General features: G+C 38.0%; 9 protein-coding genes and 1 long non-coding RNA gene across 21 annotated transcripts in view; 6 read left to right on the top strand and 4 right to left on the bottom strand.

Annotated features, from left to right (window-relative positions):
• nhlrc2 (NHL repeat containing 2) overlaps window positions 1–24,636 on the top strand; it is a 25,830-nt gene extending 1,194 nt beyond the window's left edge. Inside the window, exons 1-11 of one of the 3 annotated variants that reach the window (XM_067430378.1) lie at window positions 2,105–2,284; window positions 3,014–3,166; window positions 8,298–8,753; window positions 9,258–9,379; window positions 9,527–9,656; window positions 13,924–14,008; window positions 15,779–16,010; window positions 18,510–18,632; window positions 20,151–20,360; window positions 20,438–20,633; window positions 24,222–24,636. In XM_067430378.1, coding sequence (XP_067286479.1) covers window positions 2,122–2,284; window positions 3,014–3,166; window positions 8,298–8,753; window positions 9,258–9,379; window positions 9,527–9,656; window positions 13,924–14,008; window positions 15,779–16,010; window positions 18,510–18,632; window positions 20,151–20,360; window positions 20,438–20,633; window positions 24,222–24,478 — 2,127 coding nt within the window. In that variant the 5' untranslated portion in view covers window positions 2,105–2,121 and the 3' untranslated portion in view covers window positions 24,479–24,636. Of the gene's footprint in view, window positions 1–2,104; window positions 2,285–3,013; window positions 3,167–8,297; window positions 8,754–9,257; window positions 9,380–9,526; window positions 9,657–13,923; window positions 14,009–15,778; window positions 16,011–18,509; window positions 18,633–20,150; window positions 20,361–20,437; window positions 20,634–24,221 lie in introns of those variants that run through there. The other 2 variants (XM_067430379.1, XM_067430380.1) reach the window with 2 other exon arrangements.
• Window positions 24,637–28,646: 4,010 nt separating this feature from the next.
• Window positions 28,647–30,395, top strand: LOC137056150 (uncharacterized). Its single transcript, XR_010900206.1, has 3 exons — window positions 28,647–28,814; window positions 28,915–29,002; window positions 30,261–30,395. It is a non-coding gene; the product is annotated as an uncharacterized lncRNA (long non-coding RNA).
• Window positions 30,396–38,892: 8,497 nt separating this feature from the next.
• On the top strand, window positions 38,893–42,213 carry adrb1 (adrenoceptor beta 1). Its single transcript, XM_067430381.1, has one exon. It carries the CDS (start codon window positions 38,927–38,929, stop codon window positions 40,154–40,156), a length of 1,230 nt encoding a protein of 409 aa, XP_067286482.1. The 5' UTR covers window positions 38,893–38,926; the 3' UTR covers window positions 40,157–42,213.
• A 10,766-nt stretch (window positions 42,214–52,979) lies between these two features.
• ccdc186 (coiled-coil domain-containing protein 186) lies at window positions 52,980–92,700 on the bottom strand. Of its 3 annotated transcripts, XM_067430344.1 has the most exons (17): window positions 92,561–92,700; window positions 89,601–90,454; window positions 87,946–88,072; window positions 85,859–85,987; window positions 83,014–83,226; window positions 82,784–82,903; window positions 80,066–80,170; window positions 79,688–79,786; window positions 76,223–76,309; window positions 75,994–76,136; window positions 72,915–73,170; window positions 70,606–70,795; window positions 67,486–67,566; window positions 65,384–65,446; window positions 64,276–64,495; window positions 57,445–57,664; window positions 52,980–54,984 (listed from the first exon to the last, which is right to left on the bottom strand). In XM_067430344.1, the coding sequence occupies exons 2-17, from the start codon at window positions 90,440–90,442 to the stop codon at window positions 54,901–54,903; spliced, it is 2,979 nt and encodes a 992-aa protein (XP_067286445.1). In that variant the 5' UTR covers window positions 90,443–90,454; window positions 92,561–92,700; the 3' UTR covers window positions 52,980–54,900. The 3 variants fall into 3 exon arrangements, with proteins under 3 accessions (XP_067286445.1, XP_067286446.1, XP_067286447.1); XM_067430345.1 differs by lacking the exon at window positions 65,384–65,446; XM_067430346.1 differs by lacking the exons at window positions 52,980–54,984; window positions 57,445–57,664 and having other exon boundaries at window positions 64,314–64,495; window positions 65,384–65,456.
• Window positions 92,701–93,126: 426 nt separating this feature from the next.
• On the bottom strand, window positions 93,127–100,858 carry si:ch211-225b10.3 (endoplasmic reticulum-Golgi intermediate compartment protein 2). 2 transcript variants are annotated; one of them, XM_067430348.1, is made up of 14 exons: window positions 100,739–100,858; window positions 96,371–96,515; window positions 96,187–96,295; window positions 95,937–95,983; window positions 95,747–95,814; window positions 95,606–95,646; window positions 95,412–95,513; window positions 95,106–95,201; window positions 94,956–95,011; window positions 94,632–94,730; window positions 94,354–94,451; window positions 94,109–94,271; window positions 93,829–93,908; window positions 93,127–93,716 (listed from the first exon to the last, which is right to left on the bottom strand). In XM_067430348.1, exons 2-14 carry the CDS (start codon window positions 96,474–96,476, stop codon window positions 93,702–93,704), a joined length of 1,080 nt encoding a protein of 359 aa, XP_067286449.1. In that variant the 5' UTR covers window positions 96,477–96,515; window positions 100,739–100,858; the 3' UTR covers window positions 93,127–93,701. The 2 variants fall into 2 exon arrangements, with proteins under 2 accessions (XP_067286449.1, XP_067286448.1); XM_067430347.1 differs by lacking the exon at window positions 100,739–100,858 and adding an exon at window positions 97,457–97,544.
• Window positions 98,592–122,041, top strand: tdrd1 (tudor domain containing 1). The gene is made up of 26 exons (XM_067430343.1): window positions 98,592–98,716; window positions 110,472–110,638; window positions 110,728–110,786; window positions 110,973–111,057; window positions 112,895–113,009; window positions 113,111–113,174; window positions 113,246–113,329; window positions 113,400–113,579; window positions 113,755–113,898; window positions 114,150–114,318; window positions 114,393–114,479; window positions 114,574–114,750; window positions 115,113–115,220; window positions 115,396–115,566; window positions 115,693–115,944; window positions 116,027–116,155; window positions 116,236–116,343; window positions 116,635–116,805; window positions 116,990–117,334; window positions 117,458–117,574; window positions 117,679–117,795; window positions 120,133–120,300; window positions 120,507–120,875; window positions 121,089–121,163; window positions 121,546–121,583; window positions 121,683–122,041. The coding sequence occupies exons 2-26, from the start codon at window positions 110,488–110,490 to the stop codon at window positions 121,740–121,742; spliced, it is 3,543 nt and encodes a 1,180-aa protein (XP_067286444.1). The 5' UTR covers window positions 98,592–98,716; window positions 110,472–110,487; the 3' UTR covers window positions 121,743–122,041.
• Window positions 122,042–122,436: 395 nt separating this feature from the next.
• Window positions 122,437–150,736, top strand: vwa2 (von Willebrand factor A domain containing 2). The gene is made up of 14 exons (XM_067429443.1): window positions 122,437–122,505; window positions 128,470–128,540; window positions 132,732–132,806; window positions 133,582–133,715; window positions 134,626–134,735; window positions 139,148–139,342; window positions 142,191–142,324; window positions 142,413–142,542; window positions 142,871–142,926; window positions 143,010–143,117; window positions 145,031–145,609; window positions 147,745–148,296; window positions 148,380–148,502; window positions 150,230–150,736. The coding sequence occupies exons 2-14, from the start codon at window positions 128,477–128,479 to the stop codon at window positions 150,367–150,369; spliced, it is 2,400 nt and encodes a 799-aa protein (XP_067285544.1). The 5' UTR covers window positions 122,437–122,505; window positions 128,470–128,476; the 3' UTR covers window positions 150,370–150,736.
• A 328-nt stretch (window positions 150,737–151,064) lies between these two features.
• On the bottom strand, window positions 151,065–206,108 carry afap1l2 (actin filament associated protein 1-like 2). Of its 3 annotated transcripts, XR_010900057.1 has the most exons (20): window positions 205,950–206,108; window positions 180,303–180,431; window positions 175,441–175,512; window positions 174,336–174,415; window positions 166,221–166,332; window positions 164,543–164,757; window positions 163,284–163,463; window positions 163,128–163,202; window positions 162,920–163,004; window positions 161,975–162,070; window positions 161,682–161,893; window positions 160,068–160,213; window positions 158,590–158,704; window positions 158,148–158,354; window positions 156,861–157,143; window positions 156,591–156,764; window positions 156,170–156,357; window positions 154,672–154,815; window positions 152,565–152,651; window positions 151,065–152,482 (listed from the first exon to the last, which is right to left on the bottom strand). XR_010900057.1 is itself a non-coding variant. In XM_067429632.1 (19 exons), the coding sequence occupies exons 1-19, from the start codon at window positions 205,963–205,965 to the stop codon at window positions 152,625–152,627; spliced, it is 2,556 nt and encodes an 851-aa protein (XP_067285733.1). In that variant the 5' UTR covers window positions 205,966–206,108; the 3' UTR covers window positions 151,065–152,624. The 3 variants fall into 3 exon arrangements, 2 of the variants coding, with proteins under 2 accessions (XP_067285733.1, XP_067285734.1); XM_067429632.1 differs by having other exon boundaries at window positions 151,065–152,651; XM_067429633.1 differs by having other exon boundaries at window positions 151,065–152,651; window positions 156,591–156,761.
• Window positions 169,553–171,318, top strand: LOC137055741 (kelch repeat and BTB domain-containing protein 13). Its single transcript, XM_067429634.1, has one exon. It carries the CDS (start codon window positions 169,688–169,690, stop codon window positions 171,182–171,184), a length of 1,497 nt encoding a protein of 498 aa, XP_067285735.1. The 5' UTR covers window positions 169,553–169,687; the 3' UTR covers window positions 171,185–171,318.
• Window positions 206,109–218,261: 12,153 nt separating the features above from the next.
• ablim1b (actin binding LIM protein 1b) overlaps window positions 218,262–271,837 on the bottom strand; it is a 96,985-nt gene continuing 43,409 nt past the window's right edge. Inside the window, exons 3-27 of one of the 5 annotated variants that reach the window (XM_067429547.1) lie at window positions 266,625–266,808; window positions 265,746–265,855; window positions 248,031–248,157; window positions 247,751–247,844; window positions 240,094–240,181; window positions 238,495–238,553; window positions 238,046–238,168; window positions 236,214–236,258; window positions 234,589–234,666; window positions 233,933–234,091; window positions 232,059–232,103; window positions 231,502–231,540; window positions 230,163–230,198; window positions 229,893–230,022; window positions 229,581–229,673; window positions 229,233–229,247; window positions 227,409–227,501; window positions 227,025–227,072; window positions 222,968–223,114; window positions 222,398–222,483; window positions 221,916–222,039; window positions 221,767–221,825; window positions 220,273–220,333; window positions 220,158–220,203; window positions 218,262–218,285 (exon numbers count right to left, since the gene is read on the bottom strand). In XM_067429547.1, coding sequence (XP_067285648.1) covers window positions 220,175–220,203; window positions 220,273–220,333; window positions 221,767–221,825; window positions 221,916–222,039; window positions 222,398–222,483; window positions 222,968–223,114; window positions 227,025–227,072; window positions 227,409–227,501; window positions 229,233–229,247; window positions 229,581–229,673; window positions 229,893–230,022; window positions 230,163–230,198; window positions 231,502–231,540; window positions 232,059–232,103; window positions 233,933–234,091; window positions 234,589–234,666; window positions 236,214–236,258; window positions 238,046–238,168; window positions 238,495–238,553; window positions 240,094–240,181; window positions 247,751–247,844; window positions 248,031–248,157; window positions 265,746–265,855; window positions 266,625–266,808 — 2,072 coding nt within the window. In that variant the 3' untranslated portion in view covers window positions 218,262–218,285; window positions 220,158–220,174. The remainder of the gene's footprint in view (window positions 218,286–220,157; window positions 220,204–220,272; window positions 220,334–221,766; window positions 221,826–221,915; window positions 222,040–222,397; window positions 222,484–222,967; window positions 223,115–227,024; window positions 227,073–227,408; window positions 227,502–229,232; window positions 229,248–229,580; window positions 229,674–229,892; window positions 230,023–230,162; window positions 230,199–231,501; window positions 231,541–232,058; window positions 232,104–233,932; window positions 234,092–234,588; window positions 234,667–236,213; window positions 236,259–238,045; window positions 238,169–238,494; window positions 238,554–240,093; window positions 240,182–247,750; window positions 247,845–248,030; window positions 248,158–265,745; window positions 265,856–266,624; window positions 266,809–271,837) is intronic. The other 4 variants (XM_067429551.1, XM_067429548.1, XM_067429549.1 and 1 more) reach the window with 4 other exon arrangements.

Raw genomic sequence — 271,837 nt, 5'->3', positions numbered from 1 at the left:
TGGGTTTTGACATGCTTCAAAGTTTATTTCTTATGTTAAATGTAACTGTTACAATATATTTTTAACATTTAGCCTATATACACGTCCAAGTTTTTTTTAAGTAGGCCTACTTATTTTCATTTAACTCATCATCTCAGATGCATTGTCAACTTTTTATGGCATGCCAGCCGTCGACCGATTCAGCCCCGCAGAGCTGCGGACAGTGGAAATATGCCCTGCTCACCCCAGAAGATGATGTCCCGCTCAGGCCTTACCAGAGTCTCTTGTGCATTATTCCCCATCCCGGTCCAGCTCCAGCTTCTCCCGCTCAGCGCAATGAAAGTGTAGAAAAGTGTTTTCTTCTGGTTTGGCTGATAATTAAAATTTCTGTTGTTTCTGATGTTAAACTTAAGTTATATTATTGGTCTATAAATAGGCTATAGTTGTAAAAGGGGTAAGCTAATGTATAGACCAATTTATTTTCACTTACACATTTTAAATTACATGGCAAGAAAATATATGTATAAACATATATTAAATGTGTTTAATGTAGCTACGAATTATAACATGCATTACAAAAATAAACAGGCTATAGAACAACACTTCTCTTTAATTTAGCCTACGTTTGAAGTTAACGAAAATGAACAATAGACAGCAGTTTCTTTGTTTAATTTACAAATAACTTGCATAAAAAATAATAATAAACTAATAGGCTACTATAGCCTAGCCATTTAAATTGTTCTGTGTCTGCCACGCATTCAGTCTTTGGAGGATATCTTTCTGTGACCGTCGTCAGTGAACATTTATTCATTCATTCATATAAAAAACTTTATTTTAGCATCTAAGTCCGCAGTTTTCGTTTATTTACATTTTTTCTTATAATTCTGAGTGACAGATGTCACATTTGATCTATTTTTAGACAAATAATTTTAGACTAAATAATTTTTAGACAGTAGGCTATACTATGCTGTAAGAAAAATAAATGATTGCAGGGGCAATTCCTATCCTCAGTGTCTCTCTTTCTGTAAGGGATATTTAAAAGATAGATTCTGGAAACAAAATATAAATTTAGCTGGATCAGTCGGGTCGGGAATAAAATCATTTATAGGGGGTGAGCAAGGAGTGAATTTTACGCGCGAGCAGAATGGTGCAGTGCGGAATAGCGGGAGCAGGACGAAAATACAGCCCAGCGCAGATTTAATTTTGAAGGCTATTTAAAGAAAGTGTATGAAAAAAGGGAAAAGAAACAGCGAAAAGGGTGATAATGGACTGATTCATCTTCTTGAGAGAATGGTTGCGAAATAAATAGCATCTAAAAATTGGGAAATTAAAGTTCATCTTGGTTGCTCAGGGCAGGGAACTGGGAACTGTGCGAATGTACTAAACGTTTTGTTTACTTCAAGCGCTTGCGCTGTTGTCTTCAACAGTAGGCTACACCAGTTACCGACCGCTATCGTCTTTATGGGAAATCTGATCGAGTGCCGCGGGAATGCTTGCGGACCAGTCAAATCCTGTAGTCACCAGTGTGCTATGAATTCTGGGATAGGGAAGGCTGCGAAGTTGTGGGAAGGTTCCATCTGCTGTACCCTTCCTTTGCCTGAGAACCGAAGGGCGCATTTTGAAGTCGCTCATAAATTGCGGCAGCCTTCGTCGCACCGCTGTGACGCAATCGCACTTCAAATGCGGCCTTCAGAGGTGCAGCTCTCACTTTGGGACAGCCTTCGTAGTGCCGCTGTGACGTAATCGCACTTCAAATGCGGCCTTCAGAGGGTGCAGCCTTCACATTGGGACAGCCTTCGTAGTGCCGCTATGACGTAATCGCACTTCAAATGCGGCCTTCGAAGTGCGCGCACTTCACTTTGGGACACAGCTTATATTTCGTCATTGCACTTACCGCCACCATTGAAAGCATATATTTTTATATTGATGTTCGCACTTTCCATATTGCAAAATATATCGAGTAATTTCATAATGCTTTCAGGACCTTTATTCACAGATTTAATAAACACATTATTTTATAGTATTTGACCGATTTTGGCGAATATAATAACAACTCCTAAAACACGGATTTTCAGGGATGTAGTTGCGATATATTTTTGTCGAAAGTGCCGAGTGTAAACAGGTGATGTTGTTGTGGGAGTCATGGCGTCTTACAGTAAGCTGGCAGATATTTTCTCCATTCAGAGCCAACTAGAACGCGATTTAGAGGACTTAACAACTGAACAAGAGAAGGAAAGACTCGTGCATCAGTATTTGCACAAAATAGACGAGAAGGAAGATTTAATTATACCGGATTTTGAGGATGGTAAGAGTGTAAATGAACTCTGGTGATGAGTATAGTATTTGTATTTTATGGGAGTGGCTTTAAAATCTCAGCTCGGGTTTAGGTAAACGACTGACAATCATGGAACACTAACTGCTGTTCTCTGCTACTGCTTTGTAATATTTTATTGAATCAACAGTAAGTGGTAGCCCTGCAGCAAGTGAATCTGAGAGTGTAACAAATCTAAAATTGTGAAAATCACCTTTAAAGTTGTCCAAATTAAGTCCTTAGCAATGCATATTACTACTGATGATACTTGTTTTTTATGTATTTACGGTATCAAATGTACAAAATATCTTAATGGAACATGATCTTTACTTAATATCCTAATGTTTTTTTTGCGTAAAAGAAAATCTATAATTTTGACCTCTACAATGTATTGTTGGCTGTTGCCACAACTATGACATATACAGACTTATGACTTGAATGGTTTTGTTGTCAAGGTTCACATAGTATTAGTGATCATCCATTGGTTTGCCACTTAGGCCCTCAATCATTTTCTAAGTATGATGCCCTAATGATGATTTAAAATTGTTGTGTTTGATCTTTTTAAATATAATAAGTATATAAATTATTTGTAATTAATTGACTTGTATTGGCATTCATAGTTTCAGTTTATAATATATTATATAGATTAGACCACTGAATCTAAATCTCACTTATTCTTTTTTTAAATTCTTTATACCTAACCATTCCAGTGTTATTTTGCAGGACTGGAATGGTTGAACACAGACAGTCCACTATCACTTAGGAAGGAACTGTCAGGCAAAGTGGTGGTGCTTGACTTCTTCACCTACTGCTGCATAAACTGCATGCACCTACTTCCTGATCTACACCTTTTGGAGCAGAGTTACTCCGTAGAAGGTATGTACACAATTTGGTGTAATTTTGACGTAAAATTAAATATGACATGAGCTCTAGTGATCTGACTCTAATGGTCATTATGTGGTATATTACATCATAAGGTAAACAAAAAACAATGTTTCTTGGCTGTTTTAGTTTGGACCTTACAAATATCCCATAGTAGATTATGCCCAGGGTTCACTGAGAAAGAAGTGAGAGCCTTTTCAACTACTTCTGATCCGGCAACACATACCCATTATCTCTTAACTGTATCAGATATGAGACTTTAAATATCCAGAGACCAAGTCGAGGGCAGGGAGTTTCACATAGATACACCGTTATACAGGCCTGTGGCTTATTATAGCAGCTCTGTGTCCAGTGCTATCAGCTTCAGCTGTCAGTAGCCCATCGGTAGCCACTTCTGTGGGATCATCCGGGGCAACTGGCCAGGCAGCCGTCAGCTCACTCACTGGCATATCTCACACATACCTCATCTTGGCACTGCTTTTGGTACATTCTGTTACCGCTGGTCTGTTACAGAAGCAGAGCATGCCTTCCCACCCCTCTTCCCAATGTCTCATTAACTATTAGGGTTTATCGTTAATTATATCACAGAACAGTCTTTTATTTTTATGCAGATACTCCTGCCATTCAAGTCACATACTCTACTGTTGGTTCTGGAAGGTTATCATAGGTTATCAATAAATCAGTTCAGATATGTTCTTGCCCTGCCAGTATTTTCAATGGCACCACCACACAAAAAAAATTATATTTCAAAATACAAAATATATTTCTATTTTTAATTTCACGACAAATTTAATTTGTTAAAACATTTTTTTATTAATTTATAAATACATTTTTAATTAATTTTTATTAATTTTATTTAATGTGTGTATGTATGTATATATATATATATATATATATATATATATATACATATATATATATATACATATATATATATCTATATCCATATATCCATCCAGGTGTTCCAATCACTTCCATGGCTAGATGTGTTTAACATCAAGCACCTAGGCATGCAGACTGCCTCTACAAACATTTGTGAAAGAATGGGTCGCTCTCAGGAGCTCAATGAATTCAAGTTATGTAACGTGATAGGTTGCCATCTGTGCAAAAAGTCCATTCGTGAAATTTCCCCACTACTAAATATTCCACAGTCAACTGTTAGTGGAATTATAACAAAGTGGAAGCAATTGGGAACAGCAGCAACTCAGCCATGAAATGTTGCCCATGTAAAATCAAAGCGTTGTATGCAGTGGAGTAAAGCACACCATTACTGGACTCTAGTGCAGTGGAGATGTGTTTTCTGGAGTAAAAAATCACGCTTCTCTGTCTGATGGACGAGTCTGGGTTTGGAGGATGCCAGATGAACGGTACTTTCCTGCATTGGGCCAACTGTAAAGTTTGGTGGAGGCGGGATTATGGTGTGGGGTTGTTTTTCAGGGGTTGGGCTTGGCTCCTTAGTTCCAGTAAAATAAACTCTTAATCCTACAGCATACCAAGACATTTTGGACAATTTCATGCTCCCAACTTTGTGGGTAGTTCAAAGTTCATGTGCATGTAAAGGCAGGTGACCCAAAACTTTTGACAATATATATATATGGATGGATGGATTTTTGTTTCTTCTAATGTTCTCAAGACCTAAAAATACATGTACAGCTTTGCACTGGTTTGATGGGGCAGACAACAGTCGGAACGAGACTCGCTCACACTGAAACCATGCAATCCTTGTTGTTGAGACCTGCATATTTTCCATAGTTTACACTCGTATCTCACTCTCATACTTCTCATCATAACTAGAAGTGCAGGTTATACCATGCATTTACTTCCCTGAGGGGACATCAGCTGGGGAGAGATGAAGAAAACTACAGAAAAACATTCATCACATTTTGACTATGCCAGGTATATTATAAAATGCATTTGTAGGCAGAGGGGAAGAAGGCTAAAAGCATACTGAAATGGGACACTGGTCCCCCGTGTGTGTGCTTCCCGTCTCTAATGCTGAGCCTATGAATTTTAATCTTCTGATGGACGGCTGAAACCGGAAATTTAAAATCACCATCCGTCTGCTTCAATCTTCAATGGTGGCATTGCTTACCCCAGGGACAAAGAATGGAGGAATGTCACTTCCAGTGACAAGGCGGAGAAGTTCCGCTGACATTTTTGTTAAATTAGACAAAGACAAGCAGAGTGATCGCAGACTATAGCACAGTGCATGAAACTGGAACAAACAGAGAAACTGAGCGCATTGGTTATAATGGGATGCCTGGGGGCTGCATGAGCTCTCAATCAAGACCTCCGTGTTTTCCTTGATTGGTTTTGACATTCTGCATGCAGAAATCCATGTTAGGATGTGTACCTCTGGGATTCTTACACTTTCATTTTTTTTAAAGAGGCCTACACTTTCTTCACTTTTTTTGTAGCATTTACATTTTAAAGTCCACTTGTAATCCTAGTCAAGGTTTAATCTTTAAAGATTTAGTCCACCCAAAATAAAAAAACTAATTTATTCACCCTCTTCGAAACACAAATTAAGATATTTTAATGAAATTTGACCCTCCAATGTAAGTCTAGGTAACCAAATGACCTATGTTATGGCTGTCTAACCTCTTTGCATATCTAATGAGTAACAAGCCCCTTCCCAAATTATGTTGTCAATATAATAATTTCTGCTTAGTTTTCATTGGGATGTGGATGTGAGGGAGTTGTACAATATAATTGTTACAGTATGTCTAGTACATTGAGGTCTTTAATAGCTAGTAAAATCTGTTTTTTCATGTCCCCTTTATAGACAGTTTTGTTCGTGATAGACTTTGTTGTTCTTTTGTTGAAGGTTTTTAAAAGGAAGGGACTGTGACTCACAAAGAGAGAAGTTTAGTACTGTTGAAAACATTCAAGTGCTGACACTCAGACAAAAGATGGTTCTTTGGGATTTTCAGTATTCAAGGACTCGTGTCAGAAGCATACACCAACGCAACATGCTTCCATGCATTGTTTGAGGAGATAAGAATGGACAGCTTTGTGTAACCTGAATAGATTTCCTTTGAATGATCAAAAACTTGAATTAGGCAAAAATAATTTCAATAATTAAATGATATATACTTTCCTTTGTATTGTTAATTTTTGATTTAGGGCCAGACCTTGATAGATTAAACATTCATTATTTCATAAACATTATCTATAAAGGACCTTAAAGAATACATTTAAAAACCTTAATGTACCTCAGGGCGTTTTAATAAAAGTTCTTCTAAGGCCAGCAGCTTTTGGAAGGTAAAAACTTTAATTTTTTATCCCAATTAAAAAGAGTATCAATTCTATCAAACATCAATCTGATGAGGTAGTCTGGATTTTTATTGTTTTTAATAGTTTTATTATTTTAAAATCCTGGTTTTCACAAGCCATTCCTTCTCTATAGTGACATATATTTGAGTGAAATGCTAACATGAAAAAATGTAGGGCGGGACTTGGTTTTGTCCATTGGGAATAGATTGGACCATTGTCGCTTGCTTTTGCTATGGTCTCATGTGAGTGACAGGCTCCCCCGTGGGATCACATTATGAAATCAATGTCTTTTTCCAAAACACGGCCACAATTATTGGAACCCATAGAATTTAAAATATCTTTGGTCAAAGGCCAAATTCCCTTAATTATTCATCACAATGAGTAAAACCAAAGAATATAGTTCTGACGTGCAGCAAAAGATTGTTGAGCTTCACAAAATAGAAAGTGGCTGTGGGAAAATAGATGTTATGAATCTGCCTGAAAGAGGACCTGTGTCTATATTACATTAATACACGTTGAGGAGAAAAGTTTGAGTAGCAAATGATGACTCTTCAATGATCACAGATGGAGAGCCACAGAGATTAGTTGAGTCTTGGGGTCAGAAAGAGTCTTGGGGTCTAACAGCCCCTACATCACCACATGTTGTTGTGGGAGGGTTTTGAGAAAAGTCCTTCTTGCTCATCCAGAAAAAAACTCAAGTATATTAACTTGTCAGACAAGACTGGAGCTTCAAAAGGGACCTGGTTCTGTGGTCAGATTAAACTATAAAAAGAGCTTTTTGGCAGCAAACCCACCAGATGGGTTTGGTGTAAACAGGGATAAAAAGTACCCCATGTCCACGGTTAAAAACTACAGCTGTATCTTTAATGTTGTGGGCCTATTTTTTTGCTAGAGGTCCTGGACATCTTGTTCAGATACGTGGTATCATGGATTCTAGCAAATGGAAATAGATAAATCAAAACCTGACCGCCTCTGCTAGAAATCTTATAATGGGCCGTGGTTGAATCTTCCATCAGGACATCGATCCAAAACAAACATCAAAATCAACACACAAATGTGTCACTGAGCACAAAATGAAGCTTCTGCCATGACCATCCCCGTTCCATGAACCTTATAGAAAATGATTGGGGTAATCTGAAGAGAAGAAGCACCAACATGGAGCTGGGAATTTGAAGGGTCTAGACTAGAGATATTCTATATGTAGGAATGGTCTCTGGTCTCTTGTCAGGTGTTCTCCAAACTCATCAGGCATTATAGAACAAGACTTAGTAGTTTTATCTTGGCAAAAGGAGGTTGCAAAAAGTATTTAATAAAAGGCCAATAACTATGGCCAACGTGTTCTGGAGAAAAGCATTTATTTCATAATGAGATTTACCCCCCACTTTCAATTCTTTTACTTCAATGAAAGGTTAGAGTTTTGTGAATTTATTTCAATAAAAGATAAAAAGGATAAAAATGCAGATTTATTTTTACACCATCTTTGATGGTGCCAATAATTCTGACCAAAACTGTATTTAAAAAAAAATACATATATTTTCACACAAAAAATAATATATAATAGAAAATACAATATTCCATTAAAAAAAAATAGGAATTGTCCATTTTCATTTCATGGTGACTTAATTTCATAATGCGAGCTGCTATTGGTCTTTCTGGTGCTTTAGAAGTCTAAATACATTATTTTAAAACATCAAACCCGGCAATGATACATTGGTTTCGCATGTGTTACAAACATGTTGGGATGCAAATTTGAGACTGGTTGTGTTATTTTTCCTGTCTCATACCTCTTCAGCATCAAAACCTCTATATATACTGGATATTGCATTTATCTTCTTTTCCATCTCTGCAGATGGCCTGGTTGTCATAGGTGTGCACTCGGCTAAATTCCCCAATGAGAAAATTCTCCAGAACATACGCAGTGCGGTGTTGAGATATGACATCACCCATCCCGTAGTGAACGACAGCGATGCTCGTCTGTGGCAGGAGCTGGAGGTGTCCTGCTGGCCCACCCTGGTGCTGCTGGGACCCAGGGGAAACCTGCTTTTCTCACTGGTTGGTGAAGGTCATCGAGAACGGCTCTTCCTTTTCACTGCTGCCGCCCTCAAGCACTACAAAGTACAAGAGCTGCTCAAGGACCACAGTCTGGGAATCAGACTTTATAGAGACTCCCTACCCCCCTCCATCCTCTCTTTCCCTGGGAAAATATCCATGGACCCCAGTAGCAAGTGCTTAGCTATTGCCGACACCGGACACCACAGGGTTTTGGTAGTTTCCAATACTGGGCAGGTGCTACATTCTATAGGGGGTAAGACCTGGTAATACACACATTTGAGCAGAGTTGCCGAATTTAGCAAGGATGCAATAAAATGATCAAAAGTAACAGTAAAGACTTGCAAAATTCTAAATTGTTGGTTTCTGAAGGACCATGTGACAGACTGAAGAATTCACAGGAATGTCATTGACATAAAAAAAACATTTCTTAATTATTAATAATTAATAAACAACATCTCATGCATAATCTTTTTAAAGATATTAATATTAAAGCACATTTCTGAATGCCTTTGCTGGAAAAAGCACATTATCTGTAGCTGTTTGTGTGCTAGACCCTAAAATAATGAGCAATTTTCATCCTGTATAATTCAGTGTAAAAGGCAGTTCTATTGCCTTATGTAGGATGGTTCCATAATATATGGGGCAGTTGGCAACCCTAATTTTAAATATAGAAAAGCTGCTAATTTTCTCCTTGGCGAATGTTTTGGGGCTATTTTCTAGTTTACTTTTAGACTGGTTTATCTTTGCTTTTTTTTAGGTCCCTCAAGTGGGAGACGAAATGGAAATTTGTTTGAGGCACAGTTCAGCTCCCCACAAGGGGTATTCATAAAGGGAGACACAGTCTACGTGGCTGACACTGAGAACCATCTTGTTAGAAAGGTAAATCAGCAGAATCAGGTCAAACTAGTTCTCCTGCTGGCATCTCTAACCCAAATTCACTCTGATTGGTGCTTGTGGGTGAAAAAGCCATAATGCTACCACTTGTGTCTGTTCTCAGTAGAATTTGACTTTTTCCTTCTTCTTTAGATCAACCTTTCAGAAGGAATAGTCTCGACCTTAGCCGGCACTGGCGTGCAAGGCACAGATAAAGAAGGCGGAGCACTGGGACCACAACAGCCAATCAGCTCTCCCTGGGACGTTACCCTTGGCAACACAGGTACTTTTACTGGTCATCTTCTTCCAGTATACTCTGCTCCTTCCTTTAGAATTAAGGGTCACTCTGTCTTCTTTTTTTCCTACCTTGCTCATAAAATTTAATATCTTGTGAATCTGCGTTTTATTATTCTGCCGGGAGCCTTTTATACATCCCTTTTTCTCCCGCTCACATATTCTTCACATCTCTCTATCTGTCTTGTCCATCTTGGAATTTTTAATCAGGTTGTTCTCAGAAGTCTTCGCTTTGTAGATACCACACTCGCCTTTGATTATCACAAGTGTGTATGGTGAGGGGTGCAAAAAGATCTTTGTTCTGCTAAAATGGCCTCTTGTTGTTTGGAAGCAGCCCTGGAGTAAATCGTGTGGTCTGTCAGTTGCTAACCAGAGACACAGTTAATGTTGTGGTGTTGCCTGAGTTAAACCCACAACACCAAAGAAAAAGAAGGTGATATGATCAGAAAGCACTCATGTGGCTGTGGTTTTAATAAATAGGGCCTCTAACAAACTGTTTTGTCAAAGATTGCCTTTTTTGTTTTGCAGTAATATTTTTATTCAGAGCGGCCCTCTGAACAAGATGTCCCACAGGTCTAGAAAATTTAATTTACATGCTTCTAAAACATAATTAAAATTCCTACTTTTTATTTGAAACCATTATTAAATCACTCTGCATTATTCAGTCATATTGTTCCATTAAACAGCTGAAGAAATGGATGTGATTAGCATTAGCTGAGCAAGAGACGCTTAAAGTGGTCTGTGCGTTGTGTGCCTGATTTAGCCGGCGTGTGTTTGGAGCACATTCATTGATGGTCTCCGCTGTGAAATTAGGTCTGTTCCCTGAACAGTCGGCTGCCTTCTTGCAGGCTCTTCTCCTGATAAATACAAGATATTGCTGCATCCTGTGACTATGTGCTTTTGCTGATATCTCTGACCGCTCTTTCTTTCCCATTTCCTTTCAGTTTTCTTTCTTTCTTATGTCATTTAATGCAACAATCATTTTGAATGTTTGATTCAAAGTGGTCATTAAAATTTATTTACCTCCCTTGAATAAAAGCTTCCTCCAGTCCAAAAGACCATTTAATAACTAAGCGCCAAGAGCAGATCATTGATGTCAGATAGTTGTAAATTAGCATATGGTCGCCCATATTTACACATCAGTGATGCCTATATTCAGAAACTGGGTTAGGATGTATACAAATTTTCCTAAACACCATATTACAGTACTCTGTTTGACCTAAAGCTAACAATAAAAACACGATAATATCACAGTGTAAAAAAACAAGTCAGTAGTAAAGTAATGTGCCTAAGACTACTACTGCTACAGGAGACTGGAGGGACAGCTGATCGTCCATACAATAATAATATAGTGCCTAATCACGTGTAACCAATATATCAGATGTGTTCGAGAACAAATGTTTTGGTGGAAGAGTGGGGTAACATCATGGTAACAACACTGACCCCCTCCCTTTGTTCAGGGACTTATTATTCTTATAATTTCGGTTTGTCAAATGTCTGTGAAATTTGTCTCAGGTGCTAAATACTTTTATGTTACATACAAATATTTACACGTTGAGAAATTAGCTGAAATTTAAAGCAGTTGAATGTGAGAGGATGTTCCTTTTTAGCTAAATGTATATATATATATATATATATATATATATATATATATATATATATATATATATATATATTATGTGTGTGTGTGTTCAATATATAGAGAGCGTAAGGATTTAAGCGAAGGCCAACTGTGATGGTTAGACGACTGGGTCAGACTCAGAGCATCTTTAAAGGGATAGTTCACTTTTAAATGAAAATTCTGTCATCCTTTACTCTCCCTCAAGTTGTTTCAAACCTGTATGAATTTCTTTCTTCAGCTGAACACAACGGAAGATATTTTGAAGAATGTCAGTAACCGATAAGTTAAACTGGAGTTATTCACTTCCATAGTAGGAAAAAGAAATATTATGGAAGTCAATGGCTCCAGTTAACTTATCGGTTACTGACATTCTTCAAAATATCTTCCCTTGTGTTCAGCTGAAGAAAGAAATTCATACAGGTTTAAAATGACTTGAGGGTGAGGAAAGGATGACAGAATTTTCATTTTAAAGTGAACCATCCCTTTAAAACTGCAGTTCTTCTGGGGTGTTTCCTGCAGTGGCCAGTATCTATCAAAAGTGGTCCGAGGAAAGAACAGTTGTAAACCGGCGACAGGGTCATGGGTGGCCAAGGCTCATTAATGCACGTGGGGAGCGAAGGATGGCCTGTGTTGTCTGAACAAACAGACGAGCTACTGTAGCTCAAATTGGTGAAGAAGTTAATGTTGGTTCGGATAGAAAGGTGTCAGAATACAAAGTGCATTGCAGTTTGTTGCATATGGGGCTGCATAGCCGCAGACCAGCCAGGGTGCCCATACTGACCCCTATCCCACACGAAAATGCCAATAAATGGGCACGTGAACATCACAGCTTGACCACAGAGCAATGGAAGAAAGTGGCCTGGTCTGATGAACCACGTTTCATCGGCGGGGGCGGCAGTGGCTCAGTGGTTCATCTAGGTTGTCTACAAACCAATGGTGGTTCAATCCCCGGTGGTTGGTGGTTCAATCCCCGGTTCCACCTGGCCAAGTGTCGAAGTGTCCATGAGCAAGACACCTAACCCCCAGCTGCTCCCGACGAGCTGGATGGCGCCTTACATGGCTGACATCGCCGTCGGTGTATGAATGGGTGAATGTGAGGCAAAATGTAAAACGCTTTGGATGGCCATAGGGTCTGTTAAAAGCCCTATATAAATGCAGTCCATTTACCATTTACAGGACTTAAAGAATCTGCTGCTAACATCTTGGTGCCAGATACCACAGCACACCTTCAGGGGTCTAGGGGAGTCCATGCCTCGACAGGTCAGGGATATTTTGGCAGCAAAAGGGGAACCAACACAATATTAAGAAAGTGATCTAAATGTAGCCTTGGTGAACATATTAATGGGCATTATAATATTTTTGAAGTAATTTACTTATTTCTACACACCCCCACACATTTATACATTTATTCATTGGAATGATACATTATTGGAAGCTCAAGTAGAATGAGTCACCCAGAAGCGTTTGTATGTATATTGAACCAATACCTTGTCTGTATATTCCATCTCCGATCCTTTTGAAAACGCAGCGTGAGGAGAGTTCTGCTCCCTTCCTCTCCATGTCAATCCGTCTCCCTTTCTCTTCCACAAACTGTTTCTTTCCCTCTGTCTCTCTTTGTCATGAATGGGTGTAGTTAGGCTCCAGCCCAGCAAAAAAAATTCTGTGATAAGCACACTACCATTAGAGGTCTATTGTTAGACACAAGTACTGAGCCCCTTATTCCTGATTCCTCAAAGAGAAAATGCAATGCTCTCAAGTATTAGTGTCCCTCCTCATAGTACTTAAACTGATTTCAAATGTTAATTCATTGGTACAGGTCACTCTGTGCTTTTCTATTTCTAGTTGCTCTAAATCATTTCAGTACTTTGTCTTTTGGCACTTTTTTTTCTCCCACAAATAGGATATAAAAAATAGGGTCACATTCTGTTCTTTTTGCACAAAGGGTTAGTAAAAGGAGGCACTAAATCTTTAGAAAACCTAAAAAGTCAAACTAAATATTATCAAATACATTTAGGACAAGTGTTGGACAAAATCCAACACTTCATGTATTTTTACTTGTATAATTACTTGTTTATAATTGATCAGTTAATTTATTAATAGTAATCATATAGCTTACTTTTACCATAAAAATTATACATTCTTTTTGTGTTCTGTAATTAACTTTAGGCTCCTTTATTTACAATTATTAAGTTAAAATTAAATATTGTACTGATATAATATGAACAAATGTTTGTCTCTGACGGTTCTGCAGTCTAAATAGTTTTCTAAATAGCCACTAATATGGAATTTTCCCATTTATTGTTTTAAAAGTAGTATCTGTGAGACAGGTGGTCGAGTCGGACACCTACATCAGATACCATATGTTACTTTATACAGATATAAGCACTCATTTACATTTCGGAATGACCATGCGTGCATCGATGAGATCTAATAAAGTGATTGTCACGCAGCCCAAAATGATCAAATGTGTATATGAAGCGTGTGCATGTTAGAGGTTGAGAACTTGTTTACCCCTGTTTCATGCACACTTGACTAAGAATTTTTTCTGTTATGTTTAGCAAGATAATCAACACCAATATGTTGTAGAAAACGTAAGATGTTTACTATTTGATACCGGGTGTTTGTGTTTACGCAGGTGGTGATGTATTGTGGATAGCCATGGCAGGAACGCATCAGATCTGGGCTCTCTTCCTGGAGGACGGGAAGCTTCCCAAAGGGAGGTGAGCACTTCTCCCTGTGTACTCCTCATGTCGGTTCTGTACAGACAAGGCAACGTTCATGAAAAGAGGCGACGGGACTGCCCAAATGAAGTCATTTTCTGGGCAGCCACACAGTTCACTGTTGGCGGAAATCGCTCTGATCATCCTGATAGAAAGTGAACACTTAACTGTGTGTTTGCGAATGTAACATTTCTCTTGACGTTTTTAGAGCCATTGGCCCTCATTTATCAATCTTGCGTAGAAACGGGTGTATATGTTGGCGTAAGATTATGCTTACACTCCTCTCACCGCCTGATTTATGAAACTGTGCGCACCTCTGCAATTCAGGTGTACGCAATACCTGCCCTTGATAAATGCGGCGGCTGAAAACGATCGTCATTAGAATAACACGCCCCTATATATTCAAGTCTCCGCCTCCCGCACGCCCTCATTTTACGCCATGGACAAACAGAAGACGGCAAAGAAACGAAACTTCTCCGACGTGGAGATCGGGCGCGCTCAATCATCTCTTTAGTCCACTAGTCAGGGCACTGATTAGGACATAAGTCAACGGGCTGACTCCCTGATCAGTGCTCTGACTACTGAACTATGATTGAGACGCGCCCATCGAGACCATCTCCAGGGAAGTGGAAAAAAACCCGAAATTGTTTTATTTGGGAGTTTAAAGAGTGGGATTAAAGGCGCTCACAAAAACAAAATATGGATCCAAATTACGAGTAGCTACTGTTAGTGTGGGGGTTGAGAAGCGCACTCCAGCAGTTTAAATAGCTGTTTGGATGATAAATTACCATCACAATGCATTATTTTACAGCACGTTTTGAAACAATTAGCATTTAATTTCGTATCACGGCACATGTATTGGGGTGTACAATAGTGATGATGATGTGATGTGGAGTACTACCATTCATTCACATTAATAATTACATGACAATTTGTAAGATTCTTCTTCTTATTATTATGATTATTATTCTTAATGACGCTTGTTATTTAGAAGAAGAATGCCGTTTTTATTGATTTTATTATTATTTAAAAGAAGAAGGCCATTTTTATTATTTTGTCAGTCTAAATTATTTTAGTCCCAGTCGGTGCGCAGCTGCTGGGCCAGGCGCGGGCCTAAAACGTAAGATAAAGCGCACAGGCTCGCGACTGGAGGAATACATATGCCTACAGATCAAACGCTTTGGTAAAGTCACACAAATTAAACATTGACGTTCATGTTGCACAAAAATAAACACTAAATGTTGTTGTTGTGTTTTTTTACAGTGGGTCATAATATAGCATATCTTTGTCAGTGCGTTTTGTGGTGTTAGGAATTGCTTTTCTGCGCATTTTCCCACTAACTCAAACGTGCGTACACCACCTCCCGAGCTGGCGTAGGATTTGAGCGTGCCGTACGCCAACGTCCATATTGATAAATCTCAAAGTCACCGTGGGTTTGGGTGTACGCAAGGTGTACGCTGGAAATTTGGTGTACGCACTTTTGATAAATGAGGGCCATTGTGAACACTGATAACAGCTTAAATATCTCAGATAAAGAACGGGGGGGGGGGATATAATGTAAAGATTTTGTTTAAGACTTTTTGGCACCATTTTCATTTTTTACAAAAAACATTGTTGATTTGTTTTTGCTCTTACATGCTATTAGATCCTAATTACGTTTTATCACAATTCCGGCTTTTGTTTTAGAGTTTGCCAAATTGAGATCTAAGTAACTGTTCCATATAATCAGTCTAATCAGACTTGTCCATCTTTATCTAATGCCTTTTCCAGCGACTGCAAAAAAGGAACGTGTGTACGCTTTGCTGGCAGTGGGAATGAGGAAAACAGAAATAACGCTTACCCTCATAAAGCGGGACTGGCCCAACCATCAGGCCTGGCTTTTGCCCCAACAGAGCCCTGGGAGTGTCTCTTCATCGCAGACAGTGAGAGCAGCACCATTCGTACCCTTTCGCTGAAGGACGGAGCAGTCAAACATGTGGTGGGGGGAGAGAGAGACCCTATGGTAAGCCCTACACTGCAAAGTATGCTTTTCTTATTTAGTATTTTTGTCTTGTTTCCAGTCTAAATATCTAAATATTCTTAAATAGAGATGCTTTTACTACCGTATTTTCCGGACTATAAGTCGCACTTTTTTTCATAGTTTGGCTGGTCCTGCGACTTATAGTCAGGTGCGACTTATATATCAAATTTAGTTCATACTGACTGACAAGAATAAACATATAGCCGCGAGAATGCGCTCTATGCTGCTCCTGTAGCCTAATATTTACTTATAGACAACAACTTAGAAAGACTGAACACAAACAAAATGCCCCCATAAAGAAAATCTTATTCTGCAAAACACAAACAGCATGTTGTAAAATATGCAGCGGAGAACGAGTCTCACAGCGTTCGTCTCGCGCGGCTGAGCCTCTCCCGGCAGAGAGTTCAAGCGTCTGTGGACTCGTTCCTTCAGCTCTGGCCATCTTGCTTACAGTCCGCAAGTAGATTTCTTTTTCTTCTTCATCACAGTTAAAGTAACCTCTGCTTTTCGCCAGTCCCTTACAAGTTTCTCACTCACTTCAAACTTTCTTTCTTCTGCTCGGGTTATGCAGTGAAGCGGGCACGAGCGAGTGCACTCGAGCAGGTGCTCGCATGCGCGCGCGGGTGCTCGCGTGCTCGCATGTGCGCGGCTCCAGCTCTGCCCTAATGCGACTTATAGTCCAGTGCGACTTATATATGTTTTTTTCCGCGTCATGACGCATTTTTTGACTGATGCGACCTATACTCCGGAGCGACTTATAGTCCGGAAAATACGGTAAATAAGTGAAATGACATGATATTTTTTCTTGTATTCTGAAAATGAAAATCTAAATGAAGTGAGTTTTTGCTTAGAACATTAGTCTGGGCAGTCTACTCTGTATTTTCTACTGCACAAGAGGCGTGATCAACGCGCATAATTCAAATGACTCTACGCAATTGGATAGTCCTTCGACCAATTAGACCACAAAAGGCGTGATCATCAGGCACTGTTACGGACCCCCCTTTGACTGGTAACAATCTAGGGATTGGAAGAGGGGAACATTTTAAACCCAGTTCTGAATAAATGTCTGCGATGACCACTGTGTGATGAGGAACGAGACCACGCAAATAACTTCAAAAACAATCATTTAATAAATAAACCCAATAATTAACCACAAATAAATAAACCCATAATAAAGATAAAGAAAAAGAAAAACATACATATAAATATGATCTGAGGAGAACCAAGGGAAAAACTAAATTGTGCCAAAGAAAAGAAAATAATATAATCAAAAGAGTCTTACTAAATGGTTTCAAACTAATCCTAACTAAGAAAAGAAAGAAAAGAAAAGTCTTCAGCGTCTATGACGCCTTAAACTTCCCTACTCTAACTGCCGAAACAGAAATACATGGTGTGGCACAATCCCACTAACCTAGTGTGTCTTAACAATCAAACTTCACCTGCGTGTGCCTATGTATGTCACGTGACATCCATAAGACATTAATATGTCCTTTATAAGTACTAACAGCCAATATTATATATGCATGCTAATAAGAGACTAGTTAATAGTGAGAATTGAACCCTAAAATAGTGTTACTACAAACAGGTTGTTTATATGTAAATGAAAGCTCATAAACCTTTTTTAGTAAGCTTTAGTAAACCCTTTCTAATCTATTTAAAGGTTAAAACTTCTTTATACATTATTTTAGTTTTGTGGATTTTACACGGCAAAAGCTGACGGGTTAATGCAATGATTTAATCAGATAGAAAATAAGTTTAAAGGTGTAGCACTTCTGTTTTTTGGGAGGACTCAGCTCTTTGGTCAAGCAGACCTTTATCTCTTCTGATTAGTATCAGATCAGTACTCTACCCTACTGAGAACTTTGTCTTCCCTGCATGCTTTATAAGGGAAGGAGGGTGTCATTATCCAGTTCACTTCATCACACCGCATGGAGAGATGTGAATTTTTATGGGGTCATAAATTATCGCAGCTGATTGCTTGTCACATTTGCATGCTGTCTAAAGCAGTTTTTTGTACAAGTTTGTTTGGCACTACAAGATCTTAACAATTGCTATAATGCAAGGAGACATTTAATTCTGTTTTATTTTAGACGTGGAGCAATTTTTATCACTTAATGAACCTAGGCGATTTGAGTGAGAAACTATTTTTCTTCATTCCTCGGAGCAGTCGAGACATTTTTCAGATCGGCTAGATTTCCTTTGAGCCTGGCAGAGAATGAGAATGGATTGGGTTTTGCCATATTTGGTCAGTGGATTAATGAGGGTTTTTTTTTTTTCTTTTTTTTTTGTTGTGATGTTTAGTGAATTGTTTTGTACATTAGACCACCACGCGCTGTGATTGAGTAAATATACAGAAAACGGATTGTTTATACGTTCTCACAACTTTGTACCAAAGCGCAACGTTTTTCTCATGGGTAAGCAGTCAATAAATCATCAGGCATGGCCCTTTAAGATTGTTTTCTCTTTATGTTCGTTGAGCAGAACCTGTTTGCATTTGGGGACGTTGACGGGAAGGGCATAGATGCAAAACTGCAACATCCATTAGGAGTGTCCTGGGATGAGGGCGGCGGCCTCCTCTATGTCGCAGATTCTTACAATCACAAGGTCAGTCTCTCTATAATTATTCTGGATTTATTTGCATAAATTAATTAAATTGTACTGCAGTGGCTCCAATATATATTTAAGCAAAACTTAAGCAACATTTTAAAAATGAATGTTATTGATCAAATATTAAAGGGGGGGGGGGGTGAAACACTCAGTTTCAGTCAATCTCATGTCAATCTTGAGTACCTATAGAGTAGTATTTCATCCTTCATATCTCCAAAAAGTCTTTAGTTTTATTATATTTATAAAAGAAATATAGGCTGTACCAAGTCTTTCCGGAAAAAAACGAGCGCCTGGAGGCGTATTGTGTGGGCGGAGCTAAAGAATGACGAGTGCGCAAAGCGGTGACGTCCTCAAGCGTGGAGAAGCCCATGGCTATCGATCTCAGCTAATAGATATATGATCCAGAATCAAATCCGGAGGCTGAAATAAATTGAACAGGAGAAACAGCAACAGCAGGACGTCCGTCTCTGTGGTATGTACTGTATTTAGTGGCCTGTCAACATTTCTGTGTCTTTACTCGCAATTTATGAGGACATGATTCAGTTTATGGACTATTGTATGCCACTAAACCTTAGCAGTAGCAAGCAAAACGTTATACATAGAACAACAATGGAGTAACCTTTCGCGCATTTGAATGACGAAGCACGCGTTCGTGTCGTTTACTGATGTTTACTCAGGCGATGATAGCCAACAGCATAGACATTTGAAGCAGTTTTACTCACCGGCGGCTTCCAAAGCAGGACCGAACCTTTATCGCTGGGACCGCTCTGTCAAAAACACACTTCTTTTGTATGATTTGGTGAAGTCCTGAGACAGCAGTGACCGTGGAGATCCACTTTGCGACGCGCCTGAAGCGATGTTGTGAAGCTTCCCGTCATTTCTGCGTTCAAATCGGTTCAAATGCAGCGCTGCCTTCCCGGAATGCTGTGCTGAAGCGGTGAAGTCGCTTGATGTCACCCATAGGAATAAAGTGGAGCGCGGCGTGGAGTGTTTATGGGCGTGCATTTCCTCTCTCGCTCTAGTTATGCGCGTGCGCACCCTTCCGGGAGAAGAGCCCGTACAGCCCATACAAGGACCTTCCGCTCTATTAACGTCAAGCCGAGCCGTACTCAAAAAAAACTCTCCGAAACTTGTGAGAAACTGGAAGGAGTGTTTTTGACAAAGAAATACTCCATCAAACGTCCAACATTAGTTTTTGAAACTTTGTCTATGTTTAGGATGGGAATCCAAGTCTTTAACAGTGTAAAAAGCTCAGTATGCATGAAACAGCATTTCACCCCCCCTTTAAATTAAGTGGTATTTGTTTTAATGAAAGGCAGATTAAATAAACTATTATTTTATGTGCATCATCCCTTTTCATACCATCATCTGCTTTTTAATTATGAACGCCTTAAAAAAAGTTAAGCAACTTGCAGTACTTGCTGTACATTACATATAGTCATAAAATGGTGCAAGTTTTTGAATGGGCAATCATCTAGTTTAACTACCAATGGTCAAAGAGCTTCTCTGTTGCAGATCAAAGTGGTGGATCCGAAGACTAAGCAGTGCAGATTACTGGCAGGCACAGGGCAGGCTGGGAACGGGATTGGCCCAGGCTTCCTGGAGTCCAGCTTCAACGAACCCGGAGGCCTATGTGTGGGTGAGGGAGGAAAGCTACTGTATGTGGCAGACACCAACAACCATCACATCAAAGTCCTCGACCTGGAGACCAAAACGGTCTCTTTGGTAAGTTCCCACATGTGGGTTGTCAGTTGTCATTCTTAATGATTGACTCATTGGTTTTTTTGTCTTTTTTGGACCAGTTTCCCATTGTAGGAAAGCCAGAGGTTGATGCTCTCAGAAAGCTTCCTAAGCTTCCCAAATCAGCCGTAGTCCATACCATGCCATCAGTCACAGTTTCTTCAGGGCAGTCAGTCACTCTTTTCCTGAAAATGGTGCTGCCGACTGGGACTAAGCTGACTGAAGGAGCCCCTAGTTTCTGGAGCCTTTCTGCAGAAGGTACAAAATAGGGCTGCATGATATTGTTTCTCCGAATATGAAAAAAGTCTCATCAGGCTCTTTTTGGAAAGATTGAATCATTCTTGAATGATTGGGGTGACTAAATTTGACCAAAAAAAAATCAACATAAAATTTGGGCGAACAATTTGGGAACAACTTGGAAAAAAAAGTATGTTCATACTTGGGTTTAATTTTTTACAAGGACCAACTCAAACCATAGAGTGAACAACATTTTTTTTCTCATATTCATTGGCCACATTCACGTTGTCTTTGACCATTTCAATGTGACTATAAAATAATAATTATTATGGTGATGATTTTATTTATTGTGACTATTATTACATGTATTTAAATAAGAAATATATTGTAATATTGTACTGTAAAAAAGTAATTTTAATTTATTTTACTGTAAAATCTTAATTTTTACATAATTCAAATAGTATACCATTAAGCTTTTATTTTAGCTTTTATGAAGTTGCTGGCAAATAAATAAGTACACTCAGGGGTTGTTTACTTGACACAATTTTCAACTTTTTTTGCGTTATGGCCATACATTTACCCAACAAATGAAGTTAATTTAACAAAGTTTGGGAGGAGCACGTTCAGGTAATCCAACCAATCAAGGCAAGAGGAAGCCAGTATATATAGATGTCCTTTACCTCTGTCCCACAAGAGTTTCACAGCATCCCTCCACCACCCTATCTCCTTACTCTTGGCTGGTTCCTATCCCAGTCAAGGAGGGGAGTACTCTGGGTACAGGCCAAATACACACCAAATAAGCTTAATTTACTACATCTGATTTCATGTACGTGTGAACTAGTGAATGCCATTTTGGGGGCCTGAAAACGAAAACATTTGAAAACGGGATTCAAAGTTTTTGAAAACAATACTGATACCATTTCTGTGTAAACCACAAAGGCACAAATTTAAGGAAACGGTGAGATTATGCATATGCATATTGCATGTTAGTAGTCTATAGGTAATTTAAACATACCCTCAGAGTAAAAGCACAGTGTCTCAGAACTGCTTGATTCACAATAAATGAACCAAGCCGAACCAAGGCTGACACTTTATCATAATTAACACGTGTGTAAATAACATTTTCAAACCGGTAGCACATGAATTTACTTAATTATATCGCACCCTATATCGCAACATCCATTTTTTCCGATATATTGCTTAGCGTGAATACAAAATCAAAGATACAAAAATCTTTGAGCTATGAATTCCAATCACTTGCCATGCGTATTATGTAAAACGCATTTATTTACATGCGGTTTTTGCACCTTGTACATTATTCCGCAGGGGCACCTCCGTGGGGTGAACTGTAAGGTTCTGTTTGCTGGATTGCTGTGTTCACACATTTTCAGCAGGCTTCAGGGACCAGCTGGCCATACTGGGAGATGATCCAAGGATAAATAAACAATTCCTCTATGCATCCCAACACACAGTCAACCCTTCATTCCATCTCTCTCTCTCTCTCTTTTTTTTTAAGCATTATCATTTCTGCCTCACCCTCAGTCCGTCTGCTGCAACATTTGTCTTTCCTGTTGTCTTTTCTCTCAGTTCTTCTTCTCGAAAACGTCAATCCCTTACGAATGCACATCGTCCATGATTGATAGTCAGCTCAGTCACCAGAGACGACGTCTGCTCATCACACTGGTTGTTTGTCTCCGCTCTTCACCAGAGTCTGGACCAAAACGTTTTACCATCTAATAAACAAGCACCTAATTAGTTTACGAAAGTGGTCGTTGCTGAAGTGACAAAAAGTCCTGGGGGGCTACTCTGCATAATTAGAACAAAGATACCCATTAGGACCCAAAATAAGCCTGACTGTCTGTGGGCGTAAAAATTCTCAGAAACGGGAACTAATAGTTCTGCTTGACTTTGATTGATTGGCTGTAACTATGCACCAAATTACTGTGAGTGCTTGTGGGGGGCCTCGCGTGTGTAGTAGTTAGCAGTGTTAATTGTTTTGTGTGTTATATGTAAATACAAGCGTGAGATTGAATTCTTGTTTTCTGGGAAAATATTATCATTATGAGTGGTTATATTAGCAGGGTCAGAAATTAATGGGGACTGTGGAAAGTGCCATTAAAAGTGACAAAAAATGGCTCGATTTCTGATTAAATTGATCAAAAAAATATGATATTTATAACAATACAAATGATTACTATTTCAAATATATGCTATCGTTTTGAACAAAGAATCCTACAAATAATGCGTCACGTTTTTTCGCACAAAAATATAAGCAGCAAAACTATTTTCAACATTGATAATTATAATAAATGTTTCTTGAGCAGCAAATCAGCATATTAGAAGATTTCTGAAGGATCATGTGACACTCAAGCTGCGTTCACACCGAACGCGAATAGAGCATCTGGCGTGAGTGATTTCTACATTAAGTCAATGCAAAGACGTTTTGACGCACGTCTGGAGGTCTGGAATCGACACGATTCTGCCTCATTTGCACATCCAGTTCATGTGAATGACGCGATATGCATGAGTGGTGCTTTGTGCATTCACGCGATTGAAGCGAATTTGCATCTGACGCCCGAGTTTTTACTTTGGCGTCGATTCGAGCCACGTTAACCAATAAGGAGCCTGCTTGCTGCTGTCACGTGATAAAGTGACGTGATGACAAACCCTGCATAATTTAAAAATACTACTATTGTGTCACAAAATGTTTAAGATAAAAATGATAAAAATGTAGGTTTTCCAGATAAAAATGAGTATTCCAGATAAAAATGTAGGTGTTTAAAGCTCAAATCTATGGTTTATTTATAAAGGGAGCGACTATTTATGCTCAATTTGTATCCGCTTCCAATTCGCTGTGGACGCGTGAATGGATTCCAAGTGTTCAATCGTCCAACTAGATGCGAGTTTGACGTTCAATTCGCGTTTGGTGTGAACACAGCATAAGACTGGAGTAATGATCCTGAAAATTCAGATTTGCTATAACAGGAATTAAATACATTTTAAATTATATAATATAAAAAAGCATTGGTAAAAATGCATAATAATTCAGTTTTTACTGAATTTGTGATCAAATAAATGCAACCTTGGTTTGTAGAAGTGGCTTCCTTTAAAACCTCAACAAATGTTACATACCCCAAACTTTTAAATGGTAGTGCATATTTTTTTATTATAAATGAAAATAAACATGCAATAAATAATGTATGTGATGCTTATCTGCACCTCCAGGTGGCCGATATATAAATTCTGTGGGTCTTTGCTCGCATCCTCCTGTTTTTTCTCTCACTGGGGATTGTTTGATTGGACACTGTCCTAATTCTATCTGGCACTAGTCTTAGTAGCCTGCCCTTGATTCAAGGCCAGTGACACACTCCTGGTACACACTGCATTGCAGAACCATTAACTAAAGGTATTTCCTTTGACCACGTACATGAGTTTGTATCTTCCTCATCAATTCCCAGAGAAATATTTCATTGCCTTGGCAGGTGTGTATGTTATTTTACACCCAAACACATGGTACTTCAGGAACCAGTGCCTTTCAAACAAACATCAGCCAATGTCAAACGTTACAGAAATCAACCACACACTAAGACACGTTGTTTTCCTCGGCAGGCAATGAGTGGTTACTGGATGGGCAAGCTGTGACGGGGAGCATCGGTGATCTCTCTGAACCCATCTCGATCGTCTCATCCATCCCAGCGGACCCAGCATCCCCAGACCCAACGCTGAGGCTCGACGCCTGGGTCTACTACTGCCTTTCTGAGGGCGGGGCTTGTATGATGAAGGCAGTGTCCTTCAGACAGCCTCTTCTGATTGGTTCCACATCCAGGAAAGGTTCTGTTGCTGTGACGCTCAAGCATGCCTTTTAAAACACACGGTTCTTTGGGCATTTTTAAAAGGATAATTCACTCAAAAAAGAAACTTCTGTCATTTACTTATCCTTGTGTCATTCCAAACCCAACAAAATTGTCTTTTAAAGGAACACTCCACTGTTTTTAGCAATAGGGCTTATTCAACTTGTTTCCTACATTTAGATATGTGGGCAAATGCATTTTTGTCTCAGTGCATGCTTTGTTTTAGTTTGGCAGGGTCAGCGCTAGCTTAGCTTAGCATAATGAATGGAATCCTATGTTGCCAGCTAGCATGTCACGAGTAAAAGTGATCCAAAAAAAACCCACCTAATTACTTTTTGTGGCCTGCGTATTCACAACGAGTACAAATAGCGATGCAGATTAAGACTAGGTGTTTTCCTAGGCAGATATTGACTTGGGACTATATTATGGGGAAGCACAGGCGAAGCACTGCTACTTAGGCGCAGAGATATCACGGCTCTCATCCTCACGTCATCCGGCTGTTGAGCGATCACAATGTGTTGCGCGATATCTCTGCACCCAAGTAGCAGTGCTTCGCCTGTGCTTCCCCATAATATATTGTCCCAAGTCAATATCTGCCTAGGAAATCGCCTAGTCTTAATCTGCATCGCTATTTGTACTCGTTGTGAATACACACTACGCAGGCCACAAGAAGTAATTAGGTGGGCTTTCTTTTCTTTTTTTGGATCACTTTTACTCGTGACATGCTAGCTGGCAACATAGGATTCCATTCATTATGCTAAGCTAAGCTAGCGGCGACCCTGCCAAACTAAAACAATGCATGCACTGAGACAAAAATGCATTTGCCCACATATCTAAATGTAGGAAAGAAGTTGAATAAGCCCTATTGCTAAAAACAGTGGAGTGTTCCTTTAAAGAACATACTTTTTGTCCATACGTTGAAAGTCATTGGGGTCCAAGAGGTTTGTTTTGGACCCCATTGACTTTCACTGTATGAACTAAAAAAAAATCCACATTCTGTTCTTTGGTGTTCCGCCGAAGTAAGACAGAAAGACATGAGGGTGAGTAAATGATTTTTAGGTGAATATCCCATTAATATTCAAATCAAATCCTGTGGCTAACACATACTGTAGTAATTAGACTTAACATGCTTGTCATCACGCTAATGAAGGATCATAAGCACTAATTGCAGAGTCAGGATCTGACTGTTAAATCTTGACGAATATTGAACAAAGTGCCTCGCTCTCATCAGCAATATATTTTGTGGTTCTGCTAGGGGTGTTTCACATGATCAAGCTTGTATAATGCCGTTGTTTAATAGCCTGATATCATTATCAGCCATCTTCGTTCACTCAGTCATATGCTCTCACACAATAATATTCGAAATTATGCAGTGTAGTGTAAAAATGTAGCCTGTCAGCTGCTCCGGCAGCCCTTCATGGTTGGTTTGGCTGATAATATTATTATTACTACCTTTTTTTCCCACTGTTTTTTCCCCTTTACCATATGCTACTGTAAAGGAGTCTTGTAAATGAGCAGTCAGACATTTTTTGCAATTATTTATTATTGTTTACCTGCCTTTTCGATGAGCAATACACTGTATATGAATTATGTGGTGACTTTAATTTCAGTGTTTTACAAAATGTAATTATTGTAAGACATTTACATATACTTATTAATGTTTTCTGAAATAATAGCCTCTCAGTGCTGTTAAGCATTAACAATGGAACCGCAATGTATTCCTAAAGCCGGCTGATACATCATAGATCATGTGCTTCAGATCATGCACTTGAAGAGTGTGAGTGAATCTAACCAGGTGATTCTTCTAGACTCTGTGCAGGCCACAAAATTTCTGTTTTTACTTGCTTTTAATATAATAAAATGCATCTCTTTCACACAACCTCCAGTTGGCTAATAAAGTTTATTTTCCCAGCATTTGTGTGTTCAGCGTTTTCATATCCACTTCACTACACGCAAGGACCAATGCATTCATTGTAAATGACAACAGACCATCTGTTCCAGCAGAGATGTTTCATGGTGGGAAAGATTGCAATGGTCAACTTTTTTCAGACCCTTTCAAATAAGGTTTGATTTATTGACATAAAGCATTGGGTGTTATGAACTAACAATTACTTTTTTTTGTTACAATGCACAAACATTTATTAATCTAGGTTGTTTTTATAAATATGTTACTGTTCATCGTTAATTCATGTTTGTTCAGAATACATTTAACATAATTCATAGAAGACTATCACAAAATTTTGATAACGTAAAAAGTAACATGAGTGAATTAGTAAATGCTGTAAAACTATTTTTGGTTCATGATCAGTGTTGGGGTAACATTACAAATAACTTGAGTTACGTAATCAGATTACCTTTTCAAATAAGTTACTTTGTTTTCCCAATTATTGACTAATGCATTACTTTTCTTAAAAAGTAAAGCAATTAGTTACTTGTTAAGGAAGTAACACAATATTGTAATGCATTACTTTTCAAAGTAACTTTCCCCAACACATGATTTGAACCTGAACCTGACTTGACCCTGTTGTGTCTCACAGTAATTTTATTTGTTTATATAGGCTGTACCTGTCTTGTGTCTTTTATGGTTGTTTAAGCAGTGTATTGTGCATTTGTCATTTGTAAGTAATATTGTTGTTGTTGTTTTTTCGGATTTGTCTTGTATTATTAATAACTATGTATATGTGTTTCACATTTTATTGCTGTTTTAACATATTGGCCAGTTGACTACAGATGAAAAAAGCCTCTTGGCTAATTCTGGCTTTTTAATGGCTCCTGATTGTTCATGTGTTTTTATGAAATTGCATTGTCCCCTTACAAATAAATGCATTTAATCTAATGATATGCTGCCGTTTACAGGTTTGAGGTAGGTAAGATGTTTTAATGTTTTTTAAAAGTCTCATGCTTGCCATGGCTGCATTTGTTTGATGAAAATACAGTAACAACTGTAATATTGTAAAATATTATTACAATTTAAAATACCTGCTTACTGTTTTAATATATTTTACATATATTTTATTCTTGTGATGGCAAAGCTGAATTTTCAGTATCATTACACTTTAGAATAATGGTTGTTAGTTAACATGAGTTAACTACATTATTTAAACTGAACTAACTGCACTTATAAAGTATTTATTTTGTTGATTTCAGCATTTACTAGTACATTATTAAAATCTTGTAAACATTAGTTAATGCATAGTGAACTTACATGAACAAACCATGAACAGCTTGATTTTTATGAACTAATGTTAACAAAGATTGACAAATACAGTAACAAATGTACTTGCTCATGTATACTTAATATATTAACTAATGACGATTATTCTAAAGTGTTACCCATTACTCCAGTCTTTAGTGTCACACGATCCTTCAGAAATTCTAATATGATGCTCAAAAAATGTATTATCTATATTAAAATATATATATATATATTATAAATATATTATTGTAATGCTTAATATTTTTGTATTACATTTTATGTAACATTTTTATATATATTTGATCTGTTTTTGTTTTTTATTCTGACAGTTTTTAATAGTAAAATTTACATTTATACATTTAATTTATTTATGAAACCCCTGCACAAAAAGGGGTTTGTAAACTTCACAAACCCCAGTTTAATGTTTAATGCACTCCATGTTGTTTCATGTTTTTTCCTCATATCACTATGGTAGCCTACAATATATTAGCCTTATCTAGTTTATCACAGATTTGAATAAGTCTGATTATGTAATGTAATTGATTACATTACTAACTACAATTTTGTACATGTAATTTGTATTCAGTAATGGACTACAATTTGCACGTAACCTACCCAGCACTGATTGTAGCCAACCTAATTCATTATCCAGTGTTAACATATTGAACCTTAATGTAAAGTGTTAATTTTTCAGTAATAGCCCACACACACATACACCTGTCAACCATAGTGTTTGGCTGTCTAAAACCAGTATTACCACCACGCTCCATTTCCTTGGCTTAATGTTCTCAGCAATTCCAAATGAAGCTGAGCTGTGAAAATATATGCTTTGTGCTGTTGAATGTGATCCTCATAATCTCTCAGCAAACACTGAACCCTATCAAAATGTTCATTTCCACTCACAGGAATCCCCCAGAGAAGCTACAGCGCTCATTACCGCGCAACAGGCTAATATTTAACTAGAAAGCACATTACGAAGAACCCGAGTCCATATGCAGGATTAACAGAAGCGTAAATAATAAAACATTAGAATTTAACAGGCAGTCAATCAGACAGCTGCTTTTTGACACGCATCTGCCTTCATCACAACAGCTCCCAGCAGCAGTGAAAGAGCATTTGCACACTTTAGATGATTACGCACATGCAAATGTCAATGTGAGAATTTATGATTTTATCAAAAGACATTCTTGCAAGTTTTTTTTACAAGAAAAAAAAAAAAAGCTGCATTCTCATTGCCAGCATAATTTCCCAACAGCACTGAAATAATCTGGAGAATGCCGTGGGTGAGTGAGAGAGGCAACAACATGAACTCAAGGCCTCAGTGTTTTAGATCTGGTGATACGGTGAGTGTTGGTTGACAGAAACGTCAGTCTGTAACATACCCATTTTAGTCTTCCAGGTCCAGTTATGATTCCATGACAGGACTATTAACCCGGTTTGACTTTTGCTTCAATCATTTTACAGTTGAAAGCACACAGCAAATGTACTTCTCAGTCGCAACTTTGTGATTATTTTTGCACTCTTGTTTTGTGATTTCAAGCTATTGGATTTACGGTTTTGAGCTAGCAAATAATTAAATGATAAGAAACGGTGTGCAGCAGTTTGTACAAATGCGGTGTGTAGTATTTGTGTAGTACTTATGCACTATTTTATATAATAAACAGTGAGTAGTGTGTTCACACTGACAAACCCAACAAGTGCACTTATTTAAAGGTGCACCATGTAGTATTTTTGCAGTAAAATATCCAAAAAACACCAGGCCAGTGTTATATTTTGTTCAGTTGAGTTCTTACAATATCCTAAATGTTTCCAACTATTTGTGAATTGGGAAAAAAATGCTATTTTAACCAAGGAGGCCTGAGACGTCTGAGGGAGTTGCCTGTCAATTGCTTCATATCTGCGTTACCCTCGGTTTCTGGTTTTATTCTGCAGAAGTGCTTTACTCTTAGCTGTGGGAACAAGTGTCATAGCAGGTGCTGAGCGAATGCACAATGAGTACTGTCGTAACAATTTTAAACACAAAAATGGCGCCGGCGACTGTGTCCCGTCATCATAAAAGTCCTGCTGCTCATGAGCCATGTGTTGTGCAACAATCGTGCCAGTGGCCTTGCTCAGCTCCTGTTCTGCTTCATACTACAGTAACATTAATAATCACATTCATGAACACAATTTCTGCCTGAGTCCTATCCCGATTCTTTTCCACTGACTGTGAGGTGAAAACCACATGTCCTAAGATTCTGAGCTCAAACTTGGCATCATCAAACTACCCCTTTGTTTTTGAATAGGCGCCCTCTAACGGACGGAAAAGTTACATAGCGTAGCTTTAACTAAAAAACAAACAAAGTGTGGAATGTTGAACAATTCTTGCCCTCAAAAGTTGCAGAATTCCTTACATCCCAGTAACCACAGAAGAGTCCCATACAGTACTGTGCAAAAGTCCTAGGCACGTTAGTATTTTTAGCCCCCAAAAAATGTTTTTTTTAAGCCAGTTATTTATATATTTTGCAATAGTGTGTCAGTCAGTAATATCAATTAACATTTGCAAACACTTATTTTGCCATTGATTGTAATAACCCTTTCCAGTGAGATTTTTGTATGCAGAAGGAGTCTGACGACAGCTGTTTGATCCACACGGAGATCTAATCTCACCATCATCGAGTCCGTCTGTGATTACATGAAGAAACAGACGAAAACCAAGAACGGCGACAACATCTCCAAGACGCTTGAAGAAACCCTCCTGCAAAGCTACAGTACTGTGAAATAGTTTTAGACACTTGTGTAAAAATGATGTAAAGTGAGAATGCTTTCATTTATAATGTCTAAATATATTTTTTTTTGTTTATCAATAAACTCCTAATAACTAAATCAAATCAGTGTTTGGTGTGACAACACGTTGCGTTTTAAGCAGCTTTTGTCCTGTGCTCATCGTTTTTCAGGGAGCTTTGCAGGAGGGTTTCTTCAAGCGTCTTGGAGATGTTATCGCCGTTCTTGTGGATATTAATTCAGTTTTTTTCAGTTTCTTCATGTAATCACAGACGGACTCAATGATCAGCCAGATCTCACGAAAAATGCATATAAATAGTACGAGTGCGCAATGTCGTGGAATGTATACACCAAAACTCTTTTTGGCGTGCATATGCTACGCTTATTTTTGCGTGCATATGATATGCATTTTATGGCGTATATACATACGAACCCCCCACCCCACTACCCTAAACCTCATATATGCCATAAAGTGTGTATCATATGCACGTGAAAAACAGTATCATATGCAGGGCAAAATGAGTTTTGGCGTATACATTCCACGACATTGCACACTCGTACTATTTATATGCATTTATGTGTGATCGGGTTGCAATGATGGTGAGATTAGATCTCCGTGTGGATCAAACAGCTGTCGTCAGACTCCTTCTGCATACAAAAATCTCACTGGAATGGATTATTACAATCAATGGCAAAATAAGTGTTTGAAAATGTAAACTGATATTACTTACTGACACACTATTGCAAAATATATAAATAAAAAACTGGCTTAAAAACATTTTTGGGGGGTGAAAATACTAACGTGCCTAAGACTTGCACAGTATTCCTGTTCGGTTATTAGGGGGAAACCAAATAACTTTCTAGGAAACAAAAAATGTTAACCGGGTAGTGCTCGGATTAGTCTATTTATATTGTTTAAACAATAGTTCAAAACAACACATGGTTACTAATATACTGATTATCAACGTTCATATATCTGTCTTCAATGCCACTTATATCATATGGGGCGTGGGAGAGCATTTCAAATAAATGATGAAAAGAGGTTAACAGAACATCATGGGAAATTGGGAATGTATTGGGAATGTTAAGGGTAGGCTAGGGGGACGTGCTGGCTACCAAAAAAAAAAAAAAAACACGTTCCCAGAACATTTACTTCCATATCCCATTAACTGGGATATGGAAGTAAATTTAACAGCAAGTAGTTGAGTAATTGACAGAATAATGATGAGTAAATGAGTAGGAACTAACTAAAGGAGTCTCTTTTCCTTTGCCAAGGTGATAGCGGATCAATGATGACTGGAGCAGAAGTGTAGAGAGAGCACACAGCTCTTCACATGAGCATTGTGAGTAGATGGGTACATGTAATTGCCTATTCCAAAGAGTAGCTTACAAGTGATTACGTATCACAAGGAGATCGTTGGAGATTAACAGAATCACAGGGTGTGTGCTCTTATCCTGATGCAGATTGGAGTGCTGATGGGGAAACAGGTGTGAGTGAAGGCTGAGTGAGTGCAGGAGATGAACAGGAGGGATGCTGGAAAATGTAGTTTTTCACTAGATGACTGGACTGTTGAAGATGGAGAGTGTGACAATGGTAAGGTGCATAGTCCAGTCCATAGGCCTAGTGTGCAGTACACTGTAAAAATGTGTGGATGGCTTTTTTGGAGCTTTACTTGCTCTCAAAAGGACACTTTTTACAGTATATGTCATTTGGGATACAACTACAGATTTACATTGATGGAGGGACAGCACATCACCACACAGTAATGCGCTACAAACCTTTAAACCACATAAGACCCCCACTCTAGTTAGTGTGTTTAATGTGGTGTAAAGTTCACATTAACCATGAAAGAAGAGTCAGTATTAATCAGTAAGATGGAGTTTGCTAAATGAAATTAAAGAGTGTCAATGCACTGACTGAAGCACATTCAAAGCTTGTGTAACGCTTAAAGGGATACTTCACCCAAAAATGTATTTTTAGATTTACTCACCCACATCGCGTTCCAAACTTTCTTTCTCATGTGGAACACAAAAGAAGATCTTTTAAAGAATGTTTTCAACCATACAGTGACGGTCAATGGGGTCCAAAGCAACAACCTTCCCTTATATGGACAGAATGCTTTCAGATTTTCAGAATGTCTTATACATTGGCATACTCTCAAATTACCTTATCATGAAAATTCCGACAGATGTCGAGTTAATTTAAATGCATCTGCAATGAAGCTGCAGGGAAATAGCCAAAAGTTAATGGAGCTCTGTCTGGCTGCGAAAACCATTCAATACGGCACCACCTCGCAGTGAACACATTGAACTTTCAGCTGCAGTCATGTTTATGTTTGCATATGTGAAGCTCATAGAATGAACAACATGTTTTCAGGGGTTAACAGCCAAAGATGAGATCAGAGCGTGCTGTTTGTCAGATAGTGACCCTTTGAACCTTCTGTCCATTAGGAAGAGGGGAAGACAGATGCTGTTTTTGATCTGTGATATTTACCAGGAGTATAAATGTATGGAAGGCATGAAACATATGGAGTGTGAAGCATATTCACTGACAGACAGATATGGGAATAAAATCAAACGGGACCCCTCAATGGTTTATAAATGTCTTGAACAATTATTTAAATCAAAATTCATAGTAGGCTATAAGAGATGCATAATCTATAATGCAAGGGTTAGTTAGTTCAAAAAAGACAATTTGCTCACCCTTATGTCGTTCCAAACCCATATGACTTTCATTCATTTTTGAAACCAAACAAATATATTTTTAATGAATCTGAGCAATTTCTGTTTCCCTCCATTGATACGCAACTGGGTCAATGACATGACATGTATTTTTTGTGTCCAAATAATTTATTTTTCTAAACATAATTTTAATAAATACATGTCATATATCAAACTGATCTACAATATCTCCTTTATAAGAAACCTTTTTCATTTTATTGAAATTCAATTGATGTTTTTGAGTTTTGGTGCTTGGAAAGACCAAAAATGTCAGACGGTGCGACCGTCCAAACCTGCAACCAGAGAAAAAAACTGCAATAAAAAGGTTAATTTTCTCATTAAAATTCTTAAACAAATAGTTTGGCATGATTTTATGTTAAAGTTATTATAAATGAGGGAAAATGGTGTATCAGTCCTATTTCAAAACTATTTTAATGCTTAAAAAACTTTTGTCCGAAAAATTGACTTCTCCAAATGTCAGGGAGGGCGACCGACATAAAAATGCAATTTTATGCAATGTTCCTTTAAGAAAACCATGTGACAGCATATAACATCACACAGAAGACCCCAGAGGACCCATTTGATGTAGTAACAAGGTCTGTATTGTTTTGCACTTCTTGTTAATGAAATATTATTATATTACTGAGTTACATAAATTGGTCTGAGGATTAAAATAAAGGCAATTGAAATCAGAATAAAATGCATTGACATTTTTAATTTTATCTTGTGAATATCAATCATTATTGATTACAACGTCAGGTGGTGTGACCGGTCATGGTCAGGTGGTGCAACCAGCCTATTTTCATTTAAATGTATCAATTCCCACTACAATTGCAACATAAAGTAAGAAATATAACTGTAAAACTTTATATAACATATACAAATCATTTTAACAATTAAAAACAAAAATAAAAACTCCTTATCGAAAAATTGGTGTTTGAGAACATAGAAAAGTAGCCATTTATATGAATTAGAATAAAAAAGACTATAAATAAAGAAATGGAAGGGGAATTTACAATGCAATATGCATTTAAAGCTACACTGTGTGATATTTTCCCCCATCTAGCGGTGAAATGGTATATGACCATCAATGAATATTAGTTTCTGTTCCTCTCAATTCTGATTTCGTTTTAACTCCTACGGTGGCCGATTTAGTCCAAGATTAACATGGCAATCCCCCTCTTCACATTCGACACGGTGCCATCGAGTGTTAAAACGCGAAAGGCGAAGCTTGAATTTACGGGTATGTCCCTCTTTGGCTAATGTACTTTCAAGATGGAAGGGCAACATGGCGACCAGCATTCGAACCCCTCACCCGTATGTATGTTCAATGGCATATTATAAACTTACGAGAATACTTTATTACTTGAAAGAAGTAATTATACTTTAATGAGCACATATATTTTTAGCTAAGAATAAACTAAAAAAGTTACTCATTGTAGTTTTAAGACACTACAATGACTGATATTTACAAGTTCTCAGCAGTGCTAAGTACATTAAATGTATATTTATTTAAATTAATATATAGTCGCACCATTTTCTGGGTGGTAAAATCAGAAATCTTGTTTAATAATGAATTAATGCTGCCTAAAACGCTGTAAAACCAATTTGAATCAACAGCAAACATTGGTTTGGACATAAAACTACATTTTAAAACAATTTTGCTTAAAAAAAAAAAAGACCTTGAAAACCTTATTTATCATTGACCCAACTACCACTTTGACGCTTCAAAAATTCCTAAAGAGATTGTTAAACTAATCCATATGAATTGAGTGGTTTATAGTCTACATTTTCTAAAGAGACACAAACGTTTTATAGGCTGAACAGATTTAGGCTTATTCACATATAAACTTTCCTCAATGCACACAACAGTTGTGAGAACCAATGAGGTTATGCATCATAATAATAAAATATTATTATGACCCCCCCCCCCCCATATATATATATATTGGGGGGGGGGGGGGTGAAATAACCCTTTAAATTGTATTTTTTACATCCTGAGTATTATATTACTTGTTTGTCTTTTCAAAGCCACAGCAGATTACTTTCTGAAGGTCAGAAAATGAAAGTCCATTTTTTGGTTCAGGTGTTATTGGTATACACAACTTCATCAAACCAATATTTTATATCCAGTATTAATATTCTGAAGACATTTACCATGACTCAAAAACTGTGCTCTGTGAATTTCAATAAAATGGCATGAAACTAAAGATAATTGGACTGCTGTGTGAATAGCAAGTTACCTGGGTTTCGCTTTACATAAGACTGCGTGGTTTTAATCCTTTCATTTTGATAATACTGAGAAGAATGTTCATTTTCCATGCTGTATTTAGCACTGGACTTGCATGGGCTGATTTGAATTCAGAATATATTTTATTAGCAGCACTGTGGTTATGGCTTAAGATTTGTTATGCCCTGCTGAAAGTCATTACAAGGATTAAATTGATATAAATTGTTAGTTTGTTGCTTATTTGCCTTATAGTGTGCTAGAGTGTGAGTGTAAATAGGATGAATATTCTTTAATTATAGAGCATTCTTATTATGTCCAAACCTCTTCAATAGTACTTTAAACCAGAGGTTTTTGCTTTGAATCAGTCTGACAAATTAATTGAATCTTTCATTAAATTAACTCGCAGACTCTGGCTATTGAATCAACATACTGTGACTCACTTATTAAACATGCTCCAAGTCAAAACATAATTTCAATATAGCCAGTTTCATTATACCTCACAGTCATGTCTTTGTACATGTTTTATTTAGATTTTTTCAAAAAATAAATAAATAATAAAAATACAGTAATACTTTATAGGTCCCATTAGTTAGAAACTAACAATGAACAATACATGCCAGTATTGATTCATCTATGTTAAAGGGTTAGTTCACTCAAAAATGAAAAGTCTGCTATTAATTCTCACCCTTGTGTCATTCAAAACCCATAAGACCCTCGTTTATCTTCGGAGCAGACCCCTTAATAGACAGCAATTTAATTACCACTTTCAAGGTCAAGAGAGGTCAGAAAGACATCGATAAAATAGTCCATGTGACTCCAGTGGTTCAACTTTATTTTATGAAGCAATGAGAATGTTTTTTTTTGCTTACGAAAAGTAAACAAAAAAATGACTTTACTCACCAATTACTTCAGTCAGTCAGTCTTACGCTGTTGACAGTGTAAACAGTGCAGCGTTTCCTTTCTATGGCAGAAGGACTTGTGGTGCTCACATAAACAGTGTCGGCCAATGGTAAGTCGGCGTTCTGGAAGTGCTGCTCTGTTTACGTTACATTAACAGCATAAGAGTCTGACACAGGCTAGAAGAAATTGTTGAATTAAGAATTAAAATGAAGGTTGAACCACTGGAGTCACATGGACTATTTTTGGTACCTATGTAGGGGTCAGAGACTAAGAGACTAGTTTTGGGTGAACTATCCCTTTAACTAATGTTCACATATATAAAATGGCAAGAATAATAACATCATATTTCTCTCTAAAAAAAATTGGTAGGATTATAACTCTATATTGAAATTATTTGTAATACCCTGCCAGGCTTGGGATAATGAAGCACTATTCCTCTCTTTCATTGCCCGCATGACTGTTCATATGACTATTCCCTTCTAATTTTAGTCTGAATCAGCCATCATTATGCCATCATTACCATTAAACTGCATTACCCACAATTCCAATGCCTGTAGGTCTCATTTTGCACTGGCACATGAATGGGATATAGTGCATCCTGCACAAGCACCTACAGCCATGCAACATAAGTAAACTTCCTTTTGCTCACTTCGAGAGAGTGAAATCATTCGTTTCACAAGGATGGATTATCTGATGGTTCAAACAATGACAAAAGGGTTGAAAGTGTGGAGGTGCCGGCTCTACGTTATCACACGATGGCGAAGGCAATATCAAGTATCTTTTTATTTCTGGGACTTCTAATACCTGTTAGCTTTTCTAAAGAATAAAAGAAAAGGTCAGAGTGCTGTTCTACAATGCTGGAATGTAGATGAGAACGAGAGAGAAATTGTGTAGCGGCAGCATTAGTCTAATGTGCCTGTCTGTGTCCCAGCTATAAGGAGGTGCAATTACGATCTTATCTACAGTAACAGCTTCCTACTGCTAGAAAAACATCTCTCGCCCGGGCTGATTCGTTTTCATAAGGAAAGCAAGTGGCCCACTGTTGGCTCTTTTTATAGCTTGGCTGGTGGAACAACTGAATTGAGCATTGTGAAGTTTGCAAACATGTACCGTATCTGTCCAAGGGCCCTATAATTGCCTAGTGCTGTCAGGCAGTGTTGTTGCGTACTACTTTCCAGATGTTTGAGAAGTCAGCACTGATGTTTTTATGAGTTTACATAGCATAAAATGTATATGTTCTATAGCTTTGGAATCTCAGCATGAGGCAATGCAGTATCAGTCAATGTGTGGCACATAACAGAACGTGCATAAAAGTAGAGAAAAGTATGCAATTTGCATAACTTTGCTCAAGTATGAACTGATTAATTTTATGGTTTAAAAAGCTCATAAGTTCAGTCACACAGAGATAAAAGGATCAAATGTTTCCGCAACATGATTGCTACACTCTAAAAAATGCTGGGATGTTTTAACCCAATGTTGGGTCAAATATGGACTAACCCAGCAATTGGGTTGTTTTAACCCTGCGGTTGGGTTAAATATTTGCTGAAGACAACCCAATCGCTGGGTTAAAACAACCCAATTGCTTCGGTAGTCCATATTTGACCCAACATTGGGTTATTTTTACCCAGAATTTGTTTAGAGTGTATTGTTCTAAAAACCCTTAGAGCATTACTGTACACTCTAAAAAATTCTGGATAAAAAAACAACCAAATGTTGGGTCAAATATGGACTAACCCAGCAATTGGGTTGTTTTAACCCAGCGATTGGGTTGTCTTAAGCACATATTTAACCCAACTGCAGGGTTAAAACAACCCAATCGCTGGGTAAAAATAACCCAATTGCTGGGTTAGTCCATATTTGAACCAACATTGGGTTAAAGCAACGAAGCATTTTTTAGAGGGTAGTTTTGTAGCTCAAGACTGGGTAAATTTAAAATTTTGGATGGTGGAATATATAAAAAATATTAATATGTTCAGTCATGTATTTATGTGGGTCCCAGCATCCCCACAAGAATATAGAGTTGATTTTAAAAGAAAAGTTTTTATTTTTTTTAAACAATGGAAATGTAAACAGCTGTTTAACTGTAAATCACTTAATTATCTACTGTAAAAAAAAAAAAAAGAACTGGACAGAATTATCATCTTATTTACAAATTTAATGTATATTTAACTTAAGGCAGTATGAAGGCTATGCGACAGTAAAATATTAATTTAATTAATTAAAAGGTATTCTTAGTATTCCGTGCATAAACCATTACATTTTTATTGATGTTTATGTTACATGTTATGTTATTTAGGTAGTTTGTATGGGATTATTGACAGTTTGCTTACATTTGATTAATCACCAATAGTAACCTGCATGGCAAGATAACTAAATATTTTTTAAATACCTAAACTTTCTGTTTATTTCTCAGTGTAAATGGAGGCGGGGGGTGGGGGGTCATTTTTGAAATTGCCATGTGTAAAAGCGCCGCCGCAGCACATTGTCCGCACTTGGGTAGGACCAAGGAGTTCTTGCGCGGCTCTGTATTACTTATTTGTGAGGGACTTGCAATTAAGAGGTGCAGCGCCATTGGCTGTGCAGCCTGTGACGTCCGCGTTGCCTGGTCCTTCAGCGAGCGCTTGTGCGCGCTGGGCTGGAGAGCAGAGCGCGGATGGAAGCGCTCCACACAGGACCTGAAGTTCTGAATGAACGCGCTTCATTTCTCCACACCATGGGAGACGGTTTACCGTCCGTAAACTACAGCAATGACTCTAAACGCGCCACGGATCTTAACTTATCAGAACAGTGGCTCGTGGGCATAGGAATCATCATGGGTCTGATAGTATGTGTCACTGTAGTGGGGAATATACTGGTTATAGTCGCCATAGCCCGGAATCAGAGGCTCCAGACGCTCACCAATGTTTTCATCGTGTCTCTGGCGTGCGCAGACCTCATCATGGGGTTACTGGTGGTGCCGTTTGGCGCAGCCTTGGAAGTAAAAGGAGCCTGGATGTATGGATCGTTCTTCTGTGAATTCTGGATATCTCTTGATGTACTTTGCGTCACGGCGAGCATCGAGACCCTGTGCGTAATTGCAATAGACAGGTATATCGCCATCATCTCTCCATTTCGCTATCAAAGCCTTTTAACAAAAACACGAGCCAAGGTATTGGTGTGTGGAGTGTGGGCTATATCAGCTCTTGTGTCATTCCCACCTATCCTAATGCACTGGTCCCGGGCCAGCGAGGATACATTGTGCTATGACGATCCCGAGTGCTGTGACTTCGTCACCAATCGCGCATATGCCATCTCCTCGTCCATTATATCGTTTTACATCCCTTTAATAGTCATGATATTCGTCTATGCCCGAGTGTATAGAGAAGCCAAACAACAGCTGAACAAAATCAACAAATGTGAGGGAAGATTCTACAACAATCAGGGTACTAATTGCAAACCTAACCGAAAACGAACCACCAAGATCCTGGCTTTGAAAGAGCAGAAGGCGCTGAAAACGTTGGGAATAATCATGGGAACATTCACTCTCTGCTGGCTGCCGTTCTTCATCGTGAACGTGGTGCGGGTGTTTCGCGCACAAGTGGTGGAAAAGGAGCTCTTCGTGTTTTTGAACTGGCTGGGGTACGTGAACTCCGCCTTCAACCCCATCATTTATTGTCGGAGTCCCGACTTCAGGAAAGCCTTCAAGAGGCTGTTGTGTTGTCCGCGGCAGGCGGACCGCAGGCTCCACGTGAGCTCGTGCGATCTGTCGCGCTGCACCGGGGGCTTTGGGAACTCAATGGAGCAGAGCATGCTCGGGACGTGGTCGGACTGTAACGGCGCGGACAGCAGCGACTGCAGTCTAGAGAGGAGCGGCAGGATGTCCCATTCAGAGTCTCAGCTGTAAAAGTACATCTGCGATTATTTAATCAATATCACACGAGCAAGAGTGCTGTTTCGGTTGGATATCAGGTAATTACGCACGCGCTAAGAGTGTGATATTGCTTCTTCAACTACATTTTAGACAAAATTTGGCCAGATAGTTTGTAGCCTAAAGTCTTTCTTCTTCATCACCGAAAATATTTTTCAGGGGAAAAAAACAAAGCTTTGAACTCATCATGAAATAAGTGAAAAATTCTTATTTTGTATGGGATATTGCAGTATTATTTATTATAAATAATTTATCCGTGCATATATTTTTAAAATTAATTTGCCCTCATAATCTTAATAAAAATTAATTATCTTGCAACAATATATCTTCAATGGTGACGTGTTTACTGACGTTAGGGCGGGGCAACCTGTTCTCACTTGTGATCACAGCAAAAGCAAACCACAATGAGCCAATCAATTCCAGATGGACAAAATCCAAAATTACGCCCTACTTTCTTTCTCATTCGAGAAGCCGTTTCCTCGGATCCAACAGAGAAGAAAAGACTATCGAAACTTCCGTTTCATGCCAACTTTTTGTTTTAACCATGTAACGCACAAACTAAATGGATGGAGCGGAGCGACAATTGAACAATTGAAAAGAGAAAATGCGCACTGACTCCACTTCCACTCCGACCTGCTCCTCCATGAACACGCGTAAGAGGATTGATACAAACAGTGAAAAGTCCCACTACAGCGCACTTTTGGAAAGCTGCTCAGCCAATCAAATTCAAGGACCAGAAATAAATGTTATAATATATAAAATAGATAATAGTGTAAAAACAATTATTAACCCATTTAGTCCCATTTTCACATGTATTCGTAAAGCCCACTGCCTTTTATGAAAGTGTAAAGTGAAATGGTGTTAAATTTCTAAAACAATTGTAACCGGTGGGAAACTTAGGTTGTCTGAAAGACCAAATAAGAAATTGCAAACAATTAAGCAGTGTCATTTAATATTTTTGATATTCAGCCATCGTGTGGAAAAACGGTATTGATAATCCAAAAATATGGATATATTTATATTTCTTTGCTGCATTTATTGTACCAATACTTTAAATATTCTCATGTGAATCAATCAGTTATTCAAATCTGGTCTCTCACTGGTCACAAATGGAATCACTGACATGTTTACACAGTTTGTTTTATAATGATTCATATTTAACAGTTTTCCTACAGTAAAGTAGCCTAATAATAGACCCATTAAATATATTTATCAAATAGGGCAAACTGGAATTAAACAGCATTGTTCATGTGACTGTTTAAACCAGCTGTTTAAAATGATCACGTTAAATCAAGGCTTTCCCCTTCAAACTCAAACGTTAATGCAGGTCACCAATGATAACGTGGGATTACATTGGTTAAAAACATTTTTACAAATGCTGTCCAAAATGCAATTATAACTGAAATCTTTTCAAATACAAACTGTCAGTATTTTACAGTGAACCAACGGCAGTTTGGTCAGACTGAAGCAGTGGTGTGTTGTTTAGCTCTGAAATTGACAAGTGAAACAGTGTTTTTCATTCTTCATAGCAATGTGTTTAGGCACTGAGCCTTTACATTGTTTATTGGAATGTTTTTTTCTTAAATGTGATATTAAATCTTGTTTTACCTCATACCTGTATAATGTGCAAATTGTACGAGGAAGTTGTTTATATTAAACAAATTGTCAAAATGTACAGTATTTATTTGATGCATTGTACAGCATATATACGAAAAAGCGTGGCAATGTGGGAAAATATTGTTAAATACTTGTGATTTACACGCACCTTATTTGTGTCAAATGTAAGCTGGGGCAATGAGCTTCTTGCATTTTCCATTCATTTCAAATTTCTACCGGTTATGTTACTGTACTCATTTATCTGTAAAGATGCACACACACACATTTTTTTGGCAAGTTCTCAATATATATTTCCCCAACTTTACATTTTTACAGAAATATCTTATGTACCAGTGCCTCATGTGAAGTATTGTACAAGATTCATGATGTTGACGTCAAGGCTAGCGTGCAATAAAATGTGATATTGTGAAAAGGCACACTGCTTTTGTAATCACTTTATAATTTGTTGGGATTTCTGAAATCCGTTGGGATTCCAGAATGTTGTTTGTTTGTTTTTTTCTAAGGCAAAATGTTCTCAAGCGTACTTTATTTTATCTTACACAGTTTAGATTTGCATCTCAATATCTGAGTTACCCTCATCTGCAGTTGATTGAAAGTAAAAAAAACGGTCTTTTTCAACATGGCTAATGTCTACCAAGGGCCTCCCATTAGAGCTTACCTTAAATATTTATGTGCTGACCTCATTTAGTTTGATCTGATTGCTGCACTTGCATCACTGTTGGGTTTTCCACCGTCTCAGACTGCAGTGGACTGAAAAATAACACGACACAATATCATTTCAATTCACGTGCAAACTAACAGGACACTCTTAGAAGAAAAAGTTATAGAATTCCAATCAACCTTTTTTTCTAAGAGTGTATTGGGTGTCAGTCACTTGGTTCTTAAGATTCACATCACAGTGTGAACACAACGCGTTAGGAAATTCTCCTAATGGCATCATTTTCCGCATCAATGGAGTGTTAGCAAAGGCTTATAGGGAAATATGGAAATTCTCATTTTCTGCTTTCCGTAATCAACTTCCATGCATGCAAATAAAACGGCAATGTAGGAATATTTGTTAAAAGTGAAGTCCGGCTTAAAGAAAAAACAAAACATTGATTTAGCAATATGATGCAGTTATATGTTACATTTTTTCAGTGTAATGGTTAGTTTACTGGTTTCTTTTCTGGTCGTGTATTGGTATAATTATTGTATATTTTCATGTTCACTGAATAATAAAAAGCCGTTTAAGGCCTTGTTTTTCTGCTTATTTTATTCCTTCTAGAAAAACCAGATGTCAAATGCATTTTGCTGTGAAAAACAAGCTTTTAAGGAATACATTTCATTTGAACTCACAGCTGTGTGCTGTTAATTACAAGAGGTCGGATGCTTTAAAATGCATTACTGCTCGGATCTCTGTCCCCAGAGCCCTCTCACATCTAATATGCCTCAGGGTTCGCTGAATGCAATATGTCCGCGTCGCTTCAGCTAATGAACCTTATTTAAATGCGATTACCTGTGCTAATACAACAGTGCACCGTTTCACAACAACAACGCTGCCCGCATCATGGATATGTTCCTGGCTGCATGTCACATTGTTGTTAAAAACAATTTGCTTGGCAGGAATTTGTCTCCGGACAGACGTGACAGATGAGGGCCCTTGTGTCGAAACAAATGGTGCACATGTGATTGCCTTTGGTTTCTTTATCAGCGCTGAATCTCTTTCATTAATCAGAAAGCTTATTCTTAGTTTATCATTCTATACCTGATGACTCTGACGTAATGACTCAATGCGGGCCCGCTTTTATTTGCTTGGAGGCTCAAATGCCGCTGTGCTCAAATCAGGAGAATTGCACTGAAACCCTGATTGGCCTAAGTAGAAAAGATTAGCTCACTGTGGTCTGTGAACGGTACATTTGCTTACTTCAAAAACGTTAAGTGTCTATTAATAGCAGCCGGTCGGCAAGTTCAAAAAGTTTTCTGGGCTTTGACTGCCATTACACATCTTTAGTTCACGTAAGGGCCACTTGGTCTGGTACGGCAACAATCTTTAAACACGTTGTTTTATGTCAGCCAATGGCTGCCATTAGCACATCATGGAGATAAAACGCTCTCATGTTTTTCCCTTTCACGGTGGCCAACAGCTTACGCGGTTAATTGTAATACGTAACCGCTTTATGAGGTGTTGAGAGAACGGCATCCACTTATACCTGTGCACGTCTGGCTGCCTTCCATTCATTCCAGTGTTGTAGTTTCCATTCAACGGCTTGTCTGAAGGGCACTCTCTGACCATTATATCCAAGCTCAGTCGCTCACACTTACTGACCTGTGACAGTGCTAATCTTCTTAGCTAAATTGTTCATCTTAGCTAATCAAAATGCTATCATTTTTTGTTTTGTTTACTTTATCAGCAAAATTAAGGCGGGAAATAATAAAGAATTGCCTGTTTTAGCTGCACGAATAGTAAAGTAATTGCCATAAACTACAAAAGTGCTTTACTAGTGGGTTAAAAAACTCATCCGAACACCTACACATAATGTTACAATTTACATCTGCTCAAAATAACGCACACACAAGTATATTTACGTGTCAAATTACTGCTTTCACAGTCTCGATGTGTTCATGGTTTATAAGACGGGTTTAAAACATAAGCCCAATTTATAGCTACTTCTGCACAGAGGCGGACACAGCTTCATTACTTGAGTAAAAGTACAGATACCCCTTGCTCAGTTTTTACCCAAGTACAAGTAAAAGTACTACAGTCAGATGTCTACTTAAGTAAAAGTACTGAAGTACTTGTTTTTAAAAGTACTAGAGTATCAAGAGTACATTTTCTAAATATTGCATTACTACTGCCACAGTGCTTACATTTACGTACAGCAACGTCCTACATGGAGTTATGAAAAATGCTAATATTAATACCTTGGAGATTGTAAAAGGAATTGAATGTAAAATCAAGTCATTTTCATCTTTTTACCATGTTGCTTTATTTTACATGTCTCACTTGCCCAGAAGGCAATAGCACAATGGCAACGCTCTGACATATCTCTGCTAGAGTTTTAATGGATTTTTTTGCACCCACATTTAAACCTGACTGCGTTAAACACACCACCACATACTCAAGAACATCTCGGGTTGGCACATTCCCGGGATAGACCTGCTGCGTCATCCATTGATAGACCTGATAGACCATCATAGACCTGCTCCTTCATCCATTGTTTCGTCACTTTTCTAAAGGCTACAACATACTCCGCAAGAACAGAGAAAAAAGTTCTCGCTCTGACGGCTGAGAGAACAAAATGACGTCATGTTCTCACAGTCCTTGTTTGGGAGTTCTCGTTCTCGGCACATCGGCTGCGTCCGAAAACCTATAGGCAGCTGACTCGTTGCCTCGCTGCCTCATCAGACAATGACTTGTAAGGCAGCGTTTTGTGCATGAAGGCGCCTCATGAAACTAATTTCGGACAGACTTCTAAGGCAGTGTAACAGTTAAATAGAGCTAAAAAGAGAGAGCTTTGGTGAGAACTAAACACATATTTAATTACTACAGTAGTGATTTTGCGCTAGAAATGACATCAGAAGTGTAATATGTTGGTAAAAATCATACATTTACACACAAACTGAACTGCAAACGCAACTTCTGGACGCCATCTTTTTCCCCCCAGCTCAACTATCACTAAATGGAAAGCACAGGATTATGGGACATCAAAGGCAGCGAAGGACACATGTACGCTGCCTTCAAAAATCGATGAGATGAAGGTCTCTCAGGAGATAGGAAGTGAAGCTAACATTCGGACGCAGATTGATGCCTTCCTGCCTTCAAATGTGTCCTCCGAAGGCAGCATTTTCCAGGTTTCGGTGAAACTATTGTGTGATTGGTCATACATTTAAAGTGGGAGGGGTTAATGCAAAAAAAAAAAAAAGCTGATGATCGGTGCCTGGTTTTATTGTGAAGTATGGAATGTATTGGCCAGAACAAACTTTGTTCTTGTGCTTGCCACCTCGAGAAAACGAACACATTTCTTTGTTCTTGCAGAGTATATCCCAAGCTTAAATCTGACCATGGAGTTGACTTTGGCGGAAAGCTGAAGGTGAATGCTGATAGGATGTCCCAATCAGTGGCCCCTGAACAATCCAATCATCATTTTTTTTAGAAGTAGTAATGAGTACTTACGGTTATGGATAGAAATGTAGTGAAGTAAAGAGTATAATATTTGCCTCTCAAATGTACTTGAGTAAAGTCATGAGTACTCCCCAAAATAATACTCAAGTAAAGTACAGATTTCCTTCAAAATTGTACTTAAGTATTGTACTCAAGTAAATGTACTCCGTTACTGTCTGGCTCTGCATCGAGTGTACGCCGTAGCTATGTCGTAGGCTGTGTGTTGCATGCGTAGCTTACAACATACCCTGAAGTGAACCTCTCCCAAAAATATAGCATTTAACGTAATGCCTTGGTTCTATGCGGACTGCAAGCGCTGTGATTGGTCTGCATGTCCAACGCAGAAGTATAAATCAGCCTAGACTGTAAAAAAAAATGGATGACGTGTCTTCATTTTCTTTCATTGATGTAACTGAAATTGCCAGTGTTCAAATCATAGATTGTAAAAAAATATGGACGTAGTATCCGTGACGTCACCCATAGGATTCCGATGAGCCGTTCTGAAGCGTAAAGTAGAGACGAGCTAGTCGTTGCCATTTTGCTAACGCGTCATCGCGTGTCACTCCCAGATAACAGAAAATGGGCAAAGAGGTGGGATGTAGGCGGAGCTTAGGTGACGCAATGACTAACAGATAGCGAATAAATGGCGATCTACCTGTCACTCAAAGTAACCACGCCCTTAATAATGCAGAACTTTATGGCTTTATATAATGTAAATGAATAAGTTATTAAAAATAAAATTCACCCCCTCACAGTTGTCATGAAAGGCAAAATTAGCCATATAGACCAAAACCACAATTTGTACCTGTAAACATGTTTTTTTCTGCTGTAAAGTTGGGCATTTTAACATGGGGCTCATTGAGATTCTGCTCCCTTCTGGAGCCTCTCACACAATGGTCAAAATGTTCAGAAATACAAAAATGTCAGTTCTGTCTAGCTAAATGCTCTTTAAAGATTTCAACAGTAGGAAAAAATAATACTGCAGTAGGCCTACACAAAAAGAAAATGTATGTATTTATACAGTAGGCCTACATTATTTTGTAGAAATATGTAGGCTATGCATGTAAACTTAAAATCTACAGTTGCTTGTTCATTTTTACATTTTCTATTCTAACTTACCCTAACACCACACATTCTTATATATCATCTTATTGCTCTTCCATGCAAGCCACTGTGAATTTTCAGTTTACATGCAACACATTTCTATAAAAATAAACTGGTGTTTGGTCGTGATTCCTGTTTCATTACAATGGCAGGCCATTTGCCAATTTAGCAGACATTACAAACAATCCATGTCATAGGCATTTATGGAATATGCATGTCCGATCATTTTAAATGTGAACTTCCACACGATTAAAGAATGTTTAGAAGTCGTAAAGAGTTTGGCAATTTTACTGAGAATCAACTCATCAGTTTTGATCAATAAGCCATTTGCATATAGTTAGACAATTGTAGGCCTACTTGCTCTATTTGCACACAGGCCAAAACACATGCGGTTCGCTTAAATCAATAAGAAACTAAACTGAAATCAATAACAAACTAACTGCTCAGAGATATGAACTTATTTTGAGAGGGAAAAATATCAGTCAATTAGCGATTGAGAAAAACTGTTATGTAAAATGTTTGAATTTTGCTTTCTTGATTTTTTTCTCTCTTTTTTTGTTGACTAAAATTAGTTTATTTACTACATTTGAAATATTTACTAAATTAAAAATAAAATTTCGCCATAAAATATGAGTAAACAATGAACAGTATTAGTCATCGTGAAACGTGTCGTTAGACGAGCACTATTTACTGTTTTGGGTTTTTTTATCTTCGAAAATAACCTTTTTTTCTAGTTTCTGGACAAAATGTTACTTTTTAAAAATAAGAATCTGAGTCTAATTATATTTACGTCAAGATATATTTGCAATACATGTGGGTAGACAATCTCACAAACATTCCTGTTACTCACGACAAGACCTCCCGGTCAGACGAAAGCATCAACTGAGGCCCATGAATTCTCTGGAGGTCTACAAGGTTGATATGAGTGTCGGAGCACGTTATCTTGAAGAGCTAAAAATAAGTGCCGAGCGGAGTTCACGCAATGGCTCTTAGCCATGTACAGGATGTTTTAACCTGCCGTCTCGATCATCACCTTCAGCAGACTCTGAAATGCCACACAGGTGAGATGAATTTAAAACAAGCAGGGTGTAAGTGTCCATATTAAAAATTGTTCTGTTCAAGAGGGAAGTTGTTCTGTTTAACAGTTTTAAAATAATAGCTTGAATAGAATAGAATTTAAATAGATTGTACATGCAGGATTCGTCAGATGGCAAAAAACTTTTGTGCATTTCATATGCAGACAGAGATTCTGTTTGATAAACACATTCAGCCATTTCTGTAAATATGTCTATAATTAGTGCAGGCCGAAGCTAACAGGAAATGCACCACCTAAATTACTTTTCAAAAGTGAGTTTCCCGTACTCAATGTTCTATGGTAGTATGCCTAAAAATATCAGTTGCATGTGGGAGATGCAAAGTGCATTTGAATAAGTAGCTTATATATTAGGCTATTATTAGGCCTACTCATCATAAAATTCTGAGAGTTTTCCTTTATTTTGACCTGCTCAATATCAGTGTTCTGTGTCGTTGATGTTTCTGTGTGTTTTGTGGGAAAGAGGATCAATAAGTCAAGGCCCGGTACACAGAAACATTTGGTTTTGGACATCACCTGCTACTGTTACATAATGTTACTTAAGGCAATGCAGGGGGAACACGTGGTTTATTGTACACTCACACACACCCAATGAGTGACCAGTGACCCATAAGTCACCTTGCAACAAAAAAGGGGACAGAAGCTCTGATAGGGCTGCAGACAGCAGGGAAAATGGTAGATTAAATGGGGTAATAAAATGCAACTACTAACCATTTAATCGGGAATAGTTTTGGTGGCAAAAATAAATAGGCATATTATAGGGAGGTGAAAACAACCCTCCCAGATGTGCAAAAAAAAAAAAAAATCTTCTATTAACCTATATTATAAAAATGATAAAAAAAATTATATATATATATATATAGAGAGAGAGAGAAAGAGAGAGAGAGAGAGAGGGAGAGGGAGAGGGGGGGGGATAAGTATTTAAACACCCTGCTGTTTAGCAAGTTCTCCCACTTGGAAATTATGGTGGGGTTTGAAATTGTCATCGTAGGTGCATATCCACTGTGAGAGACATAATCTACAAAACAAAATCCAGAAATCACAATATATGATTTTTTTAACTATTGATTTGTATGATAGCTGCAAATAAGTATTTGAAAACCTGTCTATCAGCTAGAATTCTGACCCTCAAAGACCTGTTAGTCTGCCTTTTAAAATGTCCACCTCCACTCCATTTATTATCCTAAATTAGATTCACCTGTTTGAGGTCGTTAGCTGCATAAAGACACCTGTCCACCCCATACAATTAGTAAGAATCCAACTACTAACATGGCCAAGAACAAAGAGCTGTCCAAAGACACTAGAGACAAAATTATACACCTCCCCAAGGCTGGAAAGGGCTACAGGGAAATTGCCAAGCATCTTGGTGAAAAAAGGTCCACTGTTGGAGCAATCATTAGAAAATGGAAGAAGCCAAACATGACTGTCAGTCTCCTTCGGACTGGGGCTCCATGCAAGATCTCACCTTGTGGGGTGAAGAAATCAGCCCAGAACTACACGGGAGGAGCTGGTCAATGACCTGAAAAGAGCTGGGACCACCGTTTCCAAGGTTACTGTTGGTAATACGTAAAATTGGTAAAAGATGTCATGGTTTGAAATCATGCATGGCACGGAAGGTTCCCCTGCTTAAACCAGCATATGTCCAGGCCGTCTTAAGTTTGCCAATGACCATTTGGATGATCCAGAAAAGTCATGGGAGAAAGTCATGTGGTCAGGTGAGACTAAAATAGAACTTTTTGGTCATAATTCCACTAAACGTGTTTAGAGGAAGAAGAATGATGAGTACCATACCAAGAACACCATCCCTACTGTGAAGCATTGGGTTGGTAGCATCATGCTTTGGGGGTGTTTTCCTGCACATGGGACAGGGCGACTGCACTGTATTAAGGAGAGGATGAACTCGCCATGTATTGCGAGATTTTGGGGAACAACCTCCTACCCTCAGTTAGAGCATTGAAGATGGGTCGAGGCTGGGTCTTCCAACAGGAAAATAACTCAAAGCACACAGCCAGGATAACCAAGGAGTGGCTCTTTAAGAAGCATAGGGTTCTGGCAAGGTTCTGGCATGGCCTAGCCAGTCTCTAGACCTAAAACCAATAGAGAATCTTTGGAGGGAGCTCAAACTCCCGTGTTTCTCAGCAGAGCAGAAACCTGACTGATCTAGAGAAGATCTGTGTGGAGGAGTGGGCCAAAAATCCCTCCTGCAGTGTGTGCAAACCTGGTGAAAAACTACAGGAAATGTTTGACCTCTGTAATTGCAAACAAAGGCTACTGTACCAAATATTAACATTGATTTTCTCAGGTACTCAAATTTGCAGCTGTATCATACAAAAAATTGTTTAAAAAAATCATACAGTGTGATTTCTGGATTTTTTTTTTTTTAGATTATGTCTTTCACAATAGATATGCACCTACGATAACAATTTCAGAACCCTCCATGATTTGCAAGAGAACTTGTAAAATAGCAGGGTGTTCAAATACTTATTTTCCTCACTGTATGTATGTGTGTGTATATTACATATATACATACAGGTCCTGCTAAAAAAATTAGCATATGTGATAAAAGTTCGTTATTTCCATAATGTAATGATAAAAATTAAACTTTCATATGTTTTCATATTCATTGCACACCAACTGAAATATTTCAGGTCTTTTATTGTTTTAATACTGATGATTTTGGCATACAGCTCATGAAAACCCAAAGTCTCAAAAAATTAGCATATTTCATCCGACCAATAAAAGAAAAGTGTTTTTAATATAAAAAAGTCAACCTTTAAATAATTATGTTCAGTTATGCACTCAATACTTGGTCGGGAATCCTTTTGCAGAAATGACTGCTTCAATGCGGCGTGGCATGGAGGCGATCAGCCTGTGGGACTGCTGAGGTGTTCTGGAGGCCCAGGATGCTTTGATAGCGGCCTTAAGCTCATCCAGAGTGTTGGGTCTTGCATCTCTCAACTTTCTCTTCACAATATCCCACAGATTCTCTATGGGGTTCAGGTCAGGAGAGTTGGCAGGCCAATTGAGCACAGTAATACCATGGTCAGTAAACCATTTACCAGTGGTTTTGGCACTGTGAGCAGGTGCCAGGTCGTGCTGAAAAACGAAATCTTCATCTCCATAAAGCTTTTCAGCAGATGGAAGCATGAAGTGCTCCAAAACCTCCTGATAGCTAGCTGCATTGACCCTGCCCTTGACAAAACACAGTGGACCAACACCAGCAGCTTACATGGCACCCCAGACCATCACTGACTGTGGGTACTTGACACTGGACTTCAGGCATTTTGGCATTTCCTTCTCCCCAGTCTTCCTCCAGACCTTGACCTTGCACCTTGATTTCCGAATGACATGCAAAATTTGCTTTCATCCGAAAAAAGTACTTTGGACCACTGAGCAACAGTCCAGTGCTGCTTCTCTGTAGCCAAAAGTGACTTGACCTGGGCAATGCAGCACCTGTAGCCCATTTCCTGCACACGCCTGTGCACGGTGGCTCTGGATGTTTCTACTCCAGACTCAGTCCACTGCTTCCGCAGGTCCCCCAAGGTCTGGAAGGTTTCCAAGGTCTGAAACCTTCTCCACAAATTCCTCAGGGTGCTGTCACCTTCTCGTTGTGCAGCATTTTTTGCCACACTTTTTCCTTCCCACAGACTTCCCACTGAGGTGCCTTGATACAGCACTCTGGGAACAGCCTATTCGTTCAGACATTTCTTTCTGTGTCTTTCCCTCTCGCTTGAGGGTGTCAATGATGGCCTTCTGGACAGGGTCGGGTCTTACCCATGATTGCGGTTTTGAGTAATGAACCAGGCTGGGAGTTTGTAAAAGCCTCAGGAATCTTTTGCAGGTGTTTAGAGTTAATTAGCTGATTCAGATGATTAGGTTAATAGCTCGTTTAGACAACCTTTTCATGATATGCTCATTTTTTGAGATAGGAATTTTGGGTTTTCATGAGCTTTATGCCAAAATCATCAGTATTAAAACAATAAAAGACCTGAAATATTTCAGTTGGTGTGCAATTAATCTAAAATATATGAAAGTTTACATTTTATCATTACATTATGGAAAATAGTGAACTTTTATCACATCAAATTTTTTGAGAAGGACCTGTATAAGTGTGTGTGTGTTTATATATATATATTATTTATATTTATATACACATACATACACACAAATTAAGCATAACATTATGATCATGTCACTGACAGGTGAAGTGAATAACTGATTATCTCTTCATTACTGCACCTGTTAGTGGGTGGGGTATATTAGGCAGCAAGTGAACATTTTGTCCTCAAAGTTGATGTGTTAGAAGCAGGAAAAATGAGCAAACGGAAGGATTTAATTGAGTTTTACAGGGACCAAATTGTGATGGCTAGACAACTGGGTCAGAGCATCTACAAAAGTGCAGCTCTTGTGGGGTTTTACTGGTCTGCAGTGGTCAGCGTCTATCAAAAGTGGTGCAAGAAAGGAACAGCAGTGAAGTGGCGAAAGGGTCATGGGCAGCCAAGGCTCATTGATGCACGTGGGGAGCGAAGGCTGGCCCGTGTGGTTGGACCAAACAGACGAGCTAACATAGCCCAAATCGCTCAAGAAGTTAATGCTGGTTCTGATAGTAAGGTCTCAGAATACACAATGCATCACAGTTGTTGCATATATGGGGCTGCATAGACCCGCAGACCAGTCAGGGTGCCCATGCTGTCCCCTGTCCACCACCGAAAGTGCCAACAGTGGGGATGTGAGCATAAGAACTGGACTACAGAGCAATGGAAGAAGGTGGCCTGGTCTGATGAATCACGTTGATGGCACACATTAATACAAATACATAATAGAAAAGAGATCAAAAGTTTCAATCTTGAGTGATTATAATATTTTCAATTTAATCCCCTTTGTATACAGAAGACTCCAGAAGTTTAAAAACATTAGACCATTGTACAATATATCTACAAGTTTATAATCACAGTTTCACTCACTATACAATCAAGCAGAGCACAGGTTACAGACCAGAAACAGAAACCAACACGTGATTTTTTTTCTCATCAGTTTCAATTCACCATTCACAAACATACTTCAAGAGATCTTTATTCTACTTTGAGACATTAAATAAATTATGACTAAAGTACAATGATAAATTATCGACAGATTAGAGAATCTTTATTTCACCATTAGGGGCCATGTAAATGCTTATTTTTTCTGCAAGCATTGCATAATTTCCTTTATCCTGCGTTTTCCGGACCATGTGCAGTGTGTTTGGGATTTGGGAGTGCTGAAAGCTACAGCACAGGATCTCAATGTTGGAACAGCTGATATGACCTTGACTTACTTACTGCAGTATGTCAAGTTATTATAAACCCTTTATCACAGTGTATGGCATGATTTTACTTTCAATAGTGAGAAAACCCAGTGAAAATGGCACTAAAATGGTTGGTAAACCGGTTGAGATCTGCCAATCAATGCATGGCTGCCTCTTACAAGCTCTAAAAGTGAATGTGAAAAATCAGCAGCATCCGACGGTGCAATTCTTCATCATGCACCCCTGCGAGAAGGGACGGAGTCAGAAGCAGAACAGTGATGCCTCGATTTGGAATGGATTCAGCTTTGCACGATGTTGCGTGCCATGTGGTTACATCACCATGGAATTGGATGCTAACGGGATATTTTGCAGAAGTCTTGGGATGCTGGCCAGGGCGATTACGGCTCGGTCAAACAAAAAAGGGGGGTTAAAATTGCACTTTTGCCCTTAATATTTACAATGTCTCCATTTTACGGGGATGTTACACTCTACTTCTCTTTGAGGAGCAAAGTAGCATTGCAACGTCGTACAAAGAAAAACATAAAAAAGATGAAACATAAAAATAATTACAAGCATGTCTCTACAGAAAACATAAGCAGATGTAGAAGGGGGTTAAGGGGACGGGAGGAAAAATAACAATAATATTTAATTACAACTTAATCCAGATAGAACAAACTGATAATAAAACACAAGCTCCCTTAAGACTAGCCCTAGATGGATAAAACATTCTGAGATGTACTTAATCATTCAGATTAATGCTTCTAACTTCATAATGAGAGCTGTATTTTTTGGCATGGCCCTTCTCGCCTAAGTGCTGTGCGAGAGATAATGCAATCCGGGTGCAGCGGCGACCTAGTAGCAGCACGAACGGGGAATGTTGCCCACTCTCTCGGGTCAGAGCGTGTGGGATTACACACAAGGGTCCTTTTCATTACATAATACATTCATTAATTGGCACGCTTGCATAAGGGGGAAATGAGAGCGGGGAGGAGCGGCCATTAACCTGCGGCGCTGTGAATAGAGGAAAAGCCTCTGAAAGCCTCGAAAGAGCTGCAGAATCCGCAGGTCTCCATTAGTCCGGCACATTTTGTTCTTCAAAAAGAGCGTGGGGGGTCACATTTATGAGAATAGTCATTAATCTACCCAACTTGATGCACCAGGTCGTTGGATACAGGACTGCAATTCTGCTTTGAACCTGATGAACTCGACTCACCAAGGCACAGGTGAGGCGGCTACATCACAGGGGACGAGTTGGAAGTCGGGCACGATGTGAAAAGAAGTAAGCACAGACTCTTGGTAATCTCTGTGCGTTCCATTCATTTGTCACGCGAGTGTCTGTGGCGCAGTTCAGTCCTCATCTCGAACTGTGCCTCCAGTGTATGTATCAGACTGAACTCTGTTTTGTTCTCAAACGGAGTACATCGTTCTGTCACGGGCTCAGCGTGTGCTGTTTACTGTAACAGCCTTCCCCTCAACTGACTTCACTTCCTTCCGGCTGTATCATCCGGCACTCTTTGCTGTTTGATTAGTCGTTCGATCTCCGAACCCAGCGTCTGGAGATTTTCCTGTAGTGAGAGAAGCAAATCAGACTGCTGTGAGGACTAATGCTATTATTTACACTGCCATTCAGTTTATTCATACACAAGGAGAGCAAAAACAGGCACGTCTGAAAGAAGCGAGTCTGTAAGCTTGGATAATCAGCCAATTTCAGGCTGTTTTGCTTCGAAACGGTCAGATTTCCTGCTCATCTCATGTTAAGACCGTAATCCTGCCATTGTGCTTTCAATGGAGTTCTACGTCCCCCTTGCGCCCTGTCCTCAAAACATACTTTATTAATTTCTCTGATCTCCCAGCGGATGTGCTCCCTCGTACATGAAAGCTGCTGTCCCTGTTGTGACCTGGATGCGGATCTATAACCAACGAGAGCCGGTTACTGCCAGCATGGGAATTTGCCCACTTACTCAACAGTCATACATCACCACCAAATTTGCTTTTCTTCTGATAGCCATCACCAGGATTCCAGTTACGCAGTTAAGCTTAGTTTGTAATTGTAATTACATCAGCGGATACCATTGTGGAACTCAACACTAACATCAATATACCAATACCTAGTTTGGCTATATATGGTCACACTATTGCAATTGCAAAAACAAATGGCTAGGGCTAATGTATGTGTCGAGTTTCATGCAATTTGATGCAAGCTAAGAGTCTCAACACCCCCCCAAATATTAAAGTTTAAAGCGTTGTCATGGCAACATTGTTTATGCTATGAAGGATTCCTTCGCAGGTCTACATCTGTCGCGTCTTAACTTTATTCTAACAACATTTGAGGTAAATCAGGTAAAAATAAGTGGATGATTTCATAGCATTTTGAAAATGACAAACTTTCTGCTGCCAGTTGGTGGCGCTATGACTTTGACTCACAATAGTCAAATCCATGTGATTGGTCTCCTATAATGAACATACAGCCTAAGTTTCATTAAAACCAGTCAATGCATGCAGAAGTAAAAACATATGTTCTGTTTTCCTTTTTTCACCATTAATTCACTTCAACACCACAGCGAAACCATTTGAGATATCAAAAATCTGTCTGCAATTTAACATCCTCAATGTCTTGGCTTCATGACTTGCTGTTTGGAAGTTTTTATATTTTCAGCATGTTAAGGGCCCCAAAACCCTCCAGATCCCTCGCAAAAAAAAAAAGACGACTAAAGAATAATCCTAAGGAAAATAATCGGACCATTGCCACTAACAAACCCTTTTTCATACTGTATTATAATAATTTGATGCCTAAATTAATTTTTATTTGTAGTTTTTTCTGACTTTATTTAGACTTAGAGTATAGACTTTTAGGTAACACTTTAGAATAAGTCATTAGTTAACATTAGTTAACTACATTGTTAACATTAACTAATAATGAACTGCACTTATAAAGCATTTATTTATCTTTCTTAAATGTTAATTTCAACATTTACGCAAATTGTGAAAAGTGACTTGTGTAAACAATGCTTGTGTAAACAATACATGGATCCACTATTTACAATGGACCTTTTTTGTGAAATTATGCAATGTCACAACACCTGGCATACAAAAGTACACTAGCATATAAAAGGCTTTAAAAACTAGTCCAATTTATACATGTTGGGTTTTGTCAGATCAGTTTGAGTATTTCCGCGTGTTCCATTCTCTTCACTCTTCAGCACATCAAACAACGCAGAAACCTTTTAAAATTGTACTTTAAAATAAATGCTTATACTTAAGCTTATATTTATGGGGAGCTGTTAAGAGTCCCCCATCATTTATTTATGTTCTCCATTTCATAAGATTTTGTAAATTTATTTAGCCTTTTGTTAATATGCTGTTCTTATAAATAAAAAGATGCTACAGTAGTAATGTTTTATTATTATTATTATTATTATTATTATTATTATTATTATTATTATTATTATTATTATTATTATTATTCAGGTGTTTTGGAATATTTTATGCTTTTCTAATTTGTTAGAATAAATTTAACATGCTTTATTCATTATCTTTTTGTTTACCTTATTAAAGATTTTTTAAACAAAACACTTTAGTGACAGTGCACTATATTTTTTGCACTCTTTGTTGACTATTTATTGACTATTTATTGATGTAGATGTGTTTTGTCTTGTATGCATGGAGGGAATGAAATTACAGGAATACAAAAATTACAGTATCTAAAAAGAGTGAAATAAACAGCTTGTACAGTTCAGTGATGATGTTAAAATTGTCAAAAACAGAAAGAAAACATAAATATGGGTAGATATATATATAGATATATATATCGGTTATTGGGCATATAAACATGGAAATAATAAATAATTAGTATCGGTATCAGTTATAAAAAATATATTTTGGTTGATCTATACTGATGATTGGTCGGTGCCTATCGGTGCAGTGTGAATTGGCCTCTACAGACAAGCCATAAAACTCTCTTTTTGATTTTATGGGGTCTTTAAGAGGCAAGGATATCCGTCACTGTTGTAGACAGTGACTCATACCTTCAGCGTGATGTTTTTGAGCAGGGTGTCCTCTAGCACAGCCTGGAGTTTGCGGTTGATTTCCAGCGAGAGGTCGAGAGTGAGCCCGCTGTCGGCAGGGTGGGAGGTGTACAGTGATGCCATGATGCCTCCCCTCCGGCTCAAGTTGGCTTTGTTAAAGTCTGAGGCTTCTGTTGACAAAGCTCCAGTCTCTTCTCTGAGCACATAACTTTGGATAATCCTGTGGGAAACACAAAGTTTTAATTGCCATGTATGCATACGCAGCAATTTAAAGTGTTAATGCAACCTCAAGCCATAAAGGCCATCATCCCATCATTATCCTCAGGGAGGAGGTAAAAGGTGACGATACTAACGAACCTGGGGACAGAGGAGAAGAAGACGGCAGGCTCTAAGAACTTATTAACCATATCTACAGCGTTTCACTAATAACAGATTAGAAGGCTTTGCACAGCTAAATCTCAGCCGTCTGTCTTATAAGATTTATTTAATGTGACACTCATTTAATTGATATAGCTTTTTATGTCATTGTCACTTTTGCAGTAGTACTTATTGGGAAAAAAATCCATTAGTCCGTTTTAATTAGTAAATGAATATAGTGGTCATCTACTAAGAGTACATAAAGGACAAGCTTCTTGATTTTGATGTAAGACTTAAAGGCTTTCTGGTTAAAGGCTTTTCATAAAATAAAGTCTAAAAAAAGATTGGTTTTCAATGAATCAAATTCAAATGTGAATGGCCTTGCGTAAAAGACATTAGTGAGGGTAGACGTCATGTGTAACTTATATGTAACCTGAGTGAAAACAAGGTTCAGAGAGATACAAGTACACCAGAGTGCAGAAAAGAAATTATGACAGCATTTGACCAAATTTGGAATTGGGATTCATATTGGGATTATACATATATACAGACACACAGACCTATCAAGGCATAACATTATGACCACCGACAGGTTAAGTGAATAACACTGATTATCTCTTCATCACGGCACCTGTTAGTAGGTGGGGTATATTAGGCAGCAAGTGAACATTTTGTCATCAAAGTTGATGTGTTAGAAAACGGGAAAAAGGGCAAATGTAAGGATTTTAGTGAGTTCGACAATGGCCAAATTGGGGAATCGGGCCTGTTTTAGGCTTCTTTTTATATTTTAGATATTAATTAATTTTAAAAAACGATGAGATGGCATGCTCTGGCGGAAACAAAATTAAACCATGTTACCGTGACTGTCAAGACTGGCTCGCAGAGTTTAGAGTCCACGCCAGCAGCAGTGCTGCCAGCGCTCCTTCAGGGCAGCTGGAAGAGTTAGGGCCTTTTAACACCTGCTCACTTCATGCATTTTTCATCAAATCATTCAAAAACTGAACATGTGAAAGTGTTATGGGCTATATATGGTATGTTGTAGTCAGATATGATAGCACTACTGCAACACGCGTTGCCACAAATGAGTAAAGCAAGCCAACACGCAAACTGCCGCAAGTGAAACTGAAAGTAGGCCTAAGTCTTTTTAAACACAATAATCTTCATTACAACTAATGAGACTAAATTATCTTACTTGTGCTTAGGTCGCTCTTTTTCCTATTGCAGTCTTTGATCTTGAAATCAGTTGATGATAAATAAAAGCATATCTGTTGCTTTCGTTGACGTAAACCCAACATGGATATAGCGCGGGAATTGAAGATCAAGTTTATTTTCATTTTTCGGAGAGGTGTAAGGTAAGACAAACTGCATGTTTTTTTAAAACAATAACTTTAATTTAATAAACAAATAATGCTTCAAACTTTTTATTAAATTAACTTAATTAAGAAAAGAAATATGACATTAAAACTACTTTGACATTAAAAACATTTTACTGGTAATAGGGAGGATCATAGACCGTAAAAAAATATGGACGACTCGACATCATCCGTTTCCGCTTGCCATATTTGAAGCTTTCAGGCAGCCTTGCACGGCGCGGACATCTTGGGACCGAGTCTGCGCAGTAGCAATTTCGGGACCGGAGTTGCGCAGTAGAGCGCAGGAAATAGAGCAGGAAGTACAGTCGCGATATCAAAAGCCCGCCCACACTCTCGCAGATGCAGAACAATTAATTATGTTGGTGTGAAATAAACAGTTATGGAAATGTAGAAATTAAAGCTAAAGCTCTAATCTGCTCCCAAAAATTTCGAAAAAAGTCCGTTAGTGCCTCAGTGACAACTTCACTCAGAGAAGCGGTCAGTCTCAGCTGTCAATCATGACGTCACACCCCCGTTTTTATAGCATCAAATAACTACTCAGACTAAACTTATTTTTAAAACGAACACCTGAAATGAAATCATCGTGATGATAACTGCCTTCAGTGACATATACTAACTTTGGGGGAACATTTTTGAAGTGTAATTTTATTATTTAGTTTGCATAGTGTCCATTAGAAAACACAGAGGGGCGGCTATACTGGGACCAGTCGCCGGGGGGCGATCGAGGCGAGAAAGCTTCAGTAAAGGAGAGGGAGACTGCAGGCTTGGGGAGGATACAAAAAGGGCCTGAGCCGGACTAGGGCCTAGATTTTATGCCCATGCAGGGCTCTACAACACAATATTAGGAAGGTGATCATAATGTTATGCCTGATTGGTGTGCCGGTGTGTGTGTATATATACACATAATAATAATAATAATAAATAATATATAGTTCATAATAATAATAACAACAACCATAATAACACACACTATAATTATTTCTAATTCCCTAGTTTAAATTGCATTCCATATGTAATTATTTTTTATTTTTGTTTTTTTAACCAACATTTCAATCCTTAATTGATGTTCCTGGTAACATTTTTTATTTTGTAGCGAGACCCAGAAAGAGACATGAGGAAAAAAGAGAAGAACTTTATACCCAATGCTTTAGAGATCTTAAAAAGGCTTAAGTTATAAAAACCACAATTCAGTTTTAAGTGCTTCAATTTAAACCACGGTGGTGAGCAGACGGAAATCATAAGTAATTATCATCTCATATTGTTGGCCATTCATTGTGCTGAAATAAAAAAATGGAGAAGCCTGTGTGGTTTTCTTTAAAGGATGATGTTGTGATGTACATTTATCTTTCAGTCTCTGGGAGAGAGTTCTTTCTTCTGCGACCACTATTTAAAATCTATTTTCTCTGCAGTGACGCACGGCCCAAATAAAGGCAGAATTTGATTCTAATGGTTTCTTCAGACCACTGCCCGAGACAAAGACATTAGAGGACGTGAGGCTAAAGGTCCCTGCTTGAGAGCAAAAAAAAGCAATCTAAGTACTTTCTGAATTGATGAATTTACTCTCATTTCACTGTCTGAATCTAAAACGAACACACTAGGACATCTATCAAACAAACGTTTTTTCTACCCTGATGACTCAAAATGTTTCAATGTGGTTATTTATCAGCGACAGGAAAAAAAACAGGGAAAATTCACAGATGCTTTGAAAAACAAAGTCTCTGTGATGTGCTGATGCTACAAAAAGGACAAAGATATATATACATATATACATATACGTACACACAATAACACTATATAAGACACACACAAAATAAAGAAAAAAAGAAAAACGAACAACTTACCTCTCACTAATATGGGGTCCAAATGGACCCCAGCTCCATAACGGTAGTAGTTAAACGAAACAAAAGGAAATTAAAAAGTTGTCTCTAGTTAAACATTTTGCATGCACATACAGACGTGTAATTGCAATTCATTATAAACTTTTCTAGTGGCGATCCTACCCCTGTTTGGTAGTAAATCCACAGAGTTTTACTGGCTTTTATTATATAGGACAGTGGAGAGCTGACAGTAAACTTGAAGGAAAGAGAGAGAAAAAACTGGATCAGGACATGACTCAGGCTGGACAACAGCTGTACCACAGCTCTGAGATCATTCTGAATTTTTGATTTTGATTTGCAGTCCTGTTTGTTTGAAACAGTTCACAGTTTTAGCTTAAGCGCAGCGGGATGACCTGATTCTCACAGCCTAGAAGCTAAAAGAGTAAAGATAGACAGCAGGAACACCAGGAGAGTGTAGAAAGAACAGACAAGAACCATAGGATGAAATAAAGAGTCAGGCTTTGGCAGTCTGTTCGTCATCATTCGAGAAATCAAAAGACAAAATGTGAATCTTTATGTTTATTTTATGAGGATTGTGAATTTCTAGCACTACAATTGAACCATGGGTAAAGATGAGAGCTCATATCAAAGATCATTTCAAATCAAAGCTCATATCAAAGATAAATCTAGACAGCATATTCCCGTTTCAATCAAGATGCAAGTGTTGATCAAACGGTATATATGGGTCAAAAAAATACCCGAATCATTTATCAGCCTTTGCAGTCAGACTGCATTTCATACATTAAAATCTCAAACTACATTATTACATTTCCTGATAAAGCAGCTTGCCTGTCCAAAACTCACTGCCACAATGTTGGCGTTCACCTGACAATATTTCCATGGTTTTCAATGTCCCACTGACATTCTGGTCCTTTGACACTGCTTGAGTCCCCGGGGACGCCACGTCAATCCGAGGGGTTCAAAGACTGAACATTCAATCATTTTTTTTTCCATGAATTTCATCATCCGTTGGACATAAATCTCAAATAGTAATAGCATACCTCCCCACACCAAGTCATATGATTTGTTCAAGCTAAAGTTTAATCCATAAGGTTAGAGGTTTCGCTTGTTGAAATGTAGCAAGCACTATTAAATACAGTAATAATTTATGCACCAATCCATGAATGAATCACATGCAAATCCAATGGCACTTGGTTTCAATTCCAGAACATCAGTGATTTCCTCTAACCGCCCTTGACGAGAGGCGCAGTGAGAATACTTGTCTTTATCTCCTTTGAGAAATATATGGTAATCCTCAGCTAGGTGTAGTCATGCTATTAAATCAATTGCGGTTTTATGATATAATCAATTTCCACTGAGCCTTGAATGATATAACGGCCTGATTTAACCTTCCAGTATGTCAAAGAATCACTCGAACAGCAACAGTCGATAAACACTGGGAAACATTCCACCGCTTGGCGAATCGGGACTTGTTGAGGAAGCTCAGCTGCACGTAATGGCTAAAGATCAGCTAAGGAGTCTAAATTAAGCCTGACCTCAATGGGATGCGTCCTTGATTAGAACTAATGAATGTGGATTAGTGCAGGTGGATCGACTCAAGGCCCATCATTATTCAAAAGCGATGGGAAAGGGACAGAGATGGCATTTCTGTCCAGAGTGGTGGCGGCAACCCAACTTGCAGTCTTCTGCGGCATGTTAAATTATTTATCTCATTCAAAGACTGATCACGAAAACAAAGCATTCTCTTTTTCCGAGACCATTTACTTTGTTTTGCAAAAAGATTTTTATGCGGTTGAAATGTGCAGCGTCGACCTGATTCATCATGTATAGTGTGTATGAATATGTATCAGGCATCATTAGCAACTTTGGTGACGCATTACTCCCGCAAGAACCCGACAGCTATAAATATCACTGCCAAGACCTCTCCGTCAGAAGCATAGGTTTGCTCGCTGTGTGTGAATGAAAAAGATGAATGTCTGCCAGATCCCCTTTTGCAATGAAAGTCAGACATACAAGACACAAGTCTAGGTCAGGAAGCCGTAGACAAATAAACAAAGGGAAAAAAACAAACAAAACAAAAATAGGCAGAAAAACAAGAGAAAGAGAGGATGCAAGAGCGGGACAATGACCAGCAAAATTCAACCAGACGAAGAAAGAAGGGCTGGAAGTGAGAAATTCTCTACACCAAATGCTCAGAGCTATTCTATAGTGGCATCAAAAAATATTTGGACACTTAAAACTGCCCGAATATCAGAGTGTTAGATCTTAAACACATTATATGGCCAAACTTGTGCTCTAATTAACAGGGTTTTTTTTGTGAGGAGAATTATGTGCTTTTAATGTAAAATAAATACCATGTGGTTTTGATATTTTATTAGATATGTTCATTAGACATTTTTCACTGTGGCTTAAAGGTTTAGTTCACCCAAAAAAAAAAAATCAATAATTACTTACCCTAATGTCGTTCGACACCCTCCGTTCATCTTCGGAACACAAATGAAGATATTTTTGTTGAAAGCTGATGGCTTAGAAAGGCCTCCACTGACACCAATGTCATTTCCTCTCTCAAGACCCATAGAAGGCACTAAAGACTCCGATGAAGATGAAGCGACAAGAATTAGTTTTTGTGCACAAAAAAACGAAATAATTTATATAGTGATGGGACGATTTCAAAACAAAGTTTCGATTCTGTTAAGAATCACCGTATCGATTCATGATTCGGAACATCAATATGCTGATTCATAACGGTCGAAACTTTGTTTTGAAATCGGCCCATCAATATACAAGTCGTTATTTATTTATTTTTGTGGACAAAATCTATTCTCGTCGCTTCATAAAATTATTGTACAGCCACTGTAGTGAGATGGGCTTTGTAACGACATCTTTAGTGCCTTTATGGGTCTTGAGTGAGGAATTGACATTGGTGTCAATGAAGGCCTTTCTGAGCCATTGGATTTCAACAAAAATATCTTCATTTGTGTTTTGAAGATGAACGGAGGTCTTACGGGTGTCGAACAACTTAGGGTAAGTAATAATGACAGAATTTTCAGTTTTGAGTGAACTAATCCTTTAATTGTCCAAATGTTTTTTTGGAGCCATTGTATCCTTCTAAATTATTAATTTTCTATTAAACTCATGGCTTCTCTTTGCTGTCCTTCAGGACAACTTTCTATAAAACTCCAGGCTCATTTGTAAATGTCAAATTAAACTTAGGGAGCCAAGGAGTTTTTCATCTTCCACTCGTCTTTTTCGCTCTCACTCACTTTGTCTTTTTCCTGATCTCCTCCACTAGCTGTTTGATGTGGTCCTCCATGAATTCAATCTTTTCGTTCTTACGAGCGTGTGCTTTCTGCAGTCGCACGATGCGCTCCACTAGCACAGCTTTGTCCACCTCGGGGAAGCTGTCCACCACTACGACAGATGAACCAGACTGATTTTCCGGAGAGCGATCATCCATACTGCTGCCCCTTGCGTTTAGAGAGCCTGAAAGTGAGAGATTCAAACCATTGTGCAGTTACAGTCACACTATAAGGTCACACTATATATCAAAAAACACAGGAAGCAAACTTAGCACTAAGATTAGAGGAATACTCTGTGTTCAACACAAGTTAAGCTTCATTCGAAAGTACTGCTGGTAATTTCGATCACAACAAATGAATTTTGACTCATTCCTTAGTCTTACAAAAAAAATGTAAACTAATTGCAGGTTACAGTAACACACTTACAAGAAAGTAAACCAGGTCAGCATTCCAGAGGGTTTTACAGCATAAATGTGAAGATCAATGTTGTGTTAAAGCATTTGCATGATTTATTTAGTAAAATTTAAAGTGAACATAACACTTGTCTAAAGTGTTTCTGTGTGATGAAATATTGAATTTAACTTTACATATCCACTGTACGTGTGTTACTGTACTGTTTTTTTAGCTTTTGGCTTCTCTTTTATTAAATGAGGTTGATGTGAGGTAATCGAACCAGAAACATCTCATACACATGCACACACAAACACACACGCACACATACCCGTCTGGTTCACTATCTTTGTGGGGACTCTTCATAGACATAAGGTTTTTTTATACTGTACAAACTCTATATTCTCTCCCCTTATACATTTTCGACAAAACTCATTCTGTATGATCCTCAATCCTCAATTTAGGTCCCCTCAGTGACGAGTCCCCATGAGTCTGTGTGCATTCAGGTCAAAGTCCCCACCGGGATAGAAAAACATGTACACACATATACACACAAACACACTTTTTATGCTGTAGAGAAGTCTCTTATGCTCACCAAAGCTATATTTATTTGACCATAAAAACAGTAAAAACAATATTGAGAAATATTACAGATTAAAATAACTTCTCTTTTAATATCCACCTTTTTCCTGAGTAAATGATGAGTGCTGCCATGAGGAATTCCAACTTCCGCTTAGATGCTGTCCTGTTCCGGTCTCCATAGGAACACAATGTCAAAACGGGGTAAAAAGAGCGTCTGAATGAACTAAACAGAAACTTCTTGAACATTACTAAAAATAAAAATGTGCACAGAGTTGAGCGTTGCTGTTGTTGGCTGTTACATAATAGCAATAAACTCAAGAAATTCTTGGAAAGTATGTGTTTTGAGCTCCAGCGAATCTGAAGAGAATGTCTGTATACAGCACCGTATGCCTTGCATTTTATGCTCGAATGGCAAGAGAAAACGAGCATGGCTTGCGGCACTTAAGTTAAAATACTCCCCAAAGAGGGTATGAGTGCACTCTAATCATTTTGAGGACAAAATCCCACAAACAGCTCATGTTTTCAATGCAGGCAGCAGCTAACTTTGGACAGCTTTGTGACATCTACGCACTCATTAATTTTTGATGATTTAAGCGTAGACAAAAGACAGTCATTGCAACACTGTAAAGTGATGGCACTGTGGAGCAAAAGCACATGTGCTTTTTAAACTATTTTCATTGGTTAACATTACATTATCAGCTTGGAAAATAGGCTAATTTGAAACTAGAACAGAAACACTGGAGACCGGAAATGTAAAGCACCATTCCAGTACGAGTCGGGCGAGACTTACAAGTTCAGAAAAAGGTGGATATATGAACCTTCCTAAAAACATATCTAATAATATTTAGCTCTTTCAAGAATATAATACGTTACCCTATTTCATGTGTTGATTATGCGTTTTAATGGATTATGCTCTTTAAAAATGCAGACTTAAATAGGTACCGGTAAGCTTTATAATGTATATTAACTCTGCTTAAGGGCTGTCCGGGACTATAGACTTTTCTAGTCGACTAATTTATTGAAGACATTAGTCGAATAATCACACTTCAAATTACCAGTAATTGAATTACTTAAATATACACTGAGGAGAAAACTAAACCATATATATATATATATATATATATATATATATATATATATATATATATGCGTAATATTCCTATTCCACGCTTAAACACACAAATAAAGCTTACAGCAAAACACCGGCAAATTCTGAATGTTTTGGGGGGAAAATAGAAAAGAGACATTTTAATTATTTATTAATAAACTAGTGTTTATTGGTCAGGATGGCTGCAAAGATCTCCGCAACCTTTCATAAGGATTACATAATCAGAATCAATGAATTTGATTCTGTTCATTTTATTTTATTTTGTTTTAATTGGTTAGTTTAGACATTCCATTCTATAGAAATGTCTGCGAGGAGAGTAGCATATGCTCAGTTTCGCGAGATATGTTACGCGAGAGAAAGAGGTGACAAAGCACATCCTGTTTGTTTTCTTTATTTTTATAAAGCATGTTTTTTTGCTATTGTGAGTTTACACAAAAAAGTAGACCCTTTCGAATTATGTATTACTCTTATCTTATGACCAAAAATGACGGAGTAGTTTTCGAGAAGTGTTGTTTCTGAAAATGTCAGTGATCACGCCGGTGCTTCGAAGTCATGCAGTAAAGCGCTATACTTTAGCATCCTTCCACGCTGCGCACAAACACGTGGATATGTGCCTAATAATTAGAGTAAGCAGCGATGGAAAGCTGCTACTTACATGTTTCTAATGATAAGCCAAATTTGAGGTCAACGGTGAACATTTGGATTTCCTGCACAGTAATTACCACAAGAACCCGGAAATAACAATCTGTCCCTTATGGATTGCGTGACTTTGCGGCTTCCATTTTTTTTCTGTGACTAACTGACTAATACAATTTTGGTCAACTAAGCATCTTTTAGTTGACTAAACATTATGGGAAGCCCTATTCTGCTTACAAATATTTATGAAAATATATAGTGGATAACAAAGTCTATTTTAATTATGAAAGAGCCCTAAAAATGAGCAAGGGTGATTATAAAAAGCATTATAGATACTTCTATAATTATATTTTATATAATTTTGGCCACAGGTAAAGTGTCACCAAAATAGGGCATACAGGGAAGAAAATATTAAAAATGACTGAGTGTGTGTCTAATGAAGTGTTAAATGGATGTACCTGAGGAACTGGAGCGGCTGCCCATACTGCTCCCCTCTCGATCGCATCCTCCATTCTCCACCTGCTCCAGCTTCTTACGTGCTACACAAGGGCACAAACACACAGTGAGTTCTCTGTGATCTCGTTCTCTCATTCTCAGTGATGAACACACACTCCTGGCAGAGACAGACAGCTCAGTATCAGTAAAGAGCTGATGACTGAGTGCCTGTACTGCTCGGTGCCCAATTCAAGCGGTACACCTGCTGTGGGGGGTTATGACTTGCTATAAAACTCCCACACACCGGGCATCTGTAGCATCCATCAAATATGCAGAATTAAGGTTCACATTTAACATGCAGACCTTGAGAAAGCTTTTGAAGATCACAGGGACCCAAATGGGAGATGGAAAAAATAGATTTTTTTAAAAATACCATCACGTACTGTATGCCTCCTATGACACAAAAAGAGAGTCCCAAGGTGCACATTCTTCTCCCTTTCTCTCCCCTCCTAGAGATGCTATGAAACGGTCTTGTGCCCTAACGTAGCCTTTCCTGCAGATTCAGGCAGGCACAGATACATAAACTCAATCTGTCTGCAATGAACGTCAGTCTGCCCCACCGAGAGCGTCAATATGGCTTGATAATTACTAACAGTGCCTGTGGGCTCCTGGGAGCATAGAGGAGTAACTCGCTATTAAAATAACAAATCGAATTCTAGTTAAGTCATCTACACACAGTGGAGAAAAACAATATGAGAGTGGAACAATATAGCCTCTATTCAGAATTGTTATGATTCTGGGTTTTTTCTGTCTTTCATTTTGTATTAAAAACATTGGCATGGGTGGTTCTTAACTGGGGGGTCATGTCGCACAAAAATGGGTCGGCGTTGCTCTGATAGGATAGACAGTAAGGGGGAAAAAACAATGCTAAATTAAATTAAACTTACAATTGTGCATATGTAGGATAGAAAAATAAATAAATACAGATAATAATTATCTTTTAATAGGGAGGGAAAGCTTCCCATATTGACGTCAAAGGCCACATGTCCAATTCTACGGTATTTTGGCAAGAATTGCTTGGTAGAAGCGAGCCAAATAAGATGCCAGCATGGACCTGTTGCGTGACATGTCCTCATCCTCAAAAACATGAACAAAACTATGCAACAGACCAAGACTACATTAAATACTGGTTTATGTGTAAAATGTTTATGCATTTATAACATCTAAAATGTTCCTGTCATTTAAAGTATTTAGCATAGTGTTGTATTTATGCAGTTCATTCTGATATTGTTATATTACTGTTTTTTAATTGGTAATATTTTATTACCATTTTGGTGCTTTACATCCTTATACATAGTTTTCACGTGATGTCACACCCATAGTGGAAACCAGGGTGCGAACTACGGGGGAGCTAGGGGGAGCACGGCTCCCCTAAATAAGACATGGGCTCCCCTGAAAACGTGATTTGTGAAATTTTGGGGGGTCTCAAAAAATATTGAGACAGTGTTATTTTGAGGTGCAATTTTAGTTTTGTGTAATGTAATCATCGTGGATTATTATATGTAAAAATGCTAAAAATATATAATTAATTCATGCTTGATGGCGATTTAAATCTAATTCACTTCAATAAAGATAACTGTACATGCTGTTCTTGTCATGACCATCAAGGTGTGGTGGCGTTGCGGTGCAAATTCCACTCATGTTAGTTTTTTCTACGAATCTTTGAGTTGACATGTACTGAACTGTTCAGTACATGTCAACGCAAAGGTTCGTAGAAAAAAAAAAAAACGAATATCCACTTCTTGATCTTGGATTTCTGGACAAACAGCAAAGTAAGCTGACCCCAGGCCTCTGTGGTCGATTCTGTGTTAAGGCATGTTATTCCCAATTATGTGTTGTGGCTGGGTTGATATAGGTATGTGTGACTATCGATGTCTTAAGCCTATTTGAACGGAGGAATTATGGTATTCTTCTGTAGCCTGACGAATAACTTTAACCGTTGTTCATGTGAACTCAAAGACAGCCGGATGCTTTGTTTATAGACTATTTGTGGGTGGCTTTTTGACCTGTTAATTCGTGTTTTTTTCCCTTTATTAAAATCAAAGATGTTCTTCAATGATTGTATATTAAGAGCAGTGACACGTGTGTGTGCATTTTGTTTTGTGATTTCACCGGAAAGAATGAGTCCCTCTCCGCAATGGCATTAAGCGATATATTGACATGCTCGTCTGTGTGTGAAGGAATATACAAGTCCTCTTTTGAGGCACGCAGAACCTTTTACTGTATAAAAAAGGTTCTGACCCCCCCCCCCCCCACACACACACACACACACCTTCCCTTTTTAACAATGACTTCAGTGCCGTTCTTTGTTCTATTCTCAGAGAAAAGCTTAACTCCAAGTCTTCCATTCATGATAATAGCTGATTTAAAAGAACGCCGTTTGCCAGCTTCTGTGTTTACTAGTAGCACGCAAGCACAACTCTGCCGTCATTATGTTAAGCCCCGCCCACCGACTCTATACACGATGTGATTGGCCCGACCAGAGCTTGGTTTTTACAGCTCAGACGTGTATTGAGTTGCTAGACGATACTCGCCACAGATTAGATTTCTAGGCTATTCACCCCTCCCATTCAAAGCAAGAAAAAAAAAGCTACATGGGCCGGCACAGGACAAAAATGTCTTTGTCGAAGAGCCTAGAGAGTGACTAGCCCTCTGCTCATTGACATCTCCTCTGCTCATAACCAAATAGCTCATTGGAGTCATATTCTTGGTTCATCGGCTTGCAAGTACATAGTATGCAACATCAATACGTTATACACTGAATTTAATATTTTAATATCATCATTTTAGTACATTAAGGGACTTTAAGTCCTTTTCACGTTAAGCATTGTTTAATGATTGTAATACTCAAGCTGTGCAGCCTGTGAATATTTTGCCCTCAAAGTCTCTGTACCAGTCACGTAACTGAAAACTATGAATTGACCATGAAACGGTTGTTTTGTAAAAGCAATTGTGCGCGTTTGAAGTTTTTTTTGCCTTTCTCACTATTTCTGGCCTCTAAAAATAAAAATAATAATCTAAAAATAATCAATACCTGAAAATAAAATGTATATGTAAAAAAAGGATTTATTTGAGCTGCTAACCCTGCGTGAGCTGTTTGGTGAGGTCTTTGATGTTGGCCGCCTGTTTTCTCTTCTGAGTGACCAGTTCGTCTCGTAATTCCTCCACACGTGTCTTTAGTTGTGAAGTCTCCGACTGCAGCAACGATCTCTCCGTCTGCAACGCCAAAACTTCCTCCTGCCTCTGTTGCTCCTCTCTCTTCAACCTTTCCGTCTGAAAACATAGGCAAACTGAATAATGTCTCAAAATCTAAATGAATAAAGGTTTTGTATGTGTGTGTGGACTTGCTCAAATTAAACTCGCCAATCAATACACTTAAACCAAAATAACAGTAAGGGGAAATTATCTTGGCTATTTTCAATAATAGTGTAGGTTTTCCAGTAGCAAACAAACAAGCTACTTATTCTGACAAGCAACGTAGTTGCTGATTTGTTTTATTGGAATAGTTCCTTCAAATATATGAGATCATTAAGGTTTAATTGGTGCCATCACTCAGTAGTGTTCCTGTGCAGCATTTCACAGCACCTTTCATGTAGCTAATAAGTATTTAATTAAATGTTGTTTAAAAATGTTTTCACTTCTGATATAAACTATTTGCATATTTATTATATATTGCATTTAGTTTAAATTTGTGCTCAAGTTTTATTCCTTACGCCAATTAAAGGTGCAGTAAGCAATTTCCGAGAAACAATGTTGATATTTAAAATCAACCCAAACAAACACACCACAACTTTCATCGCTCTGCCCCCAAAATGCATGCAAACACAATGCTGATGGATTTCTCTTTATAATAGCTGAAGCGAAGCAAAATATTAATTTGCAAAAAATAAAGTGCAGATGGTGAACAAATGACAAGGAAGTAGAAAAATGTACATACAGTACACAAGAGTATATACAAGCAAGAGTTGGTTGTTAGTTAGTCTCACATAGCCAGATCTTCATACTGATGGCAGAAGACTGCACAAGAGGACATTTTTTTGGACATGTACAGCAATCAAACACAAATTTGTTTTGTTCCGTGTTATGTTTAGGGGCATGAAAATGTAAAGTCAATGTCTCTGCAATAACAGAACGACTGCATCTATAAATTATTAATTTAAAGTACGTTGTGCAAGTTTACTGCAACAATGGAGCATCGAACATCACATACTTTTGAAAATCCAGCGTTTAGTTGATCCTGGTAAGCACTCATTGTAACTGTTGTAAACGCGACAGGCATTTGTTTCTAGGCGACCGTTAAAGAATGCAACACAGACATCTTGCGGGAAATCCTGTATAATTCAACCAAACAGATGAAGACCTTGAAACCCCTGAAGTGTTTGTGTGCCATATGCATCAGACATTCAGCCAACAGTCCGTGTGTATGAGGTCTGAAGCGGAGACTAGTTGTTAGTAGCCAGCAACACACCAGCTCCAGACAAACAATGACTTTTTGTAATGTCTCCCAGCCATCTCTCTTTCTACAGTCTTTCTTCAAATCATGATTGCATACGCCACCTACTGCTGATTGGTTACAGGTGTGTTGTGGTTAGATCCACTTTCAAAAGCGTTTTGTCAGAAATTGTTAACTGCACCTTTACGATCCATGTAAAGTCTGTGTAAAGTCAAAATTAAATGCGTGTTCTGAGTTCGTCACACCACAGAAAAATTAACCATCCAGCCAAATTTGAATGATAAAAACACCAGCAAGTAAAAAAAAAAAATGCTTATCAAAATCTTGAGAGAAAAAAAAACAATATTCTCAAACGCAGGGGGTGTGTCCACTGTCTGCACTGAAGCCACACACCCTTTTCGTTTTTTGGAAATTTAAATAAAGACACCAAGCTGTTTTGCAGGTCGTTGCAACCAGGTAATTTACGTGACGAAGGTATAACTATCTAACAAAGTATAGGCTGTAGTAACTAATGGTATTGACAGTAACTCACGACTGAGCGGGCGAACTGATTCAAATGTGCTCTAGTTATTATATTGTTAGGAGAGGGGCCATGCTCAGTGGCTCCAGTGCATCACCAAGCCACTGGTTTAGCCCGGCCAAAAAATCCTGAACACAGAAATACACAGTTCACAGTCTTTGTAACGTGTTACAGCAATACATTTCTTACATTTATAATGCGTTTAGAAACAAATCTCAGAATAGCCTTTACGAGGACCTTAATGTGGCAAAAAATACTGCTTTGATTTTTAAACTAGTGCCTTGTACTGTATTAGCCAACTACTGTTAGGGTAGGTTGACCGCAGTTCAACTACTTTTAATTACAAGTAGCTTGTTACTTGGCATGGTTTCGAAGAAATCTCCCCAACACTGATATACATCCCATATACATCGCCTTACCATTTCAGAGAGGGATCTCTCGGTCTCCTCTAGTTTGCTGTGCAGCTCTCTGGAGCTGTTGTTCAGTCTGTCCACCTGGGCCTGTAAGCTGTTGTTCTCAGACTGGAGCTGAGCATTTTTACTGGTCAATTTCTCAGTGAAGCCCAGAAGCTCCGCCTCTCTCATCCTGCTGCCTTCAATGTCCCGCTGCAGGTCAGTGATCTGAGAGTTCAGATTCTCCACCTCCTCCCGCAATGATGCAATTTCCTGATCATCCCTGAGAAAGACACACACACATCAGACACAAAGACCAACAGGTGTACCAGCATTCACACTGGACCAAATGACTACATAGACCAGGGGTCACCAACTGGCGGACTCCGGTCCGGATCCGGACCGCGAGATGCATCCATCCGGACGGCGAAGCCTTTTGACGTAATGAAATAACTAAATGCCAAATGGGATTTTAAAAATAAATAAATAAATAAATAATCACATTTATATCAGGCAGCTCAGTAGAACCATTTTTTCCTATGTTGCCACGGTTGCGTTGACAGTTAAAGGGGTCGCACACCAGACGCTCAGCTCAGCTCCGCGTGCGTCTCAGGTAGGCCTATCTCACACCGGGCGCACACATACGCGCAAGCTCAGTTTTGAATCGACTTCTGACAGAAGAACTGCACGATGGGTGTATCTTGTAGCACATGATGAAATAAGTATGTATGTACATGGACGATTTGAGGGAAATATAATATAAATTTAATAAATCGTGCAGTTCGTGGCGTGTCCGTTTTTATTTCGGCTCCCATGTTAACGGGTGAGTTTGCACACCGTTCCGTCTTTAAGTTCAACTCTTTTGAAATGTTATTTGAGGTTATTTACGTTTTTCTGGATTTAAAGGAACAGTTGAACTAAAGAGATAAAATGTTTCTGGCACTTTTTTCATTTTTCCAACAGTGGCACTTTATTTTTACCTGTTTGCGTTTCTGGATAATATTGCTAATGATTTTTTACCAGTGCAATTTGAAGCACAGAGAGAGCAGTGCTGAAGATAGCCTACATTTAGTTAGGTAGAGACTATATATGTGAATGAACATAAAATTATGTTATGAGATTTCTGTTTTGTTTTTTAACAAGGAGGGTTTGTGTTCTTGTTACTGTTTATCTCAGTTCAGCAGAAAAAGCACTTGCTAGTAATGTTGAAAATGATGTATTTTCAGTACAGATTTAGAGATGAAGGCATTTTTTCATTCATCATTTTTTGTCAGACATGGCTACTGGTTAAATTAGATATTTTGTACCAACGTAACTTAAACAGAACAACCTCAAAATGAGATACATTTATTAAAGGATTACCTATTGCTTTAACAATATGAAAAGCCATGTTTATCTATATGAGAACATAGTATATTTTGTTCAATAAAGAAACTTTTTTTAATCTACACTAATTTCTTTAATATGGCAAAAAGACATCAATTCATGTTTTTAGGTAAATAATTGTCTGGACCTCGGCCAGTGAGGAAGGTTTATTTGCTGGACACAAATCAATTTTAGTTGAAGACCCCTGACATAGACTATAAAAGTATCTGAACAAGGAGTCCAAAGACAAGGTTTAAAGACGCACTAAAGACAAGGTTTATCATTTTTGGGAATACAAATAACTTGTGTGTAATAGAGTTTTAAAATACCCTTAAAATACTAATGAGCAAATACAGCTGACTGACACGTTTATGTGCACACCAGAAGTGAAATCAGAGCAGGCCCTGAGAGGCGGACACAGAGGTATGAATTATTCTGTCAGTGCTGCAGGGGCCCGTGTGATCACGCTACTGTGGATTCACATCCACCTGCAGTTCCTGCATCAGCAGGGTCCACCAACTGCTGGGAGATCACTCAAGGTCAGGACGCTTTACTGATGCTCCATGTTCAACAGAAGCAAAATGAACAGTCTAAGGATCTGAGAGTAGGATGCAAATGCAATTAAAACATGCACCTAAGAATCCTGTAGTGAAGTCTGTAGTGTCGTCTAAACTATAATAGACCTAAATCAGACCAGACTGCATATTTATATCAACATGAACAAAAATGAGGTTGAGGAAAGGGAGTACAGTCCAGTGTTATGGTGCATTGAATAAGCTTATCTTCTTATTTTCAGTTTTCTTTTTCATTTCAGTTTTACTATTTTTTTTACTATTTGAGTTTATTTTATATGTCAACTTAAAATGATTAACTTTTGCCTTTTTTAAAGTCCATCTCATTTGTTTATTTGTATATTGTGTACACAATTATATATTGTGTTATATTTTATTTTATTCCTTTTCAATTAACTTATTTTAAAAGGTTTTTTTATTAACAATTGCAACACTAATATAATCTACTTAATATATCATACCGGTAGTTGTCTTTGTTCTTCATCATAACAAAAGCTTTCATACCATTATTTTAATTATATCATAAATTAACAATGACAATATTATTAACATTTAAAAAATATATATTAATCAATGATATTTTCAACATGCAAGTAATTACCTAATTCTATATATTATTTATACATTTTATTTTTTATTAATAAATTATTTGTTTTTCTATTTATTATATAATTATTTCTACTAATTTATATGAACAAACATCAGTTATTACCTTTAATTATTTTTACATAAATATACTATATTTATAAATTTACTTTATAAGTATACTATGTTTATAAATTAGCAATAGTCTAGATTATAAAATGCAGTGGAGAAAAAAAGTTTATTGATAGTTCATAATAGGCAGTTCAATTTGTTAATTTTATTTGCATTAAAGCTACATTTTTAAATAATCATAAGAATTGTTTCAATAGCAAATTATGTTTGCCTTGCATTGAAATTGGAATCAGGAATTGTAAATCATAACTGGTATTGTGGCAACTCTAGCCTCGACAAATGGATCCAATTCAAGACCTAAAAAAAAGTGTTAGTCCTGAATATCAGATCTGAAAAGCAAATTGGAATTGGGTGCAGTGTAGACAAAGTTCAGACTCGATGAGCTTATAGTTAAATGAATAATAGATATGATATGGTTAGAGGTAGGTAGCTGTAGGCAAGAGTGTTCAGACCTCTGGTGCTGCTCCTCTAGTCTAGTAATGGCAGAGAGTTTTTCCCTCTGGTTCTGGATCTCAGCCTTCTGTCTGTTAATGATCTCTCTGTATTTGCAGAGTTCGTCTTCCCAGCGGGGCCGTTCATCCTCCAGGCACTTAACCTGAGGGCCAGAGAGAGTGCCAAAGCGTCAGAACAATGTACTTTTACAGAGTCATTTCATAGTTATCTTTAGAAATGAGCTTCCACCTTGGTCCGCAGGGTGGTCAGTTCATCCATGCCTTCTTTAAAAGTCCTCTTCAGATCCTCCAACTCCTTAATCTTAGCCTTGTGCATCTGCCAATCAAACAAAAGGACCATGAAAACCCCTCTTTCGAACACCCAGCCATTGTTCATTATTGTAATCACAATCAGTAGAGGATGCCTGCTAGGCAACACTATGTTAATAATGCTAATGAGAATGCAAATGCTAATAGCACTGTTTCTTGCACAGGGGCAACTCATTGATAAGGGAGTACACACACTCATTGTCAGCCTCGGGTACTAATGACGCTTGGTGAATGGAGGCTCATTTACTCATAAATACATTTAAAAGCAGGTGGCAAAGTGCCATACGGACCAAGAGGCATATCTCAGAGGAGCAGTGGCAGAACCAAATACTCCTCGCTGCAGACTGTAGCACGGTGACGTCACGAATATTGCGTCACGAATGTGTTAGCGCGCATGCGCAAAGTGACGTTTCGTCGGTATTTAATACGCATGCGCGCCGATGATGTCACTTTTGTGTATTCGCGCATGCGCGTACATTCATTTTCAACTTCAATCACCTGAGGATGATGTTAGCGTTCGCTCGAAAGGTATGGATTCCATGGCAGTAAGTCAATAAGCAGTGTATTTATGTTGTTTTTAACAATTGTGTGTTTGTGTTAACAGCTTTTAATTGTTAGGGATGCTATATAGAGCGTCATAAATGTTTAATTTATTAATGTTTAACATGTGTGGCTCTAAACAAATTAATGCTTTGAAGATGTCTTAAAATAGAGCAGAAAGACTTAAATTAAGGAAGTCATGTCATTGATTGTTGCATGCATTGCAAAAATAAAATAAAATAAAAATCCTAATTTTTGTCTTGTTTTTCCAAATAGATACTTAAACATCTTTAAACAGAGATGCATTTACATGGAATGCAAATGTAAATTGGAGTCTCAAAAGAATTAATAAAATTATGGGAATTTATGTTGAAAACAAATCAAATATCTGTCTGTCTGTCTGCATGTCATGCCAATCTGTAATGTGTCTGTCTGTTTGTCTGCATGTCTGTCTGTAATGTGTCTGTCTGCATGTCATGCCAGTCTGTAATGTGTCTGTCTGTCTGCATGTCATGCCAGTCTGTAATGTGTCTGTCTGTTTGTCTGCATGTCTGTCTGTAATGTGTCTGTCTGTATGTCATGCCAGTCTGTAATGTGTCTGTCTGTAATGTATGTCTGTCTCCATGTCATGCCAGTCTGTAATGTGTATGTCTGTCTGCATGTCATGCCAGTCTGTAATGTGTCTGTCTGCCTGCATGTCATGCCAGTCTGTAATGTGTCTGTCTGTCTGCATGTCATGCCAGTCTGTAATGTGTCTGTCTGTAATGTATGTCTGTCTGCATGTCATGCCAGTCTGTAATGTGTCTATCTGTAATGTCTGTCTGTCTGCATGTCATGCCAGTCTGTAATGTGTCTGTCTGCATGTCATGCCAGTCTGTAATGTGTCAGTCTGTAATGTCTGTCTATATATATATATATATATATATATATATATATATATATATATATATATATATATATATATATATATATATTGTTTGTCTGTTATGTCTGTCTGTGTCTATCTATTTATCATGTTTTTGTTTCTGATAGACTGTAAACTCTCAGTTTATAAACTACTTTGAACTAATGAATCTTCAAACTTCATAGCTATTGAAACTATTTCAAAATTTCAGGCTAGGCTTTCTCAATCTAAAGTTTGTCTTGAGATTTTTTTTATCTTGTTTTTATTCTTAATGAAGTAAGTCTCTTAGGTACTTTACAGACAAAGCCAATAACACTCAAGCATATCTTTATCTAACTTCTTCCAATAATGCATTTTAAAATATTGTCCTGGTATAATCCTGTACCATGTTAATGCCTTTCTTCAAAATTATTCAACTTTGTTTGTGCTATATTTTATCTAAATTAGGTGTCTAGAACTGGTGTGCATTTTCCACAGAACACAAACAAGAGTTTGGGGTGGGGTGCCCTGCTCATTGACACTGTGCTTGCACTGCACTCTCCAAGGACTGCCCACCCGGGTCTGCTCCTGACGGCGGATGGCGAGTCCTGAGGTGATTTCATCCAGATAACGAGGATGGGGCTATTGCTCGGGTTGAATGTTTTTTTTTTAATGATGGAGGGAAATTTCAGGCTGAGTAGATTTGAATGGATTGTTTTGTGTGTATGCGATATAAAAAATGATAATGTTTGTACTTTGTATATGTGTGTATGATAATCTGTATGTGTACATAATTCTGTAATTATAATGATAAAAGCGATGTCTGCTTTGCTTTGAAATAAAAGAAAGTTGTCACTCTTATGAGTTATAATTTGGGATATAGACATAGACACTGAAAATGTACTGTATGTAGTCAGTTTAACATCAAACTACTTTATTGGCATAAATGTTTTACATGCCGTATTGTCAGAGAAACTGTCCAAAAAAATATAATACACAAAAATAAAGAAGAACAATGTAGGCTACAACTTAATGTGAAAATAATACATTTATACCATCTGCCATTATTTTATACAATTAATGATCTATGTACATAATAATATTAAGGGTGGTTATTTATTTATTTAGTGATATTATTTTATTTATGGTCTTAGCGTAATTAGTTTATACGTTTGTAATGCATGGGGCATGTAATTCTTGCAAGTTTCTTTGTGTGTTTGCTGTATTGAATTGGGAATTCAAATTAATAATTTTTGTGAGGCTAAAGATGAATTTCCACCGGCGTGGACAATAAAGAGTTGTAATCTAAACTACACTTAGTTTAAATAAAATACACAGCCATTACAGAGTATACTTTGTAATTCCTTATAATTATATCAGATGGCATGGTCAAAACCAAGGATATGTGTACTCCGTTTTGCTGTTTTTTTATTATTACTTTAGCGTTTTTAACATTTTATCAACCTATTATGTCAAGTTTTCTCATGCATTTTAAAGACGTGGGACGTCAAACAAGAAATCAAAACACGTGACATCACCGCATAACGCAAATAGTACACGCATGCGCTGTCACCACGTTATGGCGCATGCGTTTTAAAGATATGCGATACGTAATATACGTAACGTATATTCGTGAGGTCAGCGCGCTACAGTCTGCAGCGAGGGGTATCTCGGCAGAACGGCTAAAAGAAGCAAACCAAGGAAAAGATATATGAGGTGTAACATGAACAAACACTAGTCCCCAAAAACTGTAAAACTGACTTTATGAGGCCTCTGTGACCTAGAGAAACACTACTCAAATTTGAATTGAGAAAATGATATAATATACTGCTTGCAGTAAATATACAGTTCCTAGTAGGCAAGACTGTACTGATATCGTTCAAACTCTTTGGATTTTTCTTAATTGTATTATATGTATGCTCTTAAAACGACTTATCCTGAAGGGATAAAGTAAAACTGCACCTCTTGCTGGTCTGTCTGCTCTTGTTTTTGCTTCTCCAGCTCTCCTTTGGTCTCTCGCAGCTTTGCATCCAATTCATTTGACTTAATCTCCTCAGATTCCTGCAGGAGACAGAGAGGGAGGTTTGAAGTTTGTAACAAGCCACACAAATTGCAAATTAGCTTACATCCCCCTAAATGAAGATAAGCCACACAAATTGTGTTTAGCGGAGGACTAAAGGAACCATTTTCTAATAAACTACAGCAGAATGCACTGCCTGAAATGCACATCTCCAACTCATTATAGATAAAGTAAAACGGGGTTTGCATTCTACATGGAGGATAAATGTTGTGTATATGGTGCCCTCTAGTGGGCACACTGATCTCATAATTGAACAGTACCTGGTATGTGCGGATCATGTCCTGGCAGTTTTTGCGAATCTGTTCCGTCTCTTCTTTTGCTTGAGTCAGCTTGGCGGTCGTTTCTCTTAATCTGTCTTTTGTTTCCTGTTATTAAAGAGACATTTTAAAGTAAAATTGGCAACAGAGTGTTGTAAATGTTAACTAAAATGAAAGCTATTCAAATTGTTTTAAGTCATTTAAATAAAGCTGAAATATATTGAAATATAAATATTTGATATTTAAATATGATGATTTGCTGTGGCAACCCCTAAAGGCAACAGCCGAAAGGAAGAGGAGGAGGAGGAGGAGGAGAAGGAGGAGGAGAAGGAGAAGGAGAAGGAGAAGAAGGAGAAGAAGGAGAAGAAGGAGAAGAAGGAGAAGAAGGAGAAGGAGAAGGAGAAGGAGAAGGAGAAGGAGAAGGAGAAGGAGAAGGAGAAGGAGGAGAAGGAGAAGGAGAAGGAGAAGGAGAAGGAGAAGAAGGAGAAGGAGAAGGAGAAGGAGAAGGAGAAGGAGAAGAAGGAGAAGAAGGAGAAGGAGAAGAAGGAGAAGAAGGAGAAGAAGGAGAAGGAGAAGGAGAAGGAGAAGGAGAAGGAGAAGAAGGAGAAGGAGAAGGAGAAGGAGAAGAAGGAGAAGGAGAAGGAGAAGGAGAAGGAGAAGGAGAAGGAGAAGGAGAAGGAGAAGGAGAAGGAGAAGGAGAAGGAGAAGAAGGAGAAGGAGAAGGAGAAGGAGAAGGAGAAGGAGAAGGAGAAGGAGAAGGAGAAGGAGGAGAAGTTTAAATTTAAATATTAAAACTTAAATTAATTTAAAAACAAAACTTAAAAATTTTAATGTAAAAAAGACAAAAGCAACAAAACAAAATCATAAAACTTAAAATTTAAATGAAAAACAAAACTTTAAAAATAAAGGCTAATTTAAAATATTAATAAATAAAAGTAATACACAAAATTACAATAGCTGCAGCAAAACAACTCAGACAAAATTAGAAACAATTGGCTGAAAAGTCAAAACTGAATTTTGAGGGGGAAAACAAATTCATAGAGACTTAGCATTGGTATTGGTGATGCCTTCTTTCATAAAAAAGATGCCATTAAACAAATATTTAAAATATAGGTTACTGTCTTTATGTTGTTTCTACATTAATTTGAAGATTAAATATTACATTATTTCAATATAAAAATATTGCAAAAACTTCAGTGTTGGGTGTGAAATCACGTTTAATTGCACGTTTACATTTTTTAATTCAATTGACACCACTAATAAATAAATAAATCTCTCTCTCTCCCTCTCTCTATATATATATATATATATATATATATATATATATATATATATTTTTTTTTTTTATAAAGCTGATGGCTGAGTAAGGCTTCAGAAAGGCCTCAATTGGCATTCAGTATATTTCCACTGACCCACTCACAAGACCCATACAAGGCACTAAAGACGACATTACAAAGTCCATCTCACAACAGTGGCTGTGAAATAATTTTACAATGTGACTAAAATAGTTATTGTGCGCACAAAAATCAAAATAAGGACTTTATCCACCAAGCTATTGATGCGAACTCGACGCATGCGCGAGAATATGACACAGCTCCACCGCTCGAATATGACCCAGAAGAGGAGGGCCCCCACGTCAAAGACCTACACGGAAAACCATAACTTGGCGGATAAAGTCATTATTTTGATTTTTTTGCGCACAAAAACTATTCTCGTCGCTTCCTAAAATTATTGTACAGCCACTGTAGTGAGATGAAGTAATGTAGTAATGAAGTCTTTAGTGCCTTTTATGGGTCTTGTAAGTGGGTCAGTGGAATATACTTAATGCCAATGGAGGATTTTCTGAAGCCTTTCTCAGCCATCAGCTTTCAACAAAGATATCTTCATTTGTGTTCCGAAGATGAACGGAGGTCTTACGGGTGTGTAACAACATTAGGGTGAGCCATTAATGAAATCATCATCAAATTTTTGGGTGAACTAAAGGGTGAACCTTTAAAGGGTTAGTTCACCCAAAAATGAAATTTATGTCATTAATGACTCACCCTAATGTCGTTTCACACCCGTAAGACCTCCGTTCATCTTCAGTACACAGTTTAAGATATTTTATATTTAGTCTGAGAGCGTGAAAATGTATGCACTATACTGTCCATGTCCAGAAAGCTAATAAAAACATCATCAAAGTAGTCCATATAGGACATCAGTTGGTTAATTAGAATCTCTTGAAGCATCAAAAATACATTTTGGTCCAAAAATAACAAAAACTACGACTTAATTCAGCATTGTCTCCTCTTCCTTGTTTGTGTTCAATCCTCAAATTAAGATTCAAACGGACATGAATAAGCGTATTGATTCATGATTTGGATCGCGTGTCAAACTGCTGAAATCGTGTGACATTGGCGATCCGAATCATGAATCAATATGCTGATTCATAACCATTTGAATCTTTATTTGAGGTTTCAAGAACATCTTTTTCAAATCTTATGTGAAAGAATTAGAAAACTGTCGCTGTGCCACTAATGAGTGAATTCAGATTTGCTGTTAATGTTTTTCATTGTTCATTATCTAGAAAGGGGGGGGGGGGATTCTCGCAATTTCTAATTGTCATGATTGTAACTTCACAGCTGTAACAATAACGACAGAGATGATGACAATATCGCTGGAACTTTCAGAGCAATTTTTACTTTAACTTTAAGCCTTTATTTACAATGTTCTCTGGATTACCTTGTGAGCGTCTGTTTCACTCTTCAGTTTGTTCTGGGCCCATTTTACTTTGATGACGTGAGAATTGATTTCTTCCTTGACTTTTTCCAGTTCACGGGAAAGTCTCGTCACCTCGTTCTCCTGCAGAAGCATAATCAAAGACAAACGCAACTGAGAACATGTACAGAATCAATGCATATTGTAGATTCAAACACCCCATCAAGCATCAAAAACTATTTTTTAATAATGACCTTGGCATCATAGAGCTGCTGCAGGCGTCCTTTTTCCTGGGCCAGCGTATTTCCCCGCCGGGCCTGTTTGTCTACTTCTGCTGTGGCCTCCCGTAGCTTCTTCTCCAGCTGCTCCTTCTCCCTCCGCAGGTCCAGCGCTTCCTTTTCACCTCGGACATACTTCATCACCATTGTCTCCTTCTCCTGACGTGCCTCCTCACATTTCTTATTGGCCTGGGATGCATAAATAAATGTAAATGCATGAAAACGGTTTATGGATCATGTGAGATCTGACACCTTACCAGCACAAATATAATTGGATGACCGATATATTGTCAAGGCATTCTTTGAGAACACTTGGCATTCTTAATAATCAGCATCGGCAGATAAGTTTGTTTGGCCAAAGTGTCAATCAGAAGCAGAATTGTAGTTTATTTTGACAGCATGTGGGACACTAGCGTTGATTTCTTGCGTTTTGCATAAAATAAGAACACATCGTTGCATGAAACAAGGACATATCAAAGCTAGCATTTTGCATGAAACAAGGACATATATTACAAACCCAGACTCTTTTAAGACCCAGAAAATTGTAAAGATGTGCTCTCATCTATGCAGCAGAAGTAGAAGAGGTTCAGTCAAAAAGCTGCATTTGTGACTGCATGAGAGAATAATATGAGCCGTAAGCCTCCCGCTGACACGGTGCACGCTTTTTTTAAACATCACAACTGACATAACATTTAGAATACTTTGAGTCAGATACAGACATTATTATGTTTGACGTCACTACAAGTAAATAACCCTGTTTATTAATAAAGTCATGTAAACGCGGTTTACTTGCATTGTCAGTTTACTGGTTTGTATGTAAATGGGGAAAACTGGTTATTTCAATAAGCTGATATTTGTTATCAGCTTCCTGAGTTATCAACTTACTGGTGTGCATGTAAATGACTGAATATCTGATTAGCAAAATCAGTAGTACCACAACATCATACATGCACAAGCATGCGCACACACACATTAAAGGGGGGGTGAAATGCTGTTTCATGCATACTGAGCTTTTTACACTGTTAAAGACTTGGATTCCCATCCTAAACATAGACAAAGTTTCAAAAACTAATGTTGGACATTTGATGGGAGTATTTCTGTGTCAAAAATACTCCTTCCGGTTTCTCACAAGTTTCGGAGAGTTTTTTTCGAGTATGGGTCGGCTTGACGTTAATAGAGCGGAAGGTCCTTGTATGGGCCGTACGGGCTCTTCCCGGTAGGGTGCGCGCTCGCGTGACTAGAGCGAGAGAGAGGAAATGCACGCCCATAAACACTCTCTCAGCTGCAGATCCACTCGTTCGTGAACACTTATGTTGAACACTTATGCCGCGCTCCACTTTATTCCTATGGGTGACGTCGAGCGACTTCAACGCTTCAGCACAGCATTCCGGGAAGGCAGCGCTGCATTTGAACCGATTTGAACGCAGAACTGACAGGAAGCTTCACAACATCGCTTCAGTCGCGTCGCAAAGTGGATTTCCACGGTCACTGCTGTCACAGGACTTCACCAAATCATACCAAAGAAGTGTGTTTTTGACGGAGCGGTCCCAGCGATAAAGGTTCGGTCCTGCTTTGGAAGCAGGCGGTGAGTAAAACTGCTTCAAATATCTCTGCTGTTGGCTATCGTTGCGTGAGTAAACATCAGTAAACAACACGATCGCGTGCTTCGTCATTCAAATGCGCTAACGGACTCCATTGTTGTTCTATGTATAACGTTACACTAGTCTGACGTGCAAAACCGTTTTGCTTGCTACTGCTAAGGTTTAGTGGCATACAATAGTCCATAAACCGAATCATGTCCTCATAAACTGCGAGTAAAGACACACAAATGTTGACAGGTCACTAAATACAGTCCATACCACAGAGACGGACGTCCTGCTGTTGCTGTTTCTCCTGTTCAGTTTATTTCAGCCTCCGAATCTGATTCTGGATCATTATCTGTATTAGCTGAATCTGATCGATAGCCATGGGTTTCTCCACGCTTGAGGACGTCACCGCTTTGTGCGCGATCGTCATTCTTTAGCTCCGCCCACACGATACGCCTCCAGGCGCTCGGTTTTTTCCGGAAAGACTCGGTACAGCCCATATTTCTTTTATAAATATAATAAAACTAAAGACTTTTCGGAGATATGAAGGATGCAATACTACTCTATAGGTACTCAAGATTGACATGAGATTGACTGAAACTAAGTTAGACTTAATAAACATCAAATTATTTATTTCTAATTTAGTCAATATTATGCAAAATTGTTATGCATGTGTTTTTATGGGTCACCCTGCTCTCTAAGATATTGGCATCATCCATCAAAAAAAAGCAATATCGGTTGACCCTTTCCAAATATAATACAACATCTGTAATAACTTCTATGATTTATCATAGTTGATGTGTCCAGACTCCAAAGGCAGTGAAAGGGCAAAAGAGAGGGAGGCTCTCACACTTGACTGAGGAGTTTACATGAGAGTGAGGAGCTGTTTGAACAAGTCCTGCCAAACCAAACACAACTCTCTTTCCACATTTTGTGCATATTTTGTATGACTTTAGTCCTCAATATCTGAATGCTGGACTTCACTTTAGCCGCCTTTGTGTGGGATTAAAAAAGGATGAATACAAATACAAATGGAAACCTAGAATCTGACATCCTGTATAAAAGCAGAATACAAAATGCACAACGACTGATATCACTGTAAGACTGACGTGACTTCATTTTAAAGATGCTTAGACACAAAGGGCAGGAACTGAAAACCGTTCAAAAAATAATTTAGCAGGGTTCTTATGCAGGAAGCCTTTGTTTAGACTGTCTCCATAGTGATGACCTCTCACCTGTTCAAGCCGATAGGCAATCTCCCTCTGTATCTGCTGGATGGCATTCTTAGCAGCATGATCCTGGTGAACCAGTTTGTCTCTGGAGTCTTTCAGTTCCTTCAAAAGTTCCTCCACCCGGCTTTCAAACTGGTAAAACAAGAGATGTGTTCAGTTAAAATGTCATGACTGCAGTAACCATAAACATATTCATCAAGACAACAACAGATTCAGCACTGACAGACAGCAGACAGATCAAGTTTACACGTCTAGCGAGTGCAATATGACTAAAAATACACTGGTGGTCGGTCAAAAGTTTGAATTAAGATGATCCTTTAGAATTCATTCTAATATGCTGAGTTGGTGCTCAAGGAACAATTATTATTATCAATGTTTCCACACAAATACTAAGCAGCATATGCTGAAAGCATCCATTTTCAAAATTGATAGTAATAGGAATCGTTATAAATAACTGAGCACCAATAACATTGATAATAGCTGAGCTCTAAATAAGCACATTAGAATTATTCTGAAGAATCATGTGACACTGAAGACATCACAGGAATAAACTACAGTTTAAAAGATACTCGAATAGAAAACAGTTATTTTAAAATGTAATCATTTTTCACAATTTTACTGTTTTTACTGTGTTTGTGATCAAATAAATTTTGCCTTCCATCAAAAATTTTTTTTTTCATAACTATTAGAAACTTTTGATCATCAGTGTACCTACACAACATGCCATCTTCATTTAATGTCAAGTTCTGGACTGCTTATGAAAATATATTCAAATGATATTGGACTAAGTGACTGATAGGCTCCATTCAGGGTTTCACAAAATAAATGCTTTTCTTTCTGACAACCAGATGTAGGAACCAAGTGTTACATTTTCATCACAGTGCTGCTATTGAATGAAAAGTAAAGAGACAGGCGATGTTTCATTCAGAAGAAGCGATTATCTGTGGGTCTTCAGATGCCTGTTCTGTGGAGAGACCATGACAACAAAACATGCACTATAGTTTCACGGCATTACTGCAACACTTAATTACGGCTTCTCAGCCATTCCCCTCCAAGCCGCTCTGTTTGATTTGTGTTATTACCCCTCTATGACAGGGGGCTCTTTCAGATTGAACTGAACTACAGAGTCTCATAGCCTGGAGTCGCTCTCAAACAAACCCGCTTTTCCAGTATCAGATGAAAGCTCTTCAGGAAACAAGTGTTCTCTAATCAGTGAACAAGGGACAGTCATGGTTGTCCCTCCAGATCCTGAAGAGGTATTTAAATAACAAATAACGGCATTACGACGAGCACACCTAAAATCTGGATACACTGAAAATGAAACTGTAACGTGGGCATGAATATACACTAGTTCAAAAGTTTGGAGTCAATAACAGTTTTATTTTAAAGAAGTCAATACTTTCATTTAGCAAAGATGCATTAAATTGATCTAAACAGACAGTAAAGACATTTGTAGCATTATAAAAGAGTGCTATTTCAAATAAACTGATTATTTTGAATTTTCTATCTATCTGAGAATCCTGGAAAATATGTACCAGTTTCCACAAATATATTAAGCGTCACTGTTTCCAACATCGATAATAATAAGAAATGTTGCTTGAGCACCAAATCAGCATATTAAAATGATTTTTGAAGGATTATGTGACACTGAATATTGGAGTAATGATGCTGAAATTTCGCTTTGCCATTCCATGAATAAATTACGTTTTTAAAACAAATTTAAATATAATTTGTTATTTTATTTCACAATATTACTGTTTTTTGCCACATTGGTAAGAAGTCTTGTTTCAAAAACATAAAAAAAAAAAAAAACTTTTGCAAAAAAAAAAAAACACGGTATGCATAGCATAGAAAATGCAAATTTCACGTTGAATTGTGTAAGTTTTGCGACAATGGTTCGAGAACGTTTTCTTGTATTGCAATAGTTGGACAGACAGATAGCCAGGTTATCCAAAAGACGAATAAAGACACACACACACACACACACACACACACACACACACACACACACACACACACACACACACACACACACACACACACACACACACACATACACACGCACAAAACAATATATAGTTGTCCATTACCTTCTTAATGGTGCAAAGATGCTGTTTCTCCGTCTCCGTCCTCTTCTTCAGCTCATCCCTCATGTTGTCTTTCTCGGAGCAGATGCCCAGAATCAGCTCCTGATGTTTCTTATTCTCATCAAGTAACCTGAAAAACAGTTACCAGCTGTCACTACCAATGTTAGCACATTGTAATACACTGGAGCTGCTGTAATGTGATGTGTGAAATAATGCTTGTTCCGTTGTGTCGTCTGTGATTTGCTTGTTGTAAATGAGAAGCATATTTGTTCTAAACAGGTGACCTAAACCATATCGAGAACAACAATGAATTGTTTTCAATAAAGTATCAGGCACCAATATGAATCATAACAGAGAAAAGACCATGTGAGAGGGAACAGGTGTCCATGAGCACCAGCGATCAGACAATACTAACAGCAGGTCATGCAATGCAAAGCTGTGGACTGCTTCCAATATGAGAGTCAGCCAGATGCCCTTGCAAAAATTAATAAAGGCAGAACAGGATGGGGTTTTAGAGCAGAAAGGCTCAGGCTGATCACAGCATAAAATAATCAATGGCACAAACAACAAAATAAATCATAGTTGAGTTGAGAGCTTGCAGAGAATTAAATGTCATGAAATAAATAGCCGATGACCCATAAAATAAAACAGACAATTCTTTTGCGTCATCTTCACTGAAATTATACCAAAATCATATATGCCCAGTTTCACAGACAAGGCTTAAATTCATGTTTGAGCTGTCTTTCCTGAAAGCACATTGCACTGATATATCTTAAAATACTTCAGTGCTATTGTTTTGCCTTAAGATGCACACCAGTAATGTTTTTTTTCTAAAGCACATTACGCTACTTAATTGTTAAAATTGAACTAAGGTCTAATCCTGGCTTAACCTAAGCCTTGTCTGTAAAACCAGGCCATGCAGTTTATATTATATTCATAAACAAATTAATCTTAGCCAATTCTTTCAATGAATTAGTCAAAAAGACTAAATACTCACAGACTAAATAATTATAGCTTTGAATCATCCAAAAAAAAAAAGTGTGTGCACTGAAACAACATATGACTTTTATAATTCAGTATAATTACTGGCTGGTTATTCGTATAAAAACATAAACCTAGTTAAGTCCAATGCAAAAGCATTTTTATAATGAATTATTATTATTACTATTTAAAAAAAAATTCAATATGTTACAAAGAGAAAAAATAAATTATTTTCATAAAAATACATACTTTAATAACTATATAATAATTTGTGCATGATGATCCAAAGAACATCAAACAAAAAATGTATAACAATTTTTTTTATCAAATATAATAATTATTATTTTTATAAATCTATATATAATCTATTACATATATTTATTATAGAAAATACAACTGCTGCACTAGGTGTCTTAAGTAAAAAATATTAGTATAATGTATTTTATAACAATCTAAACAATACTGATTCATAAACTCATTTACCTTAATTATCTGACACTGGGTACATTTTATTGCCACACACTGGCGATGAAAGATAGTGAAGTTTATTTTCATGCAGGTAAGAATGGCAAATTCAACTAATGATTTACCATTTCCTGCTGCTATAAATCTAACACTAGCAGTGGACTATAACCTTTAGTTGAGCTGATTGACATAGCTATTAATCAACAGCCTACCTCTTGATTGCTTTCTCCTGTTGGGAATACTTGTACTGTACACACTTCTCAAATAAAGCCATTGAGTTCTGGTCCTTCTGAAGCCCATTGGGAGGACTCCCCTTTCGGATGCCCTCTGACTGACTGTTCAACAGTTCATCCTCCAGCTCATCCAGCAGAGACTCCTGAGAAAGAGAGCGCTGGATCTCAGACATCAGCTTCCTGCTGCAGTCAGTGTCATATGGGTTCATACTGGAGTTGGATTGTGAGTTTTGGGGTACTGAAACAACATCTGGCAGTTCCTCACCCTGAGCAGCTGGTGTAGGAGTCAAAGGAGTCCTGTTAAGTTCTGTTGGGCTATTCAGTGCATCAAATTCTGTGGATGAAAAATCATCAGTCCCATTTAGAACAGACGGAGAAGATTCCTCTCCCTCATTCTGTGTTCCACCTTCTGATTGTGAAACCACCCCCGCTGGTTCCTCAAGGCCAGAAACGAGTTCTTCAAGAACTGTGGGAAATGATTCTGCAACACTGTCATGGACAGCTGTTGGAGTCCTGGCATCGTCAATGGAGGCTGTTCCACTGTCACAGCTAGTGTTCCCATCACCCTGTGCTTGTTCTCCAGGTCCATTCTCTTGCTGAACCTCTGTATGACCTTCTCTGTCCACACTTCCTGAATGAGTACTATCCAGCTCAAGACTATCCAGCTCAGTGTCTTCATACTGTTCTTTTAAAATAGGTTCACTCTCATCGCTGAGGACATCGGTTGACCCTTCCAGAAAAACGTTGACCTCTGAACTTTGTGAGGGGTCAGAGGCAGGGGTCGGTTTGCTCTGAGAATCCAACGGCTCCATGATCTCCATCAGCTGCTGGCACTGGAAAACACAACACACACAAGTGACTCACATGCATGTGAAACTCAAAACAATGCACTTGCCTATTAAAAACATGACTTTTATGATCAGCTGTCATAAAACATCTTTATCAAGGGATAACCAGCTGAAATAAAGCAGACACATTCATGGCTATTTTACATCAGATCTATCACCAGAAAAATAGGAAGTTGTGTAAAATTTGTGTGTAAACAGTCTCGTCACACTGTCATGATAGTGCCATTATTAGAGCAAAGTAGATTACTGCAACTGTCCAAAACCACACATTTCCAAGATTAAGGTGTGGTCCTTTCTTTCAAAATAAGGACATGACTCTCCTTCCACCCAGAGGCAGTTTTGTGATGACAGTATTGTAGAACTAAAGTGGCCCGCCTTTCTCACGCCCAACTTGCCTGATACATCATTGTATTAGGATTCAGTGGCTTACTGCATTACTTTCACAGCTAAATGCCTATAGGATGACACTGGAGCAGAACAGAAAATACATGGCAGTGAGGAAAAAAGACATTGATTTTGTGTAAATTCACACTGAATGAGCGAAACTGGGGCAGAAGCCCATTCAGCAGGAGAATGTGTTACAAATGCTATCAGGATGAGACTTACAATAAAGGGCTATTTTGAGAGCTTACTGTGAGAGTTAACTATTGTGCGAGAAAGAGGAATTGATCTCAACTCAAGCACCTTAAGGTCACAAGTTAATTTTTGAATCTTGTGTAGCAAGTTCTTGGCCACTTCTCTCAAAAAACATTTTATTTTTGTAGGGCCGTTTACGATATCGTTTTCTCTCGTGTTCCTATTGGCTTCTTAACTCTGGGAATGTTTCTACAGTTGGGAGATGCAATAGACCAATTTTTCAATTGTCAAAACCTTTTAAATAATCGATCAGCGCTTTTCAAATTTAGTAGATGATGAAAAATACTGTTTTACATAAACATGTAACATATGACAAAAAATATTGCCACAAAATATATCCATTTATTGTTTTTGTATTTATATGTATTTATTTATATATGTATACATACTATAACATTTCTCATTGTGTTGTAACCATTCTTTTATCATTTTTATTAAAATGTATTCTTGCAAAGAACACAAATACTGTTTGAGAGACTTGTCTGTAGTATTATATGTGCGACTGCCAATAACTCGACTAAAACTTTAAAAGGTCACCAGGTTCTCATGCCTCTATTCAAGCAGACATTCTCAACTGTCAACCAAAATGAAACATTTGATAATTCGCACTCACAGAAACTCAGTTAAATACCTTAAAAGGTGTCAAACGGGTGCTAAACGTCATCACACACTTTATTAAGTACTTTCTGTTAAAAAACAGATTTTGACTCGCATTGAATTGTTAAGCAATTTCCGGCCCAGGTTAACTTCCTTTTTTTCCCCTCTCTTTCTTATCTGTCTTTATCTTTAGTCTCACATACATCTCATCATGTTGGTGCATTTTTTTCTGTAGGGGTAGGATGGACAGTGCTCAACCCACAAAAAACAACCAGACACATTTCTCCCACCAAACGAGTTATTTGTTATCTATAAACAACATTAAAAAAGAGGACTAATAGCAAATAAAAGCAGTAATGATCAATATAGTATTCATTATTTTGAGGCGAATGACAGATACTGCTGTTTCCACACAGGTGCAGTTAGCTTTAGCACACCGGCTAACCTTTCCAAATACATCACATTCTACGTGTTAATGATAAAACACCTGCGTTGTCCGCACGAATTAAAATAGATACAGTGTTAATGTAACTAATTATATAATAGTCAATTATATTAAACACCAAAAATACACGTGTAATTGTGTTGTGTGTTGATCTAGTGCTGCACAACATTCTCAGGCTGATCAGATGAGTTTTAACCGCTATATTTGATTATAACAAGACATTTAGCTTGCTATGATGATATGATAAGAGTGTATTCATTAATCTTATAGATTATAAGTATATAACAATAGTATATATCAGCCAGCTGCCATTGAGTTCACTCAATGACTTAGCTTTCGGGCTAATTAAACATTCGCTTTTGTAGTTGGGATCTAACATTACTAGACATTTTGGTTTACAATATACGACTTACCGGTTATGTTAAATCCATTTGAAATGTCACACACAAGCTGCCGTGATAAATAGTGAGTGTCCGTGTGAGTGATTTCTCGAGGTGACACATCAACAATATGGCCCCTGAACGCACCGATAGCGAGGAATTACGAACGCCGAGATGGCCAGCAGGCAGTTAACTAGAACGCAGTATCAAATACTGCCACCAGGGGGAGCCGAGTCGCCCAAATTACTTTTTTGGAAAGTTTCTGACACTTGTGTTTTTTTGTGTGTTTTTTTCCACAAGAAGAGGTGTTGAAATACTTATATTGGTAAGAAATGTGATGCCAAAAATGTAAATACGCATTCTATGTAATCTCTATCAAACCAAACGGTAGTTAAATCAAAAGACCGGAAGTATCATATGATAAAGGCTCTTCCCTCTTCTAAGTTTGCTGTTGATGTAGCGTTCCAACCTTTTGTTACATTTTATTAAATTTTATTGTATTTTTAAAGTAAATATATTATTTTATCATATTAGTCCTATAATAAATATGATAATGCTTATAGAAAGTAAACAGCAAATTGTTGGGGTAGAATGTGGAATAATTTTATTTTTTAGGTATTCATAAAATATGACATCTTGTTTATCCAATTAGCCTAATGTTATAAATAATCGACAGATTAAGTACCGCATACAATAATTTATCATTATAGCAATTTTGTGTACATCTCTTGTTGATGTTAATGTCCAACAGCCACCTTCAAAAGGTTAACAGGGTAGGAGTTCAGTTTAATTTGACATGACAAGGCTTGTGCTCAGAGTCAGGTGCTGCTTTGAAAGAGAATTCTGACATGTAAAAAAAACTTCATTCTATTAATTTTTTATCGCTTACTATACAAAATCATGGTAACATAGGCATTTTTATATTGTATTACAATCATTACAAAAAATATGATATTTTAATTGTCTGTCCACTTGTTGAAAATGTTTTGTTGTAATGAAAAATGTTAAGTATAGGCCTTTAAATATATATGGAATTGCAGGTGGGTGTAGGCCAATATCAAATAATCTGTGTTGGTTTATGCGATCCAGGACCAGGGACCGATTTATGCTTCTCATTTGTCGCTTTGGATAAAGGTCTCTGTCAAATGAATACTGTAAATGTTCCAGGATGTCCTTAATCAGGAAGAACCTAGAAAAAACAGAACCCAATTAGTCAGATCAGCACATTATTTATAGATGTACTTTGCCATACTTTTTCAAAAGAGTGTCATGCATCGTGACTTCTAAATGTAGTGACTCACCTCGTTGGATTGATTTGCACCAAGTTTAAAACGACAGCAGATAACGTCAACAAAATACCCAATCAATCTGTGAAGCAGGTCTGTGTCAAGAAGCACAGCAGAAGAAAAGTCTATAAATGTTTGGCTATGATTTGTCACTATCAACATTGATAATATATTTTGTGTGCTTGATAATAGTGCTTGATTATATTGAAACCAACTTTAACAATAAAATATATAACTTGATTTAAACAATAAAAACACATTGTGATTGATTTAGACTTATATGTTTGAAAGTTACCTGAAGTTGAAAAGATTCCCCCAACGATGCCACACAATCTCACAAGAAACACAGAGAGAGGCATATGCTCCTCACTCACCCTCACCATTAATGGGCTCAGTTTATACTTAACAAAGATCCCCGATACATCCCTGCTGCCTTTCTTATGGCTCACAACCCGCTCCTGTATAACAGGGCAACAGGATCAACAAAAACACACACTTTCACACAGATTCACATGCTTGCACAGGGCACACATAGCCTACCCTTTCTGTAACAGAAAACTGGTGCATGTCCACTGAAACATCTGACGTGTGCAGCTTGGTGGGAACAACTGTGATAAAATACTGAAACAGCATATTTTCTGAAAATACAGATCAAGAACACTGGTTGGTGTTGCTGATGCTGGTTCTGCATGAGGCGTTCTCTAATTTTTGTTTTTGTTTAGTTTTTTTTTGTATTTGCATACATCATATCTAGACTCTGACTGTATACTGTGCTGGGTTGTATTGGACAAACACTGAACTACATTAAAAATACCTACGATCTAATGCAATTTTTTCCGTGCCATCAAGGGGATTGATGTGTCCGGGAACATCGTTTCCAAAAGACAAATAATCTATTCGATGTGAGAAGTTATATACTGTTGAAAAAAAGAGATAATTCTGGATTTTCAATTATGCTGGTAGAAAAGAACAGAATTTCCTTTATATGTGAATTATAAAATTATTTGAAAAGACACGTTGCAATGTGTGAGTCCGCCATCTAGTGGATATATAAAGAATTACATACATGGAAATTTGTCTTTAAAAGTTGACACCCAGATTATTAAATTAAAATCTGTAAATAAATAAAAAGTAAAACGTACCTTCTGTTTTGATTAATGAAGCAAAATGGGCATGACCTCTGATAGTATCAATTGGTCTATGAGGACAGAAACAATAAATATATATGTAGGCCACATCTTTACAAAAGCTAGAACATAGCTGTATTTTGGTTGCTAAAAGTGTATACTTACTTGCCTAGTGTGATATGGAAGTTCCCTGCCACTTTACTGACATAGATTTGTCCATGTATCCTACATGCATTCTGGAAGTCAGATGCAGAATCATTTCTGTCCGAAGAAAAAAAAACAGAAACAGTGGATGATTAATTCATTGTTTGTAAGGGAAAAGCTTTAGCTATATAATGTTTGATCAAATCCTTAATAAAATGGTGTATTATGTCTTTCTGTTTTGTTGATTTAAATAATACATGGTTATTTACACCTAAAATATTATTACATGTACTTTATTGCATCAGCACTGGATTTAAACTGATGTACCGTGGAACTGGGTCAGAAAAGTATCCTTTTAGCGCTGATTTAAAGAGTACATCTTGAAGTGAACGCTCATCTGTCAGTCTGTTTTGAATCTGCTGTAATATCCTTAGATACAAAAATCAGAGATGAAGAATTATATTGCACACACATATTGTCTGGACAACTGATTTAAGTAATAACCGACAAACACTACATACTGATACCACATTTTTCCCTGTGGAGAGGGCTCGAAGCTAACCTGAAAAACAAACAAAGCAAAAAAAATCACAAAACACAGCTGCTAGTTAACAGTTATGTAATGAAATCTGAAATGCAGTAGATGTTTTGCAGTTACTTACAGGATCATATTTAAGTTCCTTTGATGCAATGACAGTGCCAGCAATATCCAACACATCTGCACCCACCCCTATACAAGAATAAGGGTTTAAAACCTTTTACGTCAAATATGTTGACTCAAAATATTAATACAGCCAGTCCAGGCATAAAACATTCTGAAAAACAATTCCAGTGCATAACAGATGCGCTTACGTTCACATTTCATTGCAACTGTGATGTCAATTTTTATCTTCAATTTACTGTCACAAAAAAGAAATATATATATCATGTCAGGTCTTATTTTTTTTTTTATTATTTCTTTAAAGGAATTGAATTGAAAAATCTCAGTAAATATATAGGTATGAATTCAGGGTGAATGGGACACTTTTTGCCATTGAGATTGAAAAAGTGTCCCAATCAACCTAAATCCACCTCTATCTGTAAACATGGTAAATATACACACCTGGTAAAATCAGAGTCTACTTCATATTCATATTTCATCCATGAGTCCTGGTACACAAGAAACTCTGATATGGTCAGAAGTGCCATGATGAGGAAAACAATCAGAGACACTGGAAAAGAGAAAAGAAGTCAATCAGAGACAGGTAACATGCTATCATATTAAAACGGCAAATGTCAAAATTCACCTGTGCCTCCAAAAGCTGATGTTACCACATAGCTCTCTGGAACTTTAGGAAAGGCGTCTAGTTCTTTCACTATATCGATAGTCTTTTTTCTGTTCAGCCTCTTCATTGTTTAATGGATGTATCTTTCAGTAGATTTACCTTAGTCCTGTACATTCAAAAACATGACTTTAGAAATAGGATAAAGATATCACTAGAATAATAGATATCACTATACCACCGCAATACATAAGACAATTGTTTTAAGTTTTCTAAAATATAAGGCATGATCTAATTAAATATGCACTAATTTGCCCACATTTCCAAAACAGAAATCTGAACATTGGATAAAGTCAGGTTCAAAATAATCCATAAATCAGAAATAATATTGTCAACATCCAGAAGAAAAAAAAATGTCACTACGTTTTAGGAATAACGTGCTTAATGTTAAATTCCTCTGCAAAAACCTTCAGTATACAACTGGAAAGTTGAGATTATGGCCATTATTAAAGATATAGTGTAGTTAAAATCTATAGACACAAATACGTAAAATATAATAAAATAACACTTATAATAAACTGTATTACTAATCTGAATTGTTTTTCCTGTAGTATCTTAAATGAACTGGTAACTATGAGGCAACAATGTCTGTGTTTGATTCCTACGTTATATTTGTACATATAGTTAATGAAAACACTTTTACTCCCACCCAGTTTTACAAACAAAAGGCCCAGTCCCAGACTGAAATGTTTGAGCTAGCAACATATCTTAGAATATGTCAGTTCCATTGTTTTGTTTAGTTTTTTGTCTCAAGATGCACAACAGGAATGTTTTTTTCTAAAACACATTTATAAAAGCTACTTAAATGCCCTAATTGAAATAAGGCCTAATCCTGGCTTTAATCTAAACCAGGTCTCAAGTCTGTGAAACCAGGCCGCAGTGCATGTCTTTCTGACTTATACCGCACACAAGCAAACAGCTAAATTAGATCATTCTTCCCACGTTAATCACCCAAATGAAATAATGAGTTCATTTCTGTCTAGACAACTTTAAAAAGCAAATTGACATTTAGTCACAACAAGACTGATTAAATATCGGTCTTACCTTTACCTTCTTTGAAACACCTTTAAAACTACGCTTTAGACCATTTCCAATGGGACCGTGCAATTGCTGACATTCAAATGTGCGGTTTTGCAACCACTGCCACATTGTGGAACAGCTGGTTTTTCCGGCTAAACAAAAACCTAGCACAGGTTCTCAGCACAGATCTGACAGTACTTTAATAGATTAGCCTGATACATCCCTTATGTTATACTGCTGTGTTAACTGACATAGGTTTTGTCATATCATGGCAGAAGCTTTAGCCCGAACCCAGTTGGCAATTCAGTGGCAAGACAACTTTTTTCACAAATGTAGCATAACAGTAATGAAGCACACAACAATGGAGAACACAAGCATACAGGCTTTAATCACAAAACTAACACAAAAGAAACAAAACACAACCACATCCACATCCAACATAAGTGTGACTTAACCCTGTGACTTAAATACACAGGGAAAAGAGAAGGAGCTAAATGAAACGCAGGTGAAACTAATCAGTAAACAAACTGGTACACCCTAGGCCTTGCGGCCTTATAGGCAATGCCTATGCAGGCAGCGTTTGCGCACAAAGGCACCTCATGAAACTGATTTTGGGCAGACTTCTGAGGCAGCGTAACAGTTTAATGATCTACAGAAAAACAGAGAGAGCTTTGGTGAGAGCTAAACAAATATTTAATTACTATATTAGTAATTTCTCATTTAAGGTGACATCAGAAGGGGAAAATGTTGGTCAAAAACATACATTTACACAAACTGACCAGCAACTCCAAATTTCATACACCATCTTTACTGTTTGTTATCAAATGGAATGCATAGGATTGTGGGATATAAAAATGTATATATGTATGTTGCCTTCAAAAATCGATCTGATGATCTCAATAGACCGAAAGTAAAGCTAATTGGATTATGACTAATTTGATCAACATATTAAAACCGTGGAGGGTGTAAAGAATTGCAAAATAAGACTCGTTACAGTGACATGTATGCATTTTATAATTAAATTTTACTTCATTACATTCTAATATAATAAATTGAAGTTGTGTCTTAATCCACCATATTATTGTAACTGATTTATTATAATAGTAATGTATATATTTTGCCTTGATAAAGCATCACAACAATGTGAGATTTTACCTTGCTTGCATTGAATTCATATGCTAGTCAATGTGAAAAGCAGAAAGCGCCCCAGTCACGTGAAGTCATTGGGTCTCAGAGGTCGTTCAATTGCGCATGCGCATAAAATTCCTTCAGCACGCGGTGGTGTCGAGGGTAAGAACATCATCTTTTATCTCCGCAATAATACAATCGGAAAAGTTGTTACGTACTTGTATTTATTTAAGTTACACTTTTTAAGTTGTCTTAACTAACACATGGGATACGCTGAAGTGTATATTTGAATTAAACTCGCTCTGTCCGTTAACTTGGCTGGCCACGTGTAAACCGTTCTGCGTTTTTCTCTGAAGCAATACTGGCATAATTACATTCAAAACACTTGATTTTTTTTTTTAATAATTAGTTCAGGGACTATACCGTTTATAGAAAAGCATAAGTGTCAGTATGTATCTAGGGTCTAATTGTTGCCACACCTGTGCACACGAGGCTGCATGCACGTGCAAATGGTCCTGTCGTCTGCTGTTCAATTTGAATTGTTTGCTACATTCACTAAGTGTACTTTTTTAAAGCAGATAAAATAAAACTTGAGTTCATATCTGACTGTTTATTAATTTACGAAAATGTAGCCTTGGGGTGTCTCAAGACCCTCCTAAAAAAACGCCTCGACTCCCCACCCACCCTCTTCCTGATTAAAAAAAAATTAAAAAAATAGGCCATATATATCCGGTTAACATTACTCTGAAACAATTGCAGTTATTGCCTTCATAAGCTACCATATTTTCTGCTTAACTTTTATTAGGCTCCGCAGGTCGAAAGAATTGTTTTTTTCACAAAAAACATTCTCTGCAGTCCAAGCGCGATGCACTGAACCTCACTCTCGCTCATATCTGAGGTAAATCATTAACACCATCATCACTACTTGCAGTACATGTGTTTTATTGAACTAAATACATTACAGTCGGCTAAAACGAATAAGCAGCAGCCAGCAGGTTACTTTTCTGGAGCGCTCCCGAGTCCATGTTTCTCTCACTGCGGCCAGGGTTGCCAGGTCCCAGAAATATTTCTAGCCCAATGACAACTCAAAACCCGCCCAAATGGAATGAAAACTAGCCCAATTTTTCAGTGTCCAATCAGATTAGACAACCACTGGATTCACATAAAGGGCCCACAAATAAACTCATATATAAAATTTATATAAAATGTATTGTTTTTAAAAAAAAAACTCTTCTGCTCACCAAGGCTGCATTTATTTGATCAAAAATACAGCTAAACAGTATTATTGTGAAATATTTGTACATAAAATAAATAACTATTAAAAATAACTTTTTTTTAATATAATCTAAAATGCAATTTGTTTGTGATTCAAAACTGAATTTTCAGCTGAATTATTCCAGTCTTCAGTGTCACATGATCCTTCAGAAATCATTGTAATATGATTTGCTCCTCAAGAATTATTTATTATCAATGTTGAAAACAGTTTTTTTTCAGGATTATTTAATTAATAGAAAGTTCAAAAGAGCAGCATTTATCTGAAATATAAAGCTTTTTCAACTTTATAAATGTCTATACCGTCACTTAATTAATTTTTAAGGCATCCTTGCTGAATAAATGTATTCCATTCTTTGTTTACCCACCCCCTACCCCCGGTAGTACAATGTTACTAAAGTTTTCTATTTCAGATGAATACTGTTTTGTTTGTTTTTTACTTTCTATTAATTAAATAATCCTAAAAGTGTTTTAACATTGATAATAACCATATGTTTGTTGAGGAGGAAATAATTATATTATAATGATTTCTGAAGGATCATGTGACACTGAAGACTGGAGTAATGATGCTGAAAACACAGCTTTAAATCACAGAATAAATTACACTTTACTATATTCAAATAGAAAAGTTTCTTTATATTTTAATTAATTTTTTTAATAATATTTCACAATATTACAGTCAACATTACTTTTTTATTTTTAATAAAATAAATGCAGCTTTGTTGAAGATACTTTTTTCAAAAACAATCAAAATAGTCGATTCCAAAATTGTGTGTGTGTGTGTACAGTTTACAATCTCAGGGCTGTCTTCATTTAGACATATGCTCTCTTCCCCACCCTTCTCATGTGGTGCTGAATAGATTTCAGCAGTAAAGAGACAAAGCATCTGTGGTGATGGTTTTCTCCATTTACCTGACATTTTATAGTGCTGCTTGTTCATCCACGGACAACTGAACCGATGCTTCAACCACCAAAGGCATAACTCATGTGACGTGATGCTTGATTTGTGAAATGCTCAAGTGACGTGTCTACTCACGTGCAGTGGTTGTTGCCAAGTGAATTCGTTCCCGGGGATCAATACCCACTAATAAACCGTTCCATTTAATTTTTTCTTTGGCTCTTTTATATTGTTTCGCGGCCGCAGTACTTTTTAATTGTAGCCCAAAAAACCGCAACCCGCGGCTCCGTAGTTTTTCCCGCAACTCCTTTTTTTAAAATAGCCCAATTGTGCGGGAAAACCGCGACCCTGGTAACTATGACTGCGGCACAGCTGGGCGCACACACAAAATAAAGGCAGGAACATAGACATGTGGGCAGGAACGCATCTCTTAAAGGGGCCACACTATATTCCTACTTGTGGAATATGGTGTGCTCACAGGTCCGCATTACAGCTTTTGAACTATGCCGTGTTCTGAATTACTGCCAGTGTAAAAACTCCCTTTATTTATATTCTTAAATTGAGAGAAATCACTGCTTATTCTGAATTGTTGGCTTAAGAGACATGAACAAGTTCTTTGAATGTCTAGTCTTCATGCTCTGAGTATAGTTTATAATAAACATACATTTGCATAAAGCATGAATTTTTCTCTATACCTATGTTGATTAGAGTATTAAAAACTTGAAACATGTTCATTTAAGGTACATTTAGAACTGATAAGTGTGCAATTTAAATATTTAATCGATTGACAGCCCTAAAAAAAATATAAACATAAGAATTACTGCGCCACACTATGAACATTGCTGTGCATTGCGTCCTTGCGTTCAAGGCGCTGCAACAAACCCGCAAGAACTGAGTAGAACTGACAAAGTAGTTGATACGTTTTGTTGTTTAGTAGCCGTAATATGCAGTTATTAGCTGTGTCCACTGTATTTTTTGTTGGTTTTCATGAGACCCCCCATTGAAATGACTAGGACCCCCCAATCAAAATTGTCTGGAGCCGCCACTTGTTCTGTAGTGTTGTGCCTTCTTAACAAATTACACATCACTATGAATGATCATGACATAAATGATAGGTAAACCCGCACAGCAATGATCAACTTCTCTATTTGGCATGGGAAGTAATGTGGTCGGAAACCAAAGTTTTCAGACCTGCGTTCTCTGGATTTCTCAAGTGGAGCACTTTTACATTCAAGCTGGTTGCCGCCGAACCCCATAATAGCTTGTTACCATAAAGTTGATCTTAATTTTAACTCTCCTCAATGCTCAAATTGTCCAAGACCCACTGTTCTCGCCTAAGCTCACCACCGGCTCCCATTGAAAATGAATGACTTCGGGCCACCTTGAAGCTCTTGGCGCTGGAGGTGTGAACGCACAGTTAAACTTCTCGTGACAATGCTGTGCTGGCCCGTCCGCTGTCCTGAATGTCATTCTTGTTCACACAATATTGCATTGCTAGAATTCATAAAAATATTGCTGCCTGATTGGCCCTCCACGTTCATTATGTTTCAGTTATTCAGTTTGAGATATACACTTTAGTTCTAATAAAACTCTGATAAGCAATTTTATCTCTAACAGTTTTTTCACTATAAACTGCAAATTTGGAACGACTGATACAGCGGGTGTGGCTTTATTGCATCTTTACATGCAGCTGATTGGTCCAATTTGGGTTTGCGATCTATAACCCAGAATAAAACTTGCTCCAGAGCAGGTTAGCTGTGTAGTGTCAGTTACCATGGTGATAAACAACGCTAAACCAATCCACCTTCTTGAGCCCGAAAAACCAGAGTTTGCTTAAACTATTCTTGAACTTACCTCGGTAGCAATAGAAACCAGCTTTGTGCAACAGGCCACAGGTGCGTTTACATGGAGCACTGTAATCGGTTTAAAAGTCAAATCTGAATGGAAATGCTCCATATAAACACCTCAATCAGAATAAAAATGCTGCGAATGAAAAAAACGAATGAAATTGTAATCGGTATGAGAGGGGTGGGATAAACCTTTTCACGAACCGATCAAGTGAACATTTTTACCATGTAAACGATTTGTCCCGATTACTTTTGGGTGTGCGTCCAAATATGACGTGATACACCGCGCCTTCACCACTGAAGAGCGCGCACCGCGCTCGTAGACACCAGGCTATAATGCTGACATGAGAGGAAAGTTTATTTTTCTGAGGGGTAACGTTACTTTTTTTGTTAAGTTATATATGTTATGAAGATAATGTTGGCATAATGACACAGACATAGCCTGGCTACACCCACATCTTGACAGCATTTGTCCCAGGCACTTTTTACTTCAATTGCGCCTGACAGAAGAATTAATTTTTCTGAGATGATGATTACACTTTACAACAAATAAATAGCTTTTAAAACCATGTAAAGCCGGGTGCACACTGTGCGATTTTGGCCACGATTTGGCCGTCTGGGACAAATTAGCAAATCCTAAAAGATTCCTCTGATCCTAGGCTAAAATCTGACGTCTTTGGTCGTTAGTTTGACATGTTCACCGGCAGCCGATTAATGAGCGCTGCGATCAAATTTTACCTCAGACGAAATTCTGGCAGTGTCAGAAGATTTGGCACACAATCCTGCAGTGTGACTTCTCCTACGACGACCGTCAAATATCTCCGTTTTTCAAGACAAACTATGACCAAAACGAGAGCTAGAGATTTCTTTGTATCCAGCATTTCAGTCCCGCGTGTAATGCAGCTCACTGTCACTGAACGCGTCATTCACTGATGATATAACACTCATAGTGAGTTTTCTTGCGCGCGTCCGTTTTTAGCGCGCCTTCACTATCATGCAGTCTGACATTAATGTCAACTGAGATCTTACAGTGTGACATGGCGATCATGTTCGTACAGTCTGACAAGGGACATTCGCAAAGGATTTTGAAAAATCGCACAGTGTGCAGGACCTATAAGTCCTGGGGCCTGTTCTTCGTACGTCGCTAACTCAGTTAGCTGGATTTGATTGTTGACGATTTGGCTTGATCTCAGATTGTTTGGTTCTTCGAAGCTCATCCTGGACTTGCGGTCATAGCAACAGGTCCGTTAGCTTAAACCTGCTTGGGAGCAGGCTTATTTCATGTAAACAGGATTAGATTGCATCTTTAGGTGATACTTAAAATCTGTCCCAGCCACTTCTACTTTATTACAAGAGTTCATTACTGAACCAGGGGCAGTAATAATTTAATTATAATTATTATAATTAATATAAAAGTTTATTTGAAAATAATATTTTAATGTTGTGTAAAATTTGTGTTTAATACTATAGACACAGTCACTTGATTGAGAAATTTATTTATGAATTGTGATGGAATGATAACTTTATAGATGTATTGGAGGTTTACACACCTTGTGCAGTTAATCTGTTTTTTTATTGCCAGCAAAAAACATGTAAAATACAGCAAAGAAAATATATTAATACACATATACAACAAAATAAAATAAAAAAGAACAATGAAACAAAAAAAATGCCAGAGTGGGCAAACCTTGATAAATTAATTAAAAAAATTATATTCTTTTAGAATATTAGAAGTCTTTCTAGCTTTTTTATTCTTTAAACTGGTGCAATAGTTCTCCTGAAGAAAATTAATAAAATGTGGCTTGGATCCTGACCATTTCTTCTTGTGTATATGAAATTTTCCCAAAATAATAAAAAGTAGAGATGCTCCGATCAGCATTTTTGGGGCCGATTACCGATCACCATGATCTGCCGATTGCCGATCACAGAATGGCAGGGGAATGGCAATCTTTTATCTATAATCTTGCAGAGTTTGCACCATTTGTAGAAATGAAACTAACTCTAAAAGCTGTAGAAATAGGCTAGAGTCAAGATCTTGAAGAACCACAAAGTGTTTATTTTTTAAAAATGAGATTACTTAAGGCTACTGTAGGCCATCTTTACCTAATAAAGCAGAGTAAAATTAAATTATTCCAAACAGGGGTTAGGCAGACCAACACACATCAGATCAGCTTAATGGGATGTAGCCTCCTAAAACACTGATTGCATTTAATAATTGTCAGCTATATGTAAAACTTGTTACACCAAAACTGGCTACTGTCACAAAGAACCAAACTATGGCAAGTTTTTTTCCCATTATGAACATCTGATGTAGTTAAGGAAACAAATACATCAGATCCAAAAAATAAAATAATTTAAGCTACTGTATGCCAATGCAATCCTTCCTAAATAATAGGGGTGCTCTGATCAGGATTTTTGGAGCCGATTGCTGATCACGGGAAGCAATATCTGCTGATCTGATCACAGATACTGACCTATTTGAAGCCTTCTTTTTATGATATAGAATTATTTATAGGGAATTTTAGAGAGATTCATTCAGGGAATTGATTATTTCTGAAACTGGGGGAATTCCCCCCTCATAGATAACTTGTTATACATTATCTCACCTAAATCTTTGATTATGCAGTGCATTTTAGTTTTTAAAGACATTTTTTTTCAGGTAGGTCTAACATTACTATTGAGGTAAGAAATATACTAAAGAAATTTAATAAATGATCAAATTTAAATTAGTCTTCCCTGAATAAATTAGATTAATCCTTTGCAGCACAATTTGTACTCGCAAGCTTTTTGTGAGATGGGCTGTGTGTGTCTTTGAGATCACGTTCTCTTGGAGAGCGTTCGTGAGTGCTGAGTGAACACTGGCAATACTTGACAATAAATGCAAATGATAAACTTAAGTGACGATGCGACACTGCTTCGATTGTGCAAGTGGCAAATCCTGTGTCAACTGTGCAGCTCGATTTTAGAGCAAATGCGTTGTGCTGATATGAAGCCAGTTGAGCACTTTGAGTATGGAGCTAGAAATATGACAAAATGATCTGAATTTGAATTGTATAAATCTGAATTATTGACAAGTGTAATCTAACAAAATTGAATATTATGTTGCATTTTACACAGTTCTGAATTTGAATTTTTTTAATTGTTGAATATAGATCCTTTGAAATTGAACACATCTGAAATGTTTTTATGTCGAAATTGTTTAGACATGTATTTTCAAACAGCAGATATTTTGTTCTGAATTAATCGACTGGAAATATTCAGTTTTTGAAAATACAGATTCAAGATTTCAGATGAAGAAGAAATTCAGATCATCAAATTCAATGTTCTAAAATTCAGATCATCAAATTCAATATTCTAAAATTCAGATCATCAAATTCAATATTCTAAAATTCAGATCATCAAATTCAATGTTCTAAAATTCAGATCATCAAATTCAATGTTCTAAAATTCAGATCGCAGAAATTCAGATCTTACAGAAAGTAGGCCAGAGGTCATCAGGGAAGAGTAAAGGATGTCAGAAAAATCCAACGGAGCACCATCTGATCATTTCATTTCCTATTTGTAATGGAATAAAGAGAAAAGATCAAACAACCCCTTTATACTTTTTTGTTTATTTTAGATTAATGCACAGAAAAAGAGATTTCGGCTAGATTTCTCATTTTTCGTGCGTGATTTACAAATCGCTGATTAGTGAAGAAAATCTAAGCATTTTACGTCATCTGTCGTTCTCCAGGGTTGAATCCAAAATTGCCCCCCTAAACCCTCACTATACCCTACTTTAGTCCACTAATACAGTTAACTCGAACAAGTGAATGAATGTAGATCCGATGAGTTGTCTTTTGGGGGTGGGGGGTGAAGTTGTTAACAATAATAATGGGAAATGCTCTAATGATGCGTGACCTATTTTTAACAGTCTATGGCGTGACATTCACAGATCACTGTAGCCCTCAGTTCAAGCAAAAGGCAGCGCTCATGACATGAACCAATCACCTCCGCTTTACAGCACGACAGAAATCATGAATGAACACACAGGGCTGACTGTAAGGGCTCCACATTATCTTTGTCTGGGACAAATCAAAGAGGGTTTTACTTTCCCGACAGGACAAATAAAACATTAAAATAACCAGATAATAATTTATTTATTATTATATTCAATGTAAACAGCGACTGATAATGGAGTGTATCTCTGGTAACAAAGTCACGTTGAGGCTGGCGCTGCCTGTCTCTTTGTGAGACATTCGTGGAGAAATCAAAACAAGTGAGCAGCAATCTAAACGATTTCAAATACATTGCAATCGTGAATTGTGTAGCATAATTCATTATTAGGTACGTACATGTTAGACTCAAAAAACTTGTTTTGTTCTATTTCAACTATGATTTCACCAACGAATATAGTTCCAAAGGAACAACACTCAGCGCGGTGTTTTGAACTGAATGAATCAGCGTTTTGAATGAATCATTTGAATGAACGACTCAATGACTCACTCATTAAGACGATCACTTGCTGCCACCTATTGGCGGTTTAGTTTCATGTTTAAAAGTATCATTGCATTTTTTTATTTGTATATTCAAACATTTAGAACATCAATCTCATAACATTATTTATTGCTGTTTTATTTTTGCAGTTTAAATTAATTAATCTGATTGGTAAAAGCCCTAGTGTCTTACTAATATAACTGCATTTATTAATCAAATGTAAGAATTGAACATGAAATGCATACATTTAATAAGATTTAAAAAATGGCCTTTATAAAATGACACAACGCCCTGGGGTAAATATCACAAATATGCAGATTTAAGCAGGCCTATGTAAAAGCTGATAGAACACTGATGAGAATATTATTTCAAAATCAATATATGTATACCACCAAAAATCCCCCCAATACACTGTACAGTACATAAAATTTACTCTGTACTCTACCTGATAGGCCGGATTTTGAAACTTGTTTGCAGGTATGTATTTGAGGGTATAGGGGGCGATTTCAGATTCAGCCCAGGTCTGTTCAACAAAATAGTAGTCTTATAGCAGTAGAAGACTACCGCTTCTTAAACTGTACTGGGCAGGTCCTAGATCAGGCAACTTTTCTGTGCAACTTAACCCGTTTCACAGAAAAAAATGTTTATCTGATATATAAAATATTAATCAGTACCCAACCTTATTTAATTGTGCGGTAAACCCAACCCGATCACACGAAAAATGAGAAATCTAGCCAAAATCTCTTTTTCTGTGCATTAATCTAAAATAAACAAAAAAGTATAAAGGGGTTGTTTGATCTTTTCTCTTTATTCCATTACAAATAGGAAATGAAATGATCAGATGGTGCTCCATTGGATTTTTCTGACATCCTTTACTCTTCCCTGATGACCTCTGGCCTACTTTCTGTAAGATCTGAATTTCTGCGATCTGAATTTTAGAACATTGAATTTGATGATCTGAATTTTAGAACATTGAATTTGATGATCTGAATTTTAGAATATTGAATTTGATGATCTGAATTTTAGAATATTGAATTTGATGATCTGAATTTCTTCTTCATCTGAAATCTTGAATCTGTATTTTCAAAAACTGAATATTTCCAGTCGATTAATTCAGAACAAAATATCTGCTGTTTGAAAATACATGTCTAAACAATTTCGACATAAAAACATTTCAGATGTGTTCAATTTCAAAGGTTCTATATTTAACATTTTAAAAAATTCAAATTCAGAACGATGTAAAATGCAACATATTCAATTTTGTTAGATTACACTTGTCAATAATTCAGATTTATACAATTCAAATTCAGATCATTTAGTCATATTTCTAGCTCCATATTTGAGAGAGAGCGCGAGAGAGCGCGCGCATGCAGTGATTCACTCGCTCTGTTTGTGAACTTAAGTCTCACAGAAAGTTTTCAAATGACTTCGTAAGTTATTTAATACAGAATATGAATCGGCCGATTGAGATCGGTTGCCGATCGAACGGAGCACCCCTAATAAAAAGTTGTACAATAAAGGTGAAATTATAACGTTCATTGGAATAATATATACATATATCAAAATTATTTAATTTAAAGATAACATTTGTTTTCCTTCTAATTAAATTTTCAATGTCCACCCAAAAAATCTTTGTGTATATACAATCACAAAAGAGATGAATAATAGATTTTTCTAATGAACAAAAATCAAGTGAATAATCAATATCTAAATTAAACCTCTTTAATACATTTTTAGCTAGATATATACCATGTAAAATTTTAAATGTAACTTTTTACTTTATTATTTAAGCAGTATGCTTAACAAATACACCAAGCTTTATTCCAGTTTATATTTCTAAATACACTGTTCCACAATAAACTTTTATAAGTAGCTGTTTCACCTGTTATAATATCCCTAATATGTTTATTAGTACAACTGTGTTTCAGAATGTCAATGTCTCCTAAAAACATGCTGTCTTGAACATATACTGCCTCAGAAGAATCACTTCCACACGCTCTAACAAATTGTATAACTTGTTGAGGTATGGCACCAAATACAACAGCATACTCTTTTGGTGTAACTGGAAACCCAAATTTATCCAAAAATTCACTGTAAAATAATAAAATACAGTTTGAATTTAAAAGTTGTTTAACTAACACAATGTTGTTTAATACCAATTATTATAGAAGAGATCTCTTTTTATATTGAATGCATCTATTATTCCAAATGTGCAGTTAATCTTTGTCGTGCATTAATGTGAGTGATGATGGATATTATGGGAGTGGCATAATGCAGCGCAAGAGATGCAGATAATTTGTTCTTGACTGTTAGGAAACTTTAATATTCTCACATAACAAATCTGCTTCAAGTTGAATTAAAAATGAAATTATAACATTAAAATTAAAAATGTGAAGTGTGTACAAAAATTATAAAATCGTGAATATAAATAATTAGGAATCATGTTTATCAAAACAGTGCACATTTAATTTATCTAAGTTTTATGTTGGTTTGTTCGTTTGTTTGTTTCCTTATAAAGGTCCTTATAAAGGTTTTTTTTTTTTTTTTTTTGGACAAGTTTTTTGCCAGGTGGTTTTTTTTAATCATATGATGTCATTACGTTGTCTTGACGCCAGCCAATTGCTGCTTTGCTGATCGTGGTTTCGAGCATCGATGCATCTGCCCTTTTCAGGGAACACAAGCACGAGCAGTGATCTCAGATAATTTAATCTAGATATATTAATCCAATCCGCAAATTTGTTTAAAAGAACCAAATTAGCCAGAGATCAGTTATCAGGATTAAAAGATCAGAGATCTGTCAAATCATCTCGGATGTATTAAGCGAGGTACGAAGAATGGGCCCCTGGTGATCATTGAGAGCGGCATTTCTGATGGAAGCGGGTCGCACACCGGACACAGAAGCTCAGCGTCGCGTCTCAGGATCTCACGCCAGACGCGCACATTATATAGGCGCAAGCTCAATTCTGAATGACTTCTGACAGAAGAGCTGCACGGTGGGTGTATCCTGTAGCACAGGGTCAAATCAGTATTTTTATCAGATTTGAGGGAAATATTATATAAATGTAATGCCTTGAAATGGTGCGGCAGGATTTTGAACAACTTCCTGAGTCGCCGTGGACAGGCACCGAATGCTGCCACTGGTGTGCTTGCACTCATTGAAAACAATCTGTTTAAATTTTAGAGACGTGACGCTGTGCTTCACTTCGCGTCCGGTGTGCGACACCCCCCACCCCCCCGTGACAGGCAGGCAAACTGCAGGTCACAAAATTATTGCAATTGAAAGTCACATGTAAACACCAGATTGGTTTAGGTAACGTCTCATGTAAACAGTCCACTAAATCTTTCAATCCGAATAATTTTAATTGGAATGACAAAAAGTGTGCATGTAAACGTTGCTAATAATAGTGTACATTTCACCTCGCAGTGAAACCAAGGGAAAAATGAATCGAGCTTTCACTCAGACTTTGATGAGGCCCAATCTCCCCCTGAGGAGACCAGCGACTGGACCGAGTTCACTGAATCCTAGAGGACCGGCACCAGTAATTCAGGAGCTCGCTCAAGAACATCTGCTTGCGAGTGACATTCTAGATGGTACTGGTTAAAAGTTTGAGTATTAGACATGCATGCCTGACTTGAAACATACAATCTAGACCGTTTTCTGCTTCTTTCTGCTTCTTTAGATCCTAAAAGTGATGCTGTCAGAAAGGAGACTGTAAATTCTGCAAGAAACAGTCAGAATGTGTGTATGATGTCTCTCTATATATAATTAAATGTTTATTTTAAAGTTAAATGCTGTAATATGTGGATATTGGTTGTATATGACTATGTAGATATATTTGTAATATTTTTCTCTTGAGGCTGTAACAAGAGATCAGACAGAAATTATAATGTTCTGTACTGATATATAAAGTGACTTTTTCAACAGTGTGGAGATTGCTTGTCTCCCCCACAGACAGCAGGGTCCATGGTGGGCCCAATGGTAAAGTTGTGCAATTACTGCAGTCATCAGGGTAGGTTACTTTGCTTGATTTCAGTGTTCAACTTTCTTTTATTTTAATTGGTATATTAATTAATTTAGCATTATAAAATTGATAGCACAGACTCTTGCATTCTGGTTGGAGTCATACTTGAAGACATGATAAAATAGCCAACACTTTTTGTCATTGACTCAAACAGTCACTCTGTACAAACATCTATACATTCTTAAATCAGGATACAGATGCTTGTGAAGGTAAATGACTTAAAATATTTATAATTTGTTGAATTTAGTTAGTTAAACAAGAAATGATAATGTCTGGGTTAAGAAGAAAAACCTGGGTTTTTTCTTTCTTTCTTAAGAACAGCCATTTTGATACTTTTCACAAAAGTTTCATGGGCTACAGAATATTTTCTTGTATGCAAAATCAAAAGAGAGAACAGTGCCTCTGCTTAATTTTTTTTTTTTTTTTAAATGTATTATAACTTCATGAATTAATTTTTCATTAATAATTGAATGCAAGCTTTATTAAAGAAAAAAGCAAAAATTTGAACAAATGCGCTATCCAGAACAATGATCAAAAAATAGGTTGTTGATGATGGGCTCAAACAACTCCATTGAAGTACTCTTTCAGAAGTAATGGCACCCCTACCATATAACAGTGAAAACATGGAAAGTCAAACGCCCGTTTCACATATACTCTGTCTGCAGTGCGGTGCGTGTTGCGTTGCGTTGAGTTGCGTGTGCGTTGCAGGAGCCCCACACCCTGTAGTGCTTTCACATATGCTGCGTTTGCAGTCCGCAGCTGATCCACTGTTGCACACCACAAACACAGCATTTATTCATTATTTTTTAAAATCCAAAAGTTTTTACTGAACATGCCTCATCAGAATTCAAATTCTCTTTGTTTACTCTTTATAGAAGTCAGGTTACGTAGCCTACTACATTTAAACAACATTTTATTAAATTCATTTATTCATATTTATATACTTTAGATTTAGCTCACACAAGTGGCAAAACGTTTAAACACAGGTTATAGCCTTAAAATCACAAACATTTTAAATTAGAAACTTGCAGTAGTATATACAAAAACAGCCGACTCTCGTCTTTTCTTTCGTTTTTGACCCCTTTTAAAAGAAATCCTGCAGGTCAAAAAGAACTTTGCTTTTCACCTCCAAGAAAGTACGAGTGCTCTCCATTATGGCACATTTTTTTACCTAAATGCCAGGTAAGGTGTCGTTTTGTTGCTTTTTCATTGAGAAAAAAAGCCATGTGTTGACTTTGAAACAAGAGTATATTTTAAATGATATGCATCTGTGGTGAAATTACTAGATTTTCGCGTCAGTACATGTTTATTTTAATGCGAACGATCTTCTGTCGCTTTAATGCAGCAGCGCAGCAAAAAATAGACTCAGTACGAAAACGATCCGTGCACTGCTGCAGACGCAACGCTCCTGGAACGGACTGACGAACAGCATCCGCGTGCAGTGTGAAAGCTGTCATCCGTTAACATGGGTACTGAAACAAATACGCACTGCACATGCACTGCAGACGGAGTATGTGTGAAACGGGCGAAACATTTTTTCAGTAGTGGGGAAACATTGTGTCACAAGTAATGAAAGTTTGCGTCAATGGTGTGGAATGTAAATTTTGATGATATATTCAGAAAACAACTTAAATGTCACTTTAATGATTTTTAGATATTAGCACAGGAAAACAAGACCGAAATAATAATAATAATAATAACTAGACGTTGTGGAATTTTGTGGCATAATTGATTCTTACTGTGAGCGATGCTATGTTTTGAGCGTTACAAGATGGCAGATGTGATTTTGGTTATTTGCTAGTGATATTTCTTGTACCCTATTTAGGAAACTTCAGATGCACTCGTTGTAAAAAAACTTGCTACTGTTCTGTAGCTTGTCAGACCCAGGATTGGAAAGCTCATCGACATGTCTGTAAACCTAGTATCCCAGAAGTTCCCAGGTACTAGCAGATGTTCTCTGTATATCTGTGTAATTGTCGTGTTGGTTTTGAAGTACAATGTGTAAATGTACTTGTTACTATTTATTTATTTTTTAAATCAGTGAGAAAATTAAAGAATCTACAGCTGTGCCATCTGGAAATGGGCTTGGTGGCCTTCAAGCTAAGGTATTTTATTGGTTGCTATAGTGGCTTGCAGTTGCAATAGTTATTTAATCTAATTCAGAGAATTTTCACAGGAGATCTGTGTTGAATTAAAGCCAAAGAGAATCTATCGAGATGATTTGCGCAAGAACGTTGTTTCCAAAGGAGCTGAGATACAGGTACCTTTCTTTAAGTCTGTATTGCTTTATGCTCTATAGATTCTCTGCCTCACAGCACATCTTTTTTCAGGGTACAGTGATCGACCTGAGGACCCCTGGGATGTTCTCTATACACCAGCAATCAATCGAGATGATGGAGTCCCTGAAAAACATCACTGCAGAGCTCCAGAAGGCCTATAGCACTTCATTTGCTCCTGAATACAAGCCTGAAATTGGGGAGCTATGTGCTGTTAAATTTTCACTTGATCGGGTGAGGCAAATAATTACATTTTAATTAAATTTGTCCGAGATCCACAGCGATTTATGATTTCTGAGAAATCTGTTTTAAATCAGTGCAGTGCGTAACAGGTCAAGTTTGTTTCATCTTAAAACATTGACTGTAGTGAGTGTTGTAGTGATCAGTTTGGTCTTTCACACTGATTTAGAACTGGTATCGAGCTGAGGTTCAGTCAGTTGATGTGGCCCACAAAACTGCTAGTGTATTTTACATCGACTTTGGGAACGAGGAGAATGTTACACTTGACAACATAAGGCCTCTCTCTGACAACATCGATGCTGCACCACCATTTGTGAGTTACTTCTCCATTAAATGTTATTATTAATTATGGTATTAATTTATTATTGTTGTTTTTGTTGATTGTCATATTTTGGGTGACTGAAAATGTTGGATCAGTTAATTTAATGGAATTGCCAAATACAAACTTGATCAAATACTGCTGTAAAAAATCTTTATACTGCTCAGCTCTTGTTAAATTACTTATTGTTCCAGCAATAGTTATTTTGTCATGCTTTTCCAAAGCTGCTTTTTTTGTTTTCACAGGCTTTGCAGTGTTGTATTGCTGGGGTGAAGCCTGTTACAGGAAGTTGGACAGGCGAATGCTCTATTGCTGTTAGGCAGTTAATTGCTGGAAAGAGCCTCACTTTCACAGTGTTGGACATCATGAATGATGGAGCTCTGCTTTCTGTAGATGTTCCTCTTAGCACGCTTGGTATGGCATTCGTGGTTCTTTGGAGAGCTTTTTCTGAAATGAAAAGATGTTCAGTGTACGTTTTTTTACTACAGGTAAATACATGAGCACATTCCTGATTGACCAGGGCTATGCTATAAAGGAGGATGTTGCTGTCAAACCACAACCTGAACACAGCATCAGTAAATTAATTTGTTTGGTTTCTTTTTCTTTTATTTTCACTCAATTCTTTCTTTTTGTTTTTTCACCCTGATCTATTCACATTTTGTGCTTTAGATTCATTGCTGACGGCGTCCTTTGAGAACTTCAAGCGCTTGTCTGGAGGAAAGAATGAGAACTCTGAAGCCAGGCCTCCAGAGCCGCTGACTCAGGGAGTGGGTGACACATTCACTGCAGTGGTCACCCACCTCCAGTCTCCCTCAGAAATCCTCTGTCAGAAGCTTGAAAATGCCAGTGAGCTTTCTGCAACTCCATTTTAAAACACCATTTTACCTTGCCAAAACATTTTATTACAAGACCATTGGTGTATACACAACTATTCAAGGTTTGGGTCCGTAAATGTTTTTTAAATATATTTTTGTAAGTGATCTTATGCTCACCAAAATTGCTCTGATTTGATCAAACAGTAATATTGTTAAATCCATTGCTGTATACATTCTCACTGACCCCAAACACTTGAATGGTAGATGTGGAAATATGTTTTTGCTTTGCTGCTGCAATGTTTTAGCATCATCTGTTGTCCTTTTCTGTTTTTTATTTTTTTTAAACTGCACTTTCAGTAGGTTGAGGGTATGATGTAATATTTATGTATTCAGGTGTAATCCAGCAATTGCAGGTGAATTTAAGGGAGCACTGCTCAAACACTCTGGCCTGTGAGAACTTCAGACCTGCACCAGGAACTGTCTGCTGCTCACTGTTTTCTGGTCAGACCATATACAATTTTTTTTTTCCTTCTCTTCTATCTTTCTTTTGATTAATGTAAAAATGTCAAGTGTAAATTTTCATAGGTGAATGGGACGGGGTTGTGGAACTGTAGAAATTACACAAAATGCACCTTAAAAGTGGTATTTTCTGAAGCCGCCATCTAATGAATTACAGAGGACAACCAGTGGTATAGAGCTAAAGTCCTGGCATATTCTTCTGAGGATCGAGTGTGTGTTGGATACATAGACTTTGGAAACTCTGAGGAAATTGAGTTAAATCGCCTACGACCAATCAACAAGGAGCTGTTGGCTTTGGCAACACAAGCAATCCCCTGTTCTCTGGCAGGTACAGTGCAATGATTCATTCACTGAACATCTGTAAGTGTTAATGTGTGCATGCATGCAAATCTGTATGCTGAACCAGAGTTTACAAGGAAGGTTCATTTTGATTAACATGTTTATATTGCTTCAGGTATTAAGTCTTCAACAGGCGACTGGTCAGAGGAAGCCATTTTGATGCTGAAACGTATGGTCTGCAGCCGCTTTATTCGGGTTGAGATTCTGGGTAAGAAGAACGGTAGGGCTCTGGTGTCCATGATTGATGAGTCCAGTGACCCTCAGGCCAATGTCGCCGAGTTGTTGGTTAACATGGGTTATGCTGCCATTGAAAGTTTGGAGACAGAGAAGGATAAACCAGCTCAGGCAACCTTCCCTGAAATGCCCCGTGAGTAAAGAATCATGTTTTATTTGTGCCATTTCTGATTTTTAAAAGGAAAATTTATCTCAATATCTTATTTTAACCCAAGCCCTCAGTCTGCCTGTTGAGAAAATGGAGTGGACTTGTGCTGAACTTCCCTTTGATGGCCAAAAGGTGGAGTTGGTGATCAGTACTCTGAAGAACCTGGAAGAATTCTACTGTTACATCTACAGGAGCGGTGCGACTGTCCATCAATATTGTTCTTTCTACACTGTGTGACTCATGTTTGTAATGAAGTATTTTGTTTCTGTCTGGCAGATTCACATATCCTGGCGGAGCTATCCTATGAGCTCAAAAGGCATTGTGAATTGGATAGAGCTCCCTTTACACCAACTGTGGGTGAACCATGTTGTGCTCTCTTCACAGGTGATGCTAACTCATCCTTCAGAACAAACAATTTAATATATTTTTAAAATGCAATTTATTCCTGGGATTTCTGCAGTGTCACATGATCCATTCAAAATAATTCTTATATGCTGATTTGGTGCTTAAGAAATATTATCATTGTTGAAATTTGTTATGCTGGTTAATGTTTTTGGGGTGAAACACTTTTTTTTTTTAGGGTTCTTAATTTTTATAGAAAGTTAAAAAGGATTAATAAAGTTTTAAATGGTAATGCACAAACTAAATTTTCAGTGTGTTGCTTCCTGTTTGCAGGTGATGCCCAGTGGTACAGGGCCATGGTATTAGAAGTGTGTGGAGAGGATAAGGCAAGAGTTTATTTTGTGGACTATGGGAACTCCTGTGAGGTGGAAGCAACACATCTAAAGGCCATCACCCAGAGCCTGCTCAAACTGCCTTTCCAAGCGATTCGCTGCTGGCTTGCAGGTTTTTTCTTTCTCTGTTGTGTGTGTGTGTGTGTGTGTGGCTATTGATTACTAAAGTTAAAAAAATCACAAGCCTAGGATATTTTCTACTCATTTAGTATAATAAGTAAATGTTTTCTGAATATGCAAGGTTATATTCTGTATACACCATTGTAATTGCATTGTACAACAATCACTCTGTGCAGGAGTAGAACCAGTGGAGGCTCAGTGGAGTAAAGAGGCAATGCACAAGTTTCAGACTCTTTGTGCCAGCCAGCCATTGAGTGCCAAAGTGCTGTCCATCACTGAGAAGGGATATGGGGTGGAGCTGGAGAGTGCTGGACAAAGCATTGCTGCTGTGCTAATTTCTGAGCATCTGGCTAGACCTAGTGGACAGGTGAAACCACCTCCACTGCAGACAGCTAAACCCTCCAATCAGATTGAGGATCTGCCCACTCTAAAACCCATTGATCAGAATCCACCTGTTGAAGAGCCTTTGAAAGTAAACAAAAATGTAGCTGCCAGTGCCCCAGAAGATTCAGCCATATCTAGTAAGTTAACATAATTGTTAAAACCTTTTAAATATGGCTTTATAGTTTTGTAATTTCTAGTACTAATAATATGTAGGACTTTTTTTTCTTCTTGTGCATGATTAAATGTTCATTGTCATCTAGGTGGTTCTTTTCATTTGAACTGGAAGACATTGGAGCTGCCTTGCAGTGATGCATTCCAACCAAGGGTGGCAGCAGTGATCAGCCCTAGTCTTTTTTACATAATGAATCCTGGACAAGGTGCACAAAGTGTAGCATTTAAAGCATTGTTTAGCTAGAGCAAATATTGTTTATAACCATTGGTATGATGGCTCTTTACATTTAGTTTAATTTGTCCCCCCTAGTGAATGTTGAGGGTCTGAAGGCGGTAATGATTGATGTTGCGAAGTACTGCAGCAAACAGGCAATCCCCAATCAGTGCCACCCTTTACCAGGAGCTGCCTGCTGCGCACAGTTCTCAGGTCAGTTTGACCTTCACCCCCGTGGCTTACGCTTGCTGGGTTAAATAAAGGGAATCACATGTGCAGCGTTATTAAATTATGATTTTGCAAATAAGCAGCATTATGGTTTTATAATACACTCTACCTTTCAAAAGTTTGGGGTTATTTAAAAAAAATGTTTTATTTAATAAGGATTCAGTTTCAATTTAAATGCTGTTCTTTAAATTTCTTTTAATTCTTCATGGCAGTGTTGTCAAAACTACCGACCGTGACACCAAATCGGTACTGAAATGTAAATGCCATGCTGTGTAATCATTCTGTGAAAAGCATCATTGATGTATATTTACAACATGTTTGAAGCGCTGATCATAGTAACCAATCACAGACATATTTGAGCATGAGCACAGCGACCAGTTAGAGGTGTTTATGATTCCGTTCAACAGCGCTCAAAGTGTCACTTTTTTTTTTACATTTCTGTATCGCCATCTGTACTTTTGACAACACTACTTCATAGTTTCCACAAAAAAATGAAGCAGCACTTTTTCAATTTTGATAAGCAACCCTCTACAATGCAAGTAAATCACCTGTGTGGGGCTGTGGCTGGCTGGCTGGCTCTGGAAAAAAATTAAGATAGAATTTTTTTTCAGAGCTATATATACGTGTAGAAGCAATTTAAAGACCGCATATTTTAAATGTGTTGTAATTAGCATTTTATGAATGAAGGCTGTAACTGATACTATTGTGTCTATGAAACACTAATGACATCACAGTATAAATGAAAGCTACCAATTTAAGCATTACGCTTTAAAAAACAACTTTTAATTTAAGTGATCCCATTATAATGTTATATTTACCTGTGCCACCCCCACATCCTTACATTCGGATGTGCGAGCCCAACTATTGTTTGTTTGTCGGATGTTATAGTCATGTCCAAAGCAGCACAGAAAAATTAAGAGTGAAAAATTGGGGGAAACAAAAAAGTGATCGGATTAAAGGCAGGACGAGGATCAACATTGGGCCAGCATTTGCTCATTGGCGTGAGCTAAAGGCATGCCCGACTGATGCTGACTTGGATGTCATGCTTGCTATGGTTATAACCTACCACTCAAACATTGAATTGACGTTATCATAGATACTGTAAAACGGTAACCAATCGACTTTAGGTTACTATAATGGTGCTGGCTTGTAAACGTGAGCATCGCAATCATTTTGCGTTTGAAAACAATAAAACCCATGAAATGATATTCATATGACATGCTGAAACGATTGCCACTGTACCTGGGATGAATACATTTCACACGCGACGCAAGCAGAACTCCTGCATGTGAACAGTGTTCAGGGTAACTGTTAGTGATGCGCGGGTCGGCTTTTTTTCCAACCTGCAGGTCTCGCTTTTAGGAAATTTTGGCCCGCCCCGTACCACTGTATATATTTTTACAACCTGCCCAGCGCCTGCGACCATTAAATAGACATACGGGGTCCGTGAGTTACGAGACGACCCGCTCAGCACTAGTTCAGGGCTATCAGGGTTGTCATGTCAACAAATGCAGACGTGCATCCCCTGCTGTAGGATGACTGAGTTTACAACAGTAGTTGAGGACAATATTTTTTCCCAACTGTAGGGGGACCCCGAGATCAAAAGTTATCTAGTGCTGCTTTAAATATTTTTAATGCGTAAAACTGAAATGAATTGTCTACGTTAACGTGATAATTTGCACTGCACTAATGTTTTTTGAGCACCAAATCATTATTAGAATGATTTCTGAAGACTGGTGTTATGGCTGCTGAAAATGCAGATTTGCCAGCACATCAAATAAATTCATCCTTGGTGAGCATAAGAGACTTGTTTTAAAAACATTAAAAAGATATTCAAACTTGACCTGTTGCATATGCAACATTTTGTGAGTTAATTTGGGTGGTTCATTTAGTTGTTTAATGCACTCAGGAAATCCAAATCATGGCTGTGCAGAGTGCACATTTATTCATGTTTATCCAAACAAACATTTTTCATTTTAAGGTTGTAGGGAATATTAGAATTACAAAACTTGAATGTTTCATTACATTCAACCGCTTGTTATTTAAAAAGTGTCAGGTGAGGATTCATTGGTGGAATTCCTAGCTAAGCCAGTATTTTCAGGTCTGTCTTAAGATACACCTGTGTTGGAACTCACAGCTTTTAATGTGTGTGTGTGTGACAATCCCTAGTAAGTGATTTTTAAAATTGCTTTTGTTTTATTTTTATGAGCGTTTTTGTTGCCACGTGGTTTTGTTTTATGATGTGTGATTTGGTTGTGCTACTGATACCCCCTCGATGTGATGATTTTCTTAAACCAGTCAAATAAAACTCTCGTCATTCAGGTGACAAAAACTGGTACAGAGCAGTTGTGTTGGAGGTGACGACTAAGCATGCGCATGTAATTTATGCCGATTATGGGAACATGGAGACTGTCCCTGTCTCCAGTATCCTTCCCATCACCAAAGAACTACTCCAGCATCCATTCCAGATCGTCAGGTGTGCACTGGCAGGTAAGACTTTCACTTGTCTAAATTTGCACCAATCATTGCTAATGTTAAAGCCCTTGAAAAGCTGGGCTTGAACTACAGGAGTTTTTAAATCTTGGATGTAAGTTGGCACTTGGGTGTGAGTCAGGCTTAAGTCGCAGTTTTAGATTTCTTTTAACATTGTTGAGTCATGATTGTGGGCTTTTTTTTTTTTTTTTTTTTTTGCACAGGTAAAGAGCTTTTTCCTACAGTGTGGCCCACTGAAGTTTTGGAACTCTTTGGGATTCAGTTGAGTGGGGGTGTCCTGGCAACTCTGCAGGGCTTTGATGGGACCTCCAACCTGCTAACTCTTACCCAGCAGTCGGGTCAAGCTGACAGAGACATTAATTCCATCATCCTTGGAGCTCTGCAGAAAGGACAAAGCAAGGCTAACCTAAAGCAGCCTGCCATTGTCATTGAGGAGAAAAAGGATCAGAAGCAAACACAAACTGTCAGCTTAAACAAGGCTGCAGATCAAACTCAGTCTGCAGATATTGAGAAACCTGACCTGAAAGATCAAGTCCAGCCTTTAAGTACCAGCTACAGGCTTGAGGAACCAGGTAAGGAATTCATGTTTGCAAGAAGACTAAGTATTAATTTGGGTGTTTGCTGGGCTTGCGCAAGAATTTGTCTAGGATATATAGCAATGATATTCTGGTGCACAGGTGCTGTTCCACCTGGTGTTCTCAGCTGTAACTCAAAGGGGTTATTTAAAAGGAGCCTTGTCATCATATCCGGGGAAGCAGTTGTCAAACATTTATGTCTGATTTCAGAAAACATGCCCAAAAGGATGACTACAGTGGAATGCACTGAGACACAAGATGCTACAAGCTCAAAGGGCAGCAGTGGTGGGTATTATTGAGACTGACAACTTGCAAAAGTTTGTGACAATATCAACATTTGTAATGACTAAATGCTAATTCACACTGCACCGACACCGAGACTCTTCAATGGGTTTTGTTGGATTAGTGTTACCTGATGGCCTCTTTTGGTGTTGGTCGGCCATTGTCGGGTCGTGGGATATGGGCAAAGTGATGTACTGTAATTCTGGTGATAGTCCATGTTGATTGTTGTCTGTCAGTGCATTGTGAATTAACCTTAACAGTCATGGTGCATGGCCAAATGCTGATTTTTGTGTTAAGGGTTAATCTATCTGTAATCTTGGAAGCTTTAAAACGCATACTAATTAACTAAACTAGAAGAGAAATTGAAATGTGTCTTTCTTTCTAGCGCCCAAGCCATGCTGCTGTCTTGAGCTGAAGCAAAAGGTTAGGAAAGCTGCAAACACAAGTCATGATTAATTTGGAAAGCTAAGGCATATTTTACACATGCATATGGTTAATTTTTATTGCTTTATCCCCCTACAGATGGACCATATTGAGAAATTGATTCTGCTCCTTGTCAAACAAGTTGGTGGAACCAAATAGTTACTCGAAGTCCTCAGTGTCAAGTAGCTTTTATCTTTAGAAAGGTGTGAATATTTTATTTTTGTTTTATTCAACTAATATTGTTGCTATTGTTTTATTATAGCCTATATAATGTTTGAGCTTTTATTTCTGGAGCCAAAAGAGAATGTAACTATTAACCGTGAATAATACAGCCTTGCCATTCATTTTCCAGTTCCACATTGGTCAGTTTTTTTTGTTGTTTTTGTTTTTTGTTTATCTATGAACAGTTTTGTTCCTGTAATGTGCCATTTTGATTAAAGTACTTAAGTTTGTTTGAAGCCATGTTTTTTTCTTTATAGAGCACTAACTGTGTATGAAACAACTTTTCACACATACACCTTTAAACTAGTGACTAACTTCTGACTTTAAGATATTAGAGACACCGGTCACATCACTGAATGAAAAAGATGTTATGAAGGTGAATGAGTCCGCTTTCACTCGCACTAAAGATGTCTGTTCGAAGCAACACGAGAATTTTCATTGTGTGGGATGAACAATTCCTTGCCTTTTCCTTATTTACCTAATTCGAGACGGATGACGCTGACTTTTTAATAACCTTTGTCACGAGAGCATATTGGTCTTGGCTTGATAAGGGGTCTGTAGATTGATTTCAATTGAGGGTGAAGTCAGTACGGAAGTAGATGAGCGGAGCACCCTCTCCTGTTCAACACGAGCAGAGCCTCAGTTACAGCACTAGAGAAACTGACACTTCAGTGCCTTCGGTGAGAACAGGACGGGAGAGGTGAGACGTTCATTTGAATAAACTATCGGTAGTTTTTCCACTGGTCTTTTAAAATAATGCCTGTTCTTCCGATGGAGGCTTTAAACTCAAAATGGTCGGTGCAACAATGCTAGAAATGTAAACCATTACGAGATTAATTTTAGGATCATGCTCCGTCTCACGAGGTAAATTACTTTCTCTTATTCGTGTCAATGCGACAGTTTAACTTTGCGTCATTGTGTTACATACATTGGGAAGTAATGTATAGGAAGTTTTGCCCGATTCATTTTACAGTAAATCGACTTCTACCCAAATAAAAACTTGTAGGATTTTTTTTGAGAAACACTGACAATGGAGTGAAAAGTTTTATAAAATATGTTTTGAAATTAACTTTTGCGACACTTAGAATGCAAAAATAAATAAGCGGCAAAGAGCATGTTGTGGGTTTTATTGGACTTTATGCAAATGTAATGTATGCTTAATATTAAGTATATTGGCTAAAAGGGTAAACGATAGATAATGCAAATCAACTGCAATTGTCTGGTGGCTGCATGCGTGACGTCACTGTTCAGAATCTTTCCCTTGTTTTAATGAACTATCGTTGATGTTTCTCGATAACACGTATAGCCATTTCAGCAATCTCATATCATAACTGAATCTATATAATTCTTAATGTCTTAAAATGAAGTTTGTTTATGTTTTCAAAATGGATTGTTGCACGAGTTTAAGATTCACCATAAAACTGGAGGCATTTAAATGTCGTTTCATCCTCAGCCTCTCTTCTCATTAACTCGCTCTGATTATAGGACCCAATGCACTAAGCTCAAGTTATTTGCTCCCAGTGCATAGGGATCAATCAACTGAATACAGTGTTTCGTCCATTAATAAGCATTTCATTTTAAGCTCTGCATTGTCAAAAATCTATTTAGTAGCCTATGTTTTCAAATATACAACAACTGTATATGAAAACTGACGTAGTTTCAAACTCAAAATGATATTGATTTGGTTAAAGTCATCATGAAATCAAAATGAGCCATTCTTGTTTTTGAGAATGCAGTATTTTTTAATTAATGACTTATAGTTCAATTACTTAACAAATAGCCAGTGTCCTGCCAGTGCATAGAAGTTCAATGCACTGGCAGGACACTGGCAAATTGTTAAGTAATATGTCATTGTAGTTATGGGTTTTGGATTAATTTTGATTTAATGTGCCTCAAGTAAATTCATACCATGATACCTGCAAAACTGTTAGACAACTGGAAGTTGAAAATGAATGGCTTTGACCCATTGAGGTAATTAACATGTTAATTTACACTTTTAATTATGTTATTAGGGAATTAATGCATGTCATATTTAATTAATAGCAAGTCATATTTTTAATCTATTAATCCTATAATGCTTATTATTGCCGATGCAGTTATCATTTAATACATAGGTTAGTTCTTCATGAGTCTCATGATTATTTGTGCATTTAGTTAAGCGTTAATTAATGCGTATTAGTGCACCCATATTGTAAAGTGTTACCAAATGTTTTTAGGTTTGATTTTGTTCTGGAAAGACACCACTAGTTATTAGTTAGGCCAGTGGTTTTCAAACTGGGGTTTGAGACCCCACGGGACCAAAAGGGAGTCCATGGAAAAGTTTAGAGCCAAACCGTTAACCCTTAAACGCATACCTCGTGTCCTTAGCGACTTGTGACGTCATTCACTGCCTTATTTGCATTCCTTAATTCATTATAAACAATATAACGGACAAAAATTATGAGTGGCTTTTCTTTTTTCCCTTTTTTTTTTTCTTTTTTGTTTAAGAAAATGTATAGGGTTGTGAACGACCCCAGGTGTGTAACAGTGATTTTTTTTCTTCTTTTTTTTTCTTTTTTTCTGCACAACAATAATTGAATCCTTGATAAATTAATTGCAATTCACCATTATTCCACAAGACTCATCCACATGGATGAAGTGCATCTAAAAGGTTGGGTGTAGGAATTGTTTATAGATAAAGTAGGAAATAATTAAAGCGAAAGCTTAGAGCAGTGAGGAATGTATGAAATTGAGAAAATAAAGAGGAATTAGGAGAGAAGAGCCAGTACTGGGTTGATCTGGCCCTAGACGGCTCCACTTGTTACACAGACCGAGACGGGTTGTTAGGCAAGGTTATCGTATGGCAGGATTGTGAGGTGCTCTTAGAATCCAGATGATTATCAGCCTCAAAGAAGTTTTTTTTTTTTTAAATGGCACCTGAACAAGCGCTGTCTTCTTCCTGCTGTTCATTCACGGGCAGGAAATGCACCTTTATCAGGGTAAGATTTTATCAGATTCCCTTCGACAACTATAGTCCAATTTTCTAAAGTCTGAGAAAGTGCTGTGTGACTGAGTTGTCTATATAAGTCTTTCTTTCGGTTTGCTGGATTTGATAGATTATATCTTTAAGAATGTCAGGTGGCATTCCTAACGTTTCCTCTCTTGAGTGGTGCTCTGTGGGTATCTTCAGAAGTCCAACTGTGAGTGAGATGATCAAAGAGGGACTTCACAGGTCCAAACTGCCTCAATAGTCACTTCATTTCATTCCAAAACTGATAACCACTCTGCCTTTTAAACTGCTCTTAACACCTGGAACCTGACCAATCAGATACAACAGTGCAGACATAACAATTAACACACACATTTTGCTTGTGCTCTTTAAATGTCTCAAACACATTTGAAGAAAAGCTTCCACTGAATGCACATTGTGATTGTCATCTTGGACGTAGATCTGACCATATAGACTTGAAATACTGTTATCTGCCTTTTTTCAACCACAAAGACTACATTTAGGACGGTTTGTAAACTGGAATTAGCTGTGATATGTGAGAGGGTAGGTGTTTTTAAATGTATGTTAGATGTGTGTGTTGAGGTAGTTTCTACCTGAATGAATATATATATATAAAATATAGGTCCATCTAAAAAAATTAGCATATTGTGATAAAAGTTCATTATTTTCCATAATGTAATGATAAAAATTAAACTTTCATATATTTTAGATTAATTGCACACCAACTGAAATATTTCAGGTCTTTTATTGTTTTAATATTGATGATTTTGGCATACAGCTCATGAAAACCCAAAATTCCTATCAAAAAATTAGCATATCATGAAAAGGTTCTCTAAACGAGCTATTAACCTAATCATCTGAATCAGCTAATTAACTCTAAACACCTGCAAAAGATTCCTGAGGCTTTTACAAACTCCCCGCCTGGTTCATTACTCAAAACCGCAATCATGGGTAAGACTGCCGACCCGACCCTGTCCAGAAGGCCATCATTGACACCCTCAAGCGAGAGGGTAAGACACAGAAAGAAATTTCTGAACGAATAGGCTGTTCCCAGAGTGCTGTATCAAGGCACCTCAGTGGGAAGTCTGTGGGAAGGAAAAAGTGTGGCAAAAAACACTGCGCAACGAGAAGAGGTAACCGGACCCTGAGGAAGATTGTGGAGAAGGACCGATTCCAGACCTTGGGGGACCTGCGGAAGCAGTGGACTGAGTCTGGAGTAGAAACATCCAGAGCCACCGTGCACAGGCGTGTGCAGGAAATGGGCTACAGGTGCCGCATTCCCCAGGTCAAGCCACTTTTGGCTAAGCAGCACTGGACTGTTGCTCAGTGGTCCAAAGTACTTTTTTCGGATGAAAGCAAATTTTGCATATCATTTGGAAATCAAGGTGCCAGAGCCTGGAGGAAGACTGGGGAGAAGGAAATGCCAAAATGCCTGAAGTCCAGTGTCAAGTACCCACAGACAGTGATGGTCTGGGGTGCCATGTCAGCTGCTGGTGTTGGTCCACTGTGTTTTATCAAGGGCGGGTCAATGCAGCTGGTAAATGGTTTACTGACCATGGTATTACTGTGCTCAATTGGCTGGCCAACTCTCCTGACCTGAACCCCATAGAGAATCTGTGGGATATTGTGAAGAGAAAGTTGAGAGATGCAAGACCCAACACTCTGGATGAGCCTAAGGCCGCCATCGAAGCATCCTGGGCCTCCAGAACACCTCAGCAGTGCCACAGATGATTGCCTCCATGCCACGCCGCATTGAAGCAGTAATTTCTGCAAAAGGATTCCCGACCAAGTATTGAGCGCATAACTGAACATAATTATTTGAAGGTTGACTTTTTTTGTATTAAAAACACTTTTCTTTTATTGGTCGGATGAAATATGCTAATTTTTTGAGGGTTTTCATGAGTTGTATGCCAAAATCATCAGTATTAAAACAATAAAAGACCTGAAATATTTCAGTTGGTGTGCAATGAATCTAAAATATATGAAAGGTTAATTTTTATTATTACATTATGGAAAATAATGAAGATTTATCACAATATGCTAATTTTTTGAGAAGGACCTGTATATTGTTCACAATTTGAGTCTGTATGATTTTTAAATGTTTTTGGGAGAAGTTTATTATGCGCACCCAAGCTGCATTTATTTGGTCAAATACAGGAACACTAATAGTGTGCAATATTATTTAAAATAACTTTTCTATTTGAAAATATGATTTATTCTTGTGATAGCAAATTTTCAGCAGCCATTTCTATGTCCACATCTTTAGTCGCATGATCCTTTAGAATTATTCTAATATGCTGATTTGGTGCTCAGGAAACATTATTATTAAAAAAATTGAATACCGTTGCGCAAATTAATGGTGGAAATCATTTTTTTAGGGTTTCTTTAATGAATAGAAAGTTCAAATGAACCGCATTTATTTGAAATATAACTATTTTGTAATTTTGTGAATGCCATTACTGTCACTTTTTAATCAATTTAATGCATCCTTGCTGAATAATACTATTAAATTACTTCTTTCAACAACAACAAAAAAAGTAATCCTATGGTTAATGGATAATTCATTTGGACATTAGTAGCTAATTCTATAGTCTGAACATGAACCAGTTCTTTTATTTTACAGTGTTGTTTTGTATGGTTGTTGGCTTGACTTTGATCGCAGAGCAGAACAGGTAGGCGTTGAGACTGAATCCAGTGACTCGTGGCGGTGAATAATTCTCCTGTCTGGTGTAGCCAGCTGGCATTTGTCAACATGTTTAATTTAATAATAAAGTTGGGCTCTTAAAGATGTAAACTTTGACCTTAAGCTCTGGGAATGTGGCACAGGAGTATTTGTGTGGCTGCTGGGGGACTTAATCTGAGATGAACAGTATCATGCTGTTTTCTCCACACATCACTGGGCTCTCCACTTTTCTCAAAACACAGACGGGTAAATGATTAGTCTGATGTGACGACAGTTTGACTGGCTTAGAATTGAGCTTGCCTGTGATCAGGGAGACTACTAGGAACATTGTTTGGGGCCCAGTAATGCCTTGTCATTGGGCTCAGGGGAGAGGTAGCCTACCCATAAATATTTTGTCATGGGTCTCTTGAATTGTAGTGCAGCCCTTGACTGCTGTCAGTCATTTTATGATGCTGACTCTCTTTACGGGCTTCATGCTATACCTGAGTCCCTCAGCTGTTAGTTGGTTGGGTTTGATCTCAAAATAGCCCTCAGTCAGCCTGGCTTTCCCATCCTATGTTCCTAGCTTGTCCAACCAGTGCTCCTGAGGGTCAATAAAAATTGCTGCCCCACTAACCTCAAGCCCACCAACTCATGAGTGAAATTCCAAGAACTCTTTCTTTCCCAAATTTGTTTGCCCACATAGTCTTTGCCAGCTGCCTTTTCTTTGTAAGAATTCTCAAAGTTTTTTTCTGTAGTTACTCAAAAGTTGGCCTGTTCAAAGACTGTTACACTCTAAAAAATGGTGTTTTAAAAACAACCCAAGTTGGGTTGAAAATGGACAAACCCAACAATTGAGTTGTTTTAAGCAACCATTTAACCCAACCACTGGGTTATATAACAACCCATTCACTGGGTTAAAACAACCCAATCGCTGGCTTTGTCCATTTTCAACCTAACTTGGGTTGATTTTAACCCAGCATTTTAACTGAATCTTTTTGTTCACATTTCAGGACACAAATGCAATGCAAAATGTCCTCTAGAAGTCGGCTGAATTTCCTTCTCATGCTCCTGTCTGGCCAAGGTAAGAGGAAGTATTTCACTTATTTATTTTATTTTTGTATGCAATGCTATTTTTTGTGTTTATTTATTAATATTTAAAAATATATTTTTTAATTGTATTTATATTTGAAAAGTGCAGAGATTTGAATATTTTTGTCGACTTGAATTTAGATGCATATCTTAATCTTTCATTGTGCAACGCAACTTTAGTAATGCGTTATTCTTAGTAACTTGAGATGTTTATCTTAAAATAATAATTCATCATAGCCCTTAAATTGGAATTTCAGCCAGATGTTTATTACTCAACAAGTGCTTATACAGCATTTACCCGGCCAGCATTAGCTTTTTATCAGACTAGAGATCCAAAGCCATTCAAAATATTTACTTTACATTATTGTTATACTTTACTGTCTGTCCTACTGAGGCCTCCATTACATTCCTTTTTTTTTGATGGAGTGTTGGAGTTCTGAATTGAGATATATACCCATGTGTTTCTCAAATATTTTCCCATTACGTTCCTGGACATATGCCATGAATCTGAGGAGGGATTTAGTCCTTCAAACCGTTCAAATCAGGCGATTAAATTTCTCTCGGTTCCACAGTCTGTCAGAGGGGATCACCGCAGGTTTTGAGTGGAGATTCACTGTGACCTATACACGTTGACTTGTTCAGAGCCATACATCACTGATGTTGCTCATCTATCATATAAAAATAACTAGCTCTGACATCCCCTTTCCAGTATTACCAGCCCTTTCTTCTTTACATGTAAAACTGCATACTCTTACTTATTTAAACATAATGATAAAGCTTCATGGTTCACCACCCATGAGCTTGATAAGCTTTGCATTTACAGTTTGAATCATCATAGATTAAATCATTTATCAAACCTTTCACAGTGTAGGCTTTGTAAAGAGGTAGTTGGTAGTAGGTATGTTACTAGTGTAGTTACAAACTCCAAAACTAGGTCTTAATCTATATGGCTATTATTTTTATTGAATTATTTACAAAGGCTCTGAGGTATCATTTTGCTCTTTTGGAATTCTTGTGAGAATTGCAGTGATTCAGAATGACCAAGATCTGTATTCCTCTCCACCATCAGTGGAATTAAACCATTAACATTTTGTGGCTTCATCATTTTTCCGCTGAAGACCCCAGCCCCACATCTCTCCGGGGGGTCCTGCAGGTTTCTATGGCCGAGGTCTGTTTCCATGGCGAGGTGCTGAGAGCAGCCCTCTGCATGATGGCAGGAGTGTTAGGAGACAAATGCACATGATTAAAGTGTGTGGTTCTCAAGCGCACTCCAATCCACTCCACAGGAGCGTTACACAGGATCTTCTGCCCTGGGCTGTTCGCATGGCCCCTGCCTCTCAATCAGCGATTGTATGCATGAGAAAGCACGCCGCTCTGAACCCTGCTCACTCGAGCGGGAAACATGGGCCAGGACAGCTGACCGTTCTCTTCACGTCCAGTGGGCGTTGCTGGAATGCCAATCGTTGTGAATTATTCCCCTCTTAAGGATGTTTAGCGAGTTCCATTCGGAGCTGTGTCTAGGGGTCAGATCAGTTATCTAGGAGCCGTGCTCAAATGACTCATTTGTGTAACCTGCTGTTGACTTTGACAGTGCCTGAGGGAGTACCTGGGTTAGTAACACCAAATGCATGTCCAGGTCACATTTCACCTAAAAATGTTTTTATGACTTGTATGTTATAATGTAATTGTAGTTACATTATTTTCAGGACAATAGAGTGGTGCAGGTATGATGTCAAAACCTGGAAGACCAATTCGCCGCTGGTTCCTTTTTTACTGTAGGGTTTTTCAATTTGTGGGTAAAATAAGGTCTGTGGTAAACATAACTTGATGATATTTTTGTCATTTCGTTCTACAAAGTGAACTACACATGCCCATACTGAATTTTGAAGCAGTTGTTTATTTTTTGAAAATGTATGTTTTTAATAAATGACTAGTGTTCGGTTTACGATGTAGAACAAAACGTCAAAGTATTGTAAAGTTATGTTTACCACAGACCATATTTTACTCATGAATTGAAAAACCCCATTATCAAACCCCATAGGAAAATCTCACCCGTTCACAGCAAGAATGATAACTGTAAAGATAATGATAAAGATATACAGTGCATCTGGAAAGTATTCACAGCGCTTAACTTTTCCCAGGTTTTGTTATGTTACAGTCTTATTCCAAAATTGATTAAATTCATTATTTTCCTGAAAATTCTACAAACAATACCCCATTATGACAACATGAAAGAAGTTTGTTTGAAACCGTTGCAAATAAAATACATTTTAAAAATCACATGTACATACATGTACATGTACATAAGTACTCACAGCCTTTAAGTATAAACAGGATGCGTCTCAAGTGCATCCTGTTTCCAATGATCCTCCTTGAGACATTTCTACAACTTAATTGGAGGCTGCCTGTGGTAAATTCATTTGGAAATTATTTGGAAATGCACACACCTGTCTATATAAGGTCTATACAGTTAATAGTGCATGTCAGAGCACAAACCAAGCCGTCAAGTCCAAGGAATTGCCTGTAGACCTCTGAGACAGGATTGTATCGAGGCACAGATCTGGGGAAGGGTACAGAAAAAATTCTGCCGCATTAAAGGTCCTAATGAGCACAGTGGCCTCTATCATCCATAAATGGAAGACGTTTGGAACCATCAGGACACTTCCTAGAGCTGTTGGCCCGACCAAACTTAGCGATTGGGGGAGAAGGGCCCTAATTAGGGAGGTGAGGCCTGTATGGTAGAGAGGCCAGACAGAAGCCACGTCTCAGTACAAAAGTGAGATATCCTTGATGAAAACATGCTCCAGAGCGCTCTGGACCTCAGACTGGGGCAAATGTTCATCTTCCAACAGGACAATGACCCAAAGCACACAGCCAAGATAATAAATAAAGGAGTGGCTACCGACGCTTCGCATCCAACCCGATGGAGCTTAAAGGGTTAGTTCACCCAAAAATGAAATTGATGTCATCATAACTCACCCTAATATCGTTCCTCACCCGTAAGACCTCCGTTCATCTTCAGAACACAGTTTAAGATATTTTATATTTTAGTCCCAGAGCATATGCAGTCTATGCACACTTTACTGTCCATGTCCAGAAAGCTAATAAAAACATCATCAAAGTAGTCCATATGTGACATCAGTTGGTTGATTAGAATCTCTTGAAGCATCGAAAATACACTTTGGTCCAAAAATATCAAAAACTATGACTTTATACAGCACTGTCTTCTCTTCCGTGTTACTCAAATCAAGATTCAAATGGTTATGAATCAGTGAATCGATCAATTATTCGGATCGCCAATGTCACGCGATTTCAGCAGTTTGGATCGCGTGTCAAACTGCTGAAATCACGTGACACTGGAGACCCAAATCATTGATCGATTCACTGATTCATAACCATTTGAATCTTGATTTGAGGATTAAACACAAACAAGGAAGAGAAGATAATGCCTAATATTTTATTTTTAATACATTTGCAAAGACTTCAAACAAACTTTCACGTTGTCGTTATGGTGTGTTTGTAGAATTTTGTGGAACATTATGAATTTAGTTCATTTTGGAATAAGGCTGTGACATAACAAATTGTGGGAAAAGTGAAGCGATGTGAATACTTTCCGGATGCGCTAGTTCTAAAAATTGTTCTCAATATTAAAGAACATCAGAGAATATCATTGAAATCACTTTCAGAATGATTTTATCCTGCTGATAAAAAACAAAGAGTCAACCAGAATCCATTTTTCCTGGCACATCTTTCTGTCCGACCGTCCCTCCGTCCGTCCATCCATCCAATCGTTTCAGTAAACTTGAAAAAAATTAAGCATAAATAAACAAATAAGATATTTAAGTTATATATATATCTTATAGAAATCTTAATTTTTTTTTTTATATATATATTTTTGCTGCATTACATTCACAAGGTTTGGAGTGGTGCTTAATTGTTTTTTAAATAGATTTAAAAATCATATTTTTTTAGTTTTTTTACTATATCGTCCGTCTTTTGATTTTTGGGTGAAAAATGACCCCTTCTTGACAGGTTTTATTAGTTTACAAGCTTTCATTTAAAAATTATATTTTAAAAATTATTTCTATATTTTAAGAAGAAATGTAAATAATAAATCTTAATTCAGTTTAACATTTTCTGTCTTGCCTATTTAAAACTAATTACAGTATTTCTTTATTTCTAGTTTGGACCATTCTCTCTGTGCATGAGATGCAAACAGATCTCGAAACCATAATGAAAATCAACGCTGCTGGTGAAAGTGAGTGTTAACTGTTTTTTCTCTCACTCAGAAAATCAGGTGACAATTTAAACGTCTACAAAGCAGCACTATATAGTGCAGAGAAACAACACTGTATATAAAAAAGAACTCATGTCTGTATAAAGAACCATTGATCTAATGCCAACGTGTGTCCATATAAATGTGTAACAGAGTCAAAAACCTGTGTTTACTTGTTAAGAGAGGGTTTCGTTTCATATTAAATGTTTAAAAGAAAGACTTAACATAGACACAGAAAGCCTGTGAGAGTTTGTATATTTACTTAGCTGTAGTTTGGGGCTCAAATTGCCCTCAGAAGTTAGCTAAATCCTGTCTTTAGTAGCATAAAAACAATACAAATCTATGCTATGTATTTGTATTTGTATAGCTAGGTAAATGTGTTTGTGTGCTGCAGCAGACAGCGGCAGGCCGTCTCTGTCTAATCACCTTCTTTATGACAGGTGGCAGGTTCTAACATGACAGCTACATGGATTATAATTTAGCCGGTTGACTAGCACAAACTTGCTGTAATGTGTTTGTGAGTATTTATCTCTGCTAGAACATGCCACAGGTGACCTTCTTTGAGCTCCATAGATGTGTCAAATATAGGCCAGTGTTTATGTGACCGTGTGTCTGTTTTGCATTACAGCTGTGTTTTTAAATGTGTCATAAGGTTAATCATTCTTGTCTTTTGTGCACTACTTCATTAGTGACCATTGGGTAGCTAAAGATGGAATCTGGAGGTAAGCTTTGTGTTTTTTTTTCTGTGTGTGGTCAGTGATGCAGTGCTCTGCAGCGATGGATGTTCTCTTTGTGATGGACAGCTCCTACAGCGTTGGCAAAGGAGGATTCGAACGATCCCGGCACTACATGTTGAAGCTGTGTGAGGCTCTCGATGTAGGCCCAGACAAGGTCAGATTGCATGAAATCAGTGTCAGATTAAAAGAAAAACATTATTTACTCACTCTTATGCTGTTTTCCATTATACTATAATTTTACGATGCAGCTCTTGACATAATTGGGCTATTCAAGGATAAAGATTTTTTAGTGTGCATGTGTTGACATTGTTGATGACAAATTGTTATCACATGTTCATTAATCAAACAGGGAAGATTATTAGTTAATAATGACTAATTATAGTGAATAGTAAGTCTATTTTTGTCACTAAGATATCGTTTGACTTCAGAAAAAGACGTAAAGGAATATAGCATAAAAATCCTATAAACTGTGCTAATGTGGTTTATCGACATTTTGGAATATGACTGGTCACAACAACAAAAATAGCAGCATACAGGATTGGAACAACATGATATAGAAGCTTGCTTCCACAATGGAATAAATTGTTACTTTTTATCTCACAATTAAATTTGTTTTGAGTTTATATCTCACAATTCTGAGGTGAACAAAGTCATAATTGTGGGATGAAAACTCACAATTGTAAGAAAGAAGTTAGAATTGTGCATTTATATTTCTCGGAATTGTGAGATTTAAACTTGTAATTGCAGAAAAAGCCAATGGTCAGCTGACTTATTTCGCTATTGTTTTTAAAAATTACGTTTTTATCTTACATTATATGAGATATAAACTCGCAATTACGAGTTATGAAGTCAGAGTTCTGATATTCGCCAAAAAATGTAAATAAAAAATGTCCCCCTTGCGGAAACAAACTTCCATAATATTAGGGTGATAACAGAATTTCATTATTGGGTGAATTCATTTTTCTAATTATTTCCCCAAATTCTGGCATTATGTTATTTTAATACTTTTGTTGGTTTCCTCTTCATGTTTATGGTGTTTAAACTGCATTCTCTTTTTTGTGAAGGTTAAAGTTGGCATGGTTCAGTTTGGTACCACACCTAAACTGGAAATCAGTCTAGACTCATACAAGAGCAAGGAGGAGCTGAAGAAAAAGATAAAGAAAATCCACTATAGGTAAAGAGATTAGTGTTATTGTGTGTCTATCGGGGCTCAGAACTTCCTGTAGAGGATGATAAATATTTTGACGACACAGACTTGTGTTTACATTACACTCTCAACATGTGTGTGCATGTGTGTCTTAGTGTGCTGTATCATGATGGATGACCTGATGAGGTTAAATTAATGGTTTTTGTGGTGAAGGGTGTGCAGGGTTCTATAATGACTAGTAGCTGAATTACACTGAGCACACAGCTGGCCTAAACCTCATCACACAGTCAGGACATACCACATCTCCCTCGACAAGCCATGAAATTACCGTTTCAGATTCCCACTCCATGAACATATCACCACTTGTCTGTCTAGCTGAACAACTGTGAGCAAAGATGATGGGGAGCAGCCCAGCTGTGCACATGCCTGTGTCTCCACTGACATTTAGTCAATATCCCTGTAGGATGGAGGAGATCATGTATTGCAGCACTGCATAAAGGAGCATTGCCAGTAGTTGACAGTGAAAAATGTAGGTGTTAATTAAAGTTACTCATGAAACAATATTTTAATTATTATTAACTCTATTCTAATTCTAATTTCTGTAAAGTGAAATAATAATTATATATAATACATAAATCTTATGTGTAATAATTTTCGTTTAATCGTTGTAATTGCAATTTCAAAATATTTATATTGTTTGTTTTACTGCCTTTATGCTGGTTTAAAAATAACAAACTATTATAAGGATTATAGTAATGAGAATCACTATTAAAAATATTGTCAAATATTGAAAACATGTATAGGTGATTTACATTTTTAATGATATATATATATATAAAATACTGACCTAAAGGATTATTAGGAACACCTGCTCTTTTCTCATTAATGCAATTATCTAATCAACCAATCACATGGCAGTTGCTTTAATGCATTTAGGGGTGTGGTCCTGGTCAAGACAATCTCCTGAACTCCAAACTGAATGTCAGAATGGGAAAGAAAGGTGATTTAAGCATTTTTGAGCGTGGCATGGATGTTGGTGCCAGACGGGCCGGTCTGAGTTACTGATCTGCTCAGTTACTGGGATTTTCGCGCACAACAATTTCTAGGGTTTACAAAGAATGGTGTGAAAAGGGAAAAACATCCAGTATATGGCAGTCCTGTGGGCGAAAATGCCTTGTTGATACTAAAGGTCAGAGCAGAATGGGCCGACTGATTCAAGCTGATAGAAGAGCAACTTTGACTAAAATAACCACTCGTTACAACCAAGGTATGCAGCAAAGCCACAACACGCACAACCTTGAGGCTGATTGGCTACTCCAGCAGAAGACCCCACAGGGTACCACTCATCGCCACTACAAATAGGAAAAAGAGGCGACAATTTAGAATGAGACATTCTGATGGTAGAGTCAGAATTTGGCCTAAACAGAATGAGAACTCTTGTTACCAATGTGCAGGTTGGTGTTGGTTAAAGCAGCACTTGGCAACTTTTGCTCTCGGGTTCAGTTGGGAAAAAATAATGTCCTCAACTACTGTCGTATCCTACAACAGGGGATGCCATCGCGCGTGCATTTGTTGACATGACAACTCTGATAGCCCTGAACTAGTAATGCGCGGGTCGTCTCATAACCCGCAGACCCCGTATGTCTATTTAATGGTCGCGGGTGCGGGGCGGGTTGTAAAAATATATACAGTGGTGCAGGGCGGGCCAAATAACTTCATAAAAGCGGGTTGGTGCAGCACTAACAGTTACTCTGAACACTTCAGGAGGAGTTCACATGCAGGTGTTCTTCTGGCGTCGCGTGTGAAATGTCTTCATCCCAGGTACAGTCAGTGGCAGTGGCATATGTTTCAGCATGTCATATGAATATAATTTCATTGGTTTTATTTTTTTCAAACGCCAAATAATCACGATGCTCACGTTTACAAGCCAGCGTCATTATAGTAGTCTATTGGTTACCGTTTTACAGAATCTATATGATACTTCAATTCAATGTTTGAGTGGTAGGTAATCACCATAACAAGCAGGACAGCATCGGTCGGGCACGCCTCCTTCAGCTCACGCAGACGAGCAAACGCTGGTCCAATGTTGATCCTCGTCCTGCCTTTAATCCGATCACTTTTTCGTTTCCTCTTATTGCTTTCCTCCAACAAAACCTTTTCTTTCTTATTTGTCTCTGCTGCTTCGGACATGACTATATTATCCGTCGAACAAAGTTGGGCTCTCACATCCGAATTTAAGGAAGTGAGGGTGTTGGTGGAAGTGACGTATATGCCGTAAAGCAGTCGAATTTTGTAGTTCTTTTTGTTCTCGGGTTACTACCCGAAACCCGAAGTTTAAAAGTACGATTAAAAACGATACAGACCCCATCAAGCTTTGGCAGACGTGTCATTCAACCTATTGTAAGTCGATGTATCATCACAAGAGTCTTGAAAATATATTATGAAGGTTGAAAAGTTACCTAGTGCTGCTTTAAATGGTGTAATAGAGTGGGGAATGTTTTCTTGGCACACTTTAGGCCCCTTAGTGCCAATTGGGCATAGTTTAAATGCCACGGCCTACCTGAGCATTGTTTCTGACCATGTTCATCCCTTTATGACTAAAATGGCCCACACAGTCATCAGATCTCAACCCAATAGAGCACCTTTGGGATGTGTTGGAATGGGAGCTTCGTTCCCTGGATGTGCATCCCACAAATCTCCATCAACTGGAAGATGCCATCCTATAAATATGGGCCAACATTTCTAAAGAATGCTTTCAGCACCTTGTTGAATCAATGCCACATAGAATTAAATTCTGAAGGAGAAAGGGGTTCAAACACAGTATTAGTATGGTGTTCCCAATAATCCTTTAGATGAGTGTATATATATATATATATATATATATATATATATATATATATATATATATATATATATAGGGTCATTGGTGGCAAAGGCTCAGTGATGCACGTGGGGAGCGAAGGCCGTGTGGTCTGATTGAACAAACAAATTACTGTAGCTCATATTTCTGAAAGAAATTATCAGAATACATCTCTCCGAATGCATCATAGTTTGTTGCGTTTGGGGCTGCATAGCCGCAGACCAGAGTCAGGGTGCCCATGCTGATCCCTGTCGACCACTGAGAGTGCAAACAAATGATGTTTTTATTTAACAAGGTTCAGGAGGAGCTTGTTCAGATAATTGACACAGGTGGAGAGTACTCAGCTAATCAACAAAAGAGGTGTATATATACGCAGCTTTCTTACCTCCATTTTGTTGACAGTTTATCAGCATCCCTCCACCACCCCTTCTCCACTTTTTGCTCTTTTTGTTCCAAATCACTATTTACATACAAGGGGGTACTCTGGGTTCGGGCCGAAGTCCGAGCTCGAAGCCGCCCCCCACCCCTCACCCCCCGGACAGCACGCCAAATATGCTTTTAAATTTACTCTATAAATTATATGTAAGTGTGAACTCGTGAAGTGGGCACTTGAGCATTAGAACTTCTCCACTTTTTGCTCTTTTTGTTCCAAATCACTATTTACATACAAGGGGGTACTCTGGGTTCGGGCCGAAGTCCGAGCTCGAAGCCGCCCCCCACCCCTCACCCCCCGGACAGCACGCCAAATATGCTTTTAAATTTACTCTATAAATTATATGTAAGTGTGAACTCGTGAAGTGGGCACTTGAGCATTAGAACTGGACCACTGATTGGAAGAAGGTAGCCGCCTCAGATGAATCACATTTTCTTTCACATCATGTGGATGGCTGGGTGCGTGTGCGTCGCTTACCTGGGGAACACATTGCACCAGGATGCACTACGCGAAGAAGCCTAGCCAGCAGAGGCAGTGTGATGGTTTGGGCAATGTTCTGCTGGGAAACCTTGGGGCTTGCCATCCATGTGGATGTTACTTTGACAATATTAGTAATGTTATCCTTGATCTGTGTGTGTGTGTCTATATATATATATATATAATTTAATAATAATGTTACAATAAAAAATATGATTTGATAGAATAGGATTGATTTAATGTATCAACTCAAAGATAAATATCTAGTCTGCGTGAACCTGTGAGTGCTGTAGCTAGTTTAGGTTTCATCATGCAGGGTTCTTTAAGTACACAGTGGACTGAAGGGAACTAAAGGCTTCTGTGTTATCCTAAGCCTTCTGAGGGGCCGCTGTAGTTAAATTAATGAGATTAGAGCAGAGGCAGTCAAGGAAAACTTGTTGCCAGACTGTCCTCTTCATTGTGCAGTGTGATATGAATGAGCTGCTCTGGGTATCTGATTTACTAGTTCTCCACAGTGAAGGTGACATGCCACAAAGATCACTAATAAGGACTGGGGTATCATGTCATAGTAGTTCACTTTGATATTCTAAACTCTCAGTTTTATGTCTTAAAAATGTAAAGTTCACTAATAGAATTAATTAAGTAAGTCTGTCTCGTTTTCTCGTTCAGAGGTGGAAGCACACAAACAGGTCTGGCTCTGAAGTTCGTCCTGAGGAAGGGGTTTTCCGGCGGACGCAATTCCACAGTGCCACGCGTCGTCATCCTCTTATCTGACGGAAAGTCCCAGGGGGCAGTGCAGCTGGCTGCCTCAGAGCTCAAGCTGTCTGGAATGGCTCTGTTTGCCGTGGGGATCCGTTACCCAAGGTAACACACAACATTTGCACTGACTTCAATCACGGAATAAAACCTTCACATCTGTAATTACCCGCTTCAACAAAACCTGTCAGGAACATTTCCAGGTAATATTTTGAAGAACCCCCCAACTAGAGTATCTCATTTTCATTTTAATGCAAAAAAGACTATTAAGATTAATATTAAGGCTATCAGATCGATTAATTGCAATTAATTACATCTAACATACAAATTGTAAATATGTAATATGTGCGTGTGTATTTGTGTACAGTTGTGCTCAAAATTATTCATAGCCTTGGTAAATATGAATAAAGAAGGCTGTGAAAATAAATCTATGTTGTTAATCCTTTTGATCTTCATTTTTTAATTTACAAAAAGGTGGGGGGAGGGGGAAATCTCATTATGAAATAAATGTTTTTCTCTAATACACATTGCTCAAAATGAATCATACCCTTATATTCAATACTTTTTGCAGCCTACTTTTCCCAACAGCTCTGAGTCTTCTTCTATTGCCTGATGAGTTTGGACAACATCTAATAAGAGCTATAGAGACCATTTCTTCAAATAGAATCTCTCCAGATACATGAGAGTCCAAAAACTATGTTGGATCTGGAAAATCAGGAAAACCTGACCGCCTCTGCTAGAAATCTTATAATGGGCCAAGGTTGGATCTTCTCCAAAGTTGGCAGCTCTCCAAACTTATCAGGCATTATAAAAGAAGACTCAAAGCTGTTGGGAAATGGAGGTTGCAAAAAAGTATTGAATAAAAGGTTATGATTAATTTTGAGCAATATGTATTAGAGAAAAACATTTATTTCATAATAAGACCCCCCCCCCCATTTATCATTTTTATTCTCCAATGAAAGGAGGATTTTTGTACATTTTAAAAATAAAAGATCTAAAGGATTAACAACGCAGATATGTTTTCACAGCCTTCTTTTATCATATTTACCAGGAGTATAAATAATTTTGAGATGATAAATAATTTTAATCGCAATTAATCGATTAATCAATGTGCAATTAATCAATCGATTATTTGCAATTATATATTTATAATATATATATATATATATATATATATATATATATATATATATATATATATATATATATATATATATAATAAACAGAATTAATCAATTTGGCAGCGCTAATTAATATAGAATTATATATATAATATGTTTTTGTTTCTGTATCGTGAAAAGTATCGATATATTTTAATTATGTATATAATTAAATATTATATATGTATAATTATGTATATTGTTTTTAATGTATATTTTACTTTTATTCAAATTGTATTATTATTATTAGTAGTAGTAGTAGTATTTTTATTATATTAATTTAATTGTAATAATTGTCATTTAAAAGTCTTTATATATTATTTGTTGTACTGCCTTTATTTTATGCTGATTAAAAAACACAAAATAACACAAAAACGTCAAATCGATATAAAAAAAAATATTGTGAATAACAAAACAAAAAACTCCAGATGTATTATGATAATGAGGATTTTTGGGCAAAAATTTGCCAGCATGAAAATAATGCAATTTGTTTATTTTTGGGTCAAATGTTTTATCGCTTTATATTTACCTTGTGTCCTTGGTTATACTCTGTCAGTAACACTGTACAGTACTGCATCAGATAGTAATATCTGATACTATAATATATACCATGGTGCTGAGAGATTACCATAATGATGTACCATTGTATTTACTGCATACACTAGGGAAGAATACTATAGGAATCTTTTTTTTTTTAAAGAAATATAAAAAACTGATAATACTATGATACTTTTCTGTGCTTTTCTGTTAGTGATAGTTTTGAGACATTTTTTCGGGGACAGTTGCGGTCAAATTTGAAATGTTTTCAGCTCTATTAGTCAGTGAACTGATGTGCTGACAGCTCTCAGACACAGTGCCACACTAACAGGTGTGTTATTGTACACTTAAAGGCTGCTGACAGCATGGATGTGTGTTGTTACTGTTGGTTAGGCTGCAGATAGCATAATTTCTGTCTTCTCTCTTCATATTGAGGCTTTATGGCAGCTTCCCAACAGGTGCAGGAGGAAGAGAGAATCTCAGTGGGTAAACTCACCTTAATGGCCATATCTAACAGCTGGGAGTCTAACAGTGTTGTGTTTGGGTGGATTACTGTGACGTTTGGATGAATGAAAACTCACAGAGCTCTGGCAGCACCATATGTGCTGCCAGCTCAAAATGTATCGGCAGAAATTTACTGCACCATGTGTTCTGTAATATAAATTTGAACTTGACTGTGACCTACATTAATACTTTCAGCAAGAAGGCAAATGAATTCATCCAAAGTGACAGTACATACATTTCTAATGTTACAAAAGATTTCTTAAAAAAAAAAAAAAAGTTTCATGGTTTCCACAAAAATAGCACCAAATTCTTGAGCACCAAATCAGCATATTAGAATTATTTCTGGAGGATCATATGACATATAGGATGCTGAAAATTCAGCATTTCCAGCACAAAAATAAATAATTTTTATTAAATAATATTTTATAAATTTATAAATTATATTTAACATATTCAAATAGTTATTTTAAATTGTAATATTTCACAACATTACCGTTTTTCTGTATTTTTAAAAAAAAGGGGGAAAAAAGTTAGAGCCTAAGAGACTTATTTTCACAACATAAAAAAACTTTTAAAAGCAGTGTATCATGTTTTTTATAAATAAAAAAAATTAAATATGACATAAATGTCCCTACCGACTGGCAGATATCATTATAAAAGACATGGTCCAATATAACCAGTCAGAAAACAAGCCAAGACAAATGTGTTTTTTTTTTTGGATGGAGCTTTACAGAAAATGTTCTTTCTCTCATAAGGTGGGAAGAGCTCCGTGAATTGGCGAGCAGCCCTTCGGATGCTCACGTGTTCTTTGCGGAGCACTTCAGTGATGCTGTTAACGGATTATTCACCAGCCTCACCACCTCCTCCGTCTGCACTGCCGTGCCTTCAGGTAAAAAAAAAAATCACCTGTGACTCAATCAACAGCGCCATTTGGGTTTATGAGAAGTGAGTGATGTTTCCTACACTGATATCTGCAGGGTGTAAGGTGGAGTCTTACCCGTGTGTGCAGAAAACCCTGCAGACGGTAAAAGAGCTTCAGGGGAACTTCATGTGTTGGAAAGGGTCCAAGGGAGACTCACCATACACATCCCTCTGCCCTTATTACAGGTAAATGACAGACGCATGGGTCTTGAGATGCTTTTGACTCTTACAATGTTTATTCCACGAGATGGCTAAATCCATCTGACACATGTAGAATGAACAGTCAAATTACCTTAATGTATATTGACTCTCTTTCTCACCACTATACACCATCAGAGATGCCTCAGGTCTGAACTTATGTTTGTATCGTATCGTATTGTGTGTTTTTCATCTTTTGAAATATCGCAGGCTCATATTCATGGCCTGAGGTGAAACATAAAGTAGATCATTAACAGAAATCTATGAAATGAAACTGGTTTCACATTGTCTAACAGAAAATCACATTATTTTACAGGTATAACCAAGTTTACAGGCAGCACCCGGTTGTCTGTCATAGAACTATCTGTCCAGGTAAGACCTAAAAATCTGAATACTTAATAATGAATATTTAATTCCATAATCATCAGAATTTGATTAATTCCCTCTCCTTTCAGACCCCTGTGACTCTCAGCCCTGTCAGAACGGTGGGACGTGTATATCTGAGGGGCTGGAGAAATACCGCTGCGAGTGTCCCACAGGCTACGGCAGTGACCCCAATTGTGGTAAGTTCACATTCATGTGCCTCTCTTCCCACACTCCCCAGCATCTAATGAGCTGTCCCTGTCTCACATTCACTGCAAGCTGTGTGTGTGTGTGTTTTGTTTTGGTGGGTTTGGTTGAGTTGTATGCATGTGTGTGTGTGGGAGTTGTCACAAACAGCTCATGGTTTCACGTTACAGTGGGGGTCAGCTTTCGGGGCTGGGTCATGGTTGACTGAAATATACCTCAGAGGTCTTATGTCCTTAAGATGAAAGAGACACTCTAATTATGGCCCTGTTTACACCTGGTATTAAGATGTGTTTTGGTCAATCGGATCACAAGTAGACGAGGAAGACACCTGGTGTGTAAATCTCTTTTGTCAACTTTAAACTTTACTTTCCATCTCCAAATGCTTCTAAAGTCAGAAACCTTATTGCAAATGTGTTGCCTTGTGGCGTAAAATGCAACCATCAAAGTAATTTCTTAAAAAATATTGTTGGCATTATTGATATACATACAATATTGCCAAAGCATAAACACAACAAAAGCAGTAACCAAAAAGAAAAATGCTATGAATATTTTTTTATTGCTAAAGCATCAACATGCACAACAAAAGCAGCGACTTATAGATGAATAATACATATAAAATAGTAATATTATTGTTATTATTATTAATAATAATATTATTATTGTTTTACAAAATGTTAAAAATAAAAATACATTGAAAAATAAGGTAAAATAATATTTACATTAAAATTAAAGGTGCACTATGCAACTTTTCCGTCCGCTAGAGGGCGCCTATTCAAAACAAAAGCATAGTTTGATGATGCCAAGTTTAAGCGCGGAATCTTGGGACATGTGGTCTTCACCTCACAGCCAGTGGAAAAGAATCGGGATAGGACTCAGAAATCATGTTCATGAATGTGATTATTAACGTTACTGTAGTATGAAGCAGAGCAGGGCTGAGTTTTGAAGGAGCTGAGCAAGGCCACTGGAGCGATTGTTACACAAACACACGGCTCGCGAGCAGCGGGACTTTTATTATGATGGGACAGTTGCCGGTGCTATTTCTGCTTTTCTGGTTATGAGTATGAGGTAACGCAGCTCTGTTTATCATATTAGATACATCTGAGAATGTTGAAAATGATGTTATGACATTATTCTGCGTTCGCTCAGGGGCTGCTGTGACACTTGTTGCACACTGCTAAGAGTAAAAGTTTCTGCCAAATAAAAACCGAGGGTAACACAGATATGACGCATTTGACTGGCGACTCCTCATACGCTATGCTCAGACGTCCCGGCTCCTTGATTAAAATAGCAATTTTCTGATAATTTACAAATAGTTGGAAACATTTGGGATATTGTAAGTACTCAACTGAACAAAATATATAATACTGGCCTAGTGCACCTTTATGTATAAAAACATTAAAGAAATGAGTGTAGAAAGTGTGTTGAGTTAGTTCTGACCACACACACACACTACATGGATTTTTCTAGACGGGGCTGGTATAGATTCCTAAATGAGATTCAAAGAAGCTGTCATCAGTCTCCGTGAGTTCCATTGTAACACTGACATAGAATCTTCCGGCCAATCAGAACACGATGACACGCATAACCTCCTGCTGTCAGTCAGTGTGAATGACATCACAGGCAGGGGTTAGATCAGATGACCCCACTTACCTGCAGAGTGAGAGATGGATCTTTTTGTTTGTTTATGCGCTTCATAAATGCATTTTTGCGTGTGGTAATGGGTAAAAGAGAGCAGAGGCCAAACGCCCTCTCTTCCTTAAACAATGTCTCACGTGAGCCTGACTAAAATCTAAAATAAACACAAGATAATGCAGAAGAGGTATGTTAAGCATGTTCTTTAGATCTGACAATGGAATCTAAATGTACGTCAATCAAAGTGGCTCTTAACCTTATCCTCTTTTTCCAGCTCCCATTCTGAGTTTCGACTGCTCTGTGGATGTGCTCTTCCTGGTCGAGGGCTCCTCTGCTCTTACTCTGGAGGGTTTCTTGCGCTTCAAGTCCTTCCTGAAGCGTTTCATGCAGGCTGTACTGAGCTCCGACACCCCTGTTAAGATGGGGTTGGCCCAGTATGGCAGCGATGTGAAGATCGAGGCCAAAATCGGGGAGCACAGAGACCCGGCAAAGCTGATCCAGACTGTTGAGCGTCTGCAGTATCGTGGTGGGCAGGCCAAGGCTGGAAACGCCCTTCGCCATATCACACGCAATGGCTTCCAGAGCACACCTGTGTTTGCCGATGTTCAGGACGACCTGCCACGGGTGGTAGTGCTGCTTACAGGGACACCCTCGGCGGACCCTGTGGTGGAGCCAGCGAAATATGCACGGGACAGGGAGATCTTCATCATCGGTGTAGCGCCAGAAGGGATGAAGGCTGAAATAAACAACATAACAGGAAACCCCCAGCGCACCATCACATACCAGTCACCCGACAGATTGAGCGCTAAGATCCCAGAACTAAGAGCCAAAATTTGCAGTGTCGACAACCAGGGTAGAGTTCTTAACCATTCGTCATGGTCACCACTGTAAAGTCTTCATAAATGTCTTATTTACATACATTATTGTACCTCAAGGAATAGTTCATCCATCATTTTTTTAACAAATTATTTATTTTTTCCTTTCTTTAGTGAGGATGTTTTGCGGATCTAATGGACCCTTTTCACAGACTAATGATGTGTTTCCAGTTGTACATTGAAAAATGTACATTAAAAGTGTTTTTTTTTATTTCCTCAATGCTATCAAAGATGAAAAACGATAATTAATCAATCTTAATCAAAACATACTGCTGACAAAAATTAAGAGACGAAGATAAGCCTTATACAAGATACACTATATTGCCAAAAGTTTTGTCGCCTTCTTTTACATGCACATGCACATGAACTTTAATGACATCCCTTTCCTAATCTGTAGGGTTTAAAATGGTGTTGGTCCACCCTTTGCAGCTATAACAGCTTCAACTCTTCTGCATAAGCTATCCACAAGGTTTAGTAGTGTGTTTATGGGACTTTTTGACCATTCTTTTAGAAGCACATTCGTGAGGTCAGACACAAGGTCTCCGCTCTAATTCATCCCAAATGTGTTCAATCGAGTTGAGGTCAGGACTCTGTGCAGGCCAGTCAAGTTCCTCCACACCAAACTCGCTCCTCCATGTCTTTATGGACCTTGCTTTGTGCACTGGTGTTAGAACAGGACGGAGCCATCCCCAAACTGTTCCCACAAAGTTGGGAGCATGAAATTGTCAAAAATGTCATAGTATAAAGCATTAAGAGTTCCTTTCACTGGAACTAGGAACTCCTTTCACTGGAACTCCAAGCCAAACCCCATAATCCCCCCTTTATCTAACTTTACACTTGGTACAACGCAATCAGACAAGCTCTCTACACACTGTTCTTGAGCTAATCTGAAGGCCACATGAAATTTGGAGATCTGTAGCTACTGACTCTTCAGAAAGTCTGCGACTTCTGCGCACTGTGCGCCGCAGCGTGCACTGACCCCACTCTGTGATTTTACATGATAGTTGTGGTTGTTCCCAATTGCTTCACTTTGTTATAATAGCACTAACAGTCGACTGTGGAATATTTAGTAGTGAGGAAATTTCACGAATGGACTTATTGCAAAGGAGGCAACCTATCATGGTAGCACGCTTAAATTCACTGAGCTCCTGAAAGCGACCCATTCTTTCACAAATTTTTGTAGAAGAGTCTGCATTCTTAGGTGTTTAATTTTATAGACCTATAACCCTGGAAGTGATAGGAACAACTAAATTCAATGATTTGGAGGGGTGACCCACTACTTTTCACAGTATAGTGAATTAACACACTCCCCGTGTTTTTTTTTATTTTTGTTCTTTTAAAGAAAAATCTAGAAAGAATATGATTGTTTATATTTCAATCATAATCAGTAATGTCTTGGATTGACTCGCTTGAGCTGCACAAACACAACCTTTCTTGGGAAAACGCTTAGTTTCTTGGGGAGTGCAAAACTTTTGCAGAATGTAATAGTAATAATTGTGAGCCAAGGCAAATGTTTTGAGAGGGGATGCAAAGGTACTAGCGAAAACATTTTTCGGGGGAAAAAAAGTTTGCATGCAAAAGTTTTGTGTGCAAAGGAAAAAGTTTCGCGAGCGAATACAAAAGCTGTATAAGTGAACAGTTTCTTCAGGCCAGTGGAATGCAAAACGTTTGAACTTTGTACTTTTGTGAAACTTTTAATAATTTAAAATTTGAGCGAAGGCAAAAGTTTTGTGAGGGAATGCTAAGATTTTGCCAGTGGACAAAGTTTCTCAGGAAATCTGAAACACTTTTTTAAAAAAAGAAAAAGCATCAAAATATTTATCTAATTTCTTATATAATTTTATTCTCCATCACCATGTCCCTACAATAACAAACCACAATGATCCAACAATACAATCAATTCACAATGGATAAAAATGTAGGCCCACCGTACATTTTTTTCTTGTTGGAGAAGTCACATACACGTCACAATAAGGAAGAAAAGACCATCAAAACTTCTGGTACATGTCGACGATATTCCAAAACCGATATTTTGAGGGGGGTGAACTATTCCTTTTAGTTTAGTTATGTTTTTTCTAACTGTGTATACTAAAGCCTTTTTGTCTTTTGTTAGGCTGTCTGGGTCAATCCCTGGACCTCGTTTTTGTGCTGGATGCCTCCAGTGGTGTAGGCAAGGACAATTTCGTCAACTTTCAAGACTTTGTTCGTAGCACCTCAGTGCAGTTTGACATCAATCGCGATGTGGCTCAGGTGGGACTGGTGGTTTATGGGAGGCGGCCCGTCACAGTCTTTGACCTGGACAAGTATGACTCGGGCTCTGCTGTGCTGAAGGCAGTGGGAGATGCTGCTTTTCTGGGTGGGAAGGCCTCTACAGGTTCAGCCCTTCTCCATGTGCTCTCCCAAAGCCTGACGGTGGGGAAAGGAGCACGACCTGGAGTCAACAAGGCTGTGGTGGTGCTGACTAATGGGATGGGTGCAGAGGATGCAGCAGTGCCTGCACAGAAGATTCGTGATAGCGGAGTGTCGGTGTTTGTGATCGGCATCGGGGACATACAGCAAGAGGTTCTCTTCCGCATCGCTGGCTCTGAGGATCACATGATCTCTGTACCTTCATATGAAGACTTGAAATACTCTGAGGATGTGCTGGTACAGATGGTGTGTGCAGGTATGACCGCACTAATAATACACTTTTACAACATATATTCATCTCTGATGCATTTATATTCTACTGTTGCTAACTTTCTACAGACGTGAAGAAATCTGTTAACTTGTGCAGCCCAAACCCCTGTATGAATGATGGCATCTGTGTGCTATTCAACGGCAGCTATCGCTGTGAATGCCGTGGGTGGAAGGGTCCACACTGCGAAACACGTAAGTATCCAGTAACTACAAATTAGTCTTTGTACTACTTTTTTTTGTCTTTTCTACTAGTAATGAATATTCTTTTTCCCTGTATATAGAAATTGACAAGTATGTAGGTATTTTTAACAGTTTTTATTTTTTAAATTAAAACAATATACAGCTGAATTTTTCACATCATTACTCCAGTCTTCAGTGTCACATCCTTCAGAAATCATTCTAATTATTTATTCTGACAGAATTCTAAACATTTATTATTATTATCAATTTTGAAAATAGTTGTGCTGCTTAATATTTTTGTGTAAACCATGATACATTTTTTTTCATGATTCTATAATAATATCAAATTCAAAAGAACAAAATTAGAATTTTGTTGCTGAATAAACCTTTTATTTATTCCTTTTTTTAACTTAATATAATATATGTGACTTTAAGGAAAGAAAATCCTGAATAGCTGAATAAAGTTTCAGCCCAGAACTACACGGGAGGAGCTGGTCAATGACCTGAAAAGAGCTGGGACCACCGTTTCCAAGGTTACTGTTGGTAATACACTAAGACATCATGGTTTGAAATCATGTATGGCACGGAAGGTTCCCCTCCTCAAACCAGCATATGTCCAGGCCATCTTAAGTTGCCAATGACCATTTGGATGATCCAGAGGAGTCATGGGAGAAAGTCATGTGGTCAGATGAGACCAAAATAGAACCTTTTGGTCATAATTTGACATAATTCGACAGTATGAATGATGAGTACCGTCCCAAGAACACCATCCCTACTGTCAAGCATGGGGGTGGTAGCATCATGCTTTGGCGGTGTTTTTCTGCACATGGGACAGGGCGACTGCACTGTATTAAGGATAGGATGACCAGGGCCGTGTATTGCGAGATTTTGGGGAACATTGTTAGAGCACTTCACTCAGTTGGAGCATTGAAGATGGGTCGAGGCTGGGTCTTCCAACATGACAATGACCCGAAAACCACAGCCAGGATAACCAAGGAGTGGCTCTGTAAGAAGCATATCAAGGTTCTGGCGTGGCCTAGCCAGTCTCCAGACCTAAAACCAAAAGAGAATCTTTGGAGAGCGCTCAAACTCCGTGCTTCTCAGCAGGGCTACAGGAAATGGTTGACCTCTGTAATTGCAAACAAAGATTTATAAAAAAATATGGATTTTTTCTCTTAAAGGCACAGTATGTAAGTTTCACCACTAGAGGTCGCTTGTTCAAAACAGAGGTGTAGCTTGATGATGCTGTGAATGAGCGTGGAATCATGGGAGTTGTAGTCTTGACTCTTCACCTCCAAAGGCGATGGAAAGGAATCATGTTTGTTTTAAATCATACGTTAGTCCACTTATACAGTTCAATTGAAGTAGTGAATGAAAACAAGTGAATGAATTTGGACAGCCGCTGTGTGTACATCAGCTGTACAATTGTTATTGCGGTACAATGTGGGATAGAATGAGTGCACCCAAAAACGTCCACTGTGTTTTCAGACCCCACTACAAATGGCTGTCCACTCAGATAGTGCCCTATTTAAGGGTATAGGGGGTGATTTCAGATTCAGCCCTTGATTATTTAACCAATCCCAAGACAAATTAAAATGGCTTCACTCATTGGCTTATGTTGCTCAATACATTTTGTTAATTTTTCTGTGCCCGCTGTATGGGTCATAAGTTTTCAGAATGGACGGTTGGCAGGGTATATTTAGGTGTCTTGATTTATGTATTTTTGTGCACTTTTTCAGGAAGCAGAGAGCAGCCATCCAGAGGAGACCTCCCTAAACCTGCAGGCCTGAGGCGCCGTCAGCACAAGAGTGAAAAAGAGCTGCTGCAGCGCTATAGGGAGCACCGCCGGAGACACGCGTCCCGGAAACAGCACAGATAAAGAGAAAACACACACTTCAACTCTTACACAAACAGAGACACAGCTCAGCAATGGGTTCAAATTCATTCTACAATTCACTCTGGTGGTAAACACACAATCCAGATGACACTCCAGTCCATCTATTTCATGAATTTTGTAAATAAAAACAAATGAGGACTTTTTAAAAAAATGTATAGTCAATCTTAACTCTTTCCCCACCACTGAGCAAATTTTCCGGCAATCCATGTTTTTACAGTTATACAGTAGGGGCACTATTAAAGGGTTAGTTTACCAAAAAATTAAATTCATTTTATTAATGACTCACCCTAATGTCGTTCCACACCCGTAAGACCTCCCTTCATCTTCGGAACACAGTTTAAGATATTTTATATTTAGTCCAAGAGCGTATGCAAGTGTATGCACACTATACTGTCCATGCCCAGAAAGGGAATAAAGACATCATCAGAGCAGTCCATATGTGACATCAGTTAGTTAGTTAGAATCTCTTAATCGAAAATACATTTTGGTCCAAAAATAACAAAAACTACGACTTTATTCAGCATTTGTGTTCAGTCCTCTAAAAAAGATTCAAACGGTCATGAATCAGCGTATTGATTCATGATTTGGATCATGAGTCAAAATGCTGAAATCACGTGACATGGCGATCCGAATCATGAATCAATACGCTGATTCATAACCGTTTGAATCTTACTTTTTGGGTGAAAGTTTCTAACCCTTTAAGCATCTACACAAAAGAGTAAAGAAACTCCGGATCGAAACACAAGAAAAACAAGCAATAAAAGCATTGATTATGCATGTTGTTTTTGTTCCAAAATGTTCATGAAGCTAGAATAAAATGCTTTGTTTGTTTTGTTTAATAGCAGAGGTTATTTTCTTTCTTTTGATATATTGGATGTTCAGATATTCATACAATAAAATAATCTGGGGGCCATGAAAATTTTATGAAAATTATCAAAAATCCTTGCAGTGGCTGGCAACTTTTTAAAAGTGCAGTGTGCTATATTTATAAGGATCTATTGACAGAGATGCAATATAATATACATAACTATGTTTTCAGTTGTGTATAAAGACATTACATAATGAACCATTATGTTTTTATTCCCTTACAGTGATGTCGCCATTTTACGCCACCATGTTTCTACAGTAGCCCTAAAAGGACAAACTGCTCTACAGAGCGCTAGCTATTATCTGCTGTCTCACGACATCTTTGTCCTGTGTCGGCCAGCATAGCTTCTCCATGTGCTTCGAAAGGGAGGGGTGAGCGGTGGGCGTTTGCAATTCGCAACCTCGCCCGCTAGATGTTGCTAAAATCTACACTGCACTTTTAAAAAAGGCTGGTGGGGAAATAGTTAAGGATTGATTATTCAGCACTGAAGATCCTTTATAAACATGTTTTCTGTCTGAGATTTGGACTTGCTTGTGATCTGTCATATTGAAAAATCCTTGTATAACAGAAAGCCTCATGTTAGAGGATTGTTTTTGACCATATTTATTTTTTTAATCAGCTATAGTGATGCATTTGTCTGTTGAAAAGCTATTAAATTGTTTTCCAGAACTTTTGCTGACTCAAACAGGTTTTTTTATCGTTTTGGTTCCACCTACTTGAGAAAAAAAAATGCTGTTCTGTTTTCTGCCATTTGAAAGCAGGATGCCCTTTGCATGATTATGCATGGTTGTCAGTACAAACTTTTATTTGAATAAAAAGTGCATGTTTCAGCTAGCGTACAGTAACAAATCGGGGGGGAACACTGAACGGATATGTAATATATATTCACATCTTGGTTACCAGCATAAATGAACCAAGCTACAATGTACAAGATGTACCAAATGGCTGATTTAAGGTCTTGAATCGAAATGTTTCAATATAAAAATAGTGGTTCTCAAAGCTCTTCTGAACTCTTTTTGGTCTCTTCTCAAGCTTGTGAAACATTCATCGCACACTGTGCACCCCACTGGAAGAGTAATTTCAATCGTTTCCCTCCTTTCTCTTGCATTGAATAAATTTCAAATCTGTTGTTGTCCAGTGGCGTTATTTGGCAGGGAACAGAAAATATTGTCTTGGATCAGCTGCCTGCATGTACCAGTACCATCTCAGCCTGATTGCAGAGAAGCAGGGAGGAGTGGAGGGTGACGTATCCGAGGGGCGGAGCCTGCAGGTCATTGGACACACCCTCTTTCCCTCCCTGCCTGAAGCATTTGCCTTAGCAGTCCTTTGAGCTTTGGCTAAAAAGTCTATTTGCGCCTGCTCTTCACATCTAGGTTGTGGATTTTTTCTCCCATTCCTGCAGAGAGAGAGAATGACATCAACTCAGGCAATAGGCTAATACAGGAGCATATTGTAAAAACATTTATTAACACATCTATAAACATGCTACCGTTCAATAGTTTAGGGTCAGTAATATATTATAAAGAAATTAGGTTTTACTCAGCAACAAGGCATAAAATGGATCAAAATTGGCAGTAAAGGTGTTTTACATTGATAGAAAAGAATTCTAAAAAACTTTATATTCATCAAATTATCTTAAGCAGCTCAACCGTTTTCAACATTGATAATGATGTTTCCTTGAGCAGCAAATCTCTAGCAGTGATTTCTAAAAGATCATGTGACACTCAGGAAAACTCCGCAATTGCCATCACAGTATACATTACATTTTTAAATGTAAGTATTTTATAGTTAAAAATATTAGTTATCAGTTCTTTTTTGTACCAATATTTCCCAATATAACTGTTTTACTGTATTTGTGAGCAAATAAATGGAGTCTTTTTGGAGTCTAAAAGGTGCCCTAGAATGAAACTTTTTATTAACCTTGCCATAATGAAATAATAAGAGTTCAGTACATGGACATCACATACTGTGAGTCTCAAACAACATTGCCTCCTATTTCTTATGTAAATCTAGTAAATCAAAAACTCAACAGAAAAAAAAGTGCTTCTCAACATAAACCCAACCATGACGTAAGCGTTGGGGATCATTTATATGCACGCCCCCAACATTTGCATCTCCAAACAAGCCAAATCTACTGATGGTAAACAAGACACTGGAAGATGTCTCATGACACATGGTTGAGGTTTATTATAATCGGATACAACAACAAATCGTTCGTTTGTTCAGCCTGTTTCAAGCAAGCTTCACTCACCGTCTTAAACTGAAGAAAGGGGCAATTATATTCCTCCAAGCGGTAAAGCAGTAATTTATTCACTTATTGACTAGCTGTTTAAACAATTTCTGATGAAATTGAAAGTTTCTTAGAGAGACAGCATTGTCTAGATAACACAAGATGCTAGTACAGTAACAACAGGAAACTCCAAGTACCATACAAAACTAAATAGTGTGTCTGATGACAAAGGTTAATATTGTTTTGTATTACAAAATACAACCGTAGATACGTTGCTTACAGATCATTCACGCGATCCTTCTAGCAAACGTCACCTTTTCCACCATACAAGTTAAAATGATAGTCAATGGAGATTGATAAAATGCAGCTTACTTGTTTATTGGTGTTTTCAGATCGACATGTTTAGGTAAAACACTGGATATTATACAAGTTCTTTTCACAGAAGATCTCTGTTTGGGGGATTTAATTACTGAAATCTGGCAACCGCACGAATGCGAGCTCTTTCTCGTGCGTGGATGATCTGAAAACACCAATAAACAAGTAAGCTGCATTTTATCAATCTCCGTTTGAGATGTTCTGCTTAAAGTTTCATTGAGCCGGTCTGGGTTGTGTCAGGACGGTCAGGACTCACGAGCCGCTGCACTGAACTGCTGTGCTGTGAGCTGTTGAAATAAGCTAATAAGAGCAGAACTCTGCATTAATATTCATGACCCTTCCAAATAAGGCAAAAACAGAGCATTACATCCTAGGGACAATTTATAGGGTTGTAAATGGACCTGCAAACTCTGTATCTGGACAATTTTTGCCCTTAAATAAGCCACATACCCTCTATGTAGATATCAGAGAACAATTTAAGATATTGTTTCAAATCATTCTAGGGCACCTTTAATGAGCATAATAGATTTCTTTCAAAAATATTTTAAAATCTTAGCGACCCCAAACTTTTGAATGTTAGTATATATATACCATCCTTTACATGGTACTTCAATGATCTTACAAGAATGCAATGGAATTACCATGGTGTTACATGTCCAAAAAACATGGTAATTAGTAGTTTTCTGTTGTGTAAAGTTGCTTTGATCGAGAAATTCATGTATTTTTATAAATCATTAATGTAAGACTATCATAAAGTCATAAAAAAGCTAAGCTCTCTATTAGTACTATGGATGCTTAAGTGGACTCTGACCTTGGCCTTCTGCAGAACGTTTCCTTTGTTGGGTGCCATGATGGACAGGGGTCTGCTCTTCAGCGCTGTGGCAGAGTTCACAGGTGAATCTCCATTGTTGGTGGGTGTACATGGAGCAGGACTGGGGGCAGGTGCCATTTTGGGCTACAAGCAAAACAGTACAAGTCAGCTTGTGTAGTTCAAATATAGAGTTCAATAATACAAATAAAATAAAATAAAAACAGAAAAGAAAAGAAAAGAAAAGAAAATAACACAGTGGGATTGAAATCTTTCTGAATTGTACCACCTAGTGCGCTTATGTCTAGTTTTGCAATTCACTTGGTTTTAAAACTAAGACTTATTCATGTTTTTGAAAGAAGTCTCTTAAGCTCATCCCCAAATCTGCATTTATTGGATCAGAAATACACTAAAAAAAGTAATATTGTGAAATATAATTACAATTCAAAATAATGGTTTTCTACGTTAATATATTTTAAAATATAATTTACTCCTGTGTCGGTAAAGCTGATTTTTCAGTCACATGATCCTACAATTATTCGTATATGCTGATTTGGTGCTCAAGAAACATTTATTATTATTAGCAATGTTTAAGAAATATCTTTTTTTCAGGATTCTTTGCATTAAACATTAAAATTGTCTTTACTGTCACTTTTGATCAATGTAATGCATCCTTGCTGTATAAAAGTAAAACCTAGTATCCCAAACCTAGGAGTTAAAGTGGACCCTGAGCTTAAATTTGACAGTCAGATCAAAGCTGTTGTCAAATCAAGCCAACAGTTTGAAACTTTGTAACTACACGGCTGGATTATTGTAATTCAATATATGTGGGGGTTAGTGGGTCCTCCATCTCCAGATGGTACAAGATGCAGCAGCACGTCTTTTAACGGGCACACGTAAACATGAGCACATTTCCCCTATTTTAGCTTCTTTACATTGGTTGCCTATTCAATTTAGGATCCATTTTAAAATTCTGTTATTTGTTTTTAAATCACTAAATTGTCTTGCCCCGTCATTCCTCTCTGGGCTTCTGCACTCTTATAAACCGGTCCGCTCACTCGGATCAGATGATCAGCTGCTTCTGACTGTGCCTAAAACTAAGCGTAAGCTCAGAGGGGATCGTGCCTTTACTGTGTTCTGCCTCTAAACTATGGAAGGATCTGCATTTGCATGTTAAGCAGGCTCCTTCTCTGTCCGTTTTCAAAACCCGTCTTAAAACCTATCCTTTTTCTTTGGCTTTTGACACTTAGATGTCGACTTTATTTACTTTATTTATTTAATTTGTTACTTTGAATGCTTTTATTGTGTGGCTATTAATTGTATATATGTTTTTCTGTACAGCACGTTGGGCAACTGTGGTTGTTTGTAAAGTGCTTAACAAATAAAGCTGGTATGGGTATGGGTATGGTAAAAGTATAAATTTAAAACGTTTTTTTTTTTTTTTTACAAAGTGCATGAAAAGAGCCAGGCAAAAGCTGAATCATGCTGTCTTTATACTAACCGTTAAAGTTTCCAGTACACTGCTATCTACTGTGGTGCCCAGTGTAAAAGGTCCAGCTTCCACTTTTCTCAAACTCTCCTTCACCTCCATCAAGCTAAGCTCCACCTCCACCCGTCGACGCTCTGCCTCACGACACGTCTCCTCCATCTGCTTCAGACGAGCCTCCAGAGAGGCCTGCTGAGTGGGATCTATGTAAACCATATTCAAAAGCATTTATTAGCATTTTACCAGCACAATGACATTATGGTGTAATGGTATCTCAGTATTATATAACCGTATATAAAGTATTGTAGCTACAAATTATCCAAAGTTAGAACAACATAAGGATTAGTAAAAGAAGACTAAACTGTATGTCTTTTTAGTGAACTATTGCTTCAACATGAGTGTTTCCTAACATGACCGTTAGGTGGCACTGCAGTACCTCGGCAGGAGTTTAGCTCTTCTTTCACCTCTCGTCTGTCTTTCCTCAGTGTGGCCAGAGTGTTTTTGACCTCCGCCCTCTCTCGCTCCAGCCGGTCTCTATCGTCGGTGTAACGCCGCACGTCGGCCTCCGTCCTGTTCTTCCCTAATTTAACCTCAACCGACCCCGGGCCTGCTGAACAGGAGAGAATGTGTAGAAGTCATACGGCACACACAGCAGGATAACTAAATAAAAGATTTGTAGGTCTGCTTTACAGCAGAAGGCCCTCACCTGCAGGAGAGAACTTGAGCCTATCGAGAAGTCTATCCGCACTGGCGGCTCTTCGTCTGGAGGTGGGCGGACTCTGGGACGCCTGTGCAGAAGACGTCTGGGGTAGAGATTGTGTTTGGCCTGACAGAGAGGCCTTATTTTGGCTTTCCTGACTAAGGAAACTGATTTTTTGAGTCTGGACGAGCAGATTGGGGGCTGGAGAGGGATCTGTGTCCACTCTGGGGGCTACAGGATGAGGGTCCAGGTTCTCCTTGGTGCTCGGTAATGAGGTTTCATATTCAGGCTGTTTCAGAAGAGGCAAACATTGGCCTTTGTAACACATTGATCTCATTTATAAATCTTAAATTGTCTTGATAACACAAATTCTACTATAAATTTAAAACTAAAGTCACATTGAAACAGATCTTTTCTTCTATATTGTAACATACAACTGAGCAGCTTTTTGGGGAGTTACTTTGAAAAGTAATGCATTACAATATTGCGTTACTCCCTTAAAAAGAAACTTATTGTGGCACTTAGTTCTTTTTTTTTAGAAAGGTAATGCGATACATTACTTTTGCATTACTTTTTTCACCTGGGCTGGGCTTGCTTTTTTTTGAGCAAATGTAAAGACCTTTTTATACTAAAAGTAGATAGCCTCAGGTAGCACTTACTTCACCAAAAAAAAAAACTAAAAATCAAAAGTAATATTTGCATATGGTTTAACTGAATCATTAAAGGTCAACAGCAAGTACATTGGTCAATAAAGTGAGAATTAATGCATAAAAAGATTTGATTTATTTAACATATTTAATTATTGGAGGTCTGATTTTGCATTTTGCAGATTTTATTGAGGAATACTGAATCATTGTTTTATTTTGTTTGAATGAGATTAGTAAATGCATGGCCTAGAACTACAATAACCATCAGGTTTACACACAACGACTCCACTACGATTTATCTCAACATTGGGACAAGAGAGCCTCAGGAAGCACTTACTTAGAGTCAATAAATGAGAAAACAAAGTGACTTGCGTTACTTATTTGAAAAAGTAAATTCAGATATTTTGTTGTAAATTTTAAAAGTAATTATTTATTTTTCTAGTTACTTGAAAAAGTAATCTGATTACGTAACTCATGTTACTTGTAATGAGTTACTCAAGTGCAACTATGCATTGGCTGAGGAGGTCAAATAAAATTAAAAAAAGAAACATATGGATGATTTGCTTATAACTATATCTATATACATGCATGTAGAAAATAAATAGGGTGAATTTCCTTTGCATGCTGACTTTAAGATTTTCTAAACCTCTTGAGGCTGTAGCTGATCATCCTGTGGAGCAGCTGAGGGACTGAGCTCGGTCTGTGCGGTGTTGGACATCTGGGGCGACACTCTGCCCGGGCTCGTGTGCAGGAAGGAGCGAACCGGGATCAGATCCAAATACACTCTATCCTTCCCGTTCTTCTCGGCGCTTGCTGTTCCCTCCACGCTGCCATTCTGAACCTCTTGAACCTCCTACAGCCGGAGAAAGGAACAGTATCAGAGAAACATTATTGAATGTTGGATGGCCCGCAGGGTTACAAAAACAAAACACTGTCGCAGCAATGACTTCCTGTCACTCTTATTATTTCTGGCCGACTGCTAAGTGAATCTTCGACTGTCCTGAGTCTATGACTCAGAATAAACACAGCTGCAATAAAGTGGGAGCTGTAGGTTTATGACAAAAGCATTGCAAGGGTGTCTCACCCACCTCCTGTTCATTCTCTGTGGATGCCACATCATCGTATATATCATCACAGGTATGAGGGTCTGACGGAGGGCTGTCTGTGTATGTGTTGGGCTCCGAATACCTCCTCTGCATCAAACTGACAAACACACAAGTCAGACTCCAAAATCTCAAAAAAGCAAACAAATCTATCTTACGACTATGAATATATTTCACAAGTCACATTTTTATGGTACATTTATGGTGTTTTTTTTTTGTCATTTAGCCTCAGCCCATAGGATATAGTTAAAATGTTCTCCTTTGTGCACCGTGGAAGAAACCCAGGCAGGTTTACAATGGCATGAGGTTAACTGAAGACAATGTTCCTTTTTGTGTGAACTAATCCTTTAAAATTGTATGTTAAAGGGATAGTTCATCCAAAAATGAAAATTATCTCATCATTTACTCGCCCTCAAGTCATTCTAGGTGTATATGCATATTGAACTTACAAAGAAAGTGAAAGAAAATGAAAATGCTGTCATTAATTACGTACCCTAATGTCGTTCGACACCCATAAGACCTCCGTTCATCTTCAGAACACAAATGAAGATATTTTTTTTGAAATCCGCTGACTCAGAAAGGCCTTCATTGACACCAATGTCATTTCCTCTCTCAAGACCCATAAAAGGCACTAAAGACGTCGTTACAAAGCCCATCTCAAAATATTTTTTTTAAGTGACGAAAATAGATTTTGTGCGCAAAAAACCCCTAAATAACGACTTATTAGTGATGGGCCGATTTCAAAACAAAGCTTCGAACAGTTATGAATCAGCGTATTGATTCATGTTTCGGATTGCGTGTCAAACTGCCAAACTGCTGAAACCACGTGAGTTTGGCGATCCGAATCATGCATCGATACACTGATTCTTAACGGTTCGAAGCTTTGTTTTGAAATTGGCCCATCACTATATATGTTATTTATGTTTTATTGGCGCACAAAACATTTTCTTGTCGCTTTATTAAATTATTGTAGAGCCACTGTAGTGAGATGGACTTTGTAACGACGTCTTTAGTGCCTTTTATGGGTCTTGACAGACGAAATGACATTGGTGTCAATGAAAGCCTTTCTGAGCCATCGGATTTCAATGAAAATATCCTCATTTGTGTTCCGAAGATGAACGGAGGTCTTCCGGATGTCGAACGACATGAGGGTAAAGTTATTAATGACATAATTTTTATTTTTGGGTGAACTAACCCTTTAACCCCCCCCCCCCCCCCCCCCCCCCCCCCCCCACCAGAGCTGTGTGGATTACTTTTATAATGGATGGATCCGCTTCTTGGGCTTCAAATTTTAGGCTTCCATTTATTGCCATCATAATGGTTGGAAGAGCCAGGGCATTTTAAAAGAATGTCATATACACCTATGATTGCTTGAGGGTGAGTAAATCATGGGGTAATTTTTATTTTTGGGTGACCTATCCCTTTACATTTGAATAACTACTGATGTGCAGGAAGATACTTACTACATAGATGTCTTGGCAGCGTTGACAATGCTGGATATTCTCTCTGAGTTCACATAGTCGTAGGAAAGATCTTCTGGGTCTGTTTTGGTGCCGGTTTGAGACAGAATGAGCCCGAGCCAGTGGCCCATATCAGCGGAGGATTTAGCCTGGAAGGAAAAAGGAGGATATTTAATTATCAAAACCCTGCATCGATACTGAGCCTGTTGAAACGATCCGCAATTAAGAATTCAGTTTGCTATTGACTTCATTCCGGCCTGAAGATGGCAGTCACGTTGAAGTTTATATTGAATCCTCACTTTCCCATGCAGTCATTTTGCCCCCTCTATCTTTGTTTACTGAGATGTGTCTTACTGAAAACTGATGATAAACTCAAGATAACTCAAGAGTGAAGGCAGGAAAAGTTTATCAGCAGTGACCTAAAAAAAGGTAGACAAAGTAGTACAAATACAATACCATTTAAAGTTACTTTATATTTGTTTTTAAAGAAATTAATATTTGTAATCATCAAGGATGCATTAAAGTGAAAGTGACAAAAACAAAATTAGAAATTATTCCAATTTTGATCCATTTCCACACAAATATTAAGCAAAACTTGTTTAAACATTGGCAATAGGTGTTACTAAGTGTAATATAGGTGTAATATAATATACAATAGGTGTAATAAGTGTTACTTATATGCAGCAAATCAGCTTATTAATTTCAATTTCTGAAGAATCAGGTGACTCTGAAGACTGGAGTAATGGCTGCTAAAAATTATTGTTTTATAATTATTGTTAAATTATTATTTTTTATTATTTAAATTATTTTTAAATAATAAATGTATTATTCAAATAGAAAATGATTGTCTCAGATTGTAATATTTTAACATATTACTGTTTTAAGTATATTTTATCAAATAAATGCAGCTTATAACATTTAAGCATACATTAAATACTAGCTGTGAATCTTGCAAAGCTGTGAACACCAGAACTAAATGAACAGAGGGAACTTCCACATAGAAATCTCATTCTGACTGATGGACTGATGCCAAGATACAAGAGGGCATCAGACAGTGAGACTGGGAAAAACAGTGGCTCATCATGAGAGTGTAAAGAATTACTAATCCGTGACCTTGGTACTTCCGGTTTTGTCCAGCTCTAACCAGAACAAATATTTGTTCTGTACAGATCTGTTATACACCACATATTACCAACAGTTCATTTGATAATGGGTAATAAAAGCACTTGTGTGAAAGAAGCAATCATAGAATTTGCCAAAGTTCACTACTTTGAAAGATATTCTGTTTTGTTTGAGATACTTAGTAGCAAGTAAGCTAGGTAATCTTTTGCAGGATCTGTTTAATGTCTTTGAAATAATCTGTGTTTATTATTGTTAAATGGACAGAAAGTCACTAAATATAACTATATACGGTCTCAGTGTCTATGTATGATTAGCCATACTGTGCTATTATAGACTTTATTATTTTCCACAGTCTATTATTGTGATATCATCTCTTTCAGATCTCTAAACTGCACAGAAACAAATATGATCTCTTCGTGGGCGAAATAATCCGCACAGTCAAAAGTCTAGATATGGAGGGCCTTTTAGTAATGAACTTCATTGCTCTCTACTCACTTCTAGGATTGCGAGCTCCTCTCCGTCCATTTGGATGCGGAATGAGTACAGGTGCTCAGGGCTGGGGTCTGGCAGTACCATGCACCCCTCGAGAGACAGTGGCTGCTGGGCCACTTTGCTCTTGCTTTTGTCATTGTAGATCCAAAGCTGATGGTCCTTCACTGAGCACCACCGGCTTCTCCAGTGGGTGTTCACCAGGACATTAAGGTAGCCTAGAAACAAAGAGAAGTTAATGAAAATAGTAGTATGTCAGGGAGTTTAAAAGCTGGTCAACTAAATATTGTGATGCTTACCTGACGTATCCACAGTCTTCTCTGGACTTTCCAAAGAGGAAATCTTCTTTTTACCAATGTTCATAAGGTTACTAAACTTGCCGTATTTCTTCTTAACTACAGTTTAAATGACAGTTAAAAGGTATATGTTATATATATATATATATATATATATATATATATATATATATATATATATATATATATATATATATAGATTATAGATTATAGATTATAATTTATTATATTTAAATAATATTAAAAAGTTTGGGGTTGTAAAATGTTTAAAATAAATATCCTGCATTTATCTGAATCCAGTAAAAGATTTTATTAGAAATTTTTTAAAAGAAAAATACTGTGAAATATTATTACACTTTAAAATAACTATTTTCTATTTTTAAATTATTTTAAATGTTATTTATTCTTGTGATGGCAAAGCTGAAATTTCAGTCTTCAGTGTCACATGATCCTTAAGAAATCATTTTATAATATGCTGATTTGGCACTCAAATAACATTTCTTATTATTATCCGTGTTGAAAACACTTGTGTTGCCTCATATTTTGGAAACTGTGATGCATTATATTATAATGCTATATATTATATTATGTGATATAGCATAATGATGTCTTTACTGTCACTTTTGATCAATTGTATGCATCGTTGCTGATTAAAAGTATAAATTACTTTTTTTTTTTTTTTTTTATCGTATCGACCCCAAACTTTTGAATGTAGTGTATACTATTATCAATAGTATATACTCTACTCTGGAAGTACATATTGACATGTCACAACTTCAAATTAGGAATGCCCTATTTCTATTTTTGATGCTGCATTTTTTTCAGCAACAATTTCGAGATGATTTTCATCTTCAACACCACCAGTTTAGACACCATCAATTCACTTCCAGAGTACACCTAAAATAGGCAGCGACGTCTAAAAGAAGGGCTCAAAAAGTCCGCTCTCACCATCTTTATTTTCAAGGTTCTCTGCATGACTGTCTGTGCTGCTGCCACTCTCAGATACCACTGAGTATCTCTCGCTCTGCTCACCCTGCCGGAAAATGGAGAACTTATAGCTTAACCTGACACAGAGACTACTTTTATGAAAAATCCTCCCAAAATTGGAGTGTTTAATACATAAATCATTCAGGGAATAGACGCCAAACTGTCATACCTTAGTACAGATGAGTGTTGGAGAGTCGGTTACATCAGATCCTGCAGTATTTTTTGGACTAATTTCCTGAATAACCTGAAGAAAACAGAACTAAGCTGTAAAAAACACTGATTTAATTATCCATCCATATTTGGTCCAGACTTTATTGCCCCTCACCTTCAGCCATTGTTCGGCCTGTTCTTTGCTCTGCAGTCCCAGGACAATGGCCTCTCCACCTAGTGGGGTTATTTTCAGCTTGTGTTCTTTCCTTTTCGTTTGCTTCTCTTTGTAGACAACACTGCAGCCCAGCAGACTGATATCCAGCAGCGGAGTCTGATCCTTTGAGCTTTTGTAGCACTGAATACAATAGCATACAACATTTTTTTGGTGATTTATACTGTCTATTCTAAGAATGATATATCGTTCGTAATAGAGATTTCTTAAAATTATGGATATTCCACTACACAGTATTTTTTTTTTGGTTTAACTAAAGTAAGTAAGTAACCTGGTTGCCTTAAAATTTTGAGTTGATTGAAATAAAAAATTTGAGTTGATACAATGAAGGAAATTGGTTTATTAAATAGAAACTCAAAATATTATTGTACCTGAACCACACAAACCAGTTCATAAATCATGAAAACAGCACAATTTTACGTTTCACTGCGCCATCACAAATAAAACACACAATTACCCAATATGTTTACAAAATCTTTTAATAATATTTGAATAAAGGTTGTCAATTCTCAAACATGTTCATTCTAATAACTAAAAAAAAATATTTTAATAAACTCCAAATTTTAAGGCAAAATAATATTTTATAGTGTAGTGGTAAATGTAAGCAAACATAAAACAGTATTTTAGCACAAATAGTAGAGCATGGCACTAGCAAAGCTGTGGTCATTGGTTCCAATCCCAAGAAATGGAGTCATTTAAACTGCAGTCACTTTGGCTGTCTGCAAGATGCATAAATGTAAAATGTTCACAACTCATTTTTCATTTTTGATGTGGGGCGGAACTTGTTTTTTATTCAATGGAAATCGATTGAATCATGAGCAATCTCATGACTGTTTGATGAAAAAAAATACAAATGTCATTTCAAGGGTGGTGCAAGTTGTTACATCTTGATTGAGGATTAGAAAAAGATTTAAAAAAATTTCTTCGGAATAATGCACAACAATAAATCATGGCCAGGTAGACCAGCAATGTTCATTAAGAAAATAAATATGGTATATTTTTTACTTCAGGTTAACTTCAAATGGTCTGTTTGGAGGACATTTAAGAAAGTTAAAAGCATACGTTTAAGTAAATTACTACTAGTATTAGTAACAGATGTAAACACTTGATTTCAAACACTGGGATTTGTGCACACATTCCTAACATAGATCAGCAATGGGCGGGAAATTAGTGTCACTGACATAAGCAATGATGTCACCTACCAGGAGACGATGTTCGCGGATGACACACAGCTGTTTAGCCCACTGGCCGAGCCACTTCTTCCTCCAGAGGAAGGCACAGATCCGCGCATCCTTCATTAGCTCGATGGATGCCTCAGGAGACGGCCACTGGTGCTGCGCTGTGGACTTCGTGTGACCCTTCGTCACTTCTTCCTCATCATAGGACTCGTATGAACTGCTCAATTGCTCCGTATCTTCTGTAAATGCGAAACATGAGAAAAATGTCAGCCAATAAGGAAAAGGGGGAGGCTAGGGATGATCTAATTGTTCATTCTCATTACCAATGCACTGGGACAAAACTCACTGCAAATTCTCCCTGCAAAATCATGAATTATAAAGAAATAGTTCACTCAGAAAAGGAACGTTCTGTTGCTACAGTCCAGTATGATTTTCCTCAGTGGAAAATAAAAGGAACAACAAGAGGGTTAGTGAACGATGAGTTTTATAACTGGATTGTATGTGAGCCATTAAAACAAAGTTAGTCTAGATAAGGTATTTTTGAGATTCTTTATTCATACATGAGTAGGAGTAACATATATACATGCAAAGTCAAGCTTGGACACATTAAACAATAAAGTTTTCCTAGTGCTGTGCGCTACACCGTAGCCATTTACTGTATGTTAGAGCTGTTTCTTTGTTTTTCTCTCCTGACGCACAATGAGAAAAACAGAGATAGATACCCCGAGTGATCACAGCATAGACCACACTGTTTGAAGCTTCTACGAGTTTCCTGACCCCTGTGATGATGGCAAAGCAACCAAAATCTACAGAAACAAAGGGAGGACAATAAAAAGGGAAATGCAATAAGGGAGGAAGAGAAAAAAAATCAGGTGAGAAGCTGCAAACCAGTGAAACCTTATGTGGCATACGTGTCACATGAAAGAAACGGGAAGAGTAATATGTTTTAAGTGCATTTGCTGCATGATAAATGTTTGTTAGAATTGCATAAACTCAATATCGATATCTTGGGCTGCACTAAATATTTGTGTCTATTGGTTTTAATGCTTGCATTACTTTAGGGCTTCATCACTGTCAAAACGTATCCAAGTGAAAATTCGCTTTACTCATCCTAAACCATGAGGTTTGGCTTGATATCAGCTGCCGAAACAAGTGCCGAAACATCTCAGCTTTTGGCCCTGCACATCCCTTGTGTGTTGATATTACAGAGCACAGCTGCATGCTAATGCCTCTGTATCCTTTGACCAAAAAGAGACGTCATTCGCCGAAGAATATTGTAAATGATTGTCCCCTCGCTGGGCTGAACTCTGCAACCCCAGCCAAATGCCCCATCACTGTTGGCCCCATTTCCTGGGCTCACGGTCAATCTTCCGTCACTGTGTGTCCAGAGCCAGAGGACTGGTAACTGCTGAACAAAGACCATCACTGTTTTCTGTGTTCCCTGCCTTTAGGCTTCTCTGTATCACAGAAAAGCTGTAGACTACAGTGGGACGGAGCTAACACAGAGTACTCAATGGCCACAGGTTCACTCTCATAGGAAAAGAGCAACCAGAACAAAGATGAGAAGTCACAAATCAGCAACCCAGTGTTTGGAAAAATGAATTTTCAAACCAGGTTAAATAGTGGTTTGAAATGAACATCAAAGAAAACAATAGAAGATCATTTTTATGTAGGGCACCTTTGGGCCCAATTAGAGACGTACCATTGATGCTTATAGGGTCATAGGGTTGTGGATCTTCATAGTAACTTTCAGGCAGTATAGATGCTGGAGCAGGAGCTGGTGGAAGAGGAAAGGGCTCCCTCCCTATGTTGCACTGAGAAAATTAGGACAAAAGAGAATGACGTTATTATTATGTCAACATTCTCATTATTTCATCAAATCATGTAATTTTTATGTATTCCCTATTAAAAATGCTGTTATAAGTTGGATGCTGGTCTCATGAACATGAGTTTACAATACATTTGAATAAATAAATATTAATCATTGCACTTAATTAAAATAGTATAAAATATAACCCCCCCTCCCCCCCACACACAAAATTACACACACACACACACATACACGCACGCACGCACACTTTCTCAAAAAAACGTACCCTGTATGATTTATAAGCCTTTTGAAAAGAGGGGACCCCACAATATAGGTGATCTCAGGTTTTACTATCCTTATGGGGACATTTGGCCCCCACAATGTAATATAAACAAGGGCACACACACACACACACACGCACACAAACATACGCGCATATATTTTATACTATTTTAATGAAGTGCATATGCAAGCAATAAGCCGTGACTTATTCAAGATAGTCTCCAAATAACTTTTGTTGCTGGTTCTTTTTGTTGTTCTCTGATTTTACTTTGATCATGAAAGTTGCATTGATATATATTTTTATGTTTGTATTGTGTGCTATCTGTTTTATAAAACCGATAAGGTACTTATTATAAAAAATGCTATATCTAAAAGCAGGTAATACACTCTCTCTCTCTCTCTCTCTCTCTCTCTCTCTCTCTCTCTCTCTCTCTCTCTCTCTCAATACTCTACTCTACATAATACAGTAAGCTTCAATGAACAGTATCAATAAGAACAAACATTTGTTTACGTTGCTAAGAGTGGTTGCTAAGGGTGTTGTGTAGTGGTAGGCTACAAGTTGGGTGAAGCGGTCATGGCCGTGTTTTATCGTGAATAAAACACAGCTATTGACCAATAAGATTCAAGTACTGGAACTAACCCTTTTATAAACGTATATAATATCACTGATTTACCTGATTTGGACGTTAAGTTTGGGCTTTTAGGGAGGAACAAAAACACATCGCTATGAAGGAAAGAAATGCACTAAAATTGCACATCCCTAGTTTCTTGCTGGCATTGCTGTAGGGTTGCTGTTATTGCAATGTCTCCGCAATGACATCGCAAATTTATTGTCCTTTTCAGAAACATGGTAGAACAGCCAGACCACTGAATGTCTAAAAATTTTAGCTTTGTTTGAACAGCCTTTATAGAGACCACCCATCAAACTATAAAAAAACAATTATTGGCTGATAACAAACGGCGCCTGGTCGATCAGAGCACCCTTAAAAATTACATACAGTATGATTTCTTTGCAAATAAGCAGGAATAAAATGTGTGTTAAGAGTCAATTTCAGAAATGATCCTTGGTCAGCCAGCTCCACCATGACATGCTGGTCAAATAGCTTCCCTAGGTTTTGCTGATTTGTTGCATGTATGCTACTCTAGTAGCTAGACTACCAAAAACCATCATAAACCAGCTTGTTCCAGCATGAAAATCTATTATTTCAGCAGAGTTAATTAACACATGATGTGCAAAGCACACAAATTCACATGCTGCATCTGAGCTAAACATCTCTAATACACTCCCATGTAATGACTCAGAACTCCCCAGAGATGAGCCTGCCTGGCCGTTTCTGCACCTGTCTTTCATGTGGGCTTTTCTTTCTGACCGAAGGGGGATTCTTCCTCGAAACTGATCTTTCCTGACCTCAGCCCTGCTCAGCTAGAAAAGGAATTCCACACGTGTTTGCCTGCAGGAGTAATGGGTTTAAAAGGGTGTGGAGCTAGCTATGAGGTTTCCCAAATCAGCCGGTTCATAACATTTCTAAATTCCCCTACAGATACCCACAATGCAATGACAGCCCCTGGGCAAACAGAGCACTGATCCTCTCCATCGCACAAAACAACAGACTAATAGACACACAGGGCTGATGAGGGTTAGCGGTAGCTTGTGAACCATAAAGTTGAATGATGAAGAGAGGTTACAGACAAGCGGCTGGGAAAATCTCCTCTCGCTTGCATTTTACTTGTACTAAGTGGTTTGATTGAAACCTCCTGCTTGACTTGATGTGCTTGTCCTTCTCAAAAGCAAAAGTGAGGCAAACAGGCAGGCTGAGTTATAACAAGGCATTTAAATACATACATACATATATATATATATATATATATATATATATATATATATATATATATATATATATATATATAAACAACTGGATGTCACACAGGAAGTTGAATGCAAAAGCTTGCGAGAGGTTCTTCTGCGATATATGAGGCAGAACAAGAGTAAAAGACACATGCAAGAGGGACTAATGAAACATATGAGGGGTTTGGTGGGAAAATAACAACAGCCCCACACAGAAGGAAGCTATTGCTTGAACTGTATTAGAAAGTATTGTTTTTCTCACATCGACCCCAACTCATAAGCTCCATATTTCTCACTCTGTCCCACCCTCAGACAGTGTTTAAAAAGAAAATGAAGGCATTCCAGGGTTTCGCTCTGGCCACTGGTGAGAATCAAGACCATGTCCACGTCCCAGAATAACCATGACAACAGTGAGATCTGTTTATATGCTGCAAAGTGGTTGTAAAAAGCACTGTGAGCAAAAGAAAAATCCTAAAATCTCAGTACTGTATGTTGAGACTGAACTCCACCCTAGGCTTGTTTTCACATTCTAATCCACAAATCACACCATCTCCTTAAAAAGAAAAAAAAGAAAAGAAAAGAAATGTAGTCTATATAGTATAGTCTAAGGTATAAATAATGATAAAGCACTAGTCTTTGGGACAAAAAGTGAAAAAAATGCAAGTGGGCAAAAGACCAAAAGAACACCCAGAACATGGAAAATCCCTCATTCCCATGCCAAAAATTCAGTGAAGAAATTTTTTTTACTCACAAGGGCCAAAACACTTCTGAGGTAGAGAGGGGTACTGAAGAAAAATAATCTTTTTAGTTTTATTTAAAAAAAAAAAAAAGGAGTGGCTTTCTGAACTGTCTGTCTGTACTGTCATCACTTCATTTATGGGTTTCTGTATTTGAAGAGAATGACAGAAATGACAGAATAATTATTTAATTCAATTGTTTAATCAAATCAACTTAATTTAAATAGCAATAATCCAGTATTATATTGGAACGTAATTGTTTTCAGTACTGAGTCTGATGATTTTCCACTACTATTTTGAAGTGCGTAGCCTCTTTGCTATTTTAGTGTTGCTATTTTTAGTGTGGCAAGTAGCTGTGAGACTGCAGTATGTGCACACTTGTGTTTACAGGTCAAACCTAAACAGAAAAACTAACTAACTTGAATGTAGTCTAACTTTATGGTTAGTGTACAGAGTAATCTGGACTGTCTACGGACAGGCAGGACAGAAGTGTTATGGGGCCTCCTTGCAAATTGGATCAGAGCAGGGACGGAAATGAGGACGAACAAGGAGAAGAGTTCACCGGAGTTCTGAGAGTGCGGGTGGAAGAGAGCATTTTCACTATAGACAGGGCTGTCCTGGGGCAAAACTGTGAGTATTTCCGTGCTCTCTTCCGCTCTGGGATGAAGGACAGCCAGCTGAACGAGTTCCACCTGCAGGGAGGCCTGAAAGCGAGGGGCTTCCTCATAGCCATGGCTGTTTCCAGGGGTGAGCGTCCTGCTATACAAGACCCAGATGAGATTGTGGAGGCCGCAGAGTGTGCAGCTTTCCTTCAAGTAGACCTTCTAGTCCAGCACTTGATAGACCTTCTTGATACAGACAACTGCATTCTTTTGTACCACACAGCAGCTGTGTATGGCTTGTGGAGGTTGTTTCAGAGTGCTGCGGTGTTCATCCGCGATGCTTACACTGATCTTCAAGACGTGGTCAAGGCACTCCCAGAGGAGCTGATCTGCTACGTGGAGTCGCTTTCAGCAACATCATTTGTCGCTCTAGGGACTCATTCCCCATCCATGAAGATGCTGCAGGACTGCTACAGGACAGTGTATTACCTCGATGAGGAACTAGGTACTTGGAAATACCTGATTGATCTGCCAACAGATGCCAGCACCTCCATGGCCGGTGTGGCAGTCGTGGGGAACCGGTTGTATATTGTTGGAGGAGTACGGGGAGTCAGCAAGGAAACTGTGGACTTAAGCTTCTGTTATGACACAGAAACCAACACTTGGAGTGTGTTTGATGGTCCTCAGCAGTCCAGGTATAACTTTACCCTGGTGGGTCATGACGGACACTTGTATGCCATCGGAGGGGAATTCGACAAAAAGATTATGTCCTCTGTAGAAGCATGTGATGTTTCCACAGGCGCCTGGACATTTTGTAAGAACGCGCCTTGCTCTGTGGCAGCGCCGGCTAGCGCTGTTGCCAGGCGTAGGATTTTTGTGTGTTTCTGGAAGCCTCCAGATACAACAGACGTTTATGAATACACACCTAAAAATGATGAATGGACGTTGGTCACCACTATGGTCAAGCCTCAGAGTTACGGACACTGCATGGTGGCTCATGGCGACAACCTGTATGTCATGAGGAACGGCCCATGTGATGACTTTCTGCGCTGCCTCATGGACTGTTACAACATCAATACGGGTCAATGGACGGCCATGCCAGGACACTATGTCAATAGCAGGGGTGCCCTTTTCACAGCTATGGTGAGGGGGAACTCTGCGTTCACCGTCAACCGCAGTTTGACCCTGGAATATGTAATTTGTGGTGACAAGTGGAAGCCTCGCAGACAGATGACGGGTTTTCCAAAAAGCGGCTCTCTTTGGACCTGCTTACTCAGACTGCCCAAGAACACAGATGCACAGCAGGAACGGGATGCTGAGGAAGCATTGGAGATGAATGTCAAAGTGGAATGTGTGGAAGATTCTGTAGAGGCTAATCATCCACCTTAGGGATTGCGTATCAATCTGTTATTTCATTTGCAATTGTAATTAAATGAATAGTACATCTAAAAGTGATAATAATGTCATTATTTACTCACCCATGTGCCGTTTTAAAGAGTTAGTTCACCCAAAAAGGAAAATTCTGTCGTTAATTACTCACCCTCATGTCGTCACAAACCTGTAAGACCTTCGTTCATATTCGGAACACAAATTAAGATATTTCTGATGAAATCTGAGAGGTAGGAAACATTGTTAAAATTACCGTTGTTGTTACCGCCAGTCTGGGACTGACATCTGCGACTGACCTAGAACTAGGAAGCGATGCACTTGTGGTAACAACGAGAAGACCAGAAGAAATTGTTCCAAAAAAGGCGTTATTTTTGTTTGTTTGTTTTAACAATGTCTTCCCTACCCTTCTTGGCCTTGAAAGTGTTAATTACATTGCTGTCTGTAGGGGTCAGAGAGCTCATGGATTTCATCAAAAATATCTTAATTAGTGTTCAGAAGATGAACGAAGGTCTTACGGCTTTGGAACAACATGAAGGTGAGTAATTAATGATAAATGAATTGGGGGGGGGGGCACACTCAATCAAAGTTTCTCAAACTCAAAGTTTCAGTCAATCTCATGTCTTGAGTACCTATAGAGTAGCATTGAATCCTTCATATCTCAGAAAAATCTTTGGTTTTTTTATATTTATAAAAGAAAGATACGCTGTACCGAGTTGGTTGGAGGCATGTCGTGCGGGCGGAGCTAAAGAATCATGAGCGCGAACAGAATCATGAGTGCGTTGAGAGGGTCGGAAATCTGTGACGTCCTTAAATGTGGAAAAGAAAACCATGCCGATAAATCAGATTTAACCATACATATATGATTCAGAATTAGATCTAGAGGCTAAAATTGAACAGGAGAAGCAGCAACAGCCAGACGTCTCTGTCAGGTATATACTGTAACTGCATTTGTGTGAGTTTTACAACATTAACATCGATAGCTAGCAACAAAAAGACATTTTAAGCAGTTTTACTCACCGCCTGCTTCAAACACGACGAGAACCTTAAAGGAACTGTATGTAAGAAATGTATTTCAGTCATAAAATCGCCCTGATATGTCACTAGACATTAAGAAATCATGTTAATTTCAAATAATTATATCACTGACAACAGTAGTCCGGCCAGGATATTGTCATTTAAAAGTTGTTGTTGCAGCCCTCAACTGATGTTGATGTTGACCTGTTGTGTTTGGCCTGAAGCTCCACCCTCCACCTATCTACCAATCATAGTGTTTCGGCATCCGGGTTGCCAGATCTGCTCTTGTTACCACAGCTGCAGCTACAAACGTTCCTGTTGGATCCTGCAGCGTATCTGGCAACCTCAAATCAGAGGGGAGGGGGAGAGGGGACACACCGCTCTACAGTCATTTGAAAGTGAAAGCAGAACCAGTTTTGGCCATAATCTTACATACACTTCTTTTTAATCGCTGGAACCTCTCCAACTTTTAGCATTAGACAAGCTACATATCCAAAGTTGAACTAGTCCTTGTTTTTAAACCATCATCGCTGAAATGCAAGGGAACAAACAAAAACACGTGCACAACTCCGTTTTGTCACAACTTTATCCACTGTCCCATTAACGCTGGGTTCTTTGAGAAGCTGTGCAGGGTTGTCTTGCCCTGACAACCAAAAACACTTATTTGCTGACATTGTTGATTTTGTGCAGCCGGCAAACGTTGGCTCTCTCGCTCTAGTCGCGCACGCTCCCTTCCGCACGGCCCGTACAAGGACATTCCGCCTTTTCTGACATCAGACATACCCATACTCAAAGAATTTTTTTTTTTTTAGCCTTATTTGAGCACCACCCCCAACCCCCCACTCCCCCCCGCCCCCACAGAAAATGTGGAAGTGCAAGTGAGTGGCAGGGACATATTTCTTCTTGTTTGTACCACAGAAGAAAGAAAGCCAGGTTTAGGACAATACAAGAGTGAGTATATGACATATATGTACTATATGACAGTATATGACAGAATTTTCATTATCAATTAATAAAATGTGATAAACAATAAATAAAAGCAACTGTCTCTATGCATATTGTCTATCTATGGCAAATGAGAGAAACACAATAAATGAATAGGTGTGAACACATCTACCGTCTCTCGTTCCCACACATATGCACACACACACGTGTCCATGCTCTAACTGCGGTTCTCCAGCCTCTATAAACAGCTCCCCGATCGCTTGTGCAGCTGCTGTTAATCAGCCCCAGCACCCCGCAGATGGGTCTGAAGTTCAAAGTCTTCTCGCTGGAGAGCTTTAATGCTCTCCATCCTCCTGTCTGTCTGTATGTCTGACTGACTGCAGACTCCCACAGCAGCCTAGGATTGATACAGGAGCTACAAAGTATTTCAGCACAAAGACTCCACGTTTTCTACTTCCTCATATTTCTCTCATTTAAAAAAAAAAGCAAGTAATCTGGATACTGATGATTTCCGTTTCTAAACAAAGCAGAATTCATTATCGACCTACAGTACTAGTTATTTGGCTTGCGTGTGGCTTATAAACAAAAACACACAACATTTTTGAGCGTGGGAAACATGATACATAACAGATATGTGGTAAGTAAAAAGGCCAAAATGAAAGTGAACACCAGATAATAAAGGACATCAGGACCACAGTGTCGTGCAATGTAGTAGTTTGTGTGACTGAAAAAGAGATTGGGCTGTGCGATACAACTACAAGATATCATATGCAGGCTAAATCTAAAAAAATTATACTTTTTTATAATGTATGGGGGAAAAAAATATATGTCAAACTCTAATCACAATATATATTTCCTCTGCAATGGCTCATTTCAACCAAACTGACTGCAAAATAAAGCAAACATGTTTTTTTTATTGTTTTTTTCACTGAATGAACAAACTATAACAATATTTCGTAACAATCATAATTATTATTATTACTGAATCACATTCTTAAATCACTGATTATTTAATCATTGAATCATTGAATTTTGACTCAATGATGTAAAAAATCTATTGAAAATTATGCAAAAGCAAAATGTTTTTTATTCAATATACTATATCGCCTAAAATTAAACTGTGTCAGGTTTTTGTTTCAGTGTCTTTGTGCTGGTATATGCTGCTGTTGAAATGATGCTGAGGGTCACTCACTGGTCTGGGAGGAGGCGGCTCTGGTGGGTTCTTCACGGAGATGTGTTTTCCTGGTTCTCCATTGGCTTCAGGTCTGTGGTCTGACAAGCATATAGATTTTCACACAAAACAGAAGTGGCTGTTAATTAATATATCAAAGACTTTTCAAAGGGTTCATCATGTGCAGCAAAAAATAAGCATTCAAGAACTGTGCATGCAAGCAACATGTAAACGTAATATTTCTGCTGTTCGGCTTGGCTCGGCTCGGTTCTGGTATCAATGCATTGCCTACGGCAGTCTCTTAGAGCTGATGGACATATTCGGTGGCTTCCCATCAGACATTCCTTCAACTTCCTCTCCAAACGGTAACATCTGGGTTGCTGTAGGAACGCAAGGCAAATACCAAACCCGCACAGCAAGGGCCAAGAGTCACCAAGGAGTCAAGACACCATCAAGTGTTGCCTTTAACAATTCAATTCAATTCTCACCACTTACATTTCCCTGTTGACCTACGTGAGCTTATATAATGTTTCACATTAGTGATTCATTGCAGATATTGATTTATCAGATGCAAATAGCACAAGGTTGTGCATTTTCACATATGAAAGGAAATGATGAAATTACATTGTAAAAAGTCCCTCGTCACTATAATAAGGAACCTCGAAGAATTGTTCTTCTGATAAGCCTTTTTAAAATTGTGTTTTTTAAAATGAGGCGGTTTGCGAATCTGATCAATGAATGCAACCGCAGTTCAGTCATGCATGTATATTTTTTGGTGTAGACGACTGCGATGTGAATGTTAAGTCTGGTTTTATTGTTACTCTCATTCTTTAGTGAAATCTAAACAAAGCAGCTTGGCCTCAGATGGGGGTCTGGCAGAAAGAGCGAGAGGAGGACAGGAGTTACTGAGAAACAGACAGGAAATGGTGAGGAGGGGGAGGAGGGGGGGCTTAACACTTCAGCCATAACCCAATCACCCCCCTAAACATGACACATTCTCAGCAGCGCTGTCAAACAACAAGATAAACCACTGTGATATGTAAGAGACATTTCCATGTAAGAGACATTTTCATCCTCACACCTGCAAAGTTTAGAAAGTTGATTATGCTGAAGATTATAGACTCACCTCTGTCTGTTCTGTCTTGGTTTTGACCTGGGACGATAACTTTGTTCATGTAGATGTATTCTTCATCTCCTCCTGCAAAATAACCATGATTAAAGACTGGATTATGAATTTGACCCATGATGTTTAATAGCGTCATGTTTTTTGGAGTTTGTGCTGCAGGAGCCGAAAAAGTATTTGGACACTAGGACACTAACATTTTTCACTAGGAGCGCAGTGGCCCGCAACTGAAAATTTTAGGGGCACAACCAGACAATTTAGGGGCGCACACTGTAAATCAACATGCTAATTTACACTGTATTACTAATAAATACTCAAAGAATGACAAAATCTCAAGCCAATAGTGTTTCGAGAGATGTGATGAAGCATGTGATTTGTTGAATTCAGTGAACGAATACGCCCTTTACTGACCTTTACTTACTGATACTTTTGAGTCTGAACGAGAGATCTAGTTCATGAACGAATTTAACAAACTGTCACATGTCATTCGTGAAGTTAACATAATGAACCAGTTAGAGATAGAACAGGTAGAGCTTGGCTCGTGTAATTTGGCATAATTGCTGCAAAGAAAGAAATGTACACTTTACTATTGTAATGAAAACAGTGTAATAACAGGCTGATGGTTAAATGAGTACTGTACAGAGTATAAGCACTGGTTTTTTGTTTGTATTATGTATGTTTTAACAGGTTTCTTCTTTTAAATAAAATGACTTCATTATAAACAATATATAATGCAAACATTTGAGTCATGTAACCTACTTCGATAAAACTGTAAAACAAAAACAAAATAAATGTGACAGTATTGGTTTAATAGATCTCACGTGTGTCACATCAGCAAATATAGCATTCTAGAGAGCATTATTGGAGTGATCTATTGAATAAACATGCCCATATTTACTGGTCGCACATGTGCAACTGGATGTAAAATTCAGTAGCACACTCTCAAATTTTGGTAGCAAAATACAACCATTTGTTGGCAGTCTGGAGCCCTGTACATACAAATTCGCCACCAATTTGCCAACTTAAAATAGTTGTCAGGATACTATACTGTAATTTACACTTAAAATGCGACTTAAGTGTCACTAGCTTATATGGATAAGCCTATATTTATTTCCATGTCATAGCCAATAACCAATAAAAAGTTGATATCAAACTTCTACAAAGTTTTGTCTAAATAAATGAACAATAAATGAAATATAAGAGACTAGATATCACAACGTTATTCTGTACGTTATGAAAAAAAGGATATTCATTTTAATATTACATTTAGCAGTGTTATTAAATTGTGTTTTTAAAAAACAACTTTAAATGGATAGTTTGCCAAAAAATGGAAATTCAGTCATCATTTACTCACTTTCAAGTTGTTCCAAATCTGTATGATTTTTTCTTCTTCTTGCTGATCACAAAAAAAGGATATTTTGAAAAATGCAGATGCCCAAACAGTTGATAAGGGAATAAATAATAAAAAAAAAAAACTATTGAAGACAATGGGGGGATCAAATGTTTGGTTGCCGACATTGTGTTCAGCAGAACAAAGACATTCACACAGGTTTGAAATAACTTGAGGGCGAGTAAATGATGACAGAATTTTAATTTTTGGGTGAACTATCCCTTTACAAGAGCATTAGATGATGACAAAGATGGAGAAACTAGCATGTACAATTAAACATCCAATATTGACCAATATCCAATGATGTTATATTAAAAATATTTTATCAATATATCGAGCATCTGTACAAAATATCAAACTAAGGACCATTTATTTTAAAGAAATTGCACATAGAAGTTTGATAGTTGGTCAAACATTAGAAACACATGTATATAGATAATGTGATGATCTACAACTACCTGCGGTCAATTACAAATTGAACATGTGGCCTAAAAATCCAAATACTTTTGAGGCCAATGTATGTGAACTTGCTGGAGTAAAGATACTCTCTGCTCTACTCAAGTAATCTTGCTTGGAACTTCTAAGACTTCTTTGACTTAGCCTCCCGCTCCTTCTCATATTTAATGCCTTTTCAGATTCTGGACGCTTTCATCCCTCACTTATTTTACTGAACATTTAGATTTCTATTATGGAGAAGAACAGTGAGAGTTTTGTCTCACACTTTTCTTGTGTAAGGGTCCAAAGGCATCTCCAGGGCCCCTCCTTCTGTACACATCAAAGCCAGGCCAGTGGGAGACATAGAGAGGTCATATTCTATCATAATAAAAGTGCCGATTTAGTCCAAGCCTGTGGGAGATGGATTTATAGCTTGCTTGGCAAACAAAAACATTTTATTTGGATCTTCACAATATTTCAGAAGAACTAAATTAAGCCTTAAGATGTGGCAATTCACAGGTAACAAAGCTTGGATATATTTTTGGAGGGGAAATAAAACCCTGTTATGAAGCAAAAACATGTTTCGATGGTACAGTGAAAACAGATTGGGATTTGGAGGATGGAAATGAAAGCTATTTATAAGCTGCTACTAAAAGGAAGTGAGTGTCCCTAGAGGATAAAAACAGCCTTGGAAAATGATACAGCTTGAAGCCAGGGGAGGAAGTACAAAAGCCCGAGACCAGAACATGAAAAACCTACAGCCATGCTTGTGTGAAGAAAAGAAGCAAATGGATGAACCAAAATTATGGGCTCCTTAATAAGACAGAACAGAGCAGATTCTCTAAACAACACACAACTGTAGCTCCCCACGAGAACAATTGTGCTACGCAAGCGTATGCCGAAATACATAAATATGTAGGCAACTGTCATTTTTTTGTGGGGACTTTTACTACTTTTTATTGACAATAGTAAAGAGAAGGGATGTCACAGGCTTTTCAGGTGGCAAACCTGATTCAACGATTTAAAAAAAAATGCGGACACCCCAAATCAGTTGACAAAATCATTTCTGTCAGGTCTATTAAGTCAAGAACAAATAAAAATGATTTAGGAATTTTTGAATAAATTGCAATTCAAGTTGATAATTCTGAATGAATGTTTTGGCGGTATGGCTCTGTTCAGGGAGTCCTCTGACCTTTCATGAGCACCATGAAATAGCAGAAAGTCAGAGGACAGCAGAAGCATTAGGGAACGCTCGCACAGTTTAGGGCTTTGAGAGCTGAGCTATTCCCCCTTATGAACAGAGCAGCAACGATGACAAAGTAAAATGCCACGTTATACACGACATGGAGGAGCTGGGGAGGTGGTGAGCAGCAAAGGCAGTTTAGGAGTGAACTGAATCTGTTTGAAGATGCGCGCTGTTATATCATGGCCATTAGCAGCAAGGGGAGTGTGAACAGCTGATGCACTGATGCAAATCAGCTGATGCATCTCAGCTGAGCAGAACCAGCTGATGAGACCAAATAGCGTTAGCAGCGTCTTGACTACCTACCCTGCGTCCCAATTCGCATACTATCCATCCTAAATAGCATACGAAAATAGAATTAGTGTGTCCCAAATCGTAGTACGTTGAAAAGAGTATTCCAAAGATACCCGGATGGTTTACTATTTCCGGTCCGAATTCGAAGTATGAATCGATGGGCACTAACGGCTGATATTGACCACAACCCATTGCGAGTTGGACGAGGATTCGATTAGAACTACAAACGCGTTAAAAAGCGTTAAAAAAACTACAAACATGACGGATGTGCGAGTTCGACGGTTAAGTAGAGAAGTTTAAATAAAGGGGTTTGAGTGACCAACTATCAATATTTAACCTGACAAAAATATATTTATTCAGTGTTGTCCACATTAGATTTCACCTGCAGCAGCATTGTGAACTTTTGTAATGACACGTTTGGCCATTAACTTTTAAATGCATTATTATATTTAAACTGCAAACACATGAGGAGAGTCTCTGACCCACAAAGACCCACACATGGCAGATCAACGAGCGGCTACATTTCTCTCTGATACGGTGGGAGATTCAATTGAATGTGGAGGATTTGAACTCTGACGAATCTGACGATGATTGAAAGGGCAGATAAACGGTTACGGGATGCACGTAACTAAGCGACAGAGTCCGTTAAAGATGGCAAAGTAGTACGTCCCGAAGTCTGCATACTTTTCTGCTACACACTCAAAAGTATATACCTTTTCTTCACAAAAAGAGTACATACTTTCAGGACGTAGTATAAGTAGGCGAATTGGGACGCAGCAGCCTGCCAGAACTGACGCTTACGCTCAATTATGTGCACTATCATTTAAAAAAAGAAGAGAAAAGCCAGTGCGTTTATTTAGCAAGGGTGCCTTAAATGGACAAAAAAAGACTAATAATCTAATTCAAATAAATGCTGTTCTTCTATTTCTTTCTATTCATCAAGGAATCCTGAAAAAATTTATAATGGTTCCTATAAATATATTAAGCAGCACTACAATGATAATACTAAGAAATATTTCTTGAGCAGCAAATCCACATATTAGAATGATTTCTGAAGGATCATGTGACACTGCGGACTGGAGTAATGATGCTGGAAATTCAGCTTTACCATCATAGGAATAAATGACATTTTCTCACTGTATTTTTGATAATATAATTTGATAATACAAAAAGCGCGGCTTCTGTGAGCATAAAAGACTTGTGTACTGACCCTAAACAATTGAACAGCAGTGTACTGAAATAATAAAAATAATAATACTTTGTTACATTTATATTGCCCTTTTTAGGGTACCTTTCTGAGTACTAAAAGCACTTTACATGGAAAGGAGGAATCTCCTCAACCACCACCACCGATTAGTCATTTAATGCCGTCCCTTTGGTCCAATCCACTCGCAAACCACTTATAATCCTTCCTGGACCACCAATGCTTAGCAGACCACAGTTTGAGAAGGAGTGGTGTAGAGTAAGTTGGTTAGTCTAGACATTATATAGTTATTTATGTACCATTGGAAGACGTGTACGATTGCAGCAGCTCAGTCAGGAGGCTCTTCTGTACTGTGGCATTTCCACTCAGCTTCTCTCCATCCAGGATCTTCAGGAACCTCTGCAGCTGCTCCAACAGCTGCTCCAGCACTGCACACAGACACGCAAACACACAACATAGTTAGCTTGAGTAATAAATAAAAGCATCCTGTCAGTGCATTAGATCTGCAACCTTGATTTCGAGTAAATACCATGCATGCAGATTACAAATTAGTCACAGTAAAATGAAATATACATGCTTGATAAGTTCAGGATTATCTGCATTTTGGCAACTCAAATGAAGCAGTTTTCAATGCGTTGAAAATGATCAATGGCTTATAGCACAAAGGTGAACCACTTGTTCCTGTCAAGTTGGACTTCACTGATCTTGAAAGCACTTGCTTTTTATTATACACATTAAACCAAGAACTAATTACCTCATTATTTAAAATGCTCTGCTATTTTGAATGTTATGCTAATTGTTGACAATATTCATATTGTTTAGCCTTTTGTGTCTGTGTGAAGCGAGTTAGCAGCAGGTTAAGGTCAAGGATACGTCATGGGTTGTGGAGAGAGTCAGTGTGGGTTGAATGGGGAGGCTTTGTCACTCTACCCACACACCCTCAGGGGTCAGAAGCAAACTCGGCTTGACTATGAAGGCCATACTTTGTTTTTCTCCTCTCATAAACCATACTGCCTTACAACAGAGTTGACCTTACCAGACAAGAGCTCAAAAAAAGGAAATAAAACTGAAAGTAGAGATTAATATGTGCCATTAAAATCTCATTAAAACTCCTCATAAGGCGATAAAGCATGGGTGCATGCAAAAACAAAAACAACCACATTCCATTCAGTCCAATAAAAATATGCTATTTGTCTTTGTTTTGTGGTATATAAAGGACAAATGAGTGAATGCTGGTTGTTGGTTAACTTACTAACAGTCACTCTCCTGTTCATTTACATATTTGGTCATCATACTTAAAAGTTCAGAGATCAAATGACATTTATGTAATATAATAAGACATTGAGATGAGGATGAGAGATTAGATCTCTAGCATTACATGTTTTGAGCAGTTATAATGTACTCATGGGCTCTATTTTAACTACCTGAGCGCATGGCTCAGGTGCACTTAGAGCGTGTCCGAATCCACTTTTGCTTGTTTAACGTTGCAAAAAATGGTCGGCAAGCCAGGCGCATGGTCCAAAAGGGTTGTACCTTGACAAAACTTGCGAGTGGAAAGACCGAATGCCTCTCCAGAGATGTATCATTTTATTAGTAATGTTTAAAAATGTCTGTGTGCTGCTGCCCGTGTGTGTAATAAGCAGAGTGTATGCACGATCGTGAAAATTCGAACTGCGTCGGGCTGAAACTAGTAAAAAACACTTGCGTTTTGTCTGCCGTTGCATTGCGCCGAGTCTATGATAGGGTCCAGCATCTTAAAGGTCCCGTTCTTCGTGATTCCATCTTTCAAACTTTAGTTAGTGTGAAATGTTGCAGTTAGAGCATAAATAATACCTGTAAAATTATAAAGCTCAAAGTTCAATGCCAAGCGAGATATTTTATTTAACAGAAGTTCCCTTTCAAAGCCTACAGCGAACGGCCGGTTTGGACTACACCTCTGCACTTCCTTCATGAATGACGTCACTAGAACCGTTTGTTGACTAACCCTCCACCCGCAAAATAAGGGGCGTGGTCTTGTTGCTCTCCCACGTGGAGAAGAGCGCGCATTCAGCTTGCATCTCCCCGTTATGGTAAGAGGCGGGACCTTTCCGGGCAAAGTGCGCTAAGCTGCTGTCCAATCACAACACGGGAAGCGCTGGCCCAATCAGAACTCGTTACGTGTTTCTGAAGGAGGGACTTCATAGAACAAGGAAATCATCAGGCCGTTTTTAGGACAGAGGAAACAAATGTGTGAGTGTTTGTGAGTGTTTTTTACATGCGAAACATGAACTCATGTTATATTGCACACAGTAAACATAAAGCTTCGAAAACACGCGAAGAATGGGACCTTTAAAAACGGAAAATACTGGTCCAGGATGCTGACTGGTCAACAGAGCATGATAAAATGCAATAAATACAAACAGATGTTGTGAGAATGATGTTGTGTGTATATCAGTCTGCACAGCACAGATAGATGAACTATTAACCGTAACACTAAGGGTGCGTTTACATGTCAGGGACTACATTATAATGTAAATTTTTATAATTTAGTTACCATTCTAATGAAAGCAACAAGGATTTGCTGTGGGGAATATACTCAGAGATAAAGTGTTTGCAGGTACTTGGCTGTAAAAGCCTGTAGCCTATAGTTACAATACAGCCTCTTGTACCGTACTGGTTAAATATAAACTTCTCTAGTTTCTAAACTAGTGCAATGACCTATAAAACTATTCAACAACATGTTGATGTTTATCTTATAGCTAAGGTGGTGAGGTTTACTTTTCTTTTACTATGGAACAGTATTTTTTATGTATTTTTTGCCCTGCCCTGCCTTTAGAAAGGACAGGCCCAGTTCAGTTTGGTGATGCAACACTAGGCAATATCTGTCTTTCTCCATGAGCAGTGTCCCTAGATGATCTGCTGGTCGGACTTCGGACAATGGATAGAGAAGAATGAATGCCATCAAATAAAGTTAGCTGTGAATTTTTTTAGTAACACTGGATTACTCATTGCCATGGCTAAGGCAGTTTTCTTTAGCATGCACATTGAGCTGAATAACACTCATTTATAGATTGTTGAGTATAAATGTCAAGCAGTGATACTCTGTTATCTAAATCTTTATAATTATTATACACATTTTTATTTTTAAGAGACATTTTTACATCTTTACATATTATACATACTGTGTGTGTGTGTGTGTGTGTGTGTGTGTGTGTGTGTGTGTGTGTGTGTGTGTGTGTGTGTGTGTGTGTGTGTATGTATGTATATATATATATATATATATATATATATATATATATATAAGGGCTGGGACAACGCGTCGACGTCATCGATGACGTCGACGCAAAAAATACGTCGACGCAAAATATGCGCGTCGATTCGTCAGATTCAAAATAAAGATGGCGGCGCCGGAGAGTAGTAGCAACCATAGATGTACATAATAAAGTATATTATGTAATTAAGTATATTATTTATTATGTATATCTATGGTAGCAACACGAGTGGCTCCTCAGACTTTCAGAAGTGCAAGGCTTGCGGGTTGGCCACAGTCTATGCGGGTTGGCGCGCGGTGCGCACGGAGCATCACAGGCATGCGCGTCTGTGTTAAGAGCGCCTGCTCCAGGCGCGCACGCGTTTTGTTGTCACGGCTACATAAACAAATTTCTGCACACAGGAAGACAGATGTTTTGGTAATATTTGATGTATTTTAATCACAAAAACAAACGTTTGCATCAAGTGAAAGCATCGGACACATTGGCTACGTTACCTACATAATAAGCTGTTTTAAATTTAAAATGTTCAATGTCTAATCGCGCTGATGTGACCGAGGGTATCCATCCTCTAAGTGAGCAGTTTCATCCCAGGACTATTCCGGTTTTAAACGGAATATTGGCGCCCATAATGCACTCTACATGTAACTTTTTTCACTGTCATGCCGCGGATGCGCGTGGCGTTTCTGTTGCGGGTCAGCCACGAGGCTGCGTGGCGTTTTTTCTGCCTTTGCACACTAGAAGCGTGTCTGACGCGGCACTGCTGCTGCTATTGATGCGGAGGGAAGCCCTATTACTAATGTTAAACATAAATAGCCTACTGATACAGCAAAGAAAACGTCGGGAGTAGCCACATATCTATGGTATTGACGGCAAATACTTGGCTACAGAATATTTCGTTCTGTATTGACAGTTGCAATATTTCAAAATCGATAATTGACGTTTTTTATTATTACAATTAGGCCTATATCTGCATTTATGTAAACCTACAGACTTTCAAACATGAAAATGTAATTTAATAATATGTATTCGTGTCAAAATTATATATAAACATCTTTTCCTATTCTATTTTGCCTGGAGACGCTCCCAACACACGTGAAAAATAGGCGCTCTTCTATTTCTAGCATGCACGCGTTTTCCGCGCGTCACAGGCAGTGTGCAAACGCCAACCTGTTAACATGGGAGCCGAGACAAAAACGAACACGCCACGCAGCCGAGACGCTCACGCTTGCAGTGTGTCCCCGGATTTGATTAACCAACTTGTTGATATTTAATCGATGGGCATAGCCTGTAGGCTGAGTTGCATACATAGAAAATATAATATATATCGTATAATATGTTTCTTTGTTGCAGGTTAATACTTATTTATTTGTGTGTGTGTGTGTGTGTGTGTGTGTGTGTGTACTTTATGTTTTGAAGGTTTTATTAAATGCATTGTATAGTTTTACTTTGGAATTTTAAGAGCAATAAACATATATTGCAATGTTAAGGAATTCGTTTTTTCATTCAGATAATTAAATCAACATGTATAAATTGCTATTAGGCAATTAATGGGGAGATAATCGGTAATCAAATCGAATCGTAACCGAATCGGACAGGAAAAATTAATCGTTAGATTAATCGATGCATCGAAAAAATAATCGCTAGATTAATCGTTTAAAAAATAATCGTTTATCCCAGCCCTAATATATATATATAAATAATGAATGTCAAAACAGCTACTGATTAAAAATGGCGAAATATGTAAAGGAAATGCAGATTTTACATTAAAATCTTGATGCTAAAAAACTATGAAACAATCCTCTTCATGTATGTCTGTAGCAGATATACATCTGTATTCATTTTTAGTTTTGAAATTGACATCATGCATCAAGATAAGTGTTACACACGTTACTGCTGCTATAATGATGAAGCTGTCTATAATTACTAATAATATTTTCTGTTTAGTGACTATTATATTTCTAAGTCAATGGCAGTAAGATCTCTGCAATTCCTGTGAGAGTAAGACATGCTTCGAGACATGTTAAGCACAATAGGAAGTCATAGCTTAGGAGGGCAGGATTTATTTGAACATTCTTGTCCACCTCCTCAGAGGAAGATAACATCTATCCATCTCTGCGGGCATAAATAGCTCCTGAGAAGAACTCCTGTATGAAAGATAAAATCACTGACAAAGACGTCAAACAAATAAACAAGCTCACTGGACATACTAGTGTGTTCAATGTTCAATATGTCCTCAATATCTGCTTATTTTTCAGTTCACTGATAGAATTATTAAATTATAATTTTATGAAGATAATGAACGTATCAAAGTAGTTTTAAAGTATATGCACTACTTGATGGCATTACTATTTGTAGGAATTTTTTCATAAAATTTGGTTCCAACACACATTTAAAGGGTTACTTCAGCGATTAGCATTTGGCTTTGAATCAGTAGAAACCCTGGAGTATACTGATTGTGCTTTCCTCCTCATATCTCCCTGAGACAAGAGATTTATGCATTTTATTTCTGGAAAAATTCCTCCTATGATGCAAATTGACGATATTTGCATTATAGGAGGAATGTTTGGCCAAAGACTAAAGACTACAGCCATCAGAGGGAGCTATTTCCTCATGTTTTGAACACCCGCATGGGGGAAGGGAGATCACACTCAGAGCTCAGCTCACAGCTGCAGGCACGCATTTAAACGCAGCTATGGTGAGCAATGTAAGTCTTTTCACTTCTCAAATTAATTTCTATGAAAGTTAAGCTTGCAAAGGTATGAACTGAAACGTGCCAGACTGAACTCGCGTTGTGAATGTATGCCGAGAGTGTAGTCGCGATTACCTCAGCTCAGAGTCCTGCACGGGTCCTTTTTGGAGACCCGCCCCTGCCCGTACCCGCAAGGTTTAGCACCAGATCCGACCCGTGAAAATATCAAAATTAAATTCGCCCCAGCTCAGACCCGTTAAAATTTGGCCCGTTACCCGACCCGTGCCTGCGATAAATCACACACGCTAAAATCATTCAAATTAAAATGCGTTATTTTTTTATCCTGCACCCCTCTCAACATCACAACAGCGTCATGAATGGGCTAATGAAACAGGCAAAAGTGCCTTTAAAGACTCATGGTCAACAATTTCTTATAGGCCTTCTCCACTCACCAACTTTACTTTTACTTCATCCATTGCTACTCCTGCGACGCTCGCTCCTGCTGGGTTACGAGAGGCATCAACAAAAGTTTCAATGTCGCAGTAGTGGTGACGTGATGGGTCAAATGGCATATCGTTGTTGCGTGTATGTGTAATGGTAATTTGGACATAGAAATTGTAATAGCCTACAATATGTTCGAGAGGGGAAGAAGGAGGCGGGAACTGGCGAACATTTAAAAGACTTTAACCAAACAAAACGAAAGTAACGTGGGCAGCCCCTCAAGGACATCTGCCACGCGCACACATAATAAAACGTAAACAAAACTCAACGTCAAATCCAGGTCTGGTGATCTCTCGTCCTTATATGCCTCCGAGCTCCTGCTGGGCCCCCGTACCATATATGTGTATGTATAGAAAACTGACTTCTAAGGGCCCCCCCTGCCTCGGGCCTTGGTTACTCGGTACCCTTTATCCCCCCAGTCCGACGCCCCTGACCTCACCACATAAATATTGCACATATTTTTCATCTGCGCTACTACCCGCCCGCACAGAGTTAATTATCCGCCCGCATCCCCGCCCGTGAATTTTATAAATGTCACAATTCACCCGTTTTAGCCACTTTTATGAGCCTCCACATTCACCCCACGCTGACTCTCTCCACAACCTATGAGTGTCTGTTCTCTGACTCAGTCACTGTAATCCAGTAGTGGTGGCTTTGGGAATGGCCTCACAGGGCAGCGAAGCATTCTGGGAATTGTAGTCTTTCATCTCAATGAGACAAAAATATGGAGTCACATTTCATCTCCATGAGACAAAAATATGGAGTCACATTTCTGCTACATTGATGACCCAGTTTAAAGGCACAATATGTAATGTTTCAGCATTAAAAATATAAAAGATCACTATATCTATGTTATATATTTTTTAAAGTTGTGTGTTTACATTATCCCGACAGTTCCAATTAACTTCTAAATCCAGAGAAATTAATATTTTAATTCGAAGACACGGACCGTGTCTTTATTTCCGTTATGTCGCCAGTCTTTCACGTCATATCCACGTTTGCGTCTTGCTTCCTGCGGAACTCGGCGGAACCGCCAAACTCAAAGAGGATCACTGACAGTATAAGGGGAACACCCGTATAAAAAAGTCTGTATGATAATGGATCATGACTACTCTTTGCCAGCTCAACAAAGCGCAAACGTACGAGTGAAAAAAAATGACCCGAGAAGATTTTGGGACAGTAGAAGAAGCAAGAGACGTGTAAACCTTGGAGAAGCCTTTGAAAGATGGCGAAATCTTCGTGACAAGCTCGGACTGCAGAGAGATATGCTGATCTCGCTTTCGTTTTAATAAACAGGTAATTTAAGTAACCATTCAGCTAACATAATAATCATATAATCATAACATGCTGTATGTTTGCATATTGCATAGCGATCTTGACCACATTGAGACGCGTTTAGCTGAATACGTAGCCTATAACGTTACATTTTGTATTGCATCGGCTTTTCAAACAGGCGGATTCTGTGTTTTTGGAGACTGAAACTGAGACTTTTTAAAACTGATTCAAAAGTATATTTCTATCCGTATATTTTGTGACACGATGATGTCATGTGTAAAACGCAGATGGACTAGCTATTATTGGTTTTATATGTAGCTGGAGAAGGTAACGTTAGCTTCATAAGGTAATATGCCACTATCTTGGTCAATTAATATAAGGTGACCGTCACTTTTATCATATGTTAATACTAGCTACATATAATATCGATTTAATAATGATCTACTTATTCATATATCTCTGAGTTCCAAAATAAATGTTTATTAGATTGATGAATGTGGGGAGCGACACAGCGCGTGTTCCAATGAACAACGTATTGCTAGTGCTGGTTCTCTCATTTACTGTTTTATGTTGGTAATGATAAACTAAATTGAAATGTATTTCCTTATTGAACAGTTGATATACAGAATGTTCGACAATCGCGGATGCCATGTCAACATATCTATAATTTGAGTAACTCAAATTATGATGCACGGTTAATATGTCAACATAGCCTACCAACTTATAGGTGTGTTGACATAGCGACCGCCCGCACAACATTCTGTCTCGCACATTAGCTAACGTTACTGATAAGTTTGTTAAGTAACGGTAGCTCGCTGCTATTTCATTAGATTGACATTACATAAAGTGAAAAGCCGTAACTAAACTTAACAATAATAGAGATGTAATATAACAATTACCTTGTCAGTGAACATGTTTTCTGCTGGAGATGCCAGATTCGCTGGTTGACAGTGGCAATAATGACAACAACTCCCATGAGCACACGCACTTTCCCGACGTCATTAAAGTACGTCTGTTGTTATTATTTTGAATGAGTGACCCCTAGTGGCCAAAAGTTGCATACTGCACGTTTAAATACAGATTCATCTTCCCAGCACTGAAGCACCCCCTTTAATGTAAACAGGTAATATTTCCGAAACGCTTGTGGCTTCACCAAGCATCAACATCATGCTCACAAGAATTCACAAGTTTTTTTTTTTTTTTGGTTTCTCACCCACAAAGAATTACCAACTATCCGGACACAAAAAAAAAAAAAAAAAAAATTTTTCCTTTGAAGTAGCATGCATGCCATTTCTTTTGTGGACAAAAAAGAAAAAGAAAAAAAGAAAACATTTTTTTTTTTGTCATTGAAAGTTAATGGGGTCCAAAACAACACTGTACACTACTGAGATTTGTTGTGACCTTATAACACTTTTTTCTAAATATCCTCTTTTATCCGTCTTTTGTTAAATAAATCATGAAAGAAAACATTTTTTGGAGGAACTATCCCTTTAATAGTGTCATGTATTCTCTTCCCATGATGCTCATCTGAGCATTTGTACAAACATTTTCTTTGCCGTGTGTTTTCAGAGATTGACTTCGATGCCCTTCTCTGGAGGGACCATGGGAATGTGGAGTCAGCTGACTCTAGTCCAACTAGGGCTGAGTTTCCGTTGGATACATTTTGGCCCCGAGCCCATTAAACACTGCAAACGGTGAGAACGAGAATGTTACATCCCTGTAAGCACTAGAACCGCTCACACTTCCTCAGAGTAATGAAACCTGGGTTTGACAGTGACAGGTTAGACTGTCTATCACATGACAGTCACCTACTAAAAGGGCAGAGTGTCGCAAAAGATGCTCAAAAATTATCAACAATTTCACTTTTATTGAAGTAAAGAGGACAAAGACCGATTTTTGTGCTGTCGTTGGTCGGTACCTATCTGGCTAACACTGCAGCAGAGATGGGATTTCTTTATGATGTAAAAAAAACAACAACTTCCTTCTTCCAGGACAAACAATGACCGCAAATAAAGGTGTTTGATGGTGTTTTGTAAACTCTACACTATTTCTGGTCTTGAAGTTTGCACAAAGAAATTGTTTTAGCAGCTGATATGCTGAGCAAGTGTTTGATGGAATGAGGAAGAACTCAATAAAACCCTCTCATACTGTGTGCATTGCCGCTGTGCTTGTTTGTCTTGAGAGCCTATTGAACTGATTTTAGACACATGCTCATGGTAAATTGTAAGGTTAAGCACCGCTCTTCTCAGAATCAAAGCCACAGAGCGTTTGCTGTATCAGAGCTGGCATAATAAACACAAGTTTAAATCGAGTGGACGAGGAGCATTTTGATGCTCCTCTGGCTTGTGTTAGTGTCCTAAGTGGTTTGATTTTTAAAGGCAATTCCTGTCTGACACTTAAAATATAGCCCGGCTCCAGCTGTGTCTCATATACTTAGCTCAGCTCAAGGCGCCGTGTCATAGCACATCATTTATTTGATTCCCGAGTCAAACCCTCAATCTCTAAAACGACGGGCTGTCAGCCATGTGGGAGGGCGATCACCGCAGTGGTGGCATGTTTTTTAGTGTTTGCTGTAGCATAGCATTCTCTATTCTTGTTTAAAGGGAACAAATGACACTAACCATCCTGAGCTGAAAAGCAGAACAGAACCACTGATCTGTTGTATACCTCTTAAAAAAGCACAAAAAACGCTTAATGTCACAGGTCAATGCATACACAATACACAAGTCAAAGACTGATCTGTACTATACCTGAGATTTTAAGTTAATCATTTTTTTTTTTATAATTACTGCTACAGCTCTTGCTGTACACAAATAACCACATTTAAAACAATTAAAAATGCCATATTTGCTCACTACTATAACTATGACACTTTGAAAATGCCCTTTTTTGCATGTCACATGAGAACATGCCAACTCCAACCCAACTTAAAAAAATAATCAAATCAATCATTTGAAAACTATTACATCTTTTGATTACAATGTTACACACTCAGCATGACTCGGCACAATCCGTGAACTCTATAAAATCTAAACAAAATTGCCTCATTATCAGAACTGCTTCCGCACAAAAACATCCAAGCTCCTTTAAACGCCCCCAGAAATAAAAAGGTAATTATTCACTGGTTTCATTATGTTTAATGAGACATCCTAATAGTCTAGTTTCTAGTTTCTCTCAAATACAAAAACCAAAATGAATGTTTACTTAAACAAATGTGTACGCACACACTCAAATGACATTACGCAGTAAAATTGCATCAATTATATATAATTCTGTACTGCACAAATTAAAACATACAGTGTCACATTTCAGCGTAATGTTGATCACACCCATGCTCTTAAACATCTAGCCAACAACAAGTTACAGCAACAAGTACATTTAAAGACCTAATGTATGTCTCGACCCAGGAATGTTGCAATATGGTCTGGCCCGCTGGCTCTGCGTTATGCTTTTCGGTTTATTTAGATTAAGCAATCAGGAGCACTGGCAAAAGAAAATCAGATTGCTCAGAAAAACTGGGTAACAAATTCCATTTCCTACAATTACTCCTTATCAAAAGGAGCCAAAATGTTTTCTTTTGTCTGGACCATTTATAATCACAAGTTCGGAGAGAGAACGAGTTATGGATGAGATCTGCAGGGACCTATGGCCAAATTTGACTACTTTAATATTGTATTACAGTCCAAGGAGAAGAGCAGCGTCTATCCGCCAATACACACAAAAGGACAACCTCACTAACTCCTGGATGGAAAGACTGCTAACATGGCAAAACGTGTTTCAAAGGTTTCTGAGATTGTATTAAATATACAAGCATAATTGAAAGTCACATTAAAGGGGGGGTGAAACACTCAGTTTCAGTCAATCTCATGTCAATCTTGAGTACCTATAGAGTAGTATTGCATCCTTCATATCTCCGAAAAGTCTTTAGTTTTATTATATTTATAAAACAAATATAGGCTGTACCAAGTCTTTCCGGAAAAAAAGAGTGCCTAGAGGCGTATAGTGTGGGCGGAGCTAAAGAATGACGAATGCGCAAAGCGGTGACGTCCTCAAGCGTGGAGAAGCCCATGGCTATCGATCTCATCGATGTTCTACGTTATACATAGAACAACAATGGAGTAACCGTTAGCGCATTTGAATGACGAAGCACGCGATCGTGTCGTTTACTGATGTTTACTCACGCGACGATAGCCAACAGCACAGACATTTGAAGCAGTTTTACTCACCGGCTGCTTCCAAAGCAGGACTGAACCTTTATCGCTGGGACCGCTTCGTCAAAAACACACTTCTTTGGTATGATTTGGTGAAGTCCTGACAGCAGTGACTGTAGAGATCGACTTTGCGACACGACTGAAGCGATCTTGTGAAGCTTCCCGTCATTTCTGCGTTCAAATCGGTTCAAATGCAGCGCTGCCTTCCCGGAATGCTGTGCTGAAGCGTTGAAGTCGCTTGACGTCACCCATAGGAATAAAGTGGAGCGCGGCGCAGACTATAACGACGACTGGATCTGCACCTGAGAGAGTGTTTATGGGCGTGCATTTCCTCTCTCGCTCTAGCCACATGTGCGCGCACCCTACCGGGAGAAGAGCCCGTCCGGCCCATACGAGGACCTTCCGCTCTATCGACGTCAAGCCGACCCATACTCGAAAAAAACTCTCCGAAACTTGTGAGAAACCGGAAGGAGTATTTTTAACACAGAAATACTCCATCAAACGTCCAACATTAGTTTTTGAAACTTTGTCTATGTTTAGGATTGGAATCCAAGTCTTTAACAGTGTAAAAAGCTCAGTATGCATGAAACAGCACCCCATCCCCCCCCCCCCCCACACACAAAAAAATTACTCAGGCTACTAGTCCCTTTGATGACGTATCTGTCTGGTCTCTGCTTATATTGCACATTAAACATGAGCCACTGAATCTTTACAATAAAAGCTGAAGCGAAAACTCTTAGCTACATAAAACCCTGTGTGGGTGCAGTTATGCACCACATCATCTGTTCTTCTGAAAAAACACTGCAGTGCCTTTGAAAATGACTAACATGCCCTGGGCCTTGAATCTTATCTCATGGAGGTGAAATCAACACTCTAGATACATTTGCTGTGTCATACTGCCTACACCCCGAGTACTCCATAAAACAATGCATGCACATCACTGTTTTTAATGTTAAATTAAACTTTACTGAATAAAGCTGAAATAAAATAAAATGTAAATATTAGAACAAACAGTGGAGATTATTCAACATTAGCTATGTTGAGAAAACATCACATACGTTGACTGATTTTGATTTCCTATATTCGGCACTTGGAACTTAAATATGAATATTTTTCTTACACAAACCCGTCGGTTTGTTTCAGAAGGTCTTAATTAAGCACCCGGAGCAGTATGGATTACTTTTATAATGGATGGATGCACTTTCAAATTGCTTCAAATTTTGGACTGCAATTCACTGCCATTGGATTAGCCAGGACATTATTTTTTAATATATATAACTCTGATTGTATTCATCTGAAAGAAGAATGTCATATACACATAGGATGGCTTGAGAGTAAGTAAATTATAGGAACATTTTTTTCATTTTTGGGTGAACTATCCCTTTCAATTATTATATTACTTAGGGCTGTTGAATGCTTGTATGCTTGGTTGACAAACATTCTATGGTGTGCAATTGTTTTCAGGGAAATGCACGGCTAAAGTAGTTCAAGGCAGGTCTTGACCCTATTACAGTTCCATATCACTTAGCCAAATGATTTGTGTTAATTTAAAGGTCCTTCCCACCTACAACAGCCAGTGGCGCCTCCAGAAATTTTTCATAGGGGTGGCCAGATGGGTTCACTTAAAATCTTGGGGTGGCACACCAAAACTAGAAACGATAATTTCAGAATTGTATTCTACTGGTGTAGTAAACCGGCCTGTAGCACGTCACGACACATAATTCTGCGTCGTCTTTTACAAAAAAATATTTTTTTACTTATTTACTTACCAGTAGTCTTCGTCTTCTAACGTTAACTTCTTTTGAAATTGTTGACTGACGGGCATGAGCTGACCTGTTGCTGTCTGAGCGAGCAAAGTTTATTAATAAGTCTATTAATTTATGAGGCTCTTCAGTTCAAATTATCCAGTACCAAAATAATAATACTCTTTATTTTCCAAGTTCATAAATGATTTTCAAAACGGATTTGAAAAAAAAAAAAACATACACACAAAATGACTTATTTTAAATATAAAATACATAAAAGTCTTGGGCATGTCAAAGATTTGTAACAACTTTAGCTTTGATGCATTGTTAGTTTTTGTGCAGCATCAGATTTTTTCTCCCTCATTTACTGTTCATGGCTGTTTTTGCCCCATTGACTTCCATTATAGCCCAAAAAAAATTACTGGAAAGCCATGACACCATATAATCATGCATTCTTGATTGTTGGTGGTTTTCCCAGTTGGGAAGAGGTAAAATGTGTAATTTTTACAGTTGATAACCATGTGGCACCATTACCCCTTTAGATAGGCCTGTGCTGAAGAAAAAAAGAAGAAGCTTAGTTTCTGGCATTTGTATAGAGTATAATAACTGCATATAAATGAGGGATTAAAAAAATGTAAATCTGATGCTGCACACAAACTAACAATGCATCAGAGCCAGTGTTGTTACTAATCTTTGACATGTCCAAGACTGTGATAAAAGGTCAAAAAATATCCAGTCCACTATCACTTTTTATATTGAAAATAAGTTATTTTGTGTGTATGTTTTATTTTTTTTCCAAATCAGTTTTGAATCCGTTTTTGAAAATAATTTATGAACTTAGGCAGTTAAAGAGTGATAAGAGTGACAATGAAACAATGACAGCAGCTCAACAATAAACATGGAATCAAGGATGTAAACTTGCAACAGAACACATTTTAAATTATTTTACTTTTGATTATTTTATTTATTTCTAAAGATCTCTTTAGTAGCCTGTATTGGTGTACTTTAAAGGGATAGTTCACCCAAATATGAAATTTCTGTCATCATTTTCTCTCCCTCATGATGTTCCGAACCTGTATGAGTTTCTTCGTTCTGTTGAACATAAAATAATATATTTTGAAGAACGTTTGTAACCAAATGTTTGCTTTGGGGGCAACATTGACTTCCATGGTAGGAATGTGTCTTCATATGTGTTCTACATAAAGAAATGCATACAGGTTTGGAACAACTTGAGGGTGAGGAAATTATGACAGATTTTTCATTTTTGGGTGCACTGTCTCTTTAAGCAGTCATTCTGAACCAGTAACCACTTTACTGACAATTCTGAAATTCAAAAATGTTTAATCCTCTTTATTAATTTACTATTATGACTATATTATTATGTAATTATTTGTCCCATTTTAATCTAAATATTTTTTAAATATCAAACTGCTAAATGATAAATTGATAACACTAATAGGCTATAATCTATTAATTAACCATTCTAATGTCTAGAAAAATAAGTCTGCCAAGCTCTGATAATGTATGGAATATTATATTATCCATTATAAAAACAATAGGCCTACCTTTAGTTCACGGATGTGTCTGTCATCGCATGCTTTAAGTCAGACAGTCTGAGACACTGAAATGCTTCTCTGCAAAGGGTGAAGTTTGTCTTAGGTTCATCTTAAGTTACTGGACAGACCCACTCATGATACCTTTTTTTTCTATTCAGCCCTATATCTGGAAATCCTCTTGCGTTCAAACTGTGGATGCGAGCTCGACATGTTTTTTAAAAACCGCGCAAGTTTCCAGCACATGCTCTCGAGACTCCGTCGCTATGGCAGCACAGCGCCGCTAAAACCCAATCTTGTGCATCGCGTCCGTATTGGTTTGATACGGGACGCGTCATTCGCTTATTCTAAATATTGATTGGGACTAGTACCTAGCGTCCCCCCCCAAACCTACGCCATGGCCAGTGGGGTGGCCAGGGGTTGTCCAGGGGTGGCCGTGGCCACCCCTGGCCACCCCCTGGTGGCGCCACTGACAACAGCTAAAGAACCAAAACCCACAATGACACTGACAGAGCAAATACATGAAGTAAACAATAAAACAATAAAAACAACAACATATTTTCATGTTTTTACCACAGAATTATGCTTTTATTATGTTTTGAAAGCTCTTTCTCCTGCTCTCTCTCCAATTCAAACGCACACACATACAGTACAGACACACTTGCACAAAAACGCGTTCTCAGATCTGCTCTGAAGATTTCATCAGTAAAATAGTTTACAACCTAAAAGCTACATGACATTTCTCACTAGCGATGTAATAACAACGTTGTTCTTGAAGCAGATAAACTTGCAGGTTCACTATTAGTAGAGACGCTGCTGCTGAACACTGTTGAGAGACGCACAGCCTCGCATAATATCATTCTCTCTCTCCCTCTCTCTCTAATAACTGCATTAGCCGCTACACCTCCGTCATTAACTGTAAAATGACATTTTGGAATTAGCAACAGAGGACTGGGATTAGATACATAAGAAATAAGTTATACACACATAAGAGTGTATTAAGGTCAAAAACCTGACAAATGTCTTGAAATCCAACATCTAAACAATGTACTGAGGTGTGGAACCACTAGCGTAGCTACGGGTGGGCCACCGGCCAGGCAAGCTTTTTATTTTCAAATATTTATTTGTTTTTTATGATTATATTAATTATTAGATTTTCACAAATTTATGAACCCCTTGCAGTTTCTTCCCAAACCCTAAATTGGAAAAGCCTGACACAATGCAAAGTTTAATGCACTTTGTTGACAACAAAAAAATGGACTAATTTTGTTCTCTTTGTATTTTTATCAATATGGTACAATATTATACTATTCAAACCAATGTTACAAAAAAAAAAACAACATAAAAACATTCAGATTATATTACCTGTGTAATGTAATCCATCATGTTACATTTTTGTTGTTGAAATAATGTATTTAGGACTATAATTTGCTACAATTTAATCTACCCAAATTTAATGCAATTGTAATTTATAATTTAATGGTGAAGCGATGAATGGGCTTTAAAAAGTAGGAGATATATACCGAAATGGACTGAACAGTAAAAGGGATTTGTGAAATCAGCCAAAATGGGAAGTGGTTTCAGAGTTGGGGGAAGTGCATTGATGTAAGATTACAGAGACTATTTTTTATTGGAAAAAACTGCCCACTGATAAATCATGAACAATAAGAGGAGGAGCATGCACAAATCAAGCAAAAATATAAGATTTCATGTTGACTTGTTGACTTAATTAAAAATGAAAAGGAAACTAAGAAAAACCTTTTCTCACACAGCGTCTCCCATTTCTCCTTTCTAACTGTCTACATACACAAAAGAAAGATACTAATTTAAACTTAGAAACCCTCCCCAGTTTGCTGCTTTCTCACAAATACTGCTGTGCTACTTATGGGTCTTGGCTGTGATTGTAGTTGTCATTAGAAATATGTCCTTTGACTGTATGGTTTATTTATTTACGTTGTTCCTCAATCATACACAGGCACAGTTTGACTATGATTGGCATTTGCTGCACAGATGATAATAATGAATAACTGTTTTGGAGTGCCGGTGACAGTTTTGCATGCAGTGTTATTTCATTTAAAATGGAACTGAGTTCATTTGTGTGAAGTTCTCTCACCACAGCAAGCCCTAAGAACACACAATTACCAAAACCCCTCGGATACAAATAAGTGAATGTGTGCACATTAACCACACAGACACTGTAATGTTCAAACAGTTCAGACACAGTAAAAATAGACCTCTCCAAACACATGTATGTATATATACTGTACGAATATACAGTATCACCTGCCAACCCACCAAATGTGGGTGGATTTCAGCAGTGGCATGTAAAACAGTCACTCCCACAAGACACTTTGGCAGGATATCCAATTAAATAAATATATTTTTGAAGCATGATGCTTTAATTATTTACATGTGTGCAGGTTATGCGTCTTCCAGCGACTCTGTATGTGCTTTTTGTTTTGGTTTCCAATCATGTGCATTTGGGAATGCATATGAAATCTGACACGCTTTGTGTTTCTTTGTGAAGGATTGCACAGTTATCATTTACATCTCAGCAGCTTGGAAATGGACATATTATCCCCAAAACTTCTTCATAAAGTGACTACCAATAAAATTGATAAAAATGTGGGATCACATTTTTTCAGACAATTTTATCTGACCATGTGTTTTTCTTTAATTGCTAATGCAACCTTTTACACCACCGACTGAACAACATTAAGCATTGCTTGGTCATTGGTTGACATAAATTGGTATTATCTATAATTGTGTATTTAAATCGAACAGCTGACAGCTGATTGTAATTCTTTACATACCTTTTCACCAGTTATCTGACATTATCAAAATTTATTTATTCTGACAGTATAACTCTTTTTAGTTTTTGTCATATTTTATTACCATTTTCTAAAATATAGCGAATAAACTGTGATAATGTGAGAAATGTTGAAGCTGAACCCATACATTTTGGTCTGACTGTATATATACAGTGTATATATATATATATATATATATATATATATATATATATATATATATATATATATATATATATATATATATATAATTAAAATAAGAAATTGTACATGGTAGGCCGTATAGTCTTTAGTTAACATCATAACATCACAGCAAAAACATAAATAAAAAAAAAATTTACTTGCTATTTTTCAAAAAATGCTGGAATCTTTCATCAAAAAGAATACTAAGAATACTTAGACTAATAAAATGTATTATGGTTTTTGCAAAAAATATTAAGTAGCACAACTGTTTTTAGCATAATAATGTTTCTTGAGCAGCAAATCAGCATATTAGAATGATATCATGTGACACTGAAGACTGATATCATGTGACACTGAAGAATAAATTACATTTTAAAATATAATATTTTAAATAATAAAATATTATATTATATTTAAATTAGAATAATATAATCATTAAAATGTAGTGTTAGTGAGCATAAGAGAAATATTAAATTTAGATGGTAGTAAAGATGACCTCAGACCTCAGAGACTTGGACAAGAAGCTACAAAATAAAAATTTTAATGGGCACAAAAAAAACTACATAAAAACTACACCAAAACTACATAATATATTATTTAAGCATGGTTGTCATCCTGTTAATGAATAAAGAAAAATGTGGCCAACGATGCAAACGAAAGTCAGACAAAAAAATGTAACTTAAAGAAACTGAATGTAAGAAATGTATTTCAATGAATCATAAAATGGCCCTGATGTTTCAATGTTCATATTAATTTCAAATACTTATATCACTGACAACAGTAGTCCGGCCAGGATATTTTCATTTAAAGTTGTTGTTGCAGCCCTCAACTGATGTTGATGTTGACCTGTTGTGTTTTGGCCTGAAGCTCCACCCTCCACCATCTACCAATCACGAGTCAGTAGTGTTTGGGCATCCGGGTTGCCAGCTCTGCTCTAGTTACCGCAGCTGCAGCTACAAACGTTCCTGCTGAATTCTGCAGCATATCTGGCAACCTCGAGTCAGGGAGGAGGGGGATACACTGTTCTACAGTCATTTGAAAGTGATTGCAGTACCAGTTTTGGCCACAATCTTACATACACTTCCTGTAAAACTGCATTGCATTAATGTTCATTTCATTTTAATAAGCAGCATTAATTTGTAGCACGTATAAACTCTCGCAAAACAGGTGCCATTTTCCACTGGCTGTGCTCATGTTAGCGTAACTCTCCCAGCCCAGCTGTTGATTGGCTCACCTCTGTTTCGCCTGGCCACGCTGCCTCTGACCACATTGTTTCAGTGAAGGATAAATGAGTGAGGACAAGTCTGATAGAAAGGACTCAATCCACACCGTTTAATCTTTATCTAGCCATTAATATGGGTCAAATCTAGGGGACCAACTTCAAACCATTTCCCTGCCATTATACAATCATGAGAGGGGAATATTAGAATGGCGATTCAGAAACAAAGTGACACTAACTTGGAAAGTAGACATAGAGTTGAAATCATGTACAGATAAGATTTCAAACACACAGCACAGCCGGCAGCAGTTGGCATCTACGGCTCCATCTCACTGTGATTGACTTCTCACGAATCCTGATGCAAGTTACTTAGTTATTGTGCTGGCTGAACATGCATTCACATCATTTCTATGTTTTTCGCTGCAATACTCATAACAAGATGTCAGCGGCAAAACAAAACAATTAAAGCAACAACAAATGTGTCTTTGTTTTGACTCTTTCAAGACAGAAAAGCTTTGAGCAAGAGAGGATCTGAAACACCACTGACTCACAATTACAATCAGTTCAAACGCTATATTTGGCTAGCTCAGACTTGACAATCCTAAGCCTGGACAAAACACAACTGATACTCCTGTAAAGCGATAAGCATTGAATTATCAAGGCATCTCGAAATCACAACCTCCACGCCTGAATTAACCATCCTTAAACAGAGATATGGCGATAGCATTGTTGTGCAGATTTCACTCTAAACATGGCCAATTTGAGAGTAGCCAGATTACACGTTAGAACAGTTTTTCCACTGTGTTTGTTTAACTATCAGATCTTTTTTCTCTGCGAGTCTGTTGAGTGCAATAGTGATTGACTTTTTCAGCAGTCTTGGTTCCAGAAGTATTTTTCTAATTCGTTTTCTCCATGGGGATTTCAGAAATTCCTCTTGAACCAATCCACCTCCAAGATGATGTACAACATTAAAGGCACAATATGTAATTTTTTTGCAGCTAGAGGACGCATATTCAAAACAAAGGCGTAAAGCTTGATGAAGCCTTAATTTCACAGGAATAATGGGAGTTGCTGTTTCCTGGTGGAAAAGAATCCAACAAGACTATGACAGAAATCATAAGCATGCATGAGCTAATGGGCCCTATCATACACCCGGCGCAATGTGACAGCAGGCGCGACACAAGTGTTTTTTGTTAGTTTCAGCCTGACGCAGTTATCATTTTCACATCCTCTGCCACATTGTTTAAAGGGGTACTTCAGTGCTGGAAAGATGAATCTGTATTTAAACTGGGTCATTAATGTAGTAGAAATGTGAAATTATTTTTTAAATTTGCTGCCTTCTAGACTGAGAAAAGACAGAAAATGTATTTTTGTCTCATGGGGGTGAAAGACTACAATTCCCAGAATGCTTCGCTGCCCTGTGAGGCCATTCCCAAAGCCACCACTACTGGATTACAGGGACTTAGAGAAGGAGTTAGAGAACAGACACTACGATTAAATACTGAACGTGTCTGTTCTATATAACGATCGAGTTGATGCGTGAGTCTCACAGCACTAACTCAGATAAAGGAGTCAGATTCCATTTAACGTCCTAAATGAGCTAATGAGCTCTCGTGATGAGAGCTGAGGAAATCGCGACATACATTCATAACGCGATTTCAGTCTGGCGCGTTTTCAGTTCACACATTTGGAAGCTTAACTTTAATAGAAATTAATTTGAGATGTTAAAACACTTACATTGCTTAGCATCCGTTTAAATGAGTGCCTGCAGCTGCGAGCTGAGCAGCGAGAGTGATCTCCCTTCTCCCATGTGGGAGTTCAAAACATGTGGAAATAGCTCCCTCTGCTGGCTGTAGTCTTTAGCCTTTGGCCAAACATTCCAAAGATGACGCAAATATTGTCAATTTGCATCACGGGAGGAATTTTTCCAGAAATATAATGCATAAATCTCTTGTCTCAAGGGGATATGAGGGGGGGAAGCACAATCATTTGAATATACTCCAGGGTTTCTACTGACGACAGACGACCACTTCCGCTTCTTCCTGTCATGCGTATGTGGGGCAACGCAGCGGTGTTTAATCATATTAGATACATTTGAGTGTGTTGAAAGTTATAATGCTACTCTGTGCGTTCGCTCAGCATCTACTATGAGACACTTGTTGCACACTGCAGTAAGCGAGATCGATATTAGAAATGGTAAAACATGAAAATTAAAATGAAGAAAATGAGATTTAAACAATACGACTGTGTTGAGCTATATAATAATGATTGGTTTTCTGTCGATAAATGATCTTAACAGTTGCTCACCTGTCTAATAAAACACATAATATATTAAAGCGTCTTTAGGGTTTCCATGGTTTCTTTGAAATCGATGGTAACGCGGGTATGATGTCATTAATAAATGAAATATATAGCCTAAATATTCAATTGAAAGGGCAAAGGTCTTTTAAATATTCATCTCATAAAACAATGCAAAAGATGGAATTGAACAAAAATATTAGTACAATATAACTAACGATTTAAAGACATTTAAAGGGGGGGTGAAACACTCAGTTTCAGTCAGTGTCATGTCAATCTTGAGTACCTATAGAGTAGCATTGCATCCTGCATATCTCCGAAAAGTTTTTATTTTTTTAATAATTATATAAGAAAGATGCGCTGTTCCGAGTCTTTCCGAAAAAAGCCGAGCGGGTGGGGGCGTGACGTGTGAGCGGAGCTAAATAATGACGTGTGCAGCAGCGCGCTGCTATTGTGTTGAGTCGAGTGCGTCATCCCTAACAGCGGAAAAAAACTTTATTCAAAATAAAAATATGGCTTTTAATCAGATACAGCCATACATCTATGATCCGGAATCAGACCCAGAGGCTGCAGTTGAACAGGAGCAGCAGCAAAAACGACTAGAGCAGGACGTCTCTATGTGGTAAGTTACAAGTTATACACTAACTATATAATATGCTTAGCGGCTTGTGTTATTTACATATTTATACATGTCTTTGAAGGTGTACATGTGGGAAGTGCAGTTGTGCACGTGTGTTTGTGTGTTTACGCGTGGTTTGTGTAGACAGTAAGCGGACTAAAAGCAGTCTCACTCACCCTTCTAACGTTGGGACTGCTCCATCATTCAGCATTAGGCGATTGGGAAAATTCGGCGTCGAGCTGGGCCTTGTTTATGAAACAGTCGGCACCGAAATGCAGCGAACAGATATAAACATTCGCGCAACTCAGTTGCTGATCCGGAAAAGCAAATTACATCCACTGTTGCCTTAACGCGGGGTTTTTGGCGAATCTGTGCAGGACTGTCTTGGTCTGGCAACCAAAAACCCACTTTTTTGGTGACATTGTTATGTGCTATGTGTAATTGTCACCTGTCCAGCATCCTACAAGCCAGCGCTTTGATGGGCGTAGCCTGTTACTTTCGCTCTCTCCCTCGCTCTCTCTCACGCGCTTCCGGTAGAATTGTCCGTAAGGCCCATACAAGGAAATTCCGCCCCCACTAACGTCAATGGGGACGCATGATCTCAAAAAACTTGCCGAAACTTATGACTAACCGGAAGTAGTATTTTTGACAAAGAAATACTCCCATCAAACGTCCACCTTAACTTTTGAAACTTTGTCTTTGTTTAGTATGGGATTCCAAGTCTTTAACAGTGTAAAAAGATCAGTATGCATGAAACAGCATTTCACCCCCCCTTTAATAAATATGAACAATACCTGTAGAATGACTTCATGGGAGTGGACATTCATTTAGCACATTTGTTGGAAAATTTTAAATTAGAGGATCCTGCATTGCCCAATTCATGACGTACAGAAACATATAACCTCAGAGCTCATTGTATGTCTGTCTTGAAAGGTTTATTTTTTTTAAGATTTTTTTTTTCTCTAAGAAAAAACAAACAAATGGATTTTATCCTTGAGGAACCCGATTCTATTCAAAGCCAATCTCAATAAAAGTGCTGAGTCCTTGCTCTTCTGTTGTCTTCTTTTACTAATAAGCATGCTGCTTCCCTGTTGACTCTCTTCAGAAGTGAGAGTAATGAGGGCATGAACTCAAGGACCCGTTTGGGAAAAAAAGTGCTGATCTCTCATTCTGGGGCGCCTTTGGAGTTGCTTCCAGCGCACAGGCTGTCTTTATTAAGATGCACGAGACGTCCCTGTGTCTCCAGCGAATTTCTGGAACGCTGACACGTTCTGAGCACCGGCCCAGGCAGCGGAGCCCGTGGGTGGGTCCGGAAACATGCTGGTATCATGCCGGACCTCAAGGGTGAGATCTGGTTCCATTAGCTGCCTTTGAAGAGAGGAATCAAGGAAAAGGAGGAAACCGGAGGGATAAGAAATGAGCACAGGTTCTGTTCGTGTATATTTGGGCACCTATAGGATTTAGATTCTGGTGGACTCATTTTCTTTTTCCTTATAGAAATTCTAGACGTTCTCACCTGTTTATCCTTTATCTTTTACACGCCCTGCTATTACATCACATCAATTCAACGGGAACAAGAGTTTGAACTAAGCCTCTTATTTCAGATTCACACGCTCAAATGTCCACACAAATGCATTTTCATGTAAAAGGGACACCGAATATGCCAAAATCAACAGCTTTGTGATACTTACTGTGAATTCTTAGGCTCAAAGCACTGTTTTATCCAAAACCACAACCCAAAGCTATATCCCAAACTCAAAACGTGCACATTCATGTCATCTATGAACCAATCCAATGAGCTCTCATCATGTAAACAGCATTACAGAGCTTCCTATGTTATGCTACACACAAACAAAGCATCATATCACAGTGGAAAATGTGACCCACTCTGTGTTTTATCATGAGAGAAATTATGCGATACTCCTCAAAATGCCATCTCCCTCCTCCCACCATCCCTGTTTCCCTTCCTCTATCTTCCTTCCCTGCCTGTATGTCTTATCTCACGAAAACAAAATTCACGAAGTGTCTTTAGGAGGCATGGCCTCATGGAAGTCTAACCACAACAACTGCAGGCCTGTTCCTGAAAGCATTTACCAGGCTCCGACACAATGCTGACATTAAACCATCACAGTGTTCACAAGCGTCTCACCACATTTAATCAAGTCACACGCGCCTGCTAATTAAAGGAATAGTTCATTCCGTAATCATTTACTCACCCTCATGTTGTTATGTTTACCAGAATGTTGATGCAGTTTCTTCCCATATAATGCAAGTGAATCTGAGGCAAGATTATAAAAAAATAGGCCTACTGGAATGGCAAAATGATAAAATAGATATTACTTTCGTTTTTGGGCGAACTGTTTCTTTAAGACAAATAAAAATGCGAAACATTCATTATAGCACACCTATGATGTGCTTTGCTTGCCTTTCACCTAGTCATAATTTTCAAAGATGCTGAATATTTAAGGCTTAAAGAGAGCTATATCTCATACATGGATCCATTATAGCAAATTAAAATAATATTACAGAATGGAATGGTGAAGTGAGATATTCTATCAAAATCAGTACAGCAGCTGTCATGCGAATACCAAGAACTCATTGCTTAATGACAACTATTTATAGTTAAAACATAAAGTCTACTTCACTAACTCAAGTTTGCACAACACATAAAGTGTAATTATGAATTCAACGCCTTTGTCTGTTCTGGTACAGACGTTTCTATTGTCCAAACACCCAGTTCCACAGTTTCTATGAACTTTGGTCTATTGCTTCTAATATGTTTGACATGTCAGTCATAAAGTAACCTTTTTTTCTTAGCGCTTTTTACAATGCAATTGTTTCAAAGCAGCTTTACAGTGTTAACAGGAAAATGCAACAGATTTCGATTCACTCATTTCAATTATAGTGTCAATGCCGGCAGATCTGTAATATAGTTGAACTTTAAGTTAAATTAAAGTCAATTCTATTAATGTCATGTCAAACTAATAGTCACCACATTATAGATGACCATTAATGCCAGATTATTGTCATTGTTTTTAACATTACACATGCTCAAGCTATGATTGCTGAACTGATGGTTATTAACAGAACATTTCCAGACAGAAACATCAGTTTGCACAAAAGCTGCTGTTCCTCCCATACAGAAGAGTCTTATCTCAGTTTAGTCATGAAATATTAGGGGTCTGCATTCCTATGAATATAAAAGCTTAAACCACAGGAATCCAAGGAATCCTGGAAGAACAATTGTTGCTACTGGAGAGAATCTCCAGTGAGCGACTCGAATACATGCTTGTTTATTTATGTATTCAGAACTGTAATAATACTGAGAAAGAATGCGAACCACACAGAGTGAACGAGCACAGAGCAAACTTCCACTTTGACTGGAAACTCAATTTCCTCCAGTTGCATCCCTCTTGAGAGAGATTCTGCAGATTCCCACGGATCGTTATACCAAATAGTGAGGATTGGGAAACATTGTAAAGTTGAAAGTTGTTAACAGCGGGCTGTTTGGATGTAAGAAATCTTCCTTTGACACGACAACATGCAAAGAGACTCCGCGCGTTAACTTCTCATAATCATTCATTCCACTTACCTTTGTGCTTATCCATTCTCCACACGTGAAGGAGACTTTCCAGCCTGTCAGCTGACTTAATATGAAGCAGATGAGTCCAGACCGGTGTGTGTCAGGTTTAGTCAAAAGTGATGTGATGAGATGTTATCCTCTCCGCTTCTACAGCTCTTTCAGATGCGCCTCGCGCTGGTGCGCGACTGCCGCGCCTCCTCTGGCGCACGTCATTGCACAACACCAAGTCAATTTACATTACAGTGAACATGCTTTGAAAGAGTTGTGCAATCTTACTCAAAGGGTTAGTTCACCCACAAATTTAAATTCGGTCATTAATTACTCACATTCATGCTATTTCAAACCCGTGAGACTTTCGTTCATCTTCGAAACTCAAATCTTTTTGATGAAATCCGAGTTCTCGTACCCCTCCACACACAACAACATAATTGCAACTTTCCAAACTCAGAAAGGTAGACATCAAGACATTAAAATAGTCCATATGACTCTAGTGGTTCAACCTTAATATTGCTATTCACTTTGTTGGGCTATTTACAAAGTATACAGCGCTTCCTGGTTGTACGGCAAAACGATGGCTCACTAGCTGAGCAGGAACCCATAATCACATGCATGCTGGTGCTTACATGAATCGTGTAGGAGACATGAGGGTGAGTAATTAATTTCAGACATTTTTTTAATATTTTAATAACGCAATACATTTTGGGTAAACTAACCCTTTAATGTATATGAATACTAAACATTATATATTTTAGTACGTATGCGCAGTATGCTAGCTTATAAACCAGATATAATATCCATAGACAGTAAAAGAAATGGACGGAGCGATCCCATTGCCTTCTACAGCGTTAAGTGATGTCAGTATAGGAGCACTCACTTCCTGATGGCTGAGCGAACTGCGCAGGCTCAGACTGAGCTTGACGACGTAGATGTGACGTGAACCTCCTGTCTGACAGCTGTAGGTCTTCTAGTAGTTGTGGAAAGGGAAAGCTGAATCACGTTGTTTAAATATTTTCTCCCGTTGCTTTTGGCTCACTATGGGCTTCTCCCCATTCTTCCCCCTTGACTTTATCAGACTTTATGTCTCCACGTCCCCCCGACTGTCTCATAGACAGTAAAAGATTGCCTGCGAGCGTCTCCTCAGGTCTATACGGTAATTTCTCAACTGTGCGACAGAGTCGCGTTGGTTATGACGCAATAGTTAGCCTATTTTTACAAAAACAGCTGCTACGGGGCGATAGTGTAAGATACAAGGTAACGGAGCCTTTTATGCATTGTCGTGTTTCTTTAGAAATAAACAATGGACAAATGGAGTCTTTAAACGCCTCTGATGTAAAGTTATTCACTGTCAAAGTGACTCAAAAATGAATGGGAGTCAATGGGATGCTAACAGCAGGTGATGGCTTGGTTAGCAATGGCAGCCCCTATGGGTGGAACGCTTTCCGAGCACTAGATTACCCCCTTGATAATATCACACGAGTTGGACTCCATTTGTTCTTAAAACCCAAAAACCTATGCTTTTACATTGTTTGCTATGTAAACTTGCTAGCTAGACAAGCGTGTTTTACAGGCTGCATATCCTAACAGAGATGAGTCTTAAAAACATGAGAAAAGGCATGATATTGCCCCCAAACCAGTTAAGTGGAAATCCTGTTTGTTGTATTGGTTAAGGTTAGAGTGACGGGTATCAGTGCTTGGCGTAGGCAATCTTACTGTGATTGACATGACGAATAAAATATAAAGAATCATCTGCATTTGGGGTTTGAATCATGCTGCGAAAAGCTTGATCTTGATGTTAGCATATTGCTAAGCATAACAATGATGGGGGAAAATGAAGCACCTTTTTGGAATCAATGCTATGGATTCCCTAATAAACCTTATATATATAAATAAAATACCTTCCACACCTGCAAATATTGGTTTAAATAGTTTCTTAAATAGTTCAGTTTTGTAAATAGATTGCGTTTTTATGGGTTGGTATGGATATTAACTTAATTATAGATGTAGGCCTAATAGGTGCAATACGGACTGGGGATTACAATCTAATAGAGGGGACCTGATATGATCTAAATAAAATAGGGTCATCCTAAAATTTAAAGACAGTTAAATTCAAGTGTGAAGACCCAATGGGTACCTATAATAAACATGATAGATTTAGCCTATATTATTTGGAAAATATTTGTTTAATCTTATTTATTTTACTTTTTTAATCAGTTTTTCCCTAAACTTTTCCACTGACCCTCTAGCAATCCTTTGTGGCCCCAATTAAAAAAAAAAAATACATTAGGAGACATTATTTAGGACTGCATGTGATTTCAATTAGCCCTACTGCTTAAAGCATTCTCCACAGCTACATTCAGCTACACTAGCTACCCAAGATTAGATTACTTATTGAACTAAATGACCAGTTTACATTAAACAATTAAGATAAAAACAAATATGTTAAAAGCACATGATGTATAATGTAATCTGGATTACTATTGCAAAATTGTACATACAGTAACTGCTGTAACGTATACACAAATAGCTGTTTAGAGAGCTTGTTTGGCCTTCTTCTAGAGAGCTTGTTTGGCCTTCTGTCAACACATGTGTTTTTCAAAGGCTCATTTTTAAATTATTACATTCTGTCCCCCGATATACACTGAATAAAAATATCTTACTATAAACTGCTTAATTAAAATTAGCTAAAGCAACACAATCGGTATACATTTTACACTAACTTAATTTGATTGTGTTCAGTCCACTTAAATATAAGTCAAATTGAAGTTTGCCTAATCTATATGTATTGAGATTACATTATTAATTTTTGTTGCATTAACTGAAACTTGTTGGGGCTTGTTAGTTCCCAGCATGCTTTGCATATGGCAAATCAAGAGAGAGTAAATGTTGTTATTTTATATGTAAGTCTTTTTTGAACAAGATGATAAAGGGGGAGACTTGATTGTGTTTAATTGTGTCTAATATTCAATTTTGTTGGAATTATTAGAAGAATTTTAATTACAGTGGGTTAGCATTGTGGAGAAGAGTGGAACATTTGCTTAGGCTGTGGAATAAAACAGCAAATGTGATTACGGCTTTGCTGAAAGAGCTTTAAATGCTTAGCATTTAAGATGCTAATGTGTGATATATGAAGTGGGTGCACATATGAAGAACAAAACTAAACAGGTTAAGCTGACAGGACAGGTTAGGGGTCCACCACAGCTGCTTCAGTGTATTACAAATGAACCTGACAGGAATATTTACTGCCCAAACAAACTTGTTTGCTGTAGATAAGGACAATTATACAGGCCAGTCCATCAGGAACATCATCATATGTTTGTGTCAATTGGTCAACGAGTGTGAGAACCCTTTCCTGTCAGTGAATGGGGGTCACATGCTCTGAGAAGCTGACCCCTCCACTAAACCCCAAGGGGTTGCAAGAACTTTCCATCTCTAGACTTCCCTGTCTAGGCCTTTTTGTGAACTAGGGGAATAGCTGCATATATATCATAATTTGTAATATGCTGTATACTTGTTTTCTCAGCATAACGTAATAAAGTGATGTTTACAGAGCATGTTCATTTCCTATATGCAAACAATTATTTATATTCATTACTGGTCAGTATGAGATTTAAAGAAATTAATCCTTTTATTGAGCAGTGATACATTAAATGATCAAACGTTCTAAAGAAAAATTATATTTCAATTAAATGTTCTTTTGATATTTTCACTCTGCTAGTACTGGGCCCCCTTTGCCTTAATTCTTCATGGCATAAACAAGAAACATTCCTCAGAGATATTGGTCCATATTGACATGATAACCACGCAGTTACTGGTGATTTGTCGGGTGAATTTCCAGTTCCACCACATCCCCAAGGTGCTCTATTGGATTGAAATCTGGTTACCATGGAAGCCATTTGAGGCCATTTGACATTTGTGACATGACGTGTTATCCTGCTTGAAGTAGCCATCAGAAGATGGGCACACTGTGCTCACAAAGCGATAAGCAATGCACAATTGGTACGGCCTATGTATGCCAAGAAAATATCCCCCACACCATTATACCACCACCACCGGCCTGAACAATTGATTACGTTGCAGGATTGATCCACACTTTCATGTTGTTTACGCCAAATTCTGAATGTCGAAGAAGAAATCAAGACTCATTAGACCAGGCACTATTTTTCCAATCTTCTATTGTCCTGTTTTGGTGGGGCTGTGTGAACTGTAGCCTCAGTTTCCTGTTCTTAGCTGACAGGAGTAGCATCCGGTGTGGTCTTCTTCTGCTATAGCCCATCTGCTTCAAGGTTCGATGTATTGTGTGTTCAGAGATGCTGTTCTGCAGACCTCACTTGTAACAAGTGGTTATTTGAATTACTGAATTATTCTCATCTGATGTTTGGTATAAACAAGGCATTTTCCCCCACAGAATGCAGATCACTGGACATTTCTCTTTTTGGGACCATTCTATTTAAATCCTAGAGATGGTTGTGTGTGGAAATCCCGATAGATCAGCAGTTTCTGAATTACTCACACCATGCCTGTCTAGCACTAAATGCCAAAGTTATTTTATTTATCATATTTTTTATCTACCTTCTACGTTTCCTTGTGATCCCATCTGGTAATGCTGGTGAAATGACAGCAGTCACTGTTTTCAAACAGCTTTCATTTTTGATGGATTTAAATCTGCAATTGATGAAAAACACATCAATGTTGTGCATTAGGGAACCATTTTTAATATCATAGCCCAATGTGAGATTTTTTTTTTTAGCAACAGTGGTTACTCACCTCTGAGCAAAAGGGTAATCCCCTCTAACTGAGTCAGTATGAGGAACCCTATACAAACAGCCTTAGTTAATCTAACAGGTTTCCAGTCAGTATTCAGACTCAGCTGATCCTGTGGCTTTAGAGGTGGATGTGTGAATGAAAAACTGTCTGTGAGGCGTGTGTGGGATGGGGGCCTGACTGAGGGTGGTCTGCTTCCCAAAGGTTTGTTTGTAAAGGGAAGAAATAAGGGCCGTCATATTGTTCATGCTCATGGAGCATAAAGGAACAATGTGAATATGCTTTTGTACAGATCCCAAGATTCAGATTCAAGTTCAAAGCCTCCTAGAACAGGTAACAGATTTATGAAGAATCTGGAATGCCGCTCAAATGCCTGGGAAGGATTGAATTGTTTGGTTGCTGTGTATCAGCTGGATGGTGTGGGTTCAGACATTGGCAGATCCTCCTGGCTGCTACTGGTTGAAGCACAAAGAACATTCCACAGCTGTGAGTCAGAGAGCAGGGGGTCACTGATTCAGACCCATCCGAGCACTGGGGTCTTTTGATTCAAAGACCTTTCCCATGTTACACACATAGACAGATACACTCACAAAACACCATCACAATCTTTGTACACAAAGAGGTTCTTGGGATGTGCCAAGTAAATCAATCAGAGCAATGGGGCGATAAGATGCCATCCATCACTGAACCCTGTTCCAGGGCCGGCTCTAGGTCTTTGGTTGCCCTAGGCGAGATGGAGTTTTGCGCCCCCCACCCCTCCCCACTCACTTTTATCGTCTCTATTCTAATTCAGCACATGTCTTTTTTCCTAGGCCTAACCGAGAAGCACTTATTATTAAACACGTTCGACGCTTTATTTCCACTTTTCAAACATTTTCTCACTTTTTATTGAAAATAAATGCCTTTCCGATCTGATATGTGATGGGAAAAGGGAATAGAGCGAGTGTGGTAAAAGGCAGGATCGAACCTCTGATCGAGATGCATCAAATCTTGATGCCATGCGACTTACCACTACACTACAGCCACTGTAAAGAATTTAATGAACACAGCATATTTGTGTTTAATGTAAATAATATGGCGTCTATCGTTAGGCTGCTCCAGTAAAAAAAAAAAAAAAAAAAACGAGAGGCCGTATTTATTTCCTTCCGACGCCCACGTAGAGAGCGTTTGTACTTTTTATAAATAAAATGCATACGTTACATTCATAACCAACTGGACTTTTTATATTTAAATGACATCCATGTAGGTTATTGTAGATTATTGTCAGTGAAGTTATGTTTGCAATACGTATAGTAATTATGTAGAAAACTAGCAAGTGATAGCTTAGTGACAATATTAATAATATTTATAAAATAAATATTAGTTGATAAGATTGATACTAAGTAATTTTATTTAGTTTGACAACTTATTGGCTGAGATAAGAAGACTAACCTCTATACTGGGCTTTCTTTTGATTTTCTTCCTTTCTTTTTTCTCTTTTTCCATCCCTGTGCGTGGTTTAGGCGCCTCATTTTTGATGAACGCGCAAGATGAGCACTGCCTGACCTAACGCCTGAACTGATAATCAATAATCACCATCAATTCAATCTAATAATCAGGTTGATAAGTAATTAAACGTGTGGCTGAGGGGGCACCCTATGACGATCATGTTTAATGAACATTATGTTGTATTTCGCTTGTTCCGATTCTATGCTTAATGGGAAGTAATGGGCGGCACTAGAGTGCGCTCGCGCCCCTAACACAATTGTCGCCCTAGGCGACCGCCTAGCTCGCCTATAGCAAACGCCGGCCCTGCCCTGTTCGGTAGGCGGATAAAAGGATAGAAGATTGTATCTGAAGATTTCATATTCATGTTCTTCTGAAGTTCTAACCTACTATGCGGTCTTGCTGACTGTTGACAATAACCCACCATGGCAAGTCTGTGTAGCTTTTCACACAGTCAGGGAAAGCAAGGCACCTGATCAAACTCGGTTTTGCGCTCCCATGGATCCTCAAGAGGAGAGCGTTATGTCATGAAATAATATTATTCTGCCACTCCTACGTCGAGCGATCAGGTTCAGTTTAGCTCATACAAGAAAAAAAACATTTTTGGTTTCTCGTGTGAGAACGATCTGTCGAGAACATTCAGGGTGGCACGTACAGTGGCAAAGCTGTTATAATTACCACCACATTTTCGTCAGATTCAGCTCAGGACATCCTGACAGGGCTTGTGGGGTCTGAAATCCAAGAACGGTGTAACCATCCTAAATACTCAGTGGATACAGCGGTGAGACGGAGATGAGATGTCAAAACACAAACCAGGCATGAGTAGCCAGAACCAAATATCAGAAAAACATCTGAAATCATGAATAGGCGTCCTAAAAAGCAAATCAAACCAAGCATGATGATGAGCTCCACAGGATGGTATGTGTGTATCTTTTGGTACTGGTGGATCCATGTCACAGTCTGTCGAACATGGTTAAAAGCTTTTTTTTTTCTTTTTTTTCCTGTTTCTAATTTGCAGGAGGGTGACAGCGGTATGGGTGAGAAACCTCAATAAACACTCATCTTCTTGCTCAAATACCTCCATTCATAACTTTTTCAACTGGTGGGCCTGTGTCAGTCTGTCAAACATGGAAAGACCTAGGGCTGGGTATTGACACAAATTTCACGATTCAGTTAGCCCTTCGCTAAGTCCCTCCTTACTGTTGCCTGGCACGTCTATTATGCACTGGTGTCAGACATTCCCAATGAAATAATTTGTAATTTTTGGCTAACAGGATAAATATCTGAGAGAGCAAGACATTAAGGAATGCATTATGCATTTGAGGGATATAACCACAACATAATATGTAACCGATTAGAGAATAATTTCATCAAAATTGAAGCTAAAGCCTCTATATCAGGGGTCTCAAACTCGCGGCCCGTGGGATGATATTTTGTAGCCCCCTACTTGACATCAAAGTTTAGTGTTAGTGTGGCCCACGCATTGTTCTGAAAAGCACCTTTTTGCTGAATCGTTGCGTGTGATGCGCTTGCTGCCTCACTTTGTGTGTGTGTGCGAGAGAGAGTTAGCTCAGCACTCCAACATCAGTATATAAACACAACATTAGCCTGACCACTTTGAAATGATATCATTCTCCCAATTATATTTTTAGCAAGCCAGGCTACTGCTCACACATCGTGGGTATAATCTACGCCTTGGACCCGGCAAGAGTCTGCGGAAAAATCCCCTCCTGAACATCAGATGTATGTTGTTTTAACCGTGGAAAGACATCAATACACACCATTCTTCAAGTTCGAGTCCACCAACGCCGGCGTCAAACATTCCCAAGGAGATATTGAGTAATAGTCTGAATTGTTTGTCGGACAAAATGGCGTATTCAGAATTATGATTGGCCAGATCGCCTGTCAGTAAAACTCTCAGCTAAGGGTGAATTGCACTCGCTTTTACATATCGATTCATTTGGATAAATATTATGTAGCCTACAGGTACATGTCAAATTTACTACTATAATAAAGGTTACAATTATAACTGATTTGTATATAAATTGAACATAAGGCAGTTTTGTATACAAGTTGAACAGTTTAAAATTGGCAGAATTGGTGCTGAAAATGAAATAAAAGTAAACAAAGCATTATTATTCTATATTACACCTTATTAACTAAGCACAAGCTTACAAAGCTAGCTACATCTGCCTCCATGTTGTAATTTGCTGAATCTTCTCCTGTGGCCTCACGGGATAGTTAAGTGGCCATCGAATGCGCACTTCAGAATCTTGCCGGATGTAGTAGTACGTAGGCCTAGCTCTGTTAAAACAGTAGGTGAAACGAAACCAGTCTGTTTCACCTACTGTTTTATGAATACTATATGAATTCGGACATACTGTCACGTTTTTTATGGCCAACTAGCCTATTTAGTAGGCATATTCAGATGCAGCGCCATTCTCTTGCTCAAACACTATTCAACAATTCAGAGTGACAGTGCCATGGCTTGTTTTGAATTGGACTCTGTGGAGCCAGCGGAGAACGTTTTGGGAAAAAGAGGTCAAACCACAGAGTACATTTATCAGGCAGAGAACATGAAGGAAAGCACCCAGGGATTTCCAAGTGACTCAACAGGCGGACCTCCCACTTATAACGGCTCCCTTTACGGCACAGGGTCTTGTATTTCATGTACCACACAGTAATAATTACATAAGACAACATGATCTGAAGCAGAGTTTTATTACTCAGCAGAGCTTACACCATTTTCATCAAATCTTTCCCTCAAAAAAGACAGAAAAGGGGTGAGGTACACAGTAGGGGGTATCAAAAACAACTCTTCATTCTGTTTTAAAGTGACATACAGGTCTGTTTCTATTAATCACACTCGTTATAGTATGTTTTGTGATAGGCCTACTATAAAAGCACAATGCTGTAATATGTCCTAGTTCTCTGTCATTAACCCTGCTAGTAACACAGGAAACTGCCGGTAATAATAGCCAACGGCGGCCCATAATATATCTGCAAGCCGAGACAGTGTGTATGGGAACAGCATTATTCAGCAGCAATAATGACAGAGATACGGCCCTGATATCGAGTCTACACCTGGCACAAATGCTATGGCTACAGCTCCGACAATCCCACGTCAACACAGTGGCAGTATTGAAACACCCCCGAGGCAGTCATTTCAAAGGCTTTTCTTGCTTTATTAAAAATAAAATACTGTTAAATATTGCAGAAAAATCGGTAGTCAAAACAAACGGATTGTCTGATTCAGAGGAGGCGAGTCGATGTTTATCTTCCCACGCCTGACCTCTAGTGGTGAAATTCAATTATAGTGGGTTTTTTTATTTTTAGGATTTTTATTTATTTATTTTTTTACAAGTAATAATAATAATAAACACCACCGCCTCTTCTTACTATCAGACAAAAATATTTTTGATAACGAACTTGTCTATCTCAGGAGCTGTTATGGGCTTTGGCTAAGGTGAGAAGATATGCTTGCTACTTTACATGTAGGATTTTTTTTTCCACTTCGGGGTTGTGATGAGGCGGCAGAGTGCTGGTGGGAGAGGACGCGGATTTCAGTTTCTAATGCTTTCCAGAACCTCGGCTCCGCAGGTGGAGGATCTTCAGTAGCTCTCACTTCCCGCTTTTAACGCACTTCAAAGGTCTCGTTAGGCCCGCAGCAGCAGGGGGGCTCCAGGGGATCCCAACTCCACCACCTTAACGGCCTGTTTAGAGGGCGATCCCTGCTGACAGCCCCGGTTTCCCATCAAAAAAATTATAGTCCTGTTTTACGAGAGGGCCAGGAGGGAGGAGGATAAATCTCTCTGGTCCTGGAGGCAGGTTTAATGAGGGCAGGCACACCATCAGCTCCCGCGTTCGCTTCTAGGGGTCACGCGCACCGCATTTTGTTCATATTCAAACACTCACTCAATAAAAGATAAAGATATCTATTTGGGAAAATAAAAAGTGGTCTTTTTGAAGCAAAATAAACTTTTTTTGTGCTTGTAATTGGATGCAAACAATAATAACAATAAAGGAAAAGTAAATCAGAGGAATATAGCTCTAATACATCATATGAGTGACTGATAAATTAAAACATGCACAATCTGCTATAGCTAGAAGAGCTTCGCTTTCTTCTTCATGTCGTTGCGCTTCCAAAGAGGAAGTCTGTCAAATTCGTGGATCTCCATCCCAAAAATGTCAAAGAATGTCTCTGGAGCCAAGTGGCGCTGTATATACACGAGGAGAGAAAAATATTGGAGAATTATGAGGCATGTGATCAGCTAAGGGAGGGGGTTGGGGGGATGATGATGATGAAAATAATAATATGAAATTATTACATTTTAATCATAACCCCCCCCCCCACACACACACACAATTTTTTTTTAAAAACTACTACTACTAATTGTTATTTTTATCATTCTTATTTAATTTATGATTATTTAATAAATATTTGAGTATTTCATAATAAAAAATGTATAATATCATTATATATTATATAATAACAGTGGTGGGCCGTCAGGGCCAGCAGGGCCTTCTCTGCTGGCCCTGTCAAAATCACTATATATATATATATATATATATATATATATATATATATATATATATATATATATATATATATATATATATATAGTTACGATTATATTTCCAGAAAGAATGTATTTATTTTTGGTGTATTTTCCATATGTCATCATCTAAACGCATCACAGCCCCGAGGACCAGCACTAGTAGAATAGCTTGCCTTCCATTGAAGCTGCTATTTTCCATTGGACCATAGCTTTGACTGACGTGGGTCATTAGCCAATCAAAATTAGATGTGTAGTGACAGAACGGCCCAGAGGCCCAGCGATGTGTCGGTGTGCTACCCCCTGCTGATGTCATCAGCCGTCTGAACTTTTCGCGGGTTGTGAGAATTCTGTGTGAAATAAACTATGGCCACCGCGGATGACGGGCTGCGTGCGAATGATCGATCCTGATGTCAAGCCGGTAATGTTAGCTAACAAGCTGTGTTTTTTCTCTTTCTTTGGATGTTCTGTTGGTCCGTATTTTTGTTTGTTTAAGAGTATTTGTGCCAGCTGATTTTGATTCTTTTCACCATTTGCCTAAACGGTGACACGTGAGTGCAGTATCATCAATAAATAGTCAAATTGTCTTTTTGTCTCGCGTGTACTTTTTGCTTGCCCCCTTCCAAACGAACACTATGAAAGCAAAGTTCGTAGTAGTATTGCGTACAGTGCATTATTGTATTTTGCGTGTGTGTGTATTATGACACACAGGAGAGGGTGAAATATTGGCCATGTCACTTTTCAAAATGCTTATAAATCATACAGGATGAGGTTTTTTTTAGAAAGTAAAAATGCAGAATGTTTCCTGTGATGGGTAGGTTTACGGTTTGTACAGTATAAAAACCATTGCGCCTATGGAATGTCCCCATATGTCACAAAAACAAAGTGTGCGTGTGGGGGTGTGTGTGTGTGTGTGTGTGTGTGTGTGTTGTTATGGCGACGGCGTGGGGCTTGTTGATCGTGTGTGTGTGTGTGTGTGTTGTTATGGCGTGGGGCGTGTTGATCGTTAGTGAAGGCCCTGACTGAAAGCCCACGGTACGCTACTGTATAATAATAAGTTGTATTATTTTAAATATATTATTGTCATTATTTGAATCTACAGAACAAATTAATGCATTTTGAATGTGATAATAATAATAAATAAATCATTACATTTTAATCATTCAGAAAACAGTTTTATTTATAATGATTATTCAAAACTATTATTACTAATTATAAATTTTATTATATATTTCCTAAGTATTATTATTTAATAAGTATTTTAGTATTGAGTAATAATAATAATAAATATATGTATATAATAAGTATTATTATTATTATTATTATTATTATTATTTTAATATATTATTATTTTATTCTACAGAACAAATTAATGCATTTTAAGTGTATTTTCAAAACGCAGCAATTTACTTTCCTCAGATACAGATCACAAAATGCAACAAAAAAAATGCACATTTTTCAAACAGTTTCCATACAGCGATGATATCAGGTGCTTACCTCCAGTCTCGTCCTGTCCACATCCTTCGCGAGCTTAGTACGCCCTCTGTTGGCGACAGTGAGCATTTCATATGGGTACACCTTTACAAAAGGAGGGATTGTGTTGTTATGGAGAATGCTATGCGAGGCATTTGCCAAACACAATGAATCGCTGAAAGCAAATGGCTGAGGGAATAATGCACGGTCATTACATTCTAATAGGGTACACAAACACCAACTCTGGCCAAAATACAACACTGCAGCAGCACAGGGTGAAAGTGAGAGTGGGGCAGAGCATGCAATGAGCCCCGTGAGTGAGAAAGTGAGAGCAATGTCTGTGTTTCTTAATATAGGAAAGAAGTGCTGTGGGATAGGGAGTAATATACAGCGCTTTAGTGCAATTTAGATACAGGTGGTGATGCCAATTAGGCTGGGAGTGTGGTTTAGAATGTCCAGGTTGTCCTAGTCCAAAAATGCTCAATAAAGAATGAATTGGTTCTAGGTTTTGGCCATGTTATTAGCCTAAACTTTCATAGGTCAAGCTGGCTAACCGGCTAAAAACCAGCTATTTTTTGCACATTTGGTGCTCAAGAAACCATTCTTATTACTATTAATGCTGAAAAACAGTTAAACTGCTTAATTTATTTTTTTATGGAAACTGGGATAATTTTTTTGATGAATAGAAAGTTCAATAGCATTTTATACTGCTTTTTCAATCAATTTAATGCATCCTGAATAAATTCATATTATTATTATTATTATTATTTTTACGTTTAAACTGTAGTGTAATAAATATTTTAACTGCTGTAGCAGCAGTATTATTTTATTTATAATACAATATGCAATGTAATCTCTGCTGCAGACATTATATTAAATTCTACAGTCCTCCTGTAAATTTTCAGGACTTTTTCTTTATGTGAAGTACAAAAAATAAACTTTGGAGTGTTTTTCCTTTACCAAAAGAAACAAATTGAAATGAATGAGTAACTGTATACAGAAAAAAAATTCTAAAGCTGTTAATTCTAGCCCTCTTACGGACAGTTAACAGTCAACACTCATGCCCGTTATTGTTTCTTACACTGCTGGGAAAGCCTAACAAGTTCTAATTTATTTCATCTTGCCAGTAACTATTAGTTCGGTCCTAAGAGAATCAGGCTTCTGGGTAACTACAGCAACCACTTTTACAAAATATTACCATATGGAACTGTGAAGCCTCTTTAATGAGAACCAGGACTTCAAAATGATTGAATGATCTTGAAACTAAAACTGAGCATGTCATTTGATGACATCATAGCGCTGGAAGATAGGCTGCAGGTAATGCTAGTGTAGTTCTACGCAAAGATGAGCCAATATAACACTCCTCCTGACTGATGAACAATCTTGATTTTGGGAGAGGGGGATGATTATTTATTGAACACAGAGGAGCATTTTAAAAATGGAAGAGAGAAGAGAAGAAACATAGTTATTAGAAAATATTTGGGATACTTGCTTTATATTCCAACATATTAGGCATAGACATTCCCCTGTCCATTCTTGTAATGGAATCTTGGGCATCTTGGGTGGGCTATAGAACAGAACACATACAAGTGATGCGAACGATAAGAAAAGAAAGCAGAAACTGTTTTCAAGAATTCAGAACCTTGGGAAATAGTCTGGATCTAATTCCTAACAGCTATTGCTCTATATCAAGTTCTCTCGGGGGAGGTGGAAACTCAACTATCCATGTGACGTGTTCTTAAGGGTGGGTGGGGTGGACTTTTAACGTATCAAACCCTCGAATGTGCTCTTGTCTTTCCCCGTGGCCATGGCTCAAACTCGGACACAAGCATAGCAATGAGGGCATGAGTGCCATTCCGGTTACATGTAGCATGATTTGACTTCCATATGTGCATGACTGCTGATGCACATGCTCAGTAAACACCGCATGTCAGTCACATACCTTGAAATCTGTATGAATCAGAAAGAGACAAAATCCCCAAATATTACTATATTATTAGAATAGCTTTTTTTCCATTGGTAAGTGTAGTTTCAGTATTAAAAACATTGCATTTTACCTCTTTGTCCTCCGCACACGTCCCCATAACTGTTATACTGAGAGAGTTCTGTAGACTGGGGCTGAAGGACAGACAAAAGAAATGTTATGTTTTATTTTACACTGGTCGATCTGACCTCATTTATTCTACACGCTCAAGTGTTCCAAAACAGATTTTTTTTTTCCCTTTAAAAACACATTTTTCTTAAAAATTACACTATATATATATATATATATATATATATATATATATATATATATATATATATATATATATATATATATATATATTTATTTATAGAGAGAGAGAGAGAGAGAGAGAGAGAGAGATTTTTATGTTTTTGAATAAAGACTCTTACTGTATGTTCACCAGTGCTGCTTTATTTGATCAAAAATACAGTAAAAACAGTAATAATATTGCGAAATATGTAAATTTAAGATTTTAAAATGTAATTCCTGGTATGGTAAAGCTTTCATCTTTTTAGCAGACTTCAGTGTCACATGATCCTTTAGAAATCATTCTAATATGCTGATTTGCTCCTTAGTTATTATCAATTACTATTGGTGCTCAATTATTAATAATGTTTTTTATTATTACAGTTTTTGCTGGTTAATATTTTTGTGCAAACTGTGATACATTTTTCTTTGATAGAAAGTTCAATGAACAGCATTTACTTTTGTATCTTTTGTAATCTTTTGTAACATTATAAACATCTTTACTGTCACTTTTGATCAATTTAATGCATCCTTGCTGAATAAAAGTATTAATTAATTAAAAAACTTCAAAATTTTAAATAATTAATAATAATAATTTGTTTCAATTATATAGCGCTTTACTAGGTATTCAAAATTCTTTACATACAGAAGGGGGGGGGGGGGGTCTCTTTAATCTCCACCAATGTACAGCATTCACCTGGATAATACGACGGCAGTCATATTGCTCAGAACGCCCACCACGCACCAGCTGATTGGTGGAGAGGAGACGATCAGTGTATGGGGACGGTTAGGGGGCCATGATGGACAGAGGATGCCAGGTTACACCCCTACTCTTTTCCAAAGGACGGTGCTTGTTAGAGCATAGTGTCCCCATCACTATAGGACTTTAGGACCTACACAAGACCGCAGGGTCTCCACTAACACCTCTTCCAGCTTCACCTAGTGTTCCCTGGGGGTCTCTCATCCAAGTACTGACCAGGCTCAGCCCTGCTTAGCTTCAATGGGAAACCAGTCTTGGGCTACAGGCTGATATGGCTGCTGGCATGAATTGTAGTATATCATGGTTTCTACAAAAATATTAAGCAACATAAACTTTTTTCATCATTGATAATAATGAATACCATATAATGATAATAGAACTGTTTCTTAAGCACCAGATCAGCATATTAGAAACATATCTAAAGGATCATGTGACACTGAAGACTGGAGTAATGCTGTTTTTACGGCATTTAATTTTCAAATCAATGCAGCCTCCATTTATTAAATAAAGGTAAATAACCGATGAATGGTCGAGACTTACCCGATGGAGGCCATTTCGCCCGTATCCAGGCAGAGATGATGTTTTAACGCTTTGGGAGTCTACAGCAGAGGACAGAACACTTTTGTACACTAATACCAGAGTAAAGCTTTATTTGTTGTGCTTCCTTTCAAACAGATGTGGCATTATACCTGCGGTACTGTTAGCGTACTGAGAGTCAAAGCGCTGGGCGGCCACACTTCGTACGTATTTCTCTCTGTTCATCTCCTTTTCCATCTCCTCCTTCAGAATGAGCTTCCCAAGTCCAGACTGGATCTGCAGTTAAATACAAGTCTATAAGTCATTTTGAATCTCAAGTAAAGATATTTGTACTGGAAAGCAAGTAAAAGTAAGAAAATAATATTTAGTAGTGTAAACACCCCCAATTCTGCTTAACCAGGTGCTGAACTATCATGTTCTTTAAATGGTGTTATTGTTATTCTTTTCAGTGCAAACATGCAAATTAGGCATGTCTGCTTAATTATTTCAGTGATTTTGGGCAATAAAACAATGCAGACTGTACTGTAATGCTGTGTAATGGAGCATCATTTGGCACATACTGTACATGCACTTAAATGTTTGCTTTGACTAAAAAATGACATTAGCAATGTATAAGTATTAATAAGCTCTTGACCTTGCTGAGATGTTCCTCCTGAAGATGTCTACGTTTCATATGCTCGTCCTCTTCTTCGTCCCGTGACCGACTCCTCCCATCTGAGCCTGTACGTCCAGGACCAGGAAAGGTGTTCAAATAAAACAAAAAAGAAAGAAAAACTATTGAGATGATAGCAAAATTGCCATTGTACCCATGGTGACCTTTAAACGGAACCTCTGAATATTATACGCATGGAAACCAAGCATTGGAACAAAAATGACAACATGAGTTAAATAAATAATAATATAAAAACAAACCATGAAAAAAAAAATGATCCGATTGATTGGTGTAATGGTTTTTTGATTGGAAATGTATTGGATGTATTGTCTGTAAAGCCTTATAGCTTTCTTTGGATTTACTACCATCCCATCTGGGTTTAGGGGTAGCCAGATGGAAATAACAGGCTATGTTTAACAGCAGCAATCCAAGAGTTCTCAGTAGACATTGTATTGAGAGCATCATTTAATTCAAAGGCTTCCATTAGTTTTTGGTTACTAAAGGGTTTTATATGTGCTGTTGGGCCTGGAGGAGCCAGCAGCAGGACCGTACCTAAAGCAGCGAGGGATGGCGGACACGGCCAGTAGTCGGTCTCGATCTTTGCGGTTTCGTCTGGCCGAGGGGCGTAGGCAGCAGGGAACTTAGATGATTTGATGATGTCATCAGCAGACTTGCTTTGGGCTGCCAGGGCAGCTGAATCTGAATCGGTATTTTGGGGGAACTGCACTATCAGTGACTGCCTCTCATAGGCTTTTAATAAGTGCAGTGCTGGACAATCAGTTCAAAGCATGACATTTCAGGATTTTATATGTTAACATGTAAATGAAATAATATAAAAAAGTTTTGTGTATATATATATATATATATATATATATATATATATATATATATATATATATATATATATATATATATATATATATATATCTTTTGTTTTTGTTTTTTGTAAAACACCAATTTAGAGATGGTATCAAATGCTTTGAATGTCAATGGCCAGTACTGCATCTTATAAAGGACTGTATAAAGTGGGTACAGCACACATGCTACTGTTTGCAAGTGCATAGATTTTTATAATATTAGGCAAGCAGAGATTGTGTATATATATACACTATATTGCCAAAAGTTTTCGGACACCTGCCTTTACATATACATATACTTCAATGACATCCCATTCTTCATCAGCTATAACACCTTCAACTCTTCTGGGAAGGCTTTCCACAAGATTTAGGAGTGTGTTCATGGGAATTTTTGACCATTCTTCTAGAAGCTCATTTGTGAGGTCGGGCACTGATGCTGAATGAAAAGGCCTGGCTAGCAGGCTCCACTCTAATTCATCCTAAAGGTGTTATCGGGTTGAGGTCAGGACTCTGTGCAGGCCAATCAAGTTCCTCCACACCAAATTAGCTCATCCATCCAGCAAACTCGTTCGTTCGTCCGTCCTTCGAATGAGATGTTAAACCGAGGTCCTGACTCTCTGTGGTCATTAAAAATCCCATGGCACTTCTAGTAAAGAGTAGGGGTGTGACTCCGGTGTCCTGGCCAAATTCCCTCAGTTGGCCCAATCAGGGCCTCCTAATAATCCCCATCCACTGAACTGGCTCTATCACCCTCTCTCCTCTCCACCTATCACTGTTGTGTGGTGAGCGCACTGGCGCCATTGTACTGTGGCTGCCGTCACATCATCCAAGTGGATGCTGCGCACTGGTGGTGTTTGAGGAGAGACCGCTGTCATGAGGGTAAAGCACTTGGGGTGTACAGTAGTACATATGAAAGCGCTATATAAATGCCTCATTCATTCATTCGTTCGTTCATTCATTCATGTCTTTATGGATCTTGCTTTGTGCACTGGTGCACAGTCATGCTGGAACAGGAAAGGGCCCTCACCAAACTGTTCCCACAATGTTGGGAGCATGATATTGTTTCCAAGAATTCACTTTATGCCCAACCCCTGAAAAACAACACCACACCATAATCCCCCATTCACCAAACTTACTACACTTGGCACAATGAAGTCAGGTTCTCCTGGCAACCACAGAACCCAGACTCGTCCATGGGAATCCCAGACAGAGAACACTCAGAGAACACTCTCTACTGCTCTAGAGTCAAGTGATGGCGTGCGTAACACCCAGTGCCGTTTCTAGGCATAGGCAAACTAGGCGGTCGCCTAGGGCGCCAACAGCTGGGGGGCGTCAATGAGTCCCCGCCCCAACAAGATTTTTTAGTTGTTTCATATATATTTTATTATTAATATTTCGTACTTTTGCTATTTCAAGGCATTATGATTAGTTGCGATTATTGGAGTGAAGTCGCCATGGTGATAGTGGAGCTGCTGTAATGAAATGAGATCATGTAGAGGGCGGCAGGGAACGTCGTCATCCATGGCGTTGTAACGCTTGTGTCAGAGTGAAAAATGCAGATAGCTCACTTAATGTAACTGGAGAGTGGATGCAAACACGGAGGCGATTAACATCAAACAGATCGCACTTTATTCCCCGCTGAACTCTCATCACAAACTCCCTTTCCGTCCACAGCATTACTTAATAAAACAAAATAACTGTTAGCAACAGAAAACAGAAAATAATCCCCACACATGGGAGCTCAAGACTCAGTGCGCACATACACAAAAGGCAGACTTCGTTTGCAGGGAGCGCGCGCAACTCTTAAAGGGGCCACACTATATTTCTACTCGTTACAGCGTGCTTTAGTTTCATCATCATGAAAAGGTCAAAGCCATCAGGGGCTCAGTATCGTAAAAAGAAAGCGAAATATACAGGTATAGCCTACTTATTGGTTACTTGTTCTCTACTAAGCTGGTCCCTCTATCATAACGTTGAGCAAAACATTACACTGAATATTAGTACTGGACGGACCACACGCCATGCTCATTTCAGGTGCAGAACATTATAGCAGTTAATTTGAATAAAAATTTTTTTACATCAGAGATAGCTGTTTAGTGTAAATTGATCAAGTAGGCTAATACTGTCATAACCATGGGCGTCACTAGGCCCTTTTTTATGAACTTATGCATCAGCCCCCCCTAAAAAAATATGTGATTAACCTTTAAAACATGAAACTGGCGCAAGGCTTCGGCTACTGCTTCGTCCCGTGTTTTAGTCTTTGTGTCACTGTGTTCTTCAATCCGCAGCGGCGCCGAGTGACATGGTTTTCAAGCTATTGTTATCTAATTTTTTGGCCTTCAGAACATCTTAAAATACACATATGTAGATCATAGAAATCAAATTTTTCTCAGGGGAGCATGCCCCCGAACCCCCCAACATCTATGATCTCAGAGATAATAAACCTAGCTACATTATTTGATTAATGCATGTACAATATGCCCATGAAATAAGGAAGTCATATTTACTTAATAAGTTGTAGTTTAAAAAAAAAAAGGGGGGGGGGGGGGGTGTGTGCACAACATATGAATCTCGCCTAGGGTGCCAGAAAGGCTAGAAACGGCCCTGGTAACACCACTGCATCCAACGCTTTGCATTGCACTTGCTGATACAATTGCTCGTCCGTGGAAACCCATTCCATGAAGCTCTCTAAGGCCAAACAAAGTTTGGAGGTCTGTATCTATTGTTGGTGACTTCTGTGCACTTCAGCAGGGCTCATGTGATCTTACATGGCCTACCACTTTGTGGCTGAGTTGCTGCTGTTCCCAATTGCTTCACTTTTTTATAATTCCACTAACAGTTGACCATGGAATAATTAGTAGTGGGGAAATTTCCCCAATGGACTTATTGGTCAGGTGGCAACCTATCACGGTACCACACTTGAGTTCACTGTGCTCTTTAAAGTGACCCATTCTTTCACAAATGTTTGTAGAAGCAGTCTGCAAGCCTAGGTGCTTGATTTTATATACCTGTGGCCATGGAAGTGACTGGAACACCTGCATTCAATGATTTGGAGGGGTGTCCCAATACCTTTGGCAATATAGTGTATAAACTGTATAGTATATTTTGAAACCAGTAAATGGCACAAGTACAACTGTTCAAAAGGTGCCGTTCAGTTTATTGAAACTAGCTTGATGTGTAGATTTACATAGTATGCAAGATAGAGACCAAAGCAGAGTCATCTGAGGTGTCAGTGAATTTGTTATGGGATCTGGCAGGCTATAACTCCATGCAGTTAAAAGGCAGAATCAAAGATTTACGGCGGCTGTTAAACAAGAAAGTATTTTAGTTTCTTTTTGTGGGCGAGTTGGTTGTGAGGAAGCCATAAAGTAAAAAAAAGTCTTGGAGATTAGAAAAAAATTATGATGTCAAATGGTACTTACATGTAAACATAGGATGTGGTCATAGCATCATAACCACATATTAATGGATGGATGGAGTCAACACACATAAACAAACAAATATAAATAATAAAAATAATATTCAGAAATCATGCTTGCGCGCACACCATAATGACTGTCACCAAACATGTTTTATGGGATAGACCGATTGATTAGATAGATAGATAGATAGATAGATAGATAGATAGATAGATAGATAGATAGATAGATAGATAGATAGATAGATAGATAGATAGATAGATAGATAGATAGATAGATAGATAGATAGATAGATAGATAGATAGATCTTAAGCAACCATAAAACAACCATACCATGCTGTTTGTAGATTGGTGGTTTTCTATACATGTTAATGCCTTGGTCTGTAAATTAGAAAATAAAGATCGAGTTTTAATAACATTTCTAAATGCAGCCTCAGTCACAAATAAGATGCACCAATCAACCAGTTATGATAATGATTTTGGGGAAAAACGATGCATCTAAAGTATGACCAAAATTACTGAATTATATATGGCAGTACATGTACTCAGCATAAGAGGTCATCAAAATCTACCATTAAAAACAATAAATAAGAAAAAGCATTAATGCATCAAGGGGGATCAAAGAAAGGAGGAAGAGAGAGAGAGAAAATGGAGGGAGAGAGACAGAGCAAAAAACTCTAAAGAAGAAAAACAGGGAGATGATGCTCCAGCTCCTACCTGGGATGTGGAAATGTTTAGGGGTCAGAGAGAGGGTCGGGGTGGCCGGCCGAGAGGAAAGGGGAGAACTCCGGCCACTGGATGGCTCAGTGCCTCCAAACAAGAAGAGCAGAATAAGCGGGAGAAAGAAAAGAACAAAAAAAGAAAAAAAGAAAGAAAGAATAATGCCGGAATAAATCTTCACTGACGGAAAGATGGACAAACAGAAAAGGGCTTCAACAGAGAGGTGAGAGACAGACGGATTGGACCAGTGTGGGTCGGCTCCACGAAAGAGAACAGCTTTTGAAGGACAGACAGATTGGAAAGAGAGGCGTGGATCTGGAAAGCAGCATGCAAATACTTCACAATCATGAACATGGTATCATTCAACACCACAGTCATAAAGTACAATTCACACTGTTAGGAAGCCATTGCGTCTGATGGTAATATGACTGATTATCCTTAAAGAGGAAACAAATATAAGCATGCGACATTCACACGTTCCAAAAAATAGTGGGCTGCCTACATAGACAGCATTTCAAGGCAATCTCACAGTGCACTCCAAATAGCTTCAAAAAAGAGATACACTTAATTTTTTATCTGAATACTGAAGTGATATGATAAAAAAGTTGTTAAATGGACTATGTTCTGCAAAACTGTGCTGTTATAAATAATAATAACTAATAATAATAATAGTAACACTTTGCAATAATGTTAGTTAATGCAAATAAAAATGTTTTTTTGTTTATATTAGTTTATATAACAACTTTTGCATTTAGCAATTATCTAATTTCTTATGTTGATCTTTAATTTAGTTGACAGTTTGGTGATAGTCACTCATCTAACAACTTGCCTAATATATATATTTAGCACGTCTGTCAGTTATATATTTTCAGGACAATCAAGTATATCCTCAACAATAATAATAATAATTACTGAATTATGCTGAATTACAGGTTATGTGGAGAGTTTTAAAACACAAGTTCCATTTTCATTTTCCACCTTACAAGACAGCTGCCTATGTAGGCAAGCTGCCTAAACAGCAAGGCAGCTCACTAGATTTTTGAAAAAGAGTTATTAGTATAAGGCCTGGTATCACAGACAGAGCTAAGATTAAGCCAGGATTAGGCCTTAGTTTAATTAGAACATTTGAGTGGCGTTTATTAAAATGCTTTAGAAAAAAACTGGTGCTTATCATTACTGGTGTGCATGTTGAGTTATATTTTAAGACATTTCAGTGCACGTTGCTTCCAGTTAAAACATGCATTTTAGTCTGGGACTATCTTAAGCCTTGTCTGTGAAACCGAGGGTAAGAGTATTAGTGAAGTCACAGTGACTTGGTTAAAGGTGCAGTGTGTAATATCAATAAGGATCTTTTGACATAAATGCAATATAATATACCTAACTGTTTTCAGTGGTGTATAAAGACTTTACATAACGTACCGTTATATTTGTATTACCTTAGAATGAGCTATTTCTATCTACATACACCGCCCATCCCCTCACAGTGATGTCACCATTTTGCGGCATCATGTTTCTACAGAAGCCCTAAACGGATAAACTGCTAGCTATTCTCTGCTGTTTTAGAGGACAACATCTTTGTCTTGTGTCGGCCCCTGTAGCTTCTCTATGTGCTTTGAAAGGGATGGGTGAGTGGTGGGCAGTTGCAATTCGTACCCTCATCACTAGATGGTGCTAAAATGTACACAGTGCACCTTTAAATGTTGACTTATTAACTGTCATCAAATGAATCGAATCCGGAATAGTCAAAACACAGGACCAGCATGCATCTGAACTGCCACGGGCACCAAATTGCTCAACAACAGCCACAAAGCCAAGACATACCTATGCAGAAAGAATCTGTGGAGAGGACAGAGGGACATTACATACATGAGCATGTGATTAGTAAACTGTGCATTAGCAACTCGCAATTACATGTGCTTCAGTTGCATTTACAGATCAAACGCAGCACTTGACCTCATAAGAGCGCCATTCAAGCATTTCAAGTCCAAGAATTTCTCAAACAAAGTCGCCAAAAGCACAGCTTTACAAGCTAACAAAAATCAATCATCACATTCAAGACATTTCAGCAGGCCTGAATCCGAGGAGGGAGGTGGATTTGAATCTACAGGAACGATAATGTTACTGAGAACGCGGCAAAGAGGTCGGGCAACGGGGGTGGAAAGGCCTTACCTTTGTTATGGGGGAGGAAGTGATGTCGGAAGGGGGAGGTAGGGCGCGTGTCGCTGTTGCTGGAGCGCAAAGAGGAGCAGAGCTTCAGCATTCCTGCCAGCCGCTCAGGGAAGAGGAATAGAGGAGCAGAACGAAGGAAAAAAGAGGGTGGAAGGAGCACACATGAGCAGAGGAGGAGGGAAAATAAGCTCAGGAGGAAACGGAAAGCAAGAAAAGGCCGTGCGAGGCCAAAACGTGGCGAGGAGATCTCGCTCATCCATACACTGCTGGAATCCTATGGAGGGAGGATTTGGATCCTTTGATTTGACTCACCTGGTCTGTGGAAGTGCTGGGGCGACTTGGATATAGGGGGGATGTAGTTATGGCGGTGGTAGACCGGAGAGCCGATGGAGCCCTGGCTGGTGGATCTCTGAATGATGCGCTCCCTCATGTCATAGCAACCCTACCGCATACATGCACACACAACATAACATATGGGAAGGTTCAAAATATCATACACATTCACATTACTAAAAGTCTAGTTTAATGACATGTACTATAGGCTCTACTGTGATGACTATGCATTATGAAATAGCCTCTAACCTCAGCAGATGGGGTGGGAGACAGCGTTCTTGGAGACTGAAACATAACAGGAACAAAAGCTCTACGTAAGGATGCATCAGAATTAGCACTAAACGGTGGAGAGGAGACTGTATGCTTAATAGAGCAGGTCAGAAAAGCAAAAAAATTGGATTAGGAACAGGAAGTTAAATCATGCCATTGTGGTTTAGGCTTTTTAAGGTCTGAGTGGCTTTGTATATTAGGTAAGTCGTAAGAAGAGTGAATATCACAAAACTGCCAAGAAATGTTCAGCTCAAGAGTTAAAAGAACTAAATAAGAAATTAGATGCATTACATACAAAAAATGTATTATTTAAATTTAAAAATATATTTATTAATTTTATTTAAATACAATTTTTAAATCATTTTATTAATAAATATGTTTGGAGTATGTAAGATGTTTTTAGAAGTAGTCTACTATGCTCACCAAGGCAAGGCTACATTTATTTAATGACAAAATACAGTTAAAACAGTAATATTGTGAATTATTAGAATTTAAAGAAGTTTTTTCAGCATCCATTACTCCAGTCACATGATCTTTCCGGAATTTTTTTATACATATGCTGATTTGATGCTCAAGAAACATTTACTTATAAACATTTATATTATCAATGTTGAAGTTGTGCTGCTTAATATTTATGTTTGCAGGATTATTCGATGACTAGAAAGTCTTAAATTAAGGCATTTATTTATACACTTTTTATAACAGTGTAACAAGTCTTTACTGTCACTTTTGATCAATTTAATTCATCCTTTTTCTCACATGTTTGTATACTCATACATGTGCATCTTTATTTACATATTCAGTCACATACTCATTCATTTACTATGAGTACAACATGTGTGACTTGTGCTTATAATGTTCAAGAATGATGGCACAGCGTGAAGTCCCGTTTCAACATATCGTATTGCTATTAATGTTTCCCTGTTTATGTAAAGCTTAATAAAGCATATCAATTTGGAAGAAAAAATGCATGCATCCTTGTTGAATAATAATATTAATAGTAATATTTATTTCCTCCAAAAAAGATCTTACTGATCCCAAACTTTTGTTTCTTGTGAAATGTCTTTGTGATATTCCCTCAGCTTTAGCAAGGATAAATACAGACAGACAAACAAGACAAACATGGGCACGCATTCCGACAAGCACACTCTTGCTTCTTTGTAGCCATTAATTATACAGAGGACTTCTTCCGGCGCTCAAGGGACAGCTGATGTTCAGTGCCATCTCCATCATAAGCACATTTAGGAGATAGATAAGTGCGGCTACAGCTCACAACCCGACTGTGTCAGGGTTCAGAGGGAGGTCACTGACAACTTACTGTTTCTGCTGACAGTGAGGAGGGGTCTTGTGGCAGGGTCTGGGAATGTGGACACAGAATTAAAATCACTAAAAAATAACGTATATTGTCATACGTCATGGAAACAGCTGCGCTTGCAGTGACCCTACATGCATTGTGTGATGTTTTAAATTAGATGAATGTAATGAAGGAATCGCACAGAAGAGCTTGCAGTGTTTGGGCCCAATCATACACCCGGCGCAATTTGGCGGCGTTTTTTTGCAGTTATAATTTTCACATCCTGTGCCATGTTGTTGAAATAGGAAATGCATTTGCACCCATGGGCGTGCTGGTCTGAAAACGAGGTGTGTTCAGAAGCATTGTCGTCTACTTACTTAGAGAGCAGCTTTTCACATGAGACTGAGAGAACAGACAACAGCCAGTGAAATGAGTGAAACTAGGTTTGAGAAGCATTCATGCTTATTAGATTAGGTTAGGTTTTGTAAATCAATGTTAGTTGTGTTCTTATTAGTTTGGGTTGGTACTCCACAAACTAACTGGTCATGTCAGCAGTTTTTGTCTACCCTGCTTACACTTACTGTGGCTCTGCCTCTGGTAGGGCTGCCACCTGAGGCTTTGACAGGCTGTAGGGGAGGAAAGGGTTGATTTTGGTTACTCTAAAAACGTGTTTGTGACTCAAGAAAACATTATGCTTTAAAGGAATATTCTTGATCATTTTTAACTTGCTTTAACAGATAATAATTTTGTAAACAGTTATTCACTATGAAAGGCTAGCTGCTAGTTAGTCACAATATAAAAAAAATACATTATGCTTTTTCTAGCATGATAGTTATAAAACTAGCGTGATATAATTGCTTGCTTCCTTTCTGTGCAGTTATAATTATATATCATTCATGTCCAATCAAACGCAAAAAAAAGCACACAAAATATAAAGTCCCAATTGTGAGTTCTAAAGTCAGAATTGCTAGATATAAACTCACAATTGTGAGACAAAAGTCAAAATTGCCAGATATAAAATCACAATTGTGAGAAAAATTATCTTTTAAAATGTTTATTCTGTGATGGAAACAAGCTTCCATAGTAGAATAATTGCGTTTTTTTAATGTAATGTACTACCAGAAGTAGTCCCACTGCAGAAGGATGATTTAGGCAACTTTATAGCTCTTTATAACTTTATAAAATAAGATCATATTTCTGCTAATAAATGCTCGACCCACTTGCTTGATAGGCTTTCTTTGTAAATATTTTACTGTAAATGCATTTCCTGTTTGTTTATACACAATCAAAGAATTGTAAATTATTCCATGTGGTAATCAACCACAGATGCAGGTGGGAAAAAAAACAGGAATGTTCCTTTAACATGCATTTCATCACCGCAGACTGCCTGGGATCTTGATTACGGTCACCAGGGGGCGCTGTGACACTGCTGTATCTACACAGAATGCGCACAGGCGTTTTCAGGTACAGAAGAGCAATGTTTAATATACAATGGGAACCCAAGAGGAGTCACAGAAAATAAAAATAAAAACATTTCTCATACATTCTTTTCATGCATAGACATAGCTAACATGTTGACAGGAATACATGCAATGTACATGATCACATACAGAGAAATGAGCAAAAGCACACACTTGCTCACATCTGCTCTGTCTGCGGCCTGACAGCCTTAACCAATAGTGCTTTTTTGGAACACTAATGGGATCATGGGGTCAGAGAGCTATTGTGGTTTCTGTGATAAAGTAGGGACCTGGGGATGGGAGGGTATTATCACAAATATTGGGCATTGGCAGGGTTGGGTCTGTTTTATAGGGGTCGTCTGGTAGTGTCTGGGCCAGATCGCTAAAGTGGCCAAAAGTCCAGGTTTGGTAATGGAGACAAGACCAGTGGCTTTCAACCAGGGGATCGGGGCCCACTAGGGGCGCTAAAAATTGTTTTTGTAATGCTTAAAATTAATCAGTTGTACATCTTTACATATATTTTCACTCAACCATTGTTTTTTTATTAAAGAACATGTTCTGGAATACAGAACATAACATTTTAATTAAATAAGCCATGTTAAATAATTCAGTGTATTAGCAAAAAAGCAGATTTGTCATAATTGCAGCAGAAATATCTTTGGATGTGTTAGGCAATGGGACCACTAGAGTCAAAAAAATTGAGAACCGTTGGACTAGACCGTCCGGATCTCCAAATTGAAGAACGGGATTGCTAAATGTATAGAGTATGGCTGTTCATACATTTTTAGACAGGTACACTGTCTGATTTGAGGTAAAATGGCTTGAGTTTACTTTTCATGAAAGCCACACCTAGTCCAAAAAAATATGAGAATAAATATAAACATAAATCATTGACATCATGTCTACTCAGCCATATAGTGGCTATATCTATCGTTTTAGCTCATATTAGCACGAAGTTTGTTAATCAGAAAGACACTAAAAGTTTACAATTTTACCTCTCCAGGGCTGTGCCTTCCTTGTCTTTCCAGGGTGGAGGAGGTGGAATGGAGAGACTCATAGGATATCATGTCTGGACGCTCTATGTCATAAATGGCCTTGACTCTGGGAATGGCTGCTAGGTCCTTGTAATCAATAATCTCATTGTCTACTTTTGCCTGGAGGAAGGAGAGGATGAGGGACAGGGGAAGGGGACACATAGGTGGAGAAACACAGGGAGAAAAGGTGTTGATGAGGAAGAGGTCAGGGCACAGGTCAAAGGTCATTCACATCACATCCAACCAGAGCTACGGCTCTCACAAAGGTCATCACACGGGGTGAACGCACACTGTGGAAAGATGAACGCTGTTGTTGGAGGCATGCTAATGTGGAAAGCTAACCCACTTAACATTTGCTTAACAGACTTTCAGTGTTAATGTAAATGATTTTCTAAATTTGTTTACATGCAAAAATGATGCTACAATGTCAAATGCAAGGCGAAGGCAAAGAGTGGAGAGAAGATGAAGGAAACTCCTGTGCTTTTCCTGCGTGTCCAGGAGTTGTTGTTTTTTTACATTGACCCGGAAGTATACCAGCATCAGAATCCGTTGCGGATTGAGTGGTAAGATCTGACAGAATCGGGAAACGATTGGGGGCGCCGGTGAGCGGGACTCACATAGATGGTGTGACCTGGAGATCCAGGTATGCTCGAGCCAGGTCTCGAACAGATACTCTCAGACGATGACCTCGTGGGCTGCGGGAGAATGAGATGTTGTATTAGCAACAAGCTGAAGATAACAGACACAAATATTCCTAAACACACTCATAGATGCCAGGGGGAAGCTAAAAGAGGTAGCTCAGCTACAAATGACATTTTGTCATCAGTTACTCACCTTCATGAATGAGGATTGGGCTTTCAAGCTCCAAAAGAGCGCCATAAAAAACATTGTCAAGAAACGCTATACGCTGTATGCACTAAACTTCTAGTCTTCTGAAGCCATACAGTACGTAGTGTGAGAAACATACTGAAATTTAAATCGTTATTCTTAAAAGTGTTGGCCTTTTAAGAGCTGAATAACACTTTCATTGTATTGAAATGTGCAGCTTGGACATTCCGCTAAATATCTGCATACAGGAAAAAACCTATGTAAAAGATTCTTTTAAAATATTCTTACTTGTAATTTGAATGTTTTTGGATACTTAATTGTATTTTAATCACAATTAAATTTAAATGTAATATAAATGTATAATAAAGCTAAACTTTAGAGTGCTTTGATCCACTTAACATATAAGTACTTAATTGTATATCATTTCATAATGCTATTTTCGTTGAAATATGACTAAAATGTACTGCTGAATAAACTAAAATATACTTTAATATATTTTCTATTGAATCCTTTGTCTCATGTATTTAATTATATATGTAATTAAACATTTGAAAATATGACATTTCAACTTAATACATTTAAAATATATTAACTTTAAATGTAACATTGAATAATTCTACAGTTAAAATGCTAATCAATGCTTCAATACTTTATGTAACACGTTAAAAAAGTGCAATTTTTTTTAAAAAGTGTAAAGAAAAATGAAAGTGTACTCTCTTTATGTAGCCTTTTATTTCATTAATATTATATCTGCAAGTTTATATATGCAGTTTTGTAAAAAAAATAAAATAATAATAATAATATTGGAAGTACACTACTACATGGGCACATTCCACTGACTCAACTAAGCGCACTTCTTTTTAACAAGGGAAGTCAAAAGAGATGAGCATGAATGATGAGAGTAAATGATGACAAAAATAATAATTTTGAGGTGAAGTAGGCACATTCTTGAGCTTTCTTTCAGCACAGTTTAGAAAACCACAGGATATCCAGCTTATATTGCCTCGTACTCGTACGCAAGCCTTTTCAAAATGCATTCGGTTTCATATCATACAATCAGTACAGCCAGTGCAGCCAATCCCTCAGATATGACTCTTGGTCAAAAACACCCGAATTGGACGACCTTTAGGAACACTATTCCGTATGAGAGGCCAGTTATGTTACATGGTGAGCTGAGCTCATATCTGAGACCGTTCTGCATGAAGAGTCAAACAGCCGTCATTCCTGTAATGGTGGATAAAGCCCTGGAGTGCTTGAACCACATGCCTGCAGCGGTGAAAAGCGCAATGATTCACACACAGGCTGTTATGCGGAAGTTGGTGAGGGCAGAAAGCCCTCACTGCAAATGCAAGAGCTGCAAAACACATTCAGGCTGGGGTTCCCCCACTCTGCTGCCAGAAGCAGAATACAGTACCTGCCTTTCTGATTGGTGCAGAGAGGTTACTGAGGGTGGGAGGGGCTGTGAAGGGAGGAAAAGGCATCACAGGATATGACATCACACTCAACAAAACACTTGAATCATTCACCTGAGCCAGCGGCCTTCTAACTAAAGCACTACATTCCTAGACATCTACTCGCAGCCTTGCTTGCTATTGTATGCATGCGGGCAGTTCCTGATTTCAGGTTTTGTGGTACATGAGGTTATTTTGGGGTAAATTTCCATGAGGATTATATTAAATTATATATTATTATAACCTAACTTGCAGGAGGAGAGAGCAAGCATATTCTTATTGTGTATGCACGCTGGTTCACTCTTGCTGAGGAGGACATACACTACCACTCAAAATGTTGAAATATTTTTTGTTCATTTTTTGAAAGAAGTCTCTTAAATTTGCCACAGCTGCTTTAATTTGATTAACAGTAAAAACATTAATATTGCGAAATATTATTACAAATTAAAGAACTGTTTTTAATTAAAGGAATAAAATGCATTTAAAAATATATTAAAATAGAAAAACGTCATTTTAATTTTAATTTCATTTCACAATATTACTATTTTTACTGTATTTGTCTTCAAATAAACACAGGCTGTGTCCGAAATCACGCCATATACCCTTAAAAAGAGGACACTATTTGAGGAGATCCCACAATTCACTGCAATAACGAGTGTACATCTGATGGCTGCGTCCAAAACCTGGAAAACGACGCGGACAGTAGTAAAGTATTTTTTTAGTATTTTTACTTTTAAGTAAATTTTTCAAGTATATACTTTATCAGTGTTTTTCTTTGGATAACCTTTACTTCACAACATTCCAAAGCATATATAATGTCATACTTTTTACTGCACTATATTTCATAAATACATTTTTCATAATTTTTTTTTTTTTTTTTAAGTTAACTCTTAATTACATTAAACATATAGCACTTTCTTACTTGTACTCAAGTAAAAATGTAATTACTTTTACTTGAGTAAAAGTATACAGCACTACATTTCTAATGTAATTAAGTATTAAATGATATTCAATATGAAACGCAGTGCAGTAAAAATTACTATATTATGTTTTGGAATGTTGGGAAGTAAAAGTTTTCCAAAGAAGAACACAGATAAAGTACATATACTTGAAAAATAAAATGAACTCTGCATATTTCAAGGTAGGATGGCATCAAAACACGTGTAAGGTTCACTTCCAGTCTCCCGACAGACCTTCATCTGATCGATTTTTAAAGGCAGCATAAATTTATTCTTCGCTGCCTTTGATATCCCACAATCCTGTGCGTTCCATTCTGTCACAGTTGAGCCAGAAAAAAATATGGCATCCAAAAGTTGCATTTGCTGCTCAGTTTGTATGTTTGTTTTTAACAATAAGTATGTTTTTAACCAACATTCTCCACTTCTGATGTCATTTCTAATGAGCAAAGATTAATGTAGTAATTAAATATTTGTTTAGTTCTCCCCAGAGCTATCGTTAAACTGTTATGCAGCCTCAGAAGTCTGTCCGAAATCATTTTCGTGAGGTGCCTTTATGCACAATCGCTGCCTGCAGTAATTGTCTGATAAGGCAGCGAGGCAACGAGTCAGCTCCCCAGGTTTTCAGACAAAGCCGAACACGAGAGACTTTCTTCAAAAACATGAAAAAATCTGAATTATTCCAAACTTCTGATTGGTAGTGTAAGTTAACTAATATGAGGCTAATAGAACACACAGCAGTTCAGTCTTGCTTCGGAGTAAAGCAGGACAGTTGGAGGGAGCTGTGTTAGCTGGAAGCATTGCAGTTTGGAGGGAGTGCAGAGCGGAAGACTGCAAACCTCACGACTGCCCAGGGGACGCCGGCCCAGTTGAGAGCCACCTGGGCCCCGGCGCTGAATCTGAGACTGGGGGTAAAAGATATCAAACGGACTGGGTTTTCCTTTAGGATGTTGCCAAGCTGCCTAAGGAGGAGAATCACAACAGAATGGACAAAATACTCACTGACAAACACACATACACATACACTCTGTTTTTGTGATTCAGACGTAACACTTCAGCTAGAGCACCTGAGACTTAATTTTAACTTTGGAGTCACTGGGGAAAAGTGCTTTGAAGAATGTAAGCATTTTAAACATCTCCCAGCCAGGGTTTCGTAGTTGTTTCTGGGACGTAGATGTTGTTTCTAGGTACAATATGAGGGAGGAGCTCAAGTTTTCTCTTCCAGAGAGAAAGACTTATTAAGTGAATGACTGGCTGACAGTAAGTGTTTAGATGGATAGATACTCACTCTGTACTTCTCTTCCACTCTACTGTTGTTCTTACAGTCTGGATGCCATACTGTAGAACCTTTGGGAGATAGAAATCAAGACAAAATATGTGGGTGGAGTATATCAGAAAGAATTATATTACCACATGATTGCCCCCCATTACAAATTAAACATTCCAACAACACATTTTCTTAATTTGTATACAAATTGCAGAGTTGACCTCATTCACTCTGTTACCAAAGTCATTAAAATATTTTTTGTTAAAACATCAAAATAAGCTGTATTTAGACAGAATTATGGCAACACAGGTATGCAAAAAATTACAAAGCCCATGAACAATAAACAGAAAATAGACTTTCAACCCTGTTACCAACGTTATCATAGGAAAAAATAAATAAATATTTTTCCTTATTTTTTTGGGGAAAAAATATCTATTTTATTTTATTGTGCTAAAATGATCAGCTGTAGTTAGACATGTCCAGAATTATACCAACTAAACTTTTTTTTAATGTTTTATTTTACATCACCAAAGTTTGCATATATTTTTCTTACCTTTATGGAAAATATAAAAATAATAATTTTATAAAATAACAAAATCAGTTGTATTATTGTCCCAAAAATCATAAAAGGTTTGCAATTTTTTTTTTTTTTTTTGTAAAAAATTGTAAAAACAAATTAAAAAATTTGTTTTAACATTAATGGGGTGGTGAATTTAAAAATCAGCTTTCCCTTGAGCTTTTGATATATAAAAGGACATGGTAATATAAGAATATCCTTTACGTTTCAGGGCTGAAAACTTCCTTGTTAGTTAAAGAAAAGCTTTTATAGACACCAGGCCCAGAAAACGGTCCTGTGCTTCACACTGACGTCAGTGCGCGACAAAACACCGCCTCTACAGAATCTACAGCACATCTAATCCAGTACGTATGCGTGTTTTTATATGTAATAGTACTGCATTGTTATAGATCGTTTTGCTTATGTGTCTAACAGAAAATACCTTTAGTACGCTGGACTCAGACACGTATGGGCCATCGCTCGCAAAGCCCGGCAGGCCGATCAATCTCATTATATTCCGTTCTTGTTCTGCTATTCTCTCTCAGTCTCTCTCTCAAGTTGACATCTGAAGGGCGGCCGAACGTGTATGTGTGTGTGCACGGTGTATGTGTGTGCGCACGGTTCGCGCTTATATCGTCCGATCTTTCGGGCTATGTGTAATATAAGAATAATAGTCCAATCAATCACAGGTTGATGAGAAATAAAACATTGTGTTTGTTTGATAAAGACGTTTACGAGCCCTGTGATCAAGATAATCATTCTGGTTGCCGCTTCTCCCTCAATCTCTCCTCTCTCATGTGACTGAACTGACACAGGAGCTTAAGCTCATTAAATATGTAAATCTTATCCAATCCTAGCCGTGGGCGTTTACATCCAAGTCTCCAGTGTGGCACGGCCATCAGAACCCAGCGTTTTGGAGATAGCCTCACAACCAGTGTATACAATAGCCTATTATTTATTAGTTATGATGTTTTTGAATGTAAAAACCACACGAACATCATTAGTTGACATCAGACAACAGTATAATTAAATCAAAAAGCCAGTTCATGAAGTTTTGTGCTTACCCTGTAGGTACATCTCCTCTCCTTCCGTGAACATTTGATTGCACCTGCTGCATCGTGCACAGCTTGGATGGTAGTGCTTGTCTCCTGCCTGTGAGGAGGCAAAGGTCAAAATTCAGAGGTCAACAGATTTCACACGAAAAAACACAACACTGGACAAAACAAACTGAAATACATATCCCTTAACATATGTGGCAAAGCGAAACAGTCTGTGGGGGACAGAACAGGTGTGCTATCATTTCATTGCACTTCACTTATTTCAAAAGGTGTGTGTGTGTGTGTGTTCTCGATGAATTAAGCTCTGTTATAGGATTTGCAGAGTCACTGTTTGCACAGCACACTATCCCGTATTATTTTACCCTGCCAAACGAAATTACCTTCCTGACCTCCGGATGCTTCCAGGTCAAGAGAACAAAAGCAGCATAAAACATTCACTCACTCACACACATGCTTGCTTGCCATACACATTAATGTATCAATAAAGATTTATAGTTTTAGACAGCTGTGTAATGTTGCATACATGATTTGAAATTGCATCGCCCTGTTCAACATTTCAGAAGAACGTGCGCTAACCACTGCAACACGGTCCGTCAGCCACAGCTATGAGCTGGAATGCTGATATCGGAGAGCTGGGAGGTTCACTAGGGAACTGGAAGGGCTGAGAAACACTGCATTCTGTCAGTCTTTTCCCTTCTGAAAGGTCATTCTCATCCACGAGAAGAAAAATTGAAAGATGATCACTGGGCATGATCACATGGTCCCTTATAGGCTAAGATTGAGAGGGTTCAGATAGTCGCAGACACACTACTGTTCAAATTTTTGAGGTCAGTGAGATTTTTTCTTTAAAAATCGAAGGGTTAGTTCATCTAAAAATAAAAAATCTGTCATTAATTGCTCACCCTTATGTTGTCCCAAACCTATAAGACTTTCGTTCATCTTCAGAACACAAAAGAAGATCTTTTTAGTGAAACCAGAGCTGGTGCTGTGAAATCTAGCTTTCTGTCCGTCCATTGACAGTCTAAGCAACTACCACTTTCAAGATTCAGAAAGGTAAAGACATCATAAAAGTAATCCATGTGACTCCAGTCATTTAACTTCAAGTTCAATCCTGCGTTCAGACAACAACGTCTGCTCTCGTGTCAACACAACGCGTATGTGTCATGGTGCTCTTGTGAATTTGCAATGGAAATGTATATTTTGTAAATAAAGTGGACATTTATATTTTTTATATTCATATTTGGATTTATATTTTTTGCAAAGCACTTGCTTCATAAAACTGAGGTTAAACTACTGAGTCACATGGATTACTTTTATGATTTCTTTACCTGTCTGAGGCTTGAAAGTGGTAGTTGCATAGACTGTAAATGGAGGGATAGAATTTTCATTTTTGGGTGAACTAACTCTTTAATACCTTTTTTCTGCAAGGATGCATTTATCACAAGTACAATAAAGACATTTATATTATAACAAAATGTTATTAAAAAGTAAAATAAATGCTGTTACAGTAAAAGTATTAGAGTTTTCACAAAAATATTAAGCAGAATAACTTTTTCAACATTGATAATGATAATAAAAATCTTGAAAAGAAAATATTATTATTAGAATATTAGAATGATTTCTAAAAGATGATGTGAATCTGAAGGCTATAATGACTGCTGAGACTTTTTTGGTCACAGGAATAAATCACATTTTAAATTAAACTATAATAATATTTCGCAATATTTCTGTTTTTGCAGCCTTAAAATGTTAATGGTAGTGTATATAGTAGTCATAGCTCAAGGTACAGGACATTCCACATAATATTCATAAGATTGTGAATGTGTGTTTGTGAGATCATCACTCTAGGTCATGTATAGCGCGCAGCTGTAAGTCATCTGCAGTACTGTTTCATCATTCTGCTGCTTTCAGTTAGCTCTGGGAATGCTGATGAGCCTCGCAGTTCTGACATTCTCTCTCTCTCTCTCTCTCTCTCTCTCTCTCTCTCTCTCTCTCTCTCTCTCTCTCCTCTAAAACCTCCTTATTTGAGGCAACACTTTGTTTAATTGCCATTTCCTTCTTTTTGATTTCTTTAGCTGTTATTTTTTTTCTCCTTATTTATTGTTTTTAATCCTTAAAAGCACAGTTTATGCAAAAGATAGTTATATATATATTTTACTTAACCTCATGTATTTTTTATTTTGTGGAACACAAAAGAAGAAATTGTTTCAAGAATATTCGCAACTCTCTTGTCCATAATGAAAGTAAAATTGTAGTGGAGCTGTTAAAATTAAGAAAAAAAGTATAATCATGTGGTCCATACTTATATATGATGGCTTTGCATGACAGACTGAAATTGTCTACAAAATTAATGCTTTTTTTGACGACAAACGTCATCTGCCATTTCTCATGACAAATGGTACTGAATCAATATTATACATGCCATCTTTTGCCACACAAAGTTATTTTTTTGCTTCAGACATATTGAAATATAGTGTTCGACTACTTTTATAATATTTTTATGGTGCATTTTGGAGCTTAACAAAGGGGTTGCCAGAACATCCCCCCTCACCAAAATGGAAAAAAGAACAATCAAAAAGGTTTGGAAAGGCATGAGTCAATTTGTTAATTCCCACTCAAAAGATTTGCTCTTTTACTCTTTGAAATTCATACATGTTCACATGAGCTATTCTGCACTAAAAAACCTAAAGCTTTGTTTATCTTGCTTCTCATACAGGCACACAATTCAATTGTTTTGCTGTTCCTCTATCAGCTGGAGCTCTGCACGCTGAAGAGGGAGTCGCCCATTTGGCTCCTCTGCAGGGGAAACATCCCATGTTCCTCTGCCGTCTTGAACTATGAGGCAATGCAGCTGAAACGCATGATTTCACACAGATGTGACCCCTCGGGCCCCGGGCCTCTTTGCCATGGCAACAAGACCATGCAACAGTTTTCCAGTAAACAAACCAGCGTGACAACATGTTCTACCTCTCTGTGTAGTGCTCTGTCTGAGAGAGACGTCTGCCAGTCATTTCCTATTGCATCACAAGAAGCAAACACAGAAAACATAGAGCACTGAACTCTGGGGCCAAGAACAGTCCACGCCTCTGCTTCAGCCCAGATGGAGGGGTGTGGACAGAAGACAGAGCCAGAGAAAGGGAGGGAGACGGGGATAAAGAAAAAACAGCGAGGGGAATAACGACTGGGGGATGCAAAGGGGGAAAAAATGAAAGAAAGAAAAGCGAGAAAGTGCTTGGATATATAACTATTATTTTGGATGATGGTCCCATGCATGGGATGTTAACTTTACTAGGCTAGGTTGTTTATTCATCTTAACCAGCAAGACTTTATTCATCTTAAATAAAGTACGTCTGAATGTAAGATTTATGTATTTGAATTGCATGTCAAATATTAACAAAATAATGTGATGCATATTTGTCACAAACAAAAATGAATCATATAAGAAAAGGGTAAGATTTCAGTAAAACAATGCATTTTAAATACACACAAAGTTTATACATTTATAACAAAATGTACACAAAAATAATGAAAATGTGATCATTTAAATAAAATAAAATAGTTAATAATAAATTAAGGCATAATTTTAGTGCAGAAATCTTATCTGTTTTATTTATTTTGGCCAATAAATATACATCACATTAAATTTATTAGTTAGTTTATGTTCAAATGGTTTAAAAAAAACCTAAATGTTTATAAAGCATAAATCATAAATTTAAATCATACATTTTTTCAGTGTACATCAAAAGAACCATACTGAATTTTTTTTATAAATAAATAACAGATTTAAGGGCCATTTATTTACACAGAACACGTTTTTCCATTACGTTGCACTACTTTCCCATTGTTTTTCAATGTAAACAAGCGCTACATGGTCTTTAAAGCTACACTATGTAACTTTCCTGTCCGCTAGAGGGTGCCTATTCAAAACAAAGGTGTAGTTTGATGACGCCTAGTTTAAAGGAACTGTATGTAAGAAATGTATTTCAATTAATCATAAAATGCTTATATCACTGACAACAGTAGTCCGGCCAGGATATTTTCATTTAAAAGTTGTTGTTGCAGCCCTCAACTGATCTTGATGTTGACCTGTTGTGTTTTGGCCTGAAGCTCCACCCTCCACCTATCTACCAATCACGAGTCAGTAGTGTTTTGGCATTCATGGTTGCCAGATCTGCTCTAGTTACCGCAGCTGCAGCGACAAACGCTCCTGTTGGATCCTGCAGTGCATCTGGCAACCTCGAGTCAGAGGGGAGGGGGATACACCGCTCTACAGTCATTTGAAAGTGATTGCAGTACCAGTTTTGGCCACAATCTTACATACACTTCCTTTAAGCGCAGAATCTTGGAACATGTAGTCTTCACCTCACAGCCGATGGAAAAGAATTGTGTTAGAAATCATGTTCATGAATGTGATTATTAACGTTACTGTAGTATGAAGCAGAGCAGAGCCGAGTGTTGAGGAGCTGAGCAAGGCTGCTGGAGCAATTGCTGCACAACACATGGCTCGTCAGCAGCGGGACTTTTATTATGACGGGACACAGTCGCCAGCGCTATTTCCGTTTTTCTGTCATGAGTATGAGGTAACACAGCTCTGTGTATTATATTAGACACATTTAAATGTGTTTAAAATTATGTCATGACGTTATTCAGTGCGTTCGCTCAGCGGCTGCTGTGACACTTGTTCACACTGCTAAAAGTAAAGCAAATCTGAAGAATGAAACCGGAAACCGAGGGTAACGCAAATATGACGCAATTGACAGGTGACTCCGTCAGACGTCCCGGATCCTTGATTAAAATTGAAATTTTCTCACAATTTAAAAATAGTTGGAAATATTTGGGATATTGTAAAAACTCAAATTAACAAAATATTTAACACTGGCCTAGTGGTTTTTAGATAATTAACTGCAAAAATACTACACAGTGCACCTTTAACAGTTGTGCTCGCGTCTTTTGCAGTATCTCACACAAGACACGCCATTCTAAAAACACAACAATCAATTTAAAAGAAGCTCAACTTTGAAAAAATTAGTCTCTTACACTTTTTTCATTCCACCTGTTAAACAAAAAAACAAGCGGTTTCTTTTTAAGAACTAAAATGATTACCTCAATCTCTTTAACGGTAACACAAGTCTGCCCTCAAAAGTCAGTCGGAACTCTTCACATAAAATTATGTGAGCTATGCCATCCATATTCATTTATATAACTATGTAGTCCAACTCTGTCATCTATTTTTATTTCTCTTTTTAAATTTAGAAATAATATCTAAGAAAAAGTTACTTAAATAATGCAAAGCTAAGAACTGAGAACACCTCTGAGCAATTTCCCTCTGGGAGTCTGGTACACTTTGGATGTGTGTGTGTGTGTGTGTGTGTGTGTGTGGTGAGATAATGCAGGAACAGCTGGTGCGGCAGACTTGTCAGGATAGTCTCATCAGACGCTTATTGGTGAGGTTTAATGAGAGTGAAAGTTCACTGCAGTTAAATAACTTATTCACGGTTGACATATAGAAGCTGACAGCCCAGAGTGCTCTAACGGCGTGTGTGAGCGTCTGTTCCCAACACAAATGTTTAATAGTACACAGAAAACAAACTGCTAACTGCAAAGTCTTGACTCTAGCCATAACGAAAGCTAAAATAACAGAGTTCCACGGCGATGTTTATAAGCGCTATTCGTCCCACATCAAATCTGAATGGCCTCCTTGGCACAAATGCGATGCCATCTGCAGACCAGCGGCATCTGTTGCTTTCAACATTACACTGAGATTCTACACATATCTGCGTGGATTTATATAGATGGTGAGCTGGTTTTGATCTCCAGCGGTCACACATGCATAAGATTCCAGTGCACTTCCTTTCCACCATCTGTGGCGGCACAGATCCCCATAAATACAACTAGCCTACTTAAGTGTATAAGTGCAAACAGACTGTGCATGAGAGACCACTGATGAGAACCGAGAACTAATAGACTGTTGACAGGTCAGTCTAATCAGGATGACAAAGTTTGACCGTGATCACCCAAACAGCAAAGAAAAATGCTCTGATGAATATACGCTCTGTTGATAAACACCCTTAGCTCCAGAACACACATTGGGACATGACTGCAAACATGTTTGACAAGTGTTTTAAAATAATAAAAAAGAGAAAATATCTAACCATCTCTACCAAAACAGTTAAGAAGGGTTACCTCTGGCAGGCTGCTCGTGTGGCACCCCAGCCCTGCGACCTTGCAGAGAAGTCACTTTTGTCACTTACACCCTCTTGTACAAGAGTACTCCTATATTCCCCTTCAGTTCCTCACGTTTCCCCTTTGACTTTTCTTGAGAATTTTCCTAAACCCCCCCGCCCAGACCATCCCTCTCTATCATACTCCTCTCCCACCCTATCAGAGGGGCCCGGCCTCAAAGGGGCCGTCCCGTGTACAATAGCTGGGCGGGGCCCTGGAATCCACCCAACATCGCCGCTTTGCTCTAATCCCAGTGGGTCCGTGTCAGTTCTAAAATGTTTGATGAATGGTGCAGTGATGTAAGTTCAGCTGTGTTCTTGATTGCTGAGATGTGTGTATGGACATGGGTCAGACTAACGTCTCCACTCTTAGGGGATCCAGATGTTTAGTGGGAGCGGAAGTGTAAGAATCTGGAACACTGACACATACTGACATGACTATAAAACACAGAACAGGAAAAAATCCACAAGAGACCATCTTTAATATCCGTAAGGCAAGAAAAATCACAATAGTGATTTCGTTAATATCTCAATGTCTTCTACTCAGCAATAGAATTAAATTGAGAGTGAATTGTGTCAAAAAACAATGCATCTCTAGATTTTTTTTTTAGAAAAACTCTGCTCATATTTCCCAAGACTTCAATATGCAAGATTTCAATATGAAGTTGAAGCCAAATTATCTGATCTTCCTATCCATATTCATTGTATAGCTTTATCCTCTTTGATGCATCAAAATGAATCGTGGTTTCCACAAAAATATTAAGAAGCACAACTGTTTTAAAATAATATACAATAAAAATAAGAAATGTTTCTTGAGCACCAAATCAGCATATGAGAAGGATTTCTGAAGGATTGTGTTACACTGAAGACTGGAGTAATGATGCTGAAAATTCAGCTTTGCCATCAAAAGAATAATTACATTTTAAAATATATTCAAATAAAAAACAATTATTTTATATTGTGATAACATTTGGCAACATTACTGTTTGTACTGTATTTTTGATCAAATAAATGCAGCTCTGGGAGGCATGAGGGAGAAAAAATTGAAATGATAGTGTATTTCTCCTGAGGAGAAGCATCTATGATTTAATATTGAAATCATAAATGAGATATTCATTAAGTCTCCTGAGCTATGAAAGAGCAAACTCAAATGAACAGTCAACAAACCATACAAATAAACAAAAAAATCTATAAAAAAATTTAATAATGTAATGTTTTAATAAATTAATCTTGGTATTAAATAAGGTCTAAATAGATATATAACAGAATACATTATTATGAAATTCTATGGTCCATGATAACTTACAATTTGGCCAAAATGTATAAGGCATCAACAATAATGCTGCCGAGCGAACTTTTGCGAGCACCTTTATGTCTGGAGCACATTCATAATACCTTATCATTTATAATTCTCAGTCAATATATGCATACTCGATACTCACCTCCAAAACTTTCCCTGTGATAAACTGATGACAGGCCTCACACTGCACACCAAAATGGATCTGGTAGTCTTTCTCGCAGTACGGAGAACCATCCCTTTTAAAGAGACGGTGGGACAGGAAGAGAGAGAAGAGAGATTTATGCTTTTTCACCTCAATGAAACCAGGATAAGAGCAAAAAATTGAATGCTATTAGAAAAGACGACAGATAAGAGATTAGGAATTATAGGGAGAGGGAGGCACGAGATGGCGGAAGATAAAAAATAATTAAGGCATAGCTCACTTGCTGATGTACTCCCCGCTCAGCACTTTCCCACAGGCCTTGCACTTGAAGCAGCCGAGGTGCCACTGGCTGTCCAAGGCCAGAAGAGCCTGGCCATTCTTTATATCCCTTCCACATCCTGCACAGTCTGTAAGAGAACACACACAGATCCGCCTGATCACACACACATACTGGATAGCAGCCTGACAATGACACTTACAGACTCCACGACATGTTGATGAGAAAGAGGGCTTTAAAACAGTCAAAAGGATTTACTGCAGTTAATCAGACATGAACTCGCATTTGCTAGTCACAAGCAGTATTAGATATTTGACGTACTGCTTTTCATAGAGTTGTTTTAGCTTTTCCCTATTGTGATGTATGTCTGAGTAAAATGGCTTCTCAAACAAGAAAACTGTAGGATGGGACTTGAATTTGTCCATCGAGAATTGATTGGATCGTTGTGGTGTCAGAAGAGAAGAGAAAAGTTGTTGCTCGCAAAAGTGAGGGGAATTTATTGGATTAAAGATTACGAAGGCAAATTAATTTTAATGAAATAATGATGTGCAAGGCTAAATCATTTCATATAATTACTGCAATATTCCATAAAAATAACAATGGAAATGTTTGATTTCATGGTGACTTTAAAGGCACAGTATGTAATTTTTCAGCTCTAGTGGTCTCTTACTCAAAACAAAGATGTATGGCTTGATGATGCCCTAATTTTGTTGGAATCATGGAAGTTGTTGTCTTTATCTCTACAGCTGGTGAAAAAATATATGATGGGACTAGGGCAGAAATTATGTTCATAATATATTAAAGATTTAAACTTCCACTTCTTCTGTTCATGCGTTCATAACAGCATTGTTTTATCATATTAGATACATCTGAGTAGGGATGCGCGATATACCGGTACTGGAAAAATACCGGTACATATTTTATTTAAAACGGTATGATATCATGATTTGGCACATTTCGGTATATGCTGCTTTTCCGAAGTTCACCGCTAGATGGCAGCGCGCTACCCAAACTGACCCGAAACAACCGGCAAATGTGACAACAACATAGACGGACAAAATGGATAAAGCAGTCGAATCTCACTCAAGATGCCCAAAACGAATTAATAAAGAGAGGAGTAGGAGTAGAAGTGACATTTGTAATGACTTTGCTTATAAAACTGATGAAGAACCATCAAACCCAGCCAAGAAGCATCTGTCACTATCCTGACTTTAAGACTTCTGAAGAGATCGACAGGTCAGTGGATCATTCAAACCATCTCATTTAGACATTTTTGTTTTTTTAACACTGATCAACACACACACACAGCCTAACATAAGATCGAATATCACAATCTCCAGCGTTCGTTTCAACCAATGACATTTAGATCTCATTATATTTGCACGCATACTATTGCACTGTTTACATTCGCGTTAGACACCGCCGACTGTGTTTATGTGAATACTCACTAAAGACGGACATTTGTACATAATTCTGTGTATTTGACTGTTTAAGGAAACTTAATGTGTAATGTGCGAGCGTGACTAAGTGACAGGCGTGTGTGTGTGTGTGTGTGTGTGTCGTTGTTATAAGCTCCTGTAACTGTTATTATGAAATGCTATAAAATCGCTTGCATGTTCAATTGATTTCCGTTATCCATCCTGAGACGAACGTGAAATGTTGAGTCGGATTATGCAGATTGCTTTAGTGTAGTGCGATGTCTTTTGAAACCAGAAGCAATTTGCTAATTTTGAGAGATTTTTGCTGAAATTATTTCTCACAAGAAAGTTTTCAAATGACTGATTTGATGTGATAAGCTTTGCTAATTAATTTACAATAAACATTTGTGGTAATTTCCCACTTTATAAACTCAAAACTTGCATAATTGTTCTCATTCGCGTGCAATATACCCGCGCTAATATCAGACCTTGTGGTATCGATATAATATCGGTACTTCGGTATTAGATTGTGGTACCATACCGAAGCCAAAATTGTGGTATCGAGCCATCCCTACATCTGAGTGTGTTGAAAGTTATGCTACTGTGCAAGTCTGTGCATTCACTCAGCGGCTAAAAGACACTTGTTGCACATTGTAGCCAGATTGATATTAGGCATGGTAAAACATGGTGCTCGCTGTAAATCAAGGATACAAGATTAATGCTTAAGAGTCAATGAGTGCATTACTGCAGTGATTTTTATGTGTCTAGCATGTTATATGTTTGGCAAGAGTTCTTCTAACCCAGATTGATTGAGTGTGTAACTTTTGATTTCTTAAACTATCATGTAGGAAGACACAGCATGACCATATTCCTGGATGACAACGTCAAGATTCATCAGACTCAAACTGTGAAAGAATGGTTGGGAGGGAGCATAAAGAATCATTTTCAAACATGAATGGGCTCCTGTGAGTCCAGACCTTGAAAGATCCTCTTGATGGAAATCATATCACAGGACTTATTTCCATCAAGAGGTGCTGATAGATTTTATGTTGGTCTCAGGCATGGAAGAGAAGTGGTCAGAGGGTCTCTTGTCCCTCTCTCTGAGGAAGATGTATTTTATGTTTGAATGTTTTACATTGGAATGTATGGTTTACATCTTCTGGAACCACTCCATATAAGGAACAGGTGCTGGTGGAGTGACTGGGAGTTAGAAAATGGTCCCTGCTATTTTCTATTACAAGATCTTCAGGAGCTCAAGGAAAGCCTGGATATCTGACCAAGAGATGACCATATTTAGACTTGTTTATCACATTCCTATACCATGAGCTATATGATGTACTCTCTCTCTCTCATTGGTTCAAATCATGTTACACCCTTCATATTCAATGTATATAACCTCTGCTTTACTAAATAAAGTGGAGAGAGATTTTGGATACTCTCCCTCAGCGCTGAGTCTTTATTCATTCAACTGCCACTTCAGAAACCTGGGATGAGACACGAATAAGGGGCAAAAACCTAACAATTTGGGGGCTCGTCTCTGGGGTTTCTCCAGACAGGTAAGAAATAAAATGCTTAAGTGCATCTTACTGTCTGTTGAGAAATTGATCCTCGCATTTTCGTGCCGCACTTTTTTCATAGTTGTTAAAAGTGGTTATCCTCGTATTTTTTGATAAATACGGGAAGAGTGAAAGGGGACTGATCATCTTTTTCATTTTTTGGTGTTATCCTCACAGATTTTTATTTGTGGGAAGGAAATAGAATATGAGTTGAAGATTTTTTTCTCTCTCAGTAGTCTATTTCATTGTGATATCCTCAGTTCTTTTTGGCAGTTGAATGAATAATATTGAATTTAAAATAATTCTTTATTTTGGGTCAAAAATACAAAAAAGTTAATACAAAGCTGCAGACTTTTATTTGAAATTTATTTGGCAAATTCCTTTAAAAAAAAAATAATTTATTGTAAAGCTTGCATTAAGTAAAGAGATCTTTGTTGGCTGTTTCAAATGGGTGACACAATTAGTCGACCATTAATTGGGGAAACTCCAAAAGATTTTATGATTCGTAATAATAAAGCGTTCTTCACGGAACCCTATCTCTCTAATCTCGCGGGGTGGTCAGAAGGGAAAATACAATTAGATCCTTTTCCCCGTGATGGGTCTTTTAAAAATGAAGATATGCGTCTAGCAAAAGATATGGTCTATGGGTCTTGGGGTGATTCAAAATGGCCTGAAGAGTATATGAAAGATTCATATAAAACTTGGATGAAGATGAAAACATACTGGGAAAAAGGGCCAGAGTTGAAAAAAGGGGACAGCTCTGTCTCTCCAACTCCACTGCAGCTAAAAGCTGATGCGTACCTACCGCCGTATGAATGTGTTAATTCTGCTGAAGTTTCGAAGCCCTTGACTAATTGCTTATATCCGTCGTTGCCAAAAACAAATGAAGTTTTTCCGTTTGTACAAATTCCCGATGGATTTAAAATTACTCCCTTGAGTGTTACGGAAGCAGTGGCAATCTGCAAAGATCTGCAGGATCCTTCTAAAACACCACATCAATTTGTATCAGTATTGAAACGGTTAACAGCCTACAGTCAACTGACAGGGCGAGATTATCGTTTTATTTTGACTAAAACACTGCCTGCAGAAATTACGGATGATGAAATGATTGGGGAAATTGAGTATTTAAACCCCAAATATGATACACCGCCTACACATCGTGTAGTGTCTCGAAAAGCTGGATATTCTAAGCCTCTTGATTTGTCTAAACCACATGAGCTGTTATTTACTGATTCCGATGACGATAATGAAGACAATGCTGATTGGGTATGGTCCAGCTCAGGTAAACTCAAAGGATTTTTCAAACAATTGACTGCTTTTTTACTGAAAGTGTCTTCTGCTAAACAAGACATCTCATATGCAGCAAATACGAAGCAGAAAATTGGGGAAAGCCCTGTTGCATTTTTTAATAGATTTAAACATGCATGGGTGGAGGAATCTGCGATTCCTATTGAAGAAAATTGTCCATTGTTCTTAAATACATTCTTGAATAATATGAACAAAGAGACTGCACAGTTAATTCGCATAACTACTCCAAACATTACCACAATTTCTGTTGATGAATTGGGAAGACGCTTGCGTGAGCTTTCCTCTGCTGGAGCATTTGATGCCTCCCGGGGGAAAACTCCTGCGATGTTACAATTTAGCCCGTCAGTAAATCCTCACCCAAAACAGACTGTGAATACGAGACGCTGTTTTTATTGTGGAAAGCTTGGACATCTGGAACGTGACTGTAGGAAAAAGGCATGGGATTTACAGAAATCAGGAAAGTGCAGAGGGGGCTATAACTCTAAGCAAAGGCCAATGGTACCCCCTGCTACAAAGACGGACAGAAAAAATCCAGTCTATCCTATGTCGTGGCAACAATGACTCAGTTCCAGATCGAGTAAGCCCTCTTTGGATAATTTTTCACTGATTTCTCTAAATTATCCAAATGTGTCAACTATTTTACCATTTATTGAGTTAAATGTTAACCGCAAACCCTATGCTTTTCTCATTGACACTGGTGCAACCATTTCATCTATATCTTCTCTTGTTTATGAGGGCCCAATTACAGGAAAAAATGTTAATTCCGTGGGAATTAATGGAATACCTTTGAAATGTGAAATGACACCAAAATTTTCGGTTACTTCCAATGATATCCCATCATTGTTTAAAATGCATGATTTTGCAATTATCCCTGATTCTCCTTTCTGCCTTTTGGGTAGGGATTTGATGCATAAACTGGGTATTCAACTTTCCTTTGATGATGACTCTCTGCAACTTATGTTTCCTGCAGCCTACTCTCTCACTGTTGATACAGGAAGTGTTCTCCTCGAAGATGAGTCCGCAACTGAGCTCAGACAAGAAATTGAGGGCGTCAACCCCAAGCTTTGGGCGGCCCATAAGGATGACGCAGGACTCATTGATGTCCAGCCCTATATTGCTAAGCTAATAACAGACAAGCCTGTTTATAAGAAACAGTACCCCATCTCAAAAGAAAAGGTGGAGGGTATTCTTCCTGTTATTGATAAATTACTGGCTCAAGGTATTCTGGTACACACTCATTCACCTTATAATACACCAATTAATCCAATTAAGAAAGCAAATGGTTCTTGGCGCCTAACTCAAGATTTGAGAAAAGTTAATGAGTTAGTAACACCATTAACTCCTATTGTACCTGATGTGCAAACCATAATTAATTCTATCCCTTTTGAACATTCATATTTTACTGTTTTGGATATTTGTAGTGCCTTCTTCAGCATTCCTGTTGATCGCCGAACACAGCCACTGTTTGCATTTACCCTGGGAAATTCTCAATTGACGTGGACACGACTCCCGCAAGGGTTCAGAGATTCTCCGGCTGTTTTCTCTGCTGTAGTGCATGCAACACTGAAAGATGCCAAACTTCCTCCAGACACCTGTCTGCTTCAATATGCGGATGACATTCTCATCACAGGTGCATCAGAGGACATGTGTGCTGCTGCCTCTAAAATTGTCTGCAACATTTTGGCGGAAGCAGGTTTCAAAGCATCTATAGAGAAACTGCAATGGGTACAGAGGAGGGTGCAGTACCTTGGACATGAACTTTCACAGGGCAAAGTGCAATTGTCTGCTGACAGAGTGAAAGCTATTGCAACCTTTAAGCACCCATCGACACGGAAGCAAATGCAAAGCTTCCTGGGACTGGTTAATTACTGTCGATCCTGGGTGCCTAACTGTTCCATGTATGACAAAATCCTACGAACTGCTACTCTGGGGGACACAGAGGACATTACATGGACAGCTGAAATGGACCAAGCATTCAGACATTTGAAATCCTCTCTTATGAGACCTCCTGCACTCGGCCTCCCGAATTACACTCAAGAGTTTCACCTGTACGTGCACGAAGGTGGAGGCACAGCCGCTGCAATCCTAGCCCAAGCTCACGGAGGTAATTTTCGTCCTATAGCTTTTTTGGCTAAAACTCTTGATTCAGTGGCCAGGGGACTCCCTGCTTGTTTGCGTGCAGTGGCTGCAACAGCGATCATGGTGCAGGATGCTGAACGAATTGTATTATCACTTAAATTGATAGTGCACACTTCTCATCAGGTAGGAGTCATTATGAATAATATTTCAACACAACATATGACTGCTCAACGCCGCTCAGGCTATGAAGCTATATTATTAGCTACTGCTAATTTGATTCTGAAACCAACTTCTGTTATTCATGGCCCTACTGTACATTTGCACAGGTTGCTGATGCAAGGTGAATTTGAGAGTGACGACCACGATTGCCTGTCCAGAATCCAGATTTCTACAGCCTGCAGGCCAGATGTTTCTACATCTGTCCTGGAGGAGGGGAACAATTGGTATATTGATGGATCCTGTTTCAAACCAAATGATAATACATACTTGTGCGGTTATAGTATTGTTGAATTACCTAATCGTGTAATTGAGGCATACTCTTTGCCATACAAGTCAGCACAAGTCGCAGAATTGATTGCTTTAACGAGAGCTTGTCAATTGGCAAAAGGTCAGTGTGTTAATATATACACTGACTCCAAATATGCATATAGCATAATCCATGATTTTGCTAAATTATGGGAAGAAAGACATTTTAAAACCTCAGATGGAAAGCCAATTGCTCATTCTAGCATTGTAGCGGAGCTCATTCATGCAGCACAACAACCATCAAAACTTGCTGTTATCAAAGTAGATGGACATGCGTCCGGAGAAACAGATGAGGCCAAAGGAAACAGATTTGCAGATGAAATAGCGAAATGGGCTGCTAAAGAAGTGAAATTAAGTCCACATGTAAGCGAAAGGGGCACAGAGGTGCCTATGATGAATTCATCATTGACTAATGATTTGGACATTAAAATATTACAAGCTAACCCTACGCAAGCGGATTTGACTCATTGGGCAGACAATGAAGTAAAACCAGATCAAGCTGGAATTTTAAGAGATAAACAGGGTAGACTTGCATTACCTGCATCTTCGATTGTTATGCTGTGTCGACATTATCATGGTGTATCACATGTGTCAAAAAAGAAAGTGATACAAATGTTGAATCGATCTTACTGCATAGCAAATGTTCGAAGAAATACTCTGTTAATACTGGATTCTTGTCTGGTGTGTGCTCAAACCAACAAGCACAAAGCAACTAAATATGATTCTTTGCCACATCCTGAGCTACCATTCCAACACTTGCAAATTGATTTTACGCACATGCCTCCTTGTGGAAATAATAAATATTTGCTTGCGATTGTTGACCGATTTTCTAAATGGCCTGAAGCTTTTCCGTGTGGACGAGAAAATGCACAGACGGTAGTGAAAGCTCTGGCGAAAGACATACCGCGTTTTGGCATACCTTCGGTCATAGATAGTGATAATGGAACACCGTTCGCTTCCAAAGTCACACAGTTGCTAGCTAAAGAACTTCATATTACCTGGAAATTTCATATACCATATTCGCCACAATCAAGTGGACAAGTTGAAAATCTGAACAGGATTATCAAAGATAGGCTGAATAAAGCGTGTATTGATACAGGCAGAAATTGGGTTGATCTGCTGCCTGCTGTATTGACAGAAATTCGAATGTCACCATCAGCAACAACAAAGATGTCTCCATTTGAAATCCTTATGGGTAGACCTTTCCCGACCCCATGGGTCAAAGGTCGCGCTGGCGATTTTTTCCACAGGTGACACGGAGGTGATCATCATGGATTATGTGGATTCCCTAGTCAAAACTTTGAATAGCATCAATGGTGATGTTTCTCTTTCTCTCCCTCTTCCTGCAGAAAAGCCCACTCATCCTTTCGTTCCAGGACAACAGGTGTTGATAAAGAGTCTGAAGCCCACAAAACTGGGAGAGCCGAAATATCTGGGTCCTGCCACGGTGATTGCTGTAACGAGAACAGGAGTGCTGACTGACTTCCAGCCACAGTGGATCCATGCCAGTCGACTGAAGGTAGCTCCATCCCCAATGAGGAGGGGGAAGCCAGTGAACCAAGGAAAGATCCAACGGAAGGAGAACCAAGACGTTCGAAAAGGAGACGAAGGAAGAAATTGTTCGATATCTAGAACCAGCCATAATTATCATTGAAGCTCTCAAGCCATTTTTGCTAAATTGAAATTTCACCTGGTTTTGCTAAACAAATGTATTTATTTCTATACAAGCTGTTGTTATTACGGGTAATGAAACTTGAGTGCATTATGAAAAAAAAGAAATGTTTGATGAAGAATATTATGAGTATATGGTTAATTGTATTTGTGTAGAAGAAAAGTAATGCTGAGATTTGAGTGTGGCAATTTTATTGCCAAAAGGGGCAGTGATAGATTTTATGTTGGTCTCAGGCATGGAAGAGAAGTGGTCAGAGGGTCTCTTGTCCCTCTCTCTGAGGAAGATGTATTTTATGTTTGAATGTTTTACATTGGAATGTATGGTTTACATCTTCTGGAACCACTCCATATAAGGAACAGGTGCTGGTGGAGTGACTGGGAGTTAGAAAATGGTCCCTGCTATTTTCTATTACAAGATCTTCAGGAGCTCAAGGAAAGCCTGGATATCTGACCAAGAGATGACCATATTTAGACTTGTTTATCACATTCCTATACCATGAGCTATATGATGTACTCTCTCTCTCTCATTGGTTCAAATCATGTTACACCCTTCATATTCAATGTATATAACCTCTGCTTTACTAAATAAAGTGGAGAGAGATTTTGGATACTCTCCCTCAGCGCTGAGTCTTTATTCATTCAACTGCCACTTCAGAAACCTGGGATGAGACACGAATAAGGGGCAAAAACCTAACAGGTGCATACAGTGCATACAGTTTTGGCCAATCTTGTATTGACGATGCAAGAGTCCAGCACTCTGTGAACTCTCCTCCAGCACATTCCAGAGACTTTCAATGAATTTAAGGTCTGGACTCACAGGAGCCCATTCATGTGTGAAAATTATTCTCCCTCCCAACCAACCATTCTTTCACAGTTTGAGTCTGATGAAATTTTAAAGGGATACTTCACCGCTTTTTCATATTAAACTATGTTATTCCCTTAACTAAAATGAGTTGATATATACCTCTCTCGTCTCAGTGCTGAGATCCTCCCTCACATCGCCCCCTCCCTCTCTCATTTCTGTCAATATGGGGGGAGGGGGAGATGTGAGGGAGGATGTTTCAGCCGGGACTTTTTACTGCGCCGAGTCGAAGTACTCTCAGAAGTGCTATTCCGCCATAGATTATAGTTCTCCTTTTTAATCCACTTAGAAAAGCGCCACGTTTTATTTTATGTCATCATACTTGATCGTTCAACTATTCGTGTAACTGTATTTAAATCAGGAAAACGTGGAGGTGTTTGGTCGCTTCTAACTTGATCTCTGTTTGGTACCATCGTGAATGAACTGGGCTTAATGGGCTAAGCTAAATGCTATCAGATCGTCACCACGCGTCAGAGCAATTAAGTGCACGCACTCAGACGAGAGAGTAGGGCTGGGCGATAAATCGATTTTATGGATTAATTCGAGTTTTTAGTTTACGACGATTTTTGTGAATGAAAATCGGTTTTCTCTTTCAAATCCGCCGACGCTCCCCTCTGAGCTCCTGTAGCCTAATGGCTCAGCCCTCCCCGCGCGCGTTTGCCACAGAGGTACGCAAACAACAAGGATCGCGTCTAACAACATACCGTGTCATTCGTAATTGGTTCAGTTTTTCACAGAACAATTAACAATACCCCGCTGCAAAGTGTGTTTGAAGTCTGAACGGAACCGCGGTAGGCGCTATACTCATTTAAAGCTGCGCTGACACGAACGCAGCGCGAGCTCACACACGGGCCAATCTCGTGACAGACACGATACACAGCAGTGAGAGAGCGTTTAAATCAACACAGAATTAATACCATCGTGACTGTGATCTAGTGGAAGCGGTCGTGGCAGAATTCTGTTATAAACCACAGATATCAGCTCTAACAGAGCTGAGCGAAGGTCAGGGGTTTCAGTCACAAAACACCAACATTTACCACGATTGTACTGTAGTAAAACCACATGGATTTAATGTTGTTGTTGTTGTCATTATTTATCTCAGGATTCGTACAACCTTTTGAGATTGAAATCCAAGCACTTTCCAATGGTTTTCAAGAGCTTCACACTTATTTCCAGCACTTCAAAGCTCTAGATATCCGACTGTAATGTTATTTTTAATGTGATGGTTTGTAAAACTAAAAGTTTAAAGGGGTCTTGTGAAAGAAATAGTCGAATGTTTTTTTTAGTTTATTTTTTTTAAATGTGTAATCCATTTTGTAGCATTTTTATTTAAAAAAAGATATGAAATGCCCACCACTATAACCAGCAGAAGAGCACTTATTGATTTATTAGCGATTTTCACTCCCTAATGTATGGAGAAAAGTACGAAGTCACAGTCTCAGGAAAAACTAAACTTTTCTTCAAATTGTGACTAAATTACAGTAAAGTAAAGAGCTCCTTTAATAATCACTGAAGCTGTCGGTCAGTTCAGTGTGAGACTATTGAAGAACAATGCTAATCTATATTTAATAAGAACATTACATTTAAATTTTCCCTATACTTTTTTTGCACATTACTGTTGTTAATAAAAGTTAATTTTATCTGCATATCAATTCATAAACCTTTGATATGTATACTGTATATTGCAAAAGATATGGTGCCCATTTATACTGTGGAATAGTCGGGGTTATTCACATGCTGAAAGTTTTGCACCCCAGGTGGCACTTCTACCAAGCTGCAAATATTTAATTTTACCTAAACAAAATAAAGTTAAAACTTGTTTTGAACAATTTCTTTGTCATCTGCAGATTGATTTTAAGTAGGAGGGGGGAAAAAATCGTTTTAAATCGTAAATCGAATTTTTGGTGAAAAAATCGGGGATTTTTTTTTTGGGCCATATCGCCCAGCCCTACGAGAGAGGTATGTATCAATTTGTTTAAGTTAAGGAAATAAGTTTAATATGAAAAGGCGATGAAGTATCGCTTTAAATTGTCATTCTGGAATATAACAATAATAACAATGTAATAACAATGATTTGTTTTCTGTCAATGAATGTATCCAAACAGTTGCTCACCTGTCCAATAAAAAAACACATAATATAATAAAACATCTTTAGTGTTTCCATGGTTTCTACAAAATAAAAATGGATAACTTGGGTATGATGCCATTGATAGGCAATGCACAGATATGGTTTGTGTCCTGGTTAAAATTGCTTATTTATCTGGATTTAAACATTCTTGGAAACATTTGTAAGTGAATTATGTATGTACACAAGTCAACAAAATATATAGCGTTGTTTTTGGATATTTGAATCCAAAAATCTTACCTTTTTTTCTATTTTGTCTTTCTTTTTTTCAGTTTACTGCTTTTATCACTCACAACTTTTTATTACTAAATTTATTACTAAATTTATTACAGTTACTTGCCAAGGTAACATTCCTAATTTCCATTATGTTTTATAAGTTTAAGTTTTTCATGTAATCACATTTTATTTCAGTAAATATTTTTTATAGTTTTAGCTAATGATAACAGTGATACACAAGTAGAGAAGCAGGCATATTCAGATGCAAATGCAATGCAATATGGTTTGCATATATGTTTAAATACTTTTTGGGGTCACATTTAGTTGTCTACAAACAATTATCTCCACTAGATGTCAGTGTTAACACAAACACACACACAACCTTAGTTTGAGGCCTGTTGATTAACATACAGCAATGATTATTTCAGGCTTTCAGACATGATTTCAAAAGAATATCCATAAAAAGCATGCAGTGATCAACAGTGAATCATCCTCATATTGCATGACTCATAGAATAAGGGACAACAAGGACATTTCCATCCTCCATCCACATGTTGGAGCTTCCTTCTAGAGGAATGCGAGGGGATTTAGTTAATACATGTGTAACGTGTGTAAAAGGTTGAGGGAATAAAAATAGCTCAGGGTTGTCATCTTCTATTTATGTTCCTTGGCTGAAATCCCAAAAGCTTTTTTAAAAAGCAGGGATGGATGCAGAGGGGCAGGGAGCTCCCAGACGCTGCCGATGTTGCTCGAGGCACAATGGAAACCATTGACAGTGAGGTGACTATATAATGCACTGCATCTAGAGCTCTAATGCATCATTTAAGCCTTCTCAACCTCTGCTTGCACTGTGTGTGCTAGAGACCCGCAGTGTGTGTGTGTGTGTGTAGAGAGAGAGAGAGAGAGAGAGAGAGAGAAAAGAAGAAGGAAAGGTTTCAAAGAGACCTATGTTCAATCCACCTGTCATGAGGTTTATCAACCTCTCAGAGCAGGTTTTCAGAAGTGTCATGCATGCGGTAAAAGCTTTGTGGGGTTTGCCAAAGCAGCGCCATCACTGATCGAACAAACAGCACCTTCCAAAAAACAAAACACTTATCTGGGCTAAAGACTTTCATCAGCCTCAAATCATTTCCTGGGGCTTGTAAATGACAAATAATCAGCCGAGCATGACACAAAGAGATATTCAGTAGTGCTCTTTAAGTTCCTCTGTGTGTGTGTGTGTGTGTGTGTGTGTGTGTGTGTGTGTGTGTGTGTGTGTGTGTGTGTGTGTGTGTGTGTGTGTGTGTGTGTGTGTGTGTGTGTGTGTGTGTGTGTGTGTGTGTGTGTGTGTGTGTGTGTGTGTGTGTGTGTGAGAGTGTACAGATGCTTGTACATAGGGGTAAAGATAAAAATAACTGAGAAAAAAGGACAGGAGAACAGAAAAGAAAGACAGAAAGAGGAAGTGCATGGACTCATGAGCATGTGAATAAAACAAATTAAATGCATGATTATGACTAAACTAGTCTTAAAACATCATATTCATGCATTATGCATGATACCATTTTGGCAAATATTAATTTAACTAATTAACACTCATTTTCTCCTTTTTACATTAAGATTAAAGTTGCTATTCAAAAAAACGAATCATATAATAAAACAGTTACATTAAGCAAATCACTCTTTTTTCACATTGTACATCGTTGTGATGTATACATTCCCTTTTAGCATTTAAAACAATCAGTGTTACTTTTTAGTGTTTTGTTTTTAATTTATTTAGTACTATTTGTTTTTTTAATATAAAAAAATGTTGCATCTGCCATTTTAATATAGGTGCACCCATAATTCTATTTTTACACCAGAACATTCATAAAGTCACTTAAAAAGTAAAATATTAACTGACTAAATAAATAACTGACTAGTATGGACATTTTACTGGTTCTCACTAGTTAAAAAGGCTTATAAATTGGGCAAAGCATCTTGTTTTAATTTCAAACTAGTGTTTTGCAGATGTTTCTGTGATAGGTATTCTTAGGGGTATGGGTTAGGAGACAGAAAGAATATGCAATGTCCTCACTACTACAGCAACATGTGTGTGTTTGTGTGATATTTTGTGGTCTGTAAGATTTTTTTAAATGTTTTTGAAAGTCTCTTATGCTCCCCAAGGCTGCATTTATTTGATCAAAAATACAAAAACAGCAATATTGTAAACAATTATAAATATTGATAAAGCTTAAATATGTTGTAACATGTCTTTATTTACTGCTACTTGTGTTCAAATGAATGTCCTTCAATGAAATGACTACATCTCAAACTTGTGAACGGCACCCTGCCCCCCTTTTGCCCACCGAAGCAAAAAAGTCAACACAATGTTTTCTCAATCACGCCAGTCTCATGATGCAATGCTTACAATTACACGAATTTGTTCCTCCGCAACACAGCAGCTATTCATTGTTAAATTGCTCCTGTAATTGTCCATCACCTGATGTTGTTACATAACAATGATTTCCCGCATTATGACAATTTGAATCTAATGACTAGAGCCATTTACTATAAAAAAGGAAACCCCGAGCCTCAGGAAACCAGCACGTTCTGTCAAATCTGTCAGTATCCATCAGTCCAGAATGTGTCAGGAAGCGGAAGGCCAGAGAATGCACGAGAGAGAGAATGAGACGACCGGCAGGAACAGCAGCGCTCTAAGCTTTTCATTGGCTCTGAGCCTCCGTTCATTCACTGTGCCTGTCTGCTTGACTCCTGGGGCCCTCAGGCTTAAATTACGCCAAGAGGACCCCTAATCTACCGGAAGAGGATGAAGAGCTTCCTCTAAGTGAGATAAAATAGTGAGAGAAATCAAAGAGAGAAACATTTATAAGGAGATCAGCTTTTCCCTGGTTGACAGCACAGGAACTGCTCACCTGTCAACTTAAGTAACCCTAGACGAGTCTGAAAAGTAGCAAGGACAGCTCATTTTACATTCTTCCCCGTCTACTGACATTTGTTACAACATATGCTTTAAACATTACAATCCCCATGATAACTTTCGTTAACTTTACAATAAGTCATTCTAATTAGTCGTTGACAGCGATGCCATAGAAGTATACAGAGGTACTGCAAAAGAAGTTCAAACACAATATTTGGCCCCACTTTATATCATGTGGCCTTAACTACTATGCACTTAAATCAAACATGATAAAACTGATATTGAGGTGGGATATGGGTAAAGTTAGGCACAGGTGTGCTAATAACGGTAAGTTTAAGGGTAGGGTTAGATGTAAGGGAAGTGTCAACAGTGTAACTATACAAATTAATTACAGATGTAATAACATACAGGTATTTTCAAAAATGTAAGTACAATTGAAATACATGTATATACACAATAATGTATTGTATAATATTGCACACATATTGTGCATTGTATCAAATTATTAATTAAAATGTTAGTATATAGTAGTTAAGGCCACATGATATAAAGCAGGTCCCAATATTCTAAAGATGGCTTTGCGCTTTTTTCTTTGTCACAGCAAATCTTAAAATTGTAATGTTAAAATTATAGAATAACTACAGTATGTATTCCAGTTTATTTCCAATGGATTCATTGGTTAACACATCCTGTTTTAATTACTGCAATAAAGTATGCCTGAAATGGAAATGGTAATCTATTGATTTTCTGATTAATAACCCTATAATGTTTGTACTAGAGCTGATTGTGGAAAATTTCATCCACGCATGTTTCATTTTTTCAACATTTATTTTGACATCATTATTGCAATCAAAATGTCATTAACTAAAGCCCCATTTACACTGCATGATTCAAGTGACCCAATTCCGATGTGGCTCAGATCGGACATGACGTGAACGTGTAAGCAGGAAAAAACACATGGATTGGCCTCACTCATATGTGGTAATAAATCCAACATGAATCGTATACGTGCATTTGTGTCTGCCATGTAAGTGGTCAAATTGGAAATTCCCCAGGAAATGAGTCGTGCGTTATTAAAAAAAGGGACGGAGGTGAATTATGGCACCTCAAGTGGACACAAACTGTGATCAAGTGCTCCTCTTTTTTCTCCACCTTATGAGAGCAATGTTTTCCTGACCTTTAAAGATGTGTAGAAAAGTGTGGAAAGCAAAACATTGAATAATCATTTTGTCAGCGTCCATTGAATATCGCGTCGTTTTACTTCCTTTTCCGGTTAAGAATGTCTTGGGCTGTTTCGCCAGTGTACAGTGTAAATGCAAATATCGTATACAGGTCGCTTTTAAAAGATGATGTAAGCGGGTCGACAAAAAAATCAGCTATGGTCACCCAATCGGAATTGCGCATCAAGACCTGCAGTGTAAATACGGCCTAAAAGACAAGAGTTCTCTCATTTCATCAGCATAAACCCCGCCCCTTTGCATTCAGATCTGCCTCCATCAAATCAACAACTGATGGATTGAACCAAGACCTCACCCTGCATTTTTCCTTTGCAATAATCCACTTCACAATACGAAAGAAAATATCTCAAACAACTTCTCTATTTTTGAGAATCCAGACGTTAGTTTTTCCAATATGCTTCAAAGCATGGTTCCAGATATTCCAAACAGTGGATTTAGATGCTGAAAAAAACTAAGCATACAGCTTCTGGTAGGAAGGAGAGATGGTGAGCTTCTATCTAGCAATGACCTTGAATCCTGAGCGGTATAAGAGCTGTCAACACATGCCTACACTACACAGTCTAACACATCTATAAATGGAGGATGATTATGGCAAGCTGAAATCTGAGTAGGACAATAAAACATAACCATTAAAGGGGGGGTGAAATGCTGTTTCATGCATACTGATCTTTTTACACTGTTAAAGACTTGGAATCCCATACTAAACATAGACAAAGTTTCAAAAGTTAAGGTGAACGTTTGATGGGAGTATTTCTTTGTCAAAAATACTACTTCCGGTTAGTCATAAGTTTCGGCAAGTTTTTTGCGATCATGCGTCCCCTTTGACGTTAGTGGGGGCGGAATTTCCTTGTATGGGCCTTACGGACAATTCTACCGGAAGCGCGTGAGAGAGAGCGAGGGAGAGAGCGAAAGCAACAGCCTACGCCCATCAAAGCGCTGGTTTGTAGATTGCTGGACAGGTGACAATTACACATAATGTCACCAAAAAAGTGCGTTTTTGGTTGCCAGACCAAGACAGTCTTGCACAGATTCTCCAAAACCCCGCGTTAAGGCAACAGTGGATGTAATTTGCTTTTCCGGATCAGCAACTGAGTTGCGCGAATGTTTATATCTGTTCGCTGCATTTCGGTGCCGACTGTTTCACAAGGCCCAGCTCGACGCCGCATTTTCCCAATCGCCTAATGCTGAAGGATGGAGCAGTCCCAACGTTAGAAGGGTGAGTGAGACTGCTTCAAATGTCTCTACACAAACCACGCGTAAACACACAAACACACGTGCACAACTGCACTTCCCACATGTACACCTTCAAAGACAAAAATACGACGATATAATTCAAGTATAAATATGTAAATAACACAAGCCGCTAAGCATATTATATAGTTAGTGTATAACTTGTAACTTACCACATACAGACGTCCTGCACTAGTCGTTTTTGCTGCTGCTCCTGTTCAACTGCAGCCTCTGGGTCTGATTCCGGATCATAGATGTATGGCTGTATCTGATTAAAAGCCATATTTTTATTTTGAATAAAGTTTTTTTCCCGCTGTTAGGGATGACGGACTCGACTCAACACTACAGCGCTGCTGTACACGTCATTATTTAGCTCCGCTCACACGACACGCCCCCACCCGCTCGGCTTTTTTCGGAAAGACTCGGAACAGCGCATCTTTCTTATATAATTATTAAAAAAATAAAGACTTTTCGGAGATATGCAGGATGCAATGCTACTCTATAGGTACTCAAGATTGACATGACACTGACTGAAACTGAGTGTTTCACCCCCCCTTTAAGCACAAACACACGTGTATGGGAGGGCAAACTCACTGCTAGAGGCGCTCATGTCTTTGGGAGTTGGGGAAGTTGGCTGGATGCAGTGCTGGCAGAGACAGTCTTTTCCATTAAACGTCACTCGATCACCAGCGGGAAACGGCCGTCTGGCAAAAGAAGATGGATGCAAAGACATTTAGGCATATACACTACTATTCAAAAGGTTTGAGGTCAGTAAGATTTTTTGTTTTAAAGAAATGAATGCTTTCATTCAGCAAGGAATCATTCAATTGATCAAAAGTGACAGTAAACTCATTTATAATGTAAGAAAATATTTCTATTTCAAATAAATGCTGTTCTTTTGAACTTTCTCTTCATTAAAGAATCCTGAAAAAAATCACGGTTTCAACAAAAATATGACCTGTTTTTAAAATGGGATCATATGACACTGAAACGTGATGGCTGCGGACAGGAATTCTTGCATCACATGAAAATGATACATGTTTTAAAGGAACTGTAAAAAATGTATTTCAATGAATCATAAAATGGCCCTGATATGTCACTAGACATTAAGAAATGTACACAACAGTAGTCCGGCCAGGATATTGTCATTTAAAGTTGTTATTGCAGCTTTCAACTGATGTTGATGTTGACCTGTTGTGTTTTGGCCTGAAGCTCCACCCTCCACCTATCTACCAATCATGAGTCAGTAGTGTTTGGGCATCCGGGTTGCCAGATCTGCTCTAGTTACTGCAGCTGCAGCTACAAACGTTCCTGCTGAATCCTGCAGCGTATCTGGCAACCTCGAGTCAGAGGGGAGGGGGATACACCGCTCTACAGTCATTTGAAAGTGATTGCAGGACCAGTTTTGGCCACAATCTTACATTCACTTCCTTTAACGTTGACGAAATAGGTCTGCTTTTGGGTAACTCTTACTTGCAAACAGTGCAGACAAAACATGTGGGGTGGTAGGTCTTCCCGAGAGCAGTGACCACCTCTCCTTCAACAAAGTCTCCACAGCCATTACAGCGAGTGCCATGAAGCCTCTGGTAGTCCAGTGTGCATAGATACTCCCCGTTCTTCATGAAGAAACCACCTTGGGCCAGGTCACAACCGCACACTGAATGAAAATACAAAAACAGAGAAATCTGAAATTAGAAAATCTTGTTTAGAGGGGCATGAAACCATAAAACACATTTTATTTCAGATGTTAACATTTCCACAGTTCGTCAATGAATGAAACAATAGCACTTATTATTAGTTTATTATTAGGGAAAAGTGGTTATTTCGTTCTTCCGGTTTAACCTCCTAAGATCCAGGAAAGGAAGTATTTCGGATTTAGTATTTTTTCATGTCATTACATAACATTTTATTCATAGGTTATGCTATGTCCTTGTATGTGAGCACCGGGACTTGGATGTTTAAAAAGAAAATGACATGAAATTACATGTATAGGCAAAAACAATGGGATTTTTTTTTCATTCACCAATTCATTTTAATGTTTAAGGAATTTTAACCAAATTTTGTTTAAAGATGATTCTCAACAATGTTATGAAAGACATTTATATATATATATATATATATATATATATATATATATATATATATATATATATATATATATATATATATATATATATATATATATATATATTATAATGTCTTTCATGTAATGTAATGAAAAAATAAGTGTAATAATGGGAATAAAAGTTGGCAACTTTTTCATAATAATATATATCTTTTAGGAACACTTATATGTAATTGTTTTCCATATTCATCTCCTAAGACGCCGGAAAAACATGCTTAAAGTCTATTGAGGACATGTATGAAATCAATGTTTTGTAACAGAAAGTCAAATTTTGATAGGAACCCACATAACATTTTCCTAAGATGTTGATTTATAACAAACAATATGAAAATTAGTCAGATTTAAACAGTCATTTTAAAATATATATTTCCATAAGAGTGCTAAATTTGATCATTGAGTCACTTTTAAAGACCAATAAGTTGTTGTTGTCCTGGTGAAACCTCAAAACAAACGGTATTACTGAAAGTCCCTGAACGTGCTCTTCAAAGGACATCTAGGACATCCTTAAAACTGAGACATGTATGGTATCTGTATGCTTTTGAATCGCTCTCGAGTTACTCTGACGTCACACACTGATCAGTCTGCCCAGTGCCGCTAGTAATGGTCTTATTAGGAATACGAGGGTCTGTGCTCTGAAAAAGCATAATGGCTAACTTGGCTCACATGTGCCTTGATAATTAATCAAATTACAGCCTTGACGTCATTGATTTTCGTCCAGAGTTTTGCGACAGTCAGTCACTGATTGCAGATACCATAGAAATGAATGAGTGACTTCACTTATAAAACAGCATTTTTTCGGTGTAAATCAATCCAAAAGGAATGTTTAAGAGCAAACATGTTGAAGCCACATTGTTGTTCTACCACATGTTCTACCACATTAACATCCATTAAAAAATGTCTTGTCTCCTTCCCTGCATACCGCAGCATTAAAGGCATTAAGGGCTAAAGGTTGCAGGCTTGCCTTCAAGTGGCTTTGGTGCCGCTTCAAGTCGAGCACAACAATTATTAGACCAAGTGAGGTATGTGTTAATTCTGAGTGGTGATCGGCTGGAGAGTACGTGTCGACATCATCAGTTTCTGAGCTTTTCTCTGCATTATTCATAAGAATGAGCTCTTTAAATCCAATCACTGCACTGTATAATGCATGAGCCCACATTTAAGCAGAGAATTCAAAGGTTATGAAGAGATACCTTTGAAGGGTGAATGAAAAGACAGTTCTTTCACCTCGACCTCTTCAGCTCTGCTTTCAGACACGTGTCGCAAGTGTATGTTTCCTCATACAGTAGCACGAAAGAGTTGTTTGCATTTCCCACATAACGTGGTACCTCAGAGCTGGAGTCTGACTACCAACACATTGAAAATATGACTGTGACATCACGTGGAGTGTGCACGAGGACGGTTTTCGCGCGGAACGCTGTGATGAGTTTAACAACACTCGCAACATGGATCGCAGTTGTTGTCTCCTTTTTTCCCACCATCTACACTCCCACTTTTCCACAGCTTTACACACCCGTTTCTTGAGTCTTTTTTCAAATCTGAAGTGTGAACGATCAGACTAAAACAGAGGGGCTTCATGACACTTTAATGAGATCTTAGAGAACAAAACAGTCTGTTGAGTGAAATCTGAAACACTGTTGAAACAGACACCACCTTCTTCAAAATAAATGACACTTCATTTGGCTTTCGTTGAGTGTTGAAACACAACCCAGTAGTTGTGTTACACTAGTAGTGCATCTCTTTTGCACAGAGATTTACACATTTTGGCTGCCAGCAAACACAAGGTCAGGAGGCTTATGCTTATCTTGGCTAGTGTGCCTGGGGACAAAGGCGTATAAAGAAAGAGTTTGGTTCGCTGAGCTTTCAAGATGATTTCCAGACTCTGGCAGTAGTACAGACGCTTTATATAGGTCTGCGTGAATAGGTGTGTTAGGTCTGTGTCCTCTTGGCAAGCGCCACACATGCCAGATCTGCCTGAAAGCTCCTTGGCAGGGAAGACCGATATTTAACAGCTTGTTTAGCGTCACACGATACCCCCTTCTCAACAAGCCCCCTTTTTCTCACTTCCTCTCTGTCCTTGTTTCTTTCTCTATCTTTTTTTTCTCTGTCTATCCTCCAACATTCCGACCTGTCAAAATATAAGGGCCACAGTTTTTCACAATTTGATCCAGTGTACATTTCACAGGAAATTGTGGGCAAATGGAGAAGAAACATCATATATGATGCAGACCACATTCAAACCCCACCACAGCTTAATGTGTTTGGCACAAGTGTGATAAAATATTTACTTGAAATACCCCTTGATAATATTTAAGAATGTTCATGTTCACATGTTCACAGTTCTCTGATCACATGACATGCAAAATTGTGTATCTATTTTTATTTATACTTTTATGATTTAATTAATTATTACTTTTTCATTCACTTAGGTGATAATTTAGCATATTTCGGACTCATTATACCTTCCGGTTTCATGAATATTTTATGAGGGACCTTGAGAACTAGAAATATCATCTACAGGAAAAATAATAATAATTAAACACAAAATAGTACATGTTTACATGTCTAGGCAAATACAATCCGACTGATAATGTCTTTCCAAATTAAAATCTCTTTTTTGTTTGTTATGTTTTCAGCACAAATTCAAAATGTTATTTACACTGCCATCTCCACATCTATTATCATAACTTTTGCTTCATTGAATCTGTCTTCTGGTTTTGGAAGATTAGGTCCACGCAGACTGGCAAATGTGACAAGCAGGTGGCTGTGGCGACAGTAGTGATTAGCAGTAGAGAGAGAGGGACAGGGCCCAACTTGTGTCTGGCATTTGGGTAACCTTCACTGACAGGGTACAAAATGCCAGGATGCCAGTTTAGAAAATGTCATACCCATTAATGTTAATCCACGCACATCTTGTAACTATACAGACCACAGGGACACAACTGCCATTCTCTCCACTACTATCCTGGGCCGTCTGCAATGATGTATTATCAAGTTGTGTTGTCCCATCCCATCTAACAGGGGACTATCTCTTAAAGTTCTGAACAAACATTCTTTCAGTAATGTTAAATACATTTTAATAAAACATTTGTTCAATGTAGGGGACTTTAATAATATTCTCAAAAGTTGGCACAAAAATATTTCTGAAAGGTATTTCTGAAATGTTTCAGTTGGAAGCTGATGGTTTTTTTATGTTACCATTTGTTTCAGAATGTTCAGAGAATATTCAAAATTATGTTTCCATAATGTTTGCAAAATTATAAAAATTGAATTTTTTTCCGCATTACTAAGAATTTAATGTTTTTAACATTTAAAAATAAAACATTTATAACATTTTTTTAAACATTAAAAATCTAATAAAAAATATTTTTGATTATTTTGACTAGATTAAGATTGTTTTTTACGCAGTACTTACGCCATGGTCTAAAGATGGAATAACACAATTTTGATATGAAAATATTTAATTGAAAAAAGTTATATAATATAATAATGTGAGTATGTGTGTTAAAAGATAACTTGTTTATTTTATAGTAAAATTAAATTATAAGTTATAATAAATGTAATAAGTAATTTTCATATTCAATATCAGCCACACAGCTTGTTTGTATGGGCAGAGCCCTGCATAATTTCATTTGGACCGAATGCAATTATTGAACAGATATTTGATGGTCCTACGTCTTCCACAGACTATATATATTTATAAAAAATATATTTAGACTGCTTAACATAGTGATTGCTCTCAGGATATGAAGAGACTTTAACCCAGAATAAGTAAATATGTTTCTGTAGATAATCACAGTTTGCCTATTGCACCTTTAATGCCTGTCAATCGACATTAGAGCACCACCCTATATGTTCAGCAATTAAGCTAATGTTTATCATAAACTGCCGCTAAGATCCAGAATTTGTCCTACCTAAATACACGGTGTTACGGCCCATCACCAAGAAATAGCTCGTTATTGTTAGAAAACAATTAAAGGGAATGGACCGAACATATAAATAACCCACAGACACGAGATCACGGTTTAAGACGCCCAAGCGCCTACATTTACTGATCAACAAAAATAAGTGAATACAACATGTATCAACAAAACATTGCTCAACAAACAGAAATAAATAAACAATAGTAAGCTGGTAGCGCAGCTAAGGAAACAGACCCCTGCCTACACCTGTTCTTACCAGCAGTTCTTACCTGGCTCGCGATAAAAGAACAGGTGAGTCTTCCGGGCATCTGCTTCCCTCGCTATTCTAACTAAATAACAAAACGTGAACTATTAAACAAAAACCACTACCAGTTACCAAAATAAGAAAAGTAACAAAATACAAAACTATTCCAAAGACCAACATAAACACAACTAAGCTAGAATATAACAGAAAGGCGAAGCTCTCAAGGTGAAACGAGAGCGGCGTCGAGAGACGATGGGACGGAGATGGAGAGAGAATGAGACGCCCGCCATTGTCTCGACCGACGGCTTATATCCGGAATCCCGGATGAGATCACGGATCCGTTAATAGGGAATTACCCCACACAAGGCCACCTAGAGGCTACAAACAAGAAAATTTA

This window comes from Pseudorasbora parva, chromosome 21 (assembly GCF_024679245.1).
Source record: "Pseudorasbora parva isolate DD20220531a chromosome 21, ASM2467924v1, whole genome shotgun sequence".
Lineage (NCBI taxonomy): Eukaryota > Metazoa > Chordata > Actinopteri > Cypriniformes > Gobionidae > Pseudorasbora > Pseudorasbora parva.
Note: the sequence above shows the minus strand (reverse complement) of the source record. Positions and strands in the feature narration are given on the sequence as shown.

Bases quoted from the DNA above. Each gene is read 5' to 3' on its own strand.
- tdrd1 (XM_067430343.1), top strand. From the start codon at position 110,488: ATGAATCGAGCTTTCACTCAGACTTTGATGAGGCCCAATCTCCCCCTG. The intron at 114,751-115,112 runs GTGAGCTTTCTG...TTATGTATTCAG, and splicing joins TCAGAAGCTTGAAAATGCCA to GTGTAATCCAGCAATTGCAG. The intron at 121,164-121,545 runs GTGGGTATTATT...CTTTCTTTCTAG, and splicing joins AAGCTCAAAGGGCAGCAGTG to CGCCCAAGCCATGCTGCTGT.
- afap1l2 (XM_067429632.1), bottom strand. The intron at 174,416-175,440 runs GTGAGTCTATAA...TATGCTTGTCAG, and splicing joins CCAAGACAGAACAGACAGAG to ACCACAGACCTGAAGCCAAT. The intron at 160,214-161,681 runs GTGAGTAGAGAG...TTTTCCTTCCAG, and splicing joins AGGAGCTCGCAATCCTAGAA to GCTAAATCCTCCGCTGATAT.
- ccdc186 (XM_067430344.1), bottom strand. From the start codon at position 90,442: ATGGAGATCATGGAGCCGTTGGATTCTCAGAGCAAACCGACCCCTGCC. The intron at 57,665-64,275 runs GTGAGTGAGAGC...TGTTTCCCACAG, and splicing joins GAGATCAGGAAAAAGACAAA to GATTATCCAAAGTTATGTGC. The intron at 54,985-57,444 runs GTATGAGTCACT...CTCTCACTACAG, and splicing joins TCAAAAACATCACGCTGAAG to GAAAATCTCCAGACGCTGGG.
- vwa2 (XM_067429443.1), top strand. From the start codon at position 128,477: ATGCAATGCAAAATGTCCTCTAGAAGTCGGCTGAATTTCCTTCTCATG. The intron at 142,543-142,870 runs GTAAATGACAGA...ATTATTTTACAG, and splicing joins TCCCTCTGCCCTTATTACAG to GTATAACCAAGTTTACAGGC. The intron at 142,927-143,009 runs GTAAGACCTAAA...CTCTCCTTTCAG, and splicing joins TCATAGAACTATCTGTCCAG to ACCCCTGTGACTCTCAGCCC.
- si:ch211-225b10.3 (XM_067430348.1), bottom strand. From the start codon at position 96,476: ATGAAGAGGCTGAACAGAAAAAAGACTATCGATATAGTGAAAGAACTA. The intron at 94,452-94,631 runs GTAGGTATTTTT...CTGTATTTTCAG, and splicing joins GGAAAAAATTGCATTAGATC to AAAATATGCTGTTTCAGTAT. The intron at 93,909-94,108 runs GTAACTTTCAAA...TTCTTGACACAG, and splicing joins GGGAATCTTTTCAACTTCAG to ACCTGCTTCACAGATTGATT.
- LOC137055741 (XM_067429634.1), top strand. From the start codon at position 169,688: ATGGGGCCTCCTTGCAAATTGGATCAGAGCAGGGACGGAAATGAGGAC.
- adrb1 (XM_067430381.1), top strand. From the start codon at position 38,927: ATGGAAGCGCTCCACACAGGACCTGAAGTTCTGAATGAACGCGCTTCA.